Source organism: Salmo trutta, chromosome 38 (genome assembly GCF_901001165.1).
Source record: "Salmo trutta chromosome 38, fSalTru1.1, whole genome shotgun sequence".
NCBI classification, from domain to species: Eukaryota; Metazoa; Chordata; class Actinopteri; order Salmoniformes; family Salmonidae; genus Salmo; species Salmo trutta.
Window position 1 is genome coordinate 4,882,109 of NC_042994.1, and position 288,358 is coordinate 5,170,466.

The 288,358-nt window shown below is 42.5% G+C and overlaps 7 protein-coding genes, 1 non-coding gene and 1 pseudogene across 9 annotated transcripts; 7 read left to right on the forward strand and 2 right to left on the reverse strand.

Annotated features, from left to right (window-relative positions):
* Nucleotides 1-7,484: 7,484 nt before the first annotated feature.
* LOC115178040 (dual specificity protein phosphatase 5) lies at nucleotides 7,485-14,876 on the forward strand. Its single transcript, XM_029739058.1, has 4 exons — nucleotides 7,485-7,954; nucleotides 8,928-9,091; nucleotides 10,227-10,446; nucleotides 14,005-14,876. Exons 1-4 carry the CDS (start codon nucleotides 7,591-7,593, stop codon nucleotides 14,457-14,459), a joined length of 1,203 nt encoding a protein of 400 aa, XP_029594918.1. The 5' UTR covers nucleotides 7,485-7,590; the 3' UTR covers nucleotides 14,460-14,876.
* Nucleotides 14,877-18,135: 3,259 nt separating this feature from the next.
* LOC115178801 (structural maintenance of chromosomes protein 3) lies at nucleotides 18,136-46,790 on the forward strand. Its single transcript, XM_029740126.1, has 30 exons — nucleotides 18,136-18,333; nucleotides 18,976-19,051; nucleotides 19,206-19,244; nucleotides 19,367-19,434; nucleotides 19,539-19,610; nucleotides 19,716-19,795; nucleotides 19,912-19,990; nucleotides 20,528-20,645; nucleotides 21,021-21,196; nucleotides 21,428-21,508; nucleotides 22,091-22,255; nucleotides 23,246-23,367; nucleotides 23,721-23,934; nucleotides 24,115-24,218; nucleotides 26,673-26,772; nucleotides 28,344-28,504; nucleotides 28,776-28,917; nucleotides 29,079-29,229; nucleotides 29,554-29,706; nucleotides 31,476-31,627; nucleotides 32,238-32,396; nucleotides 36,145-36,252; nucleotides 36,819-36,927; nucleotides 37,143-37,285; nucleotides 37,752-37,856; nucleotides 38,722-38,934; nucleotides 39,555-39,746; nucleotides 44,601-44,778; nucleotides 45,633-45,739; nucleotides 45,935-46,790. Exons 1-30 carry the CDS (start codon nucleotides 18,319-18,321, stop codon nucleotides 46,004-46,006), a joined length of 3,654 nt encoding a protein of 1,217 aa, XP_029595986.1. The 5' UTR covers nucleotides 18,136-18,318; the 3' UTR covers nucleotides 46,007-46,790.
* Nucleotides 46,791-63,034: 16,244 nt separating this feature from the next.
* On the forward strand, nucleotides 63,035-143,569 carry LOC115177859 (RNA-binding protein 20). The gene is made up of 14 exons (XM_029738852.1): nucleotides 63,035-63,583; nucleotides 109,484-109,721; nucleotides 109,973-110,890; nucleotides 115,416-115,477; nucleotides 116,610-116,722; nucleotides 117,600-117,691; nucleotides 135,323-135,469; nucleotides 136,790-136,921; nucleotides 137,050-137,129; nucleotides 137,302-138,028; nucleotides 138,133-138,916; nucleotides 139,086-139,196; nucleotides 140,157-140,278; nucleotides 141,860-143,569. The coding sequence occupies exons 1-14, from the start codon at nucleotides 63,450-63,452 to the stop codon at nucleotides 141,926-141,928; spliced, it is 3,729 nt and encodes a 1,242-aa protein (XP_029594712.1). The 5' UTR covers nucleotides 63,035-63,449; the 3' UTR covers nucleotides 141,929-143,569.
* On the forward strand, nucleotides 135,625-135,758 carry LOC115179045 (small nucleolar RNA SNORA18). The gene has a single exon (XR_003872809.1). It is a non-coding gene; the product is annotated as a small nucleolar RNA SNORA18 (small nucleolar RNA).
* Nucleotides 143,570-150,284: 6,715 nt separating the features above from the next.
* Nucleotides 150,285-168,070, forward strand: LOC115178260 (programmed cell death protein 4). Of its 2 annotated transcripts, none has more exons than XM_029739349.1 (12): nucleotides 150,285-150,373; nucleotides 150,946-151,050; nucleotides 151,399-151,710; nucleotides 156,743-156,837; nucleotides 157,009-157,122; nucleotides 157,373-157,594; nucleotides 164,813-164,910; nucleotides 165,712-165,826; nucleotides 166,249-166,356; nucleotides 166,561-166,671; nucleotides 166,907-167,046; nucleotides 167,141-168,070. In XM_029739349.1, the coding sequence occupies exons 2-12, from the start codon at nucleotides 151,008-151,010 to the stop codon at nucleotides 167,199-167,201; spliced, it is 1,419 nt and encodes a 472-aa protein (XP_029595209.1). In that variant the 5' UTR covers nucleotides 150,285-150,373; nucleotides 150,946-151,007; the 3' UTR covers nucleotides 167,202-168,070. The 2 variants fall into 2 exon arrangements, with proteins under 2 accessions (XP_029595209.1, XP_029595210.1); XM_029739350.1 differs by having other exon boundaries at nucleotides 150,351-150,403.
* Nucleotides 168,044-169,466, reverse strand: LOC115178261 (BBSome-interacting protein 1). The gene is made up of 3 exons (XM_029739351.1): nucleotides 169,360-169,466; nucleotides 169,093-169,157; nucleotides 168,044-168,513 (listed from the first exon to the last, which is right to left on the reverse strand). Exons 2-3 carry the CDS (start codon nucleotides 169,136-169,138, stop codon nucleotides 168,359-168,361), a joined length of 201 nt encoding a protein of 66 aa, XP_029595211.1. The 5' UTR covers nucleotides 169,139-169,157; nucleotides 169,360-169,466; the 3' UTR covers nucleotides 168,044-168,358.
* A 3,259-nt stretch (nucleotides 169,467-172,725) lies between these two features.
* On the forward strand, nucleotides 172,726-204,049 carry LOC115178259 (leucine-rich repeat protein SHOC-2). The gene is made up of 10 exons (XM_029739348.1): nucleotides 172,726-172,830; nucleotides 188,750-189,440; nucleotides 191,884-192,319; nucleotides 193,366-193,503; nucleotides 193,928-194,058; nucleotides 194,144-194,332; nucleotides 194,876-194,998; nucleotides 195,242-195,379; nucleotides 198,549-198,666; nucleotides 199,275-204,049. Exons 2-10 carry the CDS (start codon nucleotides 189,162-189,164, stop codon nucleotides 199,481-199,483), a joined length of 1,761 nt encoding a protein of 586 aa, XP_029595208.1. The 5' UTR covers nucleotides 172,726-172,830; nucleotides 188,750-189,161; the 3' UTR covers nucleotides 199,484-204,049.
* Nucleotides 204,050-208,327: 4,278 nt separating this feature from the next.
* Nucleotides 208,328-210,930, forward strand: LOC115178424 (alpha-2A adrenergic receptor). Its single transcript, XM_029739605.1, has 2 exons — nucleotides 208,328-208,723; nucleotides 208,865-210,930. Exon 2 carries the CDS (start codon nucleotides 209,064-209,066, stop codon nucleotides 210,381-210,383), a length of 1,320 nt encoding a protein of 439 aa, XP_029595465.1. The 5' UTR covers nucleotides 208,328-208,723; nucleotides 208,865-209,063; the 3' UTR covers nucleotides 210,384-210,930.
* A 14,508-nt stretch (nucleotides 210,931-225,438) lies between these two features.
* On the reverse strand, nucleotides 225,439-253,408 carry LOC115177920 (glyoxalase domain-containing protein 4-like; annotated as a pseudogene).
* Nucleotides 253,409-288,358: the final 34,950 nt, after the last annotated feature.

A 288,358-nucleotide genomic window follows, 5' to 3' on the forward strand; every position in this document is an offset into this window, starting at 1 on the left:
GTGTCATTTAGGACATTGATCCAGACTGACTTATACCATGGAGCTTAAACCTATATTGATTTCCTCCTAGAAGCTGCATTGAGGACTTCAGTATGAGGCAAACTCAATCTCGGCTAGCGCCTCACCACTGCTCCATCCACTCACCAAGTCTATTCATCTGTCTGTTTCCTTTTGCTGTAAGACGGCTTATATGTATATTTCTGGGAGGGTAGGGTGATGGGCGGGCAGATAGAGATGTGGGGGTTTGGAGGGGTGTGACTGACAAGCAACCCTAGTTGCTAGGGGGGTGGGAAAGGGGTGGAAGACATGCTTTCAGGGTGGAGTTTTTTACTCTGCAATCATAATGTTTAATACTTTGTATTCATGTACAGTATATATACATATATATACAATATACACTGAGATATACACACACTTTGTAGAAAGAGGACCGTAGCTTTGGAGGAGTAATATTGTTCTGTATATTGGAGAGGATATATTGACATATGGCAGCAAGACAAAGGGTGATAGTTCAGACAGTTTCCAATGTCTGTCAAGTCTTTGTAGAATTCTCACAGCTCGGAGTGGTTTTCAAATTTCCCCTCAGTTTGCCCTGTAAAGTCTGAAATGGCACCCTATTCCCCATATAGTGCACTACTCTAGGGATCCCATAGGGCTCTGATTAAAAGTAGTGCACTATGTAGGGAATAGGATGCCATTTAGAACGCAGCCTCTGACTAAAAGCGGAAGTTGACAGAGAACTGACTAAGCACCAAAGTAGCAGTGTCAGTGATGCCTCTGTTGTGGTTATGGCACTAGTACACCACAAAGACACACAACATAGTGTAGAGAACTACCAAAGTATTTACTTTCTCTTCTGATCAAAGAGGAAATAGGGACAGGGTATTTCAATCCATCAATACCACGCTTTCACTTTTCTTTGGGCCATTTAAGGATACCGTCATTATTAACAGATGTACTGGAGAGTTGAGTCTGCTGCACTGCAAAATGATTTTTTTTAAACTAGCTGATAATGTTGACAGAAAATAGTGACGCGTCGGCTGATAATGTTGACAGAAAATAATGATGCAGAGGGCTGATAATGTTAACAGGAAATCTGTCGCCACCTGAGGCCCCTGCTATTTCTATTTTCACAGAGCAGACTTTCTTTCTGAAATTTCTGAACAACAGAGGTGGATAAAGATGAGACTTTATTTTCTTCTTCTCCTCTATCCCCGTCTCTCTCTCTCTCTCTCGTGGCTCTCTTGTGACACGGGAGGAGCAGTGGGTGGAATCTAGGATGAGTCAGTCAAGTTTCTGGTGTGTGTGTGTGTGTGTGTGTTTTCATCTGTTATGATATCTTGTATGTTCTTCTTTTATTTCCAGTTTGTTGTGCTATTCTGAACCTGTTGTTACTCATAAGAGTGACTCCCTTTCTTGGGTAGCAAACCATCACTTTATAAAGTATAAAACCCTTCATTCCATGGTAGTATTATTATCAGAATTGTTAGTTGTTGAGAAATTCCCACTATAAACATTGTATTATTAGCTCGGAAGGGGTCAGTTTGAACATATTGTACAACAGTCGATGTCTCCATACTAGTTACTGTAGTCATAAAAATGGCTCCCCATTAATCCACATTGTTAGTCACGACCAACCCCTCTTAAAGAATGTATACAAACGTTCCTTGGAACTACTATCAACATTCCTTAGAATAGCTATTGTTAAAGGGCATTCAAATCAAGATAAAGAGAAAATTACCGGAATTCCTAGGGACCACTACCAGATTGGGAAGAAATTCCTTGTTATGATTGCAAAATCCCCATCAGCAATACATTACCATTTTTGGAAGGATTCATTTGGAACACACATTGTACAGCAGTCAGTGTCTGCGTCCCGAATTGCACTCTATTCCCTTTTTTGTAAGATTGTATTATTTATTTATTTTATTTTTTAAACGATACAAGACAAGACATACACAAACAACGACATCACACCTGCCCAGACCCACCTCCTCACACACCCATCTCCAGCGCCAGCATCACTCTCCGCCATACGGCCTCAAACTGCACCAACAAGATCCCACACTGAAGGAGGGAAAAAGGGCTGCCTAAGTATGATTCCCAATCAGAGACAACGATAGACAGCTGCCTCTGATTGGAAACCATACTAGGCCAGTTAAAGAAAAAGACAACAAAGAAATATATCACATAGACTGCCCACACCCTGACCTAACAAAATAGAGAAATAAAACGTCTCTCTCAGGTCAGGGCGTGAATCAAATCAAATCAAATCAAATTTATTTATATAGCCCTTCGTATATAAGCTGAAATCTCAAAGTGCTGTACAGAAACCCAGCCTAAAACCCCAAACAGCAAGCAATGCATGTGAAAGAAGCACGGTGGCTAGGAAAAACTCCCTAGGAAAAACTCCCTAGAAAGGCCAAAAACCTAGGAAGAAACCTAGAGAGGAACCAGGCTATGAGGGGTGGCCAGTCCTCTTCTGGCTGTGCCGGGTGGATATTATAACAGAACATGGTCAAGATGTTAAAATGTTCATAAATGACCAGCATGGTCAAATAATAATAATCATAGTAGTTGTCGAGGGTGCAACAAGCACATCCGGTGAACAGGTCAGGGTTCCGTAGCCGCAGGCAGAACAGTTGAAACTGGAGCAGCAGCATGGCCAGGTGGACTGGGGACAGCAAGGAGTCATCATGCCAGGTAGTCCCGAGGCATGGTCCTAGGGCTCAGGTCCTCCGAGAGAAAACTTCCTGTTTTTAAGTATATGTTTTTTTCAAGATGATTGATGAGAAAGGTATCGTCCAACCCATCGGGTATGTCACTGCACTCTCATATACCATGTCTTGAAAAATGCAGACGCTGGCTTTGTCCCAAATGGCACCCTATTCCGTATGGGCCCTGGTCAAAAGTAGTGCACATTAATGGGAAAATGGTGCTATTTGGGATGAAACCATTGTCTTCATAACTGTAGTTGTCCTTAGAGTCACACTCCCTTTGTTCTCTCTTGGTTGTATGTCACTGCCCACTGTGCAAAAACTGGTTGAATCAACATTGTTTCCACGTCAATTCTCCCGAATCAATGTGGAAATCAAATGTAATCAATCAGTCATCAACGTGTGGGCATTTCGTCTTTTTTTCACCCAACTTTTAACCTAGGTCTGATGAGATGGTGAAATGTTATGTTGATTTAACGTTGCATTCGAGTTAGTTGACAACAGTGGAGCTAAAGGAGGAAGGGCTTGTTGTAATGGCCGGAATAGTATCAATGGAACGGAGTCAAACGTGGTTTCCATATGTTTGATGTTTGATACTGTTCCATTTATTCCATTACAATTAGCCCTTCCTCCTATAGCGTCTCCCACCAGTAAATCAAAACTAGACGTTGAACTGATGTCTGTGCCCAGTGTGTGACCATTAACCCCCACTGCTAAAGTATGTAACCAACATTCCTCTGAATTACTACCAGTATTCCTGGCAATGAGAAATTGAGATATTGAGAGGAATTTAGGTAGACATTCCATAGCCCATAGTGTTATCATTGTGACATGGACGGAATGGGCCAGGAATTGGGCCGGACATTTCTAATACAGCCCCCGCTCAGGGCCCACGTTGTTAGACAAATTACAGATGTAGGATCTTAATTTGAGCCAGTTTTCTACCGCAGGGAAATAATCATGCAGCAACAGGAAATGTGAATTATTATGTGGATTATAATTAATGGACATTTTTTGTAGGGGTTGATACATTTTTCATTAGGGTAAATCAAGTCTGATATTTTCAAATGGAAACTACAAACTTTAGTAGCCTTATTAAACCTTGAATACATTACGAGTTTTCATTTTCTGCTGTGCAGGAAAATTCTCAGCAACAAAAGAGTGATCAAATTAAAATCCTACATCTGTATGATAGTTTTTTTTACAAAGAAATCCCACACAGACAGCCCAAATGGACCAGCCCATCTGGCCTTTGCCCAAACTGCCCTATGACCAGTCGGCCCCTGGATTGTGAAATCCCCAACATCAGCAACACATTACCATTTTGGGAACAATCCTTTAGAACACACATTGTCCAACAGTCAGCTGAGGTGAGTAATCGTGTGTTCTTATTGGGGGAAATGGTGTTTTGCCACAGGAATTTGATGGGTTGTCAGAGAACCAGGAAGCACCTGTGTGTTGCACAGGGACCTGTCTATGTGGCGGCCATGGTGTGGGAATCTTTTTATAAACCCCATGATGGAAGTATCTATAGTTCTTAACTAGTAGAAAGAGGAGGAAGGGAAGCGCTACTAAGGTACACAATAGTAAATGTTGGTAGACAGAAGGTGCTCTTTGGTAAAAGGGGTGAGTTGGTCATCAAAAAGAAAGGAGGACCAAGGCACTCTTCATATAATTGATTAAAATGCCTTTATTAGTATGGCATGTTCAATAGAAACAATGTTTCTAAAAATCCACGACGAAGGCCATGCAGCCGAAACGCGTCGGATTTTTAAAAACAAAAAGAGGAAAGAGGAAGCCACTGGATGCATAGGCTACATACCACCACTGTGTATGTAAGTGTGTGAGTGTGCGTGTGTGTGTGTGTGTGTGTGTGTGTAAAAATGTATGTGTGTGTTGCTATATTCTTTCAGGAAGTCACTTGATGCGTAGGCTACACATACTACCACTCCAGAGAGAGAAGTGATTGTTTACTCTCCTGTAAATAAATAAACATCCGTAGCTTGAACAAATTCAGAGGAAGAGAGACCATGTGAGACGAATGATTTGGTTACATTGATTGAAATCTCAACCAAGTTACCCAGAAACCCAGTGCATTTTCATGGAATATTGTTTGTCGGGACATTGACATGTCATTGAGCCTGTCTGGAGTGACAATGCTCCATGCAGGCATGCCTAATCAAACAAAGCTTAAGTGTTAGAGAAAACAAATACTATTTGAACCAACGTCTGCTTCCCGTATGTCCTGATATATGTGTTGTACATAAGTGAAGTATGTCCTGACATATGTGTTGTACATAAGTGAAGTATGTCCTGACATATGTGTTGTACATAAGTGAAGTATGTCCTGACATATGTGTTGTACATAAGTGAAGTATGTCCTGACATATGTGTTGTACATAAGTGAAGTATGTCCTGACATATGTGTTGTACATAAGTGAAGTATGTCCTGTATTTTGGATTTTGTGTATGTGTGTGCAAGGAGCTGCAGTATGTTTCCAGAAAAATGTCAGCTAAAGGGACAATAAAGTATTCAATCAATTAACACTAGGCCTAAACGGTTATCACTGTCATACTGTCTGTAGCTTCAGTACATTACATTTAGTGTATCAGTCATTCACAAAAGACCTCCCTGTAAGAAGGATTAAGGCCTGCATGGTCTGCAGACAACATCCTAAACATATTAACTACAACACTACACTGAGGCATGAATGAAACCAAGGCAATCCATATTAGCTACAGCACGTGCACTGAGGCATGGGTGGGTGCGTGCGTACGTGCGTGTGTGCGTGCGTGTGTGTGTGTGTCGAAGACTAGAGAAACGGATGGTGGATGGTGTGAGTGCTTCCCACTCCTCAGTAAGTGATGTCACGGCCCAAGATTAAGCAAATACTGCCTTACTGCCTGCTGTCTGTTCTGCTACTAATACTGCCTTACTGCCTGCTGTATGTTCTGCTTCTAATACTGCCTTACTGCCTGCTGTCTGTTCTGCTACTAATACTGCCTTACTGCCTGCTGTCTGTTCTGCTACTAATACTGCCTTACTGCCTGCTGTCTGTTCTGCTACTAATACTGCCTTACTGCCTGCTGTCTGTTCTGCTACTAATACTGCCTTAATGCCTGCTGTCTGTTCTGCTACTAATACTGCCTTACTGCCTGCTGTCTGTTTTGCTACTAATACTGCCTTACTGCCTGCTGTCTGTTCTGCTACTAATACTGCCTTACTGCCTGCTGTCTGTTCTGCTACTAATACTGCCTTACTGCCTGCTGTCTGTTTTGCTACTAATACTGCCTTACTGCCTGCTGTCTGTTCTGCTACTAATACTGCCTTACTGCCTGCTGTCTGTTCTGCTACTAATACTGCCTTACTGCCTGCTGTCTGTTTTGCTACTAATACTGCCTTAATGCCTGCTGTCTGTTCTGCTACTAATACTGCCTTACTGCCTGCTGTCTGTTCTGCTACTAATACTGCCTTACTGCCTGCTGTCTGTTTTGCTACTAATACTGCCTTAATGCCTGCTGTCTGTTCTGCTACTAATACTGCCTTACTGCCTGCTGTCTGTTCTGCTACTAATACTGCCTTACTGCCTGCTGTCTGTTTTGCTACTAATACTGCCTTAATGCCTGCTGTCTGTTCTGCTACTAATACTGCCTTAATGCCTGCTGTCTGTTCTGCTACTAATACTGCCTTACTGCCTGCTGTCTGTTTTGCTACTAATGCACTGGCATCCACCTTCTTTTCCTTCCTGTTATCCTGGCACCATGGATCCCTGTTTCACTTACGTCAAGCTCACGTTTTGGACTAGCTAAGGAGCAGAGAAGATTGAAGTCTTTTTTTCTCTCATTCTTTCTCTGTTTGTTTTTGTTTATTCTCTCTCTCTCTCTCTCTCACTCTGTCTCTGTGTGTGTCTGACAGAGAGAAAAATAGGCAGGCTACAAAGGAAGAGAGTGTAAAAGAGAGAGAGACTCACTGTCTTGCTTATCTTGTAGCATTATTCACATCTATCCATTCCCATTCTAAGACACATACACAATGGCACAGTCTATCTAACTGTTGTCTATAGCCTAACATACAGTATTGCATGAGTCCAGTAGTATGACATTTAAGCCCCATTAGCCCATAATGAGATTACAACCAGCAGATATTGCCTAAAACAGCCGGCTAAACATGCAATAACAGACAGAAGTTTACCTTGCTTTAGTCAATAGGCTACATAGTCCAATAGAGTCCTCTCTCTTTCTCAGACTATTATGTCAATCATTGATTTAGTTTCCTGATTCATAGACCTATAGGCTATCAGTGGGCTGGTGGTGGTGAGGTCAGGTGTATAGAGTATAGAAATCGAATCTAAATTGTATTTCTATTGTATAGAGTCAATAGTCTACCTTTAGTCTCTATTGGGGCAGGGGGCATTTCAGATATTGTTAGTTCATGACAACACGGATAATATCTAATGTCTACTCAAATATGAGAGGCATTCATATTATTTCCTTGAAGAATGCTGTTGTTATGGTTCCTAGGATGGGCAGTATAAAAATGAGAACGAAACGTTTGGATAGCCATGAGTAATAGTTAAGTCAAACTGAGGGCATAAATTCCCTTCACCCCAGACAGAGCGGGGTTAGAACGGTTAGAACGTAGTCAATACTCCGGTGTGGGCAGGCTCTCTTTTGATCATTCTTGTCGGTGTCCATATATGGTTCGTGATGTCACGAGCCGGAGGTTCCGTCGATATAAAACCGATCCCACCGTATCCCTTTGGAGGAAATCTAAGCAACTACCAGGTTCATTAGGGCGCGTTCAGTTTACTCGTCTCTGACGGCCCGTATACAGTAATTGCTTATAAAATAAAACACACTGTTAGAGGCAAACATGAAAGTCTCAAGCATAGATTGCCGTCGCCTCAAGAAGATTATCAGGAAGGAATGTGGAACCTCTCTCATTGTGGACTGTCGACCTTATTTTTCGTTCTCGAACTCTAATATCAAAGGCTCTGTCAATGCCAACCTGAACTCGGTTGTTGTCCGGAGATCCAGAGGAGGGCCGGTACCTCTTCAGTTTGTCATCCCGGATGAGAAAGCCCTGTTACGGCTGCGAGAGGGGAGCATATCGGCAGTGGTAGTTCTTGATGACCGAGCTCCTCACTGGCAGAAACTGAAAAAGGACAGTATCGCACAGATAGTGATTAACACGCTCAATAATCTGGCGAGTGGGACAAACATCTGTTTCCTAAAAGGTGAGAATTGTTACAAAATTCTGAAATCATTCGACTATAAAACTCTAAATCCATTATAAGTTTGTCTGGGTAACTTTTTCACTAAGTGTCCAGGGCTAATTCTCTGTCTGAAGCCACTTGAACACAATGTTTATTATAACCGATTTGGCTATGCTAATAAATTATGCTATTATAAAAACTATATTTTGGAGATAACATGAAATGGTTGACATTCAATATGCCTTATAACATCCTCCCTTTTTGTTTAGAAAACTGTATGTGACCCATATCCTCATATCTTCAAATCAACACATTTTTTTAAAAGGCCTTGGTATAGTTTTCCATGACCTATGACGCAAAGTCATTGTTTTATTTGACCGTGTTGTAGCAACCCTCCCATTTGAGCAATGCACTTCTCCGGTCGAGCTCTCCGAGAGATAAATGTAATGTGTGCGTCAAAGTAGTCCAGATGAGTCAGTGCGCGAAATGCTTGTGAGAACTCGAGAACATCATGACTGGTTGTTCTGAGAATGTTCTGTGTGAATGTTCACAAGGAAAGCATACATTTTCTAGCATTCGTTTCGAACATTTATACCTCTTCCTTTCGACTATGTGTCAGAACCATTCATTTAAAGTCTGTCAGATTGTCACCTTGTACTCATAGACCTAAATTGATTATTTTAATTCAAACGCAGATGAATTACGACGTTAGAATAAGGTTATATGACGTTATAATCCATTATAAGCACATCGTTTTCACAGCCTGGTATGAGCCCTAAATCTAGTTGCTGACATTCATGACGCACAAATAAACATTTGATCATTTTTTCAATGTTTTATTTAACCTTTATTTAACTAGGCAAGCCCGACAAAGCTGTCTTGGGTGTTTAATAATTTCTTTTAAAATGTCCCCTGATGGAATACATTCAATTGTAGGCTATTGAATTTCATTAAAATATTAAATGTGTTTTGTATTGTTCTGTGTATTTACCAGGGGGGTTTGAGAACTTCCATGGCCAGTACCCTGAACTTTGCACTGAGGTCCTGAAGCCCGTTGGCGTCGTCCAGAACAACGGAACCGAAACCGGGAAATGCAGGCCGAGTATCTCCCAATGCTGTGAGAAACTGGGCTCCAACCTCAAACCAGATTACGATCAGGTATGGAAACGAAAACAACTTCCTTTTTTAGCCTGCTGCCTATTCTTTCAGGGTTAGGTGGCTAGCCACTTCCCCTAGGTTGGGCTGGGGTTGAGGCTGTGGCTGCAGGGTTTTTGACTGAGTGGAATATCCCTGTTAGATAAGAATGACTGTTCTGTACTCGGTTTAGTCATACTGTCTTCTTGGCAATTCAAAATAGATTTATATAGCCGAATGTACTGTATGTTCAGAGATATTTGTGGACTTGATAGAGCACATTTAGTTTCATTCAAGGAAAGACATAAAAAACAAAAAGCCTACTCATAGGATTATAAAAGGCACATATTGTCTAGCTGATCTTAAATGTACAGCTGTACATTCATAAGGATAATATTTTGTCTATGGAGTCAGATATGTTACTGACCATTCTCAAAACAGTGGCCTCCACCATTCAACATTCTCTCCGACACACGCTTGATATTAGCTTTGACCTTCACTGCATCCCAGTCATCAAGAGAAGATGGCCACTAGTCAGAGACCCCCAGCTGACATCAGAAGTCCTTTTATAACCTTTTCATCCCTGACCTTTTCCCTACCTCTTACACCATCATGATAGGCTAACACAATCTGTTTACAGTACAGAAAATGTACTATTGCGTCTTGCACCGTACATACCTCTCAGTATCTCCGTTGATGTATGTACTAAAGGTGTAGGATCTTAATTTGATTACTCTGTTGCAGAATAACTTTGTAGTGTATTTGAGGTTTTAAAAAGGTTTCTGAAGTTTGTAATTTCCACTTTGAAATTTCAAATTTGATTTTCCCTTATGAAAAATGCATCAACCCCTACAAAAATGTCAATTTATAATAATCCACATAATAATTTATATTTCCTGTTGCTGCAGGATTATTTTACTGCTGTAGAAAACTGGCTCAAATTAAGATCCTACATCTGTATTTGAACTCTACCCCCCCCCCCATTGTTGTGTCTTTAGGAAACCCTGTGTGTCATGTACTGTATCTCTGCCACACTCTGTCTCTACCGCTCACAGATTTAATATCACTTTGTTGTGTCTCCCCTCTATCTTGTCTCACACACTCTGCAGTTCTTATGTCTAATATCTCCCCCCCTTTATTATCTACCCTCTCTCTTCAGGGCAAGCCGGTGGAGATCCTTCCTTTCCTGTACCTGGGCAGTGCCTACCATGCCTCCAGGCAAGACTATCTGAGTGACCTTGGAGTCACAGCCCTGCTGAATGTCTCCAGGAGGGACACCAGGCCCTCCAAGGGCCACTACGACTACAAGTGGATCCCGGTGGAGGACAACGTCACAGCAGATATCAGCTCACATTTCCAAGAGGCCTTCCAGTTCATTGGTGAGTGTCGTGGTCTGGACATTTTGTTCTCTCTTTTTTCCTGCCCTCTTCTCCTTTTTTTCAGATTTCTTCTCTTCTCTGCTCTTTTCTTTTTTCTTCTTCTCTCATGGAAAAGATAGGATTCCAAGTCCATTAACAGAGGGGATGGGGCAACTCAATTAAAATAGTTAATGGCTTCACTCCCCCCCCCACTGCCAATCTAAAAGGAGGACAGGCAACAACCTCTCACTAATCTGTTAGCCTCATCTGCCTTCCTTCCATTTCTCTCTCTCTCTCTCTCTCTCTCCTTTCACAAATCCCCAGATTGGCTTCATTCAGAGAACAGCTTCTGTGTGCTCCGTCCCCCTCTCCTCACTCCCTCCCTCCCTCCCCTACCCCTCCCTCCACCTCTCCCTCATCCCCCCCATTTTAAGTTTAAAAAGAGATTCTCTGCAATGCCGTCATTGCCTCCCGGCTCACAGTTAATCTCGGCTAGTGGCTTATTGCGGGTTATTACCGGGTGTGGTCAGTTCACTCAGTCAGTTTGTCAGTGTGACAAATGTTGTTAGCTAGCCTTACTCACTAATGGTGGGCGGAGGGTTTTTGAAGGAGGGAGGCTGTGTTCGCAGACAAAAAGGTACACAAAGGTTGTTTAGTTATTGTTAATCTGGGTCATATTCATTAGGGCAAACCGTAGCTAAATGTTTCGCAACAGAAAATGAAAACAAGCATTTATTGGTCAACTTCAGGTAGTGTTTCAGTCGTTTTTCTTCTGTTTGGTACCAAAGGAACTCAACCAGGATGCATGTGTTCAGAGACAGAGCCTTGAGGGAACAGAGAGTGAATGTGTGATAGAAAGAGGCTTGAAGTGTTGGATAATAGCGCTCACAAAGATGTTGAGCAGCCTGCACTTCTATTTATAAATGTAATATCCAGGCACAGCCGAGGACAAGCTTGAATCTCATTCTCACCCAACATGGAGGCCTCACCTGACCTGTATCAATGGTGGAGGTGTTGCTGTTGTTCTTCTTTGTTTTAAGCCCCCACATTTAAGCGTCTTTGCCTAAAGCCTGTAAGCATTTCGTAAGACAAAGAGGTGTCCTTCTCAGCCCAGGGCTGAATCTTCACAGAGGATGTCTCCTTGAAAAAAACATTATCTTCAATTAAATAAAATCCAACTGGATTTATCCCATGCACCAAATACAATTGGTGTATACTGTACAGTGAAATGCTTGCTTACGAACCTTTCCCAACGACGCAGAGTTTGAAAAATAATTATACAAAATGAAATAGTAACTAACACAAAAGGAATACAAATAAAATACACAAGAATGGAGCTATATACAGGGAGTGCCAGTACCAGATCAATGTGGAGCTATATACAGGGAGTATCAGTACCAGATCAATGTGGAGCTATATACAGGGAGTATCAGTACCAGATCAATGTGGAGCTATATACAGGGAGTATCAGTACCAGATCAATGTGGAGCTATATACAGGGAGTATCAGTACCAGATCAATGTGGAGCTATATACAGGGAGTATCAGTACCAGATCAATGTGGAGCTATATACAGGGAGTACCAGTACCAGATCAATGTGGAGCTATACAGGGAGTATCAGTACCAGATCAATGTGGAGCTATATACAGGGAGTACCAGTACCAGATCAATGTGGAGCTATATACAGGGAGTACCAGTACCAGATCAATGTGGAGCTATATACAGGGAGTATCAGTACCAGATCAATGTGGAGCTATATACAGGGAGTACCAGTACCAGATCAATGTGGAGCTATATACAGGGAGTACCAGTACCAGATCAATGTGGAGCTATATACAGGGAGTACCAGTACCAGATCAATGTGGAGCTATATACAGGGAGTACCAGTACCAGATCAACGTGGAGCTATATACAGGGAGTACCAGTACCAGATCAGTGTGGAGCTATATACAGGGAGTACCAGTACCAGATCAACGTGGAGCTATATACAGGGAGTACCAGTACCAGATCAATGTGGAGCTATATACAGGGAGTACCAGTACCAGATCAATGTGGAGCTATATACAGGGAGTACCAGTACCAGATCAATGTGGAGCTGTATACAGGGAGTACCAGTACCAGATCAATGTGGAGCTATATACAGGGAGTACCAGTACCAGATCAATGTGGAGCTATATACAGGGAGTATCAGTACCAGATCAATGTGGAGCTATATACAGGGAGTACCAGTACCAGATCAATGTGGAGCTATATACAGGGAGTACCAGTACCAGATCAATGTGGAGCTATATACAGGGAGTACCAGTACCGGATCAATGTGGAGCTATATACAGGGAGTACCAGTACCGGATCAATGTGGAGCTATATACAGGGAGTACCAGTACTAGATCAATGTGGAGCTTTATACAGGGAGTACCAGTACCAGATCAATGTGGAGCTATATACAGGGAGTACCAGTACCAGATCAATGTGGAGCTATATACAGGGAGTACCAGTACCAGATCAATGTGGAGCTTTATACAGGGAGTACCAGTACCAGATCAATGTGGAGCTATATACAGGGAGTGTTCAGATATTCACTCATTGCATCCAAATGTAAAACAATAGGCTTATTTCTCTTTATGAAGAAGACACATCCCAATTCCCTGAACCTCTGGATGAATGTGGTGGAGGTAGAATATTCTTCTGTCAACCAACCATTTAGCTGGAAATAGAGGATAAAAACAGCAGTCAAAAACATCTTTAGGCACCCTATTCCCTAAATAGTGCACTACATTTAACCAGAGCCATATGGGTCCCAGTCAAAAGTAGTGCAATATGTAGGGAATAGGGTGCCATTAGCCAGAGGATGGGTCATTAAAACACCCACAGGCTCTCTAGCTGCCTCTCAGAAAGCCTCCCAGCACTCCAGATGGGAGCAGCTTAATGATTCATTCATTTGGTTTTCACAGGATCGGAGCTGTCAGAAACCATCGCTGGCTGTTCCCCCCTGTGGCTCATACATGTGTGTGTGACACAGATAATCTAGGTGTGTGTGTGTGTCAGATAGAGTGTGGAGGAAGTGCATGTAATACTGAAGTAGAATAAGTTCCCTCCTCTCCCAGCCGTGGTGAACTTAGTATAGTACTGCTCAGCTCCCCCACAGGCACGTAGGAGAGAGAGAGACATGGTCTCGTGTGCAGCTGTGCAGGCTGAGTCAGTCAGCCCTGCCGCAGTGTGTGTTTCTAATGGGAGAGTGGTGACTGAGTGGCAGCAGGGCTCTTATAGGTTCTGTGTGGGCGAGAAGAGAGGAAGAGCGAAGGGGTGGGGAGGCAGGTGATGATTAGACACTGAAGAACAGGAATCAATCTCTGCATTCACAAACTAAAATAGCTCTGACAGCACTCGTTTCCAGTGAGAATTTAGCCAGAGTGGTTCTATTCTAGGATGCAGTTATCCTATTCAATTCTTCTATATTTGAGTTACACAGTGTAAGTGGCTATGTGGCCATACTTCATTTCTGACCAAATGTAACAATGTATTATAGCTCATGTTTATCATGTCATTAACGTAAATGTTACCGTTTTGTCTCCTCTCCAGATGGTGTGAAGCAGACAGGGGGTAGAGTCTTGGTGCACTGTGAGGCGGGCATCTCCCGCTCCCCGACCATCTGTCTGGCCTATATCATGAGTACCAAGCGGCTACAGCTCGAAGAGGCCTTTGACATCATCAAACAGCGCCGCTCCCTCATCTCGCCCAACTTCAGCTTCATGGGCCAGCTGCTGCAGTTCGAGTCTGAGGTCCTGTCTTCGACACCTATTACCACAGCAACGACCCCCGAAACCGCCACCGAACCCGCCACGCCCTGTTGCATCGGTAAAGAGACGGTCTCCTTCTTTGGGAGTTCGAAAGAGTTCACATTCAACAACAATAACTTTGACTTTGAACCTTCCACAGTTTTCGCCCCCCTCCCTACCTCCTTCCTCACCCCCATGCCTCTTCAGACTCCTCCACTCCGCCATTTTAAATTGAGCCCTTTAACTGCACTGCCTTAAGATGTGACTGTTTAGTAGGTCTCAGATTACTTGAAAAATAACAATAACAAAATACAAATAAAATGCTCTATTTGTCTGGTGCTGGCACAAGCCAGTAATGAAGTGGAACGGCTGGCTATACAGAAACAATGACTGAGAGAAGATATTGCGTTGATCGTCTATATGGGATTTTTCATTCAAGTTGGGAAAAGTCCCTGAAATTCAGACTACAGTCTTTGTTTGAACTTTGAACTGCAGCGTGAAACCACAAAGACTACTGCAATACATGCCTTAGGTTGATAATGTGATGTTTTGCCTATTCACATGCCGCATCAAGGCATTTTAACCTAATTTATTTGATACATCTTGTCTGTCTGATTGTCTGTGTTTTTTCTAAATACAAATGTGGATGCCAATAAATGTTTCCACCAAAAAGTACCTTTGTGTTCATGTTCTCTTTTTCTCAAATATGAACCTTATATGAATACAATTGTGATATATATATGAGGCCCTATAAAGCCATGTTTTATATATATATATGTATATAAGACAGGGAAACATTGGAGGAGGCTGGTGAGAGGAGTTATAGAAGGACAGGCTCATTGTAAAGGATATGGAAACCAGGTTTCCATTCCAGCCATTACAATGAGCCTGTCAAATCAAATCAAAGTTTATTTGTCATGTGTGCCAAATACAACAGGCGGGACACAATGCATAGTCCGGGTAGCCATTTGATTAGCTGTTCAGGAGTCTTATGGCTTGGGGTTAAAAGCTGTTGAGAAGCCTTTTGGTCCTAGACTTGGTGCTCGGATACCGTTTGCCATGCGGTAGCAGAGAGAACAGTCTATGACTGGGGTGGCTGGAGTCTTCGACAATTTTTAGGGCCTTCCTCTGACACCGCCTGGTATAGAGGTCCTGGATGGCAGGCAACTTAGCCCCAGTGATGTACTGGACCATACGCACTACCCTCTGTAGTGCCTTGCGGTCGGAGGATGAGCAGTTGCCGTACCAGGCAGTGACGCAACCAGTCAGGATGCTCTCGATGTTGCAGCTGTAGAACCTTTTGAGGAACTGAGGACCCATGCCAAATCTTTGTAGTTTTCTGAGGGGGAATAGGCTTTGTCGTGCCCTCTTCACAACTGTCTTGGTGTGTTTGGACCATTCTAGTTTGTTGGTGATGTGGACACCAAGGAATTTGAAGCTCTCAACCTGCTCCACTACAGCCTCGTCGATGAGAATGGGGGCATGCTCGGTCCTCCTTTTCCTGTAGTCCACAATCATCTCCTTTGTCTTGATTACGTTGAGGGATAGGTTGTTATTCTGGCACCACCCGGCCAGGTCTCTGACCTCCTCCCTATAGGCTGTCTCGTCGTTGTCAGTGATCAGGCCTACCACTGTTGTATCGTCTGCAAACTTAATGATGGTGTTGGAGTCGTGCCTGGCCATGAAGTCGTGGGTGAACAGGGAGTACAGGAGGGGACTGAGCACGCACCCCTGAGGGGCTCCAGTGTTGAGGATCAGCGTGGCAGATGTGTTGTTACCTACCCTTACCACCTGGGGGCGGCCCGTCAGGAAGTCCAGGATCCAGTTGCAGAGGGAGGTGTTTAGTCCTCCTATAGCTCCTCCCACAAGCCTCCACAGGGCAACATGTGCTACTACTTACAGCTATTAAGCCTTTCTTAGTCCCGGGTGGGACATATAGGCCACAACAATCTTCTGCCACCGGAATCTGTCTTTAGCCACAGCAACATGCACAACACAACATACAACATCAAATATTGCCAATCAATAAACCGTCCCTAGGAGGGGTGCGTCACTTGAGTGGGTTGAGTCACTGACGTGATCTTCCTGTCCGGGTTGGCGCCCCCCCTTGGGTTGTGCTTTGGCGGAGATCTTTGTGGGCTATACTCGCCCTTGTCTCAGGATGGTAAGTTGGTGATTGAAGGTATTCCTCTAATGGTGTGGGGCTTTGCTTTGGCAAAGTGGGTGTGGTTATATCCTGCCTGTTTGGACCTGTCCGGGGGTATCGTCGGACGGGGCCACAGTGTCTCCCGACCCCTCCTGTTTCAGCCTCCAGTATTTATGCTGTAGTTGTTTGTGTCGGGGGACTAGGGTCAGTCTGTTATATCTGGAGTATTTCTCCTGTCTTATCCAGTATCCTGTGTGAATTTAAGTATGCTCTCTAATTCTCTTTCTTTCGTTCTTTCTTTCTTTCTTTCTTTCTTTCTTTCTTTCTTTCTTTCTTTCTTTCTCTCAGAGGACCTGAGCCCTAGTACCATGCCTCAGGACTACCTGGCCTGATGACTCCTTGCTGTCCCCAGTCCACCTGGCCCTGCTGCTGCTCCAGTTTCAACTGTTCTGCCTGCAGCTATGGAACCCTGACCTGTTCACCGGATGTGCTACCTGTCCCAGACCTGCTGTTTTCAACTCTCTAGAGACAGCAGGAGCGGTAGAGATACTCTGAATGATTGGCTATGAAGCGCCAACTGACATTTACTCCTGAGGTGCTGACCTGTTTCACCCTAAAAAACCAACTGTAATTATTATTATTTGACCCTGCTGGTCATCTATGAACATTTGAACATCTTGGCCATGTTCTGTTATAATCTCCAGCCGGCACAGCCAGAAGAGGACTGGCCACCCCTCATAGCCTGGTTCCTAGCCACCGTGCTTCTACACCTGCATTGCTTGCTGTTTGTGGTTTTAGGCTGGGTTTCTGTACAGCACTTTGTGACATCAGCTGATGTAAGAAGGGCTTTATAAATGAATTTGATTGATTGATCGATCACAATCCTTATTTGAACCGTATTTCAAACGCAGTAACAAAGTAATCAGTGGAAGTTGGTGGGGGGAGTTATAGGAGGACAGGCTCATGGAATAAATGACAGGAATGGAATAAATGGAATCAAACATGTTTGATACCATTCCTTTGATTCCATTCCAGCCATTAAAATGAGCCCATCCTCCTATACCTCCTCCCACCAGCCTCTTCTGACACATATGCATAATTAAGATAATGGATACATAACCATACAGTAGTAGGCTAGGCCAAGAGATTAGCATTAGGCAACAGTGACACCTGCAGCGACCTAAAAAGAGAGAGATCCAAACTAGTCTATGATGACTACATTGTAGCAATTTTGAGTTAATTAATGATACAGAAGCATTGTTGACCATGCATGCTTAGACTTGCCTAGTTAAATTAAGGTTAAAAAAATATATATTAAATTTTTTTAAATATACTCTGAGTGGAAATCATAGAACATCATTCAGTGTCACATTTAGGAAACAATTATGAAAATGGGTGGCCTGTTTCTTCTCTCTCGTATTTAAATATCCCTCCCTCAGTCCTTCGTTTGGCGAAGAAAACACAGTTTTTCAAAATACAGTATTGCAGTTTTAAATACTGTACCAAAATATACTTTCTCTGTCAGCTCTTTGGCGCCCAACAATCGCACGCATGAGGACCATACCAAGTACAAATAATGGGGATGTGATAAAACAGAATACTAATAATAAATATGTTGTATGTACTTGTATGAATCAAGTTCACATTTATACATATCCTTTATATATTGATATTTTAACGGGTAAACGAGTAACATTTTATATTTCGATTGTATCTAATATTCATTAATCTAAATATCTATGCTCCCCCTCTTTTCTCATTATTGACTGTTCCATTTCATCCCGCTCGTGACGCCATTTTCCTTGTTGTTTCTCTTTCGCCAGGATATTTCAACAAACTTGGATACATGCATTTTGAACAAATATTCACAATAATCACTTTAAAAGCCCACCTTCCCTTTATTGAAGGAGAAGGGGTATTTATTTAAGTTGTTTGTTTCGCTTTCTGAGGAAAGTTCCTGATTAGGCGACCATGTACATCAAACAGGTAAACTAGCGGCGCAAGCTCCATGTCGACGACCCGCTCTCTGAAAAGGATGCTTGCGGCCTAGCCAGATAGCTAGCTTTAGCTAAGAAGTACTGTACATTTACATGTAGCTAGCTGGATATAGTCTACAATACTGCACTTGGAAAAGTAATCTACGAAAATTGTCATGTGCCGGATTGCAAATAATTTCGGACCATGTCTGTCAGTAGGCTAGTTAGCACAGGTACAAGTAGTAGTGATGCTAGTCGCTAGCTAACGTTACAGTAGCTAGCAATATGTGGTAACTTTCTTCAATCCAGCTAACGTAACTAGTTAGGGCAGCTAACTATCTTGCCAGTTAGCTATCAGGGCAAGCCATTTATAAAGTAGTCACATTAGCTAGCTATTCAGATAACGTTGTTTGTTATTAGCTAAGCTAGCTCGGAAGATACTGCCCCATCTAGCTTGCATGACATTAGTTTGCCTTTTGACATAGCTAACAAGCTAGCTGGCTAGCAATTGTTAGCAGCTAATTTCAACATCCTGTGAAAAACTATTGGTGGATGTCTGAATCGTTTATTCAATGCAATGGTGCTGTAACTAGCAAGCATGGATCATTTCAGATTTGTGATAGCAGTTGCACTTCCCTTCTTAACCTCTCAGGTCATCATCCAGGGGTTCCGAAGTTACAGGGACCAGACTGTGGTGGATCCTTTCAGTCCAAAGTCCAATGTCATCGGTGAGATTCTGCAATGTTTACTTTCTCCCAAAACCTCTAGCTATCTTTAGTCATCAACAACACATCACGATGTAGGTAGAGGAAACAATGGGCTGCTGCCTTTCCATCCATTGATTGACTGACATTTCCCTCCCTGTATGTTGTTTTCTCACAGTGGGAAGAAATGGATCTGGAAAAAGTAACTTTTTCTACGGTAAGTGCGCACTCTCCCCTGTCCTCTTCTGATGTTTTCTACCATATGAAATTAGAAGAATATAAAAAAATGGTGATGCATTTATTTGCTGTATATAACAAAAACAAATGTTTGTTTTTCAGCCATTCAGTTTGTGCTCAGTGATGAGTTCAGCCATCTTCGCCCCGAACAGCGCCTGGCCTTGCTCCATGTAAGTAGTGGAAGTTATACTAACAGTAATGGATATTATATAATCCTCAGTCTGTTGTTAACCCTATAACACTGTTATAACAATGTTATTCCCTGTCACTGCAGGAGGGAACTGGTCCTCGTGTTATCTCAGCTTTTGTGGAGATTATATTTGACAATTCTGACAACAGGTTGCCGGTAAGATTCTCACCAAACATGATTGTCACCTTTTGACTATTTAGTCTCTCATGTTTAGTTTGATATCTCTCCGTTCGTTGGTCAATAAATTCACTCTCCCTCCAGATCGACAAAGAGGAGGTGTCCCTCCGCCGTGTCATCGGCGCCAAGAAGGACCAGTACTTCTTAGACAAGAAGATGGTGACGTAAGTATCTGTTGACTACACGTCTGTTGTGACTGAGCAACGATCGAAAATTGCCTCTCTGTTTGAATATGTAATCATCATGTAATCAGCAATCATGTATGTTGATTTTGTTCCAGTAAAAATGATGTCATGAACCTCTTGGAGAGTGCTGGTTTCTCCCGTAGTAACCCCTACTACATCGTCAAGCAGGGGAAGGTAAGACAGCACTATGAACATATGCTCTAAACAGGCTCCGTTGTGCAACATTCATTGTTTATTTGCTGCAAACATGTTTCTTTGCACCACTGTGCTGACTATATCTGTTCATACAACCCAACGTATCATACCATATCATATCTTAAGTAACATGTTTTCCCTTGTCCAGAACAACCATGTAACTTTCTACATAAATTATACAAAGAATACCTTTAATATGTTTCCTCTCTCAAATGGCTACCCAGACTATTTGCACCCCTTGTACATTTACATTTAAGTCATTTAGCAGACGCTCTTATCCAGAGCGACTTACAAATTGTAAGTAAGCATTTCACTGTAAGGGCTACTATACCTGTTGTATTCGGCGTATGTGACAATTAAAATTTGATTCATTATGTATCCAGATCAACCATATAACTTTATACATATGATACCTTTCATATGTTTCCTCTCTTTATCCTGTATCCAGATCACTTTTTACGTAAGTTCTACAGGGGTATCGTTTATGTGTGTTTCCTCTCTTTATCATGTATCCAGATTAACCAGATGGCTACAGCCCCTGATTCCCAGCGTCTGAAGCTGCTGCGTGAGGTGGCAGGAACCAGGGTGTACGACGAGCGCAAGGAGGAGTCCATCTCCCTCATGAAGGAAACAGGTACAGAAGAATCAAAGTCTCTCTATATGTCTACGATGACACCATCTAAGACTCTGTTCACATGCATTCAGTCACCAGATCTAAGCAGAGGTATTCTGACTCACTACCTAAGATGGGCTTTGATTTAGACAAATTCAAAGCGTGCAGTTATCTACGGAAAGAAACAGTCGACTTTCAGACCTATCGCACAAACTTTCTAAATAAATGCTGCTCTTTCAATTTCCTAATTATTTTCCAAGGAAAAGCTATAAATTGAGTTCCCAGAATAAGCATCTCCCTTTCCTATTACAAATGGCCCTTGGTTGGGCCACCACAGCTATAGATATAACTAGACCTAAATAACATACTGGTGCACTGTTTTTGTGTTTCCCCCAGAGGGTAAGAGAGAGAAGATCAATGAGCTGCTGAAGTACATTGAGGAGCGTCTCCAGACCCTGGAGGATGAGAAGGAGGAGCTGGCTCAGTACCAGAAGTGGGACAAGATGAGGAGGGCTCTGGAGTACACTATCTATAACCAGGAGCTCAACGAGACACGCGCCAAGCTGGACGAGGTAACAAGAATTTAAAAAATCAACAAAATGTGTTTATGGAGTTTGGGTTGAGAAATAAATATCTATTAAATTGTATTCATCATGGGCAAAGGATGTCTAACAAAAAGTAACTTTCAGTTGGTAGGGGTTTGCTTTTGTTGTCTGGCCTTTCAAATTCTTCCTTTTTTAAATGGCATTTGATATTTTTGATTGCATAGTTAACTGTTTTTTAAATTCTGTTTCCTTTTTCAGTTGTCCTCCAAGAGAGAGACCTGTGGAGACAAGTCCAGACATCTGAGAGATGCCCAGCAGGATGCCAGAGACAAAGTAGAGGTAAGTGATTCTGCATACAGTATTTGCACAGAATGGCTTGGAGTGTAAATGGATATGATCAGCTTTTCACACTACTGAGCCAAGCTGTACTGAGCTGGCCTGGTTATGCATCCATCCACCACAGTTCCTGTAACCGTGCTGAAAAGGACTAGGGGAGGGTTTGGGTTAGGGGAGGGTTTGGCGGGGGGAGGGCTCATCGTGCTCTAGCGACTCCTTGTGGCGGGCCGGGCGCCTGCAGGCTGGTCATCAGTTGAATGATGGTTCCTCTGACACATTGGTGCAACTGGCTTCCGGGTTAAGCGGGCTGGTGTTAAGAAGCGCGGTTTGACGGGTCATGTTTCAAGGGGACGCATGAGTCGACCTTCACCTCTCCCGAGCCCGTTGGGGAGTTGCAGCGACGAGACAAGATTGTAATTGGATCGCAATTGGATATCACGAAATTTAAGAGAAAAAGGGGGTAAAACAAAAAAAGGTTTCTATCTTAGGGCTCTTGTGTATGCAAACCTGACCAGCTTTTTTCAGTCAGTGTCCATCTAGTCTACGTGCTATTCCTCTCATGGCCTCCTCTTCCTCCCATTGTAGGAGACGGAGCGTGTGGTGCGTGAGAAGAAGTCTAAGATCAGTGCCATGAAGGAGGAGAAGGAGCAGCTGAGCTCAGAGAGACAGGAGCAGATTAAACAGAGGACCAAGCTGGAGCTCAAATCCAAAGACCTGCAGGAGGAGCTGGCCGGCAACAGCGAACAGAAGGTAGGGGAGCGCGGTGGTGGTGGTGTGTGTGCGTGTCTGAGATAGAGAGTGGTGTGTAGTTGGCAACAGTGAACCGAAGAAACGGGGCGGTCAGAAACCTCCTCATCTGCGTCACTGTGTGTGGGTTTAGATGTGTGTGTGAGACTCGCCATCCTTACCTACTACGTACCTACCTCTCCATCCTCAAACAGGAGCCTCTCCATCTGCGTCAGTTATAATCCCCCCACACCTCCAACACCACCTACCTCTTCTTTTCTCCATCCCTCCGTCCCCCCCTTCTTTTTCTCAGAGGGTAAGGACAGAAGCCTCTCCATCTGCGTCACTGATTCACCACACACCTCCATCCCTCTCCCCTTACTGCTAGTCTTAACCTCTCTTTCTCTCTCTCCCTGCATCCCTTCCCTTCATTCTGGGCAGTGGCCCAAGGGAATAGATCTGGCCCCAATCCCTGTGTGTGTTGCAGATTAGACAGCAGCATCTCAGCGAGGTTGGATTAGGCCCACCTGGCCGGGAGAATGTTGCAACAGCTTTCTTGTTAGCATTGTTTTGTTGGGATGGTTGGAGGGGGGCAGGAAGAGGGAAGTAGGGAGAAAGCGGGTGGGTGTACCTGCGTCATCTGCCTTTCTGACTGCTGTGAGTCACATGATCCTATCTGAGTGATATGGATCAAAGCAGACTTTAGGAAGCTCCCCAGGCGGCGGCGACGACATCGATGAAGGCAGCTCCCGGCACCTCTCTTCTTCAGAGGGGTTGGGTTAAATGAAGAAGACACATTTCAGTTGAATGCATTGTTGTGCAACTGACTAGGTATCCCCTTTCCCTTATGGTTGACATATCTAGAGTAATCACGTGTAGATAAAAGATAATCTGCTGGCGTTTGAACTTATTTCAGCGATGACCCCACACACATATGAGTATCCTCAAATGCCTCTGAGTGTCACCCATTGTCACTATTTGTTTCTATTTAATAATAATGAATTCCTCCTCCAGAAACGTCTACTGAAGGAGCGGCAGAAGCTGCTAGAGAAGATAGAGGAGAAGCAGAAGGAGCTGCAGGAGACTGAGCCCAAGTTCAACACTGTGAAGGAGAGGGAGGAGAGGGGCATCGCCAGGTCTGTAGGAAAACCCTACACTGCTCAAGGCTCAACAATGAATTAATAATTTAATATACATCTTTTTAATGTATTCGTAAAAGGATATTTACTCATTTTTTCCCCCCATGTAATGTTAGTTACACCTGATGTTGCTGAAAATTAGAATGTGGTAGAAGTCAGTAAGAATGATCCACTAGAAGGTGAATGAAGTTGGTACTCTTGTAATCCTCATTGATGATAGACTGGAGTGTGTCCAACATGGCACCTTATTAGTAGGCCACTAAATAAGGAATAAGCCCCCCTTTCAGATATTTTTTCTGAACTTCCCCATGTACCTTTTAACACCTCCTGTCATCCGTCGCTCCACCCAGACTGGCCCAGGCCACCCAGGAGAGAACAGACCTGTACGCCAAGCAGGGCCGTGGCAGCCAGTTTACTTCTAAAGAGGAGAGGGACAAGTGGATCAAGAAGGAACTCAAGTCCCTAGACCAGGCCATCAATGACAAGAAGAGGCAGATTGCTGCCATCCATAAAGACCTGGAGGACACTGAGACCAACAAGGAGAAGAACCTGGAACAGTATAGTGTATGGAACCTAACTCATGACTCATTATGCTATAGTTCAATTGGAACTATTATGGTTGATTATAATGCCTTATAAGAATGATTTTGTTTAAATAGAATGTTCGATTCTGTTCTAGATTTCACTCTATTCTATAATTCTTGGGATCAAGTTTCTATCTGACTGGTCTGTTTTCCCCTGTAGAAACTGGACCAGGACCTGAATGAGGTGAAGACCAGGGTGGAAGAGCTGGACAAGAAATACTACGAAGTCAAGAATAAGAAGGACGAGCTGCAGAGCGAGAGAAAGTAAGATCATGATCCATATCTTAATCATTTGTTTTGCTCCATCTTGTTTCTTGGGTTGAGTCATTGCACTGTTAGGCAAAGATATTGATTTGAACCTGTAAATCTTTACTTCGCCATCTCGCTTTTCTTTCTTCTTTACTGCTTTTTGGTCAATGTTTGTTGAGTCATCATTTGCGCTTTTATATATTGATTCTAACATATAAATCGTAACTTTCTTTGCTCTTTTCTTTTTTTCTTTTTTTTACTCTTTCCTCATTGAGTCATGGTTTGCACTTTAAATATTTATTTACTTAGAAAATATGTATTTACTTTGTCTGGAATGCAAGACCCCAGGTCCCGTGTGGCTCAGTTGGTAGAGCATGGTGTTTGCAACGCCAGGGTTGTGGGTTTGATTCCCACGGGAGACCAGTACGGAGAAAAAATTTATGAAATGTATGCATTCACTACTGTAAGTCGCTCTGGATAAGAGCGTCTGCTAAAATGACTAAAATGTAAGACGAAGGCCTATTAGCCCTGATTGGACCTCCACCGTGTTAAAGGTTGGATGGTTGTTCCCCCTTAACGTCTCAGGGCTGCGTGGGACGCTACCGTCCCACCCATGGTTCACACTATTCAACAGCCAGTGAAAAATCAGAGCGCCAAATTCAAAACAACAAAATGTCAGAATTCAAAGTTCTCAAACATACAACTATTTTACTCAATTTTAAAGATACACCTCTCCTTAATCCAACCACATTGTCCGATTTCAAAAAGGCTTTACGGCGAAAGCATAAAGTTAGATTATGTTAGGACAGTGCCAACACAAGAAAAACCACACAGCCATTTTCCAAGCAGGAGTGGGGTCACAAAAAAACATAAATACAGCTAACATTCAGCACTAACCTTTGACGATCTTCATCAGATGACACTCCTAGGACTCAATGTTACACAATACATGAATGTTTTGTTCGATAAAGTTCATATTTATATCCAAAAAACCCATTTTACATTGGCGCGTGATGTTCAGAAAATATTTTCCCTCCAAAACTGCAGATGAATCGGCACAACAATTTACAAAAATACTCATCATAAACGTTGCTAAAATATTAAACTGTTATTCAAAGAATTATAGATAAACATCTCCTGAATGCAACCGCTGTGACAGATTTCAAAAAAGCTTCACGGGGAAAGCACACTTTGCAATAATCTGAGTACGGCGCTCAGAAAAATACAACAGGCAATACAGATACCCACCATTTTGGAGTCATCTAAAATCATAAATAGCATTATAAATATTCACTTACCTTTGATGATCTTCATCAGAAGGCACTTCCAGGAATCCCAGGTCCACAATAAATGTTGTTTTGTTCAATAAAGTCCATTATTTATGTCCAAATACCTCCTTGTTGTTAGCTCGTTCAGTAAGCTACTCCAAATGTAGGAAGCGAGCCCAAAATTTCACGACGAAAAGTCTAAAAAAGTTATATTTACGTTCGTTGAAACATGTCAAACGTTGTATAGCCTCAATCTTTAGGGCCTTTTTAACATAAAACTTCAATAATATTCCAACCGGACGATTCCAATGTCTTGAAAAACGTTATGGAACACAGCTACCTCATCTCGTGAACGCGCGCCACAAAACTCATGTCATTTTCTGAGTCACCGACTTCTCAGCCTTCTTGTTCGCTCTGTGTTCACCGCAAAAGCCTGAAACTAGGTTCTAAAGACTGTTGACATCTAGTGGAAGCCTTAGGAAGTGCAAAATGAACCCTAAGTCACTGTGTGTTAGATAGGCAATGACTTGAAAAGACTACAAGCATCAGATTTCCCACTTCCTGGTTGGATTTTTCTCAGGTTTTTGCCTGCCATATGAGTTCTGTTATACTCACAGACATCATTCAAACAGTTTTAGAAACTTCAGAGTGTTTTCTAACCAAATCTACTAATAATATGCAAATATTTGACTCTGGGCCCGAGTATTAGGCAGTTTACTCTGGGCACGTTTTTCATCCGAAATCGAAAATACTGCCCCCTATACCTTGACAGGTTAAGACTTTCATTCATCTTCCGCCTGGCAACCTTTATTTCCTTACCAGACTATGGTCTGCTCTGCTGTGAATGTCAGCATGCCTTTCCCCTCTCCTCTCCTTAACAATGGAGGGGTATTTATAACACTGTGAGATGGATGTTGGACGCTGCCTGGAGCTTTGCACTGTGTGCTGTAGAGAAGGGCCTTGAGATACTGAGTTGTGTAAGGAGGAGGGAGAAGACTAGAGACGATGAATATGACATATGGGTCATTAAAGTTTACAATAGAGCTGCTCTCAAAATTAAGGCATTTTCCTGGAAATGATTCAACAAAATTAGCATTTACAATATTTGCCCTGGCTGCATAATTTGGTACAATGTCTTTTGGACTGAATGACAAGTTAATGCATTAAACTAGCAGTGTGTTTGTCTGTGCGCCTCCAACAGCTATCTGTGGCGGGAGGAGAACGCTGAGCAGCAGGCCCTGGCAGCCAAACGAGAGGAGCTGGAGAAGAAACAACAGCTCCTTAGAGCAGCCACCGGCAAGGTCAGTGTGACTTCCTACCCAACGAAACACACACACACACACTCGCCCCTTAGCATGCATCGTCATATCATGCATATCATCATACTGCCACCGGCAGGTCAAAATAACCCCCCCCATGGCGTTAGATTGACCTATGAGTCATATTAATTATAGAAGACCCACCTTCACCTCTACATGAATGTCTATGTAATCCATATCATCCTACTAGCCTTATGCTAAACCATGTGTGGTAGTTCCATTTATCTATGAATCAATGCCAGATTAGAAAGTACACACACCTTCCCTTTACTAGCCATGTGGTAAATCTTCTGAGGCAATCATAGATTACGAAGGTCACACCTTTACACACACCCATCCATTTATATACTCCCTGCCCCACGGCCAAAGAGAAAGAATACACACACCTTCACATGGACACTCATTTCCACATATTTACTGTTTACTACCAGTCATGTCATGGGCCTGGTGTTACAGATGAATTATTAAGTCCACACCACGAAATAAAGGCTACACACACACGCCGTCGCACTACCTACTCAACCGACGTCAATGGCTCGGCTTTAGCAACGATGAGTCACTGATGAAAGCAATCCCACCTGAACACTGAAGACTCACTTTGTGACTCCATTATTGGGGAAAGAGAGAGGGGTAGTGATTTTGTGACTCAACCAATTCTTAGGGAAAGAAATTGCGTAGAGGTAAAGACACTCTAACAAAGAATCAGCCCACCCCTTTCTCCCCACTCTCCTAGAAATCTACAGTGTGTGTCTATGACTCAGCTGCTTATTACTTTTTCAGTCACACTAATCAGTCCTTTCTTCAATCAAAATCTCCTCAAAATGACGTTCTATCAAAATTCCAGATGGTTAACTTGGTGATTGCCGTCTTTACTTTGCTTGAGTGGTCTGGTCGAAGCTGCCTTACACCTGGGACGTCACAGAGAGTACTTATCTTTTGGACTACAAAATGTGGAGAATCACTATTTCCACCTACGTAGACTAGGGATGGGCACTATTATTATAAATCTCGAAACGGACGTTAATTTTCAATGACTTCCGAGAGTACATACAAAGACAGACCATGACATTTTAATAAAACAACAGTTTGATCGTTTTTATGACTGGGCCCCATAACAAACAGAAAAAGAGGTGCCGGTAGCCTACACACTTTTCACGCATATGGCTTATTGTGGGTCAATCAAAGCTTCACTACCATCAAAGGCTCCATGTGTAGCAAGTGAAGTGGGAGATTTCTAATCAATGCTAAATGGACTTAGAATTACGGAATTAAATTGGCTAAATTATGAGGATTAGGCTACAATGAGCAACCAACAGGTAGGCTGTTTTAATATGAATTGAGTTGTAGACAAGGACGTGGGGATCAAAACAAGTGCTTTCTTTAAAACGAATCTATTTCAATTGTCCGAATATCTGAAAAAAATGTAGGATATTATTCTAAATCTTTTCAAATGCCCATCCCCAATGAAGACGCTTGTATGACGCCACAGATAAATATGCATTTAAAAAGTGTTGAAATGTTAAGGCAAATCTTGCTGTTTTTGTCCCCACTAGGCCATTCTGAATGGTATTGACAGCATCAACAAGGTGCTGGAGCATTTCCGCAGAAAGGGGATCAACCAGCACGTCATCAACGGTTACCATGGCATCGTCATGAACAACTTTGAGTGTGAGCCCGCCTTCTACACCTGTGTGGAGGTCACTGCGGGAACCAGGTGAGTGACGGACTCTTTTTCAATAGTTTTTTTTTTTGTATACCTTATGTCGTTTCTTTTCTCCTGGATTGGAGAACACATTGGAGGAGAAGATCTGAGTTTCTTACTCTCTGACCTCCGGTGTGTTTTGAGAAGGAGACGGGGAGAGGGGACACGGTGAATCGTGGAAAGACCATTGAGAAAGCCAGAGAGAAGCTTGTTTCCTCAATGTAAAAGTAACTGTTACTCAAATTTGTCAGCTCATACTCCTTCATGTCCCCCTCTCGACTAGGTTGTTCTACCACATAGTGGAGACAGATGAGGTGAGCACCAAGATCCTGACGGAGTTCAACAAAATGAACCTGCCTGGAGAGGTCACCTTCCTGCCCCTCAGCAAGCTGGATGTCAGGGACACCGCCTACCCTGAGACCAACGTAAGGGAATATTCTTGAATGGAATCGTCCTAAAAGTGTAACCAAGCAAAAAAATGAAACATACCTCAAATACTGTACTATGTATTTGACCCAGGCCTGCTATGACTTAGGGTCGTCAAAGATCGTTAAACTGACCTATATTTCTTCTCTCTCTCCTTTAGGATGCCATCCCCATGATCAGCAAGCTGCGCTACAGCCAGCAGTTTGACAAGGCCTTCAAGCACGTGTTTGGAAAGACCCTGATCTGTCGTAGCATGGAGGTGTCCACCCAGCTGGCCAGGGCATTCACCATGGACTGTATAACTCTGGAGGGTAGGTGACGACTTACGTGATCAAGATGACAATTAATGTACATGACACCAATTCTTGTCTGCCTTTTACAGTCTATGTTCAAGTAACTAGAGGTTTCTTAGTGTAGATTTTGAAGCGTTTCGGTTTTTGTTGTTGTGTTTGTGAGTTGAGATCACGGGTGTTTTTCTGTTGCAGAGGTGACCAGCACAGTACCATACCAGTTAGTGTGCTGTGGGACAGTTTAGTTATTTTAATTGTAATTTAATTCGTTATTTTTCTGGTGTGTAATTTTGTTATTTATATATATTTTTTGTAATTGTTTTGTTTTGTTACTGTGTCTCTCAGGTGACCAGGTGTCCCACCGCGGGGCGCTGACAGGGGGTTACTATGACACCAGGAAGTCACGTCTGGAGCTGCAGAAGGACATGAGGAAGGCTGAGGAGGAGCTGGGAGAGCTGGAGGCCAAACTCAATGAGAACCTCCGCAGGAACATCGAACATATCTTTAAACTCCATTGCTGGTTTGTTGGTTCATTCATTCACACAGATCTTCCTAGTCCTCTAAATTAAAGACCCAAACTGATTTTTTTTGTAGGGCCCTATAAAATTAGATTGTTTTTGTCTGATTTCCGTTTTGTTTCTCCCCAAATTCCGTTTTCTCCATTTTGTTTTTCCAGGTTTCTGTTTTCCCCTGTTTCTTCAGGTTTTCGATCTCAAAATCACACTTTTAAAAAAAAAAGGGAAAAGCAGCTTAATTGGAAACGTGTATTTTTGGATGTAGTTACCCTTTTCGTTCGAGTGCACACCAAGCACTTGGCTGTTGTTTAAATCAAATCAAATTTTATTAGTCACATGCGCCGAATACAGCAGGTGTAGACCTTACAGTGAAATGCTTACTTACGAGCCCCTAACAAACAACGCTTTAAGAAGTAAAAAAAATAATAACAATATATACAGGGGGGTGCCAGTACAGAGTCAATGGGCAGGGGCACCGGTTAGTTGAGATAGTATGTCCATGTAGGTAGTTCATTTGTGTTTTTGTAGTGCACGTGATGGTAGAGATTGCAAAACACATACTGATGCAAATAACCATATCAATCTGCCAGGTAAGCATAGGCTACTTTGTAGTTAACGTTTAAATGAAAAGGTTTTCGGGAAAGCCTTTCCATCTAACAGAAGACACTCATTAGCATCATCGCAAATGGCTACACAAGGTGGTAGACAAGCAGTTTTAGGAAATACGAATAACTTATGCATTCTGTTAATTTATTATGATAAACTTGGGCAAATTAATATTCAATACATTTAGTTGATTCCCTACTAAGTTCAATGCGTTTTTTTTTATATTGTTGAATTCCGTTTTAATGTCTGGATTCCATGATTCTGTCCGCATTTTCCGCACCGGGGATTTTATAGGCACTGTTTTTGTTTCTGATTAGTCAGGAATACAGGCATGTATTGATCTGACCCATTTACCATGGTCCTGTCTCAGTCTAGCTTGTTGTACACTAACTCAACTCCCTACCCTACAGTGGACCTGAAGTGAGTCAGACACCAGAGATACTAATATGCCATTTTAGTCCTAAATACAGGGGCTCAGTCGGTGATGGTGTGTTGTCCTTAGATAAGCTTGCCATTAGGGAGATGCCTGCCTGTTTTATTTTAAATCAGTCTTTAAAGGGGCAATCTGTAGTTGCTACATCATTTTTTGACTTATTAATTATGATATGGACCCATTGATTCTTGAAGAATCAAATTTAGAAATGCCTGATGAGCTTAGTTCAGCTGTCATACGCCAAAATATATAAGCTTGTTTTACGCCAATGTTTGTAAACAAAGTAAATGTAAACAAACACTATATAGACTCAAAACATGGTTAAAACTATAATTTTTATATCATGGGTGGTCAGTCCTATGAATTTGAGAGCGGTTACATTTCTCCAGCCCTGTCCCTCAGCTTTTAACCCAAACGGGCAGGGAGTCCAATTTTTATTGTTTAAATTGCTGATGGCCACTTCAATTGTATGGAAAACGAAATATCTAGTTTTGGATGATTTGAGTTTAACCAATACAATGTTACATGCTTTGAGCCTCTCCAAAGTGTGTTATAAATCCCAAAAACCAACCAATCAATCAATTGAACAATGATATCCATCATGTATGAAGTATGTTCCTTAACCCTCCCCTGTATGTATCAACAATGAGATCTATAGGTTATATATATAGGTCCTATTTGTTTATGAAGTATGTTCCTTAACCCTGCATCACGTATCAACAATGAGATCGACCAGCTGATGAACCAGATGCAGCAGATTGAGACCCAGCAGAGGAAGTTCAAGGCTTCCAGAGACTCCATCCTGTCTGAGATGAAGATGCTCAAGGAGAAGAGGCAGCAGTCCGAGAAGACGTTCATGCCGAAGGTGAGGTTGATTTGGACTTCAATGTGTCTCTTGGTTTCTATTGGGCCCTATTCAAGGGAATCATGAATAAAATGTAGTCGTAGTTGACTGAATCAGACCTTGATCCAGTTCAGCGTTATGACAAAAAATTTCAGATTGTTTTGAGATTCAGAAAAGTACCGTGCACATCCAGAAGGATGATGAGAAGGGTGTATTTTTATACCCTACAAATGTCAGTATTATGCTACCATGACAAGCACCCCGCCTTTTTACATTTGAGAAAATGTAGCAGCAGTCTGAGAAGACATTCATGCCTAAGGTAGCCTACAGTTATATAGCTAACTTTATGATTGTTGGTGTCTTCTTCTGTCTAGACTTCTTGAATTATCTTGAACATGTAGTCCACCAGTTGAATACATGAATACATTGCTGCACTGTACTAGCATAAACTGTGCCTGCTGCTTCCAAACCAAATGGCATCTTTTGGGTATTGATAAAGTCATTTCAACCCATTCAATCTCTCCTCACAGCAACGCTCTCTCCAGTCTCTAGAGGCCAGTCTCCATTCCATGGTGTCTACCCTGTAACTCTTCCTCTCTTCAACTATCTCTCCTCTGTTCTCTCCTCACAGCAACGTTCACTGCAGTCTCTAGAGGCCAGTCTCCATGCCATGGAGTCCACCAGGGAGTCTCTGAAGGCTGAGCTGGGGACAGACCTGCTCTCTCAGCTCAGTCTGGAGGACCAGAGACGTGTGGATGACCTCAACGACGAGATCAGACAGCTGCAGCAGGTAAGGAGACAGTTAATGAAAGACTACAGGGGGAACAAGTTTAAACAGGGCACTGTGTGTGGATGTATGGTTGTATGTGGTGTTTGAACGCTAGCGTCCCACCTGCCGGACACAGCCAGTGAAATATCAGGGCGGCAAATTCAAAACAACAACAATGTCACAATTCAACTTTCTCAAACATACAACTATTTTACACCATTTTAAAGATACACTTCTCCTTGATGTAACCACATTGTCCGATTTCAAAAAGGCTTTACAGCGAAAGCAAAACATTAGATTATGTTAGGAGAGTACATAGACAATCACACAGCCATTTTCCAAGCAAGGACGTGTCAATAAAACCCAAAACACAACTAAATGAAGCACTAACCTTTGACGATCTTCATCAGATGACACTCCTAGGACATTATGTTACGCAATACATGTATGTTTTGTTCGATAAAGTTCATATTTATATCCAAAAACAGCATTTTACATTGGCGCGTGATGTTCAGAAAATGTATTCCCACCAAAAACATCCGGTGAATTTACAAAAATACTCATCATAAACGTTGACAAAATACATAACAATTATTTTAAGAATTATAGATACAGTACTCCTTTATGCAACCGCTGTGTCAGATTTTAAAATAGCTTTACGGAGAAAGCACATTTTTCAATATTCTGAGTACATAGCTCGCCATCACAGCAAGCTATACAGACACCCGCCAAGTTCGGGGTCACCTAAACTCAGAAATAGTATTATAAATATTCTCTTACCTTTGCTGATCTTCGTCAGAATGCACTCCCAGGACTGCTACTTCCACAAGAAATGTTGTTTTTGTTCGAAATAATCCATATTTATGTCCAAATACCTCCGTTTTGATCGTGCGTACAGATCACTTATCCAAAGGCATAACGCCGAAAAGTAAAAATGAAAACGTAAAAATGTTCCATTACCATACTTGGAAGCATGTCAAACGCTGTTTAAAATCAATCTTTATGGTATTTTTAATGTAAAATTGCGATACTATTTCAACCGGACAATAGCGTATTCATTCAAGGAGAAAAAGAAGGAACAGCGCGCTAGCGGGACCGCGCATATCCAATCCCTTTGTCCACAGGCAGTCCACTGATTGACTGAGCTCCTATTATCTGCCCAGTGACAGGAGAATGCTGAAAGAACTTTCTGAAGGCTGTTGACAGCCAATGGAAGCCTTAGGAAGTGCAACGTGACCCCACAGAAACTGTAGTTTCGATAGAGAATCAAAAGAAGAACTACAATTCTCAGACTTTACACTTCCTGGTTGGATTTTTCTCAGGTTTTTGCCTGCTATAAGAGTTCTGTTATACACAGACACCATTCAAACAGTTTTAGAAACTTCAGCGTGTTTTCTATCCAAATCTACTAATAATATGCATATTCTAGTTTCTGGGCCAGAGTAGTAACCAGTTTAATTTGGGTACGTTTTTCATCCGGCCGTGAAAATACTGCCCCCTATCCTCAACAAGTTAACTTTTGTAGACAGCTCCTCATTTAAGTACGGGTTACATATATATGAGGGTTCTGACATTTTATTTTCTGTTTTAGTTCTCAGGGAACATATGTCTTTATAAAATGATTCCTCAAAATATGCTACATTTTCGATACCTGAAAACAAACTAGCAAACCCTTTCTCCCAATCCTTAAGAGCCTGTGTAATATCAGAGTTCAGCCCCCCCCCCCCCGCTCTTCCCTGACTTCCATTGAAATTTTCTTATGTCGTTTTGGAAACAACTTGTTTATTTGACTCAAACTGTTGAGGATGTATTGTCTGTATCCCCTCAAGGTGTAATAACTGCCCTCTCTTATATCTGTTTTATCAAACATATGCAGATTTTTCTTAAAATGTTCTCTTGTATTCCTATCTTTACACTGTAAAAATAAGTACTCAGCCTTGCACATTACTGACCATAGATCCTTTAGCTCATCATTCCAAAAAGACTTGTTCGGCTTGTAAATTTTCCTGGACTTCTTTATTCGCATAATTTTTTTCCTATTTCAGAATATATAATATCACAAAATGTTTCATACCACACATCTAAATCAAATGTTGTTTCTTGGCATCTTTTCAAAGGTTTGATGAGTTCCACCAGAGCTCTACATGCCATTTCAGAACATAGAAAGTAATTTAGCACATGTATCTTCTTGCAATTAGGCCTGTACGGGGTATGTATCTTCTGCCCCGAATGACGTAATACCTGGTTGAGAAAGTTTGTGGATATTGTCAAGAATACAGACAGTGAGTGAATGAAAAGCGGAAGTTCACTTGATTCTAATTTATCACCCTGTCCCTGATGAAAGAAGAAAATTAATGCTTATGATGCAGTCTATCACAGTGCCATCCGTTTTGTTACCAAATCACCTTATACCACCCACCACTGCGACCTGTATGCTCTAGTTGGCTGGCCCTCGCTACATATTCATTGCCAAACCCACTGGCTCCAGGTCATCTATAAGTCTCTGCTAGGTAAAGCTCCGCCTTATCTCAGCTCACTGGTCACGATAACAACACCCACCCGTAGCACACGTTCCAGCAGTGGTCATCCCCAAAGCCAACACCACATTTGGCGGCCTTTCCTTCCAGTTCTCTGCTGCCAGTGACTGGAACGAATTGCAAAAATCGCTGAAGCTGGAGACTTATATTTCCCTCACCAACTTTAAACATCAGCTATCTGAGCAGCTAACCGATCGCTGCAGCTGTACATAGTCCATCTGTAAATAGCCCACCCAATCTACCTACCTCATCCCCGTACTGTTTTTATTTACTTTTCTGCTCTTTTGCACACTAGTATCTCTACTTGCACATCATCATCTGCTCATTTATCACTCCAGTGTTAATCTGCTAAATTGTAATTCTTCGCTACTATGGCCTATTTATTGCCTACCTCCTCATGCCTTTTGCACACACTGTATACAGACTTTCTTTTTTTCTACTGTTTATTGTGTTGTTGGCTTGTTTATTGTTTATTGTTTATTCCATGTGTAACTGTGTTGTTGTCTGTGTCACACTGCTTTGCTTTATCTTGGCCAGGTCGCAGTTGTAAGTTAGAACTTGTTCTCAACTAGCCTAACTGGTTAAATAAAGGTGAAATAAAAAAGAAATACTTTTTTTTTCACTGTCTTGTTCCTTCCGTTGTTATATCATACATGGATTGTTAACAGCTTTGTCTTTGCCTTTTTGATACAAACACCCTAAGACTCACAGTCGAGTTTTAAGTGGCCTCGATGAGTTTGAGCGCTAGCTAGCTGCTGTGGTGTGGGCACTGCATTCACACCCAACCACACAGACACACTACCAGCTGCTCACAATGACCACCTCAGTAGCCACCTCAGCCGGTCTATCTGCTAACGTTATGCAATCGTCCCCGATATAGAAATAGACTCATGTTCTGTACAGGAGTAGGTAGACGGGCTGTGACCCTCAGTCTCCTCTCCCTCGCTCTCTCTTTTTCTCCCCGCCTGCAGTTCTTTTCATTATTTTTTTTTTCTCTAAATTCATTTTTCTTTCTTTCTTATGAAGGCTCATTTGTTTGGTGTGTGGGGGGGTACGCTCTTTTTCTCTCATCTATTCTATTACGAACAGAGGGAGTCTCTCTCTCTGAAATGTGTTCTGTATTTTGTTATGAAAGATGAGGACATGAATGTAGAACAAACATGATTGTTGTGTTTGTGTGTGATGTATTGTTGTACGAAAGGAGTAATTCATCAGGTTATCTTTGTGTGTAGGACAACAGGCAGCTGCTGAATGAGAGGATCAAGCTGGAGGGGATCATGACCAGGGTGGAGACGTACCTCAACGAGAACCTACGGAAACGCCTCGACCAAGTAGAACAGGTATGGTGTTACACAATGTGCAAAACTAAACCTAGAACAGGTCCGGTTCCACAGTAGAGGTACGGTTCTAGAATTTTCCAAACAGACACTAGAACCGGTCCGGTTCCAGAATGTCTAGGTGGGAACCTAGAACAGGTAGAATTCCAGAATATCACAATAGCGACATTTTTATTATTATTTTTTATGTATTTAACCTTTAACATTTTTTTAAGTCAGAATTGATTTCACAATGTCTTGTGACCCCACCCCAAATATTGACACAACCTTTTAAAATTGCTACATTAATATTTTTACATCTTCAAATGACCTTTAGTTCGTTACATTTTAATCTCTTATCAAAATGAAAAGGAACCATTAAATAAATACAGAATAAAATGTAATTTTTCTAAATATCTTTCTCAAAAATGTTTGTATATTGTCCCATACAATAATCTGTACTCTTTATTTTTTGTTCCCGACTGAATACCACTCCTGTAGGAGATGTATGAGCTAAGAGAGACATAGGGAAGCGCTTGTGAATGTGTTTGTTACTCCTTATTAACGTCTTTCTCCATGTGATCCTGTAGGAGCTGAATGAGCTGAGAGAGACTGAGGGAGGCACCATGCTCACAGCCACCTCCTCAGAGCTGGAGGGAATCAACAAACGCATCAAAGATACACTGGCACGCTCAGAGGGTAGGTCTCACACACACACACAGACAGGCATTAGCAATATAAAGAATGGAGCTCACAGGAAGTATTGTGTTGGTCTCTCTTGAACAGTAGTACGTTATTTGACCTGAATTGATGAAAACCACACAATCCTCAATATCAATAAAGGTACAATTGTTACGTCTTCAAAGTGCCAACGTTTAAAAAAAAAATGGTATCTGTCCCTGTTCATCCCCCAGACCTGGACGTGTTGATCGACAAGGCGGAGATTGAGGTCAAGGACCACGCCAAGAGCATGGACCGCTGGAAGAATGTAGAGAAGGAACAGAACGACGCCATCAACCATGACACCAAGGAGTTGGAGAAGATGACCAACCGACAGGTCCGCATTTTGAATCTCCAGCTATATTAGAGTTCAGTGTTTCCATTATTTTGGATAGATTGGGGGTAAGGCCCTGCGATAGACTAGCATCCTGCCCAGTGGGTGTACAGAAACAGGAGATGGGCTCCTGCTTCTATGAGCCGTTCTGGCTCGCACAAACCAAGGCTACTTACTGTACCTTATTAGGATGCCCATTGACTGACGCCATGATAACCGCTAATCTTCCTGCGGTCCATACACATGACTAAAAATACATTAGACATAAGACTTAACAATTTATGGTGAAAGACGACAGTAGTAGACATTAAAAACATTTGATAAGCAGATATTAGAATAGTTTAAAATACCTGACAGGTAACACCTGTTATTGCTCCTTGTGTCTCTGATCATTGCTGATGCTGTGTGGAAATAAAGTACTGTTACTACTACAAAAACCATAATGCTACTGTTACTACTCCTACTACAGGGCATGCTGCTGAAGAAGAAAGAGGAGTGCATGAAGAAGATCAGGGAGCTGGGGTCCTTACCACAGGAGGCCTTCGAGAAGTACCAGACCCTCACGCTCAAACAGGTGAATTCTTTCACTCTCTCTCTCTCTCTCTCTAGGAGTATACACACACACTCCCTAGGGATAAACCTGCACACATACTCTGAACACACACTCTATAGGTAAACACACTCTCTCTCTCTCTCTGGGCTCCCTGTCCTGTTTTTATCTTTCAGGACTTTGATTAGCAGCCAAAGCCAAACAGTCACGACGACAATTATCTCAGAGAGCCACCTCGACCGAGGGGCCAGGGCCTGGTCACATACACACAACTGAGACACCGCCCACCCACTCTCACACTTATGAAAGCAGCAGCCACCTCACTGTGACTCAGACACCTAGTTAGCCAGCTCCCGCCGCCAGACGTCCCTGGGCACCTCCGTGTGTGTCGAGTGGGCTGCTGGCTCATCTCTCATAAGTGTGTGTCTCCTTGACAAGACTAGAAATATCCCATACTTCATGAGGATGAAGGTTAACTTCCTTAATCCTTCTCCCCAAGATATTGAGTCTTGATTAGCCGGCCAGGTCAGATAGTGGATTCTAGAAGTGGATGAAGCCAAAGGATGATAGTCTACCTCTTATACAGCCTCTCTTTGATAGGTCTCTTGACTTGACATAGAAATTTAAGATTATTAATAGTTTTGAGTGTTTTGAAGGAATTGTCAGAGTTGGGATTATTTCAACTCCTCTTCATACTCAAGAGATGATCATCAAGCTTTTCACTTGAAACGTGTATGTCTACAATACAGCATGTGTAGTAACGCTATACCTTGCCTCTTCAACCAAATGTTCCTCCCCACAAGTTGTTCTGTAAGCTGAAGAAGTTCGGCCACGTGAACAAGACATTTTTAATGTTACCCTAACTCTCTTTCCCTCCCTCCCTCTGTAGCTGTTCCGTAAGCTAGAGCAGTGCAACACAGAGCTGAAGAAGTACAGCCACGTGAACAAGAAGGCCCTGGACCAGTTTGTCAACTTCTCTGAGCAGAAGGAGAAGCTGATCAAGCGCCAGGACGAGCTGGAGCGAGGACACAAGTCCATCATGGAGCTCATGAACGTCCTGGAGCTCAGGAAGTATGAGGCCATCCAGCTCACATTCAAACAGGTACGTTGTCCTCAATGGGCAAGTACCCAGCCTCTTCATTAGGTGACAGGTACGCTTCAACCCTTGTATCGTCTTCCCTGTGGCTCAGTTGGTAGAGCATGGTGTGTGCAACGCCAGGGTTGTGGGTTCGATTCCCACGGGGGCCAGTACCAAAAAAAAAAAAAAATTAAAAATGAAATGTATGTATTCACTACTGTAAGTCGCTCTGGATAAGAGCGTCTGCTAAATGACTAAAATGTTAATGTAAAAAAAATGAATCAAAACCTCAATCAAGTCTCAAATTGGTATGCCTTCAACCTGATTTAGGTCTCTAAAAGATAGACTGTGACACCTTCTGCACATACACCTGTACCTCTGAGCAAGGTCTCAATCAGAGACTTCAGCCCCCCGAATAAGTCATTATCCTTCAACAGAAATGTTCATGATTTAACCATATGAACTCAAGACCCCAAATGAAGGACACGGTTGTTGTTGACTTCTGTCAGCATGAGTTCAATCAATCACATTGCTGGATGGATAATAGTAGTTTTTACTTACAAGCTCTTTTCATTTTACAGTAATAATCTCTGTTCCAAGGTGACTAACCAAATCATGACTAATTCCATCTTTCCTCTCCTCAGGTGTCTAAGAACTTCAGTGAGGTGTTCCAGAAGCTGGTTCCAGGGGGCAAGGCCACCCTGGTGATGAAAAAGGGTGACACGGAGGGGGGTCAGTCCCAGGACGAGGGGGAGGGGGGCACCGACAGCGAGAAGGGCTCAGGCTCTCAGAGCAGTGTGCCCTCTGTAGACCAGTTCACTGGAGTCGGCATCAGGGTAAGAGTGTTTGTGCGGGTGGGTGGGTGGGTGGACCGGTGTGTGTGTTTTGAGAGTGAACCCGAGAACCACGAGAGAGATTTGTGATAAATAGTGAAAATGTCATATGTACTCCGAAGAGCTTTTTTAAGATATATATTTTTTTCTCCCTATTTTACACAAAGTAATCAAAATCCCAGCATGGACAAAACATGATTAGTTTCATTATTGACTGTATCACATTATCCTAGTTTGCTGTTGCTCATGTCACCTTTTCTTCCTAATATTGAAAAAAAGTTCTGTCGTATTTCCAGGTTCATGTAGAACAGGGATGGGCAACCCTTTACCATTTTTTTTTTTTAAAGAACTCAGTTGGGGTCTTAACCTAATGTTGGAAGGTAGAATACACAAGTTGAAATTTCAAAGTGTAGTTGAGCATCGTCTGTGTTTGCGCGCATCACCTTACACCTCAGTGGCATCACCTTCATGTGTGCGAGACTAGTCGAGTAGGCCATTGCTCAAGGAGAGAGACGGACATTGCAGCACCATGTAGGACTAGCCTATAAAATATGAGAGAACGGACTAATAACTAGGTAGTCAATTCAAAACATATCTTGTACCCTTTAGCCTTCCCTGTAGCTCAGTTGGTTGAGCATGGTGTTTGCAACGCCAGGGTTGTGGGTTCGTTTCCCATGGGGGGCCAGCACAGAAAAACAAAAATGTATGAAATGAAATGTATGCATTCACTACTGTAAGTCGCTCTGGATAAGAGCGTCTGCTAAATGACTAAAATGTAAAATGTAAATGTAAAAAAATGTACCCTCTAGTTAACTTTAGCTGTTATTAGCATGTGTTCATTTTTTTGGCATGACTCAAAACACATTCCACCGACACATGCGAATAAGGCCATACAAAGTTGATTTACTTTTTTTGAACGATTCATATGATTCATTTAAAAGATTTTAACGACACTCACTATTCACTTTGCCTTTGTATTAGTTGGGATTCTGTTCAATCGCAGTGAATCAAAATAATAATTTGTGAATCGCAAACAGTTATATTAGGAAAAATATTTAATTTGGCGTTTCTTTTGGATTATGTGCCTTCAACTTGTTTTGTAGATACTTTCAGTTGATTTGAACATTCAATGTTTGGGACATTGCAACTCAATAGATGCTAGTCTGCCTGCAAATAACCACTTATAAGATAAAATGACTAAACTCGAAAAGGTACATTTCCTGAAAAAGATTTGTGGGCTTACTTCAGCCGAATAAAAGGATTTGTAGCCTACCATAGCCATTTGATCTTTTGATATATTGAATGAGCAAATTATTTTAAAAGGCATAATAAACGTATTTGGTTGTAATGTCGCAATGTTATACATCAAGGGTGGTCAACCATCCTCAAGGAGAGCTAACGGGTGTGCAGGCTTTTATTCCAGTCCCCCTCTAACAAACCACATTTTAGAAATGAGCTGCTCAACCAGACCTTGATAAACTGGCTCTGATGTGTTTGAGCAGGGCTGCACATCCATAGGCTCTCCAGACTGAGGGTTGACCACATGTGTTTTATACAGTTGCCTAAGTGCCTTGCACCACGACAGGCGATGTTACATGGATCAGAGAGCAGTCTCCCAGTGTCGATTCCACATTACACTTATTTTTTATACGTACATAGATGACAATTGTTGGTCATGAAAATTTGGTTAAAAGTCATGAAATTCGATATGTCAATGTGTATGTAGAAAGTATTCATACCCACATTTTGTTGTGTTATGTCCTGAATTCAAAATAGATAAACATTTAAATACATATCACCCATCTACACACAATGCCCCATAATGACATTGAAAACATGTTTTCAGATTTTTTTTACTAATTTATAGAACATTTCATACAGAAATATCTCATTTACATAAGTATTCACACCCCTGAGTCAATACATGTTACAATCATCTTTGACAGTGATTACAGCTGTGAGTGTTTCTGGGTAAGTCTCTAAGAGCTTTGCACATCTGTATTGTACAATATTTTCCCATTATTCTTTTAAAAATTCTTCAAGCTCTGTCAAGTTGGTTTTTGGTCATTGCTAGACAGCCATTTTCAAGGTTTGCCATAGATTTTCAAGCCAATTTAAGTAAAAACTGTATTAGTCTTGGTAAGCAACTCCAGTGTATATTTGGCCTTGTGTTTTTAGATTATTGTCTTGCTGAAAGGTTAATTTGTCTCTGTGTCTTTTGGAAAGCAGACTGAACCAGGTTTTCCTCTAGCTCCATTCCATTTATTTTTATCCTAAACTCCCTAGTCCTTGCCAACGACAAGCATACCCATTACATGATGCAGCCACCACCATGCTTGAAAATATGAAGAGTTGTACTCAGTGTTGTGTTGTTGGATTTGCCCCAAACATAACGCTTTGTATTCAGGACAAAGTTAATTTCTTTGCCACATTTTTTACAGTTTTACTTTAGTGCCTTATTGCAAGCAGGATGCATGTTTTATTGTTTATTCTTACATGCTTATTTTCACTCTGTCATTTAGATTAGTATTATGGAGTAACTACAATGTTGTTGATCCATCCTCAGTTTTCTATCACAGCCATTAAACTCTGTAAATGTTTTAAAGTCACCATTGGCCTCATGGTTTCCTTCCTCTCTGACAACTGAGTTAGGAAGGACGCCTGTATCTTTGTAGTGACTGGGTGTATTGATACACCATCCAAAGTGTCATTAATAACTTAACCAAGCTCAAAGGGATACATGTTTACCTATCTACCAATGGGTGCCCTTTGCAAGGTATTTGTGGTTGAATCTGTGTTTTGAATTTCACTGCTCGACTGAGGGACCTTGCAGATACAGTGCCTTGCGAAAGTATTCGGCCCCCTTGAACTTTTCGACCTTTTGCCACATTTCAGGCTTCAAACATAAAGATATAAAACTGTAATTTTTTGTGAAGAATCAACAACAAGTGGGACACAATCATGAAGTGGAACGAAATTTATTGGATATTTCAAACTTTTTTAACAAATAAAAAACTGAAAAATTGGGCGTGCAAAATTATTCAGCCCCCTTAAGTTAATACTTTGTAGCGTCACCTTTTGCTGCGATTACAGCTGTAAGTTGCTTGGGGTATGTCTATCAGTTTTGCACATCGAGAGACTGAAATTTTTGCCCATTCCTCCTTGCAAAACAGCTCGAGCTCAGTGAGGTTGGATGGAGAGCGTTTGTGAACAGCAGTTTTCAGTTCTTTCCACAGATTCTCGATTGGATTCAGGTCTGGACTTTGACTTGGCCATTCTAACACCTGGATGTGTTTATTTGTGAACCATTCCATTGTAGATTTTGCTTAATGTTTTGGATCATTGTCTTGTTGGAAGACTAATCTCCGTCCCAGTCTCAGGTCTTTTGCAGACTCCATCAGGTTTTCTTCCAGAATGGTCCTGTATTTGGCTCCATCCATCTTCCCATCAATTTTAACCATCTTCCCTGCCCCTGCTGAAGAAAATCAGGCCCAAACCATGATGCTGCCACCACCATGTTTGACAGTGGGGATTGTGTGTTCAGAGTGATGAGCTGTGTTGCTTTTACGCCAAACATAATGTTTTGCATTGTTGCCAAAAAGTTCGATTTTGGTTTCATCTGACCAGAGCACCTTCTTCCACATGTTTGGTGTGTCTCCCAGGTGGCTAGTGGCAAACTTTAAACAACACTTTTTATGGATATCTTTAAGAAATGGCTTTCTTCTTGCCACTCTTCCATAAAGGCCAGATTTGTGCAGTATACGACTGATTGTTGTCCTATGGACAGAGTCTCCCACCTCAGCTGTAGATCTCTGCAGTTCATCCAGAGTGATCATGGGCCTCTTGGCTGCATCTCTGATCAGTCTTCTCCTTGTATGAGCTGAAAGTTTAGAGGGACGGCCGGGTCTTCGTAGATTTGCAGTGGTCTGATACTCCTTCCATTTCAATATTATCGCTTGCACAGTGCTCCTTGGGATGTTTAAAGCTTGGGAAATATTTTTGTATCCAAATCCGGCTTTAAACTTCTCCACAACAGTATCTCGGACCTGCCTGGTGTGTTCCTTGTTCTTCATGATGCTCTCTGCGCTTTAAACGGACCTCTGAGACTATCACAGAGCAGGTGCATTTATACGGAGACTTGATTACACACAGGTGGATTCTATTTATCATCATTAGTCATTTAGGTCAACATTGGATCATTCAGAGATCCTCACTGAACTTCTGGAGAGAGTTTGCTGCACTGAAAGTAAAGGGGCTGAATAATTTTGCACGCCCAATTTTTCAGTTTTTTATTTGTTAAAAAAGTTTGAAATATCCAATAAATTTCGTTCCTCTTCATAATTGTGTCCCACTTGTTGTTGATTCTTCACAAAAAATTACAGTTTTATATCTTTATGTTTGAAGCCTGAAATGTGGCAAAAGGTCGAAAAGTTCAAGGGGGCCGAATACTTTCGCAAGGCACTGTAATTGTATGTGTCGGGTACAGAGATGAGGAAGTAATTTATGTTAAACACTATTATTGCACACATAGTGAGTCCATGCAACTTGTTAAGCAAATGTTTACTACTTAACATGTTTAGGCTTGCCATAACAAAGGGGTTGAATACTTACTGACTCACGACATTTCAGCTTTTCATTTTTTATTAATTTTTAAAAACACAATTCCACTTTGACATTATGGTGTATTATGTGTAGGCCAGGGATACAAAATCTCAATTGATTCCATTTTAAATTCAGGCAGTAACACAACAAAATGTGGAAACGGTCAAGGGGTGTGAATACTTTCCGAAGGCACTGTATGTTTATATCCTTTTCAATAATTTTCCACATTTCTTTCTCTGGTCTTGCCCCCTCAAGGTGTCGTTCACGGGGAAGCAGGGGGAGATGAGGGAGATGCAGCAGCTCTCTGGAGGTCAGAAGTCCCTGGTGGCCCTGGCCCTCATCTTCGCCATCCAGAAGTGTGACCCCGCTCCTTTCTACCTGTTTGATGAGATTGACCAGGCCCTGGATGCACAGCACAGGAAGGCTGTCTCGGGTAATAACACCACTCGTATCAAATAAATAGATTATATTTTAATAGCATATTTTATATAACACAACCACTCACAGACTGCCTCCCTTGGATAAGAAGAGATGGAATAAGTGTGTTGAATTTACAGCTAGCCTTTCTGTCTTGATTTTCAATGGGTGGCAGGTAGCTTAGCAGTTAACAGCGTTGAGCCAGTAACTTAAAGGTCGCTGGTTCAAATCCCCGAGCCAAATCGGTCGATGTGCCCTTGAGCAAAGCACTTAACCCTAATTGCTCCTGTAAGTCTCTCTGGAGCGTCTGCTGAATGACAAATGTATGTGTAAAATACATTTTCTGACTTTAATAAGTCTGTTGAATTTACAGCTAGCCTTTCTGTCTTGATTTTCAATGTTTGGCCATCCACAACCCTTGCCTGACTGCCCGAACTCCTTTCTCCGGCAAAACGCTACGCCCATGGACGTTAGTTTCTTCTCCACAATGAGTCTGGATCTGAGTACCTCCCCGACGATTTCTAGAATGCAAACACGTTCTGATTGGTCCCAGAAACGGATGGGTTGGGCCAGAGCCAGAACACACTTGGGCAAAGCAGCAATTTGAAAATTCGTCATTGGCTTTGATACTCTTGATTGGTTAGAAATGATCCAATTGCTGATGACTTTGTTTTGTACAACACCCATCGTTTTGACGTCACCACAAATGGCTTAAATGATGGCAGTCTCAGACTGAAGTATGTAGAGCAGTGGAAGAATTCAGTTTGAGTCGTCAGGCAACCACAATCCTTCAACAAGCATGAAGAAATTTAAGCATTATAACATATCTATAAATATCTTATCCTTACCCGTGTGTAATGTGTGTTCCAGATATGATTGTAGAGCTGGCGGGCCATGCCCAGTTTATCACCACTACGTTCAGACCTGAGCTTCTGGAGTCAGCCGACAAGTTCTACGGAGTCAAGTTCAGAAACAAGGTGAAGTTACTTAAAAGTTTATACGTTGGTCCACATCGGTATGAATGCGTGGGTACTGGTTACTCACTCACTGGCTAGTTTTAGACTAGTTTAATAACCTCTGGCATTCAGAGACGTGAAAAGTATGTTTCATAAGATGGTTGTCTCAGTGGAACTCAGACACAGGCATTGGTCACTCACTGTGTGTGTTTTCAGGTGAGTCACATTGACGTGATCTCGGCAGAGCAGGCGAAAGACTTTGTGGAGGACGACACTACCCATGGTTAAGAATAATCAACTCTTCATCATCCACCTCCATAGTGCACTGCCTAACTCTGAGCCTTCAATCCTCTCCACTCTGATAGAACTCAACCAGAACTCTATGGTCAGCCGTTATTGGATTCTATTCTCATTCTACCGTCAGAACTCCCAAGTCCATCATCTAGCGCTTAGTAGCTGCACCACTGTTCCCTCCTCTATGCAATCGTTAGGACGACATCCATCGTCTTAGCGGCCGAGGAGGGAAAATAAAAGTTCATTTCGTTTTTTTCTGGATTGTTTTTATTTTATTTTTAACAATGTTTTCAGGTGGTCATGTTGATGTTTGAGATGAGGGTTGAATTTCAGTGCTGGCGCAGCCTTTGACCTCATTGTATGTAATGGAAAATTGAGAACTTTTCAGATTCAAATGCATGTTCTTTTTTTATTTGAAACTGTTGGTCTGTGCTGATGTTGTGCTGATGATTTGTCATCATAAATTGGTTGGTCACTTTGAATCTCAAACTGTGAGGTATAGTGAAAGACAGAAATAATAACCAGTTTGTCAGAATAATCTTCCATGTTTAAGATATGACATATTATTTACTTGTTGTAACGTCGTTACCAGAAAAATGGTTTGAAACGTTCGAAACATTTTTTTATTCTTTCTTTTTGTTAACGGTGTCTTGGCATTCCCTGTTGTAGGTCATTATCTTGTAACCAGTTAGTTCTACACTGACTGCAGCATTTTAACTAGTTGTTCTCTCCCTGTTACTCTATTAGAAAACAATAAAAAATTGTATAAGGACATTTCCTGAAGAGAAGTTGTGTGCATTTGTAGTGAAGTAAGTTGTAGTGTGACATGTGATCTGTGTAGCATTATACCACTGGGTGGCGCTAGGTCACAAACTCGTCACCTGAACCATACATCTGTCTGGTATCTACATGGACCACGAATAAGATGAAGTTACACCACGAGATGTAATGAGGGACCTATAATATACATAGTGAATGTCTAGAGTGGCACAGAGATTGATATCACCAAATGAGCCTACTGGTGTTTCATACTGGAAGATGTAATATCAGACATGGGGATCATATCAGTGAAGAGGCTAGCTACCAGAAACCCAGTTGAACATTCAATGGCCACAACTGAATGAATTTGAGAAAGAAACATGAGAAAGAAAATAGATTTCTACCAATGAGCCTGACAGTATTTCTGAAATTGGTTGATAAGATGTCAATCTGAAACAGTATGACTAGTCAGGAAGGTAATGAAACCCAGATTAACAGCTGATCAATGGCCCTAATTGAACCATTGAATGGATTTCAATCTGCCAAGTTGGACACCCAGAAGTTAATTGTGATCCTCTCGTCTCCTCACACTTTTTATTTTCTGTCTGATGAAATCCCCATGACCTAGCCTGGCCCAACGTCTGTTTGGGCTGTCTTGCCACTTACGGTCTCTCTGGGACCAGGGTAACCCAGTGCCCTGTTAGTGAATGTGAAAGGGTGTGACCCACCCCAGACTGTGTGCCCAGAGTCAGCCAGACATCTGGGATAGATAGTCATCTGCTTAATGACCCTACTGACCATGACTACAGTACACTGATTACTGACCTAACTGACCACCAGACTAGTCTCACACCTTGCCAACAGTACACCTCATACCCCTGTGCCCTGCCAGGCCCAAGCCATTAGCCAGGGAACAGGCAATACTCCATATTCTCTCACTGTCCCTAGTCAGCTGATCTGAACTCGGTATTTCATCCAAGTGTCAAGTAATTGCTGTCAGATGATCTGACATCTATCCAAGACTACCCAAGCAATGTTGCCCCTCTCTCTCGTCAGCTGAAATGAACTCAGACCCCCCTCCTCTTCTTACCATCCATTCCCTCTGCCTCCTCCCGTTCAACTAAACGATATACAGTGGGGAGAACAAGTATTTGATACACTGCCGATTTTGCAGGTTTTCCTACTTACAAAGCATGTAGAGGTCTGTCATTTTTATCATAGGTACACTTCAACTGTGAGAGACGGAATCTAAAACAAAAATCCAGAAAATCACATTGTATGATTTTTAAGTAATTCATTTGCATTTTATTGCATGACATAAGTATTTGATCACCTACCAACCAGTAAGAATTCCGGCTCTCAGACCTGTTAGTTTTTCTTTAAGAAGCCCTCCTGTTCTCCACTCATTACCTGTATTAACTGCACCTGTTTGAACTCGTTACCTGTATAAAAGACACCTGTCGACACACTCAATCAAACAGACTCCAACCTCTCCACAATGGCCAAGACCAGAGAGCTGTGTAAGGACATCAGGGATAAAATTGTAGACCTGCACAAGGCTGGGATGGGCTACAGGACAATAGGCAAGCAGCTTGGTGAGAAGGCAACAACTGTTGGCGCAATTATTAGAAAATGGAAGAAGTTCAAGATGACGGTCAATCACCCTCGGTCTGGGGCTCCATGCAAGATCTCACCTCGTGGGGCATCAATGATCATGAGGAAGGTGAGGGATCAGCCCAGAACTACACGGCAGGACCTGGTCAATGACCTGAAGAGAGCTGGGACCACAGTCTCAAAGAAAACCATTAGTAACACACTACGCCGTCATGGATTAAAATCCTGCAGCGCACGCAAGGTCCCCCTGCTCAAGCCAGCGCATGTCCAGGCCCGTCTGAAGTTTCCCAATGACCATCTGGATGATCCAGAGGAGGAATGGGAGAAGGTCATGTGGTCTGATGAGACAAAAATAGAGCTTTTTGGTCTAAACTCCACTCGCCGTGTTTGGAGGAAGAAGAAGGATGAGTATAACCCAAAGAACACCATCCCAACCGTGAAGCATGGAGGTGGAAACATCATTCTTTGGGGATGCTTTTCTGCAAAGGGGACAGGACGACTGCACCGTATTGAGGGGAGGATGGATGGGGCCATGTATCACGAGATCTTGGCCAACAACCTCCTTCCCTCAGTAAGAGCATTGAAGATGGGTCGTGGATGGGTCTTCCAGCATGACAACGACCCGAAACACACAGCCAGGGCAACTAAGGAGTGGCTCCGTAAGAAGCATCTCAAGGTCCTGGAGTGGCCTAGCCAGTCTCCAGACCTGAACCCGATAGAAAATCTTTGGAGCGAGCTGAAAGTCCGTATTGCCCAGCGACATCCCCGAAACCTGAAGGATCTGGAGAAGGTCTGTATGGAGGAGTGGGCCAAAATCCCTGCTGCAGTGTGTGCAAACCTGGTCAAGAACAACAGGAAACATATGATCTCTGTAATTGCAAACAAAGGTTTCTGTACCAAATAAGTTCTGCTTTTCTGATGTATCAAATACTTATGTCATGCAATAAAATGCAAATGAATTACTTAAAAATCATACAATGTGATTTTCTCGATTTTTGTTTTAGATTCCGTCTCTCACAGTTGAAGTGTACCTATGATAAAAATGACAGACCTCTACATGCTTTGTAAGTAGGAAAACCTGCAAAATCGGCAGTGTATCAAATACTTGTTCTCCCCACTGTATCTATCATATTTAAATACAGTACTCCTTTCCTTCCCTCCACCCTCACCTCTACAGAACATATAAAATCAAGTTTCCAACCTCCCACTTCCTCTCTTCCTCCCCTGCAGGTTAGTGTTTTTTGTCATGAATCTTGTTCTGGAGGCAGCACTGCACGGTGGTTACTAGCTGGCACAGCCACAAAGTCATAACATCGGATTTTAAACCTAACCTTAACCACATTGCTAACCCTAATGCCTAAATCTAACCTTAAATTAAGACTTAACTTTTTTTTTTTTACAAAAGACAATTTCGACTTTGCAGCTGGCCTATCTAAGGAGAAGACTCATGACAATAAATGTCAACCTGCTCCATACCCTCCCACTCATCTACCCCTCATATCCTGTGGAATCAGAGCTACAGGTTCCGCCCCCTATTCCCTTTATCGTGCACTACTTTTGACCAGGGTCCACAGGGCTCGGGTCTAAAGTAGTGCACTATATAGGGAATAAAGTACCATTTGGGATGCTCCCACAGTAATCAACAGATGATCCCAAACCCATAATCAGGCCAGAGACATAAAGCGAGAGACTAACTTCAATAAACCACAACATAAATCTGTCCGGGATGTACAGCCATTCACACCAACAAGTTAATTTGTTGTCCGACAGGTGCCGTTATACTGCTGCTACTGTACGAATCAGCTGGGTTCAAATACTATTTGGAATATTTCAAATGCCCGATCTGGGCTTGTCAGGCACAATTGAACCAGTAGAATAGCTACAAAATAGCAAATCCCACCCATCTGGCACTCCAGGCAGGTTAAAGCAATCGCAAAAAGGATTTGAAATGTTCCTAATACTGTTTGAACCCAGGTCTGACTCTGTGGTGATGGTAAGGGACCCGTTATTAACACTGGATGCCCTGTCCTTGCACTGCGGTGGTCTGGTCTGATAGGATCTGTACAGTGTCACACATCCAATAAACATGTCATGGGGGAGAGGAGACGTCAGGAAGATGAGACACCAGTTGTTAGGCAGGCTACTAGATGAGAGTCATGTTCACAAGGGCACCTCATGTGCAACTCCAGGGTCATGTTCATTAGGGCAGGCAACATAAAATGCTTTTTACGTTTTGTAATTGCAACAGAAAATGAAAATGAGCAGATAGCGATCCCTCCCTGTTAAGTCAGTTTAGTTCTGTTTGGTGCCTAATGAACCCAGGGCTATGGTTGTCTGTGTGGAGCTGGGGCTGGAGGACTGGGGTTGGGGCTGGAGGACTGGGGTTGGGGCTGGAGGACTGGGGTTGGGGCTGCCCTCCCTCCCCCTGTTGCCCTCGCAGGAGGCCAGTTTAGCGGTTCAGACACCATGGCGCCGGGGTCCCAATGGAGATGAGATGGATTTACCCTCTAATTCAATTACTGTAATATTATATCAGTAGCACTTTAGTTGATGGGACTGGTATTAAACTAGTGTTTGTTTGGTAACTAACTACCCAGAGCTAAATGGTGTTGGTTTCAATGTAGCCCTTAAAGAGTGAGACATAAAATAAAGCTACAATAAATGAAACTACAGCTTAATAATGCTTCTTTAATAAATGTGTTGAGTGAATGTTGTTGGATTAAACTACAGCTTAATAATGCTTCTTTAATAAATGTGTTGAGTGAATGTTGTTGGATTAAACTACAGCTTAATAATGCTTCTTTAATAAATGTGTTGAGTGAATGTTGTTGGATTAAACTACAGCTTAATAATGCTTCTTTAATAAATGTGTTGAGTGAATGTTGTTGGATTAAACTACAGCTTAATAATGCTTCTTTAATAAATGTGTTGAGTGAATGTTGTTGGATTAAACTACAGTTTAATAATGCTTCTTTAATAAATGTGTTGAGTGAATGTTGTTGGATTAAACTACAGCTTAATAATGGTTCTTTAATAAATGTGTTGATTGAATGTTGTTGGATTAAACTACAGCTTAATAATGGTTCTTTAATAAATGTGTTGATTGAATGTTGTTGGATTAAACTACAGCTTAATAATGGTTCTTTAATAAATGTGTTGATTGAATGTTGTTGGATTAAACTACAGCTTAATAATGGTTCTTTAATAAATGTGTTGATTGAATGTTGTTGGATTAAACTACAGCTTAATAATGCTTCTTTAATAAATGTGTTGAGTGAATGTTGTTGGATTAAACTACAGCTTAATAATGCTTCTTTAATAAATGTGTTGATTGAATGTTGTTGGATTAAACTACAGCTTAATAATGGTTCTTTAATAAATGTGTTGATTGAATGTTGTTGGATTAAACTACAGCTTAATAATGCTTCTTTAATAAATGTGTTGATTGAATGTTGTTGGATTAAACTACAGCTTAATAATGTTTCTTTAATAAATGTGTTGAGTGAATGTTGTTGGATTAAACTACAGTTTAATAATGCTTCTTTAATAAATGTGTTGAGTGAATGTTGTTGGATTAAACTACAGCTTAATAATGTTTCTTTAATAAATGTGTTGAGTGAATGTTGTTGGATTAAACTACAGTTTAATAATGCTTCTTTAATAAATGTGTTGAGTGAATGTTGTTGGATTCAGTTTTGCTGTAGTTGGAAATGTGGTAGTATAATTTTAAATCATAGCCAATGACCTACAGTATGTCTATGGGAATACACAACATCCACAGTAGTTGTTTACAGCTGTTACCCTAGCCGTAACCCTAACCTTCAACCACAACCTAACCCTAGCTTCATGTCCACATCCGGTTCCACCCTAACCCTAGCCTCAACCTTAACTCTTTACTCAGCATCAAACGTCATTACAATGTACATGACATTTGTTTTGCTACTTCAATCTTTTGGTTAGCAACACTAGGCTTGTTTCATCCTGTGCTTTTACAATCCTAACACCTAGTGTTAACTAAGTGTTGGTGTGTGAGTGCTGTTCAATTCCATAAAACGTTCTGAAGTGTTTACAAAGTCTTTTTTCACAACCATTTAAAAAAGTCGTCTTTGTACCTCTTCCTCAAACCTAAAACCCCACTAATATAACACAGACTGACCAGTGCCATGGTCAGTCTTCCCTGTGGCTCAGTTGGTAGAGCATGGTGTGTGCAACGCCAGCATGGTGTGTGCAACGCCAGGGTTGTGGGTTCGATTTCCACGGGGGGCCAGCACAAAAACAAATGCATGAAATGTATGCATTCACTACTGTAAGTCGCTCTGGATAAGAGTGTCTGCTAAATGACTAAAATGTAAATGTATGTCATCGCCATGCTCTGTCGCTATGTACTTTTAGTTCTCCATAGACAAAATGCATCTGCCATACCCGTGTGGACAATGGAATTTACGAGCTGTTGTCATTGGCGATGGCCGGTGCCTTAATTCCTGTTTTAAGCCTATTTTATGAGGTCAGGCGTCCTCCGCGTAGATATGGAGGTAGCAACAGGGACCAACGATCAACGTCCTCTGTGGTTTGGGGGGCCGGCTCCAGGCAAAAGCGACATAGAGCCCCAGGCCCCAGTAGGGTTAGAGTGAGCATGAGAGGGAGAGAGAATGAAAGAGCAAGATAATGAGAGAACAGACAAGGCGAAATAAATACCTTCTTCTCACGCCATGGCCTTAGCCACAGCTGACCTGTGTGTGTGTGTGTGTGTGTGTGTGTGTGTGTGTGTGTGTGTGTGTGTGTGTGTGTGTGTGTGTGTGTGTGTGTGTGTGTGTGTGTGTGTGTGTGTGTGTGTGTGTGTGTGTGTGTGTGTGTGTGTGTGTGTGTGTGTGTGTAAAGGTAGCATATTCAAATGGTTTTCATTATAAAGCTAAGCCTAGATAATGACTTCACACATCTGGTTTAATCCCCCGCAAAATAAACATACCCAACCCCTTCATGGGAATGCCCTGCGGCCGTGTTCTGGGGAATGGCATTCTCAGCTGTACCCTCCGTGAACGTTTCTGTTCAGGAAAACTGATTGTATGGAGAGGGAAGGGAGCTGCTCTTAACCAAGCAGGCCCGGGTGGATTGTTATGGTTGTCTGTGTTTTGGTGAATTATTGTGACGAAGTGATGAGACTAAACCATAGTCTGACAGGGACACACAGAGCTTTTGTTTCACTTTCATTTATTGTTTGTCAAAACGTGTTCTAATCCACAGGTTCCTCCCACCTCTCCCTCAAATCTACTGTTAAAACCAAAAACTAAAATGTATTGAAAAAAAGACTGGAAAATGTGTTTATTTAAAAAAGATGGCCAACTCTCAGTTTATTAAAAATGATTGGCATCTGTCAGTGCTACGGCATATTTCATGCCATTTTTTTTATCGCTTTCATGCAATTTTCACAAGTATGTGGTACATTTTCACAACTCTTAGTACAAAACTCAAAACACAATCAAAAAGGCAGTTGTTTAATAACTCTAAGCACATTTTCAATCGACTAAGTACAATACACAAAATCATACAGTCACTTTTTCACCAAACTTAATCAGTGTTTCATCTAAAATACATGTTTCACATTGCAATATATGTTCATATAAAGTAATTGCCTTTCGCAACGCCCACGTTACTTTTAATATGATTTTCTTCTCTTTTGTTGGAAGACAGTTTACTATTACTTAATTCAACTTCTCTTAAAAGATGATCACTTAAATGTTTGGTGAACCTGTACATTTTACATGTCAATTGGTTTGTCTACTACAGATTCTGAGAACTGAAGGTCCCCAAGAACACGGTGGCCTCCATCATTCTTAAATGGAAGACGTTTGGAACCACCAAGACTCTTCCTAGAGCTGGCCACCCGGCCAAACTGATCCATCGGGGGAGAAGAGCCTTAGTCAGGGAGGTGACCAAGAACCTGATGGTCACTCTGACAGAGCTCTAGAGTTCCTCTGTGGAGATGGGAGAACCTTCCAGAAGGACAACCATCTCTGAAGCACTCCACCAATCAGGCCTTTATGGATGGTAGAGTGGCCAGACTGAAGGATTCGGGACAAGTCTATGAATGTCCTTGAGTGGCCCAGCCAGAGCCCGGACTTGAACCCGATTGAACATCTCTGGACAGACCTGAAAATAGCTGTGCAGCAACGCTCCCCATCCAACCTGACAGAGCTTTAGAGGATCTGCAGAGAAGAATGGGAGAAATACATGTGCGTCAAGCTTGTAGCATCATACCCAAGAAGACTTGATGCTGTAATCGCTGCCAAAGGTGCTTCAACAAAGTACCTAGTAAAGGGTCTGAATACTTATGTAAGTTTGATATTTCAGTGTTTTAGTTTTTATAAATTAGCAAAAATTCTACAAATCTTTTTTTGCTTTGTCATTATGGGGTATTGTGTGTAGATTTATGAGGGGAAAAACTTTTTAATACATTTTATAATAAGATTGCAACGTAACAAAATGTAGAAAAAGTAATGGGGTCTGAATACATTCCGAAGGCAATTGTAACTCAAACGTACTACTATGCTACAAGACCATGGTGCTTGCCTACGGAGCTGTGAGGGGAACGGCACCTCCGTACCTTCAGGCTCTGATCAGTCCCTACACCCAAAGAAGGGCACTGCGTTCATCCACCTCTGGCCTGCTCGCTTCCCTACCTCTGCGGAAGCACAGTTCCCGCTCAGCCCAGTCAAAACTGTTCACTGCTCTGGCACCCCAATGGTGGAACAAGCTCCCTCACGACGCCAGGACAGCGGAGTCAATCACCACCTTCCGGAGACACCTGAAACCCCACCTCTTTAAGGAATACCTGGGATAGGATAAAGTAATCCTTCTAACCCCCCCCCCCCCAAAAAGATATAGATGTACTATTGTAAAGTGGTTGTTCCACTGGATATCATAAGGCGAATGCACCAATTTGTAAGTTGCTCTGGATAAGAGCGTCTGCTAAATGACGTAAATGTAATGATGATAACTACTATGATTTTACTCAAATTTTTACAAATCTGATATTGACAAGATCAGAGATGTACTTTATGTAACAAATAAAACTTTATTGGTCGCACATTAGCATGTTACATCAGGTGCAGCAAAATAATTGTGTTTTCTAGCTCCTACGGTTTAGTAATACAATATCAATTCAATACGCAAATAATCCAGAAAGCCCAAAACAAGAAAGAAATGCATCCCTTATACAGTAAACATGTATCCAAAAGGAATTTTCTGGGGTCTTTTTGATTGGTGGGGGTGGGGTCACACTGCTTTACAAAAATTGCATTGGCCAATACAGTACTGTAATACTGTAATATATGCCATTTACGTAGCAGACACTTTGATAAAAAGTGACAACAGTCCACACATTTTGGTATGTGAACCCAGTGGGAATCGAACCCACAACTCTAGTGCCATGCTCTTATGAACTGAGCCACGTACAGTACCACTACAAAACATAAGTACAGTACTGTAAAATACAATACACGATTACAATATAGGTAGAAGATGTACAGTGGGGGAAAAAAGTATTTGATCCCCTGCTGATTCTGTACGTTTGACCACTGATAAAGAAAGGATCAGTCTATAATTTTAATGGTAGGTTTATTTGAACAGTGAGAGACAGAATAACAACAAAAATATCCAGAAAAACGCATGTCAAAAATGTTATAAATTGATTTGCATTTTAATGAGGGAAATAAGTATTTGACCCCCTCTCAATCTGAAAGATTTCTGGCTCCCAGGTGTCTTTTATACAGGTAACGAGCTGAGATTAGGAGCACACTCTTAAAGGGAGCGCTCCTAACCGCAGCTTGTTACCTGTAAAAAAGACACCTGTCCACAGAAGCAAGCAATCAATCAGATTCCAAACTCTCCACCATGGCCAAGACCAAAGAGCTCTCCAAGGATGTCAGGGACAAGATTGTAGACCTACACAAGGCTGGAATAGGCTACAAGACCATCGCCAAGCAGCTTGGTGAGAAGGTGACAACATTTGGTGCGATTATTTGCAAATGGAAGAAACACAAAAGAACTGTCAATCTCCCTCGGCCTGGGGCTCCATGCAAGATCTCACCTCGTGGGGTTGCAATGATCATGAGAATGGTGAGGAATCAGCCCAGAACTACACGGGAGGATCTTGTCAATGATCTCAAGGCAGCTGGGACCATAGTCACCAAGAAAACAATTGGTAACACACTACGCCGTGAAGGACTGAAATCCTGCAGCGCCTGCAAGGTCCCCCTGCTCAAGAGTACATATACATGCCCGTCTGAAGTTTGCCAATGAACATCTGAATGATTCAGAGGACAACTGGGTGAAAGTGTTGTGGTCCGATGAGACCAAAATGGAGCTCTTTGGCATCAACTCAACTCGCCGTGTTTGGAGGAGGAGGAATGCTGCCTATGACCCCAAGAACACCATCCCCACCGTCAAACATGGAGGTGGAAACATTATGCTTTGGGGGTGTTTTTCTGCTAAGGGGACAGGACAACTTCACCGCATCAAAGGGACGATGGACGGGGCCATGTACCGTCAAATCTTGGGCGAGAACATAATAACCTCAGCCAGGGCATTGAAAATGGGTCGTGGATGGGTATTCCAGCATGACAATGACCCAAAACACACGGCCAAGGCAACAAAGGAGTGGCTCAAGAAGAAGCACATTAAGGTCCTGGAGTGGCCTAGCCAGTCAGTTGCCAAACGTCAGCCTCGAAACCTTAATGACTTGGAGAAGATCTGCAAAGAGGAGTGGGACAAAATCCCTCCTGAGATGTGTGCAAACCTGGTGGCCAACTACAAGAAACATCTGACCTCTGTGATTGCCAACAAGGGTTTTGCCACCAAGTACTAAGTCATGTTTTGTAGAGGGGTCAAATACTTATTTCCCTCATTAAAATGCTAATCATTTTATAACATTTTTGACATGCGTTTTTCTGGATTTTTTTTTGTTATTCTGTCTCTCACTGTTCAAATAAACCTACCATTAAAATTATAGACTGATCATTTCTTTGTCAGTGGGCAAACATACAAAATCAGCAGGGGATCAAATACTTTTTTCCCTCACTGTATGTTTGCCATCCCCAAGAGCGTACAACCCCCCTTCAGGCCATGGATGAAGCATGCAATGATTTCACTCCAGACATACAGTACCAGTCAAAAGTTAGGACAAACCTAATCATTCAAGAGTTTTTCTTTATTTTTAATATTTTCTTAATTGTAGAATAATAGTGAAGACATCAAAACTATGAAATAACACATATAGAATACTGTAGTAAATAAGTGTTAAACAAATCAACATATATTTAGATTCTTCAAAGTAGCCACTCTTTGCCTTGATGACAGCTTTGCACACTCTTGGCATTCTCTCAACCAGCTTCACCTGGAATTGAACTCTCAACCACTGCACATCCTAAAATAGAATTCTCAAACACTGAATATTATTTTTGAACGTTTCATTACTCTATTCATCAAGGAAAAAATCAACAGTAAACATGTCGTCCCCCACGAATGATGAGAGGGACCTAGGTAATGAATTTCACGACTCTCGGTTGAACGGGGTGAAGGCCATGACTTTTCAAAGTTTGCATTTTCAATCTCTTGTTATAGCGCCACCAACCAGGCATTCAGTGTCATTCACCCAAGTTTCATAAAAATTGGACCAATGGTGTCTGAGATATCGCGTGGGACGTACGAACGTGCAGAGACAGATCCACAGTCCCCTCCCCGATTTCATCGCAGGGGACAAAAAGCACCTTTCTTCCTTCTGTCACAGGCTCAGGACAGTGGTAGTATCTCTCTCGCGAGCCAAAAATACACGGGTGTGTGTGCTCACACGGTTGAGTATGTACATGCCTGCATGCTCCCCCAGAGTTACCGGGGGTTGTCAACAAGAAATCTATCAGCTTTGCCATCACTCATCCAAACAGATGATGTGTAGATGTAGAGTTGATGTCTCCTGTCCAGGACACTGGGCCCTGAGCGGCCTGTACTCTCGGCATTATCATGATTTATTTGTCTATCTAGTTAGAAGACATTTATCTCCCTGTCCGTGGTTCTAGCACATTGGGGAGGCTGATCTGTCATCACACAGTCAGAAGCGTTATGGTTTGATTAAGAGACGTACATGTTTTCAGGGATACAGATGTTGTTATGAACATGACGCCGCTGAGTACACACTGGTTGAATAGACGTTCAATTGACGTCTGTGCCCAGTGGGAGATGACACATTTAACGGAGTGTTATACATGTGAAATTGTGAAGTCCATTATGTTCCATCAGTAGGGTTAGGTTACAACTGAATAATAGAACCAACCTTTTCAGGGAGAGAAAAATAGTCACTACTAGTTTGAGACAGGTGATACATTAGACGGGTAATCTGGAGTCATACATGTGAAATTGTCCGTTATGTTCCATTGGTAGGCCACTATTACATAAGGTGTGTTTTTATTCTGTCTGAATGATGTGGTTATATCATCAAGCCAGCCATTCAGGACTATCAAAGAAAACTGTTGTGCTTTAATACTATATCTGGCAACGAGAAGAGAGAGGAAATCCCAGTTTAGACAATCCTCTACTCTTGTCCTGTAGAAACAGGCCTAGGGTTGGTTGCCAGACATAATATTATCCCCCCGAATAACCGTTTCTTTAATCAACTCCTCTGTTTAACGTGCAATATTCCACAGTTTGCACTCACCACCACCCTGTCCCTTCAGGCAGTGATACCACAGTTTGCACTTACCACCACCCTGTCCCTTCAGGCAGTGATACCACAGTTTGCACTTACCACCACCCTGTCCCTTCAGGCAGTGATACCACAGTCTGATCCCACCACCACCCTGTCCCTTCAGGCAGTGATACCTGTACTCATTTACAATTTACAGAAAACGTGTAAATATTTTACAGTACAGCTGTTAATACAGTGAGGGAAAAAAGTATTTGATCCCCTGCTGATTTTGTACGTTTAACCACTGACAAAGAAATGATCAGTCTATAATTTTAAAGGTAAGTTTATTTGAACAGTGAAAGACAGAATAACAACAAAAAAATCCAGAAAAACACATGTCAAAAATGTTATAAATTGATTTGTATTTTAATGAGGGAAATAAGTATTTGACCCCCTCTCAATCAGAAAGATTTCTGTCTCCCAGGTGTCTTTTATACAGGTAACGAGCTGAGATTAGGAGCACACTCTTAAAGGGAGTGCTCCTAATCTCAGCTTGTTACCTGTATAAAAGACACCTGTCCACAGAAGCAATCAATCAATCAGATTCCAAACTCTCCACCATGGCAAAGACCAAAGAGCTCTCCAAGGATATCAGGGACAAGATTGTAGACCTACACAAGGCTGGAATGGGCTACACGACCATCGCCAAGCAGCTTGGTGAGAAGGTGACAACAGTTGGTACGATTATTCGCAAATGGAAGAAACACAAAAGAACTGTCAATCTCCCTCGGCCTGGGGCTCCATGCAAGATCTCACCTCGTGGAGTTGCAATGATCATGAGAATGGTGAGGAATCAGCCCAGAACTACACGGGAGGATCTTGTCAACGATCTCAAGGCAGCTGGGACCATAGTCACCAAGAAAACAATTGGTAACACACTACGCCGTGAAGGACTGAAATCCTGCAGTGCCTGCAAGGTCCCCCTGCTCAAGAAAGCACATATACATGCCCGTCTGAAGTTTGCCAATGAACATCTGAATGATTCAGAGGACAACTAGGTGAAAGTGTTGTGGTCAAATGAGACCAAAATGGAGCTCTTTGGCATCAACTCAACTCGCCGTGTTTGGAGGAGGAGGAATGCTGCCTATGACCCCAAGAACACCATCCCCACCGTCAAACATGGAGGTGGAAACATTATGCTTTGGGGGTGTTTTTCTGCTAAGGGCACAGGACAACTTCACCGCATCAATGGGACCATGGTCGGGGCCATGTACCGTCAAATCTTGGGCGAGAACCTCCTTCCCTCAGCCAGGGCATTGAAAATGGGTCGTAGATGGGTATTCCAGCATGACATTGACCCAAAACACACGGCCAAGGCAACAAAGGAGTGGCTCAAGAAGAAGCACATTAAGGTCCTGGAGTGGCCTAGCCAGTCTCCAGACCTTAATCCCATAGAAAATCTGTGGAGGGAGCTGAAGGTTTGAGTTGCCAAACGTCAGTCTCGAAACCTTAATCACTTGGAGAAGATCTGTAAAGAGGAGTGGGACAAAATCCCTCCTGAGATGTGTGCAAACCTGGTGGCCAACTACAAGAAACGTCTGACCTCTGTGATTGCCAACAAGGGTTTTGCCACCAAGTACTAAGTCATGTTTTGCAGAGGGGTCAAATACTTATTTCCCTCATTAAAATGCAAATCATTTTATAACATTTTTGGCATGCGTTTTTCTGGATTTTTTGTTGTTGTTATTCTGTCTCTCACTGTTCAAATAAACCTACCATTAAAATTATAGACTGATCATTTCTTTGTCAGTGGGCAAATGTACAAAATCAGCAGGGGATCAAATACTTTTTTCCCTCACTGTAATTTACACTCAGGAGTTAATATTTTACAGTACAGGTGTTAATAATATACAGTACAGGTGTTCATGTTTTAGATCCAATATTCTACGAGATGTGCCAGTACAATTTAAGGACTGTCTTTTGTGTAAAGTAAGCAAGGGGAAGGGGTTGTTTACTGACTGCTGACACTCTCAGTCAGCCAGCACTATTCATCCTTTGGAAAACTGTAGAGAGGGTAGTAGCTGACTCTTTAAGGGTAAAGTGAACCCGGTAGACCCTAGCGGTTCTGGGGGGGCAGGGGGGGCCAGTGCCCCTGTGACAACAATTTTGGACCCCCTTGTGGCCCCCCTAAATGTGGAGTATGAAATAATTTTTACAAAACAAATTTTTGCTATCGTTCTTTTTTTACATCCGTTATTAGACAGTGGCAACGATGATGATTATGAACATGGTCTTTTGCCTGCTAATGCCTGCTATGCAGTGAAGAAAACGATATGACAACAATAACGTCTAATGTAACTGGCCCCTCTAACAGTACAACTGGCCCCAGCTTGGCCCCCCCAGTTGAAATGGTCTAGAACCGCCACTGCCGGTAGAGAGGGTAGTAGCTGACTCTTTAAGGGTAAAGTGAACCGGTGGAGAGGATAGTAGCTGACTCTTTAAGGGTAAAGTGAACCGGTAGAGAGGGTAGTAGCTGACTCTTTAAAGGTAAAGTGAACCGGTAGAGAGGGTAGTAGCTGACTCTTTAAGGGTAAAGTGAACCGGTAGAGAGGGTAGTAGCTGACTCTTTAAGGGTAAAGTGAACTGGTAGAGAGGATAGTAGCTGACTCTTTAAGGGTAAAGTGAACTGGTAGAGAGGGTAGTAGCTGACTCTTTAAGGGTAAAGTGAACCGGTAGAGAGGGTAGTAGCTGACTCTTTAAGGGTAAAGTGAACCGGTAGAGAGGGTAGTAGCTGACTCTTTAAAGGTAAAGTGAACCGGTAGAGAGGGTAGTAGCTGACTCTTTAAGGGTAAAGTGAACCGGTAGAGAGGGTAGTAGCTGACTCTTTAAGGGTAAAGTGAACTGGTAGAGAGGATAGTAGCTGACTCTTTAAGGGTAAAGTGAACCGGTAGAGAGGGTAGTAGCTGACTCTTTAAGGGTAAAGTGAACCGGTAGAGAGGGTAGTAGCTGACTCTTTAAGGGTAAAGTGAACTGGTAGAGAGGGTAGTAGCTGACTCTTTAAGGGTAAAGTGAACCGGTAGAGAGGGTAGTAGCTGACTCTTTAAGGGTAAAGTGAACCGGTAGAGAGGGTAGTAGCTGACTCTTTAAGGGTAAAGTGAACTGGTAGAGAGGGTAGTAGCTGACTCTTTAAGGGTAAAGTGAACCGGTGGAGAGGGTAGTAGCTGACTCTTTAAGGGTAAAGTGAACTGGTAGAGAGGGTAGTAGCTGACTCTTTAAGGGTAAAGTGAACCGGTAGAGAGGGTAGTAGCTGACTCTTTAAGGGTAAAGTGAACCGGTAGAGAGGGTAGTAGCTGACTCTTTAAGGGTAAAGTGAACTGGTAGAGAGGGTAGTAGCTGACTCTTTAAGGGTAAAGTGAACTGGTAGAGAGGGTAGTAGCTGACTCTTTAAGGGTAAAGTGAACTGGTAGAGAGGGTAGTTGCTAAGTATTCCACTCAGTACTTTTCTTCCCCAGTAGTGATTTATGATTGAAAGGGGTCCCAGGACTTTTGGCTCAGGCACAGAGGTGTAACTCCAGACAGACAGGCCATCACAAAATGTGAATAATCTGACACTGTGTCCTAGGGAATTAGAGACTGGGAGCTGCCCCTACACACACGCATGCACACACACACACACACACGCACACATACACACACATGTGCGTGCCTACTTGCATGCGTGTGTTTGTCTCTGTGTGTGTGAATTTGTGAGCATGAGGTGATAATCAACAGCGTGGCGTAAGGAGGACTCTTCCCCTGTTATTACACACACCGTCCGAATATGATGCACACACTACCACCACTGGGCCAGCAGGCAGGGACTCCCAATTTGGTCAAGAGCCTTTTAATTTACCACCCCCTCCCTCCCCCCTCCCTATCCCACCCTATCCCTCCAACTCTCCCCACCTCTGTCGTTTCCTCAAACTCTTCATTCAACTGTGGTCGTTTCCCTTTGAACACCCTCCTCCCCTGGGGTTTTACTTTCTGTCACTGGGGAGAAGAGGAGGAAGAGAGAAAGCAGAGAGAGAAAGGAGGGAGAGAGGGAGAGAGAGAGCTAAGGCCAGGGGCTTTGCTGGCTGCCATTGTCGCTGTCTGTCAGGAGAAGCACCGGGGAGAGAGAGAGGGAAGAGAGAGAAAAAGTTCCTGCTGAGTTAAAGTAGTCCACGGGACCGCGCGTACTGTATTCAACAGCCTCCCTAGGCTATCGGTCGGCAATCGCAAGGGAGAGAGAGAGTTACACCAAAGGATTTTTTATTTATAGCCCACGGCGACAGTCAGTAACAACTTTTCTGAGGGGTGTGTGTGGTTGGTTAGTGAAGATAAAGGACTAGTTAGTGATTTTGTTTGGCCATGCAACAGGCCTGGGATAAGGCTCTCTTTGAGGCTCACATCGAAGGTGTCAAGAACGGCCAAACTGGTGAAATGTCGGGGAAAAGCCAAGGAGGATATATGGGAGCCAAGACGTCCAACGAACACTTCCAGAGGTAAGGGAAATATTGCTGCAAATATATATATATATATATATATATATATATATATATATATATATATATATATATATATATATATGTCATATTAAAAACATGCCATGGCTGTTATCACAAAGGCATGTATGGAAATGAATTAGTTCCAATGGGGATTTAGGATCAATATATAAATTAATACATGTCTCCTTAGCGGCATTGAGGGAATTCCAACTTCCGAGGAATAGGGATGGATAATACATTTGCTGAAGGGAGATTTGGCAGGCTGGTATTCATGAATATATCTTTCTCTAACTATCTATGGATGATGGAATTCAAACTTCTGAACAATAGTTCCAAAGAATACTGTAGTCGGATGGTGGCAGATGAGTTGTAGTGTATATACGCTTCGGAAAAGCTGTGGAAAGAGGAAAAAAACACTTCCCAAAACTCCTCAATGTCATCCCTGTGAGCAAGATGGATGAGGTGGAAGGGGTGGGCTCAATGGCCTACAGTGTTTCTGTACAATCATTTATTTCACTGTGGCTCACTAGTGTTCATTCTCCCATGGAGCGGAATAGCACGGTCTCAAACAGAGTTTTACAGACAGTCCTACCATGGAAACAGTCAGGAAGAGAGAAAAAGAGAAAACAGAGAATATTAGAACAAAGATCTTTTATAGAAGAGCTGTCTGACTCAGTCTCAAACACACACATACTGTATATGTTTATAACAGACAGTAAGGTCTCATATTGAAACACACGCAGTGCTATGCTCTAAGTAAAGTAGGCAGGACATACTAAAGGCAAAACTGAAAATATTAGATTGAAGTTTTAATTTTTTTGAAATTAAAGTAAATTTGCTAGTCATAATTATATAGAACTTTAGTATGTTGAAGAATGTATTAGTCGTTTCTCCTTATATTTGTGTTTCCTAAAACGTTCCCTTTGTTTTGATGTTAATATACTTTTATTTGTTAGTTTTTTAGTATTTCTTCTTTAAAGAATATTAGCACAAAAATCCATTGGGTTAGACTGAAATCCGGGCTTATATGAGTTGAGGAACATTAGAAGTAAATGAAAGTATTAGATCTCCCTCTTAAATAATGAATACATCATTGTTTTTGTTAAATAAATAAGCAATAAACAGCCCAAGAGATTCTACAGACGCCAGTAAAAACCCTGACTTTCTAAATGAACGTGAGCTAAATACGAGACCTTTTATTAACAACTTGTAACAAGCGTTATATGAGAAGTTGGATTGAGACCTTGTGATAACAACTTTATTGTTATTTATATAACTATAACGACATGGAATATACCATTCTCAATATAGTGTAGAATAAATCAGTATATTTGTTTTTAAGAGAAATCACAAATACAATGTTTACCACTTTTGTCATAGCCTTTAGCTTCCCCTAGGCCAAATTAACTTGCCATTCAAACACATTACACAAGTTGTAGTAAATACATATTTTATTTATTTCACTAGTTTAAAATACAACAATATGTATTGTCGATAATGAAGAGATGAATTGAGTTTATTGAAGACCAACTCATTCTATGAAAAGTTAACGGACAGTTTCCTCTAATCCCCCTACAGTGTAGTTAGATATCCCCTTCATTTTATTATAATGTCCCATCTTATGCTTACATTATCAGTGGAACAAATGTCATAGCAACAATAAATCGTTATTTGATATCAGATTCAACATTTAACTTCGTAATCTTATGTAAAAAATAATACGTAAGAAATAATCTTACGCGTGTAATGTAATAGCCTTTGGTGTCTTCTTCAAAAAGTACATTTGATACAGTATCTACGGTAACGACACACGGAATTTCCGCAACCATGATTATTTTCAGGTGTGTAAAGTTTAGCAGCGTCAGTGTAATATAACTGATTATCTATCTTGTATTATGCAACCTTGACCTTGACTTACATGTTGAAAAAAACCCAGGTATTATCTTATTTGCTAATCATTGACATATTTTCCACTGATTAAATATAATTTTGTCAATGTATATTAAGAAAGCTGTAATTATTGACTGTATTAAAATTCTGTTCAACATAGGTGTGAATACTTATGCAAGGGTAGTTTATACTGGATTTAGTCTGGTTTATAATAGATTATCAATGTTAACTTCTCAATGTTGACTCTTATATAACATTGATTATCAGTGTTAACTTTTACAATAACAAAGTAAGCCTTTGTTTTTGCTACTACTTGTAATAATAAAGTTGGCCCAACTGTTTACTGGCATGAGGCCGCTGTACTGTCCATGTCTTTGTACACCTAGTGTACATGCAAAAGCGTACAAGCAGTATTTTAGTGCACTAATATGTACGATTTGATCATAGAAAACCCCACATTTTACCATGTGAACCAGTGAGCCGTGGTAAAGTAGGCTGTTAAAGGGAGGAAAATTGCACAGCTTAAAGGTGTACCTTATTTGTAAAGGGAGTTTATGGGGACTTATCATGATGCAGTAACTAGAAAAGGGGAGAGATCATAGTTATGGGGACTTATCATGATGGAGTAACTAAAAAAGGGGAGAGATCATAGTTATGGGGACTTATCACTAGAAAAGGGGAGAGATCATAAGTAATATGTCATATTACATGTCTCGCGGCTTAAAATATGTAAGACGTAAAAGTATAAAAGTCGTGAGAGAAGCGATCTGCTCGATCAAGACAAGTGAATGATGCACGGCACAGGTTCTTGATGTCTGTTTCTAAATCACTTTTTATACGTCATTTTACCTACAAATGTACATTTATTTCCGTTACTGCAACCAAAATCTATATTTTTACAGTTACATTTAGAATTATAGCCCAGTGAAACGGCACAGGTAGGCGATTTTTCTTGACGTTTTGATTTTTGATCGTCGTCACAGAATATAATGAGTCTATGAACTAGGCCTTATGTGTTTGAGTTTGAGACAGTAAATAGTAGAGTAAATATGTGTAATTCACACCAATGTTTTACACGCCCTCTGATTAACGATAAGGACAAGAGTAAGGATTTGACTGGGGATGGAACGGAAAAGAGTTAAGTGTGTGTGTGTGTGTGTGCTCCCGTGCATGTTTGTGCGTGTATTTGCGCACGCGTGCGTGTGCAGAGAGGCGTAGGATCAAGCGGCCATGTTTGTGTGTTGCTGAGCTAGAAAGTGAAATGTTAGAGCAGTCCTTATATGGCTTGCCTGCCCACTCATTCTATTTTAAAACAGCAACAATTTCTATATACGCAGACCCCTCACCTGACACACAACATGGTTTATAGCCGTCCATCAATTAGAAGAACATAGAATGATTAACCTCTCTACACATGATTTATAGCCTACTCACCAATCCTAACTAATAATACACATTCGTTTTGGGTCACAGTACACTTAAAGGGAAAGATCAGGCTATTACAAATGTAGACATTTGAAGTCTCTCCTTGACCATAAACTGCTTTAAAGATAAGAAAACAAATATGTACATTTGAAATTTGGTTGAACTATCAACTTGCATCCATTTCTTGAAATGTGTGTAGTTACATGCCACTACATAGTAACCACAGTAGTAGCTAATTCAATGAAAAATGACCTTGACCAGTGAATTGTAAATAAATCATTGGTTCATGTATAGAATCTGCTTCAACTGTGGACAGATGTGGAGATAACTGATTATTCGGATTATAGATCAAAAGTATTTTTTAGAATGAGAAGTCTTCAGTCGTGGTCTTTGTCAAAAACAATACTCCATTCATTTCTTGAATTTTTCTGGAGAAATTTGTCTAGGCAAAGACACTGATATAATTACTTTTACACATCAATATATACGTTACTTGCTTGTATAAATTTAAGCAGTAGACCATTATGTGCTCTCTCTCTCTCTCTCTCTCTCGCTCACTACTCTTTGTTGAGTCAGTTAAGTTTTGATGTAACCTAGTCTCAGTCCAGCTTTAGAGCACCTGTCATGCCTGTGTGAGTTATACTTTTACAGAACACGGGTTTTCTATCTTAGCGTAATGGGAATACCAGTTCCTGAGGCATCTTAACATATGTTAAGGCTTCACACAAGTAGCCATAACATAACATAGCCCAGTACTGTAGTTTATGTACTATACATTACTACTACCGCAGGTTCTATACATTACGGGAATATCAGGCAGTTCCTCTCTTAACTGTTCCTGAACTAGCAACCAGGAACCAAATGTTAAGGTTTTACACCCAAGTAAACATAACATAGTACAGTAGGGAAGTTTATGTATCGCCTTACACAGTGCTTCATTTATACCTATACCTCTCTGTCTTACACACGCTCCACTTTCTCTCTCTCTCCTCCCTTTCTCTCTCTCCTCCCTTTCTCTCTCTCTCCCCCTTTCTCTCTCTCTCCCCTTTCTCACTCTCTCTCATTCTCTCATCCCTCTCTTTCCCCAGCTGTGTGCTTTATATCACCCTGACCAGTTTGTCAGAGAAGGGGAAGTTGCCTCTGACCCCTCTTCTTAGGCAGCACTGATTAGCGCCCCAGACACCATTCTAGGCCCACAACTCATCTGCAGCCTGAAGTGCGGGGCTGTTTTTCTTCTGCCATTTAGTTCTCTCTATCTCTCTCGCTCTCACTTCTCCCCTCTCTCTTGCTTTCTTTCTCCCCCCCACCCCCCTCTCTCTCACCTACAGCCCCTACAGAAGGCCTGCCTCCTCAGTGAATGTTCCTCTGAGGCTGTAGAACATTTTATTGTTGTGGATGTTGTTGTATTATTTCTATTCTTTGGCTGTTGTTGTTGTTATGGATGTTGTTGTTGTTTTGCTATTCTTCTCTAGCTGTTGTTGTTGTTATGGATGTTGTTGTAATATTCCTATTCTTCTCTAGCTGTTGTTGTTATGTATGCTGTTGTAATATTCCTATTCTTCTCTAGCTGTTGTTGTTATGGATGTTGTTGTAATATTCCTATTCTTCTCTAGCTGTTGTTGTTATGGATGTTGTTGTAATATTCCTATTCTTCTCTAGCTGTTGTTGTTGTTATGGATGTTGTTGTAATATTCCTATTCTTCTCTAGCTGTTGTTGTTGTTATGGATGTTGTTGTAATATTCCTATTCTTCTCTAGCTGTTGTTGTTGTTATGGATGTTGTTGTAATATTCCTATTCTTCTCTAGCTGTTGTTGTTGTTATGGATGTTGTTGTAATATTCCTATTCTTCTCTAGCTGTTGTTGTTGTTGTTATGGATGTTGTTGTTGTTGTTGTTTTGCTATTCTTCTCTTGTTGTGATGTAGTAGTTGTTGCTTCACACTTGAATGATGTGGTGAGACTCCTATTGCAGACACAGTATGGCCATACTGTAGTATGACTAATGGTTTAGACTAGCTAGGGCATAGCTGTCCACACTGTAGTATGACTAATGGTTTAGACTAGCGAGGGGATAGCTGTCCATACTGTAGTATGACTAATGGTTTAGACTAGCTAGGGCATAGCTGTCCACACTGTAGTATAACTAATGGTTTAGACTAGCTAGGGCATAGCTGTCCATACTGTAGTATGACTAATGTTTTAGACTAGCGAGGGGATAGCTGTCCATACTGTAGTATGACTAATGGTTTAGACTAGCTAGGGGATAGCTGTCCGTACTGTAGTATGACTAATGGTTTAGACTAGCTAGGGGATAGCTGTCCACACTGTAGTATGACTAATGGTTTAGACTAGCGAGGGCATAGCTGTCCACACTGTAGTATGACTAATGGTTTAGACTAGCTAGGGCATAGCTGTCCACACTGTAGTATGACTAATGTTTTAGACTAGCGAGGGGATAGCTGTCCATACTGTAGTATGACTAATGGTTTAGACTAGCTAGGGGATAGCTGTCCGTACTGTAGTATGACTAATGGTTTAGACTAGCGAGGGGATAGCTGTCCATACTGTAGTATGACTAATGGTTTAGACTAGCTAGGGGATAGCTGTCCACACTGTAGTATGACTAATGGTTTAGACTAGCGAGGGCATAGCTGTCCACACTGTAGTATGACTAATGGTTTAGACTAGCTAGGGCATAGCTGTCCACACTGTAGTATGACTAATGTTTTAGACTATCGAGGGGATAGCTGTCCATACTGTAGTATGACTAATGGTTTAGACTAGCTAGGGGATAGCTGTCCATACTGTAGTATGACTAATGGTTTAGACTAGCGAGGGGATAGCTGTCCATACTGTAGTATGACTAATGGTTTAGACTAGCTAGGGGATAGCTGTCCATACTGTAGTATGACTAATGGTTTAGACTAGCTAGGGGATAGCTGTCCATACTGTAGCATGACTAATGGTTTAGACTAGCTAGGGGATAGCTGTCCATACTGTAGTATGACTAATGGTTTGACTAGCGAGGGGATAGCTGTCCATACTGTAGTATGACTAATGGTATAGACTAGCGAGGGGATAGCTGTCCGTACTGTAGTATGACTAATGGTTTAGCCTAGCTAGGGGATAGCTGTCCATACTGTAGTATGACTAATGGTTTAGACTAGCGAGGGGATAGCTGTCCATACTGTAGTATGACTAATGGTTTAGACTAGCTAGGGGATAGCTGTCCATACTGTAGTATGACTAATGGTTTAGCCTAGCTAGGGGATAGCTGTCCATACTGTAGTATGACTAATGGTTTAAACTAGCTAGGGGATAGCTGTCCGTACTGTAGTATGACTAATGGTTTAGACTAGCGAGGGGATAGCTGTCCATACTGTAGTATGACTAATGGTTTAGACTAGCGCGGGGATAGCTGTCCATACTGTAGTATGACTAATGGTTTAGACTAGCGAGGGGATAGCTGTCCATACTGTAGTATGACTAATGGTTTAGACTAGCTAGGGCATAGCTGTCCACACTGTAGTATAACTAATGGTTTAGACTAGCTAGGGCATAGCTGTCCATACTGTAGTATGACTAATGTTTTAGACTAGCGAGGGGATAGCTGTCCATACTGTAGTATGACTAATGGTTTAGACTAGCTAGGGGATAGCTGTCCGTACTGTAGTATGACTAATGGTTTAGACTAGCTAGGGGATAGCTGTCCACACTGTAGTATGACTAATGGTTTAGACTAGCGAGGGCATAGCTGTCCACACTGTAGTATGACTAATGGTTTAGCCTAGCGAGGGGATAGCTGTCCGTACTGTAGTCTGACTAATGGTTTAAACTAGCTAGGGGATAGCTGTCCATACTGTAGTAGTGTAGTAGAGTTAAAATGGTTATTCCAGCAAACTTCAGATTATTGGAATAGTACACAACGCAGAGCAGAACAATCAGGTTGAGGGTCAGTGGCCAAAGCCCGCGAGCAGGAATGTTCCAAGTTCAGACAAAAGGGGGGAGTCAGATCGCTATGATCGCCAGGAACTTTGCTTTTGGTTTCTAATTTTAATTGTTGCGCTACTGGTGATGCCTGTTGATGTTAGGTGGGCAGCTACAGTAGCTGAATGATGTTAACATCTTCTGGTTTTATTTAATTAAATGTGTTTTATTTTATCTGGGTGCTTACGTCACCTACTAACACCCTGGTACTACCCATAGCTCCCGCTCTCCTCAGTCTGAGAAAACACTGAGAGAGAAAGAACAACTTGTCAGGTGGTGCATTAGAGACTGATGTGTTCCGGTCCTGTCTTTTCACAATACTATTGCAGATCAACACAAAAGCCTAAAAGACAGCCGTGGTGTCACTCTTCATTTCTTGGTTCTCCTGTGGTGCATAGTGAACCCGCTACAGTATGACTAATGGTTTAGACTAGCTAGGGGATAGCTGTCCATACTGTAGTATGACTAATGGTTTAGACTAGCTAGGGGATAGCTGTCCATACTGTAGTATGACTAATGGTTTAGACTAGCTAGGGGATAGCTGTCCATACTGTAGTATGACTAATGGTTTAGACTAACGAGGGGATAGCTGTCCATACTGTAGTATGACTAATGGTTTAGACTAGCTAGGGGATAGCTGTCCATACTGTAGTATGACTAATGGTTTAGACTAGCTAGGGGATAGCTGTCCATACTGTAGTATGACTAATGGTTTAGACTAGCTAGGGGATAGCTGTCCATACTGTAGTATGACTAATGGTTTAGACTAGCGAGGGGATAGCTGTCCGTACTGTAGTATGACTAATGGTTTAAACTAGCTAGGGGATAGCTGTCCGTACTGTAGTATGACTAATGGTTTAGACTAGCGAGGGGATAGCTGTCCGTACTGTAGTATGACTAATGGTTTAGACTAGCTAGGGGATAGCTGTCCGTACTGTAGTATGACTAATGGTTTAGACTAGCTAGGGGATAGCTGTCCGTACTGTAGTAGGACTAATGGTTTAGACTAGCTAGGGGATAGCTGTCCGTACTGTAGTAGGACATATGGTCTAGCCTAGCGAGGGGATAGCTGTCCCCAAAGAATGACTGTAAATATTTTTATATCTCTGTTAATAACCTCTTACATCTAGACGTTCCGCTAGCGGAACGCCTCACCAACATCCAATGGTATAGCGTGGCGCGAATTACAAATACCTCAAAAATGCAAAAACTTCAATTTTTCAAACATGACTATTTTACACCATTTTAAAGGTTCATAGTGCTGTTAATGCACTCTTAGAAGTAAAGGTGCTATCTAGAACCTTAATGGGTTCTTCGACTGTCCTCATAGGAGAACCTTTTGAAGAACCGTTTTTGGTTCTGGGTAAAACCCCTTTGGTTCCAAGTAGAACACTTTTGTGTTCCATGTAGAACGCTTTCCACAGAGGGCTCTACATGGAACCCAAAAGGGTTATACCTGGAACTAAAAAGGGTTGTACCAAGAACCAAAAATGGTTCTCTTATGGGGACAGCCGAAGAACCCTTTTGGAACCTTTTTTTCTAAGGATGTAGCATGCAGGATATGGTACTGGGGTGCGGCTGATGACGGGTAAATACCTGTGGAAAACACGGAGAACATGTTCTGAATGCTTTTGTTATTTTGTTCTCTAAGCTTTGCTATGTGTCCCATGCCATGATGGTGTAGAGAACAATAGCTCACCATTGATGCTGGTGATTCCGCTGTAGATCTCAGAAAGACAAATGGCTGAAGGTATAACATTCATGTTCTTTTGCAAAAAGCGCTCAAGTACATTAGTGTGCTATTACAAAGCAACAGAATGTTATTACAACATTGTTACCATAGTAATTATATTTTTACTACAAAAGTATATGAACAAAATAATACAATAATCATAAACACCATAAGGACCATAAGTGTTAATTGCTGCAGTAAAGTGCTATAAAGTGAAGTAAAGTGCTGCAGTTGATGAGAAAGAAGGTGTCAGTAGTTCTGTCACACTGACCAGACAGATAGGGGGACATTAACCAAAGCTCTCTAATGTGTTTTCCCAGGTCCGACACGGCATAGTACCCCCTGCCAGGCAATAATAATGTCAGCCTTGACATTAATTAGTGGCTAGATGATTGATTAGTGGCTATATTAACAGCTCTGGGATAGTAGACTAACAGTAGAGGGACTGCTTTGAAATGCCATTACCCCCACTTTGTATTTGTTTATTCAGGGAAAGGCAGGTTTATTTGTATTTTTATTTATATAACCTTTATTTAACTAGGCAAGTCAGTTAAGAACAAATTCTTATTTACAATGACGGCCTACCCCGGCTAAACCCGGACGACAGGTGCTTGTCCTAATCCTCGTGCCTCTGTGAAAGTAAACAGTTTACCGAGTCAAGCCGGGCCATGGCAGTAAGGAGAGCGATATAAAAACAATACTCCATGTGGCTGTTGCTTCTTATAAAATGGATTTAGAAAATACCATTAGAAGGACGTTAGCAACATTAGCATGACACGCTAACTGCCTTGGTGCCAGGGGACAGATCTTATTTGCTCTGCCCAACCACAGTAGGCCACAGTAGGCCACAGCTGCAACACACACAGACCACCGACTAAGGCCTATTTGTAGATAGGTGATTTTATTCTATCATGGTCCCAGATCAGTTTGTCCAGTCTTGCCCATTCCTGTGGTCAGCTGGCAGGATAGCACAAACTGATCTGGACAGGGATCCTTTAATTCCTCCCTTGCTACAGAAGTTGTGTATTTGGAGCAACACCTCCTCCTCTTCCTCCTCTTCCCTCACCTTCCTCCTTCTTCCTCTCCACCCCCCATCTAACCCTGGACCCTGAGCATGTGTTCATTGCTGTGTTGACACATGGCAGCAACTGGGCTAATCTTTATGTTAAATGGCTGACAGGTCCGTGGCACTAAGAAAGCAGCATGGAGCTCCTTGACCATGATGCTTCAGTTAGTGCTCTTGACCTGACTCACTACCATGTGGTTTCACAAAGATGTGTTTAGAACAGGTTGTGTTTGAACAGCGTTGTGGGCACTGGGCATTAGGAAACTTTTATCAAGGGGAAATAAACAGATATTGGAAAGCTAGAAGGTTAGGTGTTAGACAGTTGTTGGGGTTTCTGAAGCATTTTGCCCATGCTGTGCCAGTGCTCCTAACTCCTGACTCTAATACCACATGGTCATATTTACAGATTGATGTTGCTTCAACAGGTTTTAGAAAAGTAATGTCAAGCGAAAATATGTTGATATTAGAAAGGTAGGCTTACCCAGGTCAACCTTTCTAATGTTTGCATAGTGTAACCCAGTGGAATTAGTAGAAGGTGCCACGCTGCGAGACTGAGGTTCCTGAGGTCTTTGACGCTTGTCTGACTATCTACTGTGTTGTTTCACAAAGTTATCTTTAGAGAAATAAGAAGCTGATATTGAAAAGTTACTCAGATATTTTGGTTGATAGTTAGCTTCTCTCTTTTGTTCAAATGAAACCCTCTCACAAATCTAGCAAGTGTGCCTGCGTCTGTGCCTGCATCTGTACAAAATCTATGCTTCTCAGGAATCTTTGTTACATCAGATAAATCATTGTAACTTAAGTTACAAAACTTTATGATTTGATTGGGGAAGTACAAAGTATGTGATGTCATAGAAACATTGCAAAGTAACAAAATATCCGTGTTCAGAAGAATTAAGGCTGGTGATCCCAATCTAGCAGGGATCTCTCTTACAGGTGCTTGTGCCCAATTATTGATGCCTTACTCAGTTTCCCTATCAAAATCCTTTGAGCTGTACTATACGACTGAAAGAGCCTTAAAGCAGCCAGATAGATTAAACATAACCTTTAATTACACCATTGGTAATATATTATCCTATAGATACTGTGTATGACCCCTATGACACCAGAGCTACCCTACAAGGTACAGATGTTGGATCTTAATTTGATCACCCTTCTGTTGCTGAGAATTCTCCTGCACAGCAGTAAATGCAAACCTGTAGTGTATTTGAGGTTTAGAAAGGCTTCTAAAGTTTTTAATTTCAGACTTGATTTTCCCCTTACAAAAAACCTACAAAAAATGTCCATTAATTATAATCCACATGATAATTCACATTTCCTGTTGTTGCAGGATTATTTCCCTGCTGTAGCAAACTGCCTCCTACATCCGTAGACATCAGAGATTAAGAGAGATTTTTGTTGGATTTGGAAGACTTTTTTTCCTTACGGCTTCAAGAGAATTCGTGGCCTGGTCCCAAAACGGTTTGTGCTGTTGCCAATGATCAGAGGAGTTGACAAGACACCACAAAATGATCTGCGACCAGGCTAGGAAATCCAGAGCATTTTATCGAAAGCATCTTATGAACAGGAGGGCTGAATAATAACCCCATGGTAAAACAAAATCAGAGTAGAGGTGTGGAGTGTGTAAACTTAACAGTACTAAGCATCTGGAACTTTGTTCAGAACGAGAGGATTTTGAAGGGGTTTAAACGTCTGTTTGATAAGTCAAGGTTGACAGGCAAGAGTTTAGCCGGCTTTAGATAAGCGCTCAATGAAAGATTGTCCCTTGGCTTGTTGTTTCTTACACAGCCAAGAGCTTTTCACACACCGAGATGGGAATCAGAGAGATATACTGTGTTCATTTCCACAGATCATCACATTTTCAGCCTTTGTTGTGGAAGGCTCCTCTCTGGGAATTCTATTCCTTTACTACTACAGATATATAGTGGACATTTAGTGCTATTTGCAGCTGGAAATATAACTAAATAGCCTCCTTTAAAGTACTCATTTAAGGTATTAGATCATATGTCACCATAATGGACCCATTTACTGGCAGGTCTTTGTCTTGTACTGTAATTTAGAAGGCCAATCTGGCAACATGTAAACGTCCCAGTCAGTGTTAAACAGGATCTAAAATGAAAAGAGCTGTTGATGTAGATCACACTAGGAATGGTCATGGTGAATGTGGGACAGGCTGTCAACTTTATAGAAAATCAGATAGCCTTTATTTGACTGTAAAAAGACGCAGTGTACCATGGGTAACATTTCAGAAAACACGTGGACTCTTTATATAAGAGTTTACAATTCAGAGTGTACGTGTGCATCAGCGAGTGTGTGATCGCGTGTGTGTGTGTGGGCATGCAGTACTTTGTGTGTGTGTGTGTGTGTGTGTGTGTGTGTGTGTGTGTGTGTGTGTGTGTGTGTGTGTGTGTGTGTGTGTGTGTGTGTGTGTGTGTGTGTGTGTGTGTGTGGGCGGGCCGCAAGTACTGTGTGTTAGTGTGTGCGTGCAGTACTTTGTGTGGGTAAGTGCGCCTGTGTGTGTGTGTGTGTGTGTGTGTCACACACGTTAGTGAGTGTGTGTTTCAGCCTCAAATCTTTCCATCCTCCCTTAACATCAACACTTGTCGTACTTTATAAACCTTATGAACTTAGACATCTAAACGATGATTGAAAAAGTAATACGATCAGCTCAGTGTGTGTGTGTGTGTGTGTGTGTGTGTGTGTGTGTGTGTGTGTGTGTGTGTGTGTGTGTGTGTGTGTGTGTGTGTGTGTGTGTGTGGACAATCCATTAATCCATGGTTTATATCAGAGGTCGTCAGGCTTGCGTAGGCATATCAAAAAAGAAAGGGTTTCTATCTACCGAGCATGTCACCAAAATACACTTGGTTTGGTTATTATTAGTGACAAAGAGATCAGGGCTTCAACGAAGTAATGCCTATTGACTTGCTCTCTCTCCGTCTTTCTCTCTCTGTATCTCTCTCTCTGTATCTCTCTCTCTGTATCTCTCTCTCTCCGTCTCCCTTTCTCTCTCCGTCTCTCTCGCTGCCTTCTCTCCCTCAAATACATACCAACCACCAGACCTGGGTTCAAACATTAGCCTTCCTGGAGTGCCAGATGGGCAGGGTTAACACTTTTGTGACTACTCTATTGATTCCAACAGGCAAGATCAATCAAGCACAGACAAAATATTTGAAAGGATTTCAAAATAGTATTTGAACCCAGGTCTGCACCCAACCACGTGTGTGAAATGCTGAGGACATCCCCTGTGTGTTCTAATGTAGAGAATGTACTGTATGCATGTTGCTGCCCAGGTCTACACAGTGGGGATCCTCCTAGCAGGGGTTAGCCTAGCAGGGGTTAGCCTAGCAGGGGTTAGCCTAGCGGGATAGCCTGTTTTAAAGAAGATAACCACCCTGTATGAAGTCCAGAGCCATGCTGTGTGTGTGTGTGTGTGTGTGTGTGTGTGTGTGTGTGTGTGTGTGTGTGTGTGTGTGTGTGTGTGTGTGTGTGTGTGTGTGTGTGTGTGTGTGTGTGTGTGTGTGTGTGTGTGTGTGTGTGTGTGTGTGCGCATGCATGCATGCATGCACGTCTGTGTGTGAGTGTGTGCGCATGCGTCTGTTTGTGTGTGAACAGCTGAGGGACTGGTAGAGTGTGCAGCACCTGTGCTCACCCCAAAGGCATCCCTCTGCTTTCATCTACATTGGAACAGAATACAGGAAATCAAATATAAACCCTCACACGTTTCACAATGGCAGCAGGCTAATGCTAGCAGGCTAATACTTCAACCAGTTGTTAATTGACGAATGTGAACTGCAGGACTGGATGTGGGGTGCAGACACTGTAAAGTCCTACACACTTCTTTCTTCTACACTTATTTGATTGCTCTGCTCAAATGGGTCAAATTCCCATTTGTGGCAACAGTTTGGACTGTATAGAGTACATGTAGGTCTATAGCTGGAACAAACAGCCATAGCTGACTTCAGGAAGCTGGTCAAAATAATGTGCAAAATATCATATCATGTTTATGTAAATGCAGTCCCCCTCTACATACGAATATTAATAGCAGCCCATTCTAATTTAGTTACATCATCTTAGATGTCCTTACCGTGTTTAGGCTACCTCCTTTAGATGGACCTACCCCCTGAGCGCTTCCATTGGTGGGGGTAGTGTTTCTCACAGTGTGAGAGCCCAGAGCAGAATATAGCCTGGCCCCGCGCTCATCTGGCACACGCTATTACTTATAATGACTGTGTGTTATTGTCTAGTGCTAACCCCCTGTTAATACCACATTCTATTTTCAAAAACAGCCGCGTCAGAGAAGCTAATGGGGAGGATGATGAAACTGGATATCTCACACTTGACAATGCAGACATAACATCACTTTTGAGTCAACGTTACAGTGTTTTAGTGTTCCAAGGTTGTGCTGTTAGTAGATTACGTAACAAAAGAGTGAGATTACAGAATTAAGGATTCAATTGTATCACGGTCAGAGCCGTGGTGTGATGCCCTCATCCTCTCCACAGGTGTCCTGCTATCTATAGCACCCCCTGCTGGCAGCGACAATGGGTTCAGACTTCTTGGCCGTGTAGAAGATTACTGAGGAGGTTGCGTGGATGTTTAGACTCGAATGGGGGGCTAAAGATGGCGTGTTAATGAGCTGGTTAATGATTAGTAATCCACCAGATAAATTACAGACAAGTGAAACATGACTCATATTCCTGATGTCAATAGATGTCTAGATTTACGTCTCTAGATTCTAGATGTACGTCTCTAGATTTGAGATGTATGTCTCTAGATTTGAGATGTAGGTCTCTAGATTCGAGATGTATGTCTCTAGATTCTAGATTTACGTCTCTAGATTCTAGATTTACGTCTCTAGATTCTAGATGGACGTAATGTCATTATTGTCATTATTTGATATTAGCTTGTCGTGTGTGTGTGCGTGTGTGTGTGTGTGTGTGTGTGTGTGTGTGTGTGTGTGTGTGTGTGTGTGTGTGTGTGTGCGCAAGTATGGCTTCTATAAGCTACCCTCGTGCCTTGATATAGTAGATAAAACGTCCTGTGGATCAGGTATAGCTTTATTGAATGTTTAAACTATAAATATGATGACAAGGAAACTGAAATATGATGTCACGCAACCTCATAACTGTATGAAGCAGTGTTGTTAAGATCTCGGATGCTTTTCAGTGATGGTGTTATGTGTTTTGACATGTGGTGGGGTTCCTTCCTCTTCTGAAGGTTCTGGAATGTCCCAAACCATTAAATGCTAGCTGTAATGTACCTTCCTGTGGAATTGTAAGGGCCGAAAAGCAGTTTTGACCCCTTAAGATAGTCGTTTTGACAGATCAGGCTACCTCAACAAAGCAGACAGACATGTTGAAATAAAGTCCTTACTTCCTTCCTGTCCTTTGATTATCTTGTTCATATTTCATCATGTTTCAGTTCAATTACATTACCTTCTTCTCTTTTAATACATGCCACATTATGTTTGGAGGAAATAACATTGGGGTAACATTAGGGTTATAGGTAACATTATACCCTGACTACACCGTTCGCGTGCGCAAACGTTGCAAAATACGTTTACGCTGCTCGCGCGCATCAACGAGCGTCTGCATTGCCAAGGGCTAAAATAGAAGTCCTTTCTATTTCTGACGCAGATCGCGCTGCAAGTCCTGCCTTTCCCATCTCCTCATTGGTATATAGAAGCAGGTACCCAAGTACCATCTCCTCATTGGTTACACCCACGTGGGTGATTGAAAGACGAATTGTGTTGCCGGTCGTCGTAGTAATACTATGAAAGTTTAGATGCCAATCACCGTATAAGTTCAAAGATGAAAAAGCCTGGAAGGAGGAGAGATGACTAGAAACAATTCGGTTGACCGTTTTATGTGTGTAACGGCTGTCTTCGTCGTCAGATGAAACAGAGAAATCATCGTCGGAAAAGGTGGACCAATACGCAGCGGAGGATGTGTTCATATTCAATATTTAATTAATAGAAACACTTCAAACAAAACACGAAAATGAACGACAGCCTACAGTTCTGCTAGGAACAAAACTAAACAGAAAATACAATTACCCACAAAACCCAAAGGAAAAACATGTTCCTTATGTGTGACTCCCAATCAACAACAACGAACTACAGCTGTGCCTGATTGGGAGCCACACACGGCCCAAAACAAAGAAATACAAAAAACCTAGAAAAAGAACATAGAACGCCCACCCAATGTAACACCCTGGCCTAACCAAAATAAAGAACAAAAAACCCCTCTCTACGGCCAGGGCATTACAATGTGTGGATTCATTGTCGGAGTAGAGGACCTTGTGCATTTCAAAATAACAACTCAATGTTTATATCCCAGGACCAATTAGCTAGCAACAGCAAGCTAGCTAAATAGGATAAATTAGCTAGCAAATGCAAGCTAACTAGCTAAATTGCCATAAATGTTTAATGCTTTTCAACCTGTCCCCAAATTAATGTAATTGGTTCAGAGTTTGTTTTGATATTTTAACATGCGTGTCGTGATTGCGTTTGGTGTAGGGGGACAAAATAAATGTATGCACGATGGCGCACGCGCGCAGCTGGTTTGAGTTCCGTGTTAGAGTTATAGGTAACATTATGGTACCATTAAGGTTATAGGTAACATTAGTGTTATAGATGACATTGGGGTAACATTAGGGTTGTGAGTGAGTGAGTGAGTGAGTGAGTGAGTGAGTGAGTGAGAGAGAGAGAGAGAGAGAGAGAGAGAGAGAGAGAGAGAGAGAGAGAGAGAATACTGCCCACAAAATGAGGTGGAAACTGAGCTGCACTTCCTAACCTCCTGCCAAATGTATGACCATATTAAAGACACATATTTTTCTCAGATTACACAGACCCACAAAGAATTAGAAAACAAATCCAATTTTAATAAACTCCCATATCTATTGGGTGAAATACCACAGTGTGTCATCACAGCAGCAAGATTTGTGAACTGTTGTCCAAGAATAGGGAAACCAGTGAAGAACAAAGACCATTGTAAATACAACCCATATTTATGTTTATTTATTTCCCTTCTTTACTTTAATTATTTGCACATCGTTACAACACTATATAGACATAATATGACATTTGAAATGTCTCTATTCCTTTTGGAACTTGTGTGAGTGTAATATTTACTGTTCACTTTTATTGTTTATTTCACTTTTGTTTATCCATTTCACTTGCTTTGGCAATGTACACATATGTTTCCCATGACAATAAAGCCCCTTGAATTGAATTGAGAGAGAGAGAGAGGGAGAGGGAGAGAGAGAGAGAGAAAGTATCATCATCCCATGTTCTCTCAGTCTACCCTTCTCTGGCTTCAGTCCCACAAATGGGAACCAACATGGGATTTCTCCCAAAGGAGTTGGTATGAAGGATGGGAATTAAATGGGGAAAGCCAGGTGGCAACAGAAACATTCTCACTGTCCAATGGACGCTGAGGGTTGGGAAAACCGACTCCGGCACAGCTTCGGAGAGAGAGAGAGAGAGAGAGAGAGAGAGAGAGAGAGAGAGAGAGAGAGAGAGACCCACAAAACACCTGGTGGTGTGTAAGCGATATTGAAAATTCACATGTGGAGCCTGATCACGAGGGCAAAGTGGGTGGAAGGGAGGGAGGAAGGGAGGAAGGAAGGGAGGAAGGGAGGAAGGGAGGGGTAAGGTGGGTGGAAGGGAGGAAGGAAGGGAGGGAGGGGTAAAACGGAGGAGTGTGTAGAGCATTCCTATGGCCTAGCCTTTGAAAACGAGTGAAATCAGAGAGCCCTGTATGACACGACCATCGCCCTGTCAGCAGACCAATATGCCTGTCGCTCAGTGTCAATGGAGAGAGAATGAGAGGGGGAGGACAATGGCAGGAGATAGGGGAGGAGGGGAAGGGCCTGTATAACAAGTGCTGTGTGTCTCTCTGAAGAACCACATACGGTAAGTGTGTTTGACAACTTGGTGATCATGTAATCACGTTGGTAACCATGGAATGAAGTTGATAATCATTGTGTTCATTGGACAGGGGAGGTGCCATGTCAGTTTGTGTTTTGTATTTTGGATCGTAGGTGAGTAAGTGTCTCTGGCGGTGGGTCCAGGTGCTTAATGTTTGAAAGTAGTCCCTGCAGCCTACATGTATCCCATCTACCCAGACCTATGTCTCCCAGGGAGGTGCTGATGCATACCTAAGCCCCTCACTAACTGCATGTTTTTACCTGACACCAATGACACCAGTGACAGTGATTTGTGACGTATTAAGCTACACCAACCACACACTACAAGGAGATCGGTTGGAATAATGTCTGGCCCTATAGACAGCCTGTCCCAGACCTGGGTTCAAATACCTTCAATGTTTGCTGTATCTTGCCTGGAGGCTGGGTTTCCACTTTTCCTCACTTTTCTACTTTTTCTTCTATTGGGTCCATTGTGGCAGGCAAGCTCATTCGAGCACAGCTGAAGTATTTGAAATGATTTAGAACAGTATTTGAACCCAGGTCTGGCCTGTCTGAGTATAACACCAGATGGGATGTGTATAAATTATCTGTCACACCAACACCCCTGAATCCTCACCCCACTGCCCCCTCCACTGTGCCCCTGATCAGATTGGCCAGCAGGTGTGTTAGAAGAGGGGGGGCTAATAGAAAATGTTACACCTCACCATTTGGTTATTTTAGATACGATACCCACCACCGCATCATAAATGAACAATGTGTGCTATTCGCAACGGAGCTCTCCACGGAGTATCAACAAGACCCGTCTCGGCCAATGAGGTACGTGCGGGTGGTGCTCAGTCAATGGGGGTTGAGCGAGGATCAAGGCCCCGGTGACGTTTTGTGGGACTTGTTGACAGTTGAAAACAGGTCACCATTTGTCTTGTGCCATGGTGTCTAATGGCCAACACCTACTGTGCAATATGTTAAAAAAATAAGGAGGGCTTAGCATGGCAATACTAATATTCTGTAATCCGCTCATTTTGGCACTCGGGGGACTCTAATTCTACTGCTAATAGGCGATATAAATCATTTTTTGAAAAATAACTGACTATAACGAAGAAATACAGTACAATCAGTTTGGATTGGCTGCTTTGACAGGACATCTTAGAAGTCTCACAAAATAGGGTTAGATAAACTTAACAAACAGAAAAATCCATTTTTATTTGGTTTATGATACCTTTATGTTTATTATTGCAAGCAGATATTAAATCCATGTACAATCAAAAGCTCATGGCTTTCAGTGAATGTTACAGCATATTCATGGAGCATTAGATGAGTTCATGAGAAGAGGAGGCCTTGCATGGAGGTCTACGCCAACCAGTTATACTGTAGTCTGTATTCTCACACAGAGGAAACCACAGGAGTAGAATTAGTACAATTAGGATCACATGGGAGAAACTAGCTGCTAAAGATATAGCTGCTACAGTATATCGAGAGAGAGAGAGAGAGAGAGAAAGAGAGAGAGAGAGAGGGTGAGGGTGAGAGAGAGACTTCATTTTTGTTTATTATCCATTTCACTTGCTATTGCAATGTAAACATATGTTTCCCATGCCAATAAAGCCCCTTAAATTGAATTGAAATTGAATTGAGAGCGAGAGAGAGAGAGAATCATCATCCCATGTCCTCTCAGTCTCCCCCCTCTCTGGCTTCAGTCCCTTTTTGACACCTGGTTCAACACAAATGGGAACCAACATGGGATTTCTCCCAAAGGAGAAGGATGGAAAGGAAATGGGACAAGCCCGGGTGGCAACAGAAATGTTCACGCTGTCCAATGGATACTGAGGGTCAGGAAAATCGACTCCGGCCCAGCTCTGGAAATCCGACTCCGGCTGGTCAGCCTGTCACCGGCACTGGCCAGGCCCTAGCCGTATTATCTTTCCATGTAATCAGAGACTTGGAGGGCCATACCAAACTCTCCTCCCCTGCTCCTCACCATATTAGCAATTGAATTAATGGCCCACACATGGATTTTGTTTTCACAGAAACCATAAACTGTGGAACAGTTACATTTGTGATTTTTCAGTCTATCTAGGTGGGTCCAGATGTGGCATGCCATTAGACCCAGAGCCATATACACTCTATATACAAATTTGTGGATTCAGCTATTTTAGCCACACCCATTGCTGACAGTTGTATAAAATCAAGCACACAGCCATGCAATCTCCATAGACAAACACTGGCAGTAGAATGGCCTTACTGAAGAGCTCAGTGACTTTCAACGAGGCACCGCCACCTTTCCAACAAGTCCTTTTGCCAAAATTCTGCCCTGCTAGACCTGCTACGGTAAACTGTAAGTACTGTTATAGGAAACGTCTAGGAGCAACAACGGCTCAGCTGCGAAGTAGTAGGCCACACAAGCTCACAGAACGGGACCGCCCAGTGCTGATCATCTGTCCTTGGTTGCAACACTCACTACCGAGTTCCAAACTGCCTCTGGAAGCAACATCAGCACAAGAACTGTTCGTCGGGAGCTTCATGAAATTGGTTTCCATGGCCGAGCAGCCGCACATAAGCCTAAGATCACCATGCGCAATGCCAAGCGTTGGCTGGAGTGGTGTAAAGCTCGCCGCAATTGGACTTTGAATCGCGTTCTCTGTTGTGATGAATCACGCTTCACCATGTGATAGTCCGACGGACAAATCTGGGTTTGGCGGATGCCAGGAGAACACTACCTGCTCCAATGCATAGTGCCAACTGTAAAGTTTGGTGGAGGAGGAATAATGGTCTGGGGCTGTGGTTCAGGCTCCAGTGAAGGGAAATCTTAACGCTACAGCATACAATAACGTTCTAGACGATTCTGTGCTTCCAATGTTGTGGCAACAGTTTGGAGAAGGCCCTTTCCTGTTTCAGCATAACAATGCCCCCTTGCACAAAACGAGGTCCATATACAAATGGTTTGTCGAGATCCGTGTGGAAGAACTTGACTGGTCTATACAGAGCCCGGTCCTCAACCCCATCAAAGACCTTTGGGATGAATTGGAACGCCGACTGCAAGCCAGGCCTAATTGCCCAACATCAGTGCCGAAACTCACTAATGCTCTTGTGGCTGAATGGGTGCAAGTCCCCGCAGCAATATTCCAACAACTAGTGGAAAGCCTTCCCAGAAGAGTGGAGGCTGTTACAGCAACAAAGGGGGACCAACTCCTTATTAATGCCCATGATTTTGGAATGAGATGTTTGACAGGCAGGTGTCCACATACTTTTGGTCATGTAGTGAATATAGAGATTTACATGACACTACATTCCACGGCAGCCATGTTAGCTCCGCATGGGCAATATTGACCAATAGCAGTCCACTGAATTTTCTACATTTTAAACAATGCAATGTACAAGAGTCCAAATTCTCGTCATGAATTTATAAATAGAATGCTCAAAGGCGCTAACATGGCGTCCATTCTAAAAGTTCAGCTCTCTGGTTAGTTCTATTCACCACTCCATTACACTTTGGGTGTTTAACTCCCACAACTTTTTAACACATGAATCATCATTAGTCATGTCCGGAACACATATGAAGACGATAAATATAATATGATTGCTCATACAGTTAATTACATACATTATTATTTCCCCTGACATGGAGACATTTCTAATCAAATGTTGCTTTCTTCCTCTTCACGGGAGGTTATTAATAACTGAGCCCCTGCAAGTCCCTGGATGTGCCTACACTACCTTGAAACTATTAATTAAGTCAGACGTCGACGATTATTCCTGATTTTTCCTCCCGTTGGCGAGAGTTTGATCACAGCAGGTGCAAAGTCAAGTGCAAATAACACTTTTGATATTTTTGTGGCTTCATTAATGTCTTTATTAATGTCTTTATTTCATGTATTTATTTAATGTGTACCGTTTGAAACAGCAAGCGGGGGTCTGTAAAGGGCACATAGCTGGTGTGGAACAGTGTTAGAGACCTGAGTCTAGTGACTCATATGACAGGTTGGTTGGTGGGTCTGAGTGAGTCACGACTGACAGTCTATACTCCTACACTTTGCATAACACACACACACACACACACACACACACACACACACACACACACACACACACACACACACACACACACCACACACATGCACACACACCACACTCGCTCGCACACGCACGCAGGCACACACACACACAAACCGCACACACACACACACACGCACACACACTTTGGTACTACTTTGATAACTGACCGTCTATACTCCTACACTTTGCATAACACACACACACCACACACACACACGCACACACACTTTGGTACTACTTTGATAACTGACCGTCTATACTCCTACACTTTGCATAACACACACACACCACACACCACACGCACGCACGCACACCACACACCACACATGCACACACACCACACGTGCACACACACCACACGCGCTCGCACACGCACGCAGGCACACACACACACAAACTGCACACACACACACACACACGCACACACACGCACTTTGGTACTACTTTGATAACTGGTTCACCACTTCTAGGGGGGATGCAATGTGTTAGTTTGAAGCAGCAGGCCTATAGTACGTAAACCATACCATAACACCACTGACTGAGGCCAGAGTCAGCCGTGTGGGTTATGAAATGTGCCGCTTTGAGGTAACCCAGTTTGGAAAGTTTGGATTGTAGGATTTGAAAATGGAAACGCCTCTAAATGGCTGTTTGAAGTACTAAGGTCAGTCACAGTGAGGCTTTTATCTATTGTATGCTTTTGTCAAGTGTTCTATGCCTCCTCTGAATTGGGTGCTATGGACGAGTCTTTCATAACTTTCAGAACTAACAATTCAACGTCTATTCCACGTTGGTGGAACAACGTTGATTCGACCAGTGTGTGCCCAGAGGGAAGTGTATTCAGGATATCACACGTAGGCTACCTTCATTACAGAACATACAGTTATGACGTCATGAATCATTCTCGGCTTAGACCAACTGCTGTGTCACCGGTGGTGTCACCGTGCGTCCCTTAAACAAGGGCTTAATGAGATATCCTTCTATGAGGTGTCCTCCTCCCATTGGCTCTAATCACGGCACCTGGCTGTGTTCAAAACTCCCTGGACCTCAGAATGCTATTCTGGACCACTGCTATCATCCCTTCCTCTACAGCTACTGTATCTGCTAACACAGACAGATGAGTGTCAGGGACGGACATGGAGAGAGGGAGAGACAGAAAGATAGAGAGGCAGAGAGAGAGAGAGAGGATGGGGAGAGAGAGGGGAAGAGCGAGACTGAGAAAGAGCGACAGATATACACAGAGATAGAGAGAGAACGACAGAGCGTGACAGAGAGAGTGCATTGTTGGCGGCACTCATTTAACATCAGGCATGTTAATGGCCTACCCCAAAACACCCATATAGTACAACAGTGAGGGCCTGGAAAATGTTGGTCTGTCAGTACAAGGTCGTGACTCCAGCTAAAGAGTCTCCTGCTTATTAACTCTTAGCTAATCATTGGGCCCACAGGGAGAGGAGTCCAGGGAAGGGACTGGGAGAGGTAGCTCATGGAGACCCGATGATAGCTGCTATTAAGTAATTGGACCCTAGTTGTGAATGTATTCTCGCTCTGCAAGACAGAGATGCCAACTTGACAAGTTTGATTGTGTGTGTGTGAGGAGAGAGAGAGAGAGAGAGAGAGAGAGAGAGAGAGAGAGAGAGAGAGACTTTCCGTGGTGAAGATAGATAGATAGAGAGAGAGAGAGAGAGAGAGAGAGAGAGAGAGAGAGAGACTTTCCGTGGTGAAGATAGCTAGAGAGAGAGGGAGGGGTGGCCGTAACGTTTTAGCCCCTCCCGCGGCTTCCAGGCTAGCCAGCCCCTCATTCCAGGTTGTTAACTGAAGATAATAAACCCACGTTGCTTTAGTTTGAGATGTACATCCGAGGTGGGTCTGTTCTTTATTCTTTACTATCCAGACCAGCATACCTGCAGAGGTGATCTGTAGGTTACAGAATGGGAGCTGAAATAGATATCAAGCTCTTGGCCTGTCTTGTTGCCCACTCATCACCTATGGCTTTAAGCCATACATAGACTGTAGGCCTGGCCTGCACACACCTGGGAAATATTTCTGTGTAATATCTTGGCAACTTCGGAATATTTTCCGATAACAATGTCTGGGCAACCTTTGGTGAAAAACGTCAGTGACAGTATATTATCTTACACAGGACTCCCTCTGGCATGACAATCATGTACCTGTGAAATATATCTGATCATTTCTGACAGTATATTATCCTACATGGAACGTGACAATTCCTCACTCATCATCCTTTCAAAACAGCAGCCAAGATCCATTCTGGTAGCACCATCAATAAGCATAGCACCAGCTACCATAATGACAGGAGAGTAGGAGGGAGGGAGGGAGGGAGAGAGGGGGGAGGGAGGGAAGCACCAGCTACCATAATGACAGGAGAGTAGGAGGGAGGGAGGGAGGGAGGGAGGGAGGGAGTGAGGGAGGGAGGGAAGCACCAGCTACCATAATGACAGGAGAGTAGGAGGGAGGGAGGGAGGGAGAGAGAGAGGGAGGGGGGGAGGGAGGGAGGGAGTGAGTGAGTGAGGGAGGGAGGGAGGGAGGGGGGGAGGGAGGTAAGCACCAGCTACCATAATGACAGGAGAGTAGGAGGGAGGGAGGGAGGGAGGGAGGGAGGGAGGGGGGGAGGGAGGGAGGGAGTGAGGGAGGGAGGGAGGGAAGCACCAGCTACCATAATGACAGGAGAGTAGGAGGGAGGGAGGGAGGGAGGGAAGCACCAGCTACCATAATGACAGGAGAGTAGGAGGGAGGGGGGGGAGGGAGGGAGGGAGGGAGGGAGGGGAGAGAGGGAGAGAGGGAGGGGGGAGGGAGGGAAGCACCAGCTACCATAATGACAGGAGAGTAGGAGGGAGGGGGGGAGGGAGGGAGGGAGGGAGGGAGGGGGGGAGAGAGGGAGAGAGGGAGGGAGGGAAGCACCAGCTACCATAATGACAGGAGAGTAGGAGGGAGGGAGGGAGGGAGGGAGGGAGGGAGGGAGGGAGTGAAGCACCAGCTACCATAGTGACAGCGGCATGCCCTCCTGTCGATATAACTGGGCCCGTTCTGATTTGGGATCCAGTTTTGCCTTTTGGATCACAATTAATAAGATTATATGGACAAGGGGGGAACTGATCCTAGATCAGCACTACTCTGAGACTTGGCTGCGGTTGCCATTTTTCTTTGGACTTGCAAGTTTGCATGTCTTCATCCACAAAGCGCTCTGATTTCCTCAAAAGTCCGTGCAGTGTAATGAATGAGGGATCATCACACTACCTTTGGGCCTGCATGGCTTTGATATCCAACTGGGTTCAAATTTAAATACTTTCAGCGTTTAATTGTGACGGCCTGGAGTGTGAGAGGAACAGAGTTTGTACTGTTGGGACTATTTAATTTGTTCCATTGCGCCAGGCATGCTCAATGAAGGAGCAGCTAAATTATTTGAAAGAAAGCAAATACTATTTAAACCCAGGTCTTGATATCCAGCGCTAGATGGTGATTATATCAGGGCAACGCGTTCTGTCCACTGGCTTTCACTGAGCTGGCTTTCTTTCCTGTTGAAGTTCCATGGCAGCTGTTAGCGAGATCGCTTCGTTCTTCTCATTGTTTACGTTAATTTGTGCTAATGGCTATTTGGCTATTTATGTGGCCTGAAAATGATCCCAATGGCTTCTGGGAAGGAGACAAATGGGACCACATGGCTTGGCTGTCAAAATCACATCTGCGTGTGTCTGTGTGTCTGTCTGTGTGTCTGTCTGTGTGTGTGTCTGTCTGTGTGTCTGTCTGTCTGTCTGTCTGTCTGTCTGTCTGTCTGTCTGTCTGTCTGTCTGTCTGTCTGTGTGTGTGTGTGTGTGTGTGTGTGTGTGTGTGTGTGTGTGTGTGTGTGTTATGCAAGGTTTTTCCTAAACTGTTTTTCTCATCCCATCTGTTCCTCTGTCTTAACTAGAAAGCTTAATCGATCTACATTTCCCCTGTACATTTCCCCTGTATTTCTCTTGTACTGTACTGGCTTACAGTATGTGAAAAATGTACAATTATAACATAATATTTCAATAGCTTTGGCTTTCACACAGACAACCACATCAATCCACTCTTACTGGTGAGAGAGAGAGTGAGAGAGAGTACATGAGAAGGCCACTGTGACTGACCCAAAGCTTTGACTATGTACAGACTCAGTGAGCATAGCCTTGCTATTGAGAAAGGCCGCCGTAGGCAGACCTGGCTCTCAAGAGAAGACAGGCTATGTGAACACTGCCCACAAAATGAGGTGGAAACTGAGCTGCACTTCCTAACCTCCTGCCAAATGTATGACCATATTAGAGACACATATTTCCCTCAGATTACACAGACCCACAAAGAATTCGAAAACGTACCCAATGTGTGCCATCACAGCAGCAATATTTGTGACCTGTTGCCACAAGAAAAGGGCAACCAGTGAAGAACAAACACCATTGTAAATACAACCCATATTTATGTTTACTTATTTTTTACACTTTAACTATTTGCACATAATATGACATTTGAAATGTCTTTATTCTTTTGGAACTTTTGTGAGTGTAATGTGTACCGTGAATTTGTATTGTTAATTTCACTTTTGTTTATTATCTACTTCACTTGTTTTGGAAATGTAAACATGTGTTTCCCATGCTAATAAAGCCCTTATATTGAAATTGAAATTGAAATTGAGTAGACTTGTTTTACCTTACAGCAAGGCAGGGGTAGTTTGGTCTGTCTGTTTTGCCAACACCTGTGGTCATAGTGTGTTGGCAAGACAACACAAAGAAATCTGGTACCAGGCTACCTCACAGCAGAAGGAATCTAATACAGTTGGAGTCAAATCCATCTTACAAATATGAGTCATGAATTGAACTGCACTCCTGTGGAGAACGGCCATGTCTAATCCATCTGACAGAGATGGAAGGAGAGCGCTTATCTTACAACGGAACTTAACTGAAGTAGGCTCAACACTCCCTGTCAGGGTGGATACGAATGAGATGTGAAAAAATAGTCCCACCGGGTAGAGTGAGAGATCTAGAGATGTTTAGGCTATGCCTCATGTTCTCTCTCTCTCTGTATCCCACTATCTCTCGCTCTCTCTCGCTCTCTCTCTCTCTCGCTCTCTCTCTCTCGCTCTCTCTCTCTCTCCTTACCCCACTCTCTTGCTACTTTCCTGTCTTACACTCTCTCTCTTTTACCTCTCTCTTTTCTTTACTCTCTCAATACTCACATTTTTCCTCCTTCTCTCTTTCCCTTCTCTCTCCATTATCTCATCTTTCCTCTCTCTCTCTCTCCTCTCTCTCTCTCTCTCTCTCTCTCTCTCTCGTTACCCCACTCTCTTCCCTGTCTGTCCCTTGCCTCAAAGTGAATTCTTCCCCTGATCTATGTTCCTTCAGTCTGAGACTGCCATCGTTGAAGTCATTTGTGGTGACGTCAAAATGAGGGGTGTTGTACAAAGACAATGAGACATTTTCAAACGCCTCTGTACCCACATGTGTTCTGGCTCTGCTCTGGCCCAACCCATTGGTTTCTGGGACCAATCAGACGGTCTAGAATGGATTTCCATTCTATAAATTGTCTGGGAGGTATTCAGATCCAGACTCATTGCGGAGAAGAAACTAACATCAGTGGTCGTGGCGTTGGCCGGAGCAAAAAGTCTGGGTAGACAGGCAAGCCTTTTCCCTCTCTCTCTTTACTTCATCCTCTCTATACTCTACTTTTTCTTCCCTCTCTTCTTTCTCTCTCTTCCTCTGCTCTGAACTGATATACACAGACTGCCATGGCAAAGGGATCCTACTCATCTGTGCCCAGGGCACTATCGCTTTCAAGGAGGGCATCTCGTCTTTAACAATGAGAGAGCAGAGAGGTTTGCAGGCAGGCAGGCCAGGGAGAGAGGCTAGAGAGGCCTTACCTCGCACCTCCTGTTGGGAGTGGCCATAGTTTTCCATGTGTGGACAGCAAGGGTGGTGGGGGGCAGGTGGAGGGGAAACTGCATTCTGATTGGCTGATGAGGCACACGTTGCCAGGGTGTGACAGGGTGAGATTGGCAGTCGCTGGCTGATGGCGCTGACAGATGGTTAAATGCTACGCTTGCTTTGGATAGAGGGACGAGGGAGGGAGAGGGAGAGGGAGAAGGAGAGCGAGGGAAAGAGAGGGAGAAAGAGGGATGAGGGAGAGAAGGAGAGAGACAGAGGGGGAGATACAAATGCGTCACCCTGTACTCCAAAAAAAGCTCCTGTGTTGCTGTCTGCAGAGAGGGAAGACTCCTGAGTGGCAAGGAGCTGCACTTCATCCTTCAAATTGTCCAAAATGTCAGTGGAACATCGGTTTTCACTGTTGTTTTGACTGTGGAATTTCATCAGGAAAAAAAATGGCTTTTTAATCTGTCACAGGAATAGCTCAGCCAATGAAAATGGAGAATTGATTCTCCACAAGGGGACACTAGTAAAGCTATAAATATATTTTACAACACAGCAGGAAAATTGCTTGTCAGACTCAGCTGTTATAGCAATTCTCCCTTTATATTATAGCCAAAACAATTCACTGTCTGCCAAAGAAACTAGTGATTCTCCTGGTGTAGATCTGAAAGCACTGGAGAGGTATGAGCAAATACCTAAATCGGAACTATCCTATCAGAAGCCAAGTTGGATCTACAATTATATTGCTTATACCTGTCCAATTCTTTCTGATCTACACAATTCTTTCCGATCTAGTGCTAAATCCAGGAGGTAGGGGTTAGGTTTCGTTTTGGGGCAGGGTTGTAGTGTCGTCGACCTGATAGTGGAGCGAAGAATTGACCTATTGACCTGGAAGTGATCCCTAAGGCCACCCACTATAAGTAACGTCTGTTAGTTAGTTTTAGACATTCTCAATCTCTCGTCTCCCATCTACAGTTCCTAGGGGCCTCCTGTGTCAATCTGTAGATGGTCCAACCACCTTAGACACACACATGCAGAGCTCTATGCACACCTCACAATGCAAACCGCAGAGGAGCATTCGATACAGTGGACGAACAGTTTCAAAAACATTAGCTGTATTATGAGCTAGCTTCGTGCTCAGAAACACCAGCTGAATAAATGACTCTCTACTCAGAGACATTATCTAGCTACTGAAAAACATTAGCCGTAGGAATGTGTTATATTCATGCATTACATTTTTAAGTGTTGGTCCATTGAGAATCAATCAATTAGTCGTTTTTCTGAAATATGTTTTGGTTGATATTTTGTCTCATTGAATTCAGAATCTTTTTCTCTAAAATTGCAGTTAAAGTGAGCTTACTACTTACTACTGTATGGTTACAATGATTGATAGTTATAATGAAGGCAATGATGGGTATAGATTAAGGTAAATCCATTGTTTATAACCTTAACTTCCTGTTTAAATAAATGTTTTACTTAATTATTGCAACAGGTGTCACTGTATTTCCATAGTACTCTAGGGAACAATTCCACACTTCCACTGGTAGTCAGTGTCAAACACTAATTTAGGTATTTCCACTGTGTTTTAGCAGGAAAGCACACACACACACACACACACACACACACACACACACACACACACACACACACACACACACACACACACACACACACACACACACACACACACCGAACAGCAGGAATGAACACACACACACGTATGATCATTTTAGCAGGAATGCTCTTAGTGCTGAAACACAGTTATGGTCCAGCTGTCTTCGACCAGAAGATTCCATTTGACCTGCGTGTTTCTCTGTGACCCCGATATCCTATGTTACACCTTCCTAATAGCTGGTGGCTGAAATAAGAGCTACGGTGTGTGTGTGTGTGTGTGAGAGAGAGAGAGAGAGAGGATTTGTGAGAGTATGTGTGTTTGCTACCATGTGACTCAACATTTATTTGACAGCAGGGGACAGAGGGGACGTGATGCTTTTAGTGTGTGTTACCCTAAAGTAAATGTTTTTATTTTACTTAATAAAAACCCCACATTTAACCTGCAACATACATTTCCACCTTTTAAAAACGTCAGGTGGAATGTGCCAATCACGGCCATTATACTTGGACCACACACACACACACACACACACACACACACACACACACACACACACACACACACACACACCACACACACACACACACACACACACACACACACACACACACACACACACACACACACACGCTACCACAGCTACCACCCATCAGCCTCATGGAGCACCAGTCCTCCAGGCTCCTCAGGATCCTGCCCATGTGTCCGTGGCCAGGATTCCTCACCCGTTCCTGGGCAGCTATAAATCAGAGGCTCCCTCAGCTGTGCCATATACCATGTATTTGATCCCCTGGAGCTGCAAACTCAGGCTCAATCTAGCTGACCCAGACCCCCCGGACTCGTCCATACATACTTTACCCCTAGCCCAGGCCTTACCCCAAACCTCCCTCACCCCCCCCCACCCTAACAAACATTTAGACCACATGATGAGTAATCTAGCTGACCCATCCATCCATAGCTCACCCTCCCTCACCTCAGTGAACATGACAACCCAGTGATGAGTAAAGCAGTCGAGTGTTATGTGATGGATCTGTTGAAAACTTTCATTAGGGTTGTGGAATGTGATTGACTGGTTGTTCCGTATTGGGAAAAGTCAAGGGGCATGGTTAGGGTTGATGGACTTGACAACCTGATCCATGTCTCTTCGTGAGATTGGGGGTTTGGGTGGGTGCGTCACAGGAGGTTGTCGGCACCATAATTGGGGAGGACAGGCTCGTGGTAATGGCTGGAGCGGAATAGGTGGATTGGTATGAAATACATGGTTTCCATTTCATTCGCTAATTTCCAGACATTATTATTAGCTGTCCTCCCCTCAGCAGCCTCCACTGGTATGTGTTCGGGTGAGACAAAGACAGCGTAGCGGCATACACCTGTGTTAGAGAGATGGTCATCATCATCATCCTAAATGCATTATTCTTTATTATATTAACTATCAACAGGCATGTGATTTCATTTACATGTTAGTCATTTAGCAGATGCTCTTATCCAGAGTTACTTACAGTAGTGAGTGGATACATTTCATACTGGTCCCCTGTGGGAATCAAACCCACAACCCTGACGTCACAAGTACCATGCTCTACCACCTGAGCCACAAGGGACCATTTTATGATGTACTCTTTGCTTTAACTTGCATTCTAATACTACTTATGGCTGCAGTTTTTAATAATATAATAACTATCCAAAGCAACTTAAAGTTATGCGCGCATACATTACGTATGGGGGCCCCAGCCGGAAACAAACCCGTGACACTTGTGTTGCAAGCACCATAAGCTACCAACTGAGCCACATTGGACCACATTTCTATTAATAATCAAACTCTCATAGCTGTGAGGACAGACATGACAGAGATATGATGACATTTAAAAAAAAATATAATAATTTCACCTTTATTTAACCAGGTAGGCTAGTTGAGAACAAGTTTTCATTTACAACTGCGACCTGGCCAAGATAAAGCAAAGCAGTTCGACACATACAACAACACAGAGTTACACATGGAATAAACAAACATACAGTCAATAATACAGTAGAAAAAGTCTATATACAGTGTGTGCAAATGAGGTAAGATAAGGGACTTAAGGCAATAAATAGGCCATGGTGACGAAGTAATTACAATACAGCAATTAAACACTGGAGTGATAGATGTACAGAAGATGAATGTGCAAGTAGAGATACTGGGGTGCAAAGGAGCAAGATAAATACATAATAAATAAATGACAGACACATGATAGACAGACATCAAATCAAATCAAATCCTATTTATTTATATAGCCCTTCGTACATCAGCTGAAATCTCAAAGTGCTGTACAGAAACCCAGCCTAAAACCCCAAACAGCAAGCAATGCATGTGAAAGAAGCACGGTGGCTGGGAAAAACTCCCTAGGAAAAACTCCTGAGAAAGGCCAAAAACCTAGGAAGAAACCTAGAGAGGAACCAGGCTATGAGGGGTGGCCAGTCCTCTTCTGGCTGTGCCGGGTGGATATTATAACAGAACATGGTCAAGATGTTAAAATGTTCGTAAATGACCAGCATGGTCAAATAATAATAATCATAGTAATTGTCGAGGGTGCAACAAGCACGTCCGGTGAACAGGTCAGGGTTCCGTAGCCGCAGGCAGAACAGTTGAAACTGGAGCAGCAGCATGGCCAGGTGGACTGGGGACAGCAAGGAGTCATCATGCCAGGTAGTCCTGAGGCATGGTCCTAGGGCTCAGGTCCTCCGAGAGAAAGAAAGAAAGAGAGAAAGAGAGAATTAGAGAGAGCATATTTACATTCACACAGGACACCGGATAAGACAAGAGAATACTCCAGATGTAACAGACTGACCCTAGCCCCCCGACACATAAACTACTGCAGCATAAATACTGGAGGCTGACAGACATGACAGAGACATGATAGACAGACATGACACAGTTTAGATCAGAGATCTCCAACCCTGTTCCTGGAGAGATACCCTCCCTGTAGGTTTTCACTCCAACCCTGTTCCTGGAGAGCTACCCTCCTGTAGGTTTTCACTCCAACCCTGTTCCTGGAGAGCTACCCTCCCTTTAGGTTTACACTCCAACCCTGTTCCTGGAGAGCTACCCTCCTGTAGGTTTTCACTCCAACCCTGTTCCTGGAGAGCTACCCTCCCTTTAGGTTTACACTCCTACCCTGTTCCTGGAGAGCACCCTCCCTTTAGGTTTACACTCCAACCCTGTTCCTGGAGAGCACCCTCCTGTAGGTTTTCACTCCAACCCTGTTCCTGGAGAGCTACCCTCCCGTAGGTTTTCACTCCAACCCTGTTCCTGGAGAGATACCCTCCTGTAGGTTTTCACTCCAACCCTGTTCCCGGAGAGCTACCCTCCTGTAGGTTTTCACTCCAACCCTGTTCCTGGAGAGATACACTCCTGTAGGTTTTCACTCCTACCCTGTTCCTGGAGATCTACCCTCCTGTAGGTTTTCACTCCAACCCTGTTCCTGGAGAGCTACCCTCCTGTAGGTTTTCACTCCAACCCTGTTCCTGGAGAGCTACCCTCCTGTAGGTTTCCACTCCAACCCTGTTCCTGGAGAGCTACCTTCCTGTAGGTTTTCACTCCAACCCTGTTCCTGGAGAGCACCCTCCTGTAGGTTTCCACTCCAACCCTGTTCCTGGAGAGCTACCCTCCTGTAGGTTTTCACTCCAACCCTGTTCCTGGAGAGATACCCTCCTGTAGGTTTCCACTCCAACCCTGTTCCTGGAGAGCTACCCTCCTGTAGGTTTTCACTCCAACCCGTTCCTAGAGAGATACACTCCTGTAGGTTTTCACTCCAACCCTGTTCCTGGAGAGATACCCTCCTGTAGGTTTTCACTCCAACCCTGTTCCTGGAGAGCTACCCTCCTGTAGGTTTTCACTCCAACCCTGTTCCTGGAGAGATACCCTCCTGTAGGTTTCCACTCCAACCCTGTTCCTGGAGAGATACCCTCCTGTAGGTTTTCACTCCAACCCGTTCCTAGAGAGATACACTCCTGTAGGTTTTCACTCCAACCCTGTTCCTGGAGAGATACCCTCCTGTAGGTTTTCACTCCAACCCTGTTCCTGGAGAGCTACCCTCCTGTAGGTTTTCACTCCAACCCTGTTCCTGGAGAGCTACCCTCCTGTAGGTTTTCACTCCAACCCTGTTCCTGGCGAACTACCTTCCTGTAGGTTTTCACTCCAACCCTAATATAGCACACCTGATTCTAATAATTAGTTGGTTGATAAACTTAACTAGGTTAGTTACAACTGGGTTTGGAGTGAAAACCTGCAGGAGGGTAAGTCTCTGGGAAAAGGTTTGGAGACCTCAGGTTTAGATTCATCAGAAAGAGAATGGTGCCCTCATATGGTTAAATCCTATCTCCACAGGGACTCCTGGAGCCACAGAGCAAAGCATTTAGTGCCATCTAGTGGGATTAAACTAGACTATGTTAATTAAAGATTGTATTCATACAGAGGCGATGGTTTGGTGGGGTTGCTTTGATTAAGGGGCTTAATTGATAATCTGTCAATTTCATTTATTTTAAAGTGAACAGGTTTGTAGGTCATATGCATTAATTCTGCTTGTCCATTTTGCTTGTCACTTTTTTATATTAATGATGATTATTGTGATATTAATGTTGTACTTTTTAGGCAAACGTTCGTCCTCTGCAGGCACATTTCTTGGTAACTCAATATAAATGTTTTATATTGCGCAATCAAATTGATGCTCCGTGAATGATATTTACGGTCAGCGAGGTGGGGAGTTTACCTGTAGGCCACAGGCGTCACCTTGTAGGCTGCTGTCCTGAGAGAAACTCGGTGGAAAGAACCGTGTTGCACGGTGCACTGTATTTACGGCCTAACATTTTGGCCCAGTCATGTCCTGTTCCGGACTTTTAAAATAAGTTGGAGATAGGCTCACTAAAAGCAGTTTGTTCTCTCTCTCCACCGGATGGACCGCTCCGAGCTAAACTGCAACAGATGGAGGGGATGTAAATCTGTTGCATTGGCACCTCACAGAGAATAGGATGCCTGGGACGTTAGGTTAAATGTTTGTCTTTATGAGAGCTGGAAACCAATGCGCAAAAGTGGTGAGATGTCACCAAATTAACTATCCGCATGTTAATAAAGTTTCGAAGTATGGTCCAATCCTAATTTTTATTAATGCATAATAAGGACATATTAACAGGATATTAGACCTAGTCGCCTTCACCAATTTTCTGGCAAGTTAGCAATGTCGTCCGAAGTGGGTAGTGTTTCAGATATCGATCGAATTTAATTTATATCTTTATGTTGAGTTTTGAGAATTACAGTGTTGACAAACATGAGGCAGAATGATGTTATCTGGGGACTAAAAGGCAGAATACAATTTGTACATTATTTCTTCAAATAGATGAAAAAGTTGTAGAAAAGTTCATTGATTTAAATAGCCTATATTGTCCGCATTTGCTAACGTTGTATTATAAGTCTGTGTCGTAGGCTTCTTATTAATTATGTTTAGTCTTCTTCTTTGTTATAATAGCATAGGCTATGCATTTTACACAACCGATAATATCAAACATTATCCAAACATGCTATGAAAGTTTACAACTTAATTAATGTTAATGTAGGCCTATTCATTTACTTTCATTAATTTGCTTGTGGACATTTATCTAATTCTGATAAGCCTAGGAAAATTGATAAAACAAAATATCTTCATAAAACACATTTGAAGACGCAATAATATTCCTTCGTTGTCAAATTAAAATACACAATCTATACGAAGTTGTGAACATTCTTTTTTGGGTGCAAACTGATAGATGAAGTAGGCCTATGTAGTCGTTACAAAAGCATTACTACATTGTCAGTAAACATACAGTTTTAACACCTAATAATTCATAAAGCCGCTCGAAATATTTTCTTAATGAAAAGGGGTTCTTTGTAAAAAAAAATAATAATAATAATAGGTAGAAGAATAAAAATAAACAATTTATTCAAGCAAATTATCAGCATACCTGCAGCGGTTTTTAATATGTGTGCAAAGAAAACGTTATGGGAAAAAAAATCTCTCATTATGGTCATTGGCGTGTGGCTATATCCATTTAGGATGGGCTTTGTGTTGTTCAACCTGTTGCTAAATGTTTCCTATTATAAATGTACCATAGGGTAAAATATTAATATAATTCTCAATATAATTGTGTGTGTGTGTGTGTATGTGTGTGTGTGTGTGTGTGTGTACGTGTGTGTGTGTGTACGTGTGTGTGTGTGTGTGTACGTGTGTGTGTGTGTGTACGTGTGTGTGTGTGTGTGTGTGTGTGTGTGTGTGTGTGTGTGGGGGTGTGTGTGTGTGTGTGTGTGTGTGTGTGTGTGTGTGTGCCTACCAAGGTGGATAGATGTGGATAACATTTTATATAAGCCATGTTACGGTCAGTAGGAGAAAGCCGGGTTGAACATATCACCTAATAATTGTTTTCATATACGTTATAAAGGTAATGCACCTTTATAAATACCATCTTTAACCTACCCGATATTCCAGCTTCTATCTAAAATATCTGACTATGTTATGATTTAGAAGACATTTTTGTTTTATGTATTTAGATGTCTTATCATTCAAATTATATTAACTTGCAACAGCCAAGTAATTTAAATATAATTTATTTTAAACCTATAAAATATACATATTTTCTAAATACTGTATTTTTTTGTCATAGTGGAATCCTAGTAGAGTTGACCCACAAAATGGCCCCCATCTCTCCCAATACATCTGGTGGTAAATAATAAACCAGGTGGGCTGGGGGACCATCTCAGGGAAGGGCCGAGGGTAGTGGTATAGTGGTAAACTTAGCGTTAACAACATTGGACTTACATAGGGGCAGGGACACTCTCATACAGGGACTCACAGGGCAGTGTGTTAGACTATAGCGTCAGTGCACTCTCAAGGGCAGGGGTGTAGTGGTGGAGTTAACTTTAACTACATAGGAAAGGGTTGGGGTGGTGGAGTTGGTGTACACAGCCGCAGTGCTAGTAGAGAGACGGGCAGTAAGCAAGTCTCATGCCTCCTCAGCCACTAGACATAGGTCATAACGTAACTACAGTAGCTGCTAGTGGGGTGTAACATAGAGAGGACTCCTACAGTGCAACCGCTGCTCCAGGTTGGTGTGACTTTTCTGTTCCTCCGGGGGTGTTTCTGAGACTGGAGATGACTCTGTTGAGTATAGGAGTATAGAAGTATAGGGTCAAGGCTGTGTTGTGCAGATTGATAGCTCTCTGTAGTCTCGCTGTGTTGTGCAGATTGATAGCTCTCTGTAGTCTCACTGTGTTGTGCAGATTGATAGCTCTCTGTAGTCTCGCTGTGTTGTGCAGATTGATAGCTCTCTGTAGTCTCACTGTGTTGTGCAGATTGATAGCTCTCTGTAGTCTCGCTGTGTTGTACAGATTGATAGCTCTCTGTAGGCTCACTGTGTTGTACAGATTGATAGCTCTCTGTAGTCTCACTGTGTTGTACAGATTGATAGCTCTGTAGGCTCACTGTGTTGTACAGATTGATAGCTCTCTGTAGTCTCACTGTGTTGTACAGATTGATAGCTCTGTAGGCTCACTGTGTTGTACAGATTGATAGCTCTCTGTAGTCTCACTGTGTTGTGCAGATTGATAGCTCTCTGTAGGCTCACTGTGTTGTACAGATTGATAGCTCTCTGTAGGCTCACTGTGTTGTGCAGATTGATAGCTCTCTGTAGTCTCACTGTGTTGTACAGATTGATAGCTCTCTGTAGTCTCGCTGTGCTGTGCAGATTGATAGCTCTCTGTAGGCTCACTGTGTTGCACAGATTGATAGCTCTCTGTAGGCTCACTGTGTTGTGCAGATTGATAGCTCTCTGTAGTCTCGCTGTGTTGTGCAGATTGATAGCTTTCTGTAGGCTCACTGTGTTGCACAGATTGATAGCTCTCTGTAGGCTCGCTGTGTTGCACAGATTGATAGCTCTCTGTAGGCTCACTGTGTTGTGCAGATTGATAGCTCTCTGTAGGCTCACTGTGTTGTACAGATTGTTAGCTCTCTGTGTTGTGCAGGGGTATGTAGTGGTGGGTTGTAGCCTACGGCTACCTATAGAGCCATTGGCGTTGGCTAATGGGGATCTTAATTCATCAAATCCAAAAGACAAATTGATATCTCTCTGTAGGCTTGCTGTGTTTGGGCAGTGGTTCTACATCTGTATTGTGTGTTCTACGTCTGTATTGTGGTTCTACATCTGCATTGTGTTTCTACGTCTGCATTGTGGTTCTACATCTGTATTGTGTGTTCTACGTCTGTATTGTGGTTCTACATCTGCATTGTGGTTCTACATCTGTATTGTGTGTTCTACGTCTGTATTGTGGTTCTACATCTGCATTGTGTTTCTACATCTGCATTGCTTGCTGTTTGGGGTTTTAGGCTGGGTTTCTGTACAGCACTTTGTGACATTGGCTGATGTAAAAAGGGCTTTATAAATACATTTGATTTGATTTGGTTAGGGAAAGCATGTGCCGTCTTGTTCCACACACTTTTCACTTTTGAACTGTGCTCCCTAAATTGCTTCACTCACTCGGCACCTTAGGGTCCAGTTAAGTAGTATATTTCCTCTCATAAAGCTAGCGGGACTTGGCCTATTTGGTGTGTAGAACTTTATGATGATGTCTTCAGAAGTGTTCTAAGTTGTAAGTGTGTGGAAGGAACTATGGATCTCTACTTGAATGGGACTGGTTGAGTAACCCTGCTTATGTCCGAACAATATGGACTTATGTCCGAACAATATGGACTTATATCCGAACAATATGGACTTATGTCCGAACAATATGGACTTATATCCAAACAATATGGACTTATGTCCGAACAATATGGACTTATGTCCGAACAATATGGACTTATGTCCGAACAATATGGACTTATATCCGAACAATATGGACTTATATCCAAACAATATGGACTTATGTCCGAACAATATGGACTTATGTCCGAACAATATGGACTTATGTCCGAACAATATGGACTTATATCCAAACAATATGGACTTATGTCCGAACAATATGGACTTATGTCCGAACAATATGGACTTATGTCCGAACAATATGGACTTATATCCGAACAATATGGACTTATGCCCGAACAATATGGACTTATATCCGAACAATATGGACTTATGTCCAAACAATATGGACTTATGTCCGAACAATATGGACTTATGTCCGAACAATATGGACTTATGTCCGAACAATATGGACTTATGTCCGAACAATATGGACTTATGTCCGAACAATATGGACTTATATCCGAACAATATGGACTTATGTCCGAACAATATGGACTTATGTCCGAACAATATGGACTTATGACCGAACAATATGGACTTATGTCCGAACAATATGGACTTATATCCGAACAATATGGACTTATGTCCGAACAATATGGACTTATATCCGAACAATATGGACTTATGACCGAACAATATGGACTTATATCCGAACAATATGGACTTATATCCAAACAATATGGACTTATATCCAAACAATATGGACTTATATCCAAACAATATGGACTTATATCTGAACAATATGGACTTATATCCAAACAATATGGACTTATATCCAAACAATATGGACTTATGTCCGAACAATATGGACTTATGTCCGAACAATATGGACTTATATCCAAACAATATGGACTTATGTCCGAACAATATGGACTTATGTCCGAACAATATGGACTTATGTCCGAACAATATGGACTTATGTCCGAACAATATGGACTTATATCCGAACAATATGGACTTATGTCCGAACAATATGGACTTATATCCGAACAATATGGACTTATATCCGAACAATATGGACTTATATCCGAACAATATGGACTTATGTCCGAACAATATGGACTTATATCCGAACAATATGGACTTATATCCGAACAATATGGACTTATATCCGAACAATATGGACTTATATCCGAACAATATGGACTTATATCCAAACGATATGGACTTATATCCGAACAATATGGACTTATATCCGAACAATATGGACTTATGTCCGAATATTGGACTTGTTTGATGACTTACTGGTAGACACTGGGGGTTTTGGGATTTGTTGGAAAGTGGGAGTGATTTTGAGTTTGTTTCAGATATTATTTCAGATATTTATTTTGCTAGTTTTACTTTTGTCCACAAATAATGTGTTCAAATTATTTAGTTCAGATTTATTTATCAAATTATGTAATTGGTGTCCTTTTTAATTATTCAATGAATCAACATGAAGGTTTATCCCTGGCATTTTTATTGCACTACTAATATAAGATAATTATTGTATTTGTTTGGACACACGATTAATTCATATCATATCTCCTTCTCCCTAAGTCTGTTCAATGTACTATTTCAGTTTTTACATATTCATTCAAGTTCAAGGATATATTAAGCTAATTAATATATACTGTTTCTATTCATTTAAAATATGTATGTGCTATATCGATACTATGTTCCTAGAAATGCAATCCCCAACATGCAGGCTACATATAGTACGTCTGTGTAATGCGCCATACATGCACACACTCCATGCATATAGCCATACACATATACTGTATTTACTAGCAATGTACCATATATGCATGTAGTGTAAGTTACAGAGTCCATTATGGAGACATGCTACACGGCTAAGCTACTCTGTCCTCATTTGTTGTGGAGTCAACACTCATTGGGCTTTGAGACAGTCACATAACAGAAAAGGGTGATAATGGTTAGTACAGTCATCTATCAGGCTGCAGAGGAGAGGGGGACTGTGTGTTTGAATGTTGGTGAGAAGTCTGATCATGACAAATTGGTTATACACACAGAGGAGAGGGAACCAGCTGCTCCAAATAGTGTCTTGTGTTGCATGGGAGGAAAGAGGGAACAAGGGAGAGAGAGAAGGAAAGTCGGGAGCGGAGATAGAGGGACTTGCTTTTGCTGGATTGTGTTTGTTTTTGTTCATTTAGAATGATTCATTAAGATTTTGTTTGACTTTGTGAGTAGCATTTTTGTATACAGTATCTTTTACACAACAATATTCCATTTTGCTAGTAACACATTTGCTTGAAGCATTGTTTGGACAAATAATTAGTGTTTCATAATAAATAAATACATTCAAATAATTAGTGTTTCATAATACATAAACTGTTCTTTGTGTAAATGTAAGTTATTCAATTAAGTAGAACCCAACAGTATGTGTGGTAAACAATAATAATCAATCAATTTGCTTTTTCCCAAAACATATACTATTATAATTATACTTATAACATACACTGTGTAGAAAACATTAAGAACATGTTCCTAATATTGAGTTGCACGCCATTTATTTTGCGCTCAGAACAGCCTCAATTTGTCCGGGCATGGACTCTACAAGGTGTCAAAAGCGTTCCACAGGGAACATGGAAAAAGCAGGTGTAACGGTTGTCGTCGGGAATAGAGGACCAAAACGCAGCAGGAATGTGGATGCTCATCTTGTATTTATTTTAAATAAAGAGAACACCAAAATAACAAAAACAAAGAACTCACGAACAACAAAACAGTCTTGTCACGCTCACACAGGCAAAACAAGACACAATCTCCCACAACACCAAACCAAACAATTACCCATATATAGGACTCTCAATCAGAGGCAACGAGAAAGCACCTGCCTCCAATTGAGAGTCCAACCCCCCATCAACCTAAACATAGAAATACAACAAACCAGAAAGAACATAGAAATACAAAACATAGAACATAGAACAAAATCCGGAAATAATAAATCAAACACCCTACTACATACACCACCACCCCGAAACATATAAACAAAATACCCTCTGCCACGTCCTGACCAAACTACAATAACAAATAACCCTTATACTGGTCAGGACGTGACAGCAGGTGTTCCTAGTGTTTTGAAACACACAGTGTATACAGTAAGTATAAGTTAAATACATATAACTTAAGTATATGTTAACAAATGTGGACATATACTTAAATAAAATATATAATTAAAAAATATACTTTTATATCAACTTTATAAAATGTATAATATTTGTGTCCTAGTAGCAGCACAAATACAAATATGTCTATCGTTCATTTATTTCAATTACTGCACATTTCTATTAGTAAAATTGTAAACGGAAAATTAGCTAATAAATTATTATTAGCTTAATTGTTTTCTGTTAGTAAAAGTTCGACTGCAATATGGTCTCTCTCAGCATGTTGAGAGAAACAACCCAATTCAAATGAATATACAAAATAGTGACTATATTTTTGTTTTTGAACGCATACACTTTAGGGCAATTTGACATCATTAACATTATTAGTATCCTGTTTCTTTAAATGACTGCTTATATGAACTACATTTCCAACGTTTAACATATTATCACATATTACCATATACGTACAGATGTAGGATATTAATTTGATCACTCTTTTGTTGATGAGAATTTTCATGCACCTCAGGAAATGCAGATGAGCTTCATGACTGATATGAATTCACTGAAAACCGGCACTAACACATGGTTGGTTAAACTAACAGTATTGCAGTTTTCATGTAGCCTAATTTTGGCCAGCTAATAGCCTAACCAATGATCAAGCAACATTATGGACTAAAATTATTTTGCTTTGACAATACTGGTGAAATGAATATCCAACACCTGTATGCAGCATAACATGGCCAGTGAGCTCTCCTCCCTTCCCTGTTTATAATAACTACTACTAATTAATGATGAAGCATGCGGCCATACCCACAGTACAACACCGTCCCGTCCACGTTGTTACACCATTAAAAACAGGAGCATGAAATAGTTTCACACGAGAACATGACAAATACCACAGTTAAAACTAGTCTGATTCGGTTGAATTATATGTATAGGATTGGATATTGCTAAGATTATTTTGGATGATTAATAATTGATGTATTTCTGTATTATATTTATTCACAATGTTGTCTCTGATATAGTGATTTATGAGATCCTAATTCTATTTTAGTTGGTGTACAAATAGACATACCGGTATGTACCTGTTGAAAATAATAGCTCACTCCCTACGTCGTTATTGTGTTTCTAAAACTGAACACCTCCAAATATACACTCAAGGTTGAGCTTGTTGAACCGTGGCGACATAAGCTAAGGCAGCAATGACGTCACCCTGTGTGTGCGAGTCTTTTTCTGGCGTATAGGAGACTGGGTCCAGCATTTATGACATGGTAAGAGATTCCCAGCAGACAGCAGACACACAATAGGACCTCAGACAAGCATTTGGGCCTAATAGCCTAGTCAGTTACAAGGTCATTAGCAAAACAACAGGGGACTCAGCGTTTTTTAAAAGCAACAGTTTATTCCTCTATAATAAAAAAAAACATGTTTAACTCAATTATAATGCAATTACTTAGGTACTATTTAATACAACGTTGTTGCTTTAGTTAATACACAGGTATAAGTGCAACTTACCATATGTAGTCATCTTCAGCTGAGGATCGCTCCAAGAGAAAGTCACAGTGTGACATTCATATTGTCATCAGTCAGTGTAATATACACTGTATCCATCTCTGATTGGTGTAAAGGCCTCCAATCCTTTAGAGCACATCTAATGATCTATTATCAGATCACGCTCCAATACCCCTAACACCTGGTTTGAATTTATTAATGATTGTATGACAGGCAGACACACACACACATTCTTCAGGGGGCATCTAATGATGGCTTATCATATCACGCTCCAATATCCCAGCACCTGATTTTAATTAATAAATTACTGTCTGGGACGACTTGACACCTGGGTTGCGTCTTAAATGGCACCCTATTCCCTATGTGTAGGCCGTCATTGTAAATAAGAATTTGTTCTTAACTGACTTGCCTAGTTAAATAAAGGTTCAATAAAATAAAATAAATGTAGAAAACTGCTTCTGAAGAGGGCCCATAGTAAAAAGTAGTAGTATATAGAAAATAAAGTGCCATTTGAGACTCATCCATGGATCTATACCTCTACTACTAAATCTGTTTCGTATTACAAGATCTGAACAGGTCTGTGGCCTGGCTAGCAGCACTCAGCGAGCCAGACCTCGGTTCAAATAGTACTTTCTGTATTTAAAATACTTTAGCCGTTTGATTGAGCTTTGCTCTGAATGCCAGGTGGGCAGTGCTTGAACTTTTGGGACTATTCCATTGGTCCCATTATGCCAGCTCAATCAAGAGCAGCTAAAGGATTTGAATGAACCAAATACTATTTGGACCCAGGTCTGCTCTACTCAGAGCCAGCTGCCTCAGTAAGAGCCGAGACCATATTTGTCTATTAAGGGCTGTGTGTCAGAACAGATGAGAGACTAGTATTTTTAGCAGCGAGTCATCGGCTGCGGCAGAGTTTATATGATCCATCAGCGTGCTTGTACTGATAAGAGTGTGTACAACATGCAGCACAGGGGGCTGACCGCCCTGTCAAGTGTCCAAGAGATCTAGTTCAACACTTACTTACATAGCTTTTAAATAAAGTACATATTGGTATTGGTGCTCAAAGCATCTTGTGGAAAGACAACAAAATGCTGCAAAGTATTTAAATTATTCAATCTTTTTGCTTCCTTGCTTCCTTTATAAACCCATATTTATAAATCACCTCTCATATTGTCCTATGCTCTAGCACAAGTCACCCTGCTTATCCACCTATACCGTGACAATCACAGTCTTTATCCGTTTACTGGGTGACATGACATAAACAGCTTCATCTGATCTGGGCAGCTAGGCCTATAGTCTGGTCTGTTCTGACTGAGACAGAGGGTATCATTGTGACATTACTGGCACTTCAATCTCAGCTAACAGAAGGACGACGAGGGGCAACCGGGGCAGTTGTTGTTTGTGTGGTTTTACAGCGTGCAGGTCGTAAAGCAGGACTTTTAAAGATGGCTACGTGTACTACTACAGAGTTAGCGTGTGGTGGTGTTGCCAGGATGGAAAGACAGACAGGCAATTAAAAGGGCAGCTGCTGTGGGGTCCTAAAGTCTTAGCGTCACCGTAGGCAACAAGCCTCAGTACAAGCTAGTATCTAATTTAACATGAAGCTCTGGTGCCATGGTGCAAACAAAGTATGATGATGTTATACAGTAACATGTGACCGTAAGACCAAAGTCATAGTGATATGATATACACAGTAATACTGTATGAGGATGTCAATATGAGGTCATCTTGTGACCGTTAAGTCATAGCGGTTAATTGTCCAAGTTTGAATTAGGTCACAGAGAGACATGTGTACTATCAGAAGTGTGTAATGCAGTATGCTAATATCAAGATGTCTCTAAAAAATGCAAGTTGCAGGTGCACTTTAACTGTGTATGATGATAGACTATTAGTATGGAAAAATATTATTTGAATAATCTATGGAATAATGAGTCTGGCATATAATCGTTCAAATGTGATCGGTTGTTAAAATGGTGAAATCTCAGTAACAAAATCAATTCCGTGGTCTATAATATAACTGATGTCTAATTTAGCGACAGCACTGACGTGATGACATTCTGATGTGGAAACGTACGTCTTCGTAAGGCTATATGACAACTCCACAAGCCGGTAGCACCACAAACCAAGAGGTGCTAATCCTCACAAAGATTCAGTTGCTTCTCCATGTTCCGAACAAAACTACAACGATCTAAATATCTATATTAATCTCTTGTCCATATTTCAGAATTGGAACCTAGCAGACACTAACCCTGTGAAGAAGCTGTGTTGTTACGTTTCACAAACAAAATGTCCCTTATGCAGGGCTATAGACCTTCATGTATGTGAGAAAACAACATAGCTGCCATGTCCATCAATGTCTAAAATAACTTTCTCTTGGGACCTTGCCCACCCCTAATTCAATTGGTCTCTCGCCTTCTAGTTCTAGACTGTTGGATCGGGGGTGATGGTTGGTCGGGTTGGGCTGGGCTGTGTCAAGTCATGGGGTTCTATAGATGATTTGATTGATAGTGCAAGACACTCAATTTAGCAAGCATGTGAGCACATTCATCAGAACATGAAAGGACAGGTCCCTGTCAAACGCGTTTGCCTCTGGGAAGGGTCTGGGGTGGGTATGTGGGTATGTGGATAAGGGTTAATGTCTACAGCTGGTTGCTAAACGTTGTTGTCTCGTTTAACCATGCGTGGTGCGAAACAAGCTGTTACTGCTACTGGTTCCTCTATAATGCAACAGTCTATGATCCTGATACGAATTGTAGTTCCTCCACAGAAGCTAAATGTTAAGGCTACATAATGTATTTATTTATTCATTTTAAACAGTGGGACCCAAACCTCTGATTAAAAGCTGTGTTTTATAGCTACGGTTGTTTACATTTTCTCATCCATATTTTCCCTGTTTGTTTATAGCACCAGCGTGTCCGATGCCAATTATAACAAGCCCCAGCCAGTGGGTGGTGGCCAGGGCCAGCTGAGTGGTGGGGGTGGGACCCACCAGAACCACCAGAACACACAGCTCCTCTTGACACCCGCCAGCATCCAGCTAGCCCAGCTCCAGGCCCAGCTCACCTTCCACCGCCTTAAACTGGCCCAGAGTGCTGTGGGGGGCAACGCAAACTCTGCAAACGCAGCCAGCATCCTCAATCAGGTCTGTTACAGAATTTATTGGTTTGCTTGTATTTTTTTGGGTACTTTGGAATGCAAGCTTTTATTTTGACATACTTACAGTGTCATACAGTTTCCTCAATCAGGTCTGTAACAGGGTTGGTTGGTTTTCTTGCATTTACATATCTGGGAATTTTATTCTGAAATGCAAACTTTTATTTTCACACACTTTTCAAATAACTCTCGGCTGTTTTCGAGACTAATGTTTTTTCATCTATCTTCTCCCTCAATCAGGTCCTCGCCAATGTGGCCATGTCCCAGCCCCTCTTCAACCAGCTCCGCGCCTCGGCCATGGTCAATAATACCCAAGCAGTTGGTGGTGGTTTCCACTCCAGTGCCCTAGCCTTCCAACTGCCTCCACCACCGCCGCCACCCCCCAACTCTGCCCTGGGGACTTTGGTAGGGGCCGGATTCAACCAGAATCATGGTAATGTGAGGCTGAACCATTACGGAGGTGGGGGTGTTTCTGGGAACCAACCGCAGCAGCAACAGGCCAACCAGCATGGTGGATCAGACTACGGCAAGAAATCTGGCTCAACATACCCTTCAGATACGGATAGGCATCTCCAGTATGGCTTCATAGGGGGGACGTCGGTGGCGTTGAGTGAAGCCGGAGAGGGACAAGGACAGTACGTGCCGATCATGACTCAGGCAAAGAGTACAAACCAAGGCTTTCAGATTGACTTCTATGGACAAAACGGTCAGAGTCAACAACAACAGGCTGGGTTCGGTGTTGGGAATCAAAACGATCAGAACAAGAACGCTTTTAATGAAAAGCAGTGGAAAAGCCCAGCTCACATGAGCCACACGGGAAAAGGGTTGGACATGGTTTCCAATACTGCCACAGTATGGATGGGGAATGGGCAGCCATTCCGTTCCAGAGAGGAACTGTACAATCCAGAGGAGCCAACCTCTGACCCCAAGTTGTATTCCGGCGGTGGGGGAGTTACTTCCTCGTTCGGAGCAGGCATGGGTGGCACCAAGGAGTTTGTGGGATACCACAAGCAGCCCCTGCAGGGGGGAGAGGAGATCCTGTCTACAGGTGGTTCCGTACAACTCCAACCTCACCAGCTGAATGACTTCCACGCTGTGACGCCACCCCACCTGCCCCACCAGTGCACCATCTGTGAGAAGAAGGTCTATAACCTCAAGGTGGGTGGAGCTCACTGGACGGGGATTATATCATTTCCTGTGGGCAGTATGTCACTTCCTGTGGAGAAACATGTAACTTCCTGTAAAGTCTAGACTAGAGAAATACTTACTTACATTGAACAAGCTTGGTGACACTCCTATTAGAATGTATTGCTCTTTGAAACTGAGATGCAGGCATAGACGATGTGGGATAACATATGGTTTTATTCTAGTGAACATATATCATCAATACGTTTCAATTTTCATTTACTGTAGTGTGCGAACCATAGAGATCCTATTAAATTACTAGAGGGGCTATGTCATAAACCCTCAAAGTTCCAGAATGAAGTGAAAATTGCAGCCATATTGGTCAGGGAGAAATCCAAACCAGTCTGATTGGAATGAATGGCAGTAGAGGCATAATCCTGATTTTAATTATGCAGGAAAATAAAAGGCGTGTGATATATCGGAAATTGTGTAATAGAATTATTGTCAACCTAAAATATTGTCATATAATAATAAATACAGTTTATACGGGTTTTATACCAATTTTCTGTATATATAGCCTCTAAAATGATCAGGAATCAAGGTAAGACCTAGGAGCAGACTGTCGAGGTAACAATGTTTATTGCCGCAACAGGGGCAGGCAAAGACAGGTCAAGGCAGGCAGGGGTCGAAGATCCAGGGTAAGGCCAAGGTACAGGACGGCAGGCGGACTCAGGGACAGGCAGAGTTCAGTAATCCAGAGGTGGAGCAACAGTTCAGGACGGCAGGCAGACACAGGGTCCGGGACAGGCAGAGAGGTCAGGCAGGCGGGTACAGGGTCAGGACAAGCAGAGATCAAAAACCAGGAGGACGAGGAAAGAGAGGCTGGGAAATTATAGGATCTGACAGGGAAATGCTGGTTAGCTTGAACAAACAAGACGAACTGGCAACAAACAGACAGAGAACATAGATATAAATACACAGGACATAATTGGGAAGAGGGGCGACACCTGGAGGGGGGTGGAGACAAGCACGAGGATAGGTGAAACAGATCAGGGCGTGACAGTACCCCCCCCACCTCTAGGGATGCCACCTGGCGTTCGACCTGGGCGGATACCTGGTTGACCGGGGTGCCGGAGGTGAAAGTCGGTGATGAGGGCCGGGTCCAAGATGTCTTTAGCGGGAACCCAGCACCTCTCCCCCGGGCCATAACCCTCCCAGTCAACCAGGTACTGGAAACCCCTGCCCCGTGGTCGAATTCACAGGAGGCGTCTCACTGTGTACGCTGGCTGGCCATCGATGACACGGGGGGGGGGGGCAAGAAACAGAAGACAATGGGCAGTCAGACATGTTTTTGACTCTAGACACCGAAAAGGTAGGAAAAATACGGAGGGTACAGGGCAACAGAGGACAAACAGCAGAGGGGCTAGTGATCTTGGAGCGGGGGGGACAGGTCGTGGCTTCCGGGGGTGTAGCCACGGCCCTAAAGCGACGTGCCAGTGCCTCAGACTTGACTTCCTTGGATACCGGTCGGTGCTGAGGAAGCGCAGTGGCCCGGGTCTTACTGAACCCCTCCTGGAGGTCCTGGTACTCTGTGGAGCTTGCGGAGAGGTCTGGGGCAATTTCCAAGCCCCCAGGAAGATGCAGGCAGAGTTGACTTTAGGCAACGAGTGTGGCAGGACGGGCTCCAGCCCACAATGGCACCAGCAGCCCAGTCAATGGAGGGTTTGTGTCGCTGGAGCCAAGAGAATCCCAATACCACGAGAACCTGCAGAGACTCAACCAGCAGGAATTGGATAGCCTCGCTGTGGTTCCCGACACTCGTAGGCTGATGGGGGTGGTCTGGTAGGTGACCCAGCCTTTAGAGCGCCCGTCCGGCACTAACACCCATGGGAATGGGGAGGGGTTGAGTGGGGATGCCCAGCTCGGACGCCAGGGTATTGTCCATGAGACTCACATCGGCCCCTGAGTTGATGAGCACCTGAAGAGACTTGGACAGGTCGCTCCACAGCAGGGTGGCATAGAGAGGGGGGCGAGTAAGGGGAGAAGAACAATTATCTCTCAAACCCACAAGTGTACTTACTCCAACGAATGAGCTAACTCTCTTGAAGGGACAAGTAGACAAAAAATTACCAGCAGTATCGCAATACAGACAACTCTGGGTTCCAAGTCTGTGTACGCGCTCGGCTGGAGGCAGCCTAGCCCTGTCGAGCTGTGTCGGCTCGGGAAGAGGTGAATCTGCAGTCTCCGGAGGCTCTTGGAGGGACTCTGGTAAGCACGGATCCTTTACAGAGGATCTTACAGAGTTTACTTACAGAGTTTATCAGCTGTAAGGTGGGATCCCTGAGTGAGCGATTGGGACTGCAATCGAACCTCTTCTCCCTCCTATGTTCCCGTAGCCGACCATCGATCCAGATGGTTAAAGCGATGAGTGAGTCGAGATCCGTCGGTAGTTCTCGGGCTGCCAGCTCATCCATTACCTCCTCCGATAATCCATGCAGGAATGTGTCGAACAGCGCTTCCGGGTTCCAGGTACCCTCCGCTGCTAGTGTGCGGAACTCCACCACATAGTCTGCCACACTAAGGGTGTCCTGCCGAAGCTGGAGTAATTTCTGGGCAGCCTCGAACACCTTTCTCACCTCCGCCACGAATACCTCCAGACTGAGGCAGATGGCAGATTATTGCTCCCACACCGCTGTGGCCCAGACGAGTGCCCTCCCGGACATCAGCGTAATAATATACACTATCTTCGAGTGGTCTGAGGGGAACGAAGAAGGCTGCAGCTCGAAAACGAGGGAGCACTGGGAGAGAAAGGCCCGGCAGGTTCCGGAATCCCCATCATAGCGCTATGGTGGAGGTAAGCGTGGTTCCCGGGAAACCGGGGTGACGGCGCTGCTACCAGCTGGGTTACAGAGGGGCTGGGAGGTTACCGTCATGGTTTGCTGCCTAATTGGTCAACCCATGGACTTGCTCCCGCAAAATGTCCAATGCTTGGTCGTGTCGTTCGGCCGTGGCCTGGAACCCCTCCATCATACCGCGAAGCAACTCCTCGTGCCTACCAATGGCAGCTCCTTGGGAGGAGATGGCATGGCGGAGCTGGTCCAGGTCTGCTGGGTCAGTCATGGCCAGTTCGTACTATCACGGATCAAGGTAAGACCCAGGTGCAGACTGTCGAGGTAACAATGTTTATTGCCGCAACAGGGGCAGGCAAAGACAGGTCAAGGCAGGCAGGGGTCGAAGATCCAGGGTAAGGCCAAGGTACAGGATGGCAGGCGGACTCAGGGTCAGGGACAGGCAGAGTTCAGTAATCCAGAGGTGGAGCAGCGGTACAGGATGGCAGGCAGACACAGGGTCCGGGACAGGCAGAGAGGTCAGGCAGGCGGTTACAGGGTCAGGACAAGCAGAGATCAAAAACCAGGAGGATGAGGAAAGAGAGGCTGGGAAACGATTGGAGCTGACAGGAAAACGCTGGTTAGCTTGAACGAACAAGGCGAATTGGCAACAAACAGACAGAGAACACAGGTATAAATACACAGGGGATAATTGGGAAGAGGGGCGACACCTGGAGGGGGGTGGAGACAAGCACGAGGACAGTTGAAGCCTATCAGGGCGTGACATAAATATATGTAAACAGACCATTAATGTCTCAATTTCAGTTTTCTTGGAATGCTGTGAGTGCTATTATATGATACAATCAGTACTTGTTGCATTTACAACTTGTCTAAGTCCTATCATCAACTGATTTCAGCCAGTGTATGGCTGTGGATTGACTGCATTGTTTGAATGGAATGTTGGCATATTGGCAGTTCATTTGAAAAGTTATTGGAATCATTCCTCTAAAACTGGCTGGCTAGCTAGCTAACAAACACAGTGCAGATAAATTCTTCAAATTCATTATTTTACACAATATCTTATCACAACACTGGCAAACCATGGTTGATCAACTTCCTGACCAAAATGGCTGACCTTTATCCCATCATAAGAAGGTTCATGTAGATTCCAGTATACTAATTCCTAATTCTATGGTGTAAATATTGAACTCAATCCCTTTTGCATCTTGCTCTTTCTAATGTTAAGCTCTGTAATAGATCATTTGCTCAACAACTACTAGTTCATTAGAGTGTGTGAACTGAACTGTAAATGGCCTCTTCCTTGAATGGGGGTGTGAGGAACAGTTTAGTTTTACTGTGGTGTGCAGGCTGTAATATCATTACACCACAGAGCCAACTACAGTTAGCCTGGTCTCAGATCTGTTTGTGTGGTCTAGCCAACTCCTTTGGGACTCATATATCCCATTGGCATGACAAGTTGGCTATACAGCACAAACAGATCTGAGACCAGACTAACTGTAGCTGCTCCAGAAGCAGTTGCTCTCCGCTCCAAGTCGTTGCCCCTTTAATTATAGTCCAGCCACCCATGATCAGGGCCAGACACACGGGGGGGGGGGGGGGGGGGGGGATGTTGCTGTGCTCAAAGGGGGTGCACTGAGGTAGGGGTTAGCGTTCAGTGAGTCAGGGTCTATCTATCTGACTGGGTTTGGTTGGATGTGGTGTGTTTTCAGGACTGGGACCAGCACGTGAAAGGTAAACTACACCTGCAGAACCGCTTGCTGTACTCTGAAGGGTGAGTTATAAGGATGAGTTATAGGGAGGTCAAATCTATTAGACAGCACGTTGATATGCTTCTGTGTGATCTAGAAACGGATTTCTGTTTCCTGTCTAGGAATAGGGAGTGACTGACAACAAATGAGTAATGTGTGACGTGCGCCGCTCATACTGTGGGTTGTGAAGTACAGTATTGAGGGAGCCTTTCAGTTAGATACAGTATAGGCTAAAACTATTTCTTAAATGTGTTCTGTTTTGATCTTGTTTTGACACTTTGACATCAGATATAAGGAAAAAACTCTTTACAATAGGGTACCGTTCATATAGAGTTTAAAGGGTTTATAACTACATTAATGGTTATTTAATCATTTGTAAATGCATTATAAATCATTAATAACATAATTAGAAACGCTTTAGAAAGTGTACCTTATTGCAAAGTATTATCAAAAACGTGTTTTTGTGTTGTGTAGCAGTTGTGTAGCATGTGCTTCACTGAAAGTTTGTTCTTAGGGTACGTTTCAGTCAGATATAGGCTACAAAATTGTAAAAACATTCACGATTAAGCCATTATACCTGTTTATACATGCTTTATAAAATGCTTTATAAAAGAGGATAAGTTACTTAATGTATTAGTTTCTGTCCTTGTTTTGTAAGTTTAATCGTTATACTCGTGACCATTAAGTCATGTCTTCACCTTAATCTAATCTCCTCCGTTATTCCCAAAGTAAATCTCCCCGGACAGCCGAGGCATTTGATTTTACACTTGTGTTCCATATACAGTCTTAATGGCTTTTGAATATGAGACTTGAGGTCCCCCGTCACAAGATATAGCAACAGCCAGGCATGGACAGTCGAGGGGAGGGTGGTCAGTCAGTCTGTCAGAAATCTAAAACTCGTCTCCGGTAGCGTCCCTGCAGAAGGGCCATAATGCCCAAAACATTGGTGTAATTAATACCCATTAAATCATTGGGATATACTATATATAGAGTGTGCAAAATTCTTTATTTAATTTTCTTTCATACGTTTACTTTTCCGTTAGTCAGCAAGATAGACTAGCCAGGGAGGACAGAGCAGTGCAGGTAGTCAGATCACTCAATCAGTTAGTCAGGAAACTAAAACAAGCCTCTCGTGGCGTCCGGTTCTGTCCGCAGTGCTACAATCACAGCCGGAGCCGTCCACTACGGTCCCGCCGGGTCGTCTGAAGGATGCCTAAACAACGTCGGGGTGAATAACTCCATGGCTTACTCTTCCACCGCTAATCAAGGTAGGTTGGAGTGTGTGTGTCTGTGTCTCAAAGACTTCGGGTTGGAGGTTGAGGTCAATGTTGTGGTGTTTTTAAGAGGGGAAATATGTGATATGTGGTAGATATGCAGTAGATGGGGGTGGAACTGCTGCTATTTTTAGACTGCAGGGTGCATGGCATGGTTCTCATTTTGGATTTTTCGATCTAGGGAGTAGGGAGCAGATCGGGCTAACTTGATGTGTTGATATCATCTCAATATAGTACTTATAAAACACAAATAAAACTTGTAATACCGATGTAAATTACTATTACTAATTGTGCAACTTGTATTTTTACACTATTTGTCTGGGGTTTATAGTTTTTTTCAGTAAAGATTACAGTATTTTGAGAGTACAACTTATTTTTGGGCTCCCGAGTTTCGCAGTGGTCTAAGGCACTGCATCTCAGTGAAAGAGGTGTCCCTACAGTCCCTGGTTCGATTCCAGGCTGTAACACATCCGGCCGTGATTGGGAGTCCCATAGGACGGCCCAGAGTCGTCCGGGTTTGGCCGGGGTAGGCCGTCATTGTAAATAAGAATTTGTATTTAACTGGCTTGCCTAGTTAAATAAAGGTTAAATAAAAATAATAAAATAATAGAAATGTGGTATTTTCTTATCGGAGCCAATATGTTTTATTTTTTATTTTTAAGGTGAGCTTGTGATGTAGACTGGTCCTTTAATTTCAAGAACAGCCATGATACAAACATAACAAGCAAAACTAGGATAGCATGACAACATTTTAACATAGGTCATTGTGATTTTCTGGTTTCTTCACAGTCAAGAATTAACACAACATAAACTTCCCCAATCCCATGTGTTTCATGGTCCTGTCGTTCCCGTTTCCTCCACATTTATCCAGATGTATCATCCGGAGCTAACCTACCAGCTGGAGTAATGAGGACCTATCCCATGTCAGGGGCTGGATTTACCCAACTCCCACCTGGGTCAAAGGTCAGACAAATGTTTTGGCTTTCGCTTATCAAGATTAGGGGATATGTGCTACTGCTGTGTGTGGATGTAAATACGTGTAGGCTACAACGACAGATTGTACAGTTTGGGTTACTTAAACTTGTAAAAGGTCAGATAAATGTTTGGCTTTCTCTTATCAATATCAGTTAGGCTGCTGCTGTGAAACAGAAACTGGAAATGCCCTACTGAATGAGATATAAGGACTGTAGTTTGGGGTAACGCCTTACAATAACTTTCATTAATAAGCATGATTAAACAATTTAAAGGTCAATGTTTTGGCTTTTGTATATCAAGATTAGTGAATACATGCTTTTGTGAAATACATATAGTACATTTGGGCTGAATGACAGATTGATTTTATGGTAACACTTTATAATAACTTTATAATATAAAATATTACTTTAATTTAACTAGACAGCATGCATCAACTATTTATACATAGTAAATACACTATCAATAAGTTAGTAGTAATAGTGCATTTATAAACATTTATAAGCATTGCAAATTCTAAGCATTATATGCATTACAATCATTTATAAAACACTAAAAAGCATTTAGTATGGCTTATTAATTAAAGTTACGGCGTGGCTGCAGATCCATGTTTTCTGGAACCCTCTTCCTGACAGCTAAAGGTCTGAAGCTTCTTCGCATGTGCGGGATTCTCTACTTTGCGCACAGCAGAGACGGAAGAGAGACATCCCACTCCCTCATTTTTTCTGTTTCAATGGAAGTCAATGAACTAAGTAGACCAGACCCATGCTATCACAGCTCAAGTAGACAAGAACTGACCATTTTTGTCAATGGTAAATGGCCTCAGTGAAGTATTTTAATTTGACCACCATCTTTGGCGCACAGTCTCTGCTCTTAAAGTTATTAATATAATTGAATTGAATGTGTCTATTCCTACATAATTAATCAACGTATATTTAATTTGGTGTGTGATGTGTTGTGTGTCTGTGAGAAAGCTGGTTAGACACGTCACCTTGTTCCACCTATGCCCTGGCATGCCTCTGTGCCTAGAGAGAGCATGGCAGAGGAAGGGCTCAACACAGGGGCCCAACATGGGGGCACATAGCAGGCTATGTATTTGTGCCAAGGTGTATTTTTCTTGTTGTATGGCAGTGTTTCTCTAGTCAGTTCTACTTATTTGATGTATTTTTAAATACAGTATATTTTTTATTTCAAGAACTAAATAACCATATTGACTGAGATGTGCACTCTTGTTTTAGTTTGACCACTGGCTTCCATCCATATCTCTCTGATTTTGAGCATACGGATATCTATTAGGATATCTAAGCTGTGGTGGCGGATGATGTTGTGTGTTGTGTCAGTGAATAATAACGGACCAGCGAAGGGCCTTGTTGACAGCTGTGGATCCAGAGAGCAGCTTTTGTCTTTGCTAGACAACTTAACTCCATTTAAATGGATATCTCCGGCAAACTATGTAATTAAATGCCTGGCTTGAAAACGCGTGTGTGAAATGAACAGATTTAAGTTTGCGTATTAGTGATAAAACGGGTCTAATGGACTTTATCACAACCATATGCGAGGACTCTACAGTGCTAAACTGCAAAAAAAATACATTGGCTGTGGCAAGATAGGTTTTCATAATCCTGGTTCATTTTTGTTTCTTTTTATACTATTTGTTGTTGTTGTGTGTTGATTTGATTTGATTTGTAACTTATATATCCTACAAACTATATAATTAAATGCCTGGCTTGTAAACACAGATTTCAGCTTTCTCTTTAGTGATGAAAGGGGTCTATCTGATTAAATCGCAACCTTATGCGAAGATGTAGTTACACAGATACTAAACCCCCGCAGGCTTTGGCCAGATAATAACGGTTTATACATGTAACTGTTGAATTTTTGGTATTCATTTATTTGGAGTATGAATAGATCTTTTTACGTGTGTTATTTCATTTTCAGTATATATTTTTTTAATGATAGATTCATCCTTTTTCACCAATGATCCATTCTATTTTATTTTATTCTGTTATATTATATTATTTGTGCCATGTGGTATATGTAAGAAACAGTTGTTACACCCCGTTACACCATATGACAGCGCACCTTGGCTTGGAGGTGCCACGTGGCCAAGACACCCTCTCCATCAGGAGAGGTGGTGAGGAGAGGGGTGACGTGTGTGCCTGCATCCGTATGTGTGTGTGTCTGTGCGCATCTGTGTGTGTGTGTGTCTGGCAGCATACTTTTTGAAGTGAGGTCTTACTTGGGTTTACTTGAGGTGTAGAGTATCGCCATGACGGCTTGTCGGGCTATTTCAGCGTGACATTTATAGGTGGCCATTTTATCTGTGGAATTAATCGAGGAAACTTTTTTAGCTATTTTTTTGTCCGAGGTTAAGTATTTTTAAATCATTGGATTGAGGATTCAACTGAGTGATAGCCATCTATAGCGAGAAAATATGGAGCTGAAGTCCCATCATGTTTTTTGTGTTGCGTGTCTGCTTTATCACTATTTTGATTCAAACTGACAACTTGGAATAGGCCTCCATCCCTTTCCACTATAAACATGTTCACATTTCTTCCTTGGAACAACACACTGATGCCTATTGCATTGCACCAACAAACATATGTCTCCATTGTCAACTGTTGTTAGGAAACACCTTTTATCATTGTCAACTGTTGTTAGGCAACACCTTTTATCATTGTCAACTGTTGTTAGGAAACACCTTCTATCATTGTCAACTGTTGTTAGGCAACACCTTTTATCATTGTCAACTGTTGTTAGGCAACACCTTTTATCATTGTCAACTGTTGTTAGGCAACACCTTTTATCATTGTCAACTGTTGTTAGGCAACAACTTTTATTGGAGATTTAAAAGCATTTGATGCGAATTGTGGAACTCCTACAAAAAACTAGCCTGGCTCCCGACCTGTCTGTTCGGTCTTACCAAGTTGGCAAGCACAAACAGATATGGGACCAGGCTAGAAAGGCTTCCACAGAAACCTATGTATCTGTTTGACACCCTTTTATTTACGAGGCCTTTTATCATGTCAGTGGTGTGCTAATGTTAGCCCTGTAAACACTACACCTGTCCCTGCTACCAACAACCCAACAGATGGAGGTTGTGTTGTTCCCAGCAAAATACAAGTCTTGCAGGGTAGCCTATAGAAAAATGACTTTGGTGGTCTGTTAAAAAATATATAATAGTCAACAGATACTCTATCAGCTAAACTGTCAACTAGTCTATGGTATGGTTTGAGACTTTTGTGATTTTGTAGTAGTACACTTGAATATCAAGTTCAAAATTATTATAACATAATGATTTGTGTTCATAGCCTAGGTCTTTGCAATTTGTTTTTCTCAAACTCAAAGTACCTGATACAAGCACTGCTGATATCTTCATTTATATTTAGTAGTAGTACTGATATGCAGAGTCCAATTAATTATAGGGCTGAACTACAATGCATTACACATGAAAAAAATATGCAAATGTGTCTTTCATTTAACGGCCAAACAAAATAACTGAAACAGAATTGAGACCTCAAGCACACACACAGATCCACAGGAGGGCTTGGCGGTGCAAAGAGGTTGAGTTTTAAACCAAGGGGACTCCACGGCGATCCAAGGCATGGCCGGCCCTCTGTTTTAGGAACGCCGGGAGAAACTGTGAACGTTGTGGTCAGCACCCTGGTCGTACAACGACAAGGATCTAACGATCATCCAACGTTGGATAAACAAACAGGAATGTCTCTCGAGGGGAACAGCACGCTGCTAGTCATAATGTTTGGTTGAGTGTAAAGTGTATAGTTCAAAATTAAAGGTTTGGTTGAGAGTGTAAAGTAGAGTTCAAAATTAAAGGTTTGGTTGAGAGTGTAAAGTGGTCCATTAAATCGCAGTCAGGGTCTGGTGAGCATCATTTAAAAGCTTGGTCTATTGCAAACATGACTAGCGAAGTTATAAAATAGGATCTTACAGTGTAAGGCTTTCACAAGGCAATTCAGAGAAGCAGATCGTACATTTGGTGCGCATGAAATTGTCATGACGTTGCCCTCTTTGGGTACAGCGAGCACAGTTGACCCCCTCCCCCTGCACCATCCCCCTACTTCTTCACCATCTCCCTCTGTCTCCTACACTCAGGCTGCTGTGGTCAGAAGGGGTCGTAAATTCCTAAGAAAATGTCCCGCCTCATGGCCACAGTATAAAGAGACAGAGTGTTTTCATGGAGAGACAAAGGAATTCTTCCACCTCACAGGACTGGAGAACCGAATTACATTTATGGTCTGGAGAAGGTATAAAAGATCGGTGAAGAATCCAGCTACGAACTGGTCCGTTTGGTACAATTTTGTGAAACTCATGAGAGACAATACGGCCACATTACCATGGCTCTGTTTATATAATAGCCTCAGTTGTGAGACTTATATCTAATGGTTTTGTAAAATGAATGAATAAGGATGGAACTGTTTGTGAAATTGTGTAAATGTGATTTTGGACTGTTTAATGAAGGAAACTCAAATTCCCTTTGGAGTCTTAACTAAGTCCTTGGCACGCCCCCAGGGACACAGACAGGACCTGGCGTCATGAGACAGCCTTTTTCTGTATTCCGAATATAACCCCCACCCAGGGTTTCTGTCACCAGACCAGCTTACCTCGAGAACGAGAGGGCCAAGGTTTGACCATACATTCCTCATTCTGAACTTTAACCATACCACGTGGTTAAACTCTTAGACTATTGATACCGACAGAATAATAACAAGTCTTTGATATTAATTACTAGTCTGCAGCTAGGAATTCGGTATCATTGAACGTGAAGACCAACGAAACATCCGTCCTATAACGACATTAATGAATGTCACTCTGAACTACCTATTCTAACCACGACAGAGAGAGAGAGAGAGAGAGAGAGAGAGAGAGGACAGACTCTCCAACAGAACAAAACTCTCCAACAAAGATCCCAACGACACACTGAGCGTAAATATATATATTGATTGCAATTGTTCCCGAATGAGTGAGCGTTCATGTGCAAAGGATTAGCATTTCAATTGTTAAAATGTATCAACTCTGTAGTGCCTTCTCAGCTGACCCCACCCCACTTTTGTCTAACAAGCCACCATGCCGGTTTAGCCCACTAGGGCACATTCCTTTATCATTTCTTTGTAACGATACCTACTGTTTGTTATGCATTTCTGTGAATTACTTAGATTAGTAAATAAATGATTTTAAGACAGTTGATGTATGGATGACTTAGTGAAGACTGGGTTTGTGCAGATAACCAACAATTTACGACGTTTGGAATGAGACTGACGTGAGGTAAACTAATACATCATTAATCAGAAGACTCAGATTATAATATCTGAAAGTTATATTAGGAAAATTATAACTTTGTAATCTGAATATTTTCCTTGGTGCCACGACCTCCTAGTTAATTACAGTTACACGATTAATCAGTTTAATCGCTTAATAATAATTACAGAGTTATTTGATAAACATGTCTTCAGTTTAATGATGCCAAAGACACGACAAAATAGAGTCATCAGAGCATTCAGATGCGTGGTCCGCGGCACATTGTCTTCACAATACAACAAACAGACTCATTCTGTTCAGGACAACCCAGGGTATAACACCATGTCATCTTGTAACTGTACATCAAACATGATATGGACATGTGAAGTGCACATTTGGACTGACAGATGTTTGGCTTGCTTGTATGACATCGAAGGGGTATTTATAATAATCCTCATCGTCTCATCTTTCAAAATACATAGAGTCCTCGTAATTTACAGAATTTACCTCACTCGGACAACCAAACATTTGCTAAAAGTTGCCCAATTAGCGTGAGGGAGGGGGGAGGCAACTTCTTGTCGCTCGCGGTGCTCATGTTCAGAATGGTTGTCAGTCAAAACCCATTCATAGCTGTGAAGCGCAAAGCCTGAGCTCTGACATCATGTACAGTGAGGGAAAAAAGTATTTGATCCCCTGCTGATTTTGTCGTTTGCCCACTGATAAAGAAATTATCAGTCTATAATTTTAATGATAGGTTTTTTTTTTTGTAACAGTATTTTTTATTGGAGTTTCACAATTTTCACCCATATTAAGAGATACAACAACAAAGACAAGGCAAAAAAAACAGCACTCGCTTACACATATCCGTATGTATGCACGCACGTACACACACACCCACCGTTTCCCTCTCCCCGCTTCTCTCACCCCATCCCCCTCATTGCATCCCTCAATACATACATTTTAAACAAACATAAACAGAAAAAAAATAACAATAAAGACATAATAAATAAATAAAATAAAATGCTCAGTTTAAACCAAGAAGTTGAGTTCCTCACACGGACCGTACAGTGTAATTCTGGAATACATAGATCACCATTCTAAGAGAATCCTTGCAGCATAATAGCTGATACTTCAGGTTCTAGGTAATTTAGGTAAGGTTCCCATACTTTGTAGAACTGATCTGTCTTAGAGTGCAATGTACATGTCAGATATTCCAACGGGACCCATTCAAATAGTATCTTATGCCAATCTTTAATAGAGGGAACCTTATCACTAATCCACTGTAAAAGTATGTTTTTTCTCGCTGCGAAGGTGAGGATGTTGTAAAGCCTCCTCTTACCCACAGAAGTTACATGCCTACTAGGGAGACCTAACAGTAGAGAAACTGGGCCCAATTCTAGATCGACCCCTAGGATCTTTTCAATCTCTTGCAGAACACCAGACCAATATCTTTGTATTTTGGGACATGACCATAAACAATGTGTTAGGGTGCCTGTATCAGTTTTACATTTGAGACACTGAGGAGAGGAGGAAGCGGGGCTAAATGCATGTCTGCGATTTGGGGATATATGCAATCTGTGTATTATTCTTAATTGAATTGCTCTAGTACGATTACATATAGATATTGTTTTTGCATATTTCCAAATGTCCTCCCACATCTCTTCGTCAATGGTAGCAGACAGTTCTTTCTCCCACACTTGTTTCACTCTCTGTGTGTCGACAGCGGAAAAGGACCTTAAAGCATCATAAAACAGACTTACAGACATTTTCCTTTGTGGGGAAAAAAGCATTCTTTCAATGACAGACATATCAGGGTTACCAATTAAGGTGGTGCTCTTCAGAATATAGTGTCTTACTTGTAGGAAACGGAAAAAGTCCTGCTTTGGGAGTTGATATTTCTCGACCATCTGCTCAAATGACAATAAAATCTTATCCACAAATAAGTCATTTAGTCTGCGTATGCCCTTATTAAGCCAAACGTTAAAGCCAGCATCCAGCAATCCTGGGACAAAATCTGGGTTGTTAAGAATTGGGGTAAGAGCAGAGGTTAGTTTGGACCTTCCCAGGAAACGTTGAACTGACCTCCATACTTTGAGTGTGTTAAGTGTAATGGGGTTGTTACAGTGATCTTTTACAGACTTGAAACTTGTGAGAAACAAAAGGTCCTGTAAAGGGTATTTTGAAAGAGAAGTCTCAATGTCTAACCAAATAGAGGAGTCATCTTTTGTGATCCAGTCTGAGATATAACATAGGTGGGCACACCACTGATAGAGCCTGATATTGGGTAGATCCAAGCCACCCATAGAATTTGGCAGCTGCAATATTGCCATCTTAAGTCTTGGCTTGCGTTTACTCCATATAAAGGAACTTAGCCATCCATTTACATCCTTTATTACCTTATTGGAGAGTAATACTGGGATCATTTGGATTGGGTAAAGTAGCCTAGGTAAAATGTTCATTTTCAAGAGGGATATTCTACCCAACCATGAAATCGGAAGAGAGTTCCAGCGCTCCAGATCCTGTCTTATTGTGTCAAACAAGGGAACAAAATTGGCTTTGTACATTTGTTGGAATTTAGGAGTTACAAATATACCCAGATACGTAAAACCTGAGGGAGACCATTTAAAAGGGAAGGGGGGAGAAGTGTTAGGTACAGAGTGAAGGTTACCAAGTGGCATAGCCTCTGATTTAGTTAGGTTAATCTTGTAGCCTGAGAATTCGCTGAATAACTCAATAGTGTTAATCAGAGATGTGATTGAAGTCTCGGGATTAGAAATAAATATCAGGACATCATCAGTATACAAGCTTATTTTATGGTGAACATCACCAATGAGCAGCCCCTGTATAGCAGGCGTTACCCTGATGGCCTCGGCCAGTGGTTCCATAACAAGTGCAAATAGGAGGGGGGACAGAGGACAGCGCTGTCTGGTACCTCTGTGTATAGAGAAGCTATTTGACCGTAGTCCATTAGTAAGGACTTTAATGATAGGTTAATTTGAACACTGAGAGACAAAATAACAACAACAAAAATCCAGAAAAACACGTCAAAAATGTTATAAAATGATTAGCATTTTAATGAGGGAAATAAGTATTTGACCCCCTCTCAATCAGAAAGATTTCTGGCTCCCAGGTCTTTTATACAGGTAATGAGCTGAGATTAGGAGCACACTCTTAAAGGGAGTGCTCCTAATCTCAGTTTGTTACCTGTATAAAAGACACCTGTCCACAGAAGCAATCAATCAGATTCCAAACTCTCCACCATGGCCAAGACCAAAGAGCTCTCCAAGGATGTCAGGGACAAGATTGTAGACCTACACAAGGCTGGAATGGGCTACAAGACCATCGCCAAGCAGCTTGGTGAGAAGGTGACAACAGTTGGTACAATTATTCGCAAATGGAAGAAACACAAAATAACTGTCATTCTCCCTCGGCCTGGGGCTCCATGCAAGATCTCACCTCGTGGAGTTGCAATGATCATGAGAACGGTGAGGAATCAGCCCAGAACTACACGGGAGGATCTTGTCAATGATCTCAAGGCAGCTGGGACCATAGTCACCAAGAAAACAATTGGTAACACACTACACCGGGAAGGACTGAAATCCTGCAGCGCCGGCAAGGTCCCCCTGCTCAAGAAAGCACATATACATGCCTGTCTGAAGTTTGCCAATGAACATCTGAATGATTCAGAGGACAACTGGGTGAAAATGTTGTGGTCAGGTGAGACCAAAATGGAGCTCTTTGGCATCAACTCAACTCGCCGTGTTTGGAGGAGGAATGCTGCCTATGACCCCAAGAACACCATCCCCACCGTCAAACATGGAGGTGGAAACATTATGCTTTGGGGGTGTTTTTCTGCTAAGGGGACAGGACAACTTCACCACATCAAAGGGACGATGGACGAGGCATTGAAAATGCATTGAAAATGGGTCGTGGATGGGTATTCCAGCATGACAGTGACCCAATAAACCCGGCCAAGGCAACAAAGGAGGGGCTCAAGAAGAAGCACATTAAGGTCCTGGAGTGGCCTAGCCAGTCTCCAGACCTTAATCCCAGAGAAAATCTGTGGAGGGAGCTGAAGGTTCGAGTTGCCAAACGTCAGCCTCGAAACGTTAATGACTTGGAGAAGATCTGGAAAGAAGAGTGGGACAAAATCCTTCCTGAGATGTGTGCAAACCTGGTGGCCAACTACAAGAAACGTCTGACCTCTGATTGCCAACAAGGGTTTTGCCACCAAGTACTAAGTCATGTTTTGCAGAGGGGTCAAATACTTATTTCCCTCATTAAAATGGAAATCATTTTATAACATTTTTAACATGCATTTTTCTGGATTATTTTGTTGTTATTCTGTCTCTCACTGTTCAAATAAACCTACCATTAAAATTATAGACTGATCATTTCTTTGTCAGTGGGCAAACGTACAAAATCAGCAGGGGATCAAATTTTTTTCCCTCACTGTATGAGTACCTCGTCATGCCGTACGGGTTGATGAATGCGCCATCAGTCTTCCAAGCCTTTGTAGATGAGATTTTCAGGGACCTGCACGGGCAGGGTGTAGTGGTGTATATTGATGACATTCTGATATACTCCGCTACATGCGCCGAGCATGTGTCCCACGTGCGCAGGGTGCATGGTCGCCTGTTGGAGCATGACCTGTACGTCAAGGCTGAGAAATGCTTGTTTTTCCAGCAATCCGTCTCCTTCCTAGGGTATCGCATTTCCACCTCAGGGGTGGAGATGGAGAGTGACCGCATTTCAGCCGTGTGTAATTGGCCGACTCCCACCATGGTAACGGAGGTGCAGCGGTTCTTAGGGTTTGCCAACTACTACCGGAGGTTTATCCGAGGTTTTGTTCAGGTAGCGGCTCCCATTACCTCACTGCTGAAGGGGGCCCGGTGCATTTGCAGTGGTCGGCTGAGGCGGACAGGGCTTTTAGTCACCTGAGGGCTCTGTTTACCTCGGCTCCCGTGCTGGCCCATCCAGATCCTTCTTTGGCGTTCATAGTGGAGGTGGACGCGTCCGAGGCTGGGATAGGAGAGGTGCTCTCTCAGCACTCGGGTACGCCATCGAAGCTCCGCCCCTGTGCCTTCTTCTCAAAGAAGCTCAGCCCGGCGGAGCAAAACTATGACGTTGGGGACCGGGAGCTGTTGGCTGTCATCAAGGCCTTGAAAGTGTGGAGACATTGGCTTGAGGGGGCTAGACACCCTTTTCTCATCTGGACTGACCACCGCAATCTGGAGTACATCCGGGCAGCGAGGAGACTGAAGCCTCGCCAGGCAAGGTGGGCCATGTTTTTCACCCGTTTTGTGTTTACCCTTTCCTACAGACCAGGCTCCCAGAACGTAAAGGCAGACGCATTGTCCCAGCTGTATGACACAGATGACGTACAGAGGACGTACGAGGACGTACAGAGGACGTACGATCCCACTCCCATACTCCCCGCCGGTAGTGTGGGAGCTGGACACGGACATAGAGCAGGCGTTACGTGCAGAGCCCGCTCCTGTCCAGTGTCCCGCTGGGCGTCTGTACGTCCAGTCTGTTGTTCATGACCGATTGATCTATTGGGCCCACATGTCACCCTCCTCTGGTCATCCTGGGATTGGTCGGACAGTGCGCTGTTTGAGCGGGAGGTACTGGCTAAGGATGTGAGGGTTTATGTTTCCTCCTGCTCGGTGTGCTCCCAGTGTAAGGCTCCTAGGCACTTGCCCAGAGGTAAGCTACACTCCTTACCCGTTCCACAGCGGCCTTGGTGGCACCTGTTGGTGAATTTTCTGACTGATCTTCCACTCTCACAGGCTAACACCGCGATCCTGGTCGTTGTGGATTGTTTCTCTAAGTTCTGTCGTCTCCTCCCTCTGCCCGGTCTCCCTACAGCCCTACAGACAGCGGAGGCCTTGTTTACACACGTCTTCCGGCACTAAGGGGTGCCTGAGGATATAGTGTCTGATCGGGGTCCCCAGTTCACGTCTAGGGTCTGGAAGGCATTCATGGAACGTCTGGGGGTCTCGATCAGCCTTACTTCAGGGTTTCACCCCGAGAGTAATGGGCAGGTGGAGAGAGTGAACCAGGATGTGGGTAGGTTTCTGTGGTCCTATTGCCAGGACCGGCCGGGGGAGTGGGCGGCGTTTGTGCCCTGGGCCGAGATGGCAGAGAACTCGCGCCGCCACTCCTCCACTAACCTCTCTCCCTTCCAGTGCGTACTGGGGTACCAGCCGGTTCTGGCGCCTTGGCATCAGAATCAGACCGAGGTTCCTGCGGGGGACGACTGGTTCAAGCACGTTGAGGAGACATGGGAAGCCGTCCGTGTCCACCTTCAGCGGGCAGTGACACGCCAAAAGAAGAACGCAGATCGCCACCGCAGTGAACACCGGGGGACCGGGTCTGACTCTCGACCCGAAACCTGCCCCTCCGCCTGCCCTGCCGGAAGCTGGGTCCACGGTTTCTGGGGCCATTTAAAGTCCTGAGGAGAGTGAACAAGGTTTGTTATAGGTAACAGCTTCCACCCGATTACCGTATTAACCCCTCGTTCCATGTGTCTCTCCTCAGGCTGGTGGTGACTGGCCCGCTCCAGGAGTCTGAGGTGTGGGAGGTTCCTCCGCCCCCTCTGGACATCGGGGGGGCTCCGGCGTACTCCGTTCGCTCCATACTGGATTCGAGGCGCCGGGCAAGGGGCCTTCAGTATCTCGTGGAGTGGGAGGGGTACGGTCCGGAGGAGAGGTGCTGGGTTCCGGTCGAGGACATGTTGGACCCTTCAATGCTGCAGGAGTTCCACCGTCTTCGTCCGGATCGCCTTGCGCCTCGCCCTCCGGGTCGTCCCTGAGGCCGGTGTTGACGCGCTGCTGGAGCTGCTCGTCAAAGGGGGGTACTGTCACCACTTCCGTCGAAGTTGGTCCCTCTCCTTGTTCGGGCGGCGTTCGGCGGTCGACATCACCAACCTTCTATCTATCGCCGATCCACTTTTCATTTTCCATTGGTTTTGTCTTGTCTTCCATCACACCTGGTTCCAATTCCATTAATTACATGTTTTGTATTTAACCCTCTGTCCCCCCCTCATGTCCTTGTCCGTAATTGTTTGTTGTAGTGCTTGTGCACAGTATGCTGGTATTTACCGGGTTTTGTTTGACCCATTGATTGTATTATTCTGTTGACGGTGGTTTATGGTTATTAAACACAACCACTGTAAATCAGTTTCCGCTCTCCTGCGCCTGACTTCTCTGCCGCCAGTAGCATCGCATTACCAATTTGTAAGTCGCTCTGGATAAGAGCGTCTGCTAAATGATGGAAATGGAAATTACACATGTTTACGAGATGTGTAAATCATCTGCCATTTTCAGCCTCCACACACTAATCAACAGCAACACTCCAGTCCATCCACAGCTGTTGTAGATCAGCTAAATTAGTAATATACACACTAACAATGTCCAATGTCAACGTAAGGACCTTTTGGTCCTTTTGGGGATTATGGCTTGAAATAATATATTATTTTAATCTGCAATACACTACAGTACATAGATTTATAGTAAAGAAATTGTCTTTAACCACTGATACAATGTCAGGCCCTTCCAATGGTTAAAATTGAAGCAAGGGGTAATGTCATTGCTACTGCGGGTAGCCTAGTGGTTAGAGCGTTGAGCCAGTAACCGAAAGGTTGCTAGATCGAATCCCCGAGCTAACAAGGTAAAAATCTGTCGTTCTGCCCATGATCAAGCCCACTGTTAACCCACTGTTCCTAGGCTGCCATTGTAATACAAATTTGTTCTTAACTGACTTGCCTAGTAAAATAAAGGTTAAATAAAAAAAATGCTAGAGCTGTGTTTAAGAAGTGTTGACACCTTTCCACAGCCCAAGAACATTTACACTGTATGACCCTCAAGTCAGGGGTAAGGCTCAGGCTGTATAAAAGTATGAACAAGTCTAGCCCATAACCACTGATACAAGGTCAGACAGTCATCCTCCTAATGGTTTATGACTAGGGTAATCTGATCCAAGATCTGTGATTTAGAAGCATCAACATCTTCCCCAAGCCCAGAAACAGATACTGTTTGACCCTCAATTTATGGATCCAAAGGATGTAAAAGCATGAACAAGTGTCCAGATCGCTGGACCACATATTTACAAGGCAAACACTCTGACTGATACAACCCCGATGACCGGCCGGACCGGTGGCAAGACTCTTGTTCCCTCTTTCACCTCAAGGACATTAACAGCCTGTTGCTGTCTATTTTTGTAGCTGTTTACTGACTGGGCTGCTGTGACCTTTCGTGTGTGTGTGTGTGTGTGTGTGTGCACGCTAGCTAGCTAGCTTAGCCTAGTGGTAGTTGGCACAGAGCCGCTAATAGAATTATCACTCTCATATCTGAAACCGTTAAAATCAGGTGGCGTGCCAGAGGCAGTTAAACGACAGTTATTTAACCCTGTAGGCAATCAGGGCTTTGGATAGATTAACATTGGGGATAGCGGATTAGTCTAGGGTAGCAGCACAGTAGCAATGTTCTTCACATAAACTACCTACTAATCTTGGGGTGTAACATCTTGGTTCTAATCTTGTGGTGTAACATCTTGGTTCTAATCTTGTGGTGTAACATCTTGGTTCTAATCTTGTGGTGTAACATCTTGGTTCTAATCTTGGGGTGTAACATCTTGGTTCTAATCTTGTGGTGAAACATCTTGGTTCTAATCTTGTGGTGTAACATCTTGGTTCTAATCTTGTGGTGTAACATCTTGGTTCTAATCTTGTGGTGTAACATCTTGGTTCTAATCTTGTGGTGTAACATCTTGGTTCTAATCTTGTGGTGTAACATCTTGGTTCTAATCTTGTGGTGTAACATCTTGGTTCTAATCTTGTGGTGTAACATCTTGGTTCTAATCTTGGGGTGAGGGAAGGATTATAGGGTAGCAGCATAGTAGCAATGTTCTTTTGACACAACTTTCCCAACTCATCACATCTACTAGTATGGTCTAGTTTTCTGTCTACTATCAAATGTAGCAGTGTTCCTTAGTGGAAATAGGTAGCTATACAGATACACTGGTAAGAGTTCCCCCATTTTAGCCTGTGACCTGGTGTATAGGGACCATCAAGCACAATGCAAGTTTGATTTTCTTAACAAGACAGTTAAGTTAGTTTACAGAAGATCGTTGGGCATTACTCAAACTCGCATCAGGGACGTTACGGGGGTGCTAGATTTCCTCTGTACAAGTTCCTTATAAAAACAACACCATCCCTGGCCCTGGCTACAGTTACTGACAGGCCCAGACCCAGGAGAATCAGATCCCAGACTGTCCCACATGTGTGTCTGTCTGTCAGGCAGGCTGGACGGCCCGTCACTGGGGTAGAATCATGGTTCTCTGGGTAGTATCATGGTTAAGGACAGTTTAGGCCCGTCAGGCTTAGGGTTGCAAAACTACCGGTAATTTACATAAGTTAACAGAACTTTCAGTAATTTTGGTAATTAACAGGTAATCTCTGGCAGTCTATGGTAACTTTGGTAATTTATACTCGAATAACCTTTTTTTAAAGTAGTCATTTTTTATATATGTATCCATATTGTCCAGTTTCAAGAGAGAATAGCCTAACTAATGAAAAAAGCTTCTAATCAACAATAGCATTATTTTCAATTAACTCTGCAACTCTTCCAACTATTGACTTTTTCACAACTGCCACTAGTTTGGCGACAAAACATTTACAACAAAGACATATTGGCATAGTAAAATAAATAACTGTGTGTAAAAATAAATAAAGGATACTTCATGCTGAAATGCTCATATTTAACACCAATGGTATTCACTAAGTTGATGGTTTATATTTAGCATGTTGTACAGCTTTGTCATTCTATTTCTCTGTTTTTAAATCATCTTATTTTATTATGTTAGAGATAATCTTAAATACCGTAATTTCCGGACTATTGAATAGCCTCAGAATTGCTTCATCCGATATTGGATCGTTTTCATTGTCGCTCTCGACACTTTCATCCGGAGGCAAATCCCCCGCTGAGCCCTCTTCAACACGCAGCAGTCCGGCCTTTCGAAACCCGGTGATGATAGTGGATTTTTTGACAATACTCCACGCTGTCTGGACCCACTGGCAGACTTGACCATAAGTTGCTCTTCGCATGCGGCCCGTTTTAGTGAAGGATTTCTCCCCACTTGTCATCCAAGCCTCCCGCTGAACACGGAGGCCACCTTAAATGCACGATTTACACTGATGTCGAGTGGCTGCAAATACTTTGTTGTGCCCCCAGGAATCAGGGTGACAAAATGACTACCGTAATCAGAATGATGGGAAGTTTGAGAGCGCTCGATTTAATCTAAACAGTAAACAAAAATAGTTGTTTGACCTTAACCCGTTCGGCAATTTCATTGGTCTAATGAAAGCTTCATGCCGCCAAAAAACTGAGCACGTTTTTGGAGAAAAAAAATTCAAAGCTGGAAAAATCCATATATTAGCCGCGTCATTGTTTAAGCCGCGACATTCAAAGCCTGGGAAAAAAGTTGCGGCTTATAGTCCGGAAATTACGGTACCTAAAAAGGCCACTATAAAATTCCATAAATGCCTTGAAAGTTACCAAAATTCTGGTAGTGTACTGGTAAACTTAGAAAGTTACCACTAATATACCCTCCCTTTGCAACCCTAGTCAGGCTACAGTGTTGTTCTTACATGTAAAGGGAATATTCTCGGAAGAAATCCAGCACTACCGGACATTTTACAGAAGGCAGAGAGGACAAAGGGTAGAGGTAAGAGGGGAACTGTCTATCAGGCTAGCTGGGTAGCCCGTCTCTGGGGTAATGTCATGGTTACGGACAGATCAGGTCTGATAGGCTGCAGTGTTGTTGTTCTTATAAATCTGATCTGAAGAAATTCAGCACTAACTGACATATTGTACAGTAGAGAGGGCAGAGATTAGGGGAGAACATGGAGGGATTTATGACCGTCCTGGGTAATATCATGGTCACCCAAAACCCCGGGCGTCAGGGACTGTCTGTCAGTGCTGTTTTATGTGACACATAAACACATTTTGCTTTGAAGTGATCTGAAGGTGAAAGTTAGGGTTAGGAACGATCCCGGTTTGGCCTGGAATTTCCAAATCCAAATCAAATCAAATTGTATTTGTCACATTCTTTGTAAACAACAGGTGTAGTCTAACAGCAAAATACTTAGTTACGGGTCTTTTTTCCAACAATGCAGAATTAAAGATTACAGATACATAAAAAATAAAGATATGTTGAATGTCTTCCTGTAAGTGAACATTAAATGTCTGAGAAGTGTACAGTACCATATGTTACTGTACATCCAGTGCTGTATCAACTGAACAACACAGTGGTTGATATATTCCATAGGTTGACCCACGATGCTGATTCCCATTACATCTGGTGTCCTAGCTGTTAGGGAAAAGTATTGACGCCCTCTTCATTCACTTACTTTGTTGGCCATTAGTCAGTCAGACGAGAAGCCAATGGTTTTTACCTCAGAGCAGAGTGCTGCCCCTGGGTGTAAGTTTCACCACTCTGAGGGAGGAGGTAGGAGGAGAGGAGCAGCAGGGCTTGCTATTTTTATTATATTTTACCTTTATTTAACTAGGCAAGTCAGTTAAAAATTCTTATTTTCAATGATGGCCTAGGAACAGTGGGTTATCTGCCTTGTTCAGGGGCAGAACGACAGATTTTGTACCTTGTCAGCTCGGGGATTCAATCTTGCAACCTTTTGGGTACTAGTCCAACACTGTAACCACGAGGCTATGCTGCCCTCTGGCAATCCAGAGGGATTAGTGACAAAGATGACTGGGATGTGTGTGTGTGTGTGTGTGTGTGTGCGTGTGTGTGTACATGGTCAGCTGACATGTTCCCAAATCCAAGCGAGAAAGCTCTCATTATCATTGTCACGCTGTCACGGCGATCGTGTCACTTCACCAGGGATCTATTTATATCAGAGCCACTGAGGTGGAGGGATACGCTCTAAGAGTGGAGGGATACATCACATTCTGTAGCTGAGTGTGAGTGATAATGTTGAAGTGCTTTGACATTAGAGAGGAAATAGTTCCCCACAGTCTAGTCTAGGTCTACAGTCTGTGGCTGAAGTAGGTTCAAATATTTTCATTGACCTTAAAAGTCTTCCAAAAAGAGGGAAGAAGACAGCAACAGCCTAGAATGGACTGCATTTCTGTCTGATCATTTCTCAGATCATTTTGCTGTTTTCTTAAAAGCGGACATGTTTTTTCATATTTGTCATTTTAGATAAGAGCATACCTGTAATTGATTATTTTAATCAGACTTTTACTAGTGTAAATAATCCACGAAATACAGTGAAATATTACACGAATTGTATGATGTTTTAACAGTAATAAACATACTGATGCATTTTTCTCTTTATTTTAGCCATTTCCACCCAGGAAATCAATCACAGGACGGGTCGTCCACATCTGCAACCTCCCCGAGGGCAGCTGCACAGAGAATGATGTCATCAACCTGGGACTGCCCTTCGGGAAAGTCACCAACTACATCCTCATGCGCTCTACCCACCAGGTACAGTACAATGTTATTCTCTCCAAACACAAGCACACAACGCCAAACACAAGCACACAACTCCAGTCCTCCAGTCCCAGAATGGCCAAAAAGTGAGTTCGTTTTTGGTCTTACCTGATGATTATTAAAAGATTAATTAAACGATTAACTTAATGACTGAGGCCTATCCCGACAGACTCCTCACAGTGAGCCCTAGTCGTTGGAAATGCCTCAAAGAACAAACCTGTGGTTTCGCTTTACCCTCACAGCTACTGCCATTAGCCCTGTGGGATATCACTGCAGAACAAATACTCACTAATGTATACAGCACCACTAAGGAGTCAAGTCACACTTCAATGAACAAAGAACTGCCATGGAGAAACGCAAACCAAAGGACGTGTGGCCCTTTGCGAACGTCTTGAAATAACCCTCGGTTACCCTCACTAACGTCTACTGCTCTCCTGTGGAGTCTAGTCACAATATTAGTCACATATATTTGTTGGGAGAAAAGGGTCAATGCCCTTGACAACTGGAGCAGTTCTCTAATGTCTTGAAATACCCCTGTGTTGCTATGGACCAATACCCCTGTGTTGCTATGGACAAATACCCCTGTGTTGCTATGGACCAGTACCCCTGTGTTGCTATGGACCAGTACCCCTGTGTTGCTATGGACCAGATGAATTGTTTCCACTTCATATTATCTTGTAATACGAGAAGATGCCTTTTTCTCATGGACCATTTTCCATTGTAATGTGATAATGATGTATTTTTTCCTACGGTCCATCCAACCATTTTATCACAGAACATGATGTCTCACTCAGTCTCTAGAATTTCATTTATCAGACACTGTATTAAAATGACTCATTAATGTCACCCACGTCACATTCAAGGGGCTCGACTACACTAAAATCATGGGTGTTGGTTACCCAGAAATGTATCTGAGCAGATTGTAACTGTCTTTTTGATTTATGATGCCAATGAAATATGATAACCTGGCTGGGATATAGAAGATTTGCTCGCACCTTGTTTGACATATGTTATTGCAAAAATGTTATTTGAAAAAAAGGACGTTAAACTGTCACAAACAGTTGTCTAACACTGGTGTCTTTCTCTCACTCCACTCAACTGCCGTTGTGCCCTTTAGCAAGGCACTTAAGCCCTAAAGTCTGCATGGGGTGTTGCAGCCTGCACTGTGAATACCCTCTGCGCAAACATCTCCAACCTGTGTGTGTGTGTTTGCCTTTTGAAGGGGTTGGGGTAAATGTAAGACACATTTTCTTGGACTGTAAGGGAAAATGGATCAATAAAGTATTCTTCCTCTTCCTCTTCTTCACTCCACAGGCGTTTGTGGAGATGGCGTACATTGAGGCGGCCCAGGCTATGGTTCAATACTACCAGCTGACTCCAGCCACGATCAACGATCAGAAACTACTGATCAGGATGTCCAAGAGATACAAGGAGCTTCAGCTCAAGGTGAGTTGTACTGGGTTGACATTGTGGTGTTGAAATGTTTATTACAGTTGTTATTTAGCTCACACCAACTGTGTTCTGTATCTACTGTACAGTATCATATTATGGTGTAAAACGCTCTGTTCATACAGAAACCAGGTAAAGACGTTGATTCAATCATCCAGGATATCAACTCTCTGAGGGAAAGGGACGAGATGCAGGAGAATGATCAGTAAGGCGACTTGTTTCATTCTTTCCTTGTACATTTTCTTAGCGGCAATATTTTGTTGTAATATGCGATTGTCTTCTTCGATCCCCTGAAGAAGACGACAAATAATGGATGAAATTATCCAACACTACTTCCTGACTACAAACTGCATATTAATTCTATTATTTCCTCCCAGCTACATGCCAGAGAGAGCGCGGTCCCGTAGTCCTATCAGCCGCTCTCTGAGCCCTCGCTCCCACAGCCCCAGCTTTACCTCCTGTAGTTCAGCCCACAGCCCGCAGGGGGCACCCTGCCGAGGAGGCCCGGAACGGGGCTCCTGGACCGCCAAACACATGAGAAAGGGGGATGAGGCCAGAGAACGAGAGAGGGAAAGGGAGGAGGTGCCATGGAGGAACGGAGGTACAGAGGATGACGACAGGCTGAACGGGAGGATGCAGGATCGACGGAACAAGCCGTACCTGAAACCCTCCGACCGAGACCGGATCAGTCCCAGATCAGCGGACGAAAGAGGAGGAGGAAGTGGGGAGGGGATGAGGGGGGGAAACAGGGGGGGAGACTGGTACCCCCACCCGCGGGGTAGCCCTCAGGGGATGCCCCCCTTCCCTTCGTACAGGAACATGGATGAGGACTCCTACAAAACACAACACGTGTACAAGTCAGAGAAGCCCATGAGGCCACAGTACCAGAGACATGAGGAGGGGAGAGTCATGTCAAAGAGGAGGGATGGAGGGGACTACCACAGATCCAGACACTCAGAGTCAGAGCTGGGAGAGGAGTCTCTACCCACCAGGACAGGAGAAGACAGAAGACAGAGAGGAGTGTCCCCGACACGGGGAAGGAGCAAGAAACCCACCATGAGACACGGAACGGAGAAACTGGAAATAGAGATTACTGAAAATAACGTAAGTGCTAGGATTTTTTTTTAAGTAAGTAAGATTTATACGTAAAACAGAAGTTGGACATGTACATTATATCTTATTTACAAACAAATGCCGTATCATTACAGGGAGAAACCGCTGAGGATCAGCGATCCAAAGAGAAGTCTGTTTCTCCTCAACGAAGTGGCAAACATGAGAGTGAAAAAGACAGCGAGGCGGAGGAGTGGGAGAGTGGGGACGACACGGAGGGTGAGTGCTGGTACCCCAAGAACATGGAGGAGCTGGTCACAGTGGACGAGGTAGGAGAGGACGACTCCATCATCGAACCGGACCTCCCTGAGCTGCAGGAGCATGAGGACGTGTCAGCCTCAGACCTCCACAAGGATCCTACGGAGGAGGAGGAGGAGGAAGAGGGGGAGGCTCCACGATCAACCTCTACCCCCAGTCCCAGGCCCTGCTCTGAGAAAGAGTTAGCCCAGAGAGAGGATACTGAGTTGGGCAGAGGAGGTGGGGTAGGTGGGGGGGTGGATCCTACACCTACAGAGGAGAAAGATGGGGAGATTAGCACAAACCCCAGCCCCACAGACCAGTCACTGCCACAGCCACAGCCACAGCTACAGTCACAGCCACAGCCACATCCACAGCTACTCATCCCAGTAGCCTCAGAACAGCTCAGTTCAGATCTGGATGATTTCCCCAACCCAGAGTTCAAGGCAGCCTTGGAAGAGACGTGTTTGGAAGCTGAAGTACTGAAGAGTGGAGCACCGACGCAGGAGCTGGCGCTAACCAATCACGCTGGTGCGTGTGAAAGCAGCAAGACCCAGGATGTAATACACAAGATGGAGGACGTGGGGAGGGAAGTAACGGTCATGGAGCCAGACATACAGCAGCACAAGGCTGAGACTCCTAGAGGTACAGAACATTTGCTCTCACTATGAAATAATATGTCCAGTATTTTACTTCCTGATAAAATAAGCCAGTATCGGGATTTTGAATCGTCATCCATGTTTCCTGTTTATTATTGGACAGATGTTATTCTTCTAGATTTTATAGGTAACTTAAGTTCACTTGTCATTTACAGTCATCCAGAATTCAACACATGTCCCACGTCCTATGAACCTGATAGACATATGGGCTCCCTCACCTTCTAGAGTGCAGGAGAAGATTATCAGTGAACACAGCATCCCTCTGGGTAAGGACCAAATTACGTTTATTTACATGAAGTATTGTTGTTGTATGTATGCTATCTGCAATGTCATTTTAAGTCCAGTAGCAATTGCCCCTTGGCCTTGGAGACAAATAAAGCTTATTGAATATAATATGATTATTAATCAACAACCAGTGAAAGAGCGCATGTGGTAGCTTCAGCTGGCCACTTGTTGAGAGCAAGGTGTTAAACGCACCCCTGAGATGTGTTTATTTAGGCCTGGAATGACATAGGCACACACAACACATGACTTACTGTGCCTCGTTGGTGAACGCTACACATGAGTGGACTATGATGGCCTTCGAGTGTGTCTGTGTGTGTGTGTGTGTGTGTGTGTGTGTGTGTGTGTGTGTGTGTGTGTGTATACGCGGGTGTGTGTACGTGGGTGTGTGTCAGTGTATGTGCACCGTGTGTGTGTGTGTGTGTGTGTGTGTGTGTTTCACAGCCAAATGCTACGGTCATTCACAATTGAGTAGTGTCTGGCTGCAGTGTTGTGTTCTCCCATGAGAGAGCCTGTGACAGTGCAGCTGATCTAGATCAGCTCGAAGAGTTGACAACTTCCCTCTGTCACACTGACAACAAGGCTACCAATGAGGGGTGGAGGGGCCATGCTGCCCGCTGACTTTCCTCCTAGCTGCCTCTGTTGCAGACCTGGGAGTTAGCCCTGGGTAACCTCTCTAGCCAGTCAGTTACATTGGTAACACTACATTACGTTACTCTAGTCTCTGTGTAGTAACACTCTAATCACATTTGTAACAACTTTTATTAAGAGTTCTAGAGGTACGTGGGCTGTGTTCTGATTGGTCTGATGCTGTTGTATGGTCGGGGATTCTCTTTTCTAATTGGTCTGCGGCTGCTGAAGGGGTACATGTTCTATTCTCTGATTGGTTTGTGCTGTTCTAGAGGTGTATTAGCGGTTTTCTGATTGGTGTGTCGCTGTTCTAGGGGTGGAGTTCATCGTGCCCAGTACGGGGTTCTACTGTAAGCTGTGTGGCCTGTTCTACACCAGCGAGGAGACAGCCAAGACCTCTCACTGTCGTAGTACTGTCCACTACAGGAACCTTCAGGTACAGCAACACATTTACTATTAACATAGGTCATTCTAATTAGACATGGTTATGAGGAAGAGGAGGAGGAGGAGGAGGAAGAAGAGGAGGAGAAGGATGAGGAGGAGGAGCAGGAGGAGGAGGAAAAAGAAGAGAAAGAAGGAAGGGGATGAACGATGATGATCATGATGATGAAGATTTTGATAGCAGGAAACACTAACCCTCTCCATCGTTAACTTACACTACCCCTTGCAGAAGAGTCATGAACATATGTGTGACATGTATTAGTTATTACGGGGAACGCTTGGAAGCTTATCACTCAGTGACATCATTGTGAGACCAAAGTTCAGAAAAATGTCTTTAGAGTTGAGTTACAGTGTGGCACATGTTACCCAACCATGGGACAGAGCACAAGATACAGAGATCAGTCACTCACTATCTCTATTACACACACACACGCACGCACACACACACACACACACACACATACGTCAAAACTGACAGCACAATCCAAAGCTTTTTTCCCTCTCCACCGTGGGTGGTGGGGGGGGGGGGGTCCTACAGTGGGGTGTCAGAAAAGGAGACTTTCGATGAGTGAGTAGAGTAGAGGGTGTTAGTGTGGCGCCCATGGGAGTCTATCCATTACTTTACTTCCTAAAGGCTCCCAGCTGCTCTAGTCCTTCCTGGGGACCTACTTTGTATACAGGCAACGTGTAGACTAAGTGGCGGATAGAAAGTCCTACATTTGTTAGACCCATTGTGCTCTTCAAGTAAAGTAAAAACATTCTGAAGGTTCATTCCCAATAGGCTCTTGGTTCAGCAGGCCAGGGTATTTCTGTGCGGCTGTGAACAGGCAGTGGAAGGGGCAGCCCATTGACTACAGGAAGGCCCCCTCACAGTGTTGAGTACTGGGAGTTGTATTAGGTTACCTATTAGTGCCCAATGCCCATCCAGGCACATCCACACACACTCGCACGCAAACACCCCCCACACACGCAAACACCCCCCACACATGCAAAGCTGCACAGCTGGAAGCAGCCAGAAGGGGAAAAGATTCCTTTACATTTGATGGATTACATTGCGAGGGTAAAAAACCTCAAGAACAGTTGCGCTGTCCGTCAAAAGCTGAGGGGTTTTGTGTGTATGATTGTGTGTGTGGGGGCTCCCTGCTGCTACCCGCTTAGCCGAGAGCGGGCTGGTGATGATGGTTTTGGCCTTTAACAGGACTGGGGAAATACAGTGAATGTAGAAACTAGACAGGTTAATGTCTGTTCAGGAAGCACCTGCCTCTCTCTCAGAACATTCCACTCTCTGAGGTCTCCCTCCTTCACTATTGTGTCAAACAGCAGTAGCTCTGGCTGAGGAGTTTCTATGGTGGAATATGCATAAGAAACTCAGTACAGATAAATCAGGTCTCCTTATTTTAAAATTCACAGGAAGTCGGATGGAGTTGTAGTGTATCATAGTGGAAAGTGAAATAAAGGTGAAACGTGGATAGCTGTGTTATAGGCTAAGTATTTGAAGGCAGTTGAATATCCCACTTAAAGGGGAACTCTACAACTACGTACACAAAGCTAACTTTTATATTTGTGCTCTTCACAGAAGTACCTGTCTCAGCTGGCAGAGGAGAGTCTACTTGGTGCACTAACTGACACCTCAGCTACAGAGTGACCTCTGACCTATACTCATCATTCGGTACTATCAAGTGGATATGGTGGACAGCGTTGCGTGTGTGCTACAGACTGAGTGATCTGAGCTTGCCAAGGAACACTCAACGAAAGAGACATGAATAAATGACATATCGGATGGAAGTGACACGGTAAAATGCACTGGACCTGGAGAGAAGAGCGATTCTATGAGAATTGCTTGGACTAAAACGCATTGCTAAAAATCAAATCAAACCAAATGTTATTGGTCACATGCGCCATATACAACAGGTGTAGACTTTACCGTGAAATGCTTACTTACGAGCCCATTCCCAACCATGCAGAGTTAAAAAGAAAAAGATTTGCTAAAGAATATAGTAACACAACAAAATAACAATAACGAGGCTATACAATATAGCAATATGTTTGATCTTGTACATAGTATAAAAATACTGTAGTTTAAAAAGGTTCCAGTGTTAATGTACTATATTTGTGAAAATGAAAACTGGTCACCAAAGATTTGTGTTAAAATATATTTATCTATCTCTCAGCCTTTGATTTATTTGCAGTAGAGAATAAATGTGTTTGTTTTTCATCACAGGAATAAACACATCCTTCTTTCTAATAATTATTGTGGAAGTCAGATTCTGTGATACAGTGAACTGAAATTCATCCATATTAGTATTTGTCCTGGTTCTGGTTACATGTTGTTCTATGTAGCTGTACTCCAAATAGTACTATAATCATTTGATTTAACTTTTAATTTTAGTCTGTAAAGTGTTAGGGATATTACATAATGTGTTTTTAGATGCAAAGTGCCTTAGAACATATCTGCCATTGGCAGTGTAGAAGTAATCCTCAGGTTGCTTTAATTTGGATGTTGAATTTTGAATGTATATTTCATTACACAGTGTTTTTGTGTATAACTGGGGGATAGGAAGGCCTACACTTGTTATACCTACAGTGTCTGTTCATTGAGACAAAAAGGAATACGGTTCCCGACAGACATGGACAAAGACATATCAGTCTGAAAGATATGTAACTTTCAAAATATAGAAATCATCCCTGTATGATGCATTTCGCATCAATTTTGAAAGTTACATATCTTGAAAACTTAAGTGCTGTAAATGCTTTAGTCCCAAAATTCTGACAAGCAGAACATTTTGGGACTATGTAATCAATCGACTAATGAAACAAATACCTAAATATATTTTTTTTGTGTGGAATTTTCCTTTAAATTGAGATACAGTTTTGCCAAAGTATTGCCAAATGTTTTCTTCAGGTTTTCTTCTATTGTGTTTTGTCCTGTATTTGATTTAATTTAAAAATACTTTGACAACTTTGTGAATTGTAAAGTTTGTTTCAATCAGGTTCAATATTTTGCAAATGTCTAAATAATTTATACAGTGCCTTTAAACTGTAGAGAAACTTGAACTGGACCATGTGTGTTATTTAAGAGTTAAATTAAGTGTTAAGAGTTAAATTAAGTGTGATTTTAAGTCAGTATAATATCTTGTCGAGGCAGGGTTTGAAACTTGCTCTCTCTCTCTGTTTTCTACACTGTCAATGTTGCTCCAAGTTTTAAGATTGGGTTTAAGATTTTGTTGAACTTTTCATATGGTTATTTTCTGATGCAATCATTTGAATAAAAATGTTACGAGAGAAAGCTGTTTGTGTATCAGTGGCGGAGGCTGAGGGGAGGACGGCTCATAATAATGGCTGGAACGGCACAAATGGAATGACATCAAACACATGGAAAACATGCTTTTGATGTATTTCATGCCATTCCACCTATAACACTCCATCCATTACCACGAGCCTGCCTCCTTAATTAAGTGCCACCAACCTCCTGTGGTGTGTGTGTTACCAATTTGGCAATTTTCTCTATTTTCTCACATTGAATAACGGGATGCAAAATAATGAGTTTAGTTTATTAGACAATTTGGAAAGCAAAACACAGTAAAAGACTACGTGCATAAATAAAATCCTTGAGAATGAGAAAAACTGGTACTTCCGTGTGCATGGGGCATTGTGACGTTCTACTGTTTGAGGGGAGCGCCCCCAGATGTTAAGGTAGGATATTACACTTGTCAGACAAAACTAATTGTATAATGATTATTCGTTTTGATAGCACAGACTTTGTCAAGTCAACTGCACCCTTGGACTTGACCATTGACATTACACATTACAGTCAAATAGGAAAAAATTATACAATAAACTATCTATCTTTGGACAGTTTCCCAGTAACAACTTGTTATGTATATGAGTTACCTCTGCTGCAGAGGATAAATTCATTAGAGTTACCAGCCTCAGAAATTGCAGCCCAAATAAATGCTTCACAGAGTTCAAGTAACAGACACATATCAACATCAACTGTTTTTTTATTTATTTATTTATTTCACCTTTATTTAACCAGGTAGGCAAGTTGAGAACAAGTTCTCATTTACAATTGCGTCCTGGCCAAGATAAAGCAAAGCAGTTTGACACATACAACAACACAGAGTTACACACGGAATAAGACAAACCTACAGTCCATAATATAGTAGAAAAATAAGTCTATATACAATGTGAGCAAATGAGGTGAGATAAGGGAGGTAAAGGCAAAAAAGGCCATGGTGCCGAAGTAAATACAATATAGCAAGTAAAATACTGGAATGGTAGATTTGCAGTGGAAGAAAGTGCAAAGTAGAAATAGAAATAATGGGGTGCAAAGGAGCAAATAAATAAATAAATCCAGTAGGGGAAGAGGTAGTTGGATGGGCTAAATTATAGATGGGCTATGTACAGGTGCAGTAATCTGTGAGCTGCTCTGACAGCTGGTGCTTAAAGCTAGTGAGGGAGATAAGTGTTTCCAGTTTTAGAGATTTTTGTAGTTCGTTCAAGAATTGGCAGCAGAGACCTGGAAGGAGAGACGGCCGAAGGAGGAATTGGCTTTGGGGGTGACCAGAGAGATATACCTGCTGGAGCGCGTGCTACAGGTGGGTGCTGCTATGGTGACCAGCGAGCTGAGATAAGGGGGAACTTTACCTAGCAGGGTCTTGTAGATGACCTGGAGCCAGTGGGTTTGGCGACGAGTATGAAGCGAGGGCCAGCCAACGAGAGCGTACAGGTCGCAGTGGTGGGTAGTATATGGGGCTTTGGTGACAAAACGGATGGCACTGTGATAGACTGCATCCAATTTATTGAGTAGGGTATTGGAAGCTATTTTGTAAATGACGTCGCCGAAGTCGAGGATCGGTAGGATGGTCAGTATTACGAGGGTATGTTTGGCAGCATGAATGAAAGATGCTTTGTTGCGAAATAGGAAGCCAATTCTAGATTTAACTTTGGATTGGAGATGTTTGATGTGAGTCTGGAAGGAGAGTTTACAGTCTAACCAGACACCTATGTATTTGTAGTTGTCCACATATTCTAAGTCAGAACCGTCCAGAGTAGTGATGCTGAACGGGCGGGCAGGTGCAGGCAGCGATCGGTTGAAGAGCATGCATTTAGTTTTACTTGTATTTAAGAGCAGTTGGAGGCCACGGAAGGAGAGTTGTATGGCATTGAAGCTCGTCTGGAGGGATGTTAACACAGTGTCCAAAGAAGGGCCAGAAGTATACAGAATGGTGTCGTCTGCTCAGAGGAGACAGCGTGAATCAGGCCTTCATGGTCGAATTGCTGCAAAGAAACCACTACTAAAGGACACCAATAATAAGACGAGACTTGCTTGGACCAAGAAACACAAGCAAATTTGAGTCCAAATTTGATATTTTTGTTTCCAACCTTTGGTTAAATATACTGCTCAAAAAAATAAAGGGAACACTTAAACAACACATCCTAGATCTGAATGAAAGAAATAATCTTATTAAATACTTTTTTCTTTACATAGTTGAATGTGCTGACAACAAAATCACACAAAAATAATCAATGGAAATCCAATTTATCAACCCATGGAGGTCTGGATTTGGAGTCACACTCAAAATTAAAGTGGAAAACCACACTACAGGCTGATCCAACTTTGATGTAATGTCCTTAAAACAAGTCAAAATGAGGCTCAGTAGTGTGTGTGGCCTCCACGTGCCTGTATGACCTCCCTACCATGCCTGGGCATGCTCCTGATGAGGTGGCAGTTGGTCTCCTGAGGGATCTCCTCCCAGACCTGGACTAACTCCTGGACAGTCTGTGGTGCAACGTGGCGTTGGTGGATGGAGCGAGACATGATGTCCCAGATGTGCTCAATTGGATTCAGGTCTGGGGAACAGGCGAGCCAGTCCATAGCATCAATGCCTTCCTCTTGCAGGAACTGCTGACACACTCCAGCCACATGAGGTCTAGCATTGTCTTACATTAGGAGGAACCCAGGGCCAACCGCACCAGCATATGGTCTCACAAGGGGTCTGAGGATCTCATCTCGGTACCTAATGGCAGTCAGGCTACCTCTGGCGAGCACATGGAGGGCTGTGCGGCCCCCCAAAGAAATGCCACCCCACACCATGACTGACCCACCGCCAAACCGGTCATGCTGGAGGATGTTGCAGGCAGCAGAACGTTCTCCACGGCGTCTCCAGACTCTGTCACGTCTGTCACGTGCTCAGTGTGAACCTGCTTTCATCTGTGAAGAGCACAGGGCGCCAGTGGCGAATTTGCCAATCTTGGTGTTCTCTGGCAAATGCCAAACGTCCTGCACGGTGTTGGGCTGTAAGCACAACCCCAACCTGTGGATGTCGGGCCCTCATACCACCCTCATGGAGTCTGTTTCTGACCGTTTGAGCAGACACATGCACGTTTGTGGCCTGCTGGAGGTCATTTTGCAGGGCACTGGCAGTGCTTCTCCTGCTCCTCCTTGCACAAAGGCGGAGGTAGCGGTCCTGCTGCTGGGTTGTTGCCCTCCTACGGCCTCCTCCACGTCTCCTGATGTACTGGCCTGTCTCCTGGTAGCGCCTCCATGCTCTGGACACTACGCTGACAGACACAGCAAACCTTCTTGCCACAGCTCGCATTGATGTGCCATCCTGTGTGAGCTGCACTACCTGAGCCACACTACCTGAGCCACTTGTGTGGGTTGTAGACTCCGTCTCATGCTACCACTAGAGTGAAATCACCGCCAGCATTCAAAAGTGACCAAAACATCAGCCAGGAAGCATAGGAACTGAGAAGTGGTCTGTGGTCCCCACCTGCAGAACCACTCCTTTATTGGGGGTGTCTTGCTAATTGCCTATAATTTCCACCTGTTGTATATTCCATTTGCACAACAGCATGTGAAATTTATTGTCAATCAGTGTTGCTTCCTAAGTGGACAGTTTGATTTCACAGAAGTGTGATTGACTTGGAGTTACATTGTGTTGTTTAAGTGTTCCCTTTATTTTTTTGAGCAGTGTACTTACCTAGTTAAACACTTGTCTACTTAAGTAAAGGTTAAATAAAAAAGAATGATGATTTCTGCATGTGTGGTTCCCACTGTGAAGCATGGGGGAGGAGGTGTGATTGTGTGGGGGTGCTTTGCTGGTGACACCATCAGTGATTTATTTAGAATTCAATGCACACTTAACCAGCATAGCTACCACAGCATTCTGCAACAATACAACATCCCATCTGGTTTGCGCTTAGTGGGACTATAATTTGCTTTTCAACAGGAGAATGATCCAACACACCTCCAGGCTGTGTAAGGGCTATTTGAGCAAGAAGGAGAGTGATGGAGTGCTGCATTAGATGACCTGGCCTCCACAATCACCCCACCTCAAATCAATTGAGATGGTTTGGGATGAGTTGGACCGCAGAATGAAGGACAAGCTGCCAACAAGTGCTCAGCATATGTAGGAACTCCTTCAAGACTGTAGGAAAAGCATTCCAGGTGAAGCTGGTTGAGAGAATGCCAAGAGTGTGCAAAGCTGTCATAAAGGCAGAGGGTGGCTACTTTGAAGAAACAAAAATATTTTTTGATTTGTTTAAAAAAAAAATTGTTACTACATGATTCCATATGTGTTATTTCATAGTTTTGATGTCTTCTATTATTCTACAAAGTAGAAAATAGGAAAGATCAAATAAAACTCTGGAATGAGTAGGTGTGTCCAAACTTTTGACTGGTACTGTCTGTTCTTACCCCTGGGCAACATGGGCCTGGGAAGCTCACACGGATATTGGTATCCACACACAGTACCTACTTCACCAATTATATTTCAACTCAATACTTGTTGTATTTACTTCTTGTAAATGTGTAGAATTGCAGGACACTTCAGTAGTGCTAAACACGGCTACTAGAATCTTGACTAGAACCCAACAATGTTATCATATTACTCCAGTGCTAGCCTCTCTACACTGGCTACCTGTTAAGGCTAGGGCTGATTTCAAGGTTTTACTGCTAACCTACAAAGCATTACATGGGCTTGCTCCTACCCATCTTTCCGATTTGGTCCTGCCGTACATACCTACATGTACTCTATGGTCACAAGACGCAGGCCTCCTTACTGTCCCTAGAATTTCTAAACAAACAGCTGGAGGCAGGGCTTTCTGCTATGGAGCTCCATTTTTATGGAATGGTCTACCTATCCATGTGAGAGACGCAGGCTCGGTCTCGACCTTTGTCTTTATTGAAGACTCATCTCTTCAGTAGGTCCTATGATTGAGTGTAGTCTGGCCCAGGGGTGTGAAGGTGAACGGAAAGGCACTGGAGTGACGAACTGCCCTTGCTGCCTGGCCGGTTCTACTCTCTCCACTGGGATTCTCTACCTCTAACCCTATTACGGGGGCTGAGTCACTGGCTTACTGGTGCCCTTCCATGCCGTCCCTAGGAGGGGTGCGTCACTTGAGTGTGTTGAGTCACTGACGTGATCTTCCTGTCCGGGTTGGCGCCACCCTCGGGTTCGTGCTGTGGGGGAGATCTTCGTGGGCTATACTCGAACTTGTCTCAGGGTGGTAAGTTGGTGGTTTTAGATATCCCTTTAGTGGTGTGGGGGCTGTGCTTTGGCAAAGTGGGTTGGGTTATATCCTGCCTGGTTGGCCCTGTCCGGGGGTATAGTCGGACGGGGCCACAGTGTCTCCCGACCCCTCCTGTATCAGCCTCCAGTAATTATGCTGTAATAGTTTATGTGACGGGGGGCTAGGGTCAGTCTGTTATATCTGGAGTATTTCTCCTGTCTTATCCTGTGTGAATTTAAGTATGCTCCCTCTAATTCTCTCTCACTCGCTCTCTTTCTCTTCTCTCTGAGGACATGAGCCCTAGGAACATGCCTCAGGACTACCTGGCTTGATGACCCTTGCTCTCCCCCAGTCCACCTGGTCGTGCTACTGCTCCAGTTTCAACTGTTCTGCCTGCTATGGAACCCTGACCTGTTCACCGGATGTGCTACCTTGTCCCGGACCTGCTGATTTCGACTCTCTCTTTCTACCGCACCTGCTGTCTTTAACTCTGAATGACCCCATATGAAAAGCCAACTGACATTTACTCCTGAGGTGCTGACCTGTTGCACCCTCTATAACCACTGTGATTATTATTATTTGACCCTGCTGGTCATCTATGATTGTTTTAACATCTTGGCCATGTACTGTTATAATCTCCACCCGGCACAGCCAGAAGAGGACTGGCCACCCCTCAGAACCTGGTTACTCTCTAGGTTTCTTCCTGGGTTCCTGCCTTTGTAGGGAGTTTTTCCAAGCCACCGTGCTTCTACATCTGCATTGCTTGCTGTTTGGAGTTTTAGGCTGGGTTTCTGTATAGCACTTGTGACATCGGCTGATGTAAAATGGGCTTTATAAATACATTTGATTGATATTAGCTTTAAAGCTGCAACAACAAAAACATCTCTCTGCCCCATAACAGAATGTGCAGAATTGCAGGAAATTTGCTTGAAAACTGCTAAATGTACTTTCCGATGACAAGGTATGGGCCTTTAATGTTCCTTCCCAGAGTCGAGATTTGGTTCATCCGGCCATGCACTGCCAGTCATAGTACTCCTTGTATGCTATTTTTTTTTTTATCTCACTCAAGTTGTGTTCTGATTATGAGGGGGTCCATGATGAATTTTCTATCACAAAAGGGGTCTCAGGCCCCAAAAAGTTTGAGAACCCTTGGCCTACACTATAGTGGACAAAATGTTCTAGCTATTTTAGGGTCTAACATTGCACAATTTAGGACTTAGGCTTATTTTGTTGGGTTTCAAATACAATGAAAGTTATTTGACCTTTTCTCCAACACAAACATGCTTATTATAAGTCGTTATTATAGCAATAGCGTTATAGCAATAGTGTTGAAAGTTTTTCAAAAACGTATTGTTGCTACTCTGCAACCCCAACGATAGGGGGCAGCACTACATCATTAGGAAGTCGACCCTACAGAAAATACGAGAAGCCAGGTCTCATCCGGGATTTTGATTGGTGCCCTCTTTACAACACGTTTGCAAGGTCAGCCAATCGGATATCTCAAACACAATTATATGCCAAGTGTTGCTGGGTGTACAACATAAAAACAACAGAATTTAAAACCACATTAACGGTCAGTGATTTTTCTTTGGACACGCAAGAGGTAGACAGCTAATGTTTGACATTATGGAGCAGCGCTTCTAAGTTGACGATAAATTATTTTACCTACTGTAATATAGCTGGCTTTGTTGTTGTGCCGTCGCTTGGGACTTGGGCTGCCAAGTGACAACAACCGAGGCAGCCTTTAACTTTGTGATAACTGCAAAGCTAATGACAATATACAAATTATCCCTGAAATATGAATTATATATAGAGTGCGTCAACTTTAAGCTGTATTTAACTCTTGTTGTTTCATTGCTTACCATTTTTACGGTGTAATATCTCGTCATTGATTTCTGCACAACGATGCGGTCATTGTTTTGCCTGCGTAGTGGTGCGTCGTCGCAGCAGGGGCTTGCGATTGACTGACAAAAGTGATTTGCTGTGCTGCTGTCTAAATACAAATCTGTCAACAAAATGTTTTTTTGTCTGGAGATTATCAATGCATGAATTAGGTCAGGTGGGGGGGGCTTGTCTGGACATGTTGACGTGCCAATGAAATGAATGCACATCAAAATGAATTGAAACGTTATTTTATCATTTTAGGTGTCTGCATTTTTTTTTTATTCGCACGCATTTCCGCTGCTCCAAATCCCCATTTTAAAACAATGGCAAATGACTGCGAGGCATGGCTGAACGCTAACCCCCTTGGTAAGTTATCTTTACCAGTCTAGTCTGTCTGGACTTTTGATGCGGAAGTAACTCAGTGATTACTGGTGATTCTAACTTTCAGTGACTGCAGCGTTTTCTGTAACCACTGATCATGATTTCTATTCTGCTGGTCTTACATTTTATATAGTCAATACGTTTTTTTTAAAAGTGATAATGCATTATATTATATACACACTATGTTTATAAGACAATTAGTGCATTGTGAACATCAAATGACCCATAACTTCGCTCATGAAATATAACATCTGCAAATAGTGTTTTCTGGTCAATCAGTCAAACTGCCTTCTTACCTTGTCTTTCACCACCTCTTTCACCCCCCGCCAACAGACGCAGACGACCTGAGTGACTCTTTCCTATCGGGCGAAGAGGAGAATGGCATTATCACCAAAAACGTCAAGAACGAAATAAATGGCAACTGGATTTCGGCACCTAACAGTATCCACGAGGCCCGTCTCAAAGCCAAAGCGAAGAGGAGGCTGAGGAAGACTTCTTCTAGAGACTCTGGGAGAGGGGACTCGTTTAGTGATAACGGGGACCCCTCCCGGGGCACTAACGGCACCGTACCCCCCACCAGCCCCAAGAGCAAACTGCTGGACAGGAAGTCTCGGGCAGGGAAGGGAAGAGGACTTCCAAAGAAAGGTATGGGGAGTTATGTAGATGTTAAAACATATAATGTTAAATGGAAGGGAAGAGGACTATCAGAGAAAGGAATGGGGAGTGACTATTTATGTGGTTATGTAATAAAGTGTTGTTAACATGGTCCTACTTGTGATCACGTGAAGTCACGGCTAGGGAAGGTAAGGCCATTGAAGCCTACCGAAGACCAGTAATGGGACGTTAACATTTCTAGAAGATTGTAATACCTAACAGGTGTAATACTGTTGCTGCATTACTTGATAAGCAACAAGTTAGTCTATTAGTGTTTTGAGCAAAAATATGCTTCAAGGAATAGCCAATCATTGCCTACAGAGTTACAATGTTGTGTGTCCTAGTCTTGCGTGACCAGAAATCACACCATATTCTTGTTGGCTGGAATCAAGGCTACACATGATCTAGTCCCCAGGAGATCTGTCTCTCCAACTGCCAGCCCAGTAGTAAACCAATTAGCATGTTAAAAAATGTCAAGGTGAGGCTGATCCGATCACACTCACTTATATTAACACTCACTTATATTAACACAACTCTTATCTCCTTTTGGCATCCATCCGCTGAAGGCTTTTCCCCCCCCTAGAAGTTTCCACTAGGCCTATGACCTTGAAGAAGGTGACTGACTTTGTAGATTTGTGGGTGATGTACGATCCTTCCTGGAGTCAAAAAGAAAGAAAAATAAGATTGAAATCTAATTGCTTATAGAGGCTCCATAATTCAGCACATTATAATATCTCGTCTAAGAGATTTGGATAACTGAAACAAGATTGAGCATTTGTCCAAAGACATGCAAACTAGGCAATAAAGTAACCTAGATGGCAAGAGCATGGTGGTTTGTTGTAGATAACATCACCTCACCTTCCCATGGTGGCCAACATCTCCAACTAGCCTGGCTTGTTTACCAATAACATGAGTGATTCCTTTTAAATCTTATAGTTGCCTGCATATTAATCTTCAAGGTGATAAGCTATTTACTACTTTGTAATCACCTTGTACATGCATGACGCTTCAGCGGTTATGTATAACTGGAGAGGAAGCTGCTTCTCAGCAGTCAAAGTACATGTTCCAAATGGTACCCTATTCTATATATAGTGCACTACTTTTAGCCAGATCCCTATGAGCCCCAGTCAAAAGTAGTGCACTACATTGGGAATAGGGTGTCATTTGGGATGTAGTCAGAGCAGCTTGCCATACCCCCAGCTATTTTACCTCTGGTTTCATATCCAATTTGTAAGTCGCTCTGGATAAGAGCGTCTGCTAAATGACTTAAATGTAAATGTAATATTGACAGTGACTTTCAGAGTAAGAGTGCTGATAAAGGATCAGTTTAGCCTTTTTAGATCTTAATGAATAGGATTATGTGGAAAGGTGGGAATCTGATCCTAGATCAGTACTCATGCTCTGAGAGACCTTTTGAACTGGTTAGTTCGGTTCTTATCTGATAAAATGAAACTGCAGTATTTTTCTTGGCCTTTAATGTCAGTCCCCATTGCCAAAATAACATCTTGCTGCAGCACAGTACAGTTAGTTGTTTTCTGATAGAAAGGAACCATCTTGGCACAGATGTGTTTGAGTTGTTATGTAACCAAAGAACCATGATGTCAATGTAAATGCCTGGGCTTCTGTCCCAAATGGCAACCTATTCACTATAGTAAAGGGAATAGGGTGCCATTTGGAACACAGTCTAGGACCCGCTGTGGTTTAGGGGCTCCTGTAAAAATGAAAGTGGTGTAAGGTTTTGGAAGCGTAACAGAAACTATTCTATGGGTGGAATCTCTCAGGGCAACGAGGGTAATAGGTACATCATGTTCCGGAATCAGCCATGGCACAGACAACTTTCTAAATGGGCAGAGCTATATACAGGAATATATATATATATATATATATATACTGCTCAAAAAAATAAAGGGAACACTTAAACAACACAATGTAACTCCAAGTCAATCACACTTCTGTGAAATCAAACTGTCTACTTAGGAAGCAACACTGATTGACAATAAATTTCACATGCTGTTGTGCAAATGGAATAGACAACAGGTGGAAATTATAGGCAATTAGCAAGACACCCCCAATAAAGGAGTGGTTCTGCAGGTGGACCACAGACCACTTCTCAGTTCCTATGCTTCCTGGCTGATGTTTTGGTCACTTTTGAATGCTGGCGGTGCTTTCACTCTAGTGGTAGCATGAGACGGAGTCTACAACCCACACAAGTGGCTCAGGTAGTGCAGCTCATCCAGGATGGCACATTAATGCGAGCTGTGGCAAGAAGGTTTGCTGTGTCTGTCAGCGTAGTGTCCAGAGCATGGAGGTGCTACCAGGAGACAGGCCAGTACATCAGGAGACATGGAGGAGGCCGTAGGAGGGCAACAACTCAGCAGCAGGACCGCTACCTCCGCCTTTGTGCAAGGAGGAGCAGGAGGAGCACTGCCAGAGCCCTGCAAAATGACCTCCAGCAGGCCACAAATGTGCATGTGTCTGCTCAAACGGTCAGAAACAGACTCCATGAGGGTGGTATGAGGGCCTGACGTCCACAGGTGGGGGTTGTGCTTACAGCCCCACACCGTGCAGGATGTTTAGCATTTGCCAGAGAACACCAAGATTGGCAAATTCGCCACTGGCGCCCTGTGCTCTTCACAGATGAAAGCAGGTTCACACCGAGCACGCGACAGAGTCTGGAGACGCCGTGGAGAACGTTCTGCTGCCTGCAACATCCTCCAGCATGACCGGTTTGGCGGTGGGTCAGTCATGGTGTGGGGTGGCATTTCTTTGGGGGGCCGCACACCCCTCCATGTGCTCGCCAGAGGTAGCCTGACTGCCATTAGGTACCGAGATGAGATCCTCAGACCCCTTGTGAGACCATATGCTGGTGCGGTTGGCCCTGGGTTCCTCCTAATGCAAGACAATGCTAGACTTCATGTGGCTGGAGTGTGTCAGCAGTTCCTGCAAGAGGAAGGCATTGATGCTATGGACTGGCCCGCCCGTTCCCCAGACCTGAATCCAATTGAGCACACGTACGTACGTGTGTAGCGTACGTACGTACGTACGTACGTACATACATACATACATACATACATACATCCCACACACACTGGGTGGGACTTATAGGAGGGTGGGGGCGTTAAAACATGTAGGCCTAGACAAGATGAGCTGCTTTGGAAATGGGTCTCTTCTTAAATAGACTCTCAATCTGTTTCTACAGAGCCACCAACAGATGTGGCTTTGTGTAACACTTACTAATGAGGAATGACCCCTTTTAAATATGTGGTTTATGTCACCAGTTGAGCCTTTAAAGTGCTATACTGTCTGAACAACACACACTATATAGGAAGTGTCATATAGAGGAAGTAAGGGGGTATTTTTGTGCTCACCACTTGTTCCTGTCTAGTTATAGTCCCACCATAGTGGTATGGATAAATAAAAGATCTATAGGAAATATGATTCATTTATTTATCTTTACCCCTGTATAGTTCGGCCAGTTCCTGTTTGTAGTAATGTTTCATATTGGTTTCCGCAATCAGTAGTATCTGTCTGCCTGTGGTATTTTGTGACACTATGACGTCATATGCTCTCTGTCTTTCTGGAGAAAAGCCTTTTGAACTGAAGGTGGTTTTCAGTGTTTCACTTCAGTTGTATTGAAGACATCCTGTCTCAAGCACAGAACGCTGCTGTGTGTGTGACATGCTGTATATTGTACATGGGGTACTGTTGACCTTTCCTTTGTCAGCACAGTGTTTGTGTTCAGATGTAGGCTGCATTGTAATGTCAACCCGCTGCAGGTGACCACATATCGGCTACTGGTTGGTAGTATGTTTTTGAAAGCTCTGGGGTGACGCAGATCTAGGATCAGCTTGCCTTCCCTAAATCCTAACCTTAACCCTAAGTGGGGGAAATGCAAAACTGACCCCAAGACCAATGTCTAGGGATGACTTCACCCTAATCTGAGAAATGCATCAATAGTGGCCTTTTTATAACGCACATTGCTGAAGAAAGGAGTGTTGTATGTGGCTATTTTTATACTGAACAAAAATATAAACAACGATTTTACGGAGTTTCAGTTCATATCGGTCAATTGAAATAAATAATTAGGCCCTAATCTATGGATTTTACATGACTGGGCAGGGGTGCAGCCATGGGCCTTGGAGGGCATCGGCCCACCCACTGGGAAGCCAGGCCCAGTCAATCAGAATGAGTTTTCCCCACAAAAATACTTTATTACAGACATAAATACTCCTCAGTTTCATCAGCTGTCCGGGTGGCTGGTCTCAGATGATCCTTTAGGTGAAGAAGCCGGATGTGGAGGTCCTGGGCTGGCATGGTTACACGTGGTCAGCGGTTGTGAGGCCTGGTGGAGGTACTTCCAAATTCTCTCTAAAATGACGTTGGTGGTGGTTTATGGTAGAGAAATTAACATTCAATTCTCTGGCAAGAGCTCTGGTGGACATTTTTGCAGTCTGCTTCCCAATTGCATGCTCCCTCAACTTGAGATGTCTGGCATTGTGTTGTGTGACACAACTGCACATTTTAGTGACCTTTTATTGTCCCCAGTAGAAGGTGCACCTGTGTAATGGTCGTGCTGCTTAATCAGCTTCTTGATATGCCACACCTGTCAGGTGGATGGATTATCTTGGCAAAGGAGGGATGTAAGCAAATTTGTGCCCAAAATTTGAGAGAACTAAGCTTTTTGTGCGTATGGAAAACATGGGACCAACACTTTACATGTTGCATTTTATATTTTATGCTTCCTGTTAAATTTTTGTTTTTGCAGTTGAAAATACAACATTTTTAGCTATGGAAAAGACACTTCACAGTGGTTTAGATGGTACAATGATTCTCTACACTGTATTTGCTTGTTTTATCAAACTATTTTAGCAACCAGGAAATGGCGGCGCGATTTCTGCATATTGTGTCTTTAAATCACACTGCCGGATTCTAATGATTTTTACGTTTTGCTACAGATTTAAACTATTTTGCACCATGAAACTGTTTCTGTTTTGAAAACATCAGAGGCATTGTTCTTTGTCAGGTGGAGCGGGAGGCAAAGGGGTGTGGGGCCCACCTGGAGAAGTGTACGACCTGGAGGAGGTCGACGTCAAAGACCCCAACTATGACGAAGCTCAGGTATTGGACCATTTTATTTTGGACCTATGACCGTCTGAGTTAGGTACAGTATGGTTAGGACCCTGAGTTTTACCTGCTCATGAGAACTCAGAGCCTTAAGTGTACTATACAAGTTTTTTGGTATCCAGTCTTGATCAGCTTCATTCCTCTGCTTTCTGGTGTCCTCTACAGGAGAACTGTGTGTATGAGACGGTGGTTCCTCCGCTGGAGGAAGGGGACTTTGAGAAGACGCTCACTCCCATCGTGCAGGAGTACTTTGAACATGGCGACACCAATGAAGTAGCGGTAGGTTCATTTCAACGGTTGAGTTTTCTGTAGTGCTAACTAGTGCTTTTAATGTCCTAAACACTGGACCTGCTTCTGCCGTTTATCTAACTGTAGACCAAGTTAATTCTGAAGGATGTAGCTATGTTCTTCTCTGATTTGACCCTATGAGCCCACTCCCTCTTCTTGGCCAATACCCCCTCTCTCTCTCCCCATGACCGACTCTTTATTCCATCTGACCAAAACCCATCCCCCTCTCTCCCCTCCGTAGGAGCTCCTGGGTGAACTCAACCTGGGCTCCATGTCTAGCGGTGTGCCCATGCTGGCTGTGAGCCTGGCCCTGGAGGCCAAGGCCAGCCACAGAGAGCTGACGTCCAGACTGTTGGCGGACCTGTGTGGCCGCGTGCTGAGCCGTAGAGACGTGGAGAGCTCATTTGACAAGTTACTAAGGGAGCTGCCTGACCTGGTGTTGGACACACCTGGAGCCCCTCAGGTAGTGTGTTTTGATATTGCGCCGTCTAAGAATAGAAGTGTTTGGGTGTATCTGTGAAAATGTCTAATTGACCGTGTGCCCTTGTGAATGTTTGAGTGACTTAGCAGGCGCACTGCAGTGTGTATATGAGGTGTCTTTTATGCTTGTGCTGTGTTTCTGTGTTCTGTTCTGCATGCAAACCGGAGCAGTGTATCTCAGAACAGAATGCATATGTTCTGTTTGGAAATTCTATATGCAGGTCATAAAATAAGAGCTTTACAGTTACTATAGCCATCTGACCGTTCCTATCGCGACTGTAAAGTCAACAGACGCACTGTTCAAACATGGTATTTATTAGGGATCCCCATTAGCTGTTGCCAAGGCAGCAGCTACTCTTCCTGGGGTCCAAACACATTAAGGAACTTACATTACATATAAAACAATACATCATATAACAATATTACACCACTACACATCTACAATACAAAATGTATAATACCACAATATTACACCACTACATATCTACAATACACAATGTATAATACCACCATATAACAATATTACACCACTACATATCTACAATACACAATGTATAATACCACCATATAACAATATTACACCACTACACATCTACAATACACAATGTATAATACCACCATACAACAATATTACACCACTACACATCTACAATACACAATGTATAATACCACCATACAACAATATTACACCACTACACATCTACAATACACAATGTATAATACCACCATACAACAATATTACACCACTACATACCTACAATACACAATGTATAATACCACAATATAACAATATTACACCACTACACATCTACAATACACAATGTATAATACAACAATATTACACCACTACACATCTACAATACACAATGTATAATACCACCATATAACAATATTACACCACTACACATCTACAATACACAATGTATAATACCACCATATAACAATATTACACCACTACACATCTACAATACACAATGTATAATACCACCATACAACAATATTACACCACTACACATCTACAATACACAATGTATAATACCACCATACAACAATATTACACCACTACACATCTACAATACACAATGTATAATACCACCATATAACAATATTACACCACTACATACCTACAATACACAATGTATAATACCACCATATAACAATATTACACCACTACATACCTACAATACACAATGTATAATACCACAATACAACAATATTACATATCTACAATACACAATGTATAATACCACAATATTACACATGTATAATACGACAATATTACACATCTACAATACACAATGTATAATACGACAATATTACACATCTACAATACACATGTATAATACGACAATATTACACATCTACAATACACAATGTATAATACGACAATATTACACATCTACAATACACAATGTATAATACGACAATATTACACATCTACAATACACAATGTATAATACGACAATATTACACATCTACAATACACAATGTATAATACGACAATATTACACATCTACAATACACAATGTATAATACGACAATATTACACATCTACAATACACAATGTATAATACGACAATATTACACATCTACAATACACAATGTATAATACGACAATATTACACATCTACAATACACAATGTATAATACGACAATATTACACATCTACAATACACAATGTATAATACGACAATATTACACATCTACAATACACAATGTATAATACGACAATATTACACATCTACAATACACAATGTATAATACGACAATATTACACATCTACAATACACAATGTATAATACGACAATATTACACATCTACAATACACAATGTATAACATTTTTTTTAACATTTTAGTCATTTAGCAGACGCTCTTATCCAGAGCGACTTACAGTAGTGAATGCATACATTTCATACATTTTTTTATTTCTCTTCCATACTAGTCCCCTGTGGGAATCGAACCCACAACCCTGGTGTTGCAAACACCATGCTCTACCAACTGAGCCACACCCTCCAATATTACACATCTACAATACACAATGTATAATACGACAATACTACAATATGCGTTTGTCTGTACCTTTCTCTTCACAGTCCCCGCTGTTCCAAAAGGTGTATTTTTACCCATTAAAAAAAAAAAAAAAAAAAAAATCTGATTTTACTGCTTGCATCAGTTGCCTGATTTGGAATAATGTTCCACATAGTCATGGCTCTATGTAGTACTGTGCGCCTCCCATAGTCTGTTCTGGACTTGGGGATTGTGAAGAGACCTCTGGTGGCATCAAATCTTATTTGTCACATGTGCCGAATACAACAGGTCACCTTTCAGTGAAATGCTTACTTACAAGCCCTTAACCATCAATGCAGTTGACTTTTCTTTTCTTTTTTACAAAAATATGAGTAACTAATAAAAGTAACAACATTTAAGAACAGTAGTAAAATAACAATAGCGACGCTATATACAGGAGGTGCGGGGGCACCGGTTAGTCGAGGTATTATGTACATGTAGTTAGAGTTATTAAAGTGACTGCATAGATAATAACAGAGTAGCAGCAGTGTAAAATGTCTTGTGGGGTATGCATTAGAGGTCGACTGATTATTGGAGGACCAAAAAAATCCGATGCCGACTATTTTATTTTTTCATTTGTAATAATATTTACAACAATACTGAATGAACAATGAACCCTTTTATTTTAACTTAATATAATACATAAATCAAACTATTTAGTCTCAAATAATGAAACATGTTCAATTTGGTTTAAATAATGCAAAAAGTGTTGGAGAAAGTGCAATATGTGCCATGTAAAAAGCTAACGTTTAAGTTCCTTGCTCAGAACATGAGAACATGAAAGCTGGTGGTTCAATATTCCCAGTTAAGAAGTTTTAGGTTGTAGTTATTATAGGAATTATGACGTGTCGACTATTTCTCTCTATACCATTTGTATTTCATATATCTTTGACTATTGGATGTTCTAATAGGCACTAGTATTGCCAGCCTAATCTCGGGAGTTGATAGGCTTGAAGTCAAACAGCGCCGTGCATCAAGCATTGCTAAGAGCTGCTGGCAAATGCAGTAAAGTGCTGTTTGAATGAATGCTTTCGAGCTTGCTGCTGCCTACCACCGCTCAGTCAGACTGCTCTATCAAATATCAAACCATAGACTTAATTATAACATAATAAACACACAGAAATACGAGCCTGCTGCTGCCTACCACCGCTCAGTCAGACTGCTCTATCAAATATCAAACCATAGACTTCATTATAATAAACACACAGAAATACGAGCCTTTGGTCATTAATCTGGTTAAATCCAGAAACGATCATTTTGAAAATGAAACGTTTATTCTTTCAGTGAAATATGGAACTGTTCCGTATTTTATCGAACGGGTGGCATCCCTAAGTCTAAATATTGCTGTTAAATTGCACAACTTTCAATGTTATGTCATAATTATGTAAAATTCTGGCAAATTAGTTCACAGTTCGCAACGAGCCAGGCGGCCAAAACTGTTGCATATACCCGGATTCTGCTTGCACTGAACGCAAGAGAAGTGAGCCAATTTCCCTAGTTAATATTGCCTGCTAACATGAATTTCTTAACTAAATAGGCAGGTTTAAAAAAATATACTAATATATATTGATTTTAAGAAAGGCATTGATGGTTGGTATGATTGTGCTTTTTCCGCGAATGCACTTTTGTTAAATCATCACCCGTTTGGCGAAGTTGAAGTAGGCTGTGATTCGATGATAAATTAACAGGCACCGCATTGATTATATGCAACACAGGACAAGCTAGTTAACTACACATGGTTGATGATATTACTAAGTTAACTAGTGATTTTTTTTTTTTTATAAGATAAGTTTAATGCTAGCTAGCAACTTACCTTGGGTCCTTTTGACACTGCACTCACGTAACAGCTGGTCAGCCTTCCATGCAGTTTCCTCGTGGATTGCAATGTAATCGGTGACTAAAAAGGCCGATTACCAATTGTTATGAAAACTTGAAATCGGCCCTGATTAATCGGTCGACCTCTAGTATGCATGGGTGTCCGAGCTGTGTGCTAGTAGTTTAAACAGACACGTTGGTCCATTCAGCTTGTCAACACTTCTTACAAAAACAAGTAGTAATGAAGTCAATCTCTCTTCCACTTTGAGCCATGAGATTTACATGCATATTATTAATGTTAGCTCTCCGCGTACATTTAAGGGCCAGCCGTGCTCCCTGTTCTGAGCCAATTGTCATTTTCCTGTCCCTCTTTGTGGCACCTGACCACAAGACTGAACAGTAGTCAAGGTGTGACAAAACTAGGGCCTGTGGGACCTGCCTTGTTGATAGTGCTGTTAAGAATGCAGAGCAGCGCTTTATTATGGACAGACTTCTCCCCATCTTAGCTACTGTTGTATCAATATGTTTTTACCATGACAGTTTATTCATTACAAGATTTGGTGAATGATTTGTCCCAGATACAATGCTTTTTTTTGGTGTCACTACAGTGTGGGATGTATGTTGTTGTACTGTACCCTGTGTGCATAACAGAGCTGGGTTCAAACAGGATTTGAAATACTTTCAAATACATTTGCTTTAGTGTGCCAGGTGAACAAGGTTTCCACTTTGTGTGTTCCGTTCCACTGTGCCAGGCAAGCTCAATCAAGCCCAGTTGAAGTATTGTCTCAACCAGCTTCACCTGGAATGCTTTTCCAGCAATCTTGAAGGAGTTCCCACACATGCTGAGTGCTTTTTTTTGCTGCTTTAATTCACTCTGCAGTCCACCTCATCCCAAACCATCTCAATTTGGTTGAGGTCTGGTGATTGTGGTGGCCAGATCATCTGATGCAGTGCTCCATCACTCTTCTTGGTCAAATAGCCCTTACACAGCCTGGAGGTGTGTTGGATCATTCTCCTGTTGAAAAACAAATGACAGTCCCACTAAGCGCAAACCAGATGGGATGGCATATTGCTGCAGAATGCTGTGGTAGACATGCTGGTTAAGTGTGCATTGAATTCTAAATAAATCAGACCGTCACCAGCAAAGCACCCCCACACCATAACACCTCCTCGGTGGGAACCACACATGCGGAGATCATCCGTTCACCTACTCTGCATCTCACAAAGACACGGCGGTTGGAACCAAAAATCTCAAATTTGGACTCATCAGACCCATGGACAGATTTCCACCGGTCTAATGTCCATTACTCGTGTTTCTTGGCTCAAGCAAGTCTCTTCTTATTGGTGTCCTTTAGTGGTTTCTTTTCAGCAATTTGACCATGAAGGTATAATACACACAGTCTCCTCTGAACAGTTGATGTGTCTGTTATAAAAATGTATTTGGGCTGAAATTTCTGAGGCTGGTAACTCTAATCAACTTTTCCTCTGCATTAGAGGTAACTCTGGGTTGTGCTTTCCTGTGGCGGTCCTCATGAGAGCCAGTTTCATCATAGGGCTTGGTTATTTATTTTATTTAACTAGGCAAGCCCAGTTAAGAACAAATTCTTATTTACAATGACTGCACTTGAAGAAATGTTAAAAGTTCTTGAACTTTTCCGTATTGGCTGACCTTCATGTCTTAAAATAATGATGAACTGTTGTTTTTTTCTTTGCTTATCTGAGATGTTCTTGCCATAATATGGACTTGGTATTTTACCAAATAGGGCTATCTTCTGTATCCCACCCCTACCTTGTCACAAGACAACTGATTGGTTCAAAAGCATTAAGAAGGAAAGAAATTCCACAAATGAACTTTTAACAAGGCACACCTGTTAATTGAAATGCATTCAGGTGACTACCTCATGAAGCTGGTTGAGAGAATGCCAAGAGTGTGCAAAGTTGTCATCAAGGCAAAGGGGGGCTACTTTGCAGAATCTCAAATATAAAATATAAATATATATATATTTTTGTTACTACATGATTTCATAGTTTTGATGTCTTCACTATTCTAAATAGTAAAAATAAAGAACCCTTAAAGTGGTGAACAAATAAAAATATATGCAAACTTTTGACTGGTACTGTATATATTTACTGATAGCCAGGGGCACACTCAGACATAATTGACAAATTAAGCATTTGTGTTTAGTGAGTCCTCAGAGGCAGTAGGGATGACCATGTGTTCTCTTGATAAGTGTGTGAATTAGACTATTTTCCTGTCCTGTTAAGCATTCAAAATGTAACGAGTACTTTTGGGTGTCGGGGAAAATGTAAAGTACATTATTTTCTTTAGGAATGTAGTGGCGTAAAAGTCGTAAAGTACAAAACTAAAGTAGTGCTTTAAAGTATTTTTACTTGGGTACTTTACACCACTGAATAACACTGTGGTACTGTAGATGAGACTGTCTGTGAAAGAAAGCGATGGTGAGTTTCAGCTCTTTTCTTTCTCTTCTCCCCGTCCACACAGAGCAGACATGCGATCTCTCGCCTCATTGTCTCGGCAGCGCCAGGCACAAAATGCTAGCTCAGCGTAGGAGGCTGATAAAAGGGTTATTTATCATCTCTCCCTCTCACACTTTCTCTCTCTCACGTGTCTGTCCTCCTACTCTCTCTCACTTCCTGCAAGGCCAACCTCTCTGTTCTTCCCCCTGACTGTGCAATCTCTTTCTCTCTCATTCCTCTCTTTCCAGACTGGTTCTGGTCAGATGAGTTTGGGGCTCTCTTGTCTGCACAGACACAATGGCTTGTTAGCAACAGGCTTTGTCCAGTTTGTCCTGTCCAGAACAGCAAGGCCAGCATTTTTCTCTGGCTTTTTTTATTTTTTCATCACGCTCTCTCTCTCATCTCTCTGACTCATGTCAACAAACAGTGCCACTGTCACCTCATCTGAAACAACACAAGTGTTTATGCATCCATCCAGCCTCTGGTCTCTCCATTGGCCTACTTTGATGCTAAATGTAGGTGATTTGTTGTCTATTTGCCTCTGCAGTTATTCATTATCAAATGAGGTTATAAAATATGTGTATTGTACTATAATGGTTTATGGCTATGCAGTTAAGCTTACATGTGTTCGTGACGCTTCATTTCCAAATGGATTACATTATGCTGCAGCCAAGATATTTCAGGCCCATGGGCATGCTATCTGGCAACAGTTCAGTCTGTCCTATTTATTTAGATTTCTTCGTTAGCTCTGCCAACTTCCCGTTCTGTCGTTTTGGGGTGGACCCGAGAGATAAGTGTTCGAGGCCAGTGTGTGTTAACCGTGTTTTCTTTTTCTTTCAGCTCGTCGGCCAATTCATTGCCCGGGCTGTCAAAGACAAGATCCTCTCCAAGAGCTACTTAGACGGCTACAAGGGGAAAGTCGACTGTGTTCATGCAAGGTATGTGTTGGTGTTATTATTAAACACGAAACGCCTTCTCCCATTTCTATGTGGTATGATCATGGAGATGTTGTTGAGGGCGTTTACAGTATACCCTTATAGGCACAACAGGGCCCGGGAGGCTCACAGAGATCTACAATACTCCATCAATGATTCAGTTTAAGTCAATACCAGTTTTTCAACTCTACTGCAAAATTGCCTGCTCCATGGGAAAATGTGTGGAGTTTCAGGAAAAGCTTTAAAATGGCAAAATGTTCTCTCCGATGCAGAGGGGGGGCCTTTAAAATGTTCTTTCCCAGGTCTTGAGACTTAGCATGCACTGCAGTAATCATAGTAAAACATTTTTTTTATCACACTCTAAAGTAGGAGTTGTGTTCTGATATTGAGGGGGCCCCTGATGAATTTTCTGTCATAAAAGGGGTCCCCCAGCCCCAAAAGGTTTGGGAACCCCTGGGTTGTTAAGTGTTTCAACTTGTAATTTGGTGGGTGTATTCACTGAGACCAATGAGTGAAGCTTTTGGGGGAGTGTCATACATGGGTTACAGAATAGTTGGTGGCTTGTTGCTAGGCAGAGTTTACGTAATGAAATGTCTTCATTCTATGAATGCATTGAGAGAACTTATGAGGGAAATCTAATGCATCCCGAGGGATGGTTCATGGGAGTTTGGAATGAGAGGGTATAAACTGGGGCAGAGGAATGAATGACTATGGGAAGGATAATTCCATGACAGAGGGAGGTAGAGATGGATGATTGACAGGAGAGTGTCCACACTGTCTTGTCGCTGTGTGTTTTCCATATAGAGCGGCCTTGGACCGGGCGGCGGTGCTGTTGAAGATGGGTATGGGCGGCCTGCGCATCGACAACCTCTGGGGAACAGGTGGGGGTCAGAGACCTGTCACCCAGCTCGTCAGAGAGGTGAGACCTGCTCATCTTATAGAGGACTGAATGAGCTGCTTGTCAAGTGTGTGTGTGTGTGTTCTCTATGCTCTGTTCTTTATGTGTGCCAGTTATTTAAATCTTGTCTATGTTCTCCAAATGAAGTTATTGGAATGTAATTTCATTGAGCTTTCACTATGAAAGGGTGAGGTCATCAAGACCTACTTTAGAGTTTTACTGATGTCTCCAGTGATCACATGATATCGACACGTCCGTTACGGCTACTCGGATGTACAAGCCACCCTTCGTGAACATCTCAGCCGTTGCTGAACTGGCTTAGTTTCATGTGTTCTTCCTATTCCCTATCTGTGAGCAGGCCTTAACGTTGTCATCGATGAACCTCCGGTGTACAATGGGCATACATTGACTTTGGATGTCCCCTTTTTCTCTACTTGTATCAGATGACCCTGTTGCTGAAGGAGTATCTTCTGTCTGGAGACAACAAGGAAGCAGAGAGGTGTCTGAGAGAACTGGAGGTACCGCACTTCCACCACGAGTTTGTCTATGAGGTAACTCACGGCATCCATTGTCTAGTTTTTCTTTCCCCAGTTTTCATGTTAACTTATCTTATATGAACGTATTACCTGTAGGTGCATTGGAAATGTACTCACTGATGGAGGGTTGTTTTGCTTGAGAATATCAAACTGACATACTGAATTTTCCTTAGTTGATTGTAAGACAAGTTATTCATCTTTTCTTCCTATTATCAATAGGCCATAGTCATGGTCCTGGAATCCAAAGGGGAGAAAACGTTCAAAATGGTTCTGCAGCTGCTGAAGTTTCTGTGGGTGTCCTCCATCATCACTGTGGACCAAATGAGGAGGGTGAGCTTGGGTGCCACCTGGTGGTAACATTATACTACTGCAGTGCATGTGGCACCACCTGGTGTTGAGACTATTGTGGTTCGAGGACCAATGTGATATATAATACTTTTTACCTAAAAATCAACTGCATCTCCTTGTTTACCATTGATTTGATCTATACAATGTTACACACTTATTTTTTTCATTGGAATTACATTGAAAGTCACTGTTTACATGATAATTATCTTGTTTGCAGGGATACGAAAGAGTTTACATGGACATAGCTGAAATCAACATCGACGTCCCTCGTGCGTACTTCATCTTGGAGCAGTTTGTCGACAAGAGTTTCAGTGCTGGCTTCATCTGTGAAAAGCTGAGGGATCTTTGTCCTAGTCGGTAAGTATCTTTTTAATTTACTCTTTTTGTTTCTCTCACACACATCCATGTTTTATGATTGATGGAGATGTACTGATTTTGGCTATTTTCACAGGGGCCGGAAGAGATTTGTGAGCGAGGGGGACGGCGGTCGCTTCAAATTGGAAAGCTACTAAGAAGCCATTTTGTGCCAGAGATGTTCTGCAAAACTGAAGCTACTTTTTACTATGATCCATGTCACTTATTGTTTTCCTTAACAGTGAAAGAATGTACATTTTTTTTAAAATGCGTAAAATGGCACTTTGTTCTTTAGTTGACGAAAAGTTAGACGATACACCCATTTAAGGTGTTTGAGTATACATGTATAAGCTAAAACCCAGAAAGTGCCACACCTCAACGAGTCATTCCATGTTGTTTTTATATTTTCTCTTTATTTCACTGCCACTCCATTCTTGTTCTAGGTTAAAGTGTTTGTACAAGAATTAAACTGGTTTGTGTATAAAGCTTTTTAATGAAAAGGGGGGCAGATCGTTGGTTCAAAGCAACACCTTCCCTCACCAGCTGCTGTCTGTTTCTAGCCTGGTTTCAAGATCTGTTTGTGCTGTTTTGGCCAAATTCCTATGGTAGAAGTTGTGTAAGATGGCACAAACAGATCTGGGTACCAGACTAGTCTATTTCTATGCTGTGCTTGACTTTTTTTTTCTTCACTTAAAAAAAAAATGTAAAAATATTTTTTTAAATTAAATGTCATTACTCAAGGCAATTAATAAAAAATTAAGTTAAGCTAAGAGATTTGGATCTGGTTGCGATCATTTCACAACAAAATGGTGTCCAGAATGTTTATTTTTATATTTGGCGAACACTGTTGTGAAAATGTACCAAGTCTTAATTGCACCCTGATTGTCAAAAGTTCAATAAATTGCTATGCAAAATGTATGCTATTGTCAATATATTTGTGTGAGTAGATGAAAGATGACTTGAGAATCATGGTGTGATCTAAATCTAGTACTGTCATAAATGGGAAATAAATCTTTGTTTATTTGAAGAACGTGTTCACAACAGATGTTATATTTACCTAAACTCCAATTCAACTTCTCTCAGAAATAAGACTTCTCATATTTACAAGGCTATTATACATTCTCAGCAATTAAAATAATCCATGAGATTGATGCCAACAGTGATATATTAGGTTGTGACTAGTGTGACCCTCTGCCCTCCATTGTATCCATCTTAACATCTGGCTGTAGTCCATTTTGTGTCTACTGGTGTTGCTACTGTCCTCCATTGTGGCTCCTGCTGCTACCCTACTACTCCTTGGGCTGCCATTGCGTGTCTACTGTGGCTCTTTCAGTGCCAGACCCTGTTGCTTGATGGCCTCCTGGGCCTCCAGTTGCATCTTCTCCAGTTTCTCCAGGGTGACTGATTTCAGAGGCATCAGCTTGGGCTTACACAGCACCATGGTGGGGACGTCCTCCATGGACAACTGCCCTTTAGATGGTAGCATAACCAAGAGTGAGAAGTTACAGGCTTGTCTTCTAGTTATCAGAATGCAAACAGAAAATAAGACACAAACCCAGGTTTCCTGCATGCCACAAGCCTAGGAATTAACCAACACTTTACAAGACTGTCTTTAAAGAATAGACTCATTACTATGACCAATAAAATCTGCATAATTCATCACACTATCAACATGGTATACTGTTGTAGTACCGTGCAGTTTTCCACTGAACATACTGTAGTTAAGTTTTCAGGTAAAGAGAACAAATCTGGTGGGCTATGAGTAGGTGTATCTTTTGGGGTCAGTGACCGGTTTCAACAGTAGATGGCAGAGAGGTATTTTCAGTAGGAGTAAAAACCTGAAGGAACATAACATCGGTTGGCAGTTGGCACACACTTGGCAGTGTTTCGAACTGTTCCTTCTACTGAAAGGAATGTGTTTACAGTATTTTAGAGCATCTAACGTTACTGCAGAAGTGAAGGGGTGGCTGCTGTGTTGAGTTGCATGATAGATAGACGAAATTGCTAATTTATACCACACAGTCTTTATTCATAATGGTCGTTACTCACCTTGCTTGGGCAACACTTCTCTGAACATCGATTTGACTTCAGGCATTATGTATTGTTAGGTCCAGCTGAAATAAAAGCATGAACATGAATATTTATAGTTGGCATAAGATTAAGGCACGATAAGATAGCTAGCTACTGTAGTTAATGAGCTGCACACACACGATTTATTTAGTCACTGATGATTAAAAACATATTTATCCATCAATCTTCAATCAAATAGGTACGTGATGTTATCCACACGAAATTGATTTATAACCATAACATTACCTCAATTGACAGATTCAGGTTGCCAAGCCAAACAAACCAATGTATGTCCCCTTCCGGGATTGTCAGCTGGCGTTTTCTTCTACGGTTTTACGACCCGGTTTAGAAACAGTGCATCGCATTGCAGCCATCTAGAGTTGGAAGTTTATATTGAGTTCATAAAATCTCAAAACACTACACATCATATAAATGTGATAAAGAGATAAATCACGTATTTTCTTTACATCATTTAATTTAAACATATCTTATCTAGCCCAGAGAGAAAATAAGGAGTGAGAAGATATGTAATATGTAGAGGTAGGCAGTGCAGGGCTGCCAACTTTTGAAGAAAGCTTGGAGTGAGATTTGGAAAATAAAAACCACAGGAGGCTTTGAACATTAAACGAGCTCTCAGAATTTAACGACTTTGTTACTTTGACATTTAAAGTATGCTAATATTTTTGTAAACATGTTTTTTAAGTAATTTGACACTTTGTTCAGACAACAATGAAATGAGATAGGGAGACAGGCAAACGCTAGAAACAGTGGGAAGGTTGGAAGTAGGGATTGATCCCTGTTCTCGGGTGGAAGGTTGTATGTGACATGTGCCAAGGACACGTACCACTACACCAAGGCTCTCCACAGGAAATGTTAATATTAAAGGTGCATGGCAGTGGGTAACCAAATTATAGATTGCAGTCTCCTTGTCCATAGACTGCTTTCAAGGTAAGGACACAAACATTTGTATTTTGTAATTTGGGTGAACTCACTTTAAAATCAGGCTGGAAGAAAATTCAATTTGCTCTCCAAGAGAGTTGGCCACCCCTGACCCTGTATATTTTCCAAGTGCTAGATGTTTGAAAATGTTCTTGTTATAACAATACATTTTTCAAGAAAAATCGAACGAATATCAATATTCAGGTGGTTTATGCCTACTAGTTGAATATCAGTGGCATCATCTTACAATAGTGTAATAATCAGTAAGATGATGCCAAGGATCTTCAACTAGTAGAACATAAATTAATGTGATATGATGAGTTTATGAGTTGTGAGACCTCCTACCATCTCTGCCTAGCATGCACACCAGTGGCGGATTTAGGCATAGGCGACATGAGCAGCCACCCAGAGTGGCATCTTGCCAGGGGGCGGCATGGGGTGCCCACACAAAAAATATATATATATATTAATTTTAAAAAACACAAAGAAACAACAAATATTCCGAATGGTGACATTTGCACGATCGGTTTTCTATCACTCATTTACACGTCATGTCAATAATATCATGTCACCGTGAGGGACTGTGGGTCAGTTAACCTTGTCGGAGTGGGTGCCCTGATTCTAGTTTGTGAGCTAGGCAGGCTACTGCCTGGGAAGGTCTCCCACTCAGAAGTACGAGATGGGAAGGGGGTGGGGGTAGGTTGACCTCAGGTCTCCCCACTGGAAGCCCGAGGTAGGGGGAGTGGGGGAATCTATCAAACAGCACATCTCTAACTTTGTACAGTACTAATGTAATTAGTAATGCAATTAGTTGTGCAATTTAGTTTGTGTGTTTCTTGTTTGAAGTTCAACAGTGTAATAATCAGGTTCTCTTCTTTATAAGTGTGTTATTCTATATGTGTATTTGTGTGATATAGGATTTGTGCAATTTAGTTTTATTTGTGTTTTTTTGTTAGCAATACAGTAATAGTTTAATAATTAAATTCCCTTTTTTATTTTTATTTCTAAACTACAATTTGTTTCTATTTGTCTTTGTTACTTCTTTTTGATATTTATGAGTCTTATTTTTGTATATATATTTATAGAATTTAAATGTTATGATTATTTATTTATGTTGTTCAAAATGTCTGAATAAAAATGACAGTTAGTGCAGAATGGTGATTTTTGTTTGTTTGTTGGGGCGCTGAAGAGGGGATTCGCCGAAGAGGGGATTCGCCCAGGGAGCCACACAAGCTAGAACCACCACTGATGCACACAATTCTAAAATGCCAAAAATTATATTTGATTCCTGGAGCATTTAATATCCAATGCTTATTTGTATGACTTATTCAAAACTGTTCATGAACAGCTGAAAAACTACATAGCCTCATATAATTCATTTTCAAAGACACAGGTCAGCATATCAGATTTCAAATATTTAAATGCACTGTCAAAATTGGGAAGAAGCAGAATAATAAAATAAGTGTGGGGAATAACAGTAGTGTTCTTGCTGAAAATGTAGCCCAATGTTAAGAATGAGAATTGTTCCACTGATTAGACTAAATAAAGTAAATAGATAATACAATCTCCTGAAAACCACATAAATCTACCCATTCACCAAAACCAAATAATTTGTATTATTTATTGTCCCCCCTCTTGAATCAAACGTACAGTGTTGGGTTCACAATCTGTTTGACCAAATTATTTGTTATAGTTACAAATTAGGTCACAATACCAAACGTCCCTACTAAAACTGTGTGGGTCTGTCTGCTGCCTGTTCGTTGTCACAGCCTAAATGCCAATCACCAAACGAGGGGACTAATGCAAACGTGGATTAAATCGATATTAGTACATAGCTGTCTAAAGGCTGCATTCTGCAATAGGGACGGGAGTAACAGCAACCTAATTTTGTTGACGACGTGGTACATAAAACAGCGTGCTACCGTGGTCCACACACCTCAGCACAGAACGTTGTCTCTCTCTCTCTCGCTCTCGCGCTCTCTCTCTCTCTCGCTCTCTCTCTCTCTCTCTCTCTCGCTCGCTCTCTCTCTATTTAGCGCCACTCAAATCTTGATGGGCGTTTCTTTAAAACATGCCTCCAATCCCCTTGATCTCTTACATAATTAGGCCAATCATATGCTTCAATGTGCCGCTGTTCACAGTGCTGTGGCAAGACAAGGTTCTGCTCGTGATGTTAAATTGCAGGCGCAGATGCTCTGATTTCAAAACGATTTAGAGCTCAGTTGAAAAGTGAACGCGCTGTCTATACAATGGAATAATTAGACAAATAAAATCTGTACTTTTCAATGCGTGTGATATAAAAGCTGTGCCGTGAGAACATGAGAAGATCGTCAAATGCGTGTCTCACCGCCAATGCGTGAGAGTTGGCAGCTCTGGTAGTGGCTAAAATAGATGCTCATGGAGCAGACCTAATCCAACTCTTCGGATGTGCATTATTGTTCTGACTGTTTGAATACGAATATAAACGAATTTATACTAAACCTACTAGCAATATATGCTTGCTTCAAAAATTAATTTTCACTCCCAGGAAAAAGCTTTGAGTTATATTTCGGGTTTCTCTGACTTTTACACATTTATGATGACAATAAATATGTCAGGTAGCTAAATGACACATTTTCACCACTTTCACTCAACCAAACACCTTTTCTGTTCAAGTAAGTCTCGTGATACATTGGTAATGCGTGCGTGTGACGCAATTTGGTGGTAGGGAGGGGACCCAAGCAACAGCAGTGGTAGGAAAGAGGAGGAAGCAGGGATGGCAGAGTCACACCTCTGAAGGTAAAACAGTTCTATTATTTCATACCTTTCAATATACCTTTAAATCAAGCTGATGTTTTTATAGTAGGCTTCTTAAATGTCCCTTTTGTCATCCGCATAGCTTGGTTGATGACGCAGTACTGCCTTTCCGTAGGCTGAGAACGCACTCTTTTGTTCAAGCTTTGTTCGGAATGGCCGCTGTTTTGAGAATGTTTTGTTTTTTCCTCATTTCACTACGAGAGCGAGAAAAGGGCGCTGCGAAAATGCTTGACGAGAAAACGGCCTTGAATGACCAAGTGTCAAACTGTAAACTAACGATTTTAACATAGTTGTTATTATGTGGGTGTCAGTACAGTTGAAGAAGGTAGCGTGCTTGCTTATTTCCCCGTGATAGGCTCGCGATTGTCGGGATGGTGTTCCAAGAATGACAGCTGCTTTGGCGGGGCCTACGGGAACCGCACAGTCAGAACGCTCGGGTATGTGAGCTTTGAGGTTAACGTTAGCAATTATTTTTATAAATAAGAAGGCCATCTAGCTACTGAGACTGATATTTGTTTCCTCTACCAGAATTGTACCTAGATATGACGTTGTCATAGTTGTTTGCTCCTCGATTTGACTGAATGGTTGCAAAAAAATGTTTGCCAGCCTCACTTAGCTTCTGAAGTTAGCTTGATGTGTTGACGTTTCGTTTTTTGATTTCATGACCAGTTGAAATTATTTAGCTAGTTTGCTTACAGATTTTGTTAACACGACAAGAGTGACACTAAATTAAGAATAGCTAGCTGTTTGCGGCTACTTTTCCCAAACAATCAATAGCTAACTAGCTAGTTAATGTTAGCCAGTTCGTAGGCTGGCTAACTAACCAACTTAACGTTAGTATGTGGCTTTGACAAGAACAGCAGGACCACCCCATCGTTTGCTGCTGTATCATACACACACAGGTTGGCTTGCGTCTCGTTTTTACGCATATCAATCGTGATCTTGAACGTAACTTGACTTCCACGAACTGTGGCACCGGTTTTATCCATAATCTCTCTTTCCACGGATTTGTCATTGGCACGGTTACATCCTGCTTGTGCTGGTTATGTAGCTGCCTGCCACCTCACCAGTGCATCTCTTGCCATCACTGTCAAATGTAGACACACATTACTGGAGCTGCGTAGTATTAGGCCTATTGGTTGTAATCATTTTTGATAGTCAGTCAGTGAGAGAGTTGTTAAACCTAACGTTACCTAGTTAGCTAAATGCTTTGTAAAATGAAAAAAGATATGCAAAAAGATATGCACGGGAAAGAGTTTATTTCTGATCATTCATTCAGGAGTGGACATGGGGAGATTGATTGGGGGTTAAGGACTTTGGAACAATCACAAATGTGGCAGCCAAATGTATTTGCACAATTGTAGTGTTTGTATCATATCAAAGCCTAAACCTATGTGTTATTCCTATGATGATGATATATGCGTATACTTATGCAATCCTCAAAGGGAGAGGACAGAGATGAAGAAAATTGGCCAGTCTTGAGCAAACATGACGCAACAACATGAGAAGACTTGGCAGGATTGGTAGTAGTGACTGCTTGCTTTGCCCAAGATGTCCACAAACTGGCTATAGGCTACATTATACAAGTAGAGGCTTAACAATTGGCACGTGAATTGAGGAAAGCTACAGTGATGATTATGATGATGCTGGTGGAGGAAATGAAGGATTCGTTTATGATTTGGCATGAAAACTGTAGGGATTTAAATATTGACAGTTGGGTTTAGGTTTTGTTCCAGAACTATGTTTCATTAGCCTGTCTTGTCTGGTACACTGAAAAACCAGGTATGATGATGGGCTCACTCATCCATGCCCATGCTCACTCCAAAATATTTATTTCCAAAATATGGGGGTGCTGCTGGATCATCATAATAATCAGAGGAAAATGGTGTCCAGCCTTCTCATTTTATGTATATCATCTATTGCACCGCCTGCCATTCATCCCAAACTTGGTTCCTCTTCCTCTCCTTTTGGTTCCTCTCCATGGAGTGGAATCTGGAATGATACATTTAGTCAGTCAGTGATGAAAAATAACTGGAAAGTTGCTGCGCTCCGTGACCCTTGACCTTGTGTGCTTTTTCTACAGCATGACTTCGCCCACAAGTAATTTTTCTGGAGTTGGGGGGGAGAGAAAGAGTGCTTCTTCAGTTCGGTCACCTGCATATTATTAAACTAGCTCTCATGTTTGTTTCAAACCTTTGGGTACATTTTATGATTTTGAAGAGGAATTTAAAGAATAAACAAACAATGACATCACACCCACTGCTTGTTTAGGTGAGGGCCAGTAGGTTAGTTCTCTGCTTGCCGTTGCCATGTTTATTGTTGGGATTTCGACACTTAATGCACCCCAGACTATGCCTGGTGACCAGTCCACATCTCTCTGGCCAAACGCCACGCCCATTAAAATGTATTCTCCACAATGAGTCTGCATTTGATCTCCTCCCCGAGGACTTCTCGAATGCCAACACGTTCAAACCGTTCTGGTTGGTCCCAGTAACCCATGGGTCTGGCCAGAGCCTGAACACGTGGGTAAAGCGGCGTTTCAGAAATGGTCATTGCTTTTGATACTCTGATTGGTTAGAGACAATTCAATCGCAGATGACTTGTTTTGTATAGCGCCCCTCACTTTGACATCAGCAGAAAGGACTTCTACGATGGCAGTCTGACTGAATGATAGTTAGAGCAGCAAAATTAAATTCAGAATGAGTCGCCAGGCAACCCCAGACCCCACTGCTGTGTTGCCTTTATCCAAGACATGATTGATGTGATAGAGTAAGTAGGCTATTTTAGGGTTTCCACAAGTTACCAATGCCACAAAGTCAAAATTGGCTGTATTGTAAAAATACTCTACATGAAAACAAAAATGTGCTTTTTTGTCTTAAGTTTAGCAGTGACTTTGTGACACGGGGTTAATTACTTTTTGGCATCTAGTGACGACCCTATTTGAGGGACTATTCCCAAAAGAAAACACAAAGAAGCTGTCTGCTTTGATACAACCAACTATTATTTTATACAGTAATGTATTTTGATATTCAACATCCATCACCTTTCTCTTAGTTCATTATGATCTGGGTTGAGTCAGAGGTCATTCAGTGATTGATGCTTTGCTGTCGGCCTAGTTCACAGTATACAGTCTGTCACATTGTTTTTTATGTATTTTTAATATTCACCATCTCTTTTCTCATTTTATTAGTAGCCTAATATAGAGTTCACAGTTATCCTAAGTCAGTGAGGTCAGTGCTGCTAGATACTTCTCTGTTGAGTGAACATAACTGTTACTGAGAAGAGCAGCACAAAATTTACCTACACAGCAATATTAAAGACCCTGTGTAGTCAACATTCAGTTTTTCCTGTGTTTTTGTATAATATTGTACAACAGCTGATGACACTAACACTGTAAAAGTGTGAACACATTTGATCATTGTTATTTCCTGATAGTTACTGGTCGAAAATACAATCTACACAGGACCTTCAAATCACTTGGTTTTGCATAGGTGGAGTTTCAGCTTGCCTGATGACATCACCAGGGGAAAAGTAATCAATAGATAAATAACAGAGTTACAAACCTTTGCCAATAACAGCAAGTTTACAGTTTACCCACTCAGACCACTCTGACAGTCCTAGCAAATAATTTGGAGTTTTTTTGCTAATAAAGCAATACTTGTTATTTTTGACAATTTTTAATGGTGAGCTATTACAGAATTGATTTGATATAAAAACAGCAGAAATTGGGCCTTTTAAGCTTATCTCTTTGTCATTAAGGGGATCAACAGGACCCCTTTTTACCCCTATAGGTTTTATGAGTCTTATGTTTTGAAGACCACTCCCTCCCAAAGATTAGACGCACACAAACCCCTACTCTCAGCAGCAGTGCTAACCTTTCCCTTAGCTCTGATCTGTAGCCAAGCCTGCTCTTTTTCTACACTACACACACCTAGAGCATAACAGACAATGACTTTATTAGGCTTCATACTGTAGCCTATTACTACATACAAATGATGCTACTGCTGTACTACAGGCTGTGAGATGGAACCACAGAACTAGAATGAGGGTTAGAGGTTCCAAACCCTTTCTAGATAATCTATTTCTATGGGCAGAATAAAGACAGGAACCAAGATACTTTGGTTTTATATCAATCATTTTGATGTTGACGCTCTTGACACTTGTTGTCAATTTGTCTTTTATGACCTTTAGCTTAAGTCAGGCCAACCTACTTACCAGGTTTTCTCAACATCACTTGTAGCTATTGTAGTACATTCATTGGCTTACAATGTCTTCTCACTTAACCTGTTGAAGTTGCCTATGGCCTAGCTTATTCACTAATAGAGCTGGGTATTGCTAGGGACCTCACAATACGATATTATCACGATACTTAGGTGCCGATACGATATGTATTGTGATTCTCACGATTCTATGTAGTTTGATTAGGGCTGTCCCCGAGAAATAACAAATCTATATTGGTCAACCGAGATGTCTGTTCTTTTGACCAATTATTTGGTTGACATTTTATAACGTATTTTTCCATTATATAGACACATCATATGTGCTTTAATCAAATCAAATATGCACTGAGCTTGTCTGATGCTTTAAGCAAACTGTTGAATGAAATAATTAAGACACAAATGACTAAAGGCCGATCGCAATCCTCCCTACTGCAGCAACCACCACAGAACATCAACAGTGTTTAACGTTCTGTCCATGTTGCTGAAGCTGCAACATACAGCCATTTCTGACTGAAAAGTCGTTGCTGAAATCCTTCATTTGTTTAGGAAAAATATTCCCTATACCCTCAATCCTTGTGGTCTTCACATGACACATGTATGCGTCACATGCGCGTGACCAATAGGGCCTGACCTATAGCATATCATAATCACATCAATAATTGGTTATAGCAAACTCCGAACACTGTAACACATTACAGCAAAATGAATGTAGAGGACGTGACGAACTCAAACGGGGGAATGTTTACTGGTTGCTCAGTAGTCAGTAGGTAAAGGGGAAGTCAAATGTGTGGAATGAGTTTGACTAGTTATGGAAAATACTGGAGATCAAGAAAAAGAAAGTAAGGAGCAAGCAGTGTGTGCATATTATGTGTGCCAAAAAGGGGCTGTTAGATTACAATAACATTTTCTGACATTTTGGAAGAATGTAAACAACACTAAATAAATTATAAGCATACCAGAGTTTGTAACGTTCATGAATTACATTTCCGAAATGGAACGGTTTATTTGTTTACGCTAATTATTCAAGGCTTGCGATATTTTATTTTAAAACTAAAATGCTTGATTGCATTTCAAATCATGAATGACTTGTATGCTGTGATATGAAGGAATTAATGATTTATTGATGCAGTACTGTAGCCTATTGAAATGTAGGCCTAAGTACGGTATTATGAGTAAACAGGAGGTGATCTTAGCCCTACAGCTCTTAGGCTTACAGCTTGAGGCAGCAGGTAGCCTAGTGGTTAGAGCGTTAGGCCATTAAACGAAAGGTTTCAAGATCGAATCCCCAAGCTGACAAGCTAAAAATCTGTCGTTCTGCCCCTGAACAAGGAAGTTAACTTCTATGGGCTAGGTGGGACGGTAGCCTGCGGGACACAGCCAGTGAAATATCAGGGCGGAAAATTCAAAAACAACAATGTCATAATTCAGCTTTCTCAAACATACAACTATTTTACACCATTTTAAAGATAAACTTCTCGTTAATCTAACCACATTGTCCGATTTTCAAAAAGGCTTTACAGCGAAAGCAAAACATTAGATTATGTTAGGAGAGTACATAGACAAAAATAATCACACAGCCATTTTCCAAGCAAGGACATGTGTCAATAAAACCCAAAACGCAGCTAAATGAAGCACTAACCTTTGACGATCTTCATCAGATGACACTCCTAGGACATTATGTTACACAATACATGAATGTTTTGTTCGATAAAGTTCATATTTATATCCAAAAACAGCATTTTACATTGGCGCGTGATGTTCAGAAAATGTATTCCCACCAAAACGTCCGGTGAATGTGCACATCAATTTACAAAAATACTCATCATAAACGTTGACAAAATATATAACAATTATTTAAAGAATTATAGATATGCAACCGCTGTGTCAGATTTTAAAATAGCTTTACGGAGAAAGTACATTTTTCAATATTCTGAGTACATAGCTCAGCCATCACGGTGAGCTATTCAGACACCCGCCAAGTTCGGGGCAACCTAAACTCAGAATTAGTATTAGAAATATTCTCTTACCTTTGCTGATCTTCGTCAGAATGCACTCCCAGGACTGCTACTTCCACAAGAAATGTTGTTTTTGTTCGAAATAATCCATATTTATGTACAAATACCTCCGTTTTGTTCGTGCGTTCAGGTCACTATCCAAAGGGTAACGCGCGAGCGCGGAACGAGAGACACAAAGTCAAAATGTTCCATTACCGTATTTAGAAGCATGTCAAACGCTGTTTAAAATCAATCTTTATGGTATTTTTAACGTAAAATTGCGATAATATTCCAACCGGACAATAGCATATTCATTCAAGAAGAAAAAGGAGGGGCGTGCTGGCGGGACCGAGCATATCCAATCCCTTTGTTGCCAGGCAGACCACTCAGTAACTGAGCTCCTATTATCTGCCCAGTGACAGGAAAATGCTCAAACCACTTTCTGAAGGCTTTAGACAGCCAATGGAAGCCTTAGGAAGTGCAACGTCACCCCGCAGACACTGTAGCTTTGATAGAGAATCAAAAGAAGAACTACAATTCTCAGACTTTCTACTTCCTGCTTGGAATTTTCTCAGGTTTTTGCCTGCCATATGAGTTCTGTTATACTCAGACACCATTCAAACAATTTTAGAAACTTCAGGGTGTTTTCTATCCAAATCTACGAATAATATGCATGTTCTAGTTTCTGGGCCAGAGTAGTAACCTGTTTAAATTGGGTACGTTTTTCATCCGGCCGTGAAAATACTGCCCTCTAGCCCAGACAGGTTAACCCACTGTTCCTAGGCCGTCAGTGTAAATAAGAATTTGTTCTTAACTGACTTTCCTAGTTAAATAAAGGTTACAAAAAACAACATATGGCAAATAGAAATCAACTGGATGGTGTTCAGAGATAGATGGGAGGGGTTGAGTGGAGCTGAAGGATGGGACTAAAGACAAACAAAATATAACTAATGTTAAATATACTGTGTCTGTAAAATGTGTATATAGTATGTATAAGTTGGAAGTAGAAGCCTAAGTGGTGGTGTTCATTAGTTTAATCCAATTACTGGAGGGGTGGTAGGGTTACATATTCATACACAGTACCAGTCAAAAGTTTGGACACGCCTACTCATTCAAGTTTTTTATATATATATATTTTTTTACTATTTTCTACATTGTATAATAATAGTGAAGACATCAACTATGAAATACCACACATGGAATCATGTAGTAACCAAAAAAGTGTTGAACAAATCAAAATGTATTTTATATTTGAGATTCTGCAAAGTAGCCACCCTTTGCCTTGAAGACAGCTTTGCACACTTGGCGTTCTCTCAACCAGCTTCACCTGGAATGCTTTTCCAACAGTCTTGAAGGAGTTCCCACATATGCTGAGCACATGTTGGCTGCTTTTCCTTCACTCTGCGGTCCAACTTATCCCAAACCATGTCAATTGGGTTGAGGTCGGGTGATCTGATGCAGCACTTCATCACTGTCCTTCTTGGTCAAATAGCCCTTACACAGCCTGGAGGTGTATTTTGGGGCATTGTCCTGTTGAAAAACAAATGATAGTCCCACTAAACGCAAACCAGATGGGATGGTGTATCGCTGCAGAATGCTGTGGTAGCCATGCTGGTTAAGTGTGACTTGATTTCTAAATAAATCACTGACAGTGTCACCAGAAAAGCACCATCTCACCTCCATGCTTCACGGTGGTAACCACACATGCAGAGATCATCCGTTCACTAACTCTGCGTCTCACAAAGACATGGTGGTTGGAACCAAAAATCTCAAATTTGGACTTATCAGACCAAAGGACAGATTTCCACTGGTCTAATGTCCATTGCTTATGTTTCTTGGTCCAAGCAATTCTCCTCTTCTTGTTTGTGTCCTTTAGTAGTGGTTTCTTTGCAGCAATTTGACCATGAAGGCCTGATTCACACAGTCTCCTCTGAACAGTTGATGTTGATGTGTCTGTTACTTGAACTCTGAAGCATTTATTTGGGCTGCAATTTCTGAGGCTGGTAACTAATGAACTTATTCTCTGCAGCAGAGGTAACTCTGGTCTTCCGTTCTTGTGGCGGTCCTCATGAGAGCCAGTTTCATAGCGCTTGATGGTTTTTGCGACTGCACTTGAAGAAACTGTCAAAGTTCTTGAAATGTTACATATTGACTGACCTTCATGTCTTAAAGTAATGATGGACTGTCGTTTCTCTTTGCTTATTTGAGCTGTTCTTGCCATATTATGGACTTGAGCCCTATTTGGTAAAATATATATTCTGTATACCCCCCTACCTTGTCACAACACAACTGATTGGCTCAAATGCATTAAGGAAGGAAATTCCACAAATGAACTTTTAGCAAGCCACACCTGTTAATTGAAATGCATTCCAGGTGACTACCTCATGAAGCTGGTTGAGAGAATTCCAAGAGTGTGCAAAGCTGTCATCAAGGCAAAGGGTGGCTATTTTGAAGAATCTCAAATATATTCTGATTTGTTTAACACTTTTGGCTACTACATATTCAATATGTTATTTCAGAGTTTTGATGTCGTCACTATTCTACATTGTAGAAAATAGTAAAAAATAAAGAACACCTTTTTAAACTTTTGACCGGTAGTGTATATATGGATGATTTATAAAGCCAGGTACATTTAACAGTTAGGTTATTGATTATAGGCCTAATTAAGTTGGTTTCCTCTCTCCTCACTTTTCTTAGATGATTAAGGCAGGGGCTGTTTTCTTGTCTCCTAACTTCGCTGTTGCCTCCAGCATTCTTCTCAACACCAATATGCTGGTTAACTTCTCTATTATGCACATAGCAACATGGTCTAGGAAAATGTGCCAATTCAACAACGCGCTGATGTGTTTCAGAACTGAGGACAGCGAACACTATCCAATGCAGGAGAAGGCACATTTGTTATAAAATATTATTTTTATTAGTGTAGCATCATTGTTCTTACATAATATAACCATATACAATTTCAGTAGCATAGGTTTTTTTTTGCTACTGATAGACTAAAGAAATCTTGGTCGACCAAAAGCCAATCAACCAGTCGACTAAATGGGGTCCACCGTAGATTCGATACTGTGATTTATTGCTCACCTCTGTCTGCTGCAGAGGGACGAGAGCAATGAGAAAATGATTTTGATCAGTCATGGAGATAAGTGCGGAAAACAAATTGTCTCCCTATTTACAAAGATGGAGAGATATTATTGCACTGGCTCTATGCACACTCACTGGACTCTACCCACACACTGACTACACTGATGCTCCAACACACACACACACACACGCATTATCACACCACACACACTCAGTCGCACATAGACACACTTTCACACTCTTCACATACGCTGCTGCCTAGTCACTTTTACCTCTACCTACATGTACATATTACCTCTACTCCTTTTATATATCCTCGCTATTATTATTTTATTGTTACTATTTCTTTTTTCTTATTTGCTAATTCCTTTTTTGTGTGAAAGGGCTCGTAAGTAAGCATTTCAAGTCTACCTACACCTGTTGTCTTCAGGGCATGTGACAAATATAATTTGATTTGAACAAGCTATGAAGGAAAAATCTGTAGTTTTGGTACAGCTAGCTAGCTCAAATAATATTGCAATGTTGTCAATATGATAGGATTTAGAGAACGACCGATAATCGTCCAAGCCGATGTATCAGGATGATATTGGCCTTTTCTATTCTATCGGCCCCTCTCTATCGGCTTTGCTGATAGTCCCTCTACATAGCAAAGCTGCTGCTATGCCAGCCTGAGCCACGAGCACTGCACATAGGGCTGGGCGGTATACCGTATTTTACTATATACCGGTATTGATCCACGGACCATTTCGTTTTTTCTTCTATAACAGTATTTGTATGTTTGGTTTGTAAATGTGATATGGCGTGTGTAACAAAAATATTTATAGTTTACACCTCTACTTGAGTCATCCCCCTCCGCTCTCTCATTCCATGCCGCTTATCACACCGACTTAGCCCCGCCCCCTTTCATTCAAGGAGCGCATTTGTTGTTCAGTCTGCATGGTCAATGCAGTACATGCAACAATGTTAATGACAACGATACATTTTGCTTAATGTAAATTCTCAAGCGTTCTATAATTACACTATGCGCTTGTCTTAGCAAGTTTTAGTCGCTAATCGCTAGTTAGCTCGCTAGCTAATAAATGTACTGAGGCAAAGCTAGCTAATACAGCTTGATAACAGTGATGTCGTAGGCCTAAATCACCATGTAGTTTGCGTAACAGTATCTTCCAAATCAAAGAGGAATAGGCTAAGCATGAATATGTTGGCTACATGAAGGAACTTTTAATGTAAGCAAAGATTATTGGGTCCCCTAGGAAACGCTGACTAACACTTTGGTTCCTACCCTGTCACAATAACTCCTCCCTGGCACTTTCATTTGTTGTCATGTCAAATAACACTGTATTCTACGTGCCCACATTCTACTTCCATGATTCCAACAGTTCACCCAAGTGTTTTGATCTAAATCACAGTTGTAATATTTGGTTAAAAATAAGGCTTAGATTTGTTGCCTGTATTGTGCAGCCCTATGTGGCAGTGTGGAAATTCTCAAATAAGTGCAGAAAGAAATGTACTGTGAAAAATACCATGATATGATAGCCCTATCTCTAATTGCACAATGCTGAGGAATGTCTAGCTGGGAAAATCAACCACAGCAGCAAGCTGGCTCATTCTCCAACAGGAAGGTGCAGTACTGAGAAATGGAGGAATTGTGACACTATGACCAAAATAAAATATTTGTGTAGTTAATTCAGTAATAGTAAGGCTTGTGTCGATGTGCCCGGACATGCATGCATGCAGTAAGCAAGCATCGAATATCCCCCGCGATATGCAACTTTTCAGGGAAGTTAGGAACCAATATACACAGGCAGTTAGGAAAGCAAATGATAGCTTTTTCAAACAGAAATTTGCATCCTGCAGCACAAACTCCAAAAAGTTCTGGGACACTAAAGTCCATGGAGAATAAGAGCACCTCCTCCTTCACTCAAATCCAGATAGCTGATGTTCTGAAAGAGCGGAAAAATCTGGACCCCTACAAATCTGCAGGGCTTGACAATCTGGACCCTATCTTTCTAAAATGATCAGCCAAAATTGTTGCAACCCCTATTACTAGCCTGTTCAACCTCCTACTTCGTATTGTCTGAGATCCCCAAAGATTGGAAAGCTGCCGCGGTCATCCCCCTCTTCAAAGGGGGAGACACTAGGCCCAAACTACTACAGACCTATATCTATCCTACACTGCCTTTCTAAGGTCTTCGAAAGCCAAGTTAACAAACAGATTACCGACCATTTCGAATCCCACCATACCTTCTCCGCTATGCAATCTGGTTTCAGAGCTGGTAATGGGTGCACCTCAGCCACGCTCAAGGTCCTAAACAATATCATAACCGCCATAGATAAGAGACAATACTGTGCAGCTGTATTCATTGACAGAGTCGAAATCCTTGGCCAGGTCTATCACCACATTCTTATCGGCAGACTCAACAGCCTTGGTTTCTCAAATGACTGCCTTGCCTGGTTCACCAACTACTTCTCAGATAGAATTCAGTGTGTCAAATCGGAGAGCCTGTTGTCCGGACCTCTGGCAGTCTCTATGGGGGTGCCACAGGATTCAATTCTCGGGCTGACTCTTTTCTCTGTATACATCAATGATATCGCTCTTGCTGCTGGTGATTCTCTGATCCACCTCTACGCAGACGACACCATTCTGTATACTTCTGGCCCTTCTTTGGACACTGTGTTAACTAACCTCCAGACGAGCTTCAATGCCATACAACTCTCCTTCCGTGGCCTCCAACTGCTCTTAAATGCAAGTAAAACGAAATGCATGCTCTTCAACCGATCGCTGCCTGCACCTGCCCGCCCGTTCAGCATCACTACTCTGGACGGTTCTGACTTAGAATATGTGGACATCTACAAATACCTAGGTGTCTGGTTAGACTGTAAACTCTCCTTCCAGACTCACATTAAGCATCTCTAATCCAAAATTAAATCTAGAATTGGCTACCTATTTCGCAACAAAGCATCCTTCACTCATGGTGCCAAACATACCCTCGTAAAACTGACTATTCTACCGATCCTTGGCTTCGGCGATGTCATTTACAAAATAGCCTCCAACACTCTACTCAGACTGCATCCAATTTGCTATCACAGTGCCATCCGTTTTGTCACCAAAGCCCCATATACTACCCACCACTGTGACCTGTATAATCTCCTTGGCTGGCCCTCGCTTCATATTCGTCGCCAAACCCACTGGCTCCAGGTCATCTATAAGTCTTTGCTAGGTAAAGCTCAGCCTCATCTCAGCTCACTGGTCACCATAGCAGCACCCACCCGTAGCACGCACTTCAGCAGGTATATTTCACTTGTCACCCCCAAAGCCAATTCCTTCCAGTTCTCTGCTGCCAATGACTGGAACGAAATGCAAAAATCACTGAAGCTGGAGACTCATATCTCCCTCACTAGCTTTAAGCACCAGCTGTCAGAGCAGCTCACAGATCACTGCACCTGTACATAGCCCATCTGTAAATAGCCCATCCAACTACCTCATCCCCATGCTGTTATTATTTTTTGATCCTTTGCACCCCAGTATCTCTACTTGCACATTCATCTTCTGCACATCTATCACTCCAGTGTTTAATTGCTAAATTGTAATTATTTTGCCACTATGGCCTATTTATTGCCTTACCTCCCTTATCTTACCTCATTTGCACACACTGTATACAGACTTTTTTCTTATTGTGTTATTGACTGTATGTTTCTTTATTTCATGTGTAACTCTGTTGTTTGTGTCGAACTGCTTTGCTTTATCTTGGCCAGGTCGCAGTTGTAAATGAGAACTTGTTTTCAACTAGCCTACCTGGTGAAAAAAAATAAGCTAGCTAAGCACATAGCTATGTGACCTGTTAGCAAAGATTACGATTATTAGCCATTTCATCTGTGGTGTTAGCTAGCTATATTAGCTACTATGCTAGCTAGCTGGCTAGATAAGCATGGTCCTAAGATATCAGATAGCTAGCTACGTTGGCTGTTAGCTCCTAATATTAGCTGGTTGTCATTTTTAGACATGCACCATTTTCGGCAATGAGATATTTCCCCCTACCCTCGTTGTCCTTGTTCGATTTTATGTACATTTATGACTTGGTAGCAAATGCCATTGCCATTGAGCTAGTTGTCATAGTAGCAGTACACAGCACCAAGTGATATGAGCGATGGAAAGAGATATTAATGTAAACGGAGTTACAGCCTCACTCTATCCAATCGTAGCAGTAGGATAGAAGTTAGAACCCGCCCGTTTCTTGACAGATGGCTGAACTAGCCAATTGAGTTGTTTTGGATTTTGTCCTGGTAGGTGAGTTGTTTACAGTTGTGTCCTGACAGCAGAGGAAAAACATTTTTCCCGATCACAGAAAATTACAAATACTAGTTTCATAAGCATCCGTGATCACAAATCATGAAGTTACGTTGGACCCATTTACATTGAATAGATGTTATTTTATATCCTCAAACTAAAAGCAGTGCCTACATGCCGGAGTGATGCTTCTATGCAAATGTTGTAGATCAGTAGGCTAATATATTGTGTATTTGGACCCCTTGACTTTTCCCACATTTTGTTATGCAGCCTTATTCTAAAATTGATTCAGTCGTTTTTTTCCCCCCCTCAATCTACACACAATACCCCATAATGACAAAGCAACAAAAAAAACAGTATTTTAGAATTTTTTGCTAATTTATAAAATAAAACTGAAATTTCAGACCCTTTACTCAGTGCTTTGTTAAAGCACCTTTGGCAGAGATTACAGCCGCAAGTCGTCTTGGGTATGACTCTGGAAGCTTGGCAGACCTGTATTTGGGGAGTTCCTCCCATTCTTCTCTGCAGATCCTCTCAAGCTCTATCAAGTTGGATGGAGATTTTCACAACTTTTTCCTGGTCTCTCCAGAGATGTTCGATCGGGTTCAAGTCCGGGCTCTGGCTGGGCCACTCAAGGACTTTCAGAGACTTGTCCCGAAGCCACTCCAATGTTGTTTTGGCTGTGTGCTTAGGGTTGTTGTCCTTTTGGAAGGTGAACCTTCACCCCAGTCTGAGGTCCTGAGCACTCTGGATCAGGTTTTCATCAAGGATCTCTTGGTACTTTGCTCGGTTCATCTTTCCTTCGATCCCGACTAGTCTCACAGTCCCTGCCGCTGAAAAACATCCCCACAGCATGATGCTGCCACCACCATGCTTCACCGTAGGGATGGTGCCAGGTTTCTTCCAGATGTGACGCTTGGCATTCAAGCCAAAGAGTTCAATCTTGGTTTCATCAGACCAGAGAATCTTGTTTCTCATGGTCTGAGAGTCTCTTTAGGTGCCTTTTGGCAAACTCCAAGCGGCTGTACCTTTTACTGAGGAGTGGCTTCTGTCTTGCCACTCTACCATAAAAGTTTGATTGGTGTAGTGCTGCAGAGATGGTTGTCCTTCTGGAAGGTTCTCATCTCCACAAAGGAACTCTGGAGCTCTGTCAGAGTGTGGGTTCTTGGTCACCTCCCTGACCAAGGCCCTTCTTCCTCCGATTGCTCAGTTTGGCCAGTTCTAGGAAGAGTCTTTGGAACCACCAACTTCTTCCATTAAGAATGATGGAGGCCACTGTGTTCTTGGGGACCTTCAATGCTGCAGAAATGTTTTGGTACCCTTCCCCAGATCTGTGCCTCGACACAATCCTGTCTCTGAGCTCTACGGACAATTCCTTCTACCTCATGGTGTGGTTTTTGCTCTGACGTGCACTGTCAATTGTGGGGCCTTGTGTGCCTTTCCAAATCATGTCCAATCAATTGAATTGACCACAGGTGGACTCCAATCAAGTTGTAGAAACATCAAGGTTGATCAATGTAAACAGGATGCACCTGAGCAAAGGGTCTGAATACTTATGTAAATAAGGTATCTGACTCCACTGATCAGCCAAAACTAGCTCAATAACTTGATGCATGCATTGTGAGTAGGCATATTCATTTACATTTTATCAAGATATTTACCATTCAAATACAATTATTACCATTATATTTTGAAGTTAGATTGGTAAAATGTATTGTTTGATTTTAAAATTGATACATTAATGCGTACATGGCTCTCTGGGGAAATTATGTTATCAAAATGTTCATATTTTAAAGCGGCAATCAGTAGTAGAAACAATAGTAATGCGTACTCCCCACCCCTGGTTCGGTAAAAAGCTGAAGCATGGGGCTGGAGACATTGAATCACTCTCAAATTCATAGACCGAGCTTTGGATGCAAGGATTGGTCATCCATGATATCAACATTAGTTTTAACCATGTTTTGAGGCAATATAGTGTTTGTTTACATTTACTTTGTTTACAAACATTGGAGTGAAATAAGCTTATTTTGGTTTCTGTTGGGGTGTGACAGTTGAATTAAGCTTATGAGGCATTTATACGTTTATATTCATCAAGAATCAATGGGTACATATCATTAGTCCAAAAATGAATGTAGAAACTGTTGATTGCCCCTTTAATGATATTGAATATCGGCCTAAAATATCATCCATCTGCCTCCTTTTTTATAGATATATTTTTACCGCTATTCACTAAGATATCAAATGTGATTTTGACTCGTAATTTCAAATATGATCACGTTGAACAGCCTTTTGACTCATTGTCTTTTATTCAACAGCATTCAAAAAGCCCAAAGGATGAGAACCTCGATGACCTTTCTAGTCTGAACTGGCTTCAAACCGAACTGAGGGATAATCGTCTACAGTTCAAACAACTAGGTGGCCCATGGCTGCCACCACCACTCCTGTCAAGTCACAGCTTCAAAGGATTTACTCCCCTATGGCGTTCTGAGAAACGAAACCGCTTGGATCACAGGGATTTATTTGTGAGGTAAATGTATAGGCCTACACAGGTATGTATCAGCTGGTGTGTTTATAAAGGTCGTCTCCTAATCTTATCCCTCTCCACGCCTACTTGTCGGTTGACTGCTTTTTTGAGGGAAAACTCCAAACAAACCAAGGAGAGTGAAAGTTGGGGTGTTGCGGTCCCATGAGAGACTTCGCAGGGGGACCGACAATCACGTCGACGCCATGAGTAGTACTTTAGGTAACAAAGACAAAGACTGGAAAGAGAAGGACCTGAAAGGAGGTCCGACAGGAGGGAAAGAAAGGGAAAAAGAGGCCAAGGCGGCCCTGGCTGGCTTAGGCGGCAAAGACTGCGGCAAGGATCCCAAGGCCAAAGGGAAAGAGGCCAAAGAAGGAAAGAAGGATGCAGGTTCCGCGTCGCCCGCCGTCGCCTTCTCCGTGGACAACACGATAAAGAGGCCCAACCCGGCGCCGGGGACGCGAAAGAAGTCCAGTAACGCCGAGGTAAGATGATGCTTTATTACAAAACACACAGCCTAACGTATCATAACGTACACATTTGTGGCTGAAAATATATATTTTTTATCGAGACTAATATTAATAAGACACATTATTTGTGTTCTTATGTGGTAGTTGGTAGAGCATAGCGCTTGCAACGCTATGGTCAAGGGGTTTGTTTCCTGCAGGGGCTACTCATAAGAAAATTAATGTATGATACGATATACTTTATTGTCCATTTACATGTAAATTAATTTTGAAGTTGCAGAGATGCATACATACCTGTTCAAAAGTTTGGGGTCACTTAGAAATGTCCTTGTTTTTGAAAGAAAAGCAAAAAAAATTGTCAATTTTAAAATGGCATCAAATTGATCAAATACAGTGTAGACATTGTTAATGTTGTAAAAGATTATTGTAGCTGGAAACTGATTAAAAAAAAAAAAATTTAAAAAAAATTGAATATCTACGTAGGGTTATAGAGGCCCATTATCAGCAACCATCACTCCTGTGTTCCAATGGCACGTAGTGTTAGCTAATCCAAGTTTGTCATTTTAAAAGGCTAATAGATCATGAGAAAACCCTTTTGCAATTGTGTTAGCACAGGTGAAAACTGTTGTGCTGATTTTAAAGAAGCAATTAAATTGGCCTTCTTTAGACTAGTTGAGTATCTGGAGCATCAGCATTTGTGGGTTTGATTACAGGTTCAAAATGGCCAGAAACAAAGAACTTTCTTATGAAACTCCTCAGTCTATTCTTGTTCTGAGAAATGAAGGCTATTCCATGTGAGAAATTGCCAAGAAACTGAAGATCTTATGCAACGCTGTGTACTACTCACTTCACAGAACAACAAAAACCGGCTCTAACCAGAATAGAAAGAGGAGTGGGAGGCCCCGGTGCACAACTGAGCAAGAGGACAAGTACATTAGAGTCTAATTTGAGAAACAGACTCCTCACAAGTCCTCAAATGGAAGCTTCATTAAATGGTACCTGCAAAACACCAGTCTCAACGTCAAGAGTGAAGAGGCGACTCCGGGATGCTGGTATTCTAGGCAGAGTTGCAAAGAAAAACCCATATCTCAGACTGGCCAATAAAATGAAAAGATTAAGATGGGCAAAAGAACACAGACACTGGACAGAGGAACTCTGCCTAGAAGGCCAGCATCCCGGAGTCGCCTCTTCACTCTTGACGTTGAGACTGGTGTTTTGCGGGTAATATTTAATGAAGCTGCCAGAATTATTTATATATTTATTTTTTTATTTTTTTATTTATTTATTTGAGAGAAATAATCTTTTGGTACTGTGGAACATTTCTGGGATCTTTAATTTTTTTTCCCAGCTGATGAAACATGGGACCAACACTACGTGTGTGTGTGTGTGTATATATATATATACACACACACACACATGTAGTGTTGGTCCCATGTTTCATCAGCTGGGAAAAAAAATTAAAGATCCCAGAAATGTTCCACAGCACCAAAAGATTATTTCTCTCAAATGTTGTGCACAAATTTGTTTACATCCCTGTTAGTGAGCATTTCTCCTTTGCCAAGATAATCCATCCACCTGACAAGTGGGGCATATCAAGAAGTTGACTCAACAGCATGATCATTACACAGGTGCACCTTGTGCTGGGCACAGTAAAAGGCCACTCTAAAATGTGCAGTTTTGTCACACTGCAAGCTCCCTCAACTTGAGACAACCATGGCATTCATGGTTGTGTCAAGTTGAGGGAGCTTGCAGTTGGCATGCTGACTGCAGGAATGTCCACCAGAGCTGTTGCCAGAGAATTTTCATGTTCATTTCTCTAGCATAAGCCGCCTCCAACGTCATTTTAGAGAATTTGGCAGTACGTCCAACAGGCCTCAAAACCGCAGACCACATGTATGGCGTTGTGTAACTTTCGGATACAGATGTAAAGTATGTTTAAAAGATAATGGACCAATATACTTTTCAATGGGAACAAATATTCTGTTTGAAATGTATGTTTGAGTCACTCCGATAGCATAAGCCATGGCAAAATGTGTAGAATTGCAGGAAATTAGCTTTAAAATTGCACATTTTTGTCTCCGCTACATGGCAAAATGTGTAGAAATTTCCAAACAATTGGGTTGGCGTCTACACCATTGGCGTCCACACCATGGCCACGCCCCTGCCACGCCCACCACCTAAGCCCAATTTTGATCCAGAAAAAAACGTGTTATAGAATAATAATATCACACAACACAGCGTTTCTCAAACTCAGTCCTGGGGACCCCAAGGGGGGGGGGCACATGTTTTTTTTATTCTAGCACTGCACCATTCATTCAAATAATCAAAGCTTGTTGATGAGTCGATTATTTAAATTAGCTGTGTAGTGCTAAGGCAAACTAACCGTGGGTCCTCAAGACTGAGTTTTGTAAACACATAACATGTCTTCAATAACATGGACACACAACTTTCCCATTCCCAGGTGATCAAAGAGCTCAACAAGTGCCGTGAGGAGAACTCCATGCGTCTGGACCTGTCCAAGCGTTCCATCCACATGTTACCCACCTCCATCAAGGAACTCACCCAGCTGGCAGAGCTCTACCTGTACAGCAACAAGCTCCAGAGCCTCCCCTCAGAAGTGGGCTGCCTGTCTGGCCTGGTCACCTTAGCCCTGAGTGAGAACTCTCTAACCAGCCTACCAGAGTCCTTGGACTCCCTGAAGAAGTTGAGGATGCTGGACCTGAGGCATAACAAACTGAGGGAGATACCGGCCGTGGTTTACCGGGTGACGTCGCTGACCACACTGTACCTGAGGTTCAACCGGATCACGGCGGTGGAGAGGGACATCCGGAACCTGGCGAAGTTGACCATGCTCAGCATCCGTGAGAACAAGATCAAACAGCTGCCTGCTGAGATAGGTGAATGAGGGAGGGAGATGGGGGAGGAGGGAAATAGAGAGAGGTGAGTGGAGAAGGAAGGGATGTGGAGGAGGGAGGGATGTAGGGGAAGAAGTGAGTGGGAGGGAGAGTCATCCACAAGAACAAGATCAAACAGATGAGTGTTGAGGAGGGAGGGAGTGGAGGCTGGCAGATTGGGTTCTTGATGACAATGACGATGCATCATCATTTTTGCCTACCATAAGCCAAGGGCATACGCACTCTTTTGGCCCTGATTTTAGCTGTCCCAGACAAGTTTTTGAGATCGGAGACAAAATCCCCATGTCGTTGCCTACTTGGGGCGCATGGCCGTCACCGACGCTCGGTTCAGTGACGCAATCCGAGGGCTTCCGATCCCGTCTTTCAGACGTCCCAATATTTTCAAAATCTCCAATGCTCTTGTAGTGTGAGAGGTGCAATGACAAGTTATGAGAACAGTGATCAGCAATAGCCAATGAGAGCTCGCCAGAGAAGAAGCCAGTGAGATGATGTTGCATCACATCACCCAGAATGTGTAGACTCTCCAGCAGGAGTGATAACTACTACTAGTATGTGTTTGTACTTGCCTTTAACCAAAGCCAAAGTATCAAATCGTTACAGCTCTGAAGTTCACTACCAATGTTATTCAAAACGTTTGAGGCTTGTCTGAGCCACAGCTTGTTGTGGCTACGTTAACGATCTAATCATTGTTTTCGCGAGACAGCGTGGTATGGAGAATCCTCACAACCAACTGAAGAGTCTTGTAGTGTGTGACACCCGTCTGTGCCACATGGTTTAGTGTGCGCACCACTACGTTAGCCAGACAACAAGCTACAGGAAAGACGGTCGTTAAATGTGAGCAGCTCAGCGATGTTAGGGTTTTGAAAGTCGTCTAGTGTAAACCCGGCATTACAGAAGACATTGCTGCAGTGTTGTGAATAAGCTAAAGCCATAAGCTAAACCAGTCTTTTAATAACTCTGATTGCGGTTCTTGTCCAGATTAGTCACGTTTGTGTGTTGACTGTTGTATTGGCCCTGCCTCTCTGCAGGGGAGCTCTGTAACCTCATCACCCTGGACGTAGCCCATAACCAGCTGGAACACCTACCCAAGGAGATCGGCAACTGCACCCAGATCACCAACCTGGACCTACAGCACAACGAGCTACTGGACCTACCAGAAACTATAGGTGAGACTGACCGGGACCCCAGCAGTCAGAAATATTCTCTCCTCAATGCAATTTGGGCAATAATCTGCCTATGCTCAGCCTACAGGATACCAGTACTGACACAGCTGCAAAGTGCACATTCCTAACTGTACATTGTGATGACTAGGATAAAACATTTGAGAATTCTCATTAATTGTATAATCTACAGTTTTAGGAACTGCAAGTGCTGGTATTTAAGATAAGATGGTACTTTATTGATCCCCCAGGGGGGAAATTTGATTGCACCAGCCAATACATACATACATGCATACATACATACATACATACATACATACATACATACATACATACATACATACATACATACATTTGAAACGCTTAACATGATATCTAATATCTGACTTTGTTGATTGTCATTTTTGTATTTAACCTTCTCTCGTTGCAGGTAACTTGTCAAGCATAAACCGCTTGGGTCTGCGGTACAACCGGTTGTCAGCCATCCCCAGGTCGCTAGCCAAGTGCAGAGAACTGGAAGAGCTCAACCTAGAAAACAACAACATCTCCGTGTTACCAGAAGTGAGTGGTGCTTTTATTGATTACTGCATTTAATGGTATTGTTAGGGATATAGCAGATCTATCTACCTCCTTCTCTCTATCCCAGGGTCTCCTGTCTAGTCTGGTGAATCTGACCAGTCTAACCCTAGCGAGGAACTGTTTCCAGTCCTACCCGGTGGGAGGACCCTCCCAGTTCTCCACCATCTACTCTCTCAACATGGAGCACAACCGCATCAACAAGATCCCCTTTGGAATCTTCTCCAGGGCCAAAGTCCTCAGCAAACTCAACATGAAGGTAAGGATGCTGTCCATTGTTACGTGTTGTCATCTCCTTCCCTCTTTTTTTGATGACTTCTAGTAAGAGGACCAAGACCATAGTCCCAGACATTATGTAGGCAGGACAACGTCTCTTTCTTCTGACGTTAAAGGGTATTTTGGCAATGAAGCCTTTTATGTACTTTCCCAGAGTCGTGGATACCATTTTTATGAATCTGCATCCAGTATGAAAGAAGTTAATGGTAGTTTCGTGAGCCAATGCTAACTAGCCTTAGCGCAATGACTGGAAGTCTACAGGAACAGTCATTGCGCCGACACTAGATAGCAACTTCCTTCAAACTGCACGCAGAGACATAAAAATGGTATCCCCGATTTTCATCTGACTCTGGGGAAGTAGATAAAGGGCCTCATTGCCAAAATCCCGAACTATCCCTTTAAGGCTGACAATGGTTGGTGATGGTGCTTGCTTAGGTAAAGAGCTGACATGATGAGCAACACCTTATTGAACAATGTCTTCTTTCTGCTCTGGTTCTGGAATTGTTGTCATTGTTTATTTTTTCAGGACAACCAGTTGACGTCTCTGCCTCTGGACTTTGGCACGTGGACCAGTATGGTGGAGCTCAACCTGGCCACCAATCAGCTGACAAAGATCCCAGAGGACATCTGCGGTCTCGTTTCGCTTGAGGTGAGGCCTAGATAGAATTCCCAGATGGGATCTTTCCTGAGAAATATGGACTTAGTACTTTTCTGATGCCGTCATCAATTCATACATTATTTAAACTGACCAGAAAATCTAAATGATTATCACTCTCCCATTTCAGCGTACAGTAGGTGATCAACTATTTAGTTCTTTTTAGGTCTGTAACACAAGCTACAGGTTGTGATAGTTCGCTTCAGTGTTCTGAAACATCTGTTGTTTTGTACACAGGTCTTGATATTGTCCAACAATCTTCTCAAGAAGTTGCCGCATGGTATTGGCAACCTGAGGAAACTACGGGAGCTCGACTTGGAGGAGAACAAGTTGGAATCGCTCCCGAATGAAATCGCTTACCTGAAAGATTTACAGGTTTGATACTATTACGCTATTTCCCTGCACTGTCACGTAAGCATTTAGGCCTACCTTTAACTAAAATGTGTTGAGTTATAAACCATTCAAAGACCACTAACAGATGTAGTGATACTGTAGTGATACTGTAGTGCTGTGATTGACACTTATAATCTTTCTTCTACTTTTAAAGGCCCAATACATAAAAAAAGGGATTTGTATATATATATATACTTTATAGTGCCTTTGGAAGGTTTTCAGACCCCTTGACTTGTTCCACATTTTGTTACGTTACAGCCTTATTCTAAAATTGAGAAAATAGTTTTTCCCCCTCATCAATCTAGACACAATACCCCACAATGACAAAGCGAAAAAGTTTTTTTTACGTAAGTATTCAGACCCTTTGCTATGAGACTCAAAATTGAGCTCATGTGCATCCGGTTTCCATTGATCGTCCTTGATATTACTACTCCCGAGTGGTGCAGTGGTCTAAGGCACTGCATCTCAGTGCTAGAGGCGTCACGACAAACCCTGGTTCGATTCCAGGCTGTATCACAACCGGCCGTGATTGGAAGTCCCATAGGGTGGCGCACAATTTGGCTCAGCGTCGTTAGGGTGTGGACGTGGTAAGCCGTTATTGTAAACAAGAATTTGTTCTTAACTGACTTGCCTAGTTAAATAAAGGTAAAGTCAAAATAAATTACAACTTGATTGTCCAACTGTGGTCAATTCAATTGATTGGACATGATTTGGAAAGGCACACATAAGGCTCTTCCTAGAGCAGTTGACAGTGCATGTCAGAGCAAAAACCACACCGTGAGGTAGAAGGAATTGTCCGAAGAGCTCAGAGACAGGATTGTGTCGAGGCACAGATCTGGGGAAGGGTACCAAAATAAATCTGCCGCATTGAAGGCCCCAAAGAACAGTCCCTTCAGGGGAGAAGGGCCTTGGTCAGGGAGGTGACCAAGAACCCGATGGTCACTCTGACAGAACTCTAGAGTTCCTCTGTGGAGCTGGGAGAAATCCCAGAAGGACAACCATCTCTGCAGCACTCCAACAATCACACCTTTATGGTAGAGTAGACAGACGGAAGCCACTCTTAGAGTTTGACAGCCCTCTTAGAGTTTGCAAAAGGCATCTAAAGACTCTCAGACCATGAGAAACAAGATTCTCTGGTCTGATGAAACCAAGATTGAACTCTTTGGCTTGAATGCCAAGTGTCACATCTGGAAGAAACCTGGCACCATCCCTACGGTGAAGCATAGTGGTAGCAGCATCATGCTGTGGGGATGTTTTTCAGCGGCAGGGGCTGGGAGACTAGTTGGGATCGAGGCAAAGATTAACAGAGCAAAGTACAGAGAAATCCTTAATGAAAACCTGCTCCAGAGTGCTCAGGACCTCCGACTGGGGCGATGGTTCACCTTCCAACAAGACAACGACTCTAAGCACACAGCCAAGACGACACAGGAGTGGCATTGGGACAAGTCTCTTGAATGTTCTTGAGTAGCCCAGCCAGAGCCCGGACTTGAACCCGATCGAACATCTGGAGAGACCTGAAAATAGCTGTGCAGCAACGCTCCCCATTCAACCTGACAGAGCTTGAGAGGATCTGCAGAGAATAATGAAACTCCCAAGCTTGTAGCATCATACCCAAGAAGACTCAAAGCTATAATTAGTGCCAAAGGTGCTTCAACAAAGTACTGAGTAAAGGGTCTGAATACTTATGTAAATGTGTTATTTTCTAAAAAACAGTTTTTGCTTTGTCATTATGTAGATGTGTGTAGATTGAGGGGAAAAAAAACAATTTAATAAGGCTGTAATCTAACAAAATGTGAAACAAGTCAAGGGATCTAAATACTTTCCAAAGGCACTGTATATACAAAAGTACATGGACCCCTTCAAATGAGTGGATTTGGCTATTTCAGCCACACCTGTTGACTGGTGTATAAAATTGAGCACACAGCCATGCAATCTCCATAGCCCAACATTGGCAGTAGAATGGCCTTAGTGTAGAGCTCCGTGACTTTCAACGTGGCACTGTTATAGGATGCCACTTTTCCAACAAGTCAGTTTGTAAAATTTCTGCCCTTCTAGAGCTGCTACGGTCAACTGTAAGTGCTGTTATTGTGAAGCGGAAATGTCTAGGAGCAACAACGGCTCAGTCGTGAAGTGGTAGATCACACAAGCTCACAGAATGGGACCGCCGAGTACTGAAGCGTAAAAATCATCTGTCCTCGGTTGCAACACTCACTAATGAGTTCCAAACTGCCTCTGGAAGCAACGTCAGCACAAGAACTGTCGGTCAGGAGTTTCATGAAATGGGTTTCCATGGCCAAGCAGCCGCACACAAGCCTAAGATCACAATGCCAAGCGTCGGCTGGAGTGGTGTAAAGCTCGCCGCCATTGGACTCTAGAGCAGTGGAAACGCATTTTCTGGAGCGATGAATCATGCTTCACCATCTGGCAGTCCCCATCGAACACCTTTGGGATGAATTGTAACACCGACTGTGAGCCAGGCTTAATCCCCCAACATCAGTGCCTGACCTCACTAATGCTCTTGTGGCTGAATGGAAGCCAGTCCCCCCTGTTCCAACATCTAGTGGAAAGCCTTCCAGAAGAGTGGAGGCTGTTCTAGCAGCAAAGGGGATACCAATTCCATATTAAGGCCCATGATTTTGGAATGAGATTTTTGATGTGCAGGTGTCCACATACTTTTTGTATTTCCACACTGTAAGGTTGGAATAATTCTGTGAAATTGTAAAAATTATGATAATGCTCTTTTAGTGTAAGAGCTGTTTGAAAAGACTGTCTCTAAAATGTAAGCCTGTTTTGGTGGATTGGAGTTTCGGCCTGACATCACCCAGTGGTAAATTAGTTAATAGACCAATAAGAAAGAGTCCCAAACCAATAAGAGCTAGTTTTCACTTGTCCCCTCCCCACTCAGACCACTCCGACACTCCTAGGAAAATTCTTGCTGGAGAAATTGCTCTTGAATAATAATTTTTTTAATTTTTTTATTGAAAACAAACAATTTGATATTGATCTGCTGCATTGGACTTTTTTAGATAAACCATTTTATATCTCCCGGGTTTGAACGATGGAGCTCAGATAGAATAATTTATTCACCAACGTTTCGACAGCTAAGCTGTTTGCATCATTTGATATTCCATTTTTGCTTGTATCCTATCAGAAACTAGTGTTGACCAATAATCAGCTGACCACGTTGCCCCGTGGGATCGGTCACCTCACCAACCTGACCCACCTGGGTCTGGGAGAGAACCTGCTGCAGCACCTGCCGGAGGAGATCGGTAAATACATTTTACCTCATACCACTGGGTACCGGTCTGTTTCTGCTGAGACCACTCCTTGTACTCTGTCATTTGCCAAATATACAGAAAGACTGGTACCCAGGCTACATACAACTCAGACTAGGAGTGAATCTCAAAAGTACTTCCTTGATTCCTTCCATCCTCACCTGAACTCCAAATGTCATTGAGAAACAAGGAGCTTATTGGAGGAGGTCGCAAGCTTTCATTTGGATACTTACACTTGACAGAATAGAGAGAGAACTACATGTGGTCTTTGTAGGTCAGTTGGTAGACCATGGCGCTTGTAACGCCAGGGTAGCGGCTTAGATTCTCGTGACCACCCATACTTAAAATGTATGCACACATGACTAAGTCGCTTTGGATAAAAGCGTCTGCTAGATGGCATATATTACATATAAAACGTAACTTCAGCTAAACAATTTAATTAGCATATTTTAGCCCCAGCAATCTACAGCCCATCAATAATTACTGTATGTACCAGCTGATGATCTGTCTGTGCCTCCAGATAGAATATAACACTCCTGTATCCTCCACCCCTCCTATCTCTCTCCATCCTTCCCTCCCTCCCTCCTTTCTTTCCATCCTAGGTACACTGGAGAACTTGGAGGAGCTGTACCTCAATGACAACCCCAACCTGCACAGCCTCCCGTTTGAGTTGGCCCTGTGCAGCAAGCTGTCCATCATGAGCATCGAGAACTGTCCTCTCAGCCATCTGCCCCCGCAGATCGTCGCCGGGGGCCCCTCCTTCATTATCCAGTTCCTCAAGATGCAGGGGCCCTACCGTGCCATGGTCTGATAGACCACAATCTTGGCCTCTGGGCCCAGAGGGAGGCCATAGTCTGAGAGCTGATTTGATGGCTGATATACCAGGCCCACGCAATGCCCATGATCTGATAACGGACCACGTCCATAATTGGATAGACCATGCCCATATTCTGAAGGCCGACGCCCACCCATTCAGACACCCCACCCAATCCCTTACCTATCCAACTACGTGTGTCATACACTGTAAAAAAAAATTCAAATACATCATAACAAAAACAAACTAAATGTACAAAAAGAGAGGAAAACATTTTCGGTTCATACATTATCTATCTATATGCGGAAAAAAACTTAACAAGTACATTTATATTGAGACTGTGCTCCAGCGTTTCTGTTGAGGAATCATAGCCATTTAGAAGGCCAACTTCTCCAATATTTTATTCCCGAATCATGTAAGACAAAACTTAAAGGGTCATTACACAACTTATTATTTTAATTTTTTACATTATATTCATTAACTCCAGCACCATATGATACATAATCTGTTTTCATACATATGAAGACACTGGTATAGTGCTGGAGGTAATGAATAGGAGATAAAAAAGTGGTGGAATTGCCCTTTAATATCTCTACCACCTTTTGCCAAAACGGATCATGTATATTGAGTACCAGTGAGCTAAAGTGGCTATGATTCTTTTAACATAGAAACCAGATTCCCAATGCCAACATATTTACAGTAATTAGGTATGTATATTAGGAGAGCTTAGGATACAACTATTGTATGCAAGAATAATATTTGAAACTTAAATTTTTACTGCTGCTGCCATTATCGATGTTCATTTTGTCATGTCTTTTTCTTTTTGATATGTGTATATATTTTTTACCACTCGACTAAAGATTTGTTATCATGAGGTTTGAGGTTAAAGAACAAAGGTCTAATGTTGATGATTTTAATTTCACATTAATACGTAAAAAAACAGTGCCTATGTCCAGGAAGGTCCACTGGTTTTTCTGACGCTCTAAACACAATTGTCCATTATACAAAGGTATCATTTAGTAAACAAATTTTCTTTCTAGAATTATGGTTTGTAAATTTTTTTAGTTTTTTTATGTTAGTTCTATCATTGTTGGATGACAATGATTCTATAAAATAAAGCGATAAAGTATACATTTGAATCAATGGCTTTCGGAGGTTTTAAAAAAAGCAGTAATCTTTAAACAGTAAGCTAGTAATATATAAAATAAATGCGAAATCTTTAATGCTTTAAAAAATGGACTTAGCAAGTTTGACTCAAACCTTTCCAAAATAGGCAGTAATGTTGCCCTCATGTTTAAGATATTAGATTTGTTTTTGCTTTGAGAGAAAGATAAATAAATAGTTAAACTGTAAAAAGACAGGTGATTAGATAAGTGATCTGTAGTGATTTTTATATATTCTATAAATACTGATTGTTGCCTTGAGTGCAATTGAGTCATTGTAATGTTTACTTTTTCGCTATGTCTTCAGTGTTGGGGCTGTCATACAACGTGGAAACGATTGACCAACAACAACATATCAGGAACGTTGAAGGAAAGGTGTCTATGACTAATGTTGCCATGGTTACGGTCATTAAGGTATGCCAAAAACATGAATCAAAACCCATAATTGTCATTTTACATCCAGTTTCTTTGACTGCTTTTTTAATACGCCTCTTCACGAGATCTGAAAGTTTGCTACTTGGCTTCCTTTTTTTTTTCTTTTTTTTTTTGTCCCACACTGTCCCAGCAATGATGCTGTTCTTATGCACTTTCTAAATGACATTGGCATCATCCTCTTTTAACAATGACAATATCCTTATCTCCATGGTTACGTGGAACTGGGGCATTTTTGTTTCACAGTGAATAAGTATTTTATCTCTTTGAACAGTGTATCATGTACATTTTATAATGGTGTCAAATGAATATTAAGGATGAGATGACAAGCTCAAGATTAATCTAAACTAGTAAGTATGTGGAGCGTCGAATTCAGACGTTTTGGCTTTCGTCCTATCAATCTTGATGGAAAATATTAGCTTGAACTGTGTATGTCCAATAAGGGTCTTATTGATATGTTTAAAGATGTATTAAAGTACCCCATATCTTGCTCATATGTACTACAAGCAAAATGTTTTATGTCAAATTATTGCAATTCGTTGAGATCCACATTGTAAAATTTAAATCATTTTCTGTTACTATAATTTTTTTGACACTGTATTGGGTTAGTATTATATCACGTGACTGTACATTAAAATCCCAACTAAGGTAGATCAAACCAAAAGCTTTTTTTGGTTTTGGAAATGAATGTGTTGCGTCCAAGCTTTGTACTCAATCATCTTTTAGTATTTATTTTCAATCAAGTGTGGGTCTAGTTTTTTGGCAGCAGTTTAGAATTACAGTTTCGATGTGGGTTGTGGACTGCTAAGAAAAAAACGAGGCCTGGGCAGAGCACACACCCAGACAAAATGTATTGCTGCTTCTAATCCTACCAGCAGAACCTATTGCTGCTTGAAAAATATGCTGTAAACGATTGATGGGGCGGGAAAAGTGAGATCTATCCTAAACAAAATCAACATCGATACACAAGACTCGTACAGTAGCCTGCCTGGGAAGATTGACCTCTGCCCTTGACCTCTAAGTTTGGGGTCACATGAGGTCTGGTGGTTTTCAAACAGATCAAATTGTTTGGACCGACGTACAATGAGGAAAAACCAAGGTGCATATTTGAGCCTATAACGACGCAGTTACAACACAATACTTTTTTGAAAAGACAAAAAAATGTAAAAAGGGCTTTCTTCTCGTTCACGCTCAAAGAATGCCACCAGAGGCATTGCATTCCTGGTTTTATATTTTAAAAAAGCTTCGGAAGAAATGAAAAATAAAAAATATGTAAATTGTTTTGGGGGATTGGTTGTGTATTTACGTTTTAGCTATAAACAAAATGGAATCATTATGTGAAAATGCCTTCAGTGTAAGTACTTAAGTGAGATGTGCATTAGGGTATGCAGCAAGAGAAACGCTGTTATCCTGTATAATGTTGAGTCTGTTTTTGTTCATATTTGTATCTATGTGCCATTTGCAAGGTGAGGGGTGGATGACTGACGTATGTGTAGAGAACCTGAGACATAATTGTCATTGTTCAGAAAAGCATTTATCAAAACAAGGAATGTAAGTTAAAACATGCTTTTTGGAAAAGAAATGTGTGACTTAGTCTAGGTTTGGGAGTGGTCATATTTTGGATTCTTGTATCTGAGGTTGATGACGAAGAGGTATTGTTCTGATGCATCCTAATGATTTGGAGACGACAGGTGGTTATTTTTCAATCGTCTGATTTTGGGTCATAAAGTGTGTTATCGTGGCCATTTTTTTTTTATTCTCTTTTTTTTGTAGCAAAATGCATGTTGAAAAATAATTTGACATGTTTTTTTTGTCTGGATCGGAGCTACATTGGGGTGGCGATTCGTTGTAAATAGAAGACCAGATAATGTTGCTACTATTTGGTATCTGCAAAAATGTTTCCTGTAGATTTTTTGTACATTTCACAGTATTTGAAACATTGTGCAGCCAGCAATGCTTTACCTACCTATTCTTTATCAAGCAGCCTTAACTGTTAACCTTTTTGTTATAAACCCTTCGTGGCTGTAGTAGGTAACTTTCATTTTCTGTTCTTTCTTCCTTTCTAGCTCTGTGCATGCATATTTTAACCTGATCTGATGATTGATTGACAGTTCACATAAGCACTCTCCAAACTGAATTCTGTGTTCAGTTTCATTATTCTGGAACACTAGTGAAACAACACAATTCAGTTTGGATTCCATGCTAGCTACAGGCCACCCCAAACAATCCATATACCAGTGGTCTCCAACCCTGTTCCTGGAGTGCTACTGTCCTGTAGGTTTTTGCTCTAACCCTAAACTAGCGCACCAGATTCTAATAATTAGCTGGTTGATAAACTGAATCAGTTTAGTTACAACTGGGGTTGGAGCAAAAACCAACATTCATTTGACTGCCTTAAGTCGTGCACCAAGCATCACCTCTCCCTCAACTTTCACCCAGTCAGACCTTCAGCCACTTTGCTATTTTTAATCATGTAAGACAAATCAGTTTGATATAAATAGGGGGAAATGCTTTTCCCAACGTTAATGTGACCAGTCACCTGACCAGGAAAAACTATGGCTAAGAGTTATAGCCAATAATAACTATATGGCTCTCTTTTCTGTCTATACCGATATGAGTACAGTATATGCAGACGTGACTACCTGACTACGGTGGCCACCATGGTCCAAGTTGAGGAGTATGTAAGAGAATTGGGAAAATAGTGACATGACAAATTTATTTTACCTTAACATCCTACTGTTTAGTACCGAGAGACATGCCTTTACTGAGTATTACTTGGCGATTTGAAATTAGAAAAATTATTTGTTTGCTTGGTTGTAAATGACACAATTATTAATCAAAGCCGACCCATTGTAAAGACTCCTAAGACTCCTAAGTTTGCAAAATGGGTGAAAAACTGCAATGTTTGACATTCTGCATGTACATATCTTTTTAATTAATAAACCTATAAACATTTACAAATTGAAAATAAAAAAGTGACTTGTAATTTTTTATTTTTTGGCTTTCACCAAAAAGTACTGCAAAATGAACATGGTTGGTTGTTTGCCGGTCACATTGAGAGAGCGGAACAGAGCTGCCTATGTCCTCAAGTAATTCCTATTTTTGTCTTTGTTCTTTTTTTCCCTTCTCTGTAACTGAATTTGTATTTCTTTTCAAAACACATGAAGCAGCATTTAAGCCAAGAGTCCTGCACAGTATATTACCTTTTAGCAATGATTTGCACAAGCACAGCAAGGGCACAATTTCAAAATCCCAATCATACAGAAGAGAATGGCACTTAGACTGTTTACACAGAATCTCACAGTAGGAGTGCTGATCTAGGAGCAGGTCTCCACCTGTCCATATAATCTTATTCAATATGATCTAAAAGGCAAAACGGATCCTACATCAGCACTCTTACTTTGAGACAGACACTTGGGCTGCGTTTAGACAGGAAGCCCAATTCTGATCTTATTTTCCACTAATTGGTCTTGTTTTTTCACATCAGCTCTTTTTCAGAGCTAATCTGATTGGTCAAAAGACCAATTAGTGAAATAAGATCAGAATTGGGCTTCCTGTCTAAACGCAGCCCAAGTGTCTGTCTCAAAGTAAGAGTGCTGATGTAGGATCCGTTTTGCCTTTTAGATCATATTGAATAAGATTATATTGACAGGTGGAGACCTGATCCTAGATCAGCATTCCTACTGCGAGATGCTTTTTGAACACTGGCCCAGGGTCCCACCTGTCCATGTAATCTTATTCAGTATGATCTAAAGGGTAAAACTGATCCTAGATCAGCAACACACCTACTCTGGAACACTTGATATGTAGGGTGCCCAAACTTGTTGCCTGAAGCTAAATGAAAAACTAAACTCATATAGGCTTTGGATTGTTGCTATACCGTCTAGGCCCAGAATGTTTTTGGGTTATGTAGATTCTAGAAGCATTATCTACATTATCCAGCCCTAGCTACATTGTCTGGCCCTTTAACTAAGGTAAAAATTAGTCAGTATATATCTTTGGTAGTGAAGTGCATTCAATATCTCGCTCTGTCTATTATAGACAGCAGTATCAGCTGGAGACCTTTGAAAAGTATATTGTATGTTAGTCAGCAGGGATCCATTTGAATTCAGTTAATTCCTGATGTTTGCTGAAATTACAAAGAGGAGCATTGAGGGAAATTAGAATTTGATTTTGTTGTACTTCTTGACTGAATTTAAAATGGAATTGACTCTTATCCTGTTAGTCAGTTAGCGCGCTGCGCCCCCCCCCCCCCCCCCCCCCCAAAAAAAGCAGTTGAAATGTTTCCCACATTTCAAAAAGAGACAGTATTGTGCCTTTTTTAATATGTTCAGGACTGGGCTGTTCGCTCTCAAATGTCTCTTTTGTACCTAGAAAAAAGTTTCATTTGTTGTCATTCGGGTGTACAAACTTTATCATTTTAGAATGTTCTGATGTTTGTATATTACTCCTGTCATGCCTGCACAATGCTTTGGTTTTCATTTTATATTTTGGAGGTTTTCCCACTATTTGTCAAATTGTGGAATTTAAGCTCTGAAAAAAACTGATAAATGTACTTTTAATCCAATTAATTGTAATGTGCTGTTTGTTACTTCTTCAATATAAAGAAAACGGTTACCCTGTCTTGAATTTATACATTATGTTGTATGGATGTGTTGTTCTTTCAAATTAGAAAATATAACTGACCACTATATCAGGGACTGTGAAGCAGTTTCCTGGCCAAAGATTAAGCCTGGTCGTGGACTAAAAGCTAACTCAATTAGGCTTAATTAGTGTGTGGGGAAACTGCCCCTATATTGTCCAATTGGATAAAGCGATAACAAATTGATAGATGGGTAAAGTTGTAAATACTGGTAGTGTCTTGCTGTTTCAATACAGTCTTACATTTAGTTCAATATCTTCCTCTTTACTTCACTTAAGGCACATGACCGTTTATCCCAAATGGCACCCTATACAGTGCACTGCGGTCAAAAGTAGTGCACTATATTGGGAAAAGTGTGCCATTTGGGATGTACACATACAGTAAGGTTACGTCAGACTGACCAATGAAAGGTCTGAACCGCAATCGAAGAGCAATAACAGGCACGTAGAATATCTGAATGACTAACTTTGTGAAGAGCTGTAGTCGAGTGGTAACATTCGTGGCACGTGTACAACTCCCCACTGTTCAATCTCACATCCACTCATTATTCTGTACCGCTGCTTCCCTGCCTCCCACTCTGTTTCCAAACTGTCTAAATAAAAACGATATATACATAATTACACTTTCTATTTATATGGATGGGGTACGTCTGACTTTTTGATTCAATATTACGGTTGATGAATAAGTAGATGGATATGGTCTGTGTAATAAAACTGGAAATTGTACTTCTCAATCTCGACACGTTGTTCCATTCTATTGCACCTGTACCCAGAGAGGCGTATAAAGGGCTCTGCCTGTCCCAATACAAGAGCGTCCCCTACTGGATAATTGAAAACATCAAGTCAACGTCAATTGAAAACAAGTCAAGACTCCAGTCAACATCAATTACTTTCACCCTTCAACTTCTAAATTGATTTGAATTCTAGTCAGATTGAGGTTTTTGACTGGGGTTTCAGAATACATTACGTTAGACTTTACAAGTGAGGTATGTTTTTTTTTCCTCTTCTGTCTTGTCGTTTCCCATTTAAGCCACCACGAGAAAATGGAGACAGAGGAGTTTGGGACGTTTTTCAACAACTGGTAAAGTATCACAATACTTCATGTGTCATCTGAACTGGCAGTCTAAATTTGGACTGCACTTAGCACTTGATGATGATGTTGAATCGGAGTAAATTACAATTTAGTGCATTAACCAAATACCTCCCCTAAAGATTTAGCGAGGATAGTCCTGTCTTAATTTAAATAGGTTATGTCAAATATGTGACGTTTTTGCATTTTTAAAAATGTTTTATGGGAGAACAGAAGTTGGAAGTACCTATGGTCTTATTAGAAAAGGTAAAAGTTAAAACGCATAATAGTTAATATTGTTTTCAGTGAAAGCATAGAGTACTATGCGGTATCATTCGATACTTAACGGTAGGATTTACAATCCTGAATGTCACATAACATCAGTGGTGATGGCGCCCCTCAGGCTATTTCTTCCAAAGTGAATCCGGGAGAGACCGACGCCGGGCGCGGAAGCTGTTTCAGAAGACGACAGGTGTCACTATCCTCGCGCTCCATCCGCGCACTGACGCATGATAACTAGCAGTGATGTTTACTCTAAACACAGAAGTCCGCTGTCATATGATATCACACTAACAACACCTTCCTCCATTCCCCAGACACACACACATGATATGGTAGAAAATCTTTATACTGATAGAAGGCTATGTTATTGAAAGCACCTGTTCTAAAATGGAAGAGAGGCTACATTGGGCATAGCCTACCTCTTGGTGTTATCACTCTAAGTTGATCCAATGCGGTCTGTCTCAATAACATATGTTAGAATATGCAGAAATCGCTCTGCCATTTCCGGGTTGCTAAAATTCTTATAGCCTAATTTCAGTTTGTGACAAAACAAGCAATTGTATCATCTAAACTGCTATGAAATGTTTTTTCAGCTGATTGAAGCGTGTGTGCAAAACCGAAAATAAAATACACAAAAACTAAACTTAAGAACAGGAAGCATAGAAATAGAGCACATGGAACATATCTATCACTTCTTAGGCTTGCTTTCAATGAAAATGACAGATCTGTAACTCACATTTCGCAGTCTTCCAAAAAGTTATATATTGCAGCATTAAACAATGGAGATACATAAAACGCCCATGATTAGGATATAGGCTACTTTTATGCAGCGGCCAAATCATGTTTTTACATGTTTTGTGCACACTTAGGAAAGTATGGGACCATGTCTAATACTAATACAATAATGTGATGTTCTATGCAAGAGCCTTTGCAAATGCTTAATAGATATTGATTCATCAATGAGCATCACATGGGCTGACATTGGTTATTTTACCCTATAGGCTAACTATTAAGCTTAGGCTAAAGCCAAAGTTGACTGGTCAATAGTTTACTGCTTAGTAGGCCTAGCCTATAATTATCTTACCATTGACTATGAACCCCAGCCCCTTTAGTTTGTTTTTTTTAGATCATTTTAACAGTTTTAGAATGGTTGGTGTGACAATAAATGGTGCTTAAAAGAGGTTGGTTCGTGAACGGAATGGAGTTAGCGCGCGCCAAGTAAATAAAAAGCCTATGTTTCATTTCCACGTGGTGTGGGCTCCGGGTGCTGCTATAGCAACGCACTACTGGAGGTTGGGGTTATAAATAGAGGGCGTGGCGGAACTGAGCTTGGAGCGGCCAACAGTAGCATAGTAGGGCGATAGTCTCCACTCAGAACCGACGGCAGCAGCAGGAGCAGCAGCCACAGGATAACGTGATTACGGCTCTATTAGCTCTCCGCTAGTGAGACAGACTTAGATCCGGAGCGGATCATTCTGTGGAGAGGAAAACGGACTGTGAAACCTCAGCTCGCGCTCGTCCATGGAACATAGAAGAGATGCGCGAGAAGCCAGCTGATTCGGGTAACTGACTTGCATGAAGAAGTTACTCACTGTCCATTCTATTGTCGGCCACTCAAAAGGACCCAAGTGACACAGCACAATGCTTGAGGTAAGAGTTGTATTTAGTGTGTACCTGCAATATTCTTGGAAAGTATAACTAGAGAGTTATGTTGTATTTGTGTAAATTGACAGTTAAGGCATCTCCAGTTCGGGCTTTTTAAAATTCTTACTTCTGCCTCCTATTTTTCAGATGAAGTGACAATCCGCTGTATTCAACCTAAACTGTTCTTGATTGACCACCATGCAATGGAGCGAAAAATAACTACAGAAAAACCACTGAAGAGTCCCACACCCTCACTTTCCAGTCTTCCAGTTGCAAACTACATGGTCTCCTGGATGACATTTGCTGACCTTACATGATTGGATCCCTGAGGATCTAAGGAGAATCAATGGCGGGGTGGGATAACATGACAAACGTGACCAATGAAACTCTTACAAGCACGACCATCATGAGTAACATGACCAATGAGACCATCCTTTGGGGTCCGCCCTATAGCCTCCAGATCTCGTTGCCCCTAACGATCCTGGTCGGGATGCTCATCCTATTGACAGTCTTCGGCAACGTCTTAGTGGTCATCGCTGTGTTTACTAGCCGGGCCCTGAAGGCCCCTCAGAACCTCTTCCTGGTTTCGTTGGCGTCGGCAGACATTTTGGTTGCGACCCTGGTCATGCCCTTCTCCCTGGCCAACGAACTCATGGGCTACTGGTACTTTGGTAAAGTCTGGTGCGAGTTCTACCTTGCACTGGACGTTCTCTTCTGTACGGCATCCATCGCCCATCTGTGCGCCATTAGTCTGGACAGGTACTGGTCAATCACCAAGGCCATCGAGTACAACCTGAAACGGACACCGCGCAGGATCAAGTGCATCATTGTCATCGTGTGGGTCATCGCCGCGGTGATCTCGTTCCCGCCCCTCATCACCATGGAGAAGGAGAGCGATAAAGAGGAGGGGCCGGTGTGTAAGATCAACGAAGACAAGTGGTACATGATCTCGTCCAGTATCGGCTCGTTCTTCGTGCCCTGCGTCATCATGATCCTCGTTTACATCCGGATCTATCAGATCGCTAAGAAACGGACGCGGGTACCACCAGGCGACCGGAAACCCAAAATGGCGGCCGCAGTGTCGCCGGTGACGGGCAAGAAGGAGAACGGGGCCGGGGGAGTCGGAGGTGACCAACAAGCTTGTCACGAGAAGCTCAACGGAGAGCAAGGAGACAGAGAGGGGGATGAACCCAGAGGAGAGGACGAGAAAGAAGGGGAGATAAACGGCGTGGACATGGAGGACTCCTCATCGTCTGACCACCAGGTCAACAACCCCTGTTCTATCAAGAAGAAGAAACACACGGCTAAAACCAAACTGACCCAGATCAAACCAGGAGTGGACCACCCGGCGCTGCCCAAACTGGTGGTGAGACAGAGCTCTAAGGGGAGTCGATGGAAGGGGAGACAGAACAGGGAGAAACGTTTCACCTTCGTCTTGGCTGTGGTCATTGGAGTTTTTGTCGTTTGCTGGTTCCCCTTCTTCTTTACCTACACCCTGACGGCGCTCTGTGACTCGTGTTACATACCTGACACACTGTTTAAATTCTTCTTCTGGTTCGGCTACTGTAACAGTTCAGCCAATCCCATTATCTATACAATCTTCAACAATGACTTCCGAAGGTCTTTTAAAAAGATTCTCTGCAGGGACAACCGAAGAATGGTATGATTAGACTTGGGACTTTTTAGTTGTTTGTATGTTTTTTTTAAAAATAAATTGTTATCGTGCATGGTCTGATCCGTGGCTTTAAGCAAATGTACCTACCTGTGACAAAACATCTACATGTATTATGTTGCAAAGGCTTTTGGGGGAAAGACTAAAACTTACTACAGTACGTGCAGTAAAAGCATCAAAATGTTGTTTTTCCAAAAGGTCGGCAGCACTACGCCACACCACAGCTTGGAAACAAACTATCCTGTGAATACAGACTTTAAAAAAGCTCAACCATTCCAGCCACGTTCATCTATCATTCAACCAATGTTTTTCTACAGTTTTGTGAATGTTTGAATTACAACATTGGATAAACGTGGTCAGGAATATGATAATATATGTAGTATTTTATGATGTTATGTTGAAATAATTGTCTCTTTCTGAGCCACCTTGGTGTGTTCTATTCATTGTTATTGAAACACCGTCATTTTCTATGATATCCCGGTACAACTGGGAGTATGGGTTACCATAGTTATGTTAAAGAATAAACATCTCTCAATGGCCATTGTCATGGTTTCTGAACTCTGATAGGAAGGTCAACTCTGAGATGACAGCATCACAATAGTATGCGTGGTCACACACACGTAGTTAGGCAGTTATGAGAGCAGGTCTCATCCATGTTGCAGAGTAACGTATCATTTAGAGTTCCACGTACCGCCGCCTCACGCATCATTAAACCCAAGATGTGGATCTAGCTGGCTCATCAAACCAGAACCTGATAGACTGGTCATGGGCAGAGCACACACACACTCACAAACAAACACACTCTCTCTCTCTCTCTAACTACTGAGCTCACATGTAAAGAAGACATAAAATGATAATTAGTCTAACCCTAGCTATGAATGTTAGTCTAACCCTAGCTATGAATGTTAGTCTTACCCTAGCTATGAATGTTAGTCTAGCCCTAGCTATGAATATTAGTCTTACCCTAGCTATGAATGTTAGTCTTACCCTAGCTATGAATGTTAGTCTTACCCTAGCTATGAATGTTAGTCTAACCCTAGCTATGAATGTTAGTCTTACCCTAGCTATGAATATTAGTCTAACCCTAGCTATGAATGTTAGTCTAGCCCTAGCTATGAATGTTAGTCTAACCCTAGCTAGGAATGTTAGTCTTACCCTAGCTATGAATGTTAGTCTAGCCCTAGCTATGAATATTAGTCTTACCCTAGCTAGGAATGTTAGTCTAGCCCTAGCTATGAATGTTAGTCTTACCCTAGCTAGGAATGTTAGTCTAACTCTAGCTATGAATGTTAGTCTAACCCTAGCTATGAATATTAGTCTAGCCCTAGCTATGAATGTTAGTCTTACCCTAGCTATGAATGTTAGTCTAGCCCTAGCTAGGAATATTAGTCTAGCCCTAGCTATGAATGTTAGTTTAGCCCCAGCTAGGAATGTTAGTCTAGACCTAGTTATAAATGTTAGTTTAGCCCTAGTTATAAATGTTAGTTTAGCCCTAGCTAGGAATGTTAGTCTAGACCTAGTTATAAATGTTAGTTTAGCTCTAGCTAGGAATGTTAGTCTAGACCTAGTTATAAATGTTAGTTTAGCCCTAGCACATAGAGGAGCACAGCATGGTTTTAAAATGCCAATATCATCTGTGTGAAGATATTGGCTATGTTCCCTCATTTTCAGGCAGAGAAAAGAAAAGACCAAGACCACTTTTTTTGTAGATTTTTTACTCCAAACAAACCACCATGCTCTGTGTTCGTTCACTTGGGCCACATAACAAGAACCTCATATGAATCAGCTCAACTAACAGGCCTGCTGGTAAGTCTACAGCCCTCCCTTCACACACACACACACACACACACACGGTAATAGATCAACAAACCTGAGTGCTCATTTGTCACCAAGAGGGCCCAACCAATCAAAATACATGAATAAATGTTACCCTCTTTCCTGCCATCTCGGACATATCAATTGAAGTTAGGAGGAGATGCTGTCGAGCTGGAATCACATTTGACCTGACTGCCTCACTGGTGATGTCATAATACCGTATAGTGGAGGAGGGAAATGATGATGAATCCAACACACCTGCGTAACATTCCGACCTCCAGTGCACTTTCAGCAAAAAACATCTGCTTTTTCAAGGGGCCTACCCAAACACACCAAACAATATCATCATGGCAGAATAGGGCAATATGATTATTTGCGTTGGTGTGATGACGAATTGTACAAAGCTGAAAAACATCCGCACATCCAGGTACTTTCCGCAGGTCCTGGAGTTATAGGCAAACTCATGGAAAACAGAAAGGAAGACACTGCACACTGCTGCTCATGCTCCCAGGTGATATTTATTTACAACAACGTTTTGACCCTTAAGCTTCATCAGGCATCCATATCCCAGGTGGGGGTGGAAGGTCCTATATATAGGGGCAGTACTCAGTGACATCACTTCCTGAAACTGGAGGTAAAACAAATTATAGCATAGTTTCCCAATATTAACATTCAATGTATCAAAATATATGATCATACACAGGGAATGTGATCAATATTTACAGTAATATACACACACAATATTCAATTAGGATTTTTTTTTTAAACACAGTTTAGACATATTGAAACTCTAAAAACGGTTTCAAGTCAAACTCGTCATTAAGGCCAAGAGGAGACCGTGTGTTGAGCCTGTGGATCCAGAAAGATTCCCTTTGAAGAAGTTTCCTCTCAATGTCCCCACCCCTGTGTGACATCTTCACCATTTCTATTCCAATGTATCTCAGAGAACTAATAGGATGTCCAGCATGTACAAAATGAACAGCAACCAGATGTTTTGTTTCACCTGTCCATATATTGCTGCAGTGCTCACTGATCTGTGTCTTAAGGCTTCTACGGGTTTTCCCTATGTAAGACAGACCACAAGGACATTTCAACAAGTAAATAACATTGGTAGACATGCAGATAATCAGGCCCTTGATCTGAAATCTTTGTCCTGTGCGGGGGTGGGTAAATTAGTTGCATTTGTACGTAAAGCTGCATTGAGCACATTGGCCACATTTGTAATTACCCTCCGGAACCTTGACCAAAAAAGTTTCCCTTTTCTCTGGTGGGTAATCAGATTTAACCACAATATCTCTCACGTTTGGGGGTCTTTTAAAAACCATACGCGGGGGATATTTAAAAATGGGTTTCAATTGTGGGTCAGTATCAATAATGTACCAGTGCTTCCTGATAATGTCCTTAAATGCCTTCTCCAATGGTGAGTATTGGGTAAAGCATGAATTGACTTATAGAGAGACTTTTAATAAGTGGATGTGGATGAAAGCTGTCACCTCTAAGGAGGGTGTTCCTGTCCGTAGGTTTCCTATAGAGATCTGTAGAGAGGGAGGTTTTGTCCTTAATAACCATCACATCAAGAAAACTGATTTGCGATAGGTCATAGTTAATGCTGAAGTGAAGGTGTTCATTCATAGAGTTTAGGTAAGCATGGAATTCCAAAGTTCTTCCTGGGTGCCTGTATAGATCACAAAAATGTCGTCCAAATATCTCAGAATTAGGAGAATATTGGAAAGAAAAGGGTTAAGGTCTGGATTCAGCACCACCTGTTTTTCAAGCATACCTAGATATAGGTTAGTATAATTAGGAGCCATAGTGCTCCCCATCGCTGTCCATTTGGTCTGGAGGAAGAAGTCTCCTCTGAAGAGAAAATAGTTGGAGGCTAAAACCAGTTCAGCCAAGTCCACAATACAATTGGTGCTGGGTAGAGCATTAGGGGGACGTGCATTGAGATAGAACATGAGGGCCTCTTGGCCGCCCTGATGGGGGATGTTAGTATATAGACTGGTAACATCAAAAGTACACAGAGTAGAATTTTCAGGTACAGTTGAAGTCGGAAGTTTACATACACTTAGGTTGGAGTCATTAACACTCGTTTTTCAACCACTCCACACATTTCTTGTTAACAAACTATAGTTTTGGCAAGTTAGTTAGGACATCTACTTTGTGCATGACACAAGTAATTTTTCCAACAATTGTTTACAGACAGATTATTTAACGTATCATTCACTGTATCACAATTCCAGTGGGTCAGAAGTTTACATACACTAAGTTGACTGTGCCTTTAAACAGCTTGGAAAATTCTAAAAAATGATGTCATGGCTTTAGAAGCTTCTGATAGGCTAATTGACATCATTTGAGTCAATTGGAGGTGTACCTGTGGATGTATTTCAAGGCCTACCATCAAACTCACTGCCTCTTTGCTTGACATCATGGGAAAATCAAAAGAAATCAGCCAAGACCTCAGAAAAAAAATTGTAGACCTCCACAAGTCTGGTTCATCCTTGGGAGCAATTTCCAAACGCCTGAAGATACCACGTTCATCTGTACAAACAATGGTATGCAAGTATAAACACCACGGGACCACGCAGCCGTCATACCGCTCAGGAAGGAGATGCGTTCTGTCTCCTAGAGGTGCGAAAAGTGCAAATCAATACCAGAACAACAGCAAAGGATCTTGTGAAGATGCTGGAGGAAACAGGTACAAAAGTATCTATATCCACAATAAAACAGGTCCTATATTGACATAACCTGAAAGGCTGCTCAGCAAGGAAGAAGCCACTGCTCCAAAACCGCCATAAAAAGCCAGACTAAGGTTTGCAACTGCATATGGGGACAAAGATCGTACTTTTTGGAGAAATATCTTCTGGTTTGATGAAACAAAAATAGAACTGTTTGGTCATAATGACCATCGTTATGTTTGGAGGATAAAGGGGGATGCTTGCACGCCAAAGAACACCATCCCAACCGTGAAGCACGGGGTGGCAGCATCATGTTGTGGGGGTGTTTTGCTGCAGGAGGGACTGGTGCACTTCACAAAATAGATGACATCATGAGAAAGGAACATTATGTGGATATATTGAAGCAACATCAAGACATCAGTCAGGAAGTTAAAGCTTGGTTGCAAATGGGTCTTCCAAATGGACAATGACCCCAAGCATACTTCCAAAGTTGTGGCAAAATGGCTTAAGGACAACAAAGTCAAGGTATTGGAGTAGCCATCACAAAGCCCTGACCTCAATCCCATAGAAAATTTGTGGGCAGAACTGAAAACGCGTGTGCGAGCAAGGAGGCCTACAAACCTGACTCAAGTTGCACCAGCTCTGTCAGGAGGAATGGGCCAAAATTCACCAAACTTATTGTGGGAAGCTTGTGGAAGGCTACCCGAAATGTTTGACCCAAGTTAAACAATTTGAAGGCAATGCTACCAAATACTATTTGAGTGTATGTAAACTTGTGACCCACTGGGAATGTGATGAAAGAAATAAAATATTAAATAAATCATTCTCTCTACTATTGTTCTGACATTTCACATTCATAAAATAAAGTGGTGATCCCAACTGACCTAAGACAGGGAATTTTTACTAGGATTAAATGTCAGGAATTGTGAAAACCTGAGTTTAGATGTATTTGGCGACGGCGCATGTAAACTTCCGACTTCAACTGTATATGGTCCACGGATTTAAAAAAATGGACGAATTGTAAAAACAAAAAAGAAAAGAAAAGAAAAAACAACAGAGAGAGAGAAAGAGATACATGAATGTATTGTATTTGGCTACCTGTGTTTTCCACACTGAGAATGTAGTCTATGTGGTGGTTGAATGCCCCCCAAAATGTTGATGATTCATCTGATTTAAAACCTGTTATTAACTTCCAGTAGACCTAACTGGTTGAAATGACGTCAACTTAATACCTATTATTAAATATTTTAGCTTAATAACTGCAACAATCTATTTGCAATTAGTACTGTTAGTACACTGAGACTGTAGCCTGGAGGTTGGACATACCAACAATAGGTCATGATAACCTTAATAATAATCTCCATGACAACTACATTATCATTTTTTTTTTTTTTTAACCTTTATTTAACTAGGCAAGTATGTTAAGAACAAATTCTTATATACAATGATGGTAGCTACTGTATTCTAGTCTGGGTGAACACATAAAGCTATTATTCACTTTAACTGGAATAATCTAGTTGTTAATAGATTGGGCTGTATGTCCAACACATGATGAATATATGCCAACACCAGTTTATGGTTAACCTTAATAAAAATCTTAATAATCCTGATAAATACAGGGAAATGCCAAAATAATGGAAACACTTGATTAAACGAGGGATACAAAGTATATTGAAAGCAGGTGCTTCCACACAGGTGTGGTTTTCTGAGTTAATTAAGCAATTAACATCCCATCATGCTTAGGGTCATGTATAAAAATGCCCAGTTGCCCATTATTGTGGCTACCATGGCTATTAGAAGGGCTCTCAGTGACTGAAAGAGGGGTCTCAAAGGAGCATAGGGGGTATAAAGTATGTGTGTGTGCGCGCGCGTGTGTCAGTCAGTCACCAGATCTCAACCCAATTAAACACTTCTGGGAGATTCTGGAGCGGCACCGGAGACAGCGTTTTCCACTAAATGATGGAATTTCTCGTGGGAGAATGGTGTTGCATCCCTCCAAGAGTTCCAGACACTTCTAGAATCTATGCCAAGGTGCATTGAAGCTGTTCTGGCAGCTCGTGGTGGCCCAACTCCCTATTAAGACACTCATGTTGGTGTTTCCTTTATGTTGTCAGTTACCTGTATATGATAGTACCATAGAAATAGAATGAATATCTATTTTAAATGAATAGATCTATCTTTCTATGGATAGTACTGTATTAGGCTGGGTGTATTGTATACCAGGATGCCAAATTCCCTAAACACAGATTTCCCAGAAAACTATTTGGGTAGACAATCTATTTTCCAGAGCTCATTATTACCGAACGCAATTATCTCTCATCCTCTCACAGACAAAGAGAGGACATTTGGGGATTTGATTATTGAACCTTCCTGCCATTCTGAAACACACACAGGCGCACATGCCCGCATGCACACACACACACACACACAAACTCTAAACAGACACACATACACACAAACTCTAAACAGACACACATACACACACAGACACAAACTCTAAACAGACACACACACACACACACACAGACACAAACTCTAAACAGACACACACACACAAACTCTAAACAGACACACATACACACACAGACACAAGCTCTAAACAGACACACATACACACACAGACACAAACTGTAAACAGACACACACAAACTGTAAACAGACACAAACTGTAAACAGACACACATATACACACACACACACACACAGACACTCAGCCGTGTCAGGCTCTCTCTCGTTTTCTCTCTCCTCTCCCTCTCTCTCTATGCCATCGATGGAAACAGGAAGATTTCCTGTTCACTCTGATAAGAGACATAAAATTGATGTTTTCAGTCGCTCACAGTTGCATTAATGAGGCTTTAACAGAATACAGCAAAGACACACACACACACACACACACACACACACACACACACACACAATCATAAAGGACATTCTTCCCATGAACAAACGTCAATCATGGATAATACTGTAGAGTATATTATATTATGGGGTATAATTCTGATATAATAATGATAGATGATTATAACAGTTATATTAAGACCCATTCCTATTGGTGCTCTCTGATCCAGTGTTCCAATGTTCATTTCTCACTGTGTGAGGGCATACAGTATAAAGACTGTTGTAAAGAAGGGACAGAGCTTCACTGTGTTCTCAAATTCACATTCAGGGAGAGATATTATTATTTTAATCTGAAGTCACATTGATGTGTGTGTGTGTGTATATGTGTGTGTGTATGTGTGACCACACATAAAATTGTAATGCTGTCGTCTCACAGAGTTTACTTTCATAAAAGAGTTCAGAAATCAGAACAATGTCCATTGAGTCCATTAATCCAATGTCCATTAATCCATATTCCCTGTAACTTGATATCAGGAGGGACAGAGCCTTACCATAATCAACACAGTCTCTCTCTCGCTCTCTCTCTCTCTCTGTAGAGAGCTCTAATCTTCTATCCAGTGGGTGGTGATGGACAGCTTGTGGGTGTGTGATGGAGATTAGACCTAAGTACTCTCCTATTTGGCAGTCTGTAATGGCCTTAAACATAAGTGACATTTTGTTAGTTGTAAACCCATGTCCTCATAGTCTTGTACAAAGGAGACGTTTTGATTTTCAAACTTGATTCTCAAGCAGTGATAGAGTAGTTTGGGTGTTCTCAATAAAATATTTTTTATGAAAGCAGGGCGTGATGGTTTAAAGTTAGCCATTATCCTTGAAGTCTTGTAAAGGCAGTCTGTGGTAGCTTGATGGTGTAAATGGCAATTTTGATAGAGTGTGATGTCGTGCAACATCATAGTCGTGTACAAAGTTGTTTTGGGTATTTTCTATGAAAGCATCTCTAATATGTTTGTAGTAGAAATTAGAGTAATGATCAGTGTCAGTCTGGCTGAAAAGAGGCCGTTATGCCTCCATCCACAGAAAACTGGAGCAGGCCCATATCCACAAAGCAGCTCAGAATAGGAGTGCTGATCTAGGATCTGTCCATATAATATTATTCATTATGAAAGCCAAAACTGATCCTAGATCAGCACTCCTACTCTGAGACATTGTGGATACGGGCCCCTGATACGGTTGTCTTATGATGAACACAGAGGTGGTGAACAGTAGGGGGTAAAGGCTCTCTGATTAACAATGAGACTGAACAAATACATTGACAGGAAGCAGTGTTGTCAAACATAACTAGTGACCTTAATTCATCATTAGGGTTAGACTGACATTCATAGCTAGGGTTAAACTAACATTCCTAGCTAGGTCTAGATGAACATTCTTAACTAAGGCTAGACTAACATTCCTAGCTAGGGTTAGAAAAACATTCCTAGCTAGGGTTAGAATAACATTCCTAGCTAGGGTTAGACTAACATTCCTAGCTAGGTCTAGATGAACATTCTTAACTAAGGCTAGACTAACATTCCTAGCTAGGGTTAGAAAAACATTCCTAGCTAGGGTTAGAATAACATTCCTAGCTAGGGTTAGAATAACATTCCTAGCTAGGGTTAGAATAACATTCCTAGCTAGGGCTAGACTAACATTCCTAGCTAGGGTTAGACTAACATTCCTAGCTAGGGTTAGACTAACATTCCTAGCTAGGGTTAGACTAACATTCCTAGCTAGGGTTAGAATAACATTCCTAGCTAGGGTTAGACTAATATTCCTAGCTAGGGCTAGACTAACATTCCTAGCTAGGGTTAGACTAACATTCCTAGCTAGGACTAGACTAACATTCCTAGCTAGGGCTAGACTAACAACCCAAAAGGCAGACTATTATGTGTCAGCCATCTACTATGGTGGGAAATGAAGACAGCAGCTGACAACTTATGATAAGGCTGAGGACTGCTGGCAGAGTTAGCGAGACAGAGGAAATGACTATTCACTAGTTAAAGGACCAGTTTAGAATATTTATTGAGGAAACAAAATGGATGTGATAATGAGGATTCAGGAAGTCAATGAGAATGGAACGGATGAAGCAGAGGGTCGCAGATGAAGGATCCAGAGGTTTGACTCTGTAGAGTTTGGCTTGGAGTCTCAGGTAGATGTCACCGTCAGGCTGTGGTAGTTAGGCTGCTGTGGTGGTGATGACAATCCCCAAGAGATCCTCGGAAGAACCTTAAAGATACTAGCTAGATGGATGCAAAACCTTGATCATGTTCGTAACATGCAGTGTCATTCAACGCAACATGCACTGCAGACCAAGAGGAGGAATGTTAGTTTGGTCAGGTTTAAGTAGGGTGGCAGTGGTGATTATTAAGGAGAGTGAGGACAAGGGTGGATGGCTAATTAGACATGAGTTACAGCTGATGCTTGTTGAGGAGCCGCATTCAAGGCAACTAGTTAAAGTGATGCAAACAGGCATGGAGACTGATTGGCAATTAGTAGCATCTGTTGCTTGTTGAGTTGCTAGGGAGCTGCGGTCAAGGCAACTAGTTAAAGTGTTCCTGGTCCTTTCGCCTGAATTTGAGTTCATTCTTAACACCATATAAAGCAGGGGTGTCAAACTCATTCCGCGGAAAGCCGTGTCTGCAGGTTTTTGGTTTTCCTTTCAATTAAGACCGAGACAGCCAGGTGAGGGGAGTTCCTTATTAATTAGTGACCTTAATTCATAAATTAAGTACAAGGGAGGAGCGAAAACCCACAGACACTCAGCCCTCCGTGGAATGGCTTTGACACGTGATAAAGAGCAATTATTATACCCTACAAGGTCCAGAGCCTGCTCGTTCTCTGTTCTACTTAATAATTACTTGCGAACATCTGGTGTCCCAGGTTGAAATCAGTCTCTGATTAAAGGGGAACAATGAAAAAATGCAGTAGAACAGACAATATTTGCATTTAAAACCATGCTGTGCTCCTCTATGGGCTAGGGCTAGACTAACATTCCTAGCTAGGGCTAGACTAACATTCCTAGCTAGGGTAAGACTAACATTCCTAGCTAGGGCTAGACTAACATTCCTAGCTAGGGTTAGACTAACATTCATAGCTAGGGTTAGACTAACATTCCTAGCTAGGGCTAGACTAACATTCCTAGCTAGGGCTAGACTACCATTTATAACTAGGGCTAGACTAACATTCCTAGCTAGGGTTAGACCAACATTTATAGCTAGGGCTAGACTAACATTCATAGCTAGGGTTAGACTAACATTCTTAGCTAGGGTTAGATTAACATTCCTAGCTAGGGCTAGACTAACATTTATAACTAGGTCTAGACTAACATTCATTGCTAGGGTTAGACTAACATTCATAGCTTGGGCTAGACTAACATTTATAGCTTGGGCTAGACTAACATTTATAGCTAGGGCTAGACTAACATTCATAGCTAGGGTTAGACTAACATTCATAGCTAGGGCTAGACTAACATTTATAGCTAGGGCTAGACTAACATTCATAGCTAGGGCTAGACTAACATTTATAGCTAGGGTTAGACTAACATTCATATAACTGTAAACTCTCAGGCTGAGATTGTATTGCCAAAGAATTCAGAGTTCCTTCACATAATTCAAACTAGACCCAAAGAGGTTCAGGTTCACAGCCAACAGGTGTGTGTGTGTGTGTGTGTGTGTGTGTGTGTGTGTGTGTGTGTGTGTGTGTGTGTGTGTGTGTGTGTGTGTGTGTGTGTGTGTGTGTGTGTGTGCATACGTGTGCTTGCGTTGTAATGAAATTCCTGGCTATCCCCGTCCACAACACCCTAGCAAAACTAAAACCTACTTGAAGGTAACAGCACTCACTTTTGCCCCCAGTGGCTGATTTCCACGTAATCTCCTGACGTCCTCAGATGGATGGACGTTGAATACTGACTTGTACCGTGGGCTACCGGGCTGGGACAGATACCTACAGAAAGCATCTCTGTGTTGTTTTATTTTGGTTAAACGTAATGGTGTTATCTTTCATATTGGAACCCGACACCTTGATTCTGTATCTGTTATGTTGTTAGAGTAAAGTTTCCTATCAAAGTTAACTCTTATACTTCCTACTGAGATGCATTGTGATCATAACTCATTGCAATCGCCTGTTACACACACACACACACACACACACACACACACACACACACACACACACACACACACACACACACACACCTCGTGTTTCCTGACGTATAGCTGAACACTCCTGTCTGGTGACACAGTTGACACCGTCTGTCTCTGTCCTATTCAGACACAGTCGGCAAATTAACCACGGTAACTCTTCCTCTCTGTCCGTTGGTTTATAATGAGACTATACACCAGCCTAGCTCTCCAGTCTCCAGCAGAAACAGACCGGCCGTAGGGCAGTTTGGCAAATGCCAGATGGGCTGGTCCATTGTTAGCTGAGTGGGCCTGTCTAAGTAGTTTTTTCTTGAGCAGAATTATCATTATTTGGCCAATACTGGGGGCCTTGAAGAAAATGGGCCAGTGTGGGGACCTCCAGGAAGAACCGGTGTTATAAATGCCCAGGCCGATTTCTGGTCCCAATCCGTCTCTGGTCTCCAGCCTATACTGCATTATATTATATTACATTATATTATACACATCTCTCCTGTCATTCTCTCTCCGCAGTCTCTATGGGTTTTTTTCATTACTGGTACCTACTAAACGAGAATGCTAGAAATTAATGGAATGCCTTCTTATCCTATTAGAACCCAATGGCCTGTGGAAAGTGTTGGGGGCACACACACACCACTTCCCTCTGTCATCGCAATGCGTCATTAGAAGTTTTATACATTTTTACAATTCTAGAAAAAAATCATGCCGGTGATTCATAAATGCAGCTATTTTTATACAACTGCATTTTTCTATGAGTCTCTTGTTGTAGCTGGAACCTGATGCACCTGAGGGAGGGATGTGTGTGTTAATGTGTGTGATGAACAACAATCAGCCAAGAGCAGAGAGCTCTTAATGGGATGACATGAATGAAACAGATATTGTGAAGTGGCAAACAGATATTGAAGAGGGCCAAGCGTGTCATGATGAATGTATTATTCGACAAATTAGATATTTTCACTCATCTTTGGTAAAAAAAAAAAAGTTTTAAAACATTGTTCCATTTCAACTGGCACTGTATTTTTTGTGCACGTTATGGGTAATAGGGTGCATTATATAGGGAATAGGGTGTTATTTGGGGTGCTTCCTAGAATGCAATTCAGGCCCCTAATCTAGGTCAATATATAGTAGGAGGAAGATAGCCTTACTGTCATAGTCCGACTTACTACCTGTATGTCAGTTGGGATAGTGCCTTGAGTGCAGGTTGGGCCCTAGCCTGTCAGAGATGTCTTCATGGGTCTGTTCACAGTACCACAGTGTAGGAGGAGGATACTAGAGGATAACCTTCCTGTCACAGCCTGTGATTTATTACCTATCTGTCTGAAGGGGGGCTCCAGTCTCTCACTCATTCAATTACCACTGTTTTATGACTCGCAGACCATCCACAGAGCACACATGCGCACACGCACACGCACACACACAGCATCCCCCAGAGTAAACACAGTAATCTCTGCTCAATCAAATACAGCCAGAGGGCCTCATCCAGATTGGATAACTCGCAGTCCTGAAGATGCCATGCTGCCAGGCAGTCCCTACTCCCCACCTTTATTGGTTTGTTTGGGCTTTTACAGCAAATAGCTAATAACTGAGTCTGTCTGGTTTTTCTACTCGCTGCTGCCACAACACAACAATACAAAAAAATTGGTCTGTTTTTTTACACTCATTTTCTCCTGGCTGTCACTGAGGGATAGAGCTGTTCGGTTGTTCATTGATAATCTGTTCATCCATATGTTTCCAAGCCTACGACCAAACATAGCATCATGTAATGTTCTACCGTCTATGTTGGAGATGAGGACAAAACAACAATCGTGATATTGATGATTTCTCAGACATTTTTGAACATTTCCTGGCTGTCACTGTAGAAAGAGCTGTTTGTCTGTCCTTCGATAAACCCGACAAAACTTTCTACCGTTAGTCCAAGTAATCACACATTACAAACATCTCATAGACCATCTATGTTGGAGATTAGAACAAAACAACAATTATCACTGTCTAGGCGTCTCCTTATTGGTTCAATGAATCTCAATCACATGCTGGTAATGATCATGACAATCTCATTCCACACCTTGCAATAACCCTGATGTAACGTTGGCGCGCTGAGACATCCTCCTCCGGGAGTCTCTGCAAACCTAAGAAGGATGCCGGCAATTGAACCTCGGTCGGTTGCCTGACTGCCTCTAATTTCAGCCATTTGAAGCATATCTGTAATCGTTTCCTGCTGCATTACCTTCGGAGTGTGTGTGTCTCTCCAAGGATGAGGTGCTTCTGAAAGAACAGATACTCGTTATCGCTTATCTCCTCAAGCGCTGCCGCGCCGACACCAGTCGGTGACGACGGTGGCAGGCCTGCATAGCCTACAGTACAGCCTTGAGTACCACTCTCTCTTCCATGTTTGTGTGGTTTTATTGAACGATAGGACAGTGAAAAGAAGACAATAAAGGTATGAGTGTGAGACAGAAGGGGACTGGGTAGAGTTTGAACCCATGCCAAATCAGGCCAATCAGCGTCCTGTCCAGGGGGTGTACTTATACATCAAATTGCCTCAAGTTACAACAAGAGATAAGCTCCTGCCCTATGGGCCGTTCTGGCTCCTGCCCTATGGGCCGTTCTGGCTCCTGCCCTATGGGCCGTTCTGGCTCCTGCCCTATGAGCTGTTCTCAAGCGAGGCTACTTACTTTACTTACTACAACTCAGGCTGCTACGTGTTGTTTTCATATTTCAGCTGAGAGTTCCCACTTAGCCACTTAGCAGGGGGGAGGAGAGGTCCCCAGATGTGAGAGCAATGGAGGGAGGGATGGTGGAGCTGGAGAACGACTGGGGGGGGGGGGGGGGGGGGGGTTGTTAGTAAGAGGGACCAGAATAAGCTGGCTGTTTGTTATGTTGGCCCCCCAGGGACCCTGAGGATAGACTACTAGGGACAGGACAGGCTGGACAGGCTCCATCTGGCTCCATGCTGAGTGGGTCAGAGAGATAACACACACACACACACACACTCTTGACCAATCACTGGGGGATGACACATCCAGAAAAATGTTCCTCTCTCTAGGATCACATCCTTAAAGTGGGCTATGGGGTAATGTTTCTGTTTATATACATCTCAATATGGGATCAGCACTTTTCCTTGACCCATGAGACCTGAGATCAGGAAAATACTCCAGTTATAAGAGAACTAAAAGTGTGTGAATGTATAAATGAGGCCTCTGACTGGACATCATACTGTACCACATAGTAGTTCATGAAAAATGGAATACCACGGGCTATCTGCTGCTTTTTGGGGTCATTTTTCATTTTGTGAAAGATTCGATCTCACTATTTTGCTGACAAAATCCCCCATGGTCTGAGTAATTCCCCATGAAACAAACAAAACTACCAACATGTGAGCAGAGAAAGAGAGAGAAAGAGAGAGAAAGAGAACGAGAGAGCGAGAGAGAGAGTGTAGAGAGCAGAGTAGAGCAGATGGTTTCCCTCCCCTAAGCTCTCCTCTCCACTTTTCCTGCCGCTGCTCGGATGGACAGACCTGCCTGTTGTGAGGAAAGAAGGATCAAATGATTACTTCATCAGCAATCCAAGCAGCAACTCATACGGACAGTTGATTCTCTCACTCCTCTCCCTGTACATGGCCCCGTCCACACTCAGGTTGTACAACTGACGTACAACACATTTGACACAACTGTTTTAATACAGCAGAGAGTTTGTCTGCACAATTTTATTTAAACAAAAGTTGTCAAGAATCCACACAATGGTTGTGTAATCGTTTTTGTGCAGTGAAGCTCTCCGTTGTCCCACAACAATACCAGTTGTAACACAACCGTTGTGTCAAATAACTTGTGCATCAGTTGTACAACCTGAGTGTATACAGGGCCCCTGATTAGCATTTGACCTGCTTTGTGTCTTGTTTTTTATTTTCCCCACATCCATCCATCCACCCATCCTTCCTGACCACCCATCCACCCATCCTTCCACTAACTAGAAGCACAAGCATTTCGCTACACTCGCATAAACAGCTGCTAACCATGTGTATGTGACCAATAAAATCTGATTTGATCTATCCGTCTCCCCATCCACCCATCCCTCGACCCATCCATCGACCCATCCTTCCATCCACCCACCCATCCTTCCATCCATCCACCCACCCATCCATCCATCAATCCATCCTTCCATCCACTCACCCTTCCTTCCATCCACCCACCCACCCTTCCATCCACCCACCCACCCACCCACCCATCGATCCATCCTTCCATCCACCCACCCATCCTTCCATCCACCCACCCATCCACCCATCCTTCCTCCCATCCACTAACCATAAGCTCTAAGGATATAAGGCTTCTTTGTAAATCAAAAACATGAGGCATATTTCTGCCTTTTTCTCAGCGATTGTTGATGTAGAAGATGTATTTAAAAACTTCCCATTTGTCTTTCCCTGTGGGAAGGGATTGAGGGAGGGGTGAGAGGATGGAAGGATGAGAGGATAGAGGGCAGATGTGGTTAGAGCGGTAGAGGAGAGATGGAGTTGCTTCAGGGGCCAAGGCTTATTTCTAAAATGCACTCTGTTTCTCTCACACACACAACTGTATTGATTAACAATGTGTTGCTCAAAGAGAGCTACAAACAAAGTGACTCCCTGCAGACTCTCTACAAGAGCTTCTCTTTACTATGACCTTTGCTATGCTGCCATGCAACCAATTCAATGGCATAGTTTAAAAACCTTTTCTTCCCAAATAGTAAATAAATACATGGGCTCACAAGTGGGATGGAATACAGTTTTCCACTAGCTGTCAGCTGTATTTGAATATTTTATTTTTAATTGAACCTTTATTTAACTAGGCAAGTCAGTTAAGAACAAATTCTTATTTACAATGACGGCCTACCCCGGCCAAACCCGGACGACGCTGGGCCAATTGTACGCCGCCCTATGGGACGCCCAATCACAGCCGGATGTGATGCAGCCTGGCCAATAACAATGGATGGATAGGTTCTGAAAACAAGTTGAGCTATCAAGTGGAATAGTATAATCAAATTACACTAGCTGTGAACAAGTGTATTTGAAGAATAGAGCAAAGCGTGAGAGATTGTTTCATTATGGTTGTCCAGTAGGCTTAGAGTTAAGTCAATAGACTACGTAGTTACTGTGGATCAACTATCTCAGAGCATATGATCATCTCCTGTTTATGACAAATTATTATTATTTGATGTGGATTAGGTCCTATTAAACAGTAGCCAACTGCCATTGTTAATTCAATCTAAAGATTGATAAAAGCCTCCAACTGAACCTATTTGCCACCCATTCCAGATCAAATAAACGTACAGTATAAACATACACACAGAAGAGAGAGAGAGAGAGAGAGAGAGAGAGACACACACACACACACACACACACACACACACACACAGACAGTCTTGTAACAAATATATATTTGCTAATGCACCTGTTTTTTGTTTTAAGTGCAATGCGACAAGGCTCATTCCCAGCTTAAATATTTGCTCGTCATGTAGGTTTAACATCCGCATTGTTCTTCTAGCTCTCTGAGGTGCATTAAATAAGATGTACGAGTAGATTACGTCCCAAATTGAAACCATTGCGTCCCAAATGGCCAATAGGGCTCTGGTCAAAAGAAGTGCACTATGTAGGGAATAGGGTGCCGTTTGGGAAGCATCCCTTTCAAGCTCTCTCATGGAGCGCAGCACAAAGCAGCACTCCAAAAACCAGCCCAAATACAACACTGTTTATATCCTCTCTTTCTTTTATAGATATGAACATGAAGGTTGTGTACGATAAAAAATATACTAATGCTCAATTTTACATCATATTCATTTATGTTTTGTGTTTTCTTTATATTGTTGTCTACATTTACCCTTTTGTGGATCAGTGGAGTAATTTAAGAGCAATCTTATGTTTCCTGTCTGTCTGGTATACTCATAACAGCAATGACATTTATATTGTCTGTTTTCCTTTAATCCTGTAACAGCAATGACACACAACCTGGTATGTGACTGGTATCAACGTGAAACATGGTCAGTCGCTTTTTGCCAGGAAATACAATTATTTAGATGATGTACACCGTGTGTGTGTCCCACAGGTGTCACGCCCTGACCAGGGGAACTCTGCTATTTTTGGTCAGGGTGTGGTATTTCTATGGTTTATTTTCTATGTTTTGTTATAGCCTTTCTTTGTGGTTTATTTCTATGTTGGGCTCGGAGGTGATTTCCAATCAGACAGCTGTCGCTAGTTATGTCTGATTGGGAATCACATTTAAGTTCCTTTTCCCCCCCACGATGTTTGTGGGTTGTTGTCTCTTTGATTTTGAGCAGCTAACGTATCGGTATTTTCTTGATTTTGTGTACGTGTTTATTTCGGTGTAAAATAATAAACATGTGTTCGCTCCCAGCTGCGTTTTGGTCCGCTTCCTCGTCACCAGGCGACGAACGTTACAGAACAACCCACCACCAAAGGACCAAGCAGCAGAGGAAGGAGCAGAGGGAATTTTGGATTGGATACATGGAGGAAATGGAGCAAAGACCGGGAATGCTACCGAGGAACACGACTGGCGATTAAACCCGAGAGGCAACCCCAAGAAAATTTTTGGGGGGCATATGGGTAGTTTGGCGGGGCAAGTTTGGAGCCCCAGGCCAAATCCCCGGACTGTTTCTCGGAGGCCAGTTAATGGACAGGTCTTATGCTTCGGGGTAATGGGTGTTATGGCAAGGCCAAGTGTTTTTAGGCCAGTACGCGCTATACCAGCGCCCCGCAGTTACCAGGGGGTAGTAGGCATTCAGCCAGAAAGGGCGATGCCAGGTTTAAGCTCGAGACCGCCAGTAAGCCTCCATGGTCCTATATATCCTGTTCCCGCTCCACGCACTAGCCTAGAGGTGCGTGTTCCCAAGCTGGCATATCCGGTACCAGCACCACGCACCAGGATTATAGTGCGTCAGCCCGCCAGTCAACAGTCGTCGGAGCTGCCCGCCAGTCAACAGTCGTCGGAGCTGCCCGCCAGTCAACAGTCGTCGGAGCTGCCCGCCAGTCAACAGTCGTCGGAGCTGCCCGCCAGTCAACAGTCGTCGGAGCTGCCCGCCAGTCAACAGTCGTCGGAGCGGCCAGACTGCGCTGAACTGCCGGAGTGGCCAGACTGCGCTGAACTGCCGGAGTGGCCAGACTGCCCAGACTGTCCCGAGCTGCCAGACGTCCCCAGTCCAGTCCGGCCCGTCCCTGCTCCCCGCACCAAGCCAGTGGTGCGTGTCCCCAGTCCTGTCCGGCCCATTCCTGCTCCCCGCACCAGGTTAGTGGTGCGTGTCCCCAGTCCTGTCCGGCCCATCCCTGCTCCCCGCACCAGGTTAGTGGTGCGTGTCCACAGTCCTGTCCGGCCCATCCCGGCTCCCCGCACCAAGCCGGTGGTGCGTGTCCCCAGTCCAGTCCGGCCCGTCCCTGCTCCCCGCACCAGGTTGGTGGTGCGTGTCCCCAGGCCAGTCCGGCCCGTCCCTGCTCCCCGCACCAGGTTGGTGGTGCGTGTCCCCGGTCCTGTCCGGCCCGTCCCTGTTCCCCGCACCAGGCCCATGGCGCGTGTCCACAGTCCGGCACGGCCTGTGTCCGGTCCACCGGTGACCAGTCCTGTTCCGGTCGGCGGCTCCGCTCCGGAGCCTGAGCATGCCGCTCCACCGTGGTCCAGTCCGGGCCAGAGGGGTAGGGATAGGGTGGAGGCAGGGGGAGAAACACGCCCGGGGCCAGAGCCTCCACCGAGGGTGAGGCGCCCACCCGGGTCCCCCCCCTAATAGACTTTAGGTTGGTGCGCCGGGAGTACGCACCGTTGGAGGGGGGGTACTGTCACGCCCTGACCAGGGGAACTCTGCTATTTTTGGTCAGGGTGTGGTATTTCTATGGTTTATTTTCTATGTTTTGTTATAGCCTTTCTTTGTGGTTTATTTCTATGTTGGGCTCGGAGGTGATTTCCAATCAGACAGCTGTCGCTAGTTATGTCTGATTGGGAATCACATTTAAGTTCCTTTTCCCCCCACGATGTTTGTGGGTTGTTGTCTCTTTGATTTTGAGCAGCTAACGTATCGGTATTTTCTTGATTTTGTGTACGTGTTTATTTCGGTGTAAAATAATAAACATGTGTTCGCTCCCAGCTGCGTTTTGGTCCGCTTCCTCGTCACCAGGCGACGAACGTTACAACAGGAGGCTGCTGAGGGGAGGAAAGCTCATAATAATGGCTGGAATGGAGTCAATGGAATGGCATCAAACACATGGAAATCACAGGTTTAATGTATCTGATACCATTCCACCTATTCTGCTCCAGCCATTACCACGAGCCCGTCCTCCTCAATTAAGGTGCCACCAACCAAATCAATTTAGAGTTTTCCTTTTTTCAATATAAATGATTATAAAAACGTATTGCAACCAATATAATGGTATATATATGGGGGATACAACCATCCCAGCTCTGCAGATTTTACTGCGAGGAGACAGAATCATTAGATCTGTTCTGTCCAGATGTAGCTTGTTTTTGGTTGCAGGTCCAGGAACGGATGAAGAATTGCAACATGCACCAGGAGTTAACTCTGGAGATAGGGTGATCTGAAAAGTCATAGTCAATCGATCAATTATATAATAATACTCTAAGCAGAAATGTTTTTCTTTCATTTATAATTTGTAGAAACTATGAGAATAGAAAGGTTCAGAACTTTTGTGAAACGGCACAGTTGGAAAAAGATATGGCAAATAGAAATCAACTGGATGGTGTTCAGAGATAGATGGGAGGGGTTGAGTGGAGCTGAAGGGTGGGACTAAAAACAAACAAAATATAACTAATGTAAAATATACTGTGTCTGTAAAATGTGTATATAGTATGTATAAGCTGGAAGTAGAAGCCTAAGTGTTGTTGTTCATTAGTTTACTCCAATTACGGGAGGGGTGATAGGGTTAGGGGAAAATAATAAAGGAAAATATATATAAATAAATTATAATATATCTATATCTATATTTTTAACATAATATATACACTATATTTATACACTACCGGTCAAAGGTTTTAGAACACCTACTCATTCAGGGGTTTTTCTTTATCTTTTACTATTTTCTACATTGTAGAATAATAGTGAAGACATTAAAACTATGAAATAACACATATGGAATCATGTAGTAACCAAAAAAGTGTTAAACAAATCAAAATATATTTAATATTTGAGATTCTTCAAATAGCCACCCTTTGCCTTGATGACAACTTTGCACACTCTTGGCATTCTCTCAACCAGCCTCACATGGAATGCTTTTCCAACAGTCTTGAAGGAGTTCCCACATATGCTGAGCACTTGTTGGCTGCTTTTTCTTGACTCTACGGTCCGACTCATCCCAAACTATCTCAATTTGGTTGAGGTTGGGGGATTGTGGAGGCCAGGTCATCTGATGCAGCACTCCATCACTCTCCTTCTAGGTTAAATAGTCCTTACACAGCCTGGAGGTGTATTTTGGGTCATTGTTCTGTTGAAAAACAAATGATAGTCCCAATAAGCCCAAACCAGATGGGATGGTGTATCGCTGCAGAATGCTGTGGTAGCCATGCTGGTTAAGTGTGCCTTGAATTGTAAATAAATCACAGACAGTGTCACCAGCAAAGCACCCCCACACCATCACAAGACTGTAACTACTACCAATTGGATACCATGATATTGGGGAGAAAAAAGGGGTGAAAAATCCCCCAAAATATAAAAATTAAAAAAATCCACCGGTCTAATGTCCATTGCTCGTGTTTCTTGGCCCAAGCAAGTCTCTTCTTCTTATTGGTGTCCTTTAGTAGTGGTTTCTTTGCAGTAATTCGATCATGAAGGCCTAATTCACACAGTCTCTTCTGAACAGTTTCCTGTGGCGGTCCTCATGAGAGCCAGTTTCATCATAGCGCTTGATGGTTTTTGCGACTGCACTTGAAGAAACTTTCAAAGTTCTTTACATTTTCCGTATTGACTGACCTTCAAGTATTGATGAACTGTCGTTTCTATTTGCTTATTTGACCTGTTCTTGCCATAATATGGACTTGGTCTTTTATCAAATAGGGCTATCTCCTGTATACCCCCCTACCTTGTCACAACACAACTGATTGACTCAAACGCATTAAGAAGGAAAGAAATTCCACAAATGAACTTTTAAGAAGGCAAACCTGTTAATTGAAATGCATTCCAGGTGACTACCTCATGAAGCTGGTTGAGAGAATGCCAAGAGTGTGCAAAGCTGGCATTAAGGCAAAGGGAGACTACTTTGAAGAATCTCAAATATAAATATATTTGGATTTATTTAAAACTTTTTTGGTTACTACATGATTCCATATGTTATTTCATAGTTTTTATGTCTTCACTATCATTCTACAATGTAGAAAATAGTACAAATAAAGAAATACACTTGAATGAGTAGGTGTTCTAAAACTTTTGACCGGTAGTGTATATGGGGGATTGGAAATTATGGAGACAATTAAATCTATCTGCAATATTAAAGCTGATCCACCCCCTAAAAATAAATCATTAAAATAAAGTGCCATCAACCTCCTGTGGTCTCACATTCTCTCTCACTAACTCTCTCTCTCACTAACTCTCTCTCTCTCTCATACAGATACACACACTCACACAGCGTCACAGGTTGTCGAACAGAGAGTGAGCGTAGAGCGTGAGAAAGAGAGAGAGCGTGAGACAGAGAGAGAGGAGAAACAACCCTTACAGAAAAAAGATTTTGAATTTCACTTGATCACATGTGAAGTGTTCCAAAAACATATGTTTTCATGTGATCACATGGTCTTATGTAAAGTTTATATGATAATGTGACAACATGTAAACCAACGTGATAACATGGAACTATACGTGTTAATACATGTGATCACATGTGAAGTGTTCCAAATTAACATTTTCACATGATTTCACATGTGAAATTTCATGTGAAACCGTGTGATTTTCCACATGTGAAATGATGTTTTTCCTGTAAGGGAACTTGATGAATACTATAACATGAAGCTTAAATGACGCTGAAATGCATTGGTTGGATGTTTTCTATTCAACTCCATTCTCATTGTCCCATGAGGGGGTGGCTAAATTAATATTGTCTTAACAACAGTACACACACACACTCACACACACACACATACAGTACACTAGTTGCGGTCGGTGCCGTTTAAGATAAGGGAGGAAGATAATTGTTTTTATGAGCATGGCCTTATTTCCATTACAGCATATTGGATGACTGTCAGTCATATTCCATTCACCCACCTCAATGTAACATCGATAGGTTTAGGCTACTACAGTTTACATTTTCTCTATACCCATCATGAGGTTGCTACAACCTAGCCTATGAATGAAAGTTTACGACGTAGGTGCACAGGTCGAGAGAAACATTTGAGTAATCAAAGTGACAGACAGTGACACATTCAATATCACCTTGCACACGCTTGCATGCATCTAGCGTGTATCATTAGCCCAACAGTTCCAAACTATAGTTTCTATTGGAGAAAAATCAGGTATGTTTATCCCTGTTTCATTCCTTTTGCTTCCGTTTAAGAAACGTTTTCCAACCGAATTGGCGGAATGAATACACCCCTGATCACACGCAGACATGGTTCACTTTCATAACAGCCACATACAAACAGCATGACAGCACGTTGTATAATTCCTTCTCGCATCTACGCACTCTCCTCCTCTTGCCTTTAGCTTGTGGACTTCAGTGCACAAAACATCAGCTGGTTGTGGCCAGGCGAAAAAAACTTTCCAAACCAAATCTTTATATCATAACCGCTAACCGCTACACACAGCCTTCGTTGTTGTCACCTAATTAGCTATCATCATATTAGTCAACATAGCTATTGGAACTAACACATTAGTAAACTCACTACAATCATACAGTACAGTGTAGTCAGCAAGCAGTTTAGCGGTTACACCGGCGGGCCCTGTTGGCAATAAATTAACAAAACCAAAAGCTTACCTTAACTTGGAAGAGTTCCAATGTTGGATAGCCATAGCCAGCTAGCTAACATAGCATCCCTTTCGGTTTGAGCCAGGTGTTTGAGTAGGCTAAACTAGCTAGCTATATTCTCTAGCTAAGTGAAAGTGAAAAAAATACAACGACATATAGCTAGCTCTCTCTCCTGCTTCTCATTCATATTTAAATAAATACATTTCTTCAAAAATGTTGAACTATTGTCTTTCTCGCTCTTTGAGTCGACTACTCACCACATTTTATAAACTGCAGTGCTCATTAGCTGTAGCTTATGCTCTGAGTACTAGATTTATTCTCTGATCCTTTGCTTGGGTGGACAACATGTCAGTTCATGCTACAAGAGCTCTGATAGGTTGGAGGACATTCTTCGGAAGTTGTCATAATTACTGTGTAAGACGTAAATATATTTCGTATAGTTTTATCTTAAAAGGATAATTATTTTAATGTTTCACTATTTTCATCTTTATGAAATTCACTGAGGAGGATGGTCCTCCCCTTCCTCCTCTGAGGAGCCTCCACACACACACACACACACACACACACACACACACACAGTCAGTCAGTCAGTGAGTAATAACGTTATAGTCATCATCACAAGGCGCTTATCTGTTTTAATCAGAGTGACATTTTAATCAGGTTGACCTTACAGTATATAAACCTTTTTTATGTGTGTGTGGTGTTTGTGTGGTGTGTGCGTGCCGCTTGTGCGTGTACTGAGTACTGATTGGCATTGACGACACCCATAGGTGGACAGTGATGGCACGTAGTACAGTGAAGCACATGGGGGTCATTCATAAATGTCTGTTGTAATTAACTCTGTTTCATTTCAATGTTCCTTTGTGTGACTGTCTGAGTGTCATCAGTCTCCTCATTCATAGGTGGAGAGAGATGGTGACACGGAACACAGTGAAGCACACTGGGGGAGTTGGGGTCGTTCCTAAAGGTCTGTTTTAATTAGTTGCATTGCATTTCAATGTCTGCGTGCCAAATGGTTTCCTATTCCCTATGGGACCTGGTCAAAAGTAGTGCACTATATAGGGAAAGATTGCAATTTGGGATGCAAACAATGTTCCTTTTTGGAAAAATAAATGTTCCTTTTTGAAAGAAAATGTCATTTTCGATGTAATTACTCTTCAGCCATTTGGTTGGTCGGTCATGACGACCCGAACCAACATTGGAGGATTTTACAGGTTTTTTTTGTTACACTTATTGAAAACCCACACTGGTATTTGAGCATGAAGACATTAAAACACATGATCTACGACCCAAATGGCACCCCATTTCATTTTTAGTACCCTACATTTGACCAGGCCCATAGGGCCTCCAGGAACAATATTGGGTACTGTTTGGGATGCAGCCATTATCGTTGGCTACAGAAGGTTTTGTTCTCGCTTTTATAAAGGTTATACACTTACACAGTACCAACATTCCAATGTAATTTACGCTAAACGTAACACTCCATAAGCCATTAGACCGATCACAGCACATGCACTTTCGCACTACGTGAGTTGTCAGAAGGGCTGGAGTGTGTGTGTGTGTGTGTGTGTGTGTGTGTGTGTGTGTGTGTGTGTGTGTGTGTGTGTCGCTGTCAGAAAGGAAGGGGAACCATTTGTAATGCTAATGAGAAATAGTGATTTTGAACATTTAGCTGGTGCTTATAAAAGAAGATTTTTAGAAGTAAGTCATGTTTTTCACTTGAAGCGAGAAAGAGACTTGTTTCCTCTACCTTCTTGCTTGTATCCGACTATGGGGATACCTTGTACATGCATGCCCCTGTTGCGTCATTACGCATGCTTGACACTGTGTACCATGGGGCACTGAGGTTTATTACGAACACCAAAACCCTCACTCATCACTGTACCCTCTATATGACAGTGGCTGGCCTTCCTTAGCTCTTCAGGGAGACAGAGACTATGTCATTGGTATGTTTTTATTTATAAGGCCATACTGAGACAGCTCCCATTTTACCTGTGAATCTACATTGTCCAGCAGGCTAATGGCAATTATCTCCTACGCTCACAGGAATGTATGTAAGGCCCGTACAGAGCTAGGTAAAAAAGCATTCCAGTAGCCCACTCTGCCCCCTCTACTTGGAACGAGCTACAAAAAGATTTGAAAGTACAGGATCTCGTCTCCTCAAATTATTTTACAGCTAGGGTAAATTCTATTGTGGGAAATGATTTAGCGGGATGTCAATGTTTTGACCCCTATTTGAACTCCTCCTCCCAAACCCTATGTGCCTGTTCAATGTGTAAACTGATGTTTTTCAACTGTAGTGCTTTGTGTTTTATGTTGTAAATGACGGAAACTTTGTGTTGCTTTTTTGGCCAGGTCTCTCTTAGAAAACATATGTTTAATCTCAATGAGCCTAACCTGGTAAAATAAAGGTAAAACAATAAATTATATATATACACTGCTCAAAAAAATAAAGGGAACACTTAAACAACACAATGTAACTCCAAGTCAATCACACTTCTGTGAAATCAAACTGTCCACTTAAGAAGCAACACTGATTGACAATAAATTTCACATGCTGTTGTGCAAATGGAATAGACAACAGGTGGATATTATAGGCAATTAGCAAGACACCCCCAATAAAGGAGTGGTTCTGCAGGTGGGGACCACAGACCACTTCTCAGTTCCTATGCTTCCTGGCTGATGTTTTGGTCACTTTTGAATGCTGGCGGTGCTTTCACTCTAGTGGTAGCATGAGACGGAGTCTACAACCCACACAAGTGGCTCAGGAAGTGCAGCTCATCCAGGATGACACATCAATGCGAGCTGTGGCAAGAAGGTTTGCTGTGTCTGTCAGCGTAGTGTCCAGAGCATGGAGGCGCTACCAGGAGACAGGCCAGTACATCAGGAGACATGGAGGAGGCCGTAGGAGGGCAACAACCCAGCAGCAGGACCGCTACCTCCACCTTTGTGCAAGGAGGAGCAGGAGAAGCACTGCCAGAGCCCTGCAAAATGACCTCCAGCAGGCCACAAATGTGCATGTGTCTGCTCAAACGGTCAGAAACAGACTCCATGAGGGTGGTATGAGGGCCCGACGTCCACAGGTGGGGGTTGTGCTTACAGCCCAACACCGTGCAGGATGTTTGGCATTTGCCAGAGAACACCAAGATTGGCAAATTCGCCACTGGCGCCCTGTGCTCTTCACAGATGAAAGCAGGTTCACACGGTGGGTCAGTCATGGTGTGGGGTGGCATTTCTTTGGGGGGCCGCACAGCCCTCCATGTGCTCGCCAGAGGTAGCCTGACTGCCATTAGGTACCGAGATGAGATCCTCAGACCCCTTGTGAGACCATATGCTGGTGCGGTTGGCCCTGGGTTCCTCCTAATGCAAGACAATGCTAGACCGCATGTGGCTGGAGTGTGTCAGCAGTTCCTGCAAGAGGAAGGCATTGATGCTATGGACTGGTGCGATTGGCCCTGGGTTCCTCCTAATGCAAGACAATGCTAGACCGCATGTGGCTGGAGTGTGTCAGCAGTTCCTGCAAGAGGAAGGCATTGATGCTATGGACTGGCCCGCCCGTTCCCCAGACCTGAATCCAATTGAGCACATCATGTCTCGCTCCATCCACCAATGCCACATTGCACCACAGACTGTCCAGGAGTTGGCGGATGCTTTAGTCCAGGTCTGGGAGGAGATCCCTCAGGAGACCATTCGCCACCTCATCAGGAGCATGCCCAGGCGTTGTAGGGAGGTCATACAGGCACGTGGAGGCCACACACACTGCTGAGCCTCATTTTGACTTGTTTTAAGGACATTACATCCAAGTTGAATCAGCCTGTAGTGTGGTTTTCCAGTTTAATTTTGAGTGTGACTCCAAATCCAGACCTCCATGGGTTGATAAATTGGATTTCCATTGATTATTTTTGTATGATTTTGTTGTCAGCACATTCAACTATGTAAAGAAAAAAGTATTTAATAAGATTATTTATTTCAATCAGATCTAGGATGTGTTGTTTAAGTGTTCCCTTTATTTTTTTGAGCAGTATATTTCTTTAATGTATTGTTCGGTTTGCTCTTTCTCAAAAACAGGCACGCACACACACACACACACACACACACACACACACACACACACACACACACACACACACACACACAAAATCAATATTTAACATTGCATTCACTGTTGACACATGCAAGAACTCTTAGTACAGTGCAAAAACAACAGAATTAGTCAGGTAAATGAAGACACATTTCAGTTGAATGGATTCAGTTGTGCAACTGACTAGGCATCCCCTTTCCCTTCACTTCCCTACTCCTACTCCTATTCTCACGTTAGACAGCCACGCTTCACACTATTTGCCAACACTGTGTGTGTGTGTGTGTGTGTGTATGTGTGTGTGTGTGTGTGATATGGTCACGCTTCATAGACCACTATAAGCCAAACATGGGCCGTGTTCACACAGTTGTGTGTGTTGATTTATTACTGCGTGTTCAGTCAATTTAATCATTACAAAGTGCTACAGATCCTGCTCTATATCCGGATAGGTTTACAGTTTATCATGCCAACCTTATCAACTATGTACAGCTGAAGTCAGAAGTTTACATATACCTTAGCCAAATACATCTAAACTCAGTTTTTCACAATTCCTGACAATTAATCCTAGTAAAAATTCCCTATCTTAGGTCAGTTAGGATCACCACTTTATTTTAAGAATGTGAAATGTCAGAACAATAGTAGAGAGAATTATTTATTTCAGCTTTTATTTCTTTCATCACATTCCCAGTGGGTCAGAAGTTTACATACACTCAATTAGTATTTGGTAGCATTGCCTTTAAATTGTTTAAGTTGGGTCAAACGGTTTGGGTCGCCTTCCACAAGCTTCCCACAATAAGTTGGGTGAATTTTGGCCCATTCCTCCTGACAGAGCTAGTGCAACTTGAGTCAGGTTTGTAGGCCTCCTTGCTCGCACACACATTTTCAGTTCTGCCCACAAATTTTCTATAGGATGGAGGTCAGGGCTTTGTGATGGCCACTCCAATACCTTGACTTTGTTGTCCTTAAGCCATTTTGCCACAACTTTGGAAGTATGCTTGGGGTCATTGTCCATTTGGAAGACCCATTTGCGACCAAGCTTTAACTTCCTGACTGATGTCTTGAGATGTTGCTTCAATATATCCACATAGTCTTCCTTTCTCATGATATCATCTATTTTGTGAAGTGCACCAGTCCCTCCTGCAGCAAAGCACCCCCACAACATGATGCTGCTACCCCTGTACTTCGCACCAAAGTACGTACATCTCTAGGAGGCAGAACACGTCTCCTTCCTGAGCGGTATGACGGCTGCGTGGTCCCATGGTGTTTATACTTGCGCATTATCGTTTGTACAGATGAACCTGGTACCTTCAGGCATTTGGAAATTGCTCCCAAGGATGAACCAGACTTGTGGAGGTCTACAATTGTTTTTCTGAGGTCTTGGCTGATTTCTTTTGATTTTCCCATGATGTCAAGCAAAGAGGCACTGTGTAGGTAGGCCTTGAAATGCATCCACAGGTACACCTCCAATTGACTCAAATGATGTCAATTAGCCTATCAGAAGCTTCTAAAGCCATGACATCATTTTCTGGAATTTTCCAAGCTGTTTAAAGGCACAGTCAACTTAGTGTATGTAAACTTCTGACCCATTGGAATTGTGATACAGTGAATTATAAGTGAAATAATCTGTCTGTAAACAACTGTTGGATAAATTACTTGTGTCATGCTCAAAGTAGATGTCCTAACCAACTTGCCAAAACTATAGTTTGTTAACAAGAAATGTGTGGAGTGGTTGAAAAACGAGTTTTAATGACTCCAATCTACGTGTATGTAAACTTCCGACTTCAACTGTATGTGTCATATGAGGACAGGACTATTTTTTGACTATCAATGTATTCAATGTGTTGTTATGGGCTAATAGCAGGAAAGCCAAATGTAATGTTTCATCAAATTATTATTTTTGTTGGGTCCTAAAATTCAAACAATTCCTTGGTACGACCATCTTAAAACAATTCCATTTGTTAGCTTATTAGAAACCCAGCCCCGGGCCCTTAGACTCTAGGGGGTTTCACGGGAAAAGAGCACGCCGCATAGAACCGACAGCAGTGCCAGTAACAATAAACCATGTCTACAGGATGAACCCCCCTGCCCTCACTGAGACAACCTCTGCACGTCACCGATTGGCCTATTCAGCCATCTCCAGACCAATAGCAAGCCAGACCCACACCACAACCCGAACACAGAATACTTGGAAGGAATCATACTAGACTAAGAGGGATCCCAAAGGAAGGTGTGTGATTATGCACACCCACGTGTGTGTGTGTGTGTGTGTGTGTGTGTGTGTGTGTGTGTGTGTGTGTGTAAAGGGCTTAATACGTAGAGAGATTAGCTGTACATGTCAGCTTACTCTGAATTTCATGAAAACATGGTACTGAGTGTGCTAACGGTTGAAATTTGTCACATTTTACTCAGTGGATACATTATATTTGCATACTCTCTACATGACATTTTTGCATAATTATTTCAAATGGGTAAAATGCTCCACAGCTCCAAGATGAAGGAACCCTTTGATTCTAACACAGCCGTGACGTACAATGTTCTTTGTGTACGTGACAGGGATGTGAAAAGGAATGTGACAAACGTACAGTCCCTGGACTCTTCAACGGCATAAAGTACGAGGGGTTTCATTCTCAACTTCAATGTGACGACTGTAAAGTTCAGGAATATGATTTGTTGAATGTTGGTCCAAAACAACAGTCGTTCTTAGCAGTGCTTCATACAACTATATTAAATAATAGGAATTTCAGACTCAGTTACGTGTCGAACACTTGTCTTGTTGAAAACAACATCTATTATAATGACTTATACAAGTCCTTGACTCTACAGGACACAAAAATACTAATTTCCATCTTAAATTCAGCCTGACAACCAAACACACGTACACTCACTGAACTTGTACATAATCCATTAAACGCCAAGTCTAATTCATCAGTCTAAAACAACAGCCATTATGGTGATTCATATCAACACACACAACTGAGGGGGAGAACCAACCATCCATCCATAATGGAGTGGACCTGTAGCTGGCCCATTATCCCCACATTAGAACTTGGAGAACTGCCTTATTTGTCATGGTTGCGTTTCCTGTCTGTCAGAACACGCAGCTCCAAATGACCCATGAGAGGGATACTTGGAGGGGTGTAATCAGCCAGGTGCTACGACCTCCATTAGGTTCGCTAGTACACACACACACACACACACACACACACACACACACACACACGCAAGCGCATACGTGCACCGTGCATACAGAACACGTGCGCGAACACACACGCAGGCATGTACACATATTTCTCTCTCTCGTGTACAATACGTTCCATACTTGAGATATGAGATGACAGTGTGTGTGTGTGTGTGTGTGTGTGTGTGTGTGTAATAGTTGTGTTATGTTCAGCTAAGCCTTCCAGCCATTATGTTCAGTAAAGGGAAGGGTGAGGTACATTATAAGGAGAGGTGACAGATGATTCCGACATCAGCGGCTGACTTGCGCCGGACCTTTGTCAGACTCTTGGACTTCATCCACCTTTATCATCCTCCTCCACTAATGCTAGAGAGGGTTGAAAGGTCACTCATTCACTGTTGTTGGCATTAGATCATCTACTGTTATATTTTCACATTGTTTATCAGTTGATGTAAAATGTATGGACCTGGTTGGTCATTTGATCTCATGGTGTGGTTATGAAATATGGACCCACCTGGTGGAATTTTATCAGCTATCATTTTTTTGCGTTGTTTATTAGTTGTTATATGTGTATCTATGGACCCCGATGACCAGCTGTATTTCATCATATACTATAGATTTGAAGGAAAATAATCCTGAAAATCTAATTAGAACCTTGTATGGCAGAAGAAGATTTATACAAAAATCTAATAAGTATCTGGTAAGATGTTGAAAGGTTTTCCTGATACAGAGCCTTCGGAAAGTATTCAGACCCTTTGACTTTTTCCACATTTTGTTACTTTACAGCCTTATTCCAAAATGGATTAAATGATTTTTCCCCTCATCAACACACAATACCCCATAATGACAAAGCAAAAACAGTTTATCAAATTTAGGAAATGTATAAAATAAAAAAAAGGAAATTAAACATTAATGTACTTTGTTGAAGCACCTTTGGCAGCAATTACAGCCTTGAGTCTTCTTGGGTATGACGCTACAAGCTTTTCACACCTGTATTTGGGGAGTTTCTCCCATTCTTCTCTGCAAATCCTCTCAAGCCATGTCAGGTTGTATGGAGAGCGTTGCTGCACAGCTATTTTCAGGTCTCTCCAGAGACATTCGATCTGGTCCAAGTCCAGGTTCTGGCTGGGCCACTCAAGGACATTCAGAGACTTGTCCCGAAGCCACTCCTGCGTTGTCTTGGCTGTGTGCTTAGGGTCGTTGTTCTGTTGGAAGGTGAACCTTTGCCCCAGTCTGAGGTCCTGAGCACTCTGGGTCAGGTTTTCATCAAGGATCTCTTGGTACTTTGCTCGGTTCATCTTTCCCTCGATCCTGACTAGTCTCCCAGTCCCTGCTGCTGAAAAACATCCCCACAGACGGGACGTTTGGCATTTAGGCCAAAGAGTTCAATCTTGGTTTCATCAGACCAGAGAATCTTGTTTCTCATTGTCTGAGAGTCTTTAGGTGCCTTTTGGCAAACTCCAAGCCAGCTGTCATGTGCCTTTTACTGAGTAGTGGCCTCCATCTGGCCACTCTACCATAAAGACCTGATTGGTGAAGTGCTGCAGAGATGGTTGTCCTTCTGGAAGGTTTTCCCATCTACACAGAGGAACTCTGGAGCTCTGTCAGAGTGACCATCGGGTTCTTGGACACCTCCCTGACCAAGGCCCTTCTCCCCCAATTGCTCAGTTTGGCCGGGCGACCAGCTCTAGGAAGAGTATTGGTGGTTCCAAACTTCTTCCATTTAAGTATGATGGAGGCCACTGTGTTCTTGGGGACCTTCAATGCTGCAGAAATATTTTGGTACCCTTCCCCAGATCTGTACCTTGATACAATCCTGTCTCGGAGCTCCAAGTACAATTCCTTCGACCTCACGGCTTAGTTTTTGCTCTGACATGCACTGTCAACTGTGGGCCCTTATATAGACAGGTGTGTGCCTTTCCAAATCATGTCCAATCAATTGAATTTACCACAGGTGGACTCCAATCAAGTTGTAGAAACGGCTCAAGGATGATCAAAGGAACAGGATGCACCTGAGCTCAATTTCGAGTCCCATAGCAAATTGTCTGAATACTGATGTAAATCAGGTATTTCTGGTTTTTGTTTTTAATAAATTTGCCAACATTTTCAAAAACCTGTTTTCGCTTTGTCTTTATGGGATATTGTGTGTAGATTGCTGAGGAAATTGTTTTATTTAATCCATTTAAGAATAAGGCTGTAACGTATCAAAATGTGGAAAAAGTCAAGGGGTCTGATTACTTTCCAAATGCACTGTATGTCAGTGGTGTAGTTGTTTATGTGTTAACTTATATGCCTTATATGATGTACACAATTGATTACATGATTGTGGTGAATTTCTTACATGAACATGGTATGACATATTTGAGACATTACAGGAGTCATCTATGAATATCATAATACAATTGTATGTTCTGACAATGTCAATTCCGGACAATAAATGCTTTCCTTATAGGTTTCACATTGTTTTTCTAAGTTAACATACAAAAAACGATAAGAAAATTCCAATATTTGCATATACACTGAGTGTACAAAACATTAGGAACACATTAAGTTTGTCCTCAGAACAGCCTCAATTCGTCAGGGCATGGACTCTACAAGGTGTCGAAAGCCTTCCACAGGGATGCTGGCCCATGTTGACTCCAATGCTTCCCACAGTTGTGTGAAGTTGGCTGGATGTCCTGTGGGTGGTGGACCATCTTGATACACACAGGAAACAGTTGAGCGTGAAATCCCCAGCAGTGTTTTAGTTCTTGATACACTCAAACAGGTGTGCCTGGCTCCTACTACCATACAGTACCCTGTTCAAAGGCCCTTAAATCGTTTGTCTTACGCCTTCACCCTCTGAATGGCACACACACACAACCCATGTCTCAATCGTCTCAAGGCTTAAAACTCCTTATTTAACCTGTCTCCTCCCCTTCATCTACACTGACTGCAGTGGATTTAATAAGTGACATCAATAAGGGATCATAGCTTTTCACCTGGATTCACCTGGTCAGTCTATGTCATGGAAAGAGCAGGTGTTCCTAATGTTTTGTTCACACATGGTACATTTTCAGATATGAGTTTCCATCGTTAAGGCTGGGCAACACCTCCTACTGGACAGTTCGTTTATCTACGGTCTCCGTAACCTAGTCCAGCCCTGCTTAGCTTTGATATTTGTCATTGTCACTGACCAATGTGTGAACATGAGAATGATTGTTGAGAGATCCCCACTAAATAGAAATAGATTCACTAATGCTATGAAAGTCATTCCTCCTCTTCTCCCTCCTCCTCCTTTCCCCCTTCCTCCTCCTGCTTCTCCTTTTTCCTGCTCCTCCTCTTCCTCCTTTCTTCAATACATCAGACAGTGTCCCATGTATGTGAGACCTTAGAAGGCTTAGCTTACATATCTCTTGTATGTTTTTATATAATACATGCAACATTTTGTAAAGTATACATTTTGTCTCCTCATATAAGTATATATTACAAGAACATTCAATGAATCTTGCATGTGTATTTGCTGTACAAGTTCCAGGAAAACATAAGAATCTTGTTATATTCTCTTTTCCATATGGGCTGGCGGGTTGCATTTGGACATTGTTTTTTATATTCACATAGTGTATCTTGTCACTATTTCCAAGAACAGTATTTTGTCATTTATATTTTTTCTAAGAAATGGATTATGATGCATGCAGCAGAGTTCCAGAGCTCCGATAGTCATGAAAGATGGTTTCCAATAGGAAGAAGTGAAACCCCGAGACCAGAGCCATATAGTGGGATACACCAACACTAGTCTTATAACTAGTATTGCATCATCCAATATTACTATTCTTATGTCCAGAATGTACTTCCCACCACCACCACCACCACCACCACAACCACCACCACCCACCATCACAACCACCACCACCACCACCCACCATCACAACCACCACCCACCATCACAACCACCACCACCACTACCACCCACCATCACAACCACCACCACCACAACCACCACCACCCACCAGCACAACCACCACCACCCACCAGCACAACCACCACCCACCATCACAACCACCACCCACCATCACAACCACCAGCACAACCACCAACACAACCACCACCACCACCCACCATCACAACCACCACCACAACCACCACCAGCACAACCACCATCACAACCACCACCACCCCCCACCATCACCACCAGCACAACCACCACCAGCACAACCACCACCAGCACAACCACCACCACCCACCAGCATCACAGCCACCACCACCCTCCACCATCACCACCCAGCACCCACCACCCAACATCCCCAAGCATAAGAAACAGGCAAACAATTAGACAAAAGAGATGAGGGAAGCTGAATATGTCAAAAAGTAGTTCTCATTAACTTAAGTTAATTATGATTACCATACATTTTCATCCCATTCGGTAGGTAGACTACTTGACCTCAGATAGGCAAATCCTTTTTTGGTGGGGAATAGGTGTATTGTGCCTATTAGAAAATACCACTGGTCATTAGATCACGGTACCAGACAGAACATTTAGAACGTTACATTTCCTCTTCTCTCCTTTACTATTCTCCTCCTCCCCGCTCCTCTCCCCCCTTTATCTCTCCCCTCCTCTCCGTCGCCTATGCTGTCCTCATCTCCCTCGCCTCTCCTAAATTATTGATCTTCCTGGCAGCAATACTGAGAGGGGAGATGTATTGGGTCTATGGGTGAAGGTTAGAATGTGCAAATGAGGTGCGATGCGAGTCGTACTTTGTTAAAGGATGCCAGTCATCAACAGAAGGGTGTGTGTGTGTGTGTGTGTGTGTGTCAATGCCAATAAAAAATGCATGGTCTGGATGGTACATTGAGTTCTTTAGTTTGTTCTCTGGACTGACATGAAAGAGCACAGAATATATTATCATAAATATCCATGTGTCTTTATGCTACTGAAAATATGATCCAAGTTTTGGCACGCCTGCTTTCTCCATGACATGACTAAACAGTTGAAGAATATCTGATCTGTCTGCACAGACAGATCATACAGCCTATTCTGTGTCTCTCTGCAAACTCTCTTTCTCCCATAAACTGTTTTCAAAAATTATATCAAAGTGATGGTGCTATTTCCTGGAGTGTGTTTGCACCGGCTCACGCACAGCAGCGCAAGGAAACCAACAGCGGAATCACAATTCTTCACAACCTCCAATTTCATGTGAACGGTAACCAAGCAACCCACAGAAACACAATTATCATTCATGCAGTGTGAGCATTCACTTTTTATACCTTTTTCCTTTCCTCCCTTCCTCCCCCCACTCAATTTACAGGTAGCATCCCAAATGGCACCCTATTGCCTATATAGTGCACTACTTTTGACCAGAACCCTATGGGCCCTAGTGCACCATATAGTGAATAGGTGGCCATTTGGGACGAAGGCGAACATAAAAGCGGTATTTGAATAAAGGGAGAGGTATTGTCAATACTCGTGGGGGAATGGCGGTAAATGTAATTTCCTGCAATTTACACCTAGCAGCATCAAACAGACAGATAGTCCTACCTGTCTATCTTGTCCTGAAAGGGGGGTGGAATCAACAATGTTCTATGGTGAAGAAGGCGACAGGAGACACTTGTCCTCAGATTTGAGACACATTACAACGTCTATATTGGAGAGAAAGACAACGAGAGAAGGGGAGGGTAAAATAGAGAGAAAGATGGATGGGGAAGGAGGATAAGAGAGAGACCGGTAAAGAAAGAAAGAGATGGGTAGAGAAAGAGAGAGAGATACGATAGAGAAAATATAGCAAGAGAACAAAAATGTGTGAGAATGTAAGGGGGAACCCCCCCCCCCCCCCGTAGCATTGTTAGCCAGGCTCATATAGATTAGCCTGTTTCTGCTGGCTCATTTGGCAGCTCTAGTAGGTCTAGTACACGTAGCACACACACACACACACACACACGCACGCACCCTCCCCCCCACCCCACACACATACACACTGCTTCATTTGGCAGCTCTAGAAGGTACTCTGTACTCCTGTTCTAGGTCTGGTTCATTATGCATCAAATGATTCAACAACAATAAAACAGACTGAAATGGAGGGTCTTTACCTGAACTTGACCAATAAAAAATGCTCGTTTTAGTTTCCGGTTGCAAAACATTTTGCTACAGTGTGCCAAATGAATATGAACCTGTACTCCTGTCCCCATCCCCAGTCCCAATCCGTGGGTGGACACTTCCTGATTAAACAGATTGGGTAAACACTGGCGAGCTAGGAGGCTGACTCCCAATTGGCACCCTATTCACTATACAGGCCCATGGGGCTCTGGTCAAAATAAGTGCACAATATAGGGAATACGATGTCATTTGGGATGCATCCCCTGCGCCATGATTAGGGTTAGGATGTTCTGTACATAACGTGACACATGGTGAAGAGTTCAGAGAAGAGTTGGGTGTTTAGACAGCTCGCTCTCTCTTCCCCTCTGCCTTTCAATTGCTCACTCACTCTATCACTTTCTGTCGCTCCACCTCTTGCCTTCTAAAACCAACAACATATTTTGTAAGGGAGGAGACTTGGGCATTAGACCAATTTTAGAATCAGAGGAGGGGTGGTAGGAGTATCTTTTTGTTTGGGGAGCCATCTACAGTATCACAGTGACATGGAAGGAGCAGCTTGTTCTGTCCTTGTGAGTGGTGTTACCGACAGAAAGAGAGAGGGAGAGGGAGAGAGAGAAAGAGGTACTGGGACTCAAACACAAACAGACCCCACAAAGCCCCAGGACAGCAATACAATTAGACCCAACCAAATCATGAGAAAACAAAAAGATAATTACTTGACACAAAAACTGAGCAAACTGGAAAGCTATTTGGCACTAAACAGAGAGTACACAGTAGCAGAATACCTGACAACTGTGACTGACCCAAAATTAAGAAAAGCTTTGACTATGTACAGACTGTCACACCCTGATCTGTTTTACCTGTCTCGTGCTTGTCTCCACCCCCCACCAGGTGTCTCCTATTGTCCCCATTATCCCTTGTGTATTTATACCTGTGTTCTCTGTCGATCTGTTGCCAGGTCGTCTTGTCCCAGCATGTGTTTTTCCTTCTCGCTAGTCTTCCCGGTTCCCTTTCATCACATTCCCAGTGGGTCAGAAGTTTACATACACTCAATTAGTATTTGGTAGCATTGCCTTTAAATTGTTTAACTTGGGTCAAACATTTCAGGTAGACTTCCACAAGCTTCCCACAATAAGTTGGGTGAATTTTGGCCCATTCCTCCTGACAGAGCTGGTGTAACGGAGTCAGGTTTGTAGGCCTCCTTGCTCGCACACACGTTTTCATTTCTGCCCACAAATTTTCTATAGGATTGAGGTCAGGTCTTTGTGATGGCCACTCCAATACCTTGACTTTGTTGTCCTTAAACCATTTTGCAACAACTTTGGAGGTATGCTTGGGGTCAGTGTCCATTTGGAAGACCCATTTGCAACCAAGCTTCAACTTCCTGACTGATGTCTGAGATGTTACTTCAGTATAGCCATATAATTTTCCTTCTCATGATGCCATCTATTTTGTGAATTGCACCAGTCCCTCCTGCAGCAAAGCACTACCACAACATGATGCTGCCAAACACGTGCTTCACAGTTGGGATGGTGTTCTTTGGCTTGCAAGCCCCCTTTTTCCACCAAACATGGTTCTATTTTTGTTTCATCCGACCAGAGGATATTTCTCCAAAAAGTACGATCTTTGTCCCCATGTGCAGTTGCAAACCGTAGTCTGGCTTTTTTATGGCAGTTCTGGAGCAATGGCTTCCTCCTTGCTGAGCGGCCTTTCAGGTTATGTCGATATAGGACTAGTTTTACTGTGAATATAGATACTTTTGTACCGGTTTCCTCCAGCATCTTCACAAGGTCCTTTGCTGCTGTTCTGGGAATGATTTGCACTTTTCACACCAAAGTACGTTCATCTCTAGGAGACAGAACGCGTCTCCTTCCTGAGCGGTATGACGGCTGCGTGGTCCCATGGTGTTTATACTTGTACTATTGTTTGTACAGATGAACGTGGTACCTTCAGGTGTTTGGAAATTGCTCCCAAGGATGAACCAATCTTGGCTGATTTCTTTTGATTTTGCCATGATGTCAAGCAAAGAGGCACTGAGTTTGAAGGTAGGCCTTGAAATGCATCCACAGGTACACCTCCAATTGACTCAAATGATGTCAATTCGCCTATCAGAAGCTTCTAAAGCCATGACATAATTTTTTAGAATTTTCCAAGCTGTTTAAAGGCACAGTCAACTTAGTGTATGTAAACTTCTGACCCACTGGAATTGTGATACAGTGAATGATAAGTGAAATAATCTGTCTAAACAATTGATGGAAAAATTACTTGTGTCATGCACAAAATAGATGTCCTAACCGACTTGCCAAAACTATAGTTTGTTAACAAGAGTGGTTGAAAAATGAGTTTTAATGACTCCAACCTAAGTGTATGTAAACTCCCGACTTCAACTGTATCTAATACCTCTCTGAGACTCTAACCATCTGCCTCCTGTGTCTGCATCTGGGTCTCATCCGGTGTCTGCATCTGGGTCTCATCCGGTGTCTGCATCTGGGTCTCATCCGGTGTCTGCATCTGGGTCTCATCCGGTGTCTGCATCTGGGTCTCATCCGGTGTCTGCATCTGGGTCTCATCCGGTGTCTGCATCTGGGTCTCATCCGGTGTCTGCATCTGGGTCTCATCCGGTGTTGTTGTAGACTCAGTGAGCATAGCCTTCTTATTGATAGAGGCCACTGTAGGCAGACCTGGCTCTCAAGAGAAGACAGACTATGTGCACAAATGAGATGAAATCTAAGCTGCACTTCCTAACCTCCTGCCAAATGTATGACCATATTAGAGACAGATATTTCCCTCCATTTACACAGACCCAGAAAGAATTTGAAAACAAATCCAATTTTGATAAACTCCCATATCTGTTAGGTGTGCAACCACAGCAGCAAGATGTGTGACCTGTTGGCACAAGTAAAGGGCAACCATTGGAGCACAAACACCACTGTAATTACAACCTATTTATATCAGGTTTATTTATTTTCCCTTTCGTACTTCAACTCTGCACATTGTTACAACACCGCACATAGCCAATAATGTCATTTGAAATGTCTATATTATTTCAAAACTTTTGTGAGGGTAATGTTTACTGTTAATTTCTGATGGTTTATTTTCCTTTTGTTCATTATCCATTTCACTTGCTATGGTAATGTAAACACATGTTTCCTTTGCCTGTAAAGCCCTTTGAATCAAATTGAATTAAAAGACAGTGTATGTAAGAGAGATAGATAAAGATAGTGTGAGAGATAAAGAGAAGCAGAGAGAGAGAGAAAGAGAAGCAGAGAGAGAAAGAGAAGCAGAGAGAGAGAGAGATACGACATTATAAAATCCATGTACACAAACAACAAGTGTGCGGTTAAAATTGGCAAAAAACACATTCCTTCCCACAGGGCTGTGGGGTGACACAGGGATGCAGCTTAAGCCTCACCCTCTTCAACATATATATATCAACGAATTGGCGAGGGCACTAGAACAGTCTGCAGCAACCGGCCTCACCCTACTAGAATCTGAAGTCAAATGTCTACTGATGATCTGGTGCTTCTGTCATGAACCAAGGAGGGTCTACAGCAGCACCTAGATCTTCTCCACAGACCTGGGCCCTGACAGTAAATCTCAGTAAGACAAAAATAATGGTGTTCCAAAAAAGGTCCAGTCGCCAGGACCCCAAATACAAATTCCATCTCGACACCGTTGCCCTAGAGCACACAAAAAACTATACATGCCTTGATCTAAACATCAGCGCCACAGGTAACTTCCACAAAGCTGTGAACGACCTGAGAGACAAGGCAAGAAGGGTCTTCTACGCCATCAAAAGGAACATAAAATTTGACATACCAATTAGGATCTGGCTAAAAATACTTCAATCAGTTATGGAACCCATTGCACTTTATGGTTGGGAGGTCTGGGGTCCGCTCACAAACCAAGAATTCACAAAATGGGACAAACACCAAATTGAGACTCTGTATGCAGAATTCTGCAAAAATATCCTCTGTGTACAACGTAAAACACCAAATAATGCACGCAGAGCAGAATTAGGCCGATACCCGCTAATTATCCAAATACAGAAGAAACGTTAAATTCTACAACCACCTAAAAGGAAGCAATTCCCAAATCTTCCATTACAATGCCATCACCTACAGAGAGCTGAACCTGGAGAAGAGTCCCCTAAGCAAGCTAGTCCTGGGGCTCTGTTCACAAACAGACCCCACAGAGCCCCAGGACAGCAACACAATTAGACCCAACCAAATTATGAGAAAACAAAAAGATAATTACTTGATACATTGGAAAGAATTAACAGAAAAGCAAACTAGAATGCTATTTGGCCTTAAACAGAGAGTACACAGTGGCAAAATACCTGACCACTGTGACTGACCCAAAATTAAGGAAAGCTTTGACTATGTACAGACTCAGTGAGCATAGCCTTACTATTCTGAAAGGCCAGCCGCAGGCAGACCTGGCTCTCAAGAGAAGACAGGCTATGTGCACACTACCAACAAAATTAGGTGGAAACTGAGCTGCACTTCCTAACCTCCTGCCAAATGTATGACCATATTAGAGACACATATTTCCCTCAGATTACACAGATCCACAAAGAATTAGAAAACAAATCTAATTTTGATAAACTCCCATTTCTACAGGGTGAAATACCACAGTGTGCCATCACAGCAGCAAGATTTGTGACCTGTTGCCACAAGAAAAGGGCAACCAGTGAAGATCAAACACCATTGTAAATAAAACCCATATTTATGTTTATTTATTTTCCCTTTTGTACCTTAACCATTTGCACATCATTACAACACTGTATATACAGTATACACATAATATGACACTTGTAATGTCTTTATTCTTTTGGAACTTCTGTGAGTATAATGTTTACGGTTCATTTTTATTGTTTATTTCACTTTTGTATATTACTTGCTTTGGCAATGTTAACATATGTTTCCCATGCCAATAAAGCAGAGAGTTAGTGTGTGAGAGAGAGAGCGAGTCAGCCCAAATGACCACTTCTACTGTAGCCTTCCCAGGGGTTTCCAGGCTAACCAAGAGAGTAAGGATTTTGTGGTTTCCCTTTGTCATCAAGGGTTCAAGATCTGCCAACTGCTCACATGGACACTAGAATGCTATCCGCTCGAAGGCTGTCCCATGATCTACTGTCCCAACAATGTTGTGAATCTCTAGTTTACACTGAGTGTCTGTGAATCCCATCAGCACAGTCTTCTTCTCCTCATTTCTCTCTTTCACCTTCATCCCCAGAAGGGAGGAGCAGTGTATTGATTTCTGCAGGTCAGTCCCTGCCAGACACACCTTCTGTACAGGATCATTGGGAGGCTGTTCTTTGTCCACCAGGTAGAAGCAATAACCTCCTGGGGCCTCAGCCAGATAGAGGCCCTTTCCAACCTCAGTGAGGGGCCAACCAAGCCGCTTAGAATTGCTGACAGCCTGGCTAGACTGCAGAGTCAAACCGAGGAAGTCATTGCCTAGGTGATATCCTCCCACTCCATAATTGTAGATCAGTTGAGCCACAAAGTCATCATCCTCTGGCCCAAAGCCGACCATTGTCTTGGTCCATTTTCCATCATAAGGGTCCTTACAAGTTGCCTTCTTCAAACTCTTCGTGACGCAAAATCTTCATGCTGAGCACATCTCGGTAAAAAGGTGGCCGTTTTGCTTCTGTCACCCACTTTGAAAACGAAATGCAAGGCTTGCCTCAAAGCCAATATAATCCAAGTGAGTTTGCTGTGTACTGTATGATTATATATCACGCTCAGTTTGTCTACGTTGATTGGGGATCCTTGAAATTGATTGCCGTATAGAAAAGAGAAAGGAAAAAACAGAAGAAACCACAGAGAAACGAGAGAAAAAACACCCTAAGAGGCATGATCATCATCATTGTTTTAATTTTCTCTGAACCTGACTAAGTTTCCCACTACCTTTTGCTGCCGTGACAGCAGTAACACATTTCCTCAAGCGGAAACGCTTCTTCACACTCAACTGGTCCAACCCCACCGTCTCCTGTAACACCACAACTGACCTCACAAACATAACAACGTCAAAGAAATCTGCCAATTTGACAGATTTCCCAAAAGTCTGATCCAGGAACCCATTTACATCCGCTAAATTTTAAATTGAGTCACCAGCTGCTATCATATCAACAGAGATGTCCATATCCTGCTCCTGATCCTCCTCAACTGAGGCCACAGACCCCTGACTCCCCTCAGCCACATCCCTCTGAACACTCCCCACTTGCACCCCATTACCCGTAGTGGACATCTCCTCCACTACCTGGGAGACTAGCCCCACCTGAACCCCATTACCCGTAGTGGACATCTCCTCCACTACCTGGGAGACTAGCCCCACCTGAACCCCATTACCCGTAGTGGACATCTCCTCCACTACCTGGGAGACTAGCCCCACCTGAACCCCATTACCCATAGTGGACATCTCCTCCACTACCTGGGAGACTAGCCCCACCTGAACCCCATTACCCGTAGTGGACATCTCCTCCACTACCTGGGAGACTGGCTCCACCTGAACCCCATTACCCGTAGTGGACATCTCCTCCACTACCTGGGAGACTAGCCCCACCTGAACCCCATTACCCGTAGTGGACATCTCCTCCACTACCTGGGAGACTAGCTCCACCTGAACCCCATTACCCGTAGTGGACATCTCCTCCACTACCTGGGAGACTAGCCCCACCTGAACCCCATTACCCGTAGTGGACATCTCCTCCACTACCTGGGAGAGTAGCTCCACCTGAACCCCATTACCCGTAGTGGACATCTCCTCCACTACCTGGGAGACTAGCTCCACCTGAACCCCATTACCCGTAGTGGACATCTCCTCCACTACCTGGGAGACTGGCCCCACCTGAACCCCATTACCCGTAGTGGACATCTCCTCCACTACCTGGGAGACTAGCTCCACCTGAACCCCATTACCCGTAGTGGACATCTCCTCCACTACCTGGGAGACTGGCCCCACCTGAACCCCATTACCCGTAGTGGACATCTCCTCCACTACCTGGGAGACTAGCCCCACCTGAACCCCATTACCCGTAGTGGACATCTCCTCCACTACCTGGGAGACTGGCTCCACCTGAACCCCATTACCCGTAGTGGACATCTCCTCCACTACCTGGGAGACTGGCCCCACCTGAACCCCATTACCCATAGTGGACATCTCCTCCACTACCTGGGAGACTAGCCCCACCTGAACCCCATTACCCGTAGTGGACATCTCCTCCACTACCTGGGAGACTGGCCCCACCTGAACCCCATTACCCGTAGTGGACATCTCCTCCACTACCTGGGAGACTGGCCCCACCTGAACCCCATTACCCGTAGTGGACATCTCCTCCACTACCTGGGAGACTAGCCCCACCTGAACCCCATTACCCGTAGTGGACATCTCCTCCACTACCTGGGAGAGTAGCTCCACCTGAACCCCATTACCCATAGTGGACATCTCCTCCACTACCTGGGAGACTGGCTCCACCTGAACCCCATTACCCGTAGTGGACATCTCCTCCACTACCTGGGAGACTAGCCCCACCTGAACCCCATTACCCATAGTGGACATCTCCTCCACTACCTGGGAGACTAGCTCCACCTGAACCCCAACACTCGTACTGGGCATCTCCTCACCAGTCTGGGGAATTGCCTCCCCAAATCCATCCTTACCTCCTACAACAATATTTTTCTGCTGCATAACAGACGCTATGTTCCCCTCTGGTATAAGCTGCAACCCTCAACGCGGACAACTTGTTCCTCAGCAACAGGTGCTTGTGACTGCTCTATCACTGTCGGACCACCTCTCTCTACATCAGTGGGCCCAGGCGTTACGAGGACCACCTGCACCCCTCCCTCCGCCTTCTCCCTTTTCGGGCAAGCATGTCGCAAAATCTTCATGCTGAGCACATCTCGGTAAAAAAGGTGGCCGTTTTGCTTCTGTCACCCACTTTGAAAATGAAATGCAAGGCTTGCCTTCTCCCTTTTATGGCCAACATCCCCACACTCAAAACAGTGTTGACTACCCGTACTAGCATAAGCCATACACAGTCTGCTGTCATACTTTACTTTAAAACAATAACTCCAAAGTCTGCTCCGGTGAGTCCAAAAACAAACACCGGTCGCCGAAACGACATAACCTGTTTCAGAGCCGGGTGTTTGAAACAACATACCCTGTTTCAGAGCCGGGTGTGAAAGACATAACCCGTTTCAGAGCTGGGTGTTTGAAACAACATAACCCGTTTCAGAGCTGGGTGTTTGAAACAACATAACCTGTTTCAGAGCCGGGTGTTTGAAACAACAACCTGTTTCAGAGCCGGGTGTGAAAGACATAACCCATTTCAGAGCTGGGTGTTTGAAACAACATAACCTGTTTCAGAGCCGGGTGTGAAAGACATAAGCCGTTTCAGAGCCGGGTGTTTGAAATGACATAACCCCTTTCAGAGCCGGGTGTTTGCAACCCAACGGGACAATTTTAATTGAACTTGCAAACTTCCCAAAATGCAATAACTTTTTAAAGTAATGATGACCTTAATCATGCCTAGAAAAAGGAAAACCACCAAGAAAATGAAAAAAAAAAATAACAGGCGATGTAACTCCACACCAAACACTCAAAATCCAAAAAAACTCCCAGCATGCACAGAGAGAGAGAGTTAGAGAGATATAGTTACAGAGAGATAGTTAGTTAGAGAGAGAGATAGTTAGAGAGAGAGAGAGAGAGAGAGACAGGGCAACCAGTGAAGAACAAACACCATTGTAAATACAACCCATATTTATGTTTATTTCTTTTCCCTTTTGTACTTTAACAATTTGCACTTAATTACAACACTGTATATAGACATAATATGACATTTGAAATGTCTTTATTCTTTTGGAACTTCTGTAAGTGTAATGTTTATCCATTTCACATGCTTTGGCAATGTAAACATATGTTTCCCATGACAATAAAGCCCTGAAATTAGAGAGAGAGAGAGATGCACTTCCTAACCTCCTGCCAAATGTACGACCATATTTCCCTCAGATTACACAGATCCACAAAGAATTAGAAAACAAATCCAATTTTGATAAACTCCCTTATCTATTGGGTGAAGTACCACAGTGTGCCATCACAGCAGCAAAATGTGTGACCACAAGAAAAGGGCAACCAGTGAAGAACAAAGACCATTGTAAATACAACCCATATTTATGTTTACTTATTTTCCCTTTTCTACTTTAACTATTTGCACATCATTACAACACTGTATAGACATAATACAACATAGAGATATTATTTTGTGAGTGTAATATTTACTGTTAAAATGAATTGAAAGAGAGAGACAGAGAGAGACAGAAAGAGAGAGATAGTGAGAGAAAGACAGAGATAAAGAGAAGCAGAGAGAGAGAGTCAGACAAAGAGAGAGACAGGTAGGTAGAGCCAGAGAGAGGTAGAGAGAGAATGTGGGGGATTGTTGAGTAAAACACTTTCCATCCATCCAGGAACAGTCGGGCCAAGCTTGTAAATAATGAGCTAAAGCAATGAGGTAGAGCACTAACGTCTTAAATTCATTATTGATTTGGATATATATATATATATATATATATATATATATTTATATATATATATAGCCATTTTTTCATTTTCGAGAAGAACACATTTTATTACACTTCAACAGAGTGAGAGAACAACCATAATAATAAAATGTAGGCATATAGGTGTAAAATAGTGTATTTATGATTTAGAACATTTCATAAACTCTGGGGGTTGGCGTTTGTGTACGATATCATGGTGGCTGGACTTGTGACAGTCATTATTATTTATTTAGTAAAGAAATGTGTCTCATCCCACACACTTGCAGGCTCATGGGCAGGCACAATAGGCACACTCTCTCTCACACACACACACACACACACACACACACACACACACCTCACTGTCCCGTCACATCCCCCCACCACACGCTCCACTTTACGACATCACACACTGCAACAGGAGCAACTGGAAAAATGATGCCATTATCCCTGCAACACAAACATTAATAACGTTTTCATTGACACCGTCGCCAGCCATGACCGCCCGCCAGGCCAGATAACACACACACACACACACACACACACGCACACACGCACACACGCACACACGCACACACCCATGGTGTAGTGAGCCATTTTGCACCATTTATCTTGGTGCCTGTTTACTTTGGGTATATCACACACACAGTGCAGCTGTTGGGAGGGTTAATGACATCTCACAACCCCCCACCTGGCCACACCACACACGTGTGTGTGTGGCTGACCCTTATTGTGTGGCTAATATGGTTGTGGTGGCCATTAGCCCAGGCCATGGTCTCTCTCTCAATTTTCATATTCCCTCTCACCCCTCCTCTCATCAGAACCCTTTTACAGAGCTCACCAACAACATCTCACGGTTTGACTTCAGTATTCGACGTTTGTCAAGGTGGGAGGGGATAAACGTCACATTTTGACGGTTAAGTTTAGGCATTCATTCTGAATGGTTGAGTTAAGGGTTAAGGTTTGGGATAGGGTCCAATAAGTGCCTAGCAATGGGATTGAACACATGACCCTCGGAGCCCCGAGCTCACAGCTTATCCGCCATCCCCATCCACATCGCCCTTGTCGCAAGTCTACTTGGTAATGGACCTCACCGTTGCCTCTAGTGGCCGGTTTTGAAGGCATCTCCCGACATCCTTGGATGAACGTCGAATATCGCCTTGGATCTCGAGTGACCTGACTGCCCTCACACTCCGTCTCTCCTCAGAACCCTTTTTTCCAGATCACAGGGCTTTAGATGGATTTCGTTCTCCTTTCATCTCTCTCTCTTCCTTTAACTGTCCCTCTCTCTTTCTTCCTTTAACTCTCTCTCTCTTTAACTCTCTCTCTCTCTTTCTTCCTTTAACTCTCCCTCTCTCTTCCCTCTCTCTTTCCCTTTAGACGTGCGTACACCCGCAGTGTGGAAGTCTTTGCGGAAAAGAAACCTATTTTCACTCCATTTTGTTTTTCTCAATACCCAGACTTACTCAGCCCTAAAGGTCCACATATCTATTACCAAGAAGGGAGAGAAGCCTAGTGCTCAAAGTGTGATTACAACCCTGAGTAAGAACAATAATAAAGTCTCAAAGTTTGAGAAATAAAAGTCAAATTTGGTTCAAGACCATAGATGCATGTTTTAGCATAGCTGCTCAATGAAGTTGGAACCTTCATGTCTTAACAATGCCATTATACTCTCTTCTCTCTACGGACGTGTTTTTCTATTTCACCCTCTGTTGCTACCTACCAGAGCGATTGAGTGGAATTAATTCATAATGGGTAGGGTTGCAAAGCTTCTGGCAATTTAGCAAAGTTACCGGAAACTTCAGTAATTTTGGTAATTAACAGAAAATCTATGGCAATCTATCATAACTTTGGTCATTTATACTTAAATAACAAAACAATATATTTTCATTTATAGTATTAATTTATTATATCTGTATCCATATTATCCATGATTTTCTAGTACATAGATCATACTGTTCAAGAGAAAATGTATTATTCTTTTCATTAATGATGCTAATCAATAATTACATTATTTTCAATTAACTCTGCAACTTTTGCAACTAATGACTTTTTTCACAACTGCCACCAAAAACATTTACAACAAATACATATTGACATAGTATTTTTTATTTTTTTTTAGTTTTATAAGAAAAAGTTTGAGAAGAAATATATAGGGATATTTCATACTGAAACCCTAAAATTAAACACCAATCGTCACTAAGTTGATGGTTTATATTTCGGATAATGTTTTATAGCTTTGTCATTCAATTTTTTTCTTATTCAATTATTTAATATATTTTACATGTGATAAGGCCACACATATTTACATACCTGTGACAATGTGAAGTACCCTAAAGGGCCACTAGATGTGATAGATTAGATAAAATCCTTGTAGTTTAGTGCTAAACTTTGAAGGTTTCCAGTAATATACCCTCCTTTTGAAATCCTAGTTATGGGTCTCTGGGATATTGCGGCTGAAATATTGTCACATTAAGCCTCCTCTTCCTCGTCGCATTTATCCCATCACCATGGAAACCATCTCCCAGAAGTCCCCTCTCCGTACAGAGAGAAGAATGATAATTGTGAGCTAGACTCAGCTGGAAGTAAAGAACACCCCTCTCCAGGTTTCCCAGACTCATAAAACTAACTTCAAGGTTTCATTTGATTAGGTGAGTAGTGTTGTCTTTTGTCAACATTCTTCCCCAGTGTGATTATCCATAGGCTACAATGACTGTGGGGACTTTATGCTGTTTCGCTTCCTCTATCTACACTACTGTTCAAAAGTTTAGGGTCACTTAGAAATGTCCTTGTTTTTGAAAGAAAAGCACTTTTTTCTGTCCATTAAAATAACATCAAATGGATCAGAAATACAGGGTAGACATTGTTAATGTTATAAATGACTATTGTAGCTGGAAACTGCTGATTTTTAATGGAATATCTACATAGGTGTACAGAGGCCCATTATCAGCAACCATCACTCCTGTGTTCCAATGGCACGTTGTGTTAGCTAATCCAAGTTTATCATTTTAAAAAGGCTAATTGATCATTAGAAAACCCTTTTGCAATTATGTTAGCGCAGGTGAAAACTGTCTTCTGATTAAGGAAGCAATACAACTGGCCTTCTTTAGACTAGTTGAGTATCTGGAGCATCAGCATTTGTGGGTTCGATTACAGGTTTAAAATGGCCAGAAACAAAGAACTTTCTTCTGAAACTCGTCAGTCTATTCTTGTTCTGAGAAATGAAGGCTATGCCATGCGAGAAATCGCCAAGAAACTGAAGATCTGGTACAACGCTGTGTACTACTCCATTCACAGAACAGCACAAACTGGCTCTGACCAGAATAGAAAGAGAAGTGGGAGGCCCCGGTGCACAACTGAGCAAGAGGACAAGTACATTAGACTGTCTAGTTTGAGAAATGCCTCACAAGTCCTCAACTGGCAGCTTCATTAAATAGTACCTGCAAAACACCAGTCTCAACGTCAGTGAAGAGGCGACTCCGGGATGCTGGCCTTCTAGGCAGAGTTGCAAAGAAAAAGCCATATCTCAGACTGGCCAATAAAAATAAAAGATTAAGATGGGTAAAAGAACACAGACACTGGACAGAGGAAGATTGGAAAAAAGTGTTATGGACAGACTAATCTAAGTTTGAGTTATTCGGATCACAAAGAAGAACATTCGTGAGACGCAGAAAAATTGAAAAGATGCTGGAGGAGTGCTTGACGCCATCTGTCAAGCATGGTGGAGGCAATGTGATGGTCTGGGGGTGCTTTGGTAGTGGTGAAGTGGGAGATTTGTACAGGGTAAAAGGGATCTTGAAGAAGGAAGGCTATCACTCCATTTTGCAACGCCATGTCATACCCTGTGGACGGCGCCATTTCCTCCCAATGACCTAAAGCACAGCTCCAAACTACGCACAAACTGTTTAGGGAAGAAGCAGCCAGCTGGTATTCTGTCTATAAGGGAGTGGCCAGCACAGTCACCGGATCTCAACCCTATTGAGCTGTTGTGGGAGCAGCTTGACCGTATGGTACATAAGAAGTGCCCATCAAGCCAATCCAATTTGTGGGAGGTGCTTCAGGAAGCATGGGGTGAAATCTCTTCAGATTACCTCAACAAATTGACAACTAGAATGCCAAAGGTCTGCAAGGCTGTAATTGCTGCAAATGGAGGATTCTTTGACGAAAGCAAAGTTTGAAGGACACAATTATTATTTCAATTAAAAATCATTATTTCTAACCTAGTCAACGTCTTGACTATATTTCCTACTCATTTTGCAACTAATTTCATGTACGTTTCATGGAAAACAAGGACATTTCTAAGTGACCCCAAAATCTATCTATCTATCTATCTATCTATCTATCTATCTATCTATCTATCTATCTATCTATCTATCTATAGCATGACAGCAAATAATGAAAAGGAAATGGCATAAAAACAGCAAGCTGGCTGTTTAGATAGCAACCCCACAGATAGTAACTTATGTTATGTTCATAGGTCCTTTGAGGTGAATGCTGCCTATCGTGTTCATTTATGATGCTAGTTGAGAAACATATGGCCTTCATAAAGATATTCCTGCTATGAAAATGCACTCACTTTTGGGTTAAAGCATCTGCTTAAATGGCATATATTATCTTCCCTTCACTGAAGTAGCTATGTTGAAGTAGGAAGCACGCAGAGTTAAAAGCATAACTGACTGGTATATCTTCACTTCAATGTTGACTGATGCCTTTTGCACATACTGTCCCTACCTGAGAGATCATGAAATATAACTCATATTCATCACTACTATTAACCTTTCGCCTTTCCTACTGGTGTTGCATCTTAATGTGATCACCCTGTTGCAGGAGAACGTTCCTGCAGTGCAGGACATTTAAAATTTGTAGTGTATTTGAGGTTTAAGAAGGCTTCTGAAGTTTGTAATTTCCACTTTGAAATTTCAGACTTCATTTTCCGTTAAGAAAAATATATCAACCCCTACAAAAATGTCCATTAATTATAATCCACATAATTCACATTTCCTGTTGCTGCGGAAATATTTTCCTGTTGTAGCAAACTGGATAAAATTAAGATCCTACATCTGAATGGAACCACTTTACATGTAAATGTATATTGCTTCTATAGGTGTTGGGCAAGGTTTAGCATCGTGACTTTAGTGATTTGACCCGGCATTATGAAGGAATATTATCAATACATGTGAACCTGGGCTTTCTGCACATGGCCCTCTGGAGAACAAATGAACACTTTGTGTGTGTGTGTGTGTGTGTGTGTGTGTGTGTGTGTGTGTGTGTGTGTGTGTGTGTTTGTGCGTGCATGCATGAGTGTGTGGGTGTCAGACAGCTATCAGTCAATCTCTTAGATTATTATCACTAATGACCATAATAATAAAAGACAAACGGAATCATAGAACATGCAAATGACTCACAGTGGAGAGAATAGCAATGAAGAGGTCAACTCTCCCCCCTCTCTCTCTCCCCTATCTCTCTCCCTCTCTCAGTAATGACGGTGGAAAACAGGCCTTAGAAAAACAGTCAAATGTTTTAGAGAACATTTTTCATTTAGTTTAGTTATAATCACATTTCGTAAGATCGCACCAGTGACCACGTGTCGCTAATGGCAACCAACTGGTACCCAAGGGAGTTGGGAATAGCAAAAACCTTATTCGAATGATGTAGAGTCATATTTATAAGCCATTAGCACTCCCTACTAGGAAGAACATTTGAGAAAATGAACACCAAATTTAAGGCAACAGATTTCAGTACCTGTGGATCCTTTCAGGAGTTTATTCAGCATTTAATTTATTGTTGATTCGCCCAATCATTCAGGCTCGGCCTTCAGTTAAACATACTGTACTGGCAGTAGGCAAGTCATTTTTAATATACACTACCGTTCAAAAGTTTGGGGTCGCTTAGAAATGGCCATGTTTTTGAAAGAAAAGCACATTTTTTGTCCATTAAAATAACATCAAATTGATCAGAAATACAGTGGACATTGTTAATGTTGTAAATGACTACTGTAGCTGGAAACGGAATATCTATAATATAATATAATATGGAATATTAACATAGGCGTACAGAGGCCCATTATCAGCAACCATCACTCCTGTGTTCCAATGGCACGTTGTGTTAGCTAATCCAAGTTTATCATTTTAAAAGGCTAATTGATCATTAGAAAACCCTTTTGCAATTATGTTAGCACAGCTGAAAACTGTTGTTCTGATTAAAGAAGCAATAAAACTGGCCTTCTTTAGACTAGTTGAGTATCTGGAGCATCAGTATTTGTGGGTTCGATGACAGGCTCAAAATGGCCAGAAACAAAGATACTTTCTTCTGAAACTCGTCAGTCTATTCTTGTTCTGAGAAATGAAGGCTATTCCATGCGAGAAATTGCCAAGAAACGGAATATCTTATACAACGCTGTGTACTACTCCCTTCACAGAACAGCGCAAACTGACTCTAACCAGAATAGAAAGAGGAGTGGGAGGCCCCGGTGCACAACTGAGCAAGAGGACAAGTACATTAGAGGGTCTAGTTTGAGAAACTGATGCCTCACAAGTCCTCAACTGGCAGCTTCATTAAATAGTACCCGCAAAACACCAGTCTCAACATCAAGAGTGAAGAGGCGACTCCGGGATGCTGGCCTTCTAGGCAGAGTTCCTCTGTCCAGTGTCTGTGTTCTTTTGCCCATTTTAATATTTTTATTGTCCAGTCTGAGATACGGCTTTCAGACCCCTTGACTTTTTCAACATTTTGTTAGGTTACAGCCTTATTCTGAAATTGATTACATTGTATTTTTTCCTTATCAAATCGACACACAATACCCTATAATGACAAAGCAAAAATGAGGTTGACAAAAACCCCTGAAATATCACATTTACATAACTTTTCAGACCCTTTACATAGTACTTTGTTGAAGCACCTTTGGCAGCAAGTACAGCCTCGAGTCTTCATGGGTATGACGCTACAAGCTTGGCACACCTGTATTTGGGGAGTTTCTCCAATTATTCTCTGATGGGGAGCGTCACTGCTCTGGGTGGGCCAGTCTGAGGTCCTGAGCGCTCTGGAGCAGGTTTTCATCAAGGATGTCTCTGTACTTTTCTCTGTTCATCTTTCCCTCGATCCTGAGTAGTCTCCCAGTTCCTGCCGCTGAAAAACATCCCCACAGCATGATGCTGCCATCACCATGCGTCACTGTAGGGATGGTGCCAGGTTTCCTCCAGATGTGACACTTGGCATTCAGGCCAAATAATTCAATCTTGGTTTAATTAGACCAGAGAATCTTGTTTCTCATGGTCTGAGAGTCTTTAGGTGACTTTTGGCACACTCCAAGTGGGCTGTCATGTGCCTTTCACTGAGGAGTGGCTTCCATCTTGCCACTCTACCATAAAGGCCTGATTGGTGAAGTGCTGCAGAGATGGTTTGATGGACAATTACTTCGACCTCACCTTTTCTTGTTGTTCTCAACTTGACTTTTATTAAAACAAGCTTTATTGGGTTTAAAAGGTGTAAAGAATAGTGAAGATATTGACATAAAAGTGAGGGTAAGGTTGTGTTGGGTATAGGATACAAACCCGGTTTAGGGTTTAGGTATGGGGGTAGGGTTGGGTACATGATATGAACCCAGTTTAGAGTAACGGTAAAGGTTTAGGGGTAGGGTATAGCATATTAACCCAGTTTAGTGAAAGGGTAAAGGTTTTGGGTAGGGTTGGGTACAGGATACGAACCCGGTTTAGGGTAAAGGTTTAGAGGGTAGGGTTGGGTACTGGATACGAACCCGGTTTAGGGTAAGGGTAATGGTTTGGGGGTAGGGTTGGGTATAGCATATTAACCAGGTTTAGGTAAAGGGGAAAGGTTTGGGGTAGGGTTGGGTACAGGATATGAACCCGGTTTAGAGTAAGGTTTGGGGGGGTAGAGTTGAGTACAGGATACGAACCCAGTTTAGGGTAAAGGTTTGGGGGTAGGGTTGGGCACAGGATACGGACCCAGTTTAGGGTAAGGGTAAAGGTTCGGGGGCAGGGTTGAGTACAGGATACGGACCCGGTTTAGGGTAAAGGTTTGGGGGTAGGGTTGAGTTCAGGATACGGACCCGGTTTAGGGTAAGGGTAAAGGTTTGGGGGTAGGGTTGAGTACAGGATACGGACCCGGTTTAGGGTAAGGGGTTTGGGTTGGGGGTAGGGTTGGGTACAGGATACTGACCCGGTTTAGGGTAAGGGGTTTGGGGAAGGGGTGAGTACAGGATACGGACCCGGTTTAGGGTAAGGGGTTTGGGTTTGGGTTGGGGGGAGGGTTGGGTAGAGGATACAGACCCGGTTTAGGGTAAGGGATTTAGGTTGGGGGAGGGTTGGGTACAGGATACAGACCCGGTTTAGGGTAAGGGGTTTAGGTTGGGGGGAGGGTTGGGTACAGGATACGGACCTGGTTTAGGGTAAGGGGTTTGGGTTGGGGGGAGGGTTGGGTACAGGATACAGACCCGGTTTAGGGTAAGGGGTTTAGGTTGGGGGGAGGGTTGGGTACAGGATACGGACCCGGTTTAGGGTAAGGGGTTTGGTTTAAGGGGAGGGTTGGGTACAGGATACGGACCCGGTTTAAGGTAAGGGGTTTGGTGGGAGGTGATAATTAACTTAATTAAAAAAGGAGTAGAGAAGAAGTACATTCATGTAGATCCCCCATACATGTCTATTCTCTATCAAGTCCATATCCCACTGTTCTACGCATTATTGCATATATTACAGGACCACAAAGGCACATCATTCTAACCACTGGGAGAATAAAGCATTGTTGGCGGCTCTGTGAATAGATATCCACCTGGAGTGTGTGTGTGTGTGTGTGTGTGTGTGTGTACAGTGCCTTGCAAAAGTATTCACCCCCCTTGTTATTTTGTTACATTACAACCTGTAATTTAAATTGATCTTTATTTGGATTTCATGTAATGGACATACACAAAAAAGTTACATGAAAAAAAATTGTTTAAAAGAAAATTAAGAAAATAAAAAAACGAAAAGTGGTGCGTGCATATGTATTCACCCCCTTTGCTATGAAGCCCCTAAATAAGATCTGGTGCAACCAATTAACTTCAGAAATCACATAATTAGTTAAATAAAGTTCACCTGAAAGGCCCCAGAGTCTGCAACACCACTAAGCAAGGGGCACCACCAAGCAAGCAGCACCATGAAGACCAAGGAGCTCTACAAACAGGTCAGGGACAACGTTGTGGAGAAGTACAGATCAGGGTTCGGTTATAAAAAATATCAGAAACTTTGAACATCCCATGGAGCACCATTAAATCCATTATTAAAAAATGGAAAGAATATGGCACCACAAACTTGCCAAGAGAGGGCCGCCCACCAAAACTCACAGACCAGGCAAGGAGGGCATTAAGCAGAGAGGCAACAAAGAGACCAAAGTTAACCCTGAAGGAGCTGCATAGTTCCACAGCGGAGATTGGAGTATCTGTCTATAGGACCACTTTAAGCCGTACACTCCACAGAGCTTGGCTTAACGGAAGAGTGGCCAGAAAAAAGCCATTGTTTAATTTTAAAAAATAAGCAAAAACGTTTGGTGTTTGCTAAAAGGCATGTTGGAGACTCCCCAAACATATGGAAGAAGGTAATCTGGTTAGATGAGATTAAAATTGAGCTTTTTGGCCATCAAGGAACATGCTATGTCTGGCACAAACCCAAAACCTCTCATCACCCCGAGATCACCATCCCGACAATGAAGCATGGTGGTGGCAGCATCATGCTGTGGGTATGTTTTTCATTGGCAGGGACTGGGAAACTGGTCAGAATTGAAGGAATCATTGATGGTGCTAAATACAGGGAAATTCTTGAGGGAAACCTGTTTCAGTCTTCAAGAGATTTGAGACTGGGATGGAGGTTCACCTTCCAGCAGGACAATAACCCTAAGCATACTGCTGAAGCAACACTCGAGTGGTTTATGGGGAAACATTCAAACCCAACCCAGTGGGTAATTCACAAGAACAGAACAGCCCGCTAGAACTGCCTGTTCAATTCCTACAACCTTTCCTCAACCCCCCCCCCTGCTGATCCCCTATATGGTGCACCCTGTGTGTGTGTGTGTGTGTGTGTGTGTGTGTGTGTGTGTGTGTGCGCGCGTGCGTACGCATGTGTTAGTGTGTGTGTGCATTACAACAGCCTCTTCAATTCAGTTCCTCCTACGAGAAGAGCCTCAGCTCAACCCCCACTGATCCACCTTGATGGTGTCCTCCCCCGCTAATCACCACAACAACAAATATCGGCAGATAATGCAACCAGACAATAACCAGCAGATAATGCTACCTTCAGGGCCATTTGATGCTTGAAAAGCCCAGCTAGACATGAGGGGACACGAATGGGGAGGGTTTTTGAAAATGCATTAGAACTCATGAAACAAAGATGCACCGGCACACCGGTGACCTCGACCCCCTCAGATCATCCATCCCCCTCCTGATCGATTTGAGACACACACATGCCCGCCTGCATGCACATAATCTCTCTCTCAAACACACACACACACACACACCAGGTTGCCCATCCACTCTCCGATCTCAGCAGGGTACATACTCCAGCCGTCTAGCATAACATTAAAAAAAAGGTTGTCTGATAGCATTTATATCATTGATAGTGGATATAGGGCTACTTAATGGCTGAATCCCAATGGGCCAGGTCAAAGCTAATGCACTTAAAGGGGACCAGGGTCAAAGCTAGTGCACTTAATAGGGAACAGGGTGCCATTTGGGACGTAGACAATGTCTATTCTGTTTGTTTCAGACTTTGCACTAATGTCATAGCATTAACAAAGGTCCTGCTTTGCGTAAATACAGATACCTTTAGATCACCTAAAGACTGATATTCCCTGTTGGCTAAACCCACAGCAGACATTGTTATTTTCTGTTTTGTTTACTCATTGAAAGTGAGTGCATGTCATAGCATTAGTAAAAGGTTACGCTACTCGAAACCTAATATGTTAATTTCAAACTTTCCACTAATGTCATAGCATTAGTAGCAAATGTTCTACTTCGACCGAAACAGCCTATGCTCTGGCAATCCCCATGGGTTAAAAGCACAGCGCTGTTATTTTCTCTTACCGCTTCATTGAAGTTGATGTGTTTTTAAATGTATTTTTTTCATAGAGGCAGAATTATTGAAGCACCCATGCATCTGCTATGAATGCATATTTCAAAGGTGATATACACTACACAGTCAAAAGTATGTGGACACGTGCTCGTCGATCATCACATTCCAAAATCATGGGCATTAATATGGAGTTGGTCCCCCCTTTTGCAGCTATAACAGCCTCCACTCTTCTGGGAAAGCTTTCCACTAGATGTTGGAACATTGCTGCGGGACTTGCTTCCATTCAGCCACAAGAGCATTAGTGAGGTTGAGCACTGACTGGCTTGCAGTCGGTGTTCCAATTCATCCCAAAGGTGTTCGATGGAGTTGAGGTCAGGGCTCTGTGCAGGCCAGTCAAGTTCTTCCACACCGATCTAGACAAACCATTTCTGTATGGACCTCACTTTGTGCACGGGGGCATTGCCAAGCTGAAACAGTAAAGGGCCTTCCTCAAACTGTTGCCACGAAGTTGGAAACACAGAATTATCTAGAATGTCATTGTATATTGTAGCATTAAGATTTCCCTTTACTTGAACTAAGGAGCCTAGACCGAAACCGTGAAAAACAGCCCCAGACCAGTATATCTCCTCCACCAAACTTTACAGTTGGCACTATGCATTGAGGCAGGTAGCGTTCTCCTGGTATCCGCCAAACCCAGATTAGTCCGTCGCACTGCCCGATGGAGAAGCGTGATTCATCACTCCAGAGAACGTGTTTTTCACTGCTCCAGAGTCCAATGGCAGTGAACTTTACACCACTCCAGCCAACGCTTGTCATTGCGCATGGTGATCTTAGGCTTGTGTGCAGCTGCTCAGCCATGGAAACCCATTTCATAAAGCTCCCGACTAACAGTTCTTGTGCTGACGTTGCTTGTAGAGGCAGTTTGGAATTCGGTAGTGAGTGTTGCAACCAAGGACAGACGATGTGTGTTGCAACCAAGGACAACGCTTCAGCACTCGGCGGTCCCCTTCTGTGAGCTTGTGTGGTCTACCACTTCACAGCTGAGCTGTTGTTGCTCCTAGATGTTTCCACTTCACAATAACAGCACTTACAGTTGACCAGGGCAGACATTTGACGAAAGGTGGCATCCTACTGTATGATGGTGCCACATTGAAAGTCACTGAGTTCTTCAGTAAGGCCATTCTGCTGCCAATGTTTGTCTATGGAGATTGCATGGCTGTGCACTCGATTTTATACAAATGTCAGCAACGGGTGTGGCTAAAATAGCCGAATTCACTAATTTTAAGGTATGTCCACATACACATGTCCAAAGGTATTTCCCCATTGTAATTTTCAGATTCTTTACTTGTCTCCAATATATTGATTTGCTTCATCTTATTTAATAGATTTTTGCTAACCATGGAGTTTATGGCATAGATTAAACTATGAAGTCATGAAAAACGTTTTATTTACTTTCATCTGATTTTGGCACTAGACTGAATTCAGAAATCCTGGTTCAAATAGTGTTTGAAACTATTTCAAACACTTAATCTGGGCTTGATTGAACTTGCTTGGTGCAATGGAACCAATGGAAGTCGCAAAAAAGCACACCAAGGTCATCTGGCACTCCAGGCAGGCTAAAGCAAATGCAAAAAGTTTTGAACCCAGGTCTGCCTCAAATCCAGATCAAGTTTGTTTAATAGTAGTGACACAGCAGTGACACAACTGTTCAAATCAAATAAATGAACGTGTGAACACCTATTTACACCCATCGCGTTTCTCAGAGGGCAGTCATTTACTACATATGACGCAGGTTATGTATCTTGGTCAAACATTTAATAATAAGCAGACAGCTAGCAGAGCGAGGGGAGGTACAAAGGTTGGTTTGTTGACATGGTGCAACAGGAAGTAGACTGTCTACTGACCAGACATTGGTAAAGACGGTTGGCCAAAGACCTCCATAAGTGGATAGCCTTTGTTGCTGCCTTATTTTTTTTCATGTATTTATTTGACCTTTATTTTGACAGGGAGACATGAGACCAAGGTCTCTTTTACAGATGAGCCCTGAATATACATCAATACACTATATATATATATCAATATTCACATCAATACACAAAAGCAAAATACAGTCATAGAAAACGAACACATTCTTCAGTAAAAAGGTTTTCAATCAGCCTTTCGAATTGCCCTAGAGACACCAATTCATCCAATTTCAGAGCGAGTCAGATTATTCCAGTAAGGTGAAAGAAAACTAAAAGGAGATTTACTTAACTCAGTGTCGATTGAAGGGATCTCCATACATGTACAGTTGAAGTTGGAGGTTTACATTCAATTAGGTTGGAGTCATTAAAACTAGTTTTTCAACCACTCCACACATTTCTTGTTAACAAACTATAGTTTTGGCAAGTCGGTTAGGACATCTACTTTGTGCATGACACAATTGTTTTTTCCAACAATTGTTTACAGACAGATTATTTCACTTACAATTCACTGTATCACAATTCCAGTGGTTCAGAAGTTTACATACACTAAGTTGACTGTGCTTTTTAACAGCTTGGAAAATTCCAGAAAATTATGTCATGGCTTTAGAAGCTCCCAATAGGCTAATTGACATAATTTGAATCAATTGGTGTATTTGTTGATGTATTTCAAGGCCTACCTTCAAACTCAGTGCCTCTTTGCTTGACATCATGGGAAAACCAAAAGAAATCAGCCAAGACCTCAGAAAAAAAATTGTAGGGCTCCACAAGTCTGGTTCATCATTGGGAGCAATTTCCAAACACCTGAAGGTACCACGTTCATCTGTACAAACAATAGTACGCAAGTATAAACACCATGGGACCACGCAGCCATCATACCGCTCAGGAAGGAGACGCGTTCTGTCTCCTAGAGATGAACGTACTTTGGTGCAGAAAGTGCAAATCAATCCCAGAACAACAGCAAAGGACCTTGTGAAGATGCTGGAGGAAACAGGAACAAAAGTATCTATATCCACAGTAAAACGAGTCCTATATCGACATAACCTGAAAGGCCGCTCAGCAAGGAGGAAGCCACTGCTCCAAAACCGCCATAAAAAAGCCAGACTACGGTTTGCAAATGCACATGGGGACAAACATCGTACTTTTTGGAGAAATGCCCTCATCTGATGAAACAAAAATAGAACTGTTTGGCCATAATGACCATCGTTATGTTTGGAGGAAAAAAGGGAAGCATGCAAGCTGAAGAACACCATCCCAACCATGAAGCATGGGGGTAGCAGCATCATGTTGTGGGGGTGCTTTGCTGCAGGAGGGACTGGTGCACTTCACAAAATAAATGGCATCATGAGGAAGGAAAATTAAGTGGGTATATTGAAGCAACATCTCAAGACATCAGTCAGGAAGTTAAAGCTTGGTCGCAAATGGGTCTTTCAAATGGACAATGACACAAAGCATACTCCCAAAGTTGTGGCAAAATGGCTTAAGGACAACAAAGTCAAGGTATTGGAGTAGCCATCACAAAGCTCTGACCTCAGTCCTATAGAAAATTTGTGGGCAGAACTGAAAAAGCGTGTGTGAGCAAGGAGGCCTAAAAAAGCTGACTCAGTTACACCAGCTATGTCAGGAGGAATGGGCCAAAATTCACCCAACTTATAGTGGAAGGCTACCCAAAACGTTTGACCCAAGTTACATTTTTTAAAGGCAATGCTACCAAATACTAATTGAGTGTATGTGAACTTCTGACCCACTGGGAATGTGATGAAAAAAATTAAAGCTGAAATAAATCATTCTCTCTCCTATTATTCTGACATTTCACATTCTTAAAATAAAGTGGTGATCCTAACTGACCTAAAACAGGGAATTGTTACTAGGATTAAATGTCAGGAATTGTGAAAAACTGAGTTTAAATGTATTTGACTAAGGTGTATGTAAACTTCCGACCTCAACTGTATGTACATAGAAATAGGAATAAGTGACAGATAATTCCCCTATGCCACAGCCAGGAGGGGGGCAGTAAATCCCTTATGCCACAGGGGGGCAGCTTGCCATTTTAAGAGGGGCAGTAAATCTCCTATACCACAGCCGGCGCTACAAGGATGAGTGATGAGCCTTTTGGAGCTGTCAGTGTGGGAGCTTGAGGGGACAATGCTATTCAGTTGACTAATTAGAGAAATACAGAGAAAATAAATAGGCCTTCACATACACTACCAGTCAAAAGTTTGGACACACCTAGAAATACCTTATTTCCTTCACTCTGCGGTCCAACTCATCCCAAACTATTGCAATTGGGTTGCAGTCAGCTGATTGTGGAGGCCAGGTCATCTGATGCAGCACTCCATCACTCTCCTTCTTGGTTAAATAGCCCTTACACAGCCTGGAGGTGTGTTGGGTCATTGTCCTTTTGAAAAACAAATGATAGTCCCACTAAGTGCAAACCAGATGGGATGGCGTATCACTACAGAATGCTGTGGTAGCCATGCTGGTTAAGTGTGCCTTGAATTCTAAATAAATCCCTGTCAGTGTCACCAGAAAAGAACCCCCACACCATCACACCTCCTCCTCCATGCCTCACGGTGGGAACCACACATGCGGAGATTATCCGTTCATCTACTCTGCGTCTCACAAAGACACGGCGGTTGGAACCAACAATCTCAAATTTGGACTAATCAGACCCAAGGACAGATTTCCACCGGTCTAATGTCCATTGCTCAAGTCTCTTGGCCCAAGCAAGTCTCTTCTTCTTATTGGTGTCCTTTAGTAGTGGTTTCTTTGAAGAAATTTGACCATGAAGACCTGATTCATTCCTTTGAACAGTTGATGTTGAGATGTGTCTGTTACTTGAACTCTGTGAAGCATTTATTTGGGCTGCAATTTCTGAGGCTGGTAACTCTAATGAACTTCATCTCTGCAGCAGAGGTAACTCTGGGTCTTCCTTTTCTGTGGTGGTCCTCAAGAGAGCCAGTTTCATCATAGCACTTGATGGTTTTTGCGACTGCACTTGAAGAAACTGTCAAAGTTCTTGAAATTTTCCGTATTGACTTTATTTTTATTTATTTCACCTTTATTTAACCAGGTAGGCAAGTTGAGAACAAGTTCTCATTTACAATTGCGACCTGGCCAAGATAAAGCAAAGCAGTTCGACAACATACAACAACACAGAGTTACACATGGAGTAAACAACATACAGTCAAAAATACAGTAGAAAAAAAATAAGACTATATACAATGTGAGCAAATGATGTGAGATAAGGGAGGTAAAGGCAAAAAATGCCATGGTGGCAAAGTAAATAAAGTATAGCAAGAAAAACACTGGAATGGTAGATTTGTAGTTTGAAGAAAGTTCAAAGTTCAAATCTAAATAATATGGTGCAAAGGAGCAAAATAAATAAAATAAATAAATACAGTAGGGGAAGAGGTAGTAGTTTGGGCTAAATTATAGATGGGCTATGTACAGGTGCAGTGATCTGTGAGCTGCTCTGACAGCTGGTGCTTAAAGCTAGTGAGGGAGATAAGTGTTTCCAGTTTCAGAGATTTTTGTAGTTCGTTATAGTCATTGGCAGCAGAGAACTGGAAGGAGAGACGACCAAAGGAGGAGTTGGCTTTAGGGGTGACCAGAGAGATATACCTGCTGGAGCGCGTGCTACAGGTGGGTGCTGCTATGGTGACCAGTGAGCGGAGATAAGGGGGGACTTTACCTAGCAGGGTCTTGTAGATGACCTGGAGCCAATGTGTTTGGCGACGATTATGAAGTGAAGGCCAGCCAACGAGAGCATACAGGTCGCAGTGGTGGGTTGTATATGGGGCTTTGGTGACAAAACGGATGGCACTGTGATAGACTGCATCCAGCTTGTTGAGTAGGGTATTGGAGGCTATTTTGTAAATGACATCGCCGAAGTCGAGGATTGGTAGGATGGTCAGTTTTACGAGGGTATGTTTGGCAGCATGAGTGAAGGATGCTTTGTTGCGAAATAGGAAGCCAATTCTAGATTTCACTTTGGATTGTAGATGATTGATGTGAGTCTGGAAGGAGAGTTTACAGTCTAACCAGACACCTAGGTATTTGTAGTTGTCCACAAATTCTAAGTTTGAACCGTCCAGAGAAGTTATGCTGGATGGGCGGGCAGGTGCAGGCAGCGATCGGTTGAAGAGCATGCATTTAGTTTTACTTGTGTTTAGGAGCAGTTGGAGACCACGGAAGGAGAGTTGAATGGTATTGAAGCTCATCTGGAGGGTTGTTAACACAGTGTCCAAAGAAGGGCCAGAAGTATACAGAATGGTGTCGTCTGCGTAGAGGTGGATCAGAGATTCACCAGCAGCAAGAGCGACATCATTTATGTATACAGAGAAAAGAGTTGGCCCAAGAATTGAACCCTGTGGTACCCCCATAGAGACTGCCAGAGGTCCAGACAGTAGGCCCTCCGATTTGACACACTGAACTCTGTCAGAGAAGTAGTTGGTGAACCAGGCGACGCAATCATTTGAGAAACCAAGGCTACTAAGTCTGCCGATGAGGATGTGGTGATTAACAGAGTCAAAAGCTTTGGCCAGGTCAATGAATACGGCAGCACAGTATTGTTTCTTATCGATGGCGGTTACGATGTCGTTTAGGACCTTGAGCGTGGCTGAGGTGCACCCATGACCAGCTCTGAAACCAGATTGCATAGCGGAGAGGGTGCGGTGGGATTCGAAATAGTCGGTAATCTGTTTGTTGACTTGGCTTTCGAAGACTTTGGAAAGGCAGGGTAGGATGGATATAGGTCTGTAGCAATTTGGGTCAAGAGTGTCACCTCCTTTGAAGAGGGGGATGACAGCAGCTGCTTTCCAATCTATGGGAATCTCAGACGACACGAAAGAGAGGTTGAAGAGGCTAGTAATAGGGACTGTCGTTTCTATTTGCTTATTTGAGCTGTTCTTTCCATAATATGGACTTGGCCTTTTACCAAATAGGGCTATCTTCTGTATACCACCCCTACCTTGTCACAACACAACTGATTGGCTCAAACGCATTAAGAAGGAAATAAATTCCACAAATTAACTTTTAACAAGGCACACCTGTTAATTGAAATGCATTCCAGGTGACTAACTCATGAAGCTGGTTGAGAGAATGCCAAGAGTGTGCAAAGCTGTCATCAAGGGAAAGGGTGGCTGCTTTTAAGAATCTAAAATATGTTTTCACTGTCTTCACCACTATTCTACAATGTAGAAAATAGTAAAAATAAAGAAAAACCTGTGAATGAGTAGGTCTGTCTAAACTTGTCCAAACTTTTGACTAGTACTGTATGGCAGGTAGCCTAGTGGTCAGAGCATCAGGCATCAGTTCGAATCCCCAAGCTGACAAGGTAAAAATCTGTCATTCTTCCCCTGAACAAGGCAGTTAACCCACTGTTCCTAGGCCATCATTGAAAATAAGAATTTGTTTTTAACTGACTTGCCTAGTTAAATAAAGGTTAAATAAAAAATGTAAAAATGTCAGGTAGACATACCGTATACTGTATACTACTCACACACTTTGTATTGCTTACTTGAAATATTTCCCTGAATTTCTGACCACCACACTACATTTGAAACATAGTGAAAAGCGGCAATAACGGGAGAACCATGCACAGTAGTGATCATAATGGTCTACCTTCTATTACAGATGTACTTTAGAAATGGTATTTGTAAACCAAAGACTAAGCTAATATCCAGGAGCCAAGACCAAGATTTATACCAGGACATTTGTCCAAGATCCAGAGTTGAGACCATGACAAGTTAAAGACAAAATGTATGTGGTCTCGAGGCCAAGACCATTACATCAAGAGTCCATGGGCCCTTTCTTCAATTGTAAAAAAAAATGAAAGTAGAGTACAGTAAAGCACAGTACAGTAGTAGAGCACAGTACAGTAGAGTAGTAGAGCACAGTACAGTAGAGTAGTAGAGCACAGTACAGTAGAGTAGTAGAGCACAGTACAGTACAGTAGAGTAGTAGAGTACAGTAGAGTACAGTAGTAGAGCACAGTACAGTAGAGTAGAACATAGTACAGTGTAGTAGAGTACAGCAGAGCATAGTAGAGTAGAGTACAGTAGAGTAGTAGAGTACAGTACATTAGAGTACAGTAGAGTAGTAAAGTACAGTAGAGTAGTAGAGCACAGTACATTAGAGTACAGTAGAGTAGTAAAGTACAGTAGAGTAGTAGAGCACAGTACAGTTGGAGCATTCCTGCTGGCTATGCATACTTTACACATTTTCCTGTAGTGTGCACTTGTCCACTACCCACATGGTGGTCTTCTGTAGCTCATTTGATAGAGCATGGCACATTAAACTTTAAAATGGAGATAGCCTCAATGGCGCTGCCCATGCTGTCACAGATGCCATAAAGACACAGATACAAAGATGAGACCTCATCTATCTATCTATCTATCTATATATATATATATAGTGTCAATTGTTTCGGTTGTGATCGTTCAGTTTAGACAACTGACTTATGTTGGACGTGTGTGTTTTGGTAGTGTGGACGTGTGTGTTTTGGTAGTGTGGACGTGTGTGTTTTGGTAGTGTGGACGTGTGTGTTTTGGTAGTGACATCAACAGGTGGGACATCTTTTTTTAGAGAAAGATCTCTTTAAATAAACAAAACTAGTAATTCGATCAGTATCGTTCAATGTAATAATACAACAACTCAAGATGTTCTGTTGAAATAATAGAGTTACGTTTTTTGGTTTTACAAAAAACATTAATTACTTTACAACACGAAGTTTAGGAGTGAGGGTTTGGGACAGCCAGCTCTCAGTAAAATAGGTGTCTAAACAATAACTTTGTACTACTAGATTAATTCACCAATATGTTTGTAATTGCCTTAGAACACATCATGATGTAAATAAATGTTCTAAGTTTGGAGACTTAAACATGCACTATGCAGAAAGCGCTCTGCTATTTCCTGGTTGTTAAAATTCTAATAGTTCGCCTAATTTCAGTTTGTGACAAAACAAGCAAGTATAGTGTATATAATCATTATACCATCTAAACCACTGCTAAATATATTTTCCATAACCAAAAATATTGTATTTTCAGCTGTTTGAAGCTGGTGTACAAAACCGAAACTAAAAGACACAAAAACAAAACTTAAAACACGAAAAGCATAGAAATAGCCCACATAGAACAGATCTATTGCTTCTTAGACTTGCTTTCAACGAGAATGACAGATCTATAACTCACATTTCTTTGTTAATTCTGTCAGGTTGCTCACAAAGTTACATATTGCTGCTTTTCCCCCACGGGGGACCAGTACGGAGAAAAAAATGTATGAAATGTATGCATTCACTACTGTAAGTCGCTCTGGATAAGAGCGTCTGCTAAATGACTAAAATGTAAATGTAACGGTTTAAAATGTTTTTATGGGTGGGAAAGCAATTTTTGCCACTTATGCAGAATCACCATATACGACCTGTCTTGTATGAAAAATAATTTCACAAAAGTAGTCCTTGACTCACACTGCATAATTCAATATACTTGGAATCAGGGTCGGCAGCTCTGTGAAATAATAAAGGCAAAACAATGATGGTGGGTGTTGGACAAGGTTAATGTTTCAGGTGTTTTCTCCCCAATTTTGAGAGCTCTTGGCTGTGAGAGATAAATATTGACATCAATTGGGTAGAACACACACACACACACACACACACACACACACACACACGTTGAAGAACAACAAGATCTGTTTGTTTGGAGCAGAAGCGTTACAAAAAACACTAAATTGCAGAATTAGCTTGGTGCCCTTGGATAAACTTTTCAGAATCCGTTATCGGTCTTCCCCCGATGTGGAGAAGACACACACACACACACCTCTCTGTACATTGCTCCGTTCATCTTTCCCTCTATCCTGAGTATTCTCCCAGTCCCACTATTTTCCCATGGTCTGAGAGTCCTTTAGGTGCCTTTTGGCAAACTCCAAGCGGGCTGTCATGTGCCTTTTACTGAGGAGTGGCTTCCGTCTGGCCATTCTACTATAAAAACCTGATTGGTGGAGTGCTGCAGAGATGGTTGTCCTTCTAGAAGGTTCTCCCATCTCCACAGAGGAACTCTGGAGCTCTTTCAGAGAGACCATCGGGTTCTTGGTCACCTCCCTGACTAAGGCCTTACTCCCCCGATTGCTCAGTTTGGCCGGGCGGCCAGCTCTAGGAAGAGTCTTGGTGGTTCCAAACTTCTTCCATTTAAGAAGACGGACAATTCCTTCTACCCCATGGCTTGGTTTTTGCTCTGACATGCATTGTCAACTGTGGGACCTTATATAGACAGGTGTGTGCCTTTCCAAATCATGTCCAATCAATTGAATTTACCACAAGTGGACTCCAATCAATTGCTAGAAACATCTCAAGGATGATCAATGGAAACAGGATGCACCTGATCTCAATTTCGAGTCTCATAGCAAAGTATCTGAATACTAATAAGGTATTTCTAAAAACCTGTTTTCCTTTTGTCATTATGGGGTATTGTGTGTAGATTGATGAGGATTTGTATTTATTTAATACATTTTAGAATAAGGCTGGAATGTAACAAAATGTTGAAAATGTCAAGCGGTCTGAATACTTGTGGAATCAACTGTATAGGAATCAACTGTACAGGAATCAACAGTACAGGAATCAACTGTATAGGGAATCATTGTGCTGTTTGGGTTGCAGATGGTGTGATAGTGCAGGTGCATGTTTTGACATACAGTACAGTGTGTGTGAATGAATGTGCATATATGCATATATTTAACTCTGCACCTGTTTGAGGATTTGAGACATTTGTACTGATGCCATTTGGAATTTGAAAGGCTTCTGGAATGTTTCCATATTTTTATGAGCTCTGTTGTTTTGTTTGCTCTAGGAAAAGAAACAAATGAGCTTAGTTTATTGGCTCCTTTATGAAGAAAAGAAACACAGACACGAAAGCTGCAGCTTCCTACCAGTTCGAAGCCTATTATTCTCTCCGAAAACTGTTCCCAAATGATAGTTTATCAAATTAGCTCTGTTTCTCGCTGAGTCTCTAACCTGGCAAGCAAGGTAGGCTACGGAAAATTAATTGTCCACACACACGCACGCCCGCAGCGTGCGCAGCACACACACTGTAGACACATAGTCCCTGATTGCATATAGTGCAGCTGGTGAAAATGAATACTCACCATCTCCCTCTCTCTCTCTCCTACACTTTCTCTCTCTCTAACTCTCTCAATTCAATTTAAGGGGCTTTATTGGAATGGGAAACGTGTGTACATTGCCAAAGAAAGTGAAATAGATAATAAACAAAATTGAAATAAACAAACAAATTTACAGTAAACATTACACTCGCTCTCTCTCGCTCTCTCTCCCCCTATCTAGCTCTCTCTCTTTCCTTCCTTCCCTCTCTGTCTCACCATCTCTCTCTGTTAACTTGCCTTGTTATTCAGTGTGAAGGAGGCTACCATTTTACCAACTAAACAGACACTTTTAAACTGGGTTCAAATACTATTCAAATTCATTTCCAATACTTTATCTGTGCTTGATTGAGCTTGCCTGTAGAAATGGAACCAATTACAAAGCCTCACATGTGCAGACCCCACCCACATAGCACTTGAGGGCAGACTAAAGCAAAAGCTCAAAGTATTTGAATGATTTCTAATCGTATTTAAACCCAGGTCACTGAGCCCCAATCCTCTCACTGCTTGCCTTCATTAATTTGACTAAATGTCAATGGCTGCAGGCGATTAAAGACGGAGATCATTTACCGGTCATGATTTTGATAAGGGCAATTAGCCCACAAGCTGCTGGAGAAAATCAATGTGGAAAGTAAAGGCAAGAAAGAGAAGCCAGGATGAGAAGAGGAGAGGCAGGATGAGAAGAGAGGAGACGCAGGATGAGGAGAGGAGAGGCAGGATGAGGAGAGGCAGGATGAGAAGAGAGGAGACGCAGGATGAGGAGAGGGAGGATGAAGAGAGGAGAGGCAGGATGAGGAGAGGGAGGAGAGGCAGGATGAGGAGAGGGAGGATGAAGAGAGGCAGGATGAGGAGAGGGAGGATGAAGAGAGGCAGGATGAAGAGAGGAGAGGCAGGATGAGGAGAGGTAGGATGAAGAGAGGCAGGATGAACAGAGGAGAGGCAGGATGAGGAGAGGGAGGAGAGGCAGGATGAGGAGAGGGAGGATGAAGAGAGGCAGGATGAGGAGAGGAGAGGCAGGATGAGAAGAGAGGAGACGCAGGATGAGGAGAGGGAGGATGAAGAGAGGCAGGATGAGGAGAGGTAGGATGAAGAGAGGCAGGATGAAGAGAGGAGAGGCAGGATGAGGAGAGGTAGGATGAAGAGAGGCAGGATGAACAGAGGAGAGGCAGGATGAGGAGAGGGAGGAGAGGCAGGATGAGGAGAGGGAGGAGAGGCAGGGTTAGGAGAAAGGCAGGATGAGGAGAGAGGCAGGGTGAGGAGAGAGGAGTGGCAGGATGAGGAGAGGGAGGAGAGGCAGGATGAGGAGAGAGAGGAGTGGCAGGATGAGGAGAGAGAGGAGTGGCAGGATGAGGAGAGAGAGGAGTGGCAGGATGAGGAGAGAGAGGAGTGGCAGGATGAGGAGAGAGAGGAGTGGCAGGATGAGGAGAGAGAGGAGAGGCAGGGTGAGGAGAGAGAGGAGTGGCAGGGTGAGGAGAGAGAGGAGAGGCAGGGTGAGGAGAGAGGCAGGATGAGGAAAGAGAGGAGTGGCAGGGTGAGGAGAGAGAGGAGAGGCAGGATGAGGAGAGGGAGGAGAGGCAGGGTTAGGAGAAAGGCAGGATGAGGAGAGAGGCAGGGTGAGGAGAGAGGAGTGGCAGGATGAGGAGAGGGAGGAGAGGCAGGATGAGGAGAGAGAGGAGTGGCAGGATGAGGAGAGAGAGGAGAGGCAGGATGAGGAGAGGTAGGATGAAGAGAGGCAGGATGAGGAGAGGTAGGATGAATAGAGGCAGGATGAAGAGAGGAGAGGCAGGATGAGGAGAGGGAGGAGAGGCAGGATGAGGAGAGGGAGGAGAGGCAGGGTTAGGAGAAAGGCAGGATGAGGAGAGAGGCAGGGTGAGGAGAGAGGAGTGGCAGGATGAGGAGAGGGAGGAGAGGCAGGATGAGGAGAGAGAGGAGTGGCAGGATGAGGAGAGAGAGGAGAGGCAGGATGAGGAGAGAGAGGAGTGGCAGGATGAGGAGAGAGAGGAGTGGCAGGATGAGGAGAGAGAGGAGTGGCAGGATGAGGAGAGAGAGGAGTGGCAGGGTAAGGAGAGAGAGGAGAGGCAGGGTGAGGAGAGAGGCAGGATGAGGAAAGAGAGGAGTGGCAGGGTGAGGAGAGAGAGGAGAGGCAGGATGAGGAGAGAGAGGAGAGGCAGGATGAGGAGAGAGAGGAGAGGCAGGATGAGGAGAGAGAGGAGTGGCAGGATGAGGAGAGAGAGGAGTGGCAGGATGAGGAGTGGAGAGACAGGATGAGGAGTGGAGAGACAGGATGAGGAGTGGAGAGACAGGATGAGGAGTGGAGAGACAGGATGAGGAGTGGAGAGACAGGATGAGGAGAGGCAGGGTGGACAGCAGAAGAGCAGCACACTCCTGGATGGCCTGACTGCCAACACTAAGGCCACATACTGTACATAACAAGCTTATTGGGATATTTCTACAGAATAGAAGAAAGAGATAGGGATAGATACTATTTGTATCTCTGCACTGTCTTTATGATATAGGCAAATCAATGTGTCAAGGATGAGAAGGCAAGGTAGCACAGCAGACTCCCGATCTGACTAGAATCTCCTATTCCAAAGCATATAGTGTTAAAGAGGCTGGGGATTTTCTACAACAAAGATACAGCTATATGTGATTTCTAGGGGGTTCTAGGTTTTTATGGCTATAGGCTACTTGTTTCTATCTGATTAAATCAATATGGGAAGTCAGGGAAGGCAACACAGCAGCGTACTCCTGGGTTGACTGGAACCCCCCAAAACCGACTCCCTACAGACCACACAGATAATCAGACCACACAGATAATACTGTATATAAAAAGTTCTGATTAGTTTATTAGGATCCCCATTAGCATGCAGCAGCATCAGCTCTTCCTGGGGTCCACGTAAAATACAAATATATGACATTAAATTCCCCAAATAATCTACATTTTACACACACACAATTTTTTACCTTTATTTTTTACCTTTATTTAACTAGGCAAGTCAGTTAAGAACAAATTCTTATTTACAATGACGGCCTCCTCCGGCCAAACCCGGACGACACTGGGCCAATTGTGCCCCGCCCTATGGGACTCCCAATCACAGCCGGATGTGATTTGAACCAGGGACTGTAGTGACACCTCTTGCACTGAGATGCAGTGCCTTAGACCACTGCGCCACATAACTGAACAACGGATTAAATCTGTTTTTGGTTTGGGTACCGTGAAGAAACCCATAGTGGTGAGTCTGGTAGGGTATATATGTCTTTCTGAAAGTCTAGCATTGGAGAGATTTTAGATTTTATACAGAATAGACACTGTTACTATGGTTTTGTACTGTATGCCATTGGTTTCTTTGGGAATCAGTGTGGACAGGCAGGCAGCACAATGTTGGTCTGGAAACCCCTAACAAGAATGCCTAGTGGGAACACATTAGATGTGTGTATATCATTTTGGATTTACACAATACAATATCTATCTGTTTTATGTCCCTGGAATCCCTCAATACTGACAACTTAAGACACCCCCAAGTGTAAGGTGTCAAGTATTGTATTGTGTTAGTACTACTAACCTTGGCCATACGGCATACACAAGCCTTCTGTGAAAGATCTCTACAGAGTACAATAAATAGACAATAGCTGAGGTCTGTGTGACTTCTAAGTGTTTTATTATTATTTTGTATTAACTTTATTTAACCAGGGGAACCCATTGAGACCAGGGTTTCATTTCCAATGATGCCCTGAGAACAACAGTTCAAGCAATGTAAGCAACAAATAATCAAGTTTTAGAGTGACCTGTAGGTAATTCCAGGACTGAGGGGCATAGTAACTGAAAGCAGTTTTTCCCTAACTCAGAGGAGACCCGTGGAACCTCTAGAACCATCCAGTCTAGAGAGTCTAATAGTTATTAGATTTCCCATTTAGAAGTGAGGTGAGGTAGTATGGGAGTTTCCGGAGGAGTGCTTTATATACAATAATAGCCAATGTCGGGGCCCTTCTGGTCGTCAGAGACTCCCAGCCAACAGAACTATTTAACTATGCGTACAGAAATGATCACCAGTGATAAAACGCAAGGCTGAGTGGTAGACTGAATCTAGAGGTTTTAACACAGAGGCTGAGTGGTAGACTGAATCTAGAGGTTTTAACACAGAGGCTGAGTGGTAGACTGAATCTAGAGGTTTTAACACAGAGGCTGAGTGGTAGACTGAATCTAGAGGTTTTAACACAGAGGCTGAGTGGTAGACTGAATCTAGAGGTTTTGACACAGAGGCTGAGTGGTAGACTGAATCTAGAGGTTTTAACACAGAGGCTGAGTGGTAGACTGAATCTAGAGGTTTTAACACAGAGGCTGAGTGGTAGACTGAATCTAGAGGTTTTAACACAGAGGCTGAGTGGTAGACTGAATCTAGAGGTTTTGACACAGAGGCTGAGTGGTAGACTGAATCTAGAGGTTTTAACACAGAGGCTGAGTGGTAGACTGAATCTAGAGGTTTTAACACAGAGGCTGAGTGGTAGACTGAATCTAGAGGTTTTAACACAGAGGCTGAGTGGTAGACTGAATCTAGAGGTTTTAACACAGAGGCTGCATGTAGATTGAGTCGCCATAGTCAATTACTAAGAGGAGTGTTGCTTGAACAATCTTCCTCCTATTTTCAAAAGTGAGACAGGACTTATTTCTATACAAGAAACCAATCTTTACTCACAACTGTTTATTCAGCTTATCAATGTGTGTTTTAAAGGACAGCTTATCATCATTCCAAATGCCTACATACTTATAATGGGGGACCAGCTCAATTTGGGCTCTACTCAAGGTACAGATATACAGGTATTTAGTATAAAACATAAACTTGGTTTTCTCAACATTTAACACTAATTTAAGGTCGGTGATCAATTCTTGAATTGAATCAAAGCCAAGCTGAAGGTTGTGAATGAGCTTATCTGCAATATACACCGAGTATACTAAACATTAGGAACACCTTCCTTAATATTCAGTTGCACCCCCCTCCCCTTTTAGCCCTGAGAACAGCCTCAATTTGTCCAGGCATGGACTCTATAAGGTGTTGAAAGCATTCCACAGGGATTCTGGCCCATGTTGACTTCAATGCTTCCCACAGTTGTGCTAAGTTGGCTGGATGTCCTTTAGGTGGTGGGAATTCTTGATACACACTGGAAATTGTTGAGCGGGAAAACCCTGCAACATTGCAGTTCTTGACACACTCAAACTGGTGTGCCTGGCACCTACTACCATACCCCGTTCAAACAGTTACATCTTTTGTCTTGCCCATTCACCCTCTGAATGGCACACACACAAGCCATGTCTCAATTGTCTCAAGGTTTAAAAGTGTATTCTTTAACCTGTCTCCTCCCCATCGTCTACAGTGACTTGAAGTGGATTTAACAAGTGACATCAATAAGAGATCATAGCTTTCACCTGGATTCACCTGGTCAGTCTGTCGTGGGAAGAGCAGGTGTTCTTAATGTTTTGTATACTCAGTATATGTCTAAATATTCTTCAAATGTTTTCATCTTGTATCTGTTTCCGAGTCAACCTTGTGAGCAGTGGACACAATGGGAATGTAACAGTGCCGTATAGTATCTCACAGGACATTGTGAAGTTGTTTTCATAATTTAATATTGGCATCAACAGACATTTCTTTAACATAGTAGGGGGATAGTTGACATATAGGCCTACATGATCTAAAGTAGACAGTTAAATAATTAGTCTTTGAGGCTTTCAAACGTTTTCTTTTTACAACAAATTGCACTCAAGCCATACTTTTGTTTGTCGCAATCATATATATAATCTCCTAATTATTTTAGTTTTCCAAAGAGATAAAAACACACAGTAAGTAATCATGGTCTGGTTCCTATCCACTATCCACCCCTTTTTAAACATGTCTCTCCCCATCATTACAATTGGTTTTGTCTCTGACTGTAGTTACATGAAACAATAACTGTTTCACTGTTCTGGTTTTATTTCGACAATTAAAACATATTAATTTCAGAGCTGACTTCCAGTCATCTACTATCCAACTGCCATCATCCCCCTTTCTTTCCTTCATCATCCCCCTTTCTTTCCATAATCATCCCTTCTTTCTTTCCCTCATCATCCCCCTTTCTTTCCTTCATCATCCCCCTTTCTTTCCTTCATCATCCCCCTTTCTTTCCTTCATCATCCCCCTTTCTTTCCTTCATCATCCCCCTTTCTTTCCTTCATCATCCCCCTTTCTTTCCTTCATCATCCCCCTTTCTTTCCTTCATCATCCCCCTTTCTTTCCATAATCATCATCCCTTCTTTCTTTCCCTTATCATCCCTTCTTTCCCTCATCATCCTCCTTTCCCCCCCTCATCATCCCTTCTTTCTTTCCCTCATCATCCCCCTTTCTTTCCATAATCATCATCCCTTCTTTCTTTCCCTTATCATCCCTTCTTTCCCTCATCATCCCTTCTTTCTTTCCCTCATCATCCTCTCTTTCCCCCCCTTATCATCCTCCTTTCCCCCCTCATCATCCCCCTTTCTTTCCCTCATCATCTTCCTTTTTTCCCCCTCATCATCCCTTCTTTCTGCTTTTATATCTCCATCATAATGATTATCTGAGTGCAGCTGCCTAATTACATTTACATTTAAGTCATTTAGCAGACGCTCTTATCCAGAGCGACTTACAAATTGGTGCATTCACCTTATGATATCCAGTGGAACAACCACTTTACAATAGTACATCTATATCTTTTTTTGGGGTGGGGGGGTTAGAAGGATTACTTTATCCTATCCCAGGTATTCCTTAAAGAGGTGGGGTTTCAAGTGTCTCTGGAAGGTGGTTATAATTATATGAAACAATAGCTATTTAATGTCTCTGGTTTTGTTTCAACAATAAAAAAAGAATACTTTCAAAGCTCACTTCCATCCACCCCCTCCCACTCTTCTGCCTATCATTATGACTACCTCTGTGTGTGACTACCCAAAACACAGACACACACATACAATGCACGCACGCACGCACACACACACACACATATACCCCCCATACACACCTGCCCCCCCCCCACACACACACCATTCTAAATATGTATCAATGTGATTGCTTCTCTCTGAGTGACTGATTCACATCAGTGATTCACAGAGCTGATAACCCAGCCCAGGGTAATGAAATACTCACCGGCTGACAAATGACATTTTTCACACAGCAGCCCTTATTCGATTTGGCCCCCTATTAAATGTCTTCCACTCTCTGTGGCTTGTGTTGGTTTGGTTCACTCCTGCTGTTGTTGTGTGTCTCATATGCCTCAACTATATAATAAGGTTTCAGAAATGATTAACTGGTCTTGATTGACATTTTGCTCGGTCCTGCATGCTCATTCCACATTTTCTGGATAAGATTTGGCCCACTCTTAAAACGTCTCCTCCTCTCTGAGGATTGGCTTTAGCCTGGTTAAACCAACGTGAATGATGTTCTCATAATGGTGAACACAGCATTCCGTTTGGTTTAGGCTAGCTTGGCTCAGCCTTACGTTTTCCACTGCTGTTCAGACAGATTTGGTCTCCCTGTTTAAATGGCTTCTTCTGTGTTTTTGTTTGGCTAAGACTCAGGTTTAAGACCCATATGAACCCACAGGCCTATCCGTCTTTTTATTAAGGCTTAAAGGGAGGGGGAAATAAATTAAATCAACAATCTGGAGTTGAATTGCAGGGATATCTTACTGTATTTTCACCAGCAGGAAACATCCCTGTAACTTTAATGGGAGTAAAAAGGTTCATGGTACCAATCTACACGTCGTTCCAAATTTCACTCATTTATGGATAAAGACTTTAATCCAGTTAAACTTTGTGATAAAAGTCACCCTCTGTGGGAACATACAGCACAAGCTCAAATCTGTTCTGTTCCGCAGTGTGGTGCATGGTGGGTATTTTTCTCTGATAATTCCAGGAAAAGAGCACAGTGTTTCCACCCAGGAATTGCTTTCTCTCACCTTTTGTACCCACTAGCCAGCAGCACTGACACATGAGCACTGATTTTGCAGAAAGTTTTACTTGCAATGATTATACTACCATATGTGGTTATACTACCTATAGTTGAATGCACTGATTGTCAGTAGTTCTGGATAAGCGCATCTGCTAAAGGACTAACATATAAATGTAATGACTTGCCTAAGGATTGCCTTTGTAAGAGCTAAGTGACAATCAAGGGAAAAGTGTGTTTTTTGTATTCTGTCCATGTGCTACTTGGTTCTACTTAATAATCACCTGACACAGTAGCAGCAGTACAACTTAATGTACTACACACAGACACGTACACACACACCAGTGGAGGCTGCTGAGGGGAGGACGGCTCATAATAATGGTTGGAATGGAGCAAATGGAATGGCATCAAGCCATGTGTTTGATGTATCTGATACCATTCCACTCTATTCCGCTCCAGCCATTACCACGAGCCCGTCCTCCCTAATTAAGGTGCCACCAACCTCCTGTCACACACAAACACTAATGTACAGAGTGTACCGTGGGTACTCCCTCACGTAAGGTGGAAGAGAGGAGAAAGAGATGTCTGCCCTTGGTAAGGTGGAAGAGAGGAGAAAGAGATGTCCTTGGTATGTAAATAAAATGATGACCTTGCACTATTACACACTGCCGAAGATGTAGTGTGTGTATGTGAGCATGAGGGTATACGTTTGAGCGTGTGTCTCCGCGTGTGTACGTCTGTGTCACATAGACCGAGCCACTCAGCGACCTGATGAGGTGTGCTACTGCCCATTAGCTTGTTTTTTTACCTCCCTTGCTGAGTAGGGAAGTCATTTTCCCCCGCATGTGACCTGGGATTACGACATCACCTCAGCAGGTGCTCGTCTACATTACAGGGACCCGACAGCGAGGCCATCAAAAAGAGCAGCATCGCATTAGTGGAAACCAAGACTGTTCTCTGGGCAGGCCTGGTTGTAGCTAGATATGTTACATTTTAGCTAACCCTTTTCCTAACCTTAACCTAATTATCTTAACAGGCCACGTTAATTGTCCTAACCTGCCACGTTAATTCTCCTAACCTGCTATGAAAAGTCACTTCTGCTAATCCAAACCAGCAGACCTGCCCTGAGAACAGTCTTGGTTTTCACTATCGCAATACAGCTCAAAAAGGGAGGGGGGAGAGGGCCACTAGAGAGTGGACCTGACCCTCGAGAGGGGGAGAGGGAGGGAGGGAGGAGGGAAGACGGTCCACTTAGTAGGGGTGTCACCCCTCCAGCCCTCCTTAGTTCCATACACACAGTGGTCAATTACAGAGGAATGGGGGGTGGAACTAGAGAGATAACAGGAGGAAGAGAAAGACCACACACACACACACACACACATCATCTAGTAGGATCAGAGAGGTCAACATGACTAACGACGCTAATGCTCCATGAGTACGTCCTCACGGTCACCACCGCTCTCTCTCACACACACACACACACACACACACACACACACAACACTAGGCTGCTAGCCGCGTGCTAACCACTGCTAACTAATTAGCACCC

Bases quoted from the DNA above. Each gene is read 5' to 3' on its own strand.
- LOC115178801 (XM_029740126.1), top strand. The intron at 36,253-36,818 runs GTATGGTGTTAC...GTGATCCTGTAG, and splicing joins GCCTCGACCAAGTAGAACAG to GAGCTGAATGAGCTGAGAGA. The intron at 36,928-37,142 runs GTAGGTCTCACA...TTCATCCCCCAG, and splicing joins TACACTGGCACGCTCAGAGG to ACCTGGACGTGTTGATCGAC.
- LOC115178424 (XM_029739605.1), top strand. From the start codon at position 209,064: ATGGCGGGGTGGGATAACATGACAAACGTGACCAATGAAACTCTTACA.
- LOC115178260 (XM_029739349.1), top strand. From the start codon at position 151,008: ATGGCAAATGACTGCGAGGCATGGCTGAACGCTAACCCCCTTG. The intron at 164,911-165,711 runs GTATGTGTTGGT...TTTTCCATATAG, and splicing joins GTCGACTGTGTTCATGCAAG to AGCGGCCTTGGACCGGGCGG. The intron at 167,047-167,140 runs GTAAGTATCTTT...CTATTTTCACAG, and splicing joins AGGGATCTTTGTCCTAGTCG to GGGCCGGAAGAGATTTGTGA.
- LOC115177859 (XM_029738852.1), top strand. From the start codon at position 63,450: ATGCAACAGGCCTGGGATAAGGCTCTCTTTGAGGCTCACATCGAAGGT. The intron at 137,130-137,301 runs GTAAGGCGACTT...ATTTCCTCCCAG, and splicing joins GAGATGCAGGAGAATGATCA to CTACATGCCAGAGAGAGCGC. The intron at 138,917-139,085 runs GTACAGAACATT...TGTCATTTACAG, and splicing joins CAAGGCTGAGACTCCTAGAG to TCATCCAGAATTCAACACAT.
- LOC115178040 (XM_029739058.1), top strand. From the start codon at position 7,591: ATGAAAGTCTCAAGCATAGATTGCCGTCGCCTCAAGAAGATTATCAGG. The intron at 7,955-8,927 runs GTGAGAATTGTT...TGTATTTACCAG, and splicing joins AAACATCTGTTTCCTAAAAG to GGGGGTTTGAGAACTTCCAT. The intron at 10,447-14,004 runs GTGAGTGTCGTG...TCTCCTCTCCAG, and splicing joins AGAGGCCTTCCAGTTCATTG to ATGGTGTGAAGCAGACAGGG.
- LOC115178259 (XM_029739348.1), top strand. From the start codon at position 189,162: ATGAGTAGTACTTTAGGTAACAAAGACAAAGACTGGAAAGAGAAGGAC. The intron at 192,320-193,365 runs GTGAATGAGGGA...GCCTCTCTGCAG, and splicing joins ACAGCTGCCTGCTGAGATAG to GGGAGCTCTGTAACCTCATC. The intron at 194,059-194,143 runs GTGAGTGGTGCT...TCTCTATCCCAG, and splicing joins ACATCTCCGTGTTACCAGAA to GGTCTCCTGTCTAGTCTGGT.
- LOC115178261 (XM_029739351.1), bottom strand. From the start codon at position 169,138: ATGCCTGAAGTCAAATCGATGTTCAGAGAAGTGTTGCCCAAGCAAG. The intron at 168,514-169,092 runs GTGAGTAACGAC...TACCATCTAAAG, and splicing joins AGAAGTGTTGCCCAAGCAAG to GGCAGTTGTCCATGGAGGAC.